Source organism: Ammodytes marinus (assembly GCF_949987685.1).
Source record: "Ammodytes marinus genome assembly, chromosome: 18".
Taxonomy (NCBI): domain Eukaryota; kingdom Metazoa; phylum Chordata; class Actinopteri; order Uranoscopiformes; family Ammodytidae; genus Ammodytes; species Ammodytes marinus.
Window position 1 is genome coordinate 17,586,950 of NC_137222.1, and position 264,980 is coordinate 17,851,929.

The 264,980-nt window shown below is 40.7% G+C and overlaps 9 protein-coding genes across 9 annotated transcripts in view; 4 read left to right on the forward strand and 5 right to left on the reverse strand.

Moving 5' to 3' along the window:
- lpar1 (lysophosphatidic acid receptor 1) overlaps positions 1 to 3,445 on the reverse strand; it is a 39,623-nt gene extending 36,178 nt beyond the window's left edge. Inside the window, exon 1 of the mRNA XM_080047071.1 lies at positions 3,111 to 3,445. The gene's annotated coding sequence lies outside the window, so the exon portion shown is untranslated. The remainder of the gene's footprint in view (positions 1 to 3,110) is intronic.
- Positions 3,446 to 70,316: 66,871 nt separating this feature from the next.
- LOC307265064 (heat shock protein 30-like) lies at positions 70,317 to 70,961 on the reverse strand (the record flags this gene model as incomplete). The annotated part of the gene is made up of 1 exon (XM_080046634.1): positions 70,317 to 70,961. One exon carries the CDS (start codon positions 70,959 to 70,961, stop codon positions 70,317 to 70,319), a length of 645 nt encoding a protein of 214 aa, XP_079902760.1.
- An 18,359-nt stretch (positions 70,962 to 89,320) lies between these two features.
- On the forward strand, positions 89,321 to 98,311 carry LOC307265065 (uncharacterized protein; the record flags this gene model as incomplete). Its single annotated transcript, XM_080046635.1, has 4 exons — positions 89,321 to 89,704; positions 95,353 to 95,771; positions 96,640 to 97,671; positions 98,225 to 98,311. Exons 1-4 carry the CDS (start codon positions 89,413 to 89,415, stop codon positions 98,309 to 98,311), a joined length of 1,830 nt encoding a protein of 609 aa, XP_079902761.1. The 5' UTR covers positions 89,321 to 89,412.
- An 11,037-nt stretch (positions 98,312 to 109,348) lies between these two features.
- Positions 109,349 to 121,137, reverse strand: LOC307265066 (phospholipid-transporting ATPase ID-like; the record flags this gene model as incomplete). Its single annotated transcript, XM_080046636.1, has 25 exons — positions 109,349 to 109,654; positions 110,316 to 110,446; positions 110,645 to 110,783; positions 111,147 to 111,392; positions 111,538 to 111,621; positions 112,014 to 112,237; positions 112,363 to 112,546; positions 113,217 to 113,367; positions 113,553 to 113,658; positions 113,837 to 113,948; positions 114,367 to 114,531; positions 114,640 to 114,755; positions 115,147 to 115,335; positions 115,713 to 115,878; positions 115,984 to 116,027; positions 116,114 to 116,322; positions 116,778 to 116,971; positions 117,192 to 117,280; positions 117,609 to 117,626; positions 118,481 to 118,639; positions 119,246 to 119,328; positions 120,017 to 120,078; positions 120,666 to 120,779; positions 120,879 to 120,937; positions 121,083 to 121,137. The coding sequence occupies 25 exons, from the start codon at positions 121,135 to 121,137 to the stop codon at positions 109,349 to 109,351; spliced, it is 3,405 nt and encodes a 1,134-aa protein (XP_079902762.1).
- A 3,041-nt stretch (positions 121,138 to 124,178) lies between these two features.
- LOC307265305 (protein unc-13 homolog B-like) lies at positions 124,179 to 191,195 on the reverse strand. Its single transcript, XM_080046995.1, has 39 exons — positions 190,966 to 191,195; positions 181,988 to 182,017; positions 175,328 to 175,427; positions 172,317 to 172,434; positions 171,808 to 171,931; positions 169,636 to 169,709; positions 169,417 to 169,474; positions 167,748 to 167,961; positions 154,292 to 154,585; positions 154,078 to 154,168; positions 144,355 to 144,401; positions 144,064 to 144,142; positions 142,721 to 142,795; positions 142,288 to 142,507; positions 141,780 to 142,007; positions 141,511 to 141,652; positions 140,932 to 141,101; positions 139,168 to 139,283; positions 138,486 to 138,649; positions 137,921 to 138,071; positions 137,608 to 137,676; positions 136,998 to 137,087; positions 136,625 to 136,762; positions 136,370 to 136,500; positions 136,041 to 136,126; positions 134,445 to 134,571; positions 134,231 to 134,327; positions 133,901 to 134,044; positions 133,367 to 133,444; positions 133,030 to 133,107; positions 129,563 to 129,651; positions 129,327 to 129,473; positions 128,997 to 129,120; positions 128,794 to 128,847; positions 128,576 to 128,653; positions 127,969 to 128,116; positions 127,384 to 127,476; positions 127,102 to 127,261; positions 124,179 to 126,733 (listed from the first exon to the last, which is right to left on the reverse strand). The coding sequence occupies exons 1-39, from the start codon at positions 190,985 to 190,987 to the stop codon at positions 126,448 to 126,450; spliced, it is 4,734 nt and encodes a 1,577-aa protein (XP_079903121.1). The 5' UTR covers positions 190,988 to 191,195; the 3' UTR covers positions 124,179 to 126,447.
- LOC307264972 (uncharacterized protein) lies at positions 146,307 to 148,978 on the reverse strand (the record flags this gene model as incomplete). The annotated part of the gene is made up of 2 exons (XM_080046541.1): positions 146,307 to 146,347; positions 146,812 to 148,978. The coding sequence occupies 2 exons, from the start codon at positions 148,976 to 148,978 to the stop codon at positions 146,307 to 146,309; spliced, it is 2,208 nt and encodes a 735-aa protein (XP_079902667.1).
- Positions 191,196 to 192,632: 1,437 nt separating the features above from the next.
- stoml2 (stomatin (EPB72)-like 2) lies at positions 192,633 to 199,486 on the forward strand. The gene is made up of 10 exons (XM_080047181.1): positions 192,633 to 192,778; positions 193,760 to 193,912; positions 194,034 to 194,133; positions 194,242 to 194,300; positions 194,417 to 194,518; positions 194,632 to 194,766; positions 195,212 to 195,356; positions 197,635 to 197,714; positions 197,804 to 197,932; positions 198,025 to 199,486. Exons 1-10 carry the CDS (start codon positions 192,734 to 192,736, stop codon positions 198,115 to 198,117), a joined length of 1,041 nt encoding a protein of 346 aa, XP_079903307.1. The 5' UTR covers positions 192,633 to 192,733; the 3' UTR covers positions 198,118 to 199,486.
- Positions 199,487 to 200,284: 798 nt separating this feature from the next.
- pigo (phosphatidylinositol glycan anchor biosynthesis, class O) lies at positions 200,285 to 210,898 on the forward strand. Its single transcript, XM_080046164.1, has 11 exons — positions 200,285 to 200,464; positions 200,744 to 201,222; positions 201,571 to 201,714; positions 201,896 to 202,019; positions 202,729 to 202,888; positions 204,490 to 204,672; positions 205,158 to 206,757; positions 207,499 to 207,702; positions 208,117 to 208,301; positions 208,581 to 208,651; positions 209,218 to 210,898. The coding sequence occupies exons 2-11, from the start codon at positions 200,745 to 200,747 to the stop codon at positions 209,345 to 209,347; spliced, it is 3,279 nt and encodes a 1,092-aa protein (XP_079902290.1). The 5' UTR covers positions 200,285 to 200,464; position 200,744; the 3' UTR covers positions 209,348 to 210,898.
- A 6,366-nt stretch (positions 210,899 to 217,264) lies between these two features.
- LOC307265122 (uncharacterized protein) lies at positions 217,265 to 220,434 on the forward strand. The gene is made up of 6 exons (XM_080046706.1): positions 217,265 to 217,307; positions 217,478 to 217,605; positions 219,101 to 219,154; positions 219,287 to 219,373; positions 219,634 to 219,720; positions 219,981 to 220,434. The coding sequence occupies exons 2-6, from the start codon at positions 217,480 to 217,482 to the stop codon at positions 220,122 to 220,124; spliced, it is 498 nt and encodes a 165-aa protein (XP_079902832.1). The 5' UTR covers positions 217,265 to 217,307; positions 217,478 to 217,479; the 3' UTR covers positions 220,125 to 220,434.
- The last annotated feature ends 44,546 nt before the right edge of the window (positions 220,435 to 264,980 follow it).

Sequence of the window (264,980 nt, forward strand, 5' to 3'; positions counted from 1 at the left end):
GCACTGCACATCCTCCCCCGGTTACTGAGGAAACCACCAAGCCTACAAGAACTATCCTGGTGCTGGTATGAATTATCCAGGGTGACATTATTATCTACGCATCGTCTTGAGAAAAAATAAAAGTTGCTAAATGTTTTTAAAAAGGGAGTTCAACCTTTGTCACTTAAAATCATTGTGTCTTGGTAGACAGCTTGCAAAATGCATTCATGAGGTGGCAACGTTCCTATTTCTTCATGTGTTCTTACTCTTTGCTTTCTCTTTGCTTTGGGTAAAATCCTGCATACTGTGCATGTATATTCATGTGTCACTATTAAGAACACTGTACAATATGGGATGGTTGCAGCTAATATTTGAAGGAATAATTACCCAACTATCATGTATTTTAGGGTGTCTCTGCTTGGAAAGGACGTTACTTTGCCATGGGTCAAATCTAATCTATCAGACACTTACAAAAGGTTTAATGACCCCACCACTGAACTTGGCTCTACAAACCAAAGGTCAGAACACCAAGTGGGATGCATCGCTATTTCAGAGGAATTTCATAATAATAAGTGATAATATGTCTTCCTGTCCAAAGTGGAAAAGGTTAACTGTCTTATTTAACAGGCCAAGGTTGAAAAGGCAGAAGGCCCTGTGCCTGAGCTAGACTATACCCCACCTCCAGCTATGGCTTCTGGATGTGTCTCAGCCTATAGTTTGAACCTGATATATACTGTACGATTCCACAGAGGTTGAAGGACCATGAAAGTTGGCCCTACAATTTTAAGAAATGCTCAAAAGATGCCACATTTAAACCAGAAAGAAATGTGTGTTGCATAGTATTAAGTCAACATTATCATTATTTTGAGAATGTGGCTTCCATCATTGAAACAGCTTGAAAAGAGCCACAGACCTAATCAAACTACAGAAGTGTAAATGCTTCTCACACTCCACGAGGGCATCAAAGACCCCCTGAGGTCTGTGGCAGTGGGTGGCAGGTAAACAGTGTTCTCACTGGAACAAACACACACAAGCACACACACAAGCACACACACACACACACACACACACACACACACACACACACACACACACACACACGCACACACACACATACAAACAAATACCATTTGAGCCCCAGGGCAGTATTAATGAGGTTACATCAAAGTGCCAAGGATAGCATGTAGGGAGCAGTATTTATATAGTATAGAAATGTAGGTTAAAAGGACAAGATCTTGGATTAGATCTTCAACATGTGGAGAGATAAGGATTGTTTGTTTGTTTTCAGAAACCAGAGACAATAGACAATCTCTTCACGGCAGCAGTAAAGGAAAAGCCTCAGTGAACGATGCAAAGAGATCTTCTAGGTTTTTCTTTTAATTCTAGCTATTCATAGTAATTAATCCCCTTTTCCCTCACAACTGCAGTCTCTGTCGCTGACAGTTGGGAACTTTAACTAAACTTAACCGCTGTGTCGCATTAATGCCCTGTGAGAAATCTTCCGGGGAACCTTTAGGTGCTCGGTAATCTGGTTTAGAGATGTGAGTTTAAGTTTTTTTTTAAAGAGATATTTTGGCCTGAAGGCTGGAACAAAAGCCATACACTTTTTAACAGAAAGTGTTGGCCTACTCATGGCACCATAGAGGGAAGATCAAGGGGTCGACAAAAGCCTTCAAATTCAACTTGTGATGACGACATACACAAAGCACATGTCTTAGCAATCAACCCATTTGACTTAAGCTCTTTTTTAGAAAATGACTTAACATTGTGTATTCTAACAGACAAACATGTTGGTCAAGTTAATGTTGAGTCTCCAGTAAATAATAAATGAACAATATTATCCTATGTGGACACAACAATAAGTTTCACAGCAGCCTGGTCACTAGTTATTGAGATAATCTGCTTAAGGCCAAAATGTTGGATGAAGGAGACAGCAGAGCTTATGTCTCCACTCTCTGAATGCACCACAATGCCTTATGATGCAAATGCAAATGGTTCCCTTACACCAGGAACACTGCAGCAAGAGTTAAGTCCTTTATAACGTTGAAATAGTGTCTATGCATTTGACTCTTTACAGTATACTTGACAAGTAAATGTAAGTGTATTTTTTTTTACTCTACACATTCCTGGGTTATTCATCTCCATCTTGGTTGCAGATAAAGATTGGTTAACGGTGCCTCTATCTTCCAGGAACTCATACTTATACAATCAAACAGAAACCTAAGAGATAAGTCGATGTCACGTCTTTAACAGAGTTCAGCGAGGAGTTAAGTTAGTCCATGGAATTGTTGTTGTATTTCAAGGCCCGAGTCCAGGGCGCAGCACGGGTGTATTGACTCCAGCCGGTAGACACATACTTTGGGGAGATGCCAATTACCACAAGAAGTGTTTGAGGACAATCAATCTGCTCCTGTATGGTCATCATGTTTTAGCAGTTACACCTAGAAACTTGCTGACACTGACAACAGCAGTATTTCCTATTGGATACGACTGCTGGCTTATGGATAACTTCTTTTACGACTCTTGAGGGGTTTACATTAAGGGGAGAATGAGAAAGAGAGGGAGAGAGATAGAGAGAGGGAGGGAGGGAGGGAGAGAGGGGGTTGAGTTTCAATGAAGACCAAATGAAAACCTCCCAAAACATTCTCTGACTGCAGATCAGCGTGGAAAATCGCCACATATGTCAAACTTATTTACTCCACCACTACCCGACGTCCGCTTGTGTTTTTTCCTGCTCACTCCATTCCACAAATATTCTTCCAAATCCCAGAGTTTTGATAAAAGAGCCCAGCCTCTGGCGCAACACAAGTCCCTCATTCCAGCCGCGCGTCCCCCGTTGTCTACCCCTACATGCGCACAGCCCGCAACGTCTCTCATATCGAAGTAACGGTGCGCACAGCGGAGTCAGGCATCTGCTAATGCCATAAAAGCCTTTATCTGAACTCAACGCTGTCCAGCCATGTCTACGTGGCAGGTTATCATAAGAGTATGTAAAGATACCCCCACATCGTGCATGCAAAATAATACGCCATTCAGTAAACGGGGACAAAAAGTTAACTTTTGTTATTTCTATTTATAAGGATTCATCCGGTAAAATAAGACACGGAATTAGTAAATAAACACATACTTACAGAGTCCTTTTGTCCAGAGAGCAGTTAGGTGGGTAGTTAAGCTTACTCCCTGACTGGTTCCTGGGTGTCCCACTCCAAGTTGGATTCGAGGGTACCTGAAATTTCTCCAACAGACAACTCCTACTAGTACAGACTTGCCTGCGCAACTTCTTGTGTCAAAGCCCCGGCGGTGTAATACAAGACTCCAAATCCAATAAACTGCCAGGTAACCCTTTCATTTTTTTGTCCGTGCACAAAAAGCAATACCTCGTCCAAAGTTTTCTCCCCCCAAGCGTGTCCTGCTTTTTTATGAAGTTGTTTTATTTATTTGCTTCCAGATGAAGTAGCCTGGATGCTCTCTGCTGCTGTTGCGTCTCCGTGCCTCTCTGCGCTGGCGCGGCGTCTACACCAAGCTCTCTCTCTCTCTCTCTCTCTCTCTCTCTCTCTCTCTCTCTCTCTCTCTCTCTCTCTCTCTCTCTCTCTCTCTCTCTCTCTCTCTCTCTCTCTCTCTCCCGTTCTCTGACCGATCGAGCGACCGCCACACACACTCTGCAGGAGAGGACCTTTTTGTCTGCACATGACGTCACTCACACACATGCACACACAGGGACATACCCACTGCAAAAAAAGAAGAATTCAAACCAAATGACCAATTTTAAATAAATAGCAACAGTGAAAGTTGTTGGACATCATCTTGATTTGTTCGTAGATACTGTTGTTCATTTCACATAGGCCTAGATATTTTAATAAATTAAACATCAAACGTCCCTGAGTAAGCTACATTGACAGGGGAACAAGTGCTTTAAATCGACACAATTGGCTTTTTTTTTTACCAACCATCTCATGAAAAAGGTAGCCTATATATTAGTATGTAAATGTGCTGTTCCCAAAGACATTTCTTTTAGTGTTGAGAGTTGCTCTTTTTCCCTTCAGTGCCTAATTGGAAACACATTGTTTCTGTAACCAGTTAAGAAGGAGACAGGAAGGGGGAGAGGGGTGGAGTGAAGCACAGACAAGAGAGAGAGAGAGAGAGAGAGAGAGAGAGAGAGAGAGAGAGAGAGAGCATGAGACTGACACCAAGGGACTGAAAGACATATTGTATTCCTTACCAATTAACCTTCCCCATTTGAAATATTTCCTCCTGTCTGCCAGGTGCTGGCGACCCAAGTGGAGTTTAAACCTTGTGGTATGAAGTTCTCAGCACATGAGAGATTATCTGGTATGGGACAGCCATGTCTTCCAACCTTACACCATCTGTGAACACTTACTGAGGTGTTTGTAGTAGAGCAAACTGCGCCACGGCTGTGGAATGAGACTAAGTGTTAAAGCCACAAAGCACTGTGAACAACACAACATCTCCCATTTGTTTCATTGGCTTGAATGTGCCATTTACAGAGTGTAATTTTGGACCGATTTCCAAGACAAGGCACAATAATGTTGCCTCCACATCCTCATAGCATTACCCATATTAATAATCGAAACATTAATCCAGCATGTCTTATCGCTGAAGAATTTCGTTCTCTAAACTGACAGGCATGCCAGGTGTCTTTTGGGAACCATCTGCCATGGGTGTTGGTGGCATTCCTAAACCTGGAAGTCATGTGTCCATCACTTTGGTGTGTCATGCAGGTCATGGAAAAAAAGAAGTTGTGCATTTAAGTTCATTTACGGAAATGGTCAGTTGCATCTTCCGGCAAAATGTGTGTCAGATCCTTTTAACAACTTAGAAATAACTTTGACAGTAATTATTCCAAAATTACACCTTTTTGATCTTCCTCTGCAATGATTTAGGTCTGGTTGGTGAGGTAAAAACTACTTGGCAACGTGTCGCCTAGTGTGTTTCCTGGTCAATTGACAGCAGGGATGTCAAGCAAAATTATTGTAAAGCTATACCCTGACATACATTTTGTATCTGGTCCCATAGCATTATGGGAATCTAAATCACATCACTGTAAGCACAACATAATGCAGCAGGGTTAGAAGTATTTTGTTGCCCTGCTGCCACCCACATTGATTTGGCTCCCATACATCCTTGTGGTTCATGTTTGCTCCTTAAAGTGGAAAGCATGGCATAGTAATGTGGGAGAGAAAAAAAGGAGAAAACAGAAAAATAAAAAAATTACTTACTTGGAGGCCGGCAAAGGAATGAGTGGAACCACACAGAACCAAGCCATGGGAAAATCTGTTTGCCTTGAGTGATTTGACAAAATACTTGCATGACCACCATGCTACATTCATGCCCTTGTTGTGATAGAAGCCCCTCTATTTCACACTAGTCTAACAGACCATATTTAAACCGTGGTGTCCCACAATGGAAAGCAAACATCTAACCGTCGGCCAGAGGGGAATCCAACCAAGTGTTCAAGGGAGGGAGACTTGAATTGGGCTTGATTTGCAGCAGTAAAAAGTAATGTATGCTTGTTTGTATATGCTATTTATATCCAATGATCTTAAATAAATGTTCCCTACATTGAAGATCAAATCATCACTTATTCATCAGCTTCCCGCCACAGCGGACTAAAACTAAAACCTAATTTTAGGCACGCTAAATCAAAATTGTAGGCACAGCAACTAGCATTGCACTAGCAACTAGCAAGAGGCAGTACATGTCATTTGAATTTCGGATAGCTGTCGTTACATTTTACTGCAAGTTGATCTTGAGTAGGGGAGAACGGGGTAAATTGTCACACGGGTTGGTTGTCACAATCGTTATATCTCGGAACCAGAAGGCGCTGTCTGTGAAACTTAGGTATGTAAATATCCACAATTGGAGTCAGAGGTCACCTACATAGTCTTCCTTGGAGTTAGACTGCTGAATTTGAGGTGAGAGGACTGTTTGTGTTTTTCATGTCAAATTGAAAATATTTAGCTCCTCAGTATTTTTCTTCTAGGCTTTTACACAATGGGTTTAAAACAAAACACTTGTTACCCATAAAAAGTGTGAAGGGTAAACTATAGTTTAGATTGTGGTTAGCAAGCTAATTAGTTGTCAGATGGTTGTTGGCCTTGATGCTAGCAAGAAATTCAAGTTGGGGTTGGTCGTCACATTTTTTGGGGGGTTGGTTGTCACATGTTATCCAAAGGCTGCAGCCAGAAAAGGAACACAATAACGAAATAAATTGTCAAGCTGTGTCCTCACTGACACCCCAGAGAAGGAGAGAATAGAGCAGGAAAAGGCAGCTAGCATGCAAAAGAAAAAATCAAAACAACCCAGTGCATCCCAAACTAGACCAGCTGCCAAGGCTACAGTAAGTTATGTAGGCCTATTTGTCAACTTGACAATGCAATTACACGTTCAAATTTTGTTCTGCTTTCTCGTCTTCTTTTTAAGATTATTCCCATTAAGATAACATCGTGACAAACAACCCCATAGTGTGTGACAACCGACCCCTTGATGGGGTTGGTTGTCACAATGTGTAAGGGTGTCTTTGACGATTAATTTCTTCTTTCTTACAATAAGATAGAAAAAGTGAGGGGTACACATTTCAAGCCAACACCTTAAGCTTCAATTTAATGTATGAATGACTATCGAAAGATGTTTAGGTGATGAGCAATTCTCACTAGAGTAAAAAGTGTGCCTACTTACCCCGTTCTCCCCTAGTACATTGAAATGTTATCGATGTAAAAATGTAGGAAAAGTTGTTGATATGCATTTTAATAATGTATATGTGTCGAGGGGGACGCTCTAACCACTACACCACAAGCAACACCCAAATAACATCATTTTACATGGGTTTTTGTCTTTAACAGTGTCTCTCTGTCCGTCTCCTGTACAATTTCAACAATGCACAAGTGGCCCTCAAACTTTCCCTTCTTTGCCCATCACCTGACTGTTCTGCCAATCTTTATAACTGTTCCCACTTCTTTCAATACATCACTAAAATTCAACCATGTTGCTTTGACGACTGCATTTGGGTTCAATCTCCCAATTTCTCTGTTCCCAACATCTTTGACAATCCGTTCGTCTGAACTCAAATCTCAGAGTTGTTTTCAGCAAGGCCCTTGCAATATGTTTCCATCACTAGTTTGGTGTGGGTGACGGTTTGGACTGGGCAGTGTCTCATGATTGGTTTAACAGTGGCTCTAATACTGTAGTGTACATGCTGTGCGGGCCAATTTTGGATGCTTTCTTTCGATTCAATCTTCCCCTGTGAATCATCTCCATCCTCTGAATCTTTTTCTATTGAATCATCGGTTGAATCACAATCGTCACGCTTCTGTGTTTCTCCGGTATTGCATTTTTCTTCTGAACCTCCTGGCAGTTCAAAATCATACAGTGGGTGGATTACGGGGATTTAGCCATAAAATGAAATTAAAGATTACAAGACATCCCAGCCCTGTGTTACCCCATGAGCCACACCACAACTGTCACTTTTAGGATTTATATTTTCATATTGAAATATATTTAGTACAATCTAGAAGCGCTGTTTTCCATGTGTCACATCGACATGCTTACACCATACAGTATTTATTATATTTTCTGCATCGCAAATGTAATGTATATGGGAACAAAGCGCCACAGCACAATGCTTTATTATCAATGTGCTGTCATTTTACGGCATTGTTCGGCCTATATTGCTCAGAGAATAATGTCAGGTCCACTAGACCAAGGGAGTAGATTCAAGGGCAGAGCTTTAAAGAGCCGATTTGAATCCCAAACTCTGATAATAACCTCCTCAGAGCAGATTATCTGTGCGGCAAGGTCATCTAGCCAGGTTAACAAAGAGCTGATACTGAAAACTCTGCCTTTAGGCTCAACATACCTCGCTAATCCGTTAATCCTGATTCGTAGCAGACACTTAGGTCTCATTTACTGAAGTGTTTGTAGTTAACAAAGAAAATGTATGTAGGAATAGCAGGGAAGAGCAAACCAGAGATTACAAACCAGCAAATGTCTCAAATACTTGAAACTTGCAAATTGCTTAAGGCCCAAACAATATTTAATCAACTCAATCATTTGATGGTTCTCTCATGCTGATTACTTGTATTCTTATCACTTGTCCTATGTTTTCCCCTCTAGGTTCTAGGCTGTCACTTGATGTACATCCTGCATAGTAATTTGTCATAATTGTTCAATACTGTAAGCCACTGGCAGATCAATGTTGTATATGCCAAGAGAAAACTCGGTGTGGTATACACAGAGTGTGTATTTGGTATACAGACACACTTGCCCTTAAAAGGTCGCCTGGAGCTATGTCCGGCTCCCTGTGTGACATTTAGTTATGCAGATAAGGTAGTAGGCTTCATTCATTTTGAATTTGTGTATTCAAGCCAGAGGGTCTCTCTTCAAGCATGACCTTTACTACTGATCAACCCCAGCTCTATTCCCAAATACTAATGTCATTTTTAGATTTTCGAGTTCATTTTGAGGCGGGCAAAAAAATCACCTTGACAGAATAAAACCACCATGTCTGTAGTGATAGAGAGATAGACAGAAGGAAAGAGTTAAGGGGTTTGGACATGTGACAGCAGCAGGGAGAATGAGAGGGAATCACAGGGGTTTCAAAGGAGAGTTAGATTTCAGTAGTGGAGCCAGGGAGTGAAGGAGCGCGAGGGGTTAGGCAGGGTGAAATGGAAGAAAAAAGTAAAAGGGGAGGAGGGGGGAAGTAGGAGAAAAGGCTACATAAACAGCCCGGGGGCACGGAAATGAAAAACATCACAAAGTAAACACAACAAACAGGGCAGGAGTGTGAAAAGAGGCGACTATGAGCTATCATCATAGACGCCCATACAATAAGCTTGGATATACCTCTATATCAGGGGTGTCCAAACTACGGCCCACTAGTACTGCGGTGTCAAAACTGATTGATTGGCCCGTGGCACATTTTAAAAATATAATGTAATATGGCCCTTTCAATTTTTAAATAATTTAAATGCACTCATTATATTACAGAGAAATATGTCCCATAAAAGAAAAAGAGCACCAAGCCCATCCCAGAGGACCCTGCATAATATGTTATTTTAGATTAATATTATTATGGAAAATCCATGTGTCCTTCTCTAATAACTTCTAATTCATCTGACACAGTGTCTCCATTTTTTTCATACAACATTCTTCAGATTTAGCCTCTTAATTTCCCTCTCAAAGTGCACCAGATTCATGCATTTCACTTTAAAAACTTTAAGAAATCTCCCGGGGGGCCTTCGTAGATTTTTCTTCATGTGGCCCTCAGTGAAAAAAGTTTGGACACCCCTGCTCTATATGAAAATAACATAATAAGAATGAGGCAGTCTTTCAAAAGGAAGCACCAGACAGTCAGATGGGGGGAAATGGGGGGGGGGGGGCATAAGGCAAGCAAGACATGCTACTGTCAGCTCCAATGTAGTTATAGTGGAGTCAGCGATTCTCGAGAATGCGTCAAAATCAGTGAATATATATTCACAGATTCTGACAACATTTTTATTTTGACGACAAGCATTCTACAGAATCACTGACCCCGCCATCTGTACTGCTTTCCTATCTCCACTCTCCCCTCCCCTCTTCCTAATTACACTGCTCTGACTCACATATTTTATTGTCACACATTGACTATCCGACTGACCAACCCTGTCTCATCAAATTACGTTCCCAGAGGACTATTCGGCATTCTCAATTACGTTTGACCATTTACGTATTTTGTCCATGATTACGTTTTTATGAACATATTCGGCATTCTCAATTACGTTTGACTGAAAAACGTATTTTGTCCGAAATTACGTTTTTATGAACATATCGCAAACAAGTTCGTTCTCAGCCTAGAGCTGTTCAGGATGCTCAATTACGTTTGGCTACAAAACGTATTGATTACGTTTTAATAAACATATCGCATACATTCGTTCTCAGCCTATTTTTTGCCATTTATTTACCTCTAGGATTATGTTTGGTTGAAGTGTGCATTGTCTGGGCGGCTGCCTGAACTACAGCGCTGCAGGAAATTAATATGTTCCATAGATATGTTCACATGTTTCTTCATTCATTCATTCAAACAAACTGGTGAAGGCAATTGACGTTCCGACATGGCCACGCCCCCTTTGGGTGGAAAACAAAGCGATTTTGACTATAATGCAAAAAATTGCGGTCCAAAACAGCACAAAAAGAAAACGATCAGAGGTAAATAAGTTACAATTTGACCGACAGACACAATGTTAAGATCCTTTACAACTTCTCTGCCAGCTAGATAACGTTAAACTAGACTACGGAACTACACAGGGCTGCAGGGAAAATAGGGTGACGTCAGACGCACGCCCCTCTACAAACCAATCAGTATCGAGGAATGCTAAACGAGCCTATCGGCAGCCCTGAGCTAAAAAGATTTCTAGCGAGACCTATGTACTTTATTTTCATAATCTTGATATTGCGAATTCATATGATCTGTCTGAAGTCTGATAGGCTAATTCTCAAGAAATGTTCGGTACACAAATAGGCTACGTGCCAAGCTGTTGATCAACTGGACACAATCAAAGATAGCACACACACACACAGCTGACAAGAGCGCTCCCTCCCTCCCTCCACCCTCCGCCGAGTTTTTTTTCCCAGAGCAAATTTTTGAAGTCAAGGGTTATCATGGTGACACAAATACGTCACACTTCAGCTAGTAAGTGCATAAACATATGTTTTGAAAACATATCTAGCGAGAAATACATCAGAATATCATTATATTCGGTAATTGGGAGTATCTGATCTCTATTTGGTTAGTTTGCTGACGTATTTACCACCGTTGCTATGTAATCCTACATTTCCCATCATCCTTTTTAGGGCTGGGTGGACCCGTTGGACTCCTATCAGAGTGTCTGCCGATTCAGGGCGCATTCCATTTACAATTCAGGGCCTCCGCCGTAAAACCACAAGTCAGACATGTTCACACGGCTGACACTTCCGTTCTGCCCCATCATAATAAAAAAAAACTTAACAGGAAGTAGGTTACATTATTCCCCTCCTCCGAAACGTCCCCGTTTCCACACAGAAACATCATAAGGGCCCTTAGGAATAATGGAACCACTTACAGAAACATGCTGCACTACCAAAAAATTAATAAAATAACTTGAATTGAACACATTCTTTATAGGCCTACCCTAAACCTTAAAGCATGTAGGCTCATTGTAGCCTACCCACTATTCTAGGGAAACTATTTCTGTAAGAAAAATGTGTTTTATAGCCTTTGTGGTTGTATAATTTAAAGTTTCTGATCAAATATGTGGCGGATTATACATGAAATTATAAAACAATTAAATGTACAGTTTAAAATGTCATTGAATAGGCTTCTTGAACTTACTAAAGCAGTACTCTACAATGCGTGTGTGTGTGTGTGTGTGTGTGTGTGTGTGTGTGTGTGTGTGTGTGTGTGTGGCGTGCGTGCGTGCGTGCGTGCGTGTGTCACATCTTGTAGCCTACCCTGACAGGGATTTGGTTGTTTTCTTTTAGTTAATGATATCAAATGTTGCTATAAATTGTGCATAGCCTACACATAATATAAAACTAGGTGCATATTGAATGTGAATCCTGCAACTGAAAGTATTTGGAAGGAGTAGGCCAGTTACTCAAATGGGAGTAGTTTAAAGATTGCTTTATTCATGATTTTGACCTTAAAAAGGTAGAATTTTAGGCAGTCTTATGAACAGTGCTTAATCAGTGTTTGCGGTGTGGTGTGGCAGTGTTTATTATTTTCTGCATATGCAGTTGACTCAGTATATTGTCCCCTGTCTTAATGGTAAGTGGTCTTGACGGCGGTTTGTCCACCACACACTTGGCATGATATACAGGTGAAATTTGAATATCGTGCAAAAGTTCATTTATTTCAGTAATTCAACTTTATAGGTGAAAATAATATCTTATACAGACTCATTACATACAAAGTGAGATATGTGAAGCCTTTATTTTTTATAATTGTGATTATTATGGCTTACAGTTTATAAAAACCCCAAATTCAAAATCTCAGAAAATTAGAATATTACATAAAATCAATAAAAAAAGGATTTTAAATACAGCAATGTCGGCCCTCTAGAAAGTATAATCATGCATATGTACTAAGTACTTGGTTTGGGCCCCTTTTGCATGAATTATTGCCTAAATGCGGCGTGGCATGGATGCTATCAGCCTGTGGCACTGCTGAGGTGTTATGGAAGCCCAGGTTGCTTTGATGTGGCCTTCAGCTCGTCTGTATTGTTGGGTCTGGTGTGTATCATCTTCCTCTTGACAATAGTCCATAGTTTCTGAGTTCAGGTCAGGAGAGTTGTCTGGCCATTCATGCAGAGTAGCATGGTCAGTCAACCAGTTACCAGTGGTTTATGGTACCATGGGCAGGTGCCAAGTCTAGCTGGAAATGGAAATTGTCATCTCCATAAAGCTTGTCAACAGACAGAAGCATGAAGTGCTCCAAAATCTTCCGGTAGACGGCAGTGGTGACTTTGGACTTGATAACACAGTGGACCAACAGCAGCAGATGACATGATACCTCAAATCATCACTGATCCAAATTAAATGTTGCGTTTCATTTGGAAATCAAGGTTCCACAGTCTAGAGGAAGAGTGGAGGGGCACAAAATCCAAGGGGCTTGAAGACCACTGTCAAGTTTCAACAGTCAGTGATGATTTGAGGCACCATGTCATCTGATGGTGTTGGTCCACTGTGTTATCAAGTCCAAAGTCACCACAGCTGTCTACCAGGAGATTTTAGAGCACTTCATGCTTCTGTCTGTTGACAAGCTTTATGGAGATGCTGAATTACTTTTTTCAGCAAGACTTGACACCTGTCCACAGTGCCAAAACCACACGTAACTGGTTGACTGACCATGGTATTACTGTGTTGATTGGCCAGACAACTCTCCTGACCTGAACCCAATAGAGAAACTATGGACTATTGTCAAGAGGAAGATGATACACACCAGACCCAACAATACAGAGGAGCTGAAGGCCACTATCAAAGCAACCTGGGCTTCCATAACACCTCAGCAGTGCCACAGACAGATAGCATCCTTTGGAAGCGCATTGTGAAGCGCCTTGTGACCCTGGTCTGTGAAGGGCGCTATATAAATAAAAGCTTACTTACTTACTTACTTACATCCATGCCACACCGCATTTAGGCAATAATGTGTGCAAAGGGGGCCCAAACCAAGTACTTAGTACATATGCATGATTATACTTTATAGAGGGCCGACATTTTTGTATTTAAAATCCTTTTTTTATTGATTTTATGTAATATTCAAATGTTCTGAGATTTTGAATTTGGGGTTTTCATAAGCTGTAAGCCATAATAATCACAATTATAACAAATAAAGGCTTGAAATATCTCACTTTGGATGTAATGAGTCTATATAATATATTAGTTTCACCATTTAGGTTGAATTACTGAAATAAATGAACTTTTGCACGATATTCTAATTTTTCGAGTTTCACCTGTATTGATAAGAGATTTATTCTTGTTCTTTTCATACGGGCAGCGACATTCCACGTGTGTATCGCGCTGGACCTGTGGTGTAGCATTGGGCGAGGAAGCCTTGACAGCGCCCTGATTTAATCTGCAAGGTTAAGATCTCTCTATAACAGTTTTTCCAATGACTCTAGCCTATTTTGTTCAAACTGCCTTTGTATTTCACATCCCTCAATTAGCACCTGTCACTTTCACATGGGCCTATTTTAATTAAATATTCAGATGATTCAGCAGATGCAAGGTGTGTCAGTTCTGTGTGCAGTTCACAGGACAGTTTACAGGGACAGGGAACAGGTGGACAGTAGTGTTCGGGCATGGTAGGAGCTACACACCTCTTAAATGTAACCAAGGTTGAGAGATTGATATGGATTTTGGGAGGACCAGGAGGATAGGCTAAATCTCCATTCTGGGAGAAGAGGTTGAGTTGATGGAGGGCTACAGAAACCTGGGCATTTAATTAAACAACAAACTGCATGGAGGGACAGAGCAGACTCTACTTCATGAGCAAATCCTTGTTAACCTGTTTAAGCCCAGTTGGTTGTGGAGAGAATGATAATGCACAAGCTGCTGAAGATGATGGACAGCATCACCTTCAGCTATTTGACCACTACAGAAAGTCATTCCTGATACAATCCACAATAACTGCTGCTACAATGCCACACTTTCCCTATGGCAATAAATAAAGTACATTATCCATCTATAAGTCCATCCATCCATGCAGGTATATTTAAACAACGCCTATGCATATGGGTTCTGTATTATAATCTCTGAAGGACACACCTTTTGGTTTACTATTTCCACAAGAAAACAAATGAGCAAACAAAAAGCTTAATTTTCCATATTGGGCCTTCAAATTTATCAGAAAATCAACCTTGCGGTAAAGAACACCAACTGAATACATTGCTGGAAAGGTGCTAATGTTGAGAGTGTGAAGATTGTACAATTTTACCTTTAAACACACCTACAATTCACCACCATGCTTTTGATTAGATTTAATTTATTTGCACAATAAAAACAACAAAGAACATTGGCCTCAGAAATATAAAATATAAAACATTTTTTTAAAGGCAACATATTTTGCAGGTGAGATATATATATATATATATATATATATATATATATATATATATATATATATATATATATATATGTATATATATATATATATATATATATATATATATATATATATATATATATATGTATATATATATATATACATATATATATAAAAGTTGTGAATGATATCTTACTTCAAAGATCATTTAATGTAAAATACTGAAGAAAATAGAAGTAATTTAATCCACAAGGTTATGCAGAGGTAAAAAGACAAGCAAAGTGGGTATATGGTTGTAGTTGTCCTGCTTATTTAACTGTAAAGGCCGCCTACAACTCCTTATTCGTGATAACCATCAAACTACATCGTGCACATTTACTGAGTGACGATTGTGTTGCATTTCTCACAAACAACAATGATCATCTCACAACGATTTATGCTCTTCGTAGCTCAGGGCTGCCGCTATAGGCTCGTTTCGCGTCACGTGACATTCCTCGCCATTGATTGGTTTGTAGAGGGGCGTGCGTCTGACGTCACCCTTCCTCAGGTCGGCAATACGTCATCTAGACGGAACTCTCGTGGCAGTAGGCTACTCAAAGACAGCGCGATCATTCTAAATAAGCGTTATAGCTCAAATCTGCAATGTCCTGAGCTGTTTTGTGGTTTACAAAGTAAAAAACAAACATCATGGTTTTATTCCTTTGCCATGCCCCCAAAAATTCCCCTAAAGAAGGGCTGTATGACAGCAGGAAGCTCCCGGCTGCGCTCTGCATTCAGTGGGAGTTTGCTATCGTAACAAACAATTAGTTCACGTGTAATCAGCTTACATAGAGACTCAGTGAGGTGAATATATACATCAGGGCATGATATCTCTGGCCAATGGGTCGGATCATTTCGCCAGCTTGATGCTGAGAGACTACACACATGGTTTTAGATTGATCAAATTAATCATTTATAAGTGTCTTTAACGTTATCTAGCTGGCAGAGTTGTTATAAAGGATCTTAACATTGTGTCTGTCGGTCAAATTGTAACTTATTTATCTCTGATCGTTTTCTTTTTGTGCTGTTTTGGACCGCAATTTTGCATTATAGTCAAAATCGCTTTGTTTTCCACCCAAAGGGGGCGTGGCCATGTCGGAACGTCGATTGCCTTCACCAGTTTGTTTGAATGAATGAATGAATGAATGATTGAATGAAGAAACATGTGAACATATCTATGGAACATATTAATTTCCTGCAGCGCTGTAGTTCAGGCAGCCGCCCAGACAATGCACACTTCAACCAAACATAATCCTAGAGGTAAATAAATGGCAAAAAATAGGCTGAGAACGAATGTATGCGATATGTTTATTAAAACGTAATCAATACGTTTTGCAGCCAAACGTAATTGAGCATCCTGAACAGCTCTAGGCTGAGAACGAACTTGTTTGCGATATGTTCATAAAAACGTAATTTCGGACAAAATACGTTTTTCAGTCAAACGTAATTGAGAATGCAAAATATGTTCATAAAAACGTAATTACGGACAAAATACGTAAATGGTCAAACGTAATTGAGAATGCCGAATAGTCCTCTGGGAACGTAATTTTGATGAGAAAGGGTTGGACTGACAGTCTAAATAACCCAGAGCAAATGATGGTGACAGTCAGACGGGGCCGTTAAACGGTACACATGTGTGTTCCTCTCAGCATCTCTCCCCTCCCACCTCCCTAGTTTTATTAACAGAGCAGAATAGAGTTATGAGATGGAGATGAGGGATTAGCTGCGGGGACTTCCTTTGTCTCAGGTGGTGACGCAGGCTAATGGCTCCTCTCTGTGGATGACAGAGTGTTCCTTTTGTAATGGACTCTCTTACAATGGTTTACAGCCTCCCCTCGCAATTACTGGGTCTTAAACCACAAAGTGTTGTCATCATTGTCAAGCTGTCATGGTGGGGGGCGGAGGGGAAAATCAGGCTTAATTGCAGTGTCCTGTTAAGATTCAATAGACAAAAAAAGATGCAGTGAGGTACAGGAAGTCAAGATTAAAGATTGGGGTAAAAAAGTACTAACAAGTTTATAGGGGCTTTTGTCCCAGACTATTTGTTTTAGGATTCAACAAGATGGAGATTTCACTTGTTAATAACTGAGTTTTGGAGGCACACACACGCATGCACACACACGCACACACACACACACGCGCACACACACACACACACGCACGCACGCACGCACGCACACACACACACACACACACACGCACAAACACACACACACACACGTCTCACGCACGCACACACACACACACACACACACACACACACACACACACACACACGTTCAATAACATTATTACTGTTATTGCAGCATGATCGTATGGCCTTTTTTTATCAGGAGAGAATACATGAACCAATACAAAAGTATCATTGAGTGCAACACATCTTCAACCCTTATCCATGATGTGTACCTTGACTATGCAAACCCACACATACACTCAAACCCTTGATTTCATGCCGCCAGGTAAGCAAACACATGCTCCCACAGTCACTCACACAGAGAAAGAGGCAATCAGGCAAGTAAGCATGAGTTAATGCACACACACACAGACACACACACGCACACATATATATACAAAGGGCTGTGACGGGACAGCTGTTTGTTATTCAGTCGGCGAGGTCAGTGAGGTCTGGTGTTTTAAGTGGCGCAGACTCTATACGGAATCAAGATCTTAGTGTGTGTGTGTGTGTGTGTGTGTGTGTGTGTGTGTGTTTGTGTGTGTGTTTGTTTGTTTGTGTGTGTGTGTGTGTCTGTGTGTGGGTGTGTTTCACTAAGAAGTATGTCCTCTCATCAGAGCATCAGGGCAAAGCCAACAGTTTCCATTCTTGAAAAGTGTATTTTATTTGTATTTGTAATTAAAGGAATAGTTAGACATTTGGGAAATGTTCTCACAGTTCGATGGTCAAAGTGATACCACTGTATGTCCATTGTGGCTTAAGTCTCTCTGGGCTGGTTGTCTGGCATCTTCTTTTATGCTAAGCTAATCATCTCCAGGCTGTAGCTTCAGATTTCACAGACAGATATAAGTTAAAGGTGTTTCCCAAATGGTGGACCTTTCTTTTAAAGGCAGTCCCACTTTGTTTGCTCGCATCATCGTTTCCAAAGTGGTGATTAAGTAGGCCTATGAAAACATGCTATCAGACAAGAATTTACAGTTTGTAAAAACTGGTAACACCCATCCATTCATCCATGCCCCCCCTTCATTTGCTGGTGCTTGTCTGGGCATCACTTGTGAAAACTCTGAACAATACTGTGCATTGTTGTGCAGCTCGCAGTCAGCGGTTTCATGCCAGGCTTCTTATCCATGCCTCGAGCAAATTAGACTGCATTGTATAAACTAGTTCAGAACCATCCATGACCTATGATGCTAATCAGGCCATCACAGTCGGTAGGCCTATACGTCTTTACTATTGAGTCCCCTTCTAATTCAAAGCAGGTCATGGGGCTATGCTAGGATGCTAATGTAGCCCCCACCAGAGCAATGCAGCATGGAAAAGCCATTACAGCTGACAGAAGAAAGCTTTTATTCAAAGCAAAGCAAAAGCTGCAGGTTCACATCAGGAACCAATTACCTTCAACTGCCTTTCCACAGAAAGCCAGCTGAAGAAACCCACCCCCCATCTCTACCTTCTTCTGTGCCAACCCCCTCATCCCCATCCTGGCCCAGTATACCTTTATACTCTTTTCGTGGCTCCATCCCTCCCTTTCCTTCCTTTATTCTTCCCTCTCTCTTTCTCCTTCTCCATTGCTGGCACCTCGCTCGTCAGCCAGCCCTCCTTTTCCTTCCTGTCTCTCCCTCTCTATCTGCTTTCACTCATTCCTTCTCCACCCTTTCCTGCCGACTAACCTTACTTTTTATAATTTTCCCCCTCATTTTTACCACATTTTTTTTTCAAAATTTCTCACTACTTCATTCTTCTCACAACCTTTCCTTGCCCCTGTGCCCGGCTCTTTCTACAGCCCTCTAATGTTTCTCTTTCAGTCCCTCGTCTTGTTATCATCCCTTCATTCCCTTCAACTATTGCTCCCTCCTGCCTCCTTTTTTCTTCCACTCGCTCCTTACACTCCAAAGGTGGCCGTCAGCGATTCTGGAGAATGCTTGTCGTCAAAATCACTTTTTGTTAAAATCAGTGAATATCTCCTCATGATCCGCTACCTGTCCATACCGTGTGTGTGTGCGCTGAAAAGAAGTTAAAATACACAGACTATATGCTCTGTAAACGGGTTTGTTCCTAGGTACGGTGGCTCCCCCTTTGTTTACATACCCTGTGTTTGCATACCAGTTTACAGAGCCTGGGCTGTAACACAGCTTTTCATAGAGGATTGTGAGGAGATATTCACTGATTTTGACAAAAAGTGATTTCACAAAGACATCTTCAGTATTCAGGGTTGCATCATGCCGTAGCCAATAAGATGTGACAGCAAAGTGGTGAAATCTTTGGTCGTCAATCTAAAACAATATGACACAATACGACGTCTGAACATGGTTACCATGCAGTGGCACACAGACTGGGAGAATGTATCAAAGCCATCTTTCACAACGCACTGCAAGAACACCTCAGGTGAATAAAATGTGAGACATACGAGGGTTTACAGATAATTTCTCTTGTATTTTTAGTAGCATGTTAGGACATGTTCAGATAACCTGCCCTTTTTCCATAGCACAATTAAATCTTATTCGACTCCAATCACACTCTTTAATCTGAATTAATTTTAAATATAAAACCAAAATCCCAAAAAACAAAAAATAAAATTTCCCCATCCGAATGCTGTCTGAGAGTCTTTGTTCTTCTGAGTAGCATCACTCATTCCCATGTCCATCTCTGTGACTGTCCTATTTCCACCTTAATCATGAACCACTTTAATTGTCCTCTCTGTATGTCTGTCACGGCTGTGGTGACAATTCTTTAGCTATTGTATTTATGCAGTATTTGCTCTATGTGTCCGGTCCCTGCTAAATGTCTTGTTAGTTAGTTCATCTGATTTCTGACAGCAATCAGCCAACAAAACAGAACAGGGAACAGCTGCTGAGGGACTTTGTTTTTTTGCTGATGAATGAATCTCACAAACAAATACTTGCCTCCTCTTGGCATTCATCAAATACAAGTGTATCACTGCAGCATTAATTGCAGTCAAGAGAGCTTGGTAAATCCCGCTTGGAACACTTTTACAAGCAAACCAGTGCATGAGACTCGTTGCAACATGTGTGTCCAGGTTTTCATCCAATAAACAATCACAGATGTGAATTGTCTACTCGGTTTCCTTTGTTCTGGAGCCTCTCAGACCTTACAGAGAATATATGTGTTTCTTTCAGATTAGAATACGACTGATTTGTTCCCTCTCTTATAAAGGAAAACTTCTTCCTATCATGATGTGCGGTAGTGTGAAAACGTCAGCTTAGTGATTGCTGAGGTAGTGGAAATTACAACCAGCAGTATTCAAACACTGCAAAAGAAAACCTGAACCTGAACCTCTGTTTGAATCAGGAAGGAAATTCATAATTGTGTAATCCAGAAGGGTATTGACACAGGCTTATATGTACGAGGGATTCTGGTTCCAATTGCACCTGTCTGCGAAACCAAATTAGACGACGATCTCATTTCGACCGAGTTTGCGTCTTAAAATCACAGGTTTCACGTTGAAACATATTGAACCTCTTCCCACAGGCTTGCGTGCGGTCAGCGTTTCAGTAACAGAGAGCACAGCTGCACGCACACACACCCAGCAGTGCCACGTCTGGGGTTAAAAGCCTTGTGGTATAGTAGCATGTAAGCACACCACTCAGTGGCATGGTTGTGGTTATCCGCACACACTCTACTCTCACCCTCCTTCTTACTCTATATGTCTCTTTCCCTCTTCTCTCTGTCCTTCTGTTTTGTCCTTTTTTTTCCACTTTCTTTTTCCTGTTCCTGTATCCCTGTCTGTTTCACGCTGCCATTGTCTGTTTCCTGTATCCGTCTGTCTGGTGCTTCTATCTTCAACATCCTAGACAGCTGTTCACTGTTGTCCCGTTATCATCTGCAATGTATTTATTTCTGTCTTGTGGCTGCATCTGCATGATAGTTTCCCACATTCCACTATATTTTTAGTATTTAATATACACTCACCAGCCACTTTATCAGGTACAGCGGTTCAATCTCTTGTTAACACATACAGTATAACTTATCAGTCAATCACATGGCAGCAACTCAAATCATTTAGGCATGTAGACCTGGACGGGACAACTTGTTGAAGTTAAAACCGAGCAACAAAATGGGGAAGAAAGGGGATTTAAGTGACTTGGAACATAGCAATGTTGAGGGTGCCAGAAGGGCTGGTCTGAGTATTTCAGAAACTGCTGATCTACTGGGATTTAAACCATCTCTAGGGCTTACAGAGAATGGCCCGAAAAAGAAAAAAATACCCAGTGAGCGGCATTTGTGTGGACGTAAAATGCTTTGTTGATGTCAGAGGTCAGTGGAGGATGGGCATACTGGTTTGAGATGATAGAAAGGCAACAGAGGGGGCGCCCTTAGCTCAGTTGGTAAGGCGTCCCCCCCATGGGCCTCAGCCAGCAGCGGACCCGGGTTCGATTCCAGCCCGCGGTCGTTCTCTGCATGTCACTCCCCTCTCTGCCCCATTTCAACTCTGTCTCTACACTATCAATAAAGCATAAAAAAATGCCAAAGAAAAAAGGCAACAGTAACTCAAATAACCACTTGTTACAACCAGGGTATGCAGAATACCATCTCTGAACGCAAAACACGACCAACCTTGAAGCAGGCTACAGCAGCAGAAGACCCCACCGGGTGCCACTCCTGTCAGCTAAAAACAGGAAACTGAGGCTTCAATTCTCAAAGGATCACCAATATTGGACAATAGCAGATTGAAAAATCATGGCTGGTCTGATGAGTCTCGATTTCAGTTGCGACATTCAGATGGCAGGTTCAGAATTTGGCGTAAACAACATGAAAGTATGGATGCATCCTGCTGTGCACCATCAAACATGCCACGTTCAAAGTCACTTTAACCCCCTTTCTTCACCATGCTGATGCTCGGTTTGACTTCAGTACATTGTCTTGAACACGTCTAAATGCATGAATGCATCAAATTGCTGCCATGTGATTGGCTGATTAGCTTTTTGTTTTTATAACCCATTGAACAGGTGTACCTAATAAAGTGGCCGGTGAGTGTATATTAAGTAGCTTTATAAACAGTACAAATCTTTATGCCTCATTTCCACTAAGCAGTACAGTTCGGTATGGTACCTATGGTATGGTTTGGTACGGAATGGAACGGTAAGCCTATATGTGGTTTGCGTTTTCACTGCCCACAGTACCCTCACATAGTAAGTGGAGTATATGACGGATGGTGATAGCTATGTAACGTGAGTATTGTGACATCATAGCAACGGCACACAGTGCAGCCCGCCAATAAATACATTTTTTCTCAAAACAAAAGATTCTTCACTCTTGCCGAGGTGATTTCACACTGCGAATTATCTCTTGCACAGAAATTATGATTCTGTCGACCAATCTACTGACCCTCTTGGTGAATCTTTGGCACAGCTTGGTACCCATACGAAATGGTGACGAAAATAATACAGCACAGTACGCTTATTTCGGTCCTTTTGACAGTGGAAACGCAAATAACTGTGTGATGTTCTGTACCAAACCGAGCTGGACCGTATACCGTTCAGTGGAATCGAGGCTTTACTGGCTGCAATAGATATTCAATGTGGTTCTATTTATCCAGATATAACGATAGTTTTACTTTGTCCTATACTTTGATTTTTATTGGAATAGACTGATATAATGATTGCTCCATAAAAACCTCAATTATAACAGTCAAAGATTTGGTAAAAGATCCATGGAACGTCAAAGTCTGTACAACAAGTCATGGCAATCCACCTTGGTTCAGTATGGACCTGACAAGGGGGACCGACCAACTTTTCCATCATGGTGCCACAACACTACAGTGCTTTAACACACTTAACAACTTTTGAGCTAGCTCTTATAGCATGTTTTGGTAATGTTTAAACCTGCACTAATCGATTTGTATGGCCACTTGCGGCCAGCAGAAAATGGCACTGAAATGTTCCACAAAGCTTAGAGCAAGAGTTGTGTGAACATCTTATTTTATTTATTGGCATGTGACATGTGGAAGTACTGCATCAATCAGCCAGTCATTTTCAGATGCAGTCCATGTCAGTTGGCATTGCTGGAATTTCATACAGAACCCCACAAACAGATGATGAGAAACAGACAAACACATGCATGTCTGCTGTTACTCAGACACACACACACACACACACACACACACACACACACACACACACACACACACACACACACACACACACACACACACACACACACACACCAACACACACACATTCTTGGATAAAGACCTATTTGTTTTAATGGCAGAAGGGAGGATGTGGATCTACCACCCATTGTGACACTATGCTGACTGCTGCGGTTCTCAGGCATTGTGTGATGAAAAATCAGCCCTTAAAACTCCACGTTCGAGACAATCTACTCAAAGAAACTCCATGTGCGAGCCACATCAACAGCTGGAGATCAGCCGGCCTGCACAAGTCCAAGACCAGTTTGTCCAAACACAATCCAAGGTCAAGTATTTCTTTGGAATTTCTAGGAAAAAGAGTGTTTACAAAATCCCCTTTTTTGTAGTTATTGGACCAGATGATGTAGTTTATATTTGCCAACAGAGATGCTTCAGAGGCACGCGCTGGGGTGTGTCTTATCGAAGAAGAAGAATGATACAGACCTCAAAGGAATACTCTGAGAAGAAAAAGCTAAATTATTTAGTATTCATATTACTATATGGAACATAGTAAAACAATAGACTGGACCTATGTTTCCCAGATCCTTTGCGCTCAAGATATTATCACATAGGGCCTTCTGTGTCCATAGCCATATACACCTTACGGATAAACCAGCCTGCCTTTGTCGAAAGAGTTGAAAAGCATGCAAAACACTTTACAGCTCTTCTACAATCATACTGTATGTTCCATTGAGGCTGTACAAATATTCCCTAAGGGTGTGCAGGTTAACATCATCAATATTTTCTCTTGATTACAGTTATTTCATTTTGATGTATCACACATTTCAGAATTAATGTATTCTGATTGCACTGATATTTATTTATTTATTATTCTTTCGGACAATTCCACACAATACACAATTTTCTCTTGCAAATATTCATACATCATACTTTGTGTTGTCTGAAGGGAGACGGAAGAAACCAAAGGCTTATCAGGTCCCGCCCCCATATTTATATGACTTCTTATCTCTCAGGCACAAAGCTTTTTTTATTATCAACAAACTCTACAGAAACATATGTGAACTTGTATTTTAAAAATAAATTTGGGAAGGACTCAAAAACCAGATGCTTAGACTGCCACTGTATGCCCTGGGGCAGGGTAGCACAACTGGTTTACGGTTCAAGGTTCTATATTGTCATTTTTTGCCCATACATAAAAAAAATGAAATGTCGTTCCTCCCCCTCGTCCAACACAGTGCAAAACAAACGATTAAACTGATAGAGCAGCATAAAAGTTAAAGTTTCAAACATGCATATTGTAGTTGTAGTGTGGTGTTCTGATGGTTTGGGATGAAACGCTGTTGCACATAACGACTACTTTTGACAGTAATTTGTATATTACTTCCAACGACTGGACTATTGCATGTCAGTCAAGAGGCTCTCAGTGCAAAGGTCAACTGAGGTTATCTTGTTAGCGTCAACCACTTTACAAGCAGAGACTTGTGACCTCCTAACGCTTGGAGAAAACCGCCGGATCCCGACAGGATTTGGTCTGTTTTAACAGGACGTACGGCCAAAGACAATGAAAGTTGAGATACAAGGGGAAGTAAGTAACCGAAAGGTAAATAAGGTTCGATTTTGGAAGAATTGAATGGAAAGTCCACTGGCTCCACCGTTTGTCCCGACCACTTAATCATCATTTCAATGACATGTCGTCTTCATTATATGATGACAGTGGTGCACCTTAGCCCAAGACTGGCAGAAAAAAATAGTACAAAAGACGACTCTAGGGTATTTTTTCTAGTCGTGGTTTGTGGGTTTGCAGAAATGTCCAGTGTTCACAGTTGTTTTTAATTTTAAATTGTATTTATTTATTTATTGGTAAAGGACATTGCACATTAATCAACATTTCTGTAAACGTGTCAGTGTCAGCCAGCAGGCTACTTTTCAACTGCAGTCCTTTGGCAAGATGTTAGAATGACCACAAAAGACTAAAAGAATAATAACATACTAAAAAGGTACACACAAGGTGCACTATGTAGTTTCAGGGGAGGGGGATTTGTTTCTTGCAGAGCCTACAGTTAGTTTACAAAACACATGTCCTATACATTTCATTCTTAGTAATGAATAATTATATCATCATTAATCGAAACAATTTTTTGTTGAAGCACCTGGAACCAAACTTCAGAGTATAATATTTTTTTAAGCACAACTGTGGGCCCTGCTGCTTTAAAAAACAGTTAAACAGTAACTTTCACGGTTTGGAAAGTTTGTTTATTCAGTTATGAGAATGAACCTTAGAAATTATTCACTTCTCTGACACACCCAAAGTTACATAGTGCACCTTTAATAAGCTCCATGAGATGTACACAGACAGCATGCGACAGTCGTTTGAAACCATGCATTGAGTGCGATGGAAAGATGTGTAAATCAATCACCTTTGACAGATATAAAAATTTAACAAAACAAAAGTGAGGCAAAAAGCAAACAAAACCCAATGCTCTGCTCAAAGTTTCTCCCTCCCTGCTCTCTCTCACACACACACACACACACACACGCACACACACACACACACACACACACACACACACACACACACACACACACACACACACTGATTCAGTATTTGGTTACCGTACACCAGGGGAATCATTTTGAATCAACTGCATAGCTGCATATATAACAGGAGAACGAATCACGTTACAAAAATAAATCCACTTAGGGCTTGGCTGGCAACACCCTGTTTATTCAGTGGCAAATTCAATGAAAGAGTGGCCATTTTCTGACGTTACTCAACCCCTTTCATAATCCATCTCTGCCAAAGTCTCTTCTTCTTCTTTGTTTCCGTCCTGTCCTCAGTGGCCCTCTCTCTCTCTCTCTCTCTCTCTCTCTCTCTCTCTCTCTCTCTCTCTCTCTCTCTCTCTCTAGCATGGGTTAGTTCAATTTATCATCATGTCTTACCACATCTTCCTTGTTGTACCTGCCAATGTTTTTGTTCTGTGATGTTCCTTATGACCCCTTCACTTAGCCCTTCACTCTCATTTTCGACGGCCTCTCACTGTGTTGTGGCTGTGTATACGTGTGCGAGTCTTCCCCGCGGTATGGTTAGTGTGATTTATAGGCAAGCATGCACACTGTGGAGAGACTCTGGTTACAGCTTTGAAGTCACAGCGACCACAGGACCTCTGGCTGGCTACCACACACACACACACACATACACACAAACACACACACAATCTCGTACTTCTATCTTTGTGAGAACACTCAATGACATCATGCCTTCTCTAGTTCCTTATCTTAACTTTAACCATCAGAACTAAATGCCTGGCCCAAACCCTCACTCTGACCTTAAACTATTTCATACCTCAACCTTAAAACAGCCCTTTGAGGAGGTGAGGACCAGGCACAATGTCCTCACTTCCCAAAAATGTCCTCACTCTGATGGTTAATAGCTAAAACTGGTCCTCACACAGATTTCTTTCTCTCTCTCTCTCTCTCTCTCTCTCTCTCTCTCTCTCTCTCTATCTCTCTATCTCTCTCTCTCTCTCTCTCTCTCTCACCCCACACATCATAGAGGAATTGTGGATTCAACACATGCTGTCAGTTCCCTCGCCAGAATTCTAAAAGAGAGAGAGTCAGCAAGCGAGGGGTGTGACAGCGGGCGAGAGAAATATGGCAAAAAGAAGTGAGGGTGAAAGGAGAGAAAAGATGTAAAGACCCCAAAAAAGAGAAATAGAGGGAGTGTGAGGGAGAAAGAGGAAGGGAGAGAGGGGGGAGAGGAAATGGACCCTGCCCATAGAGGTAAAAGAACCCCTTGTCTGGTTCAACAAAGTCACATTTCAGCTCTCTTTAGTTCAGTTCGGCCTTTCACTTATTGCAGATTCCCAGAGGGTGAACATACACGCATGCCTAGAGACAAACGATAGTATTCCCTCAGGCCTATTCAAGATAAAACCTATGAAATTTACGATAAATTGGAGGAGAAATTATACATACAATGACATGATTAGATTTGAGATAATGTTTAATAAGAGAATGGATGGGATATGAGCACTGCATTGCGTGTGCTGTGTCAAATGGAGATTTGGTTGGGGGTTGCCTTAACATGTGGTTGACAAGGAAAGGGGCATGTAGGTAACTCTGTGTGACATGCTTTGTGGCATGTTAAGAATGTGTGATAGCGCTCGCACACACACACACACACACACACACACACACACACACACACACACACACACACACGGGAGCTGTTGTGCATTTACATCAAAGTGGTGACATTTAGCACCCGGCTTCAATAAGAGGTCAACCACAGCAGATCACCCACCGTCAAAGAAGCGATGAGAATGTCACTCAGTACTATGTGTATGTCTGTGTGTGTGTGTATGTGTGTGTGTATGTGTGTGTGTGTATGTGTGTGCGTGTGTGTGTGCGGTGTGTGTGTATGTGTGTGTGTGCGGTGTGTGTGTGTGTGTGTGTGTGTGTGTGTGTGTGTGTGTGTGCATGCACATGAGAGCGTAAGGGAGGGGTTGAGTGATGGAGAAAGAATGGCAGAGACAAATAGAGAGAACATATGTCTCAGTGTTGCCGTGTCGCGAGGTGGAATGATCCTGTTACCGCTATCTGTCACTGAGTTCTCCGACGCCCTTTGAGGCAAGTCAAGGACCTTGCCCGCTGACTGATTCACACATGTAGACACACAGGAGAAGTGTTGAGATGCTAGCTCCTGGCATTTACGTCTGAAAGTTCAGAACGGACTCACTGATATAACTCCACAATACCAATCAGTCTTGCAAGCTTGAGCATTGTTGTTGAAGTATGACAAGCATTGTACATTAACAGTGAAATAAGGATCTGTCTCTACCTCTGGGACTTGCTGCTTAGAGCAAAATTCAGCAGAGGATGGGATGTTCCTCTGGGCCACTACCAACAGCGTTTTCTAGTAGCATCACCTGGACAAGTGAGCATGATCAGTGGCTAGAGGAAACTTTAGCCTGAGCATGATTCTCTGTTCTTTATGCTAATCTAATGATGGCTGTTATACTGACGCTTCTATTTAAACAAAAAAAAAGGATGTCACATATCTTTGATTTTGTATTATTGTCTCTTAACTGAATGATATTGTTCCAGGAACTGGATATTGCTGTTTACCTACACCTGTTGAACATATTGGAGAAAGTCCTTTTGTAGCAAGATTTGGACATCATAGCGTATAAATAATTGTTTCTAGGTCAGCAGAGCACCGGATGAGCTTTTGGGTCTGGATGTCCGTTTGACCCAAACTATTCTTGGTGGCTACAGACAAATGATTTTTCAATCGCTAATGTAATTATTTACAGAGGAAGATCCTTGTTTGAATGACCAAGTTTAGTTTCTGCGTGTGCATTTGTTTGTTTGGATTGTGAGTGTTTGCGTCTAGCAGTCCGTCTGCGTGCGTGCTGCATGCATGTGTGTGCGAGTGGGTGTGTGTACTGTATGTGTTTATAGAGCTGTCACTGAATTCCGTCAAACTTCTACATACTTGGGTTTTCCTTCATATATTTTCCTATCTGCCTAGACTGAGTCAAAATCCCTCATTGACCCGTATAGGCGAAGAATATTATTGCATGGGTCTTTACAATTACTAGAATTAAAATGTAAACACGTAATATAAGGAAAATGTGTCAGTTCAAAGCATGAAAAGTACGATGATGAGCCTTGTGAAAATATACTGAAAGTTATTGCACACCATTGGCATTGTGTCCATTACCATTGAAATGTGCTTGAGCGTTAGGTACATGTCTTTTGTAGTGAAGTGATAGGTGAACAATAACATATGAGAGGAGGACCAAAAAAAAGGAAACACAACGTTAAGGAAAGGAGTTGTGAGATATAAGAGCAAGTGAATAAAGAAATAAAGCAAACGTGACAAAGGCTAACAGAGACCGAACGGGATGCGTGTGAAGCATTCGCAGACCTACACGGGATGAAAGCTGAGTCAAGCAAAGCGATCCTTAATAAAACATGGATTTTGGCCAAGACAAACACAGAAGAAGAGCTGATGAGGCACGAAGAAAGAGAGAAAGAGAGAGAGAGAGAGAGAGAGTAAGATGTGGAGATTGTCCCTCTTTTAAAAACAGCGACTTACTATAACCTCTCCATGGCACTGACAAAGGTGCTCACTGCACATTCTTGGCCCTGTGCTTCCCATTACATTATACTACTGTGAGCTGTGAGCTAATAGCTAGCAGCATCAGCCAAACGACCGAAGATATCCAAGCCTATGTATACAACGATAAGTTCCAGAGAACAGAGGTTATACGGTAATGGGAATTAAGTCTGAGTCTAATGTTTCTATATATACTGATTTCAACATCAATAGTGAGACGCAAGCACAAGAAGGGAAAGGTGGAAAACAAACTGTAGTGGTTGAGGGACTGCACGGTGGAGTCAGAACAGCTGTCAGATGTGCCAAAACTGTTTGTGCTATGGCGAAATCTCAGTTTGTGTTTGAAAAGCTGTGTTAAGACTGACGGTGGCAGTGTGGTCAATTGAGAAGATCAGCATGATGCACTTTAGTTCTAGAGGTAATATGTTAAATAAAGGTTTATTGAACGTGTTTTGCTCTAAAGTTCCAACACCAAAAATAAGTTTCAAAGAATGGCAACTTGCAGCAGAAGAAAACGGGTTACTTGGTCCAACTTACACCACAAAACTTGTCCTTTAGGTCATCAGCTGTCCTTTGTTTATTTTACAAGCATATTAAATTAATTCATCCCTTACAATCCTGTGTTTCATACAGAAGTAAAGTCCTAGTTAGGTGCAATGTTTTAGCAATCAGGCCTCCTTAACTTTCATTACTGGTTCAATCTGAGGTCACTGTGTTCCCTTCTGTCAAAGTCATCTCTGGCCTGTTATTCTCTCCCCCGTCTCTAAGCCTGTCTCTCCCTCCACGTCTGCGTATTATCGGTCAAAAAGATCGCTGTTGTAAAAACGCCCAAAGTCATTCTCCGCGGATCATAACCGGTTGAATATCTTGGGCCAAAGGTTTCTGCTTTTTTCATCTGAGACTTACACACAAAAATAAATATGCATGGATGGTACGCATCATCTTTCAGTTAGAATGCTGACAGCAATGTTGCGCGTGATGTAATGGCAGCTGGTGTTACACTGAAATCAGCCACCTACTGTATCACCCTGTCTCATGTAAAGGTGCTCCGAGGAACTTTCAGTTTGTGTTCATTTTTGTACCCCCTTTGGACAAAAGTGGTAGTGTTTTTATTATGCCATGTGTTGTTCCTGGGTGAGCGTTCCCATGACGCATTCTGAAAAAAACTATATAGAAAAATAGCATTCTTTGCACTGTTGGACTCACTTGCAGTAACACAGCATTTATAATCATTAGAGGAAAAATTAGACTGTTTCAGAAATATTTAAAAGTTCCTTGTAGCACCTTTAAGTGAAATAAGCCATATCCAGGCATACAGTATACAGTAGTATCATGAGTCAGTGATCGGCAGTAAAGAGAGGAATAGTATTTCCTCCATGCGTTTGGACATATTATAATTACAAATTCAAATGATTTTATTAATGTAAGAACAAATGTGATTTGAGGGATCGATAATAACTAAAATCAGAAACACTGGTGGTAATTAGATGTATTCATGAATTTGCTCACATCTCACATTTTAGTGTGACAATTTCCACATCCACCTAGCATTATCAGCTGACCCAATAGCTAAACACATGGGGTGTTGCTGTCCAGTTCAGACACTTCCACAAAGGATACACCTGTGCTTCCTTTCTGTGATCTCTTCTGTGTTGGACACCCTTGATCAATTTCCGGGTCAGGTAGCTTGAGGACGAAGGAGCAAGGGCAGGGGGAAGCATAATTAGCTGCAGGCTATAGCAACCGCTCTCTCTCCCCTCCTTTCCTTTCCTCTCTCCTTTTTTATTGTATGCTATCACTCTCTGTCATTCACAGCTATGATTTCCCTCATCAACTTTAAGCGCACGTCGCAAATATCTTGGGGTTTTTCATCTGCAAATGATTGTATCTGAATGTAGGAACAGTATTCTTTTATGGCGGCAGAGTGATTGCATGTGTGCATGTGCCTGCTGTGTGTGTATACGTGTGCCAAGTCACTATATACACCCCCATAGCAGACAGACATTTTGAATATTCATTTGTGTGTGAACGGCAACAAGACATACAAGGAAGCTGGTTGAGGGTTGTGTGCACTGCAGGTGTGTGTTTTTTTGCGTCTAGCACAACTTTTGTGCTGTATGTGCTGCAGTCTGTTTCTGCCATTATCGTCATCATATCAGTTACTGTAAATCTATTTTATCCTCTGTCTCTCTTCCCTCTCTGTCCCTCTCCCCCTCTCCTCTCTCCTTCTCATCTTTCTCTTCACTCGCTTCTCTTCGGATCTCTTTCTCTGAACTAAATTAAAAAAGATTCCTTCATTAAAAGGATCCTGTATCTAGCTATCTTATAAGTTAGCCATTTTTTTTATATTTCAGTGAGAGTGAATGGGGTTTAAATGAATGTATTGTATTTGAAGGGCTAGTTTAATTTTTTATTTTGTTTTCATAGTTTTGATCCTCATTCCTATCAGTGGAAATATAATTGTTGTCAGAACTCTGATGAAAACAAGAGATCAACTTGTAGGAAGCCGTAGTTTTGCTATAAGTCATCAGCCATATGTACGAACATTAAGAGCCTTTCTGCTGCTGGGAAACAGCAGCACTGGAAGACATAATTAACCTGATTTAGTTGACTGCTGCCACTATGCAGTAGCCTACCGTGTGGGACCAGGAGACATAGAGAGGCCGAGGGAGAGGGGTGACTGGTGTGTGAGGTACGCTACAGAGTGGAAAACCAGGGTTTTGGAAACATGATTTCCTGTGGAAACAGTGATGTCATGATAGTCTGTCTGCACGCGCACGCATGCACATGCGCACACACACACACACACACACACACACACACACACACACACACACACGCACGCACGCACGCGCACACACACACACACACACACATTGTCTGTGTAAATCAGGTTCTCGCTTGCACTCTGCTAATGTCATTAGCATCGCTGTCTATATCAACTGTGCTGTATACTGCATGGTTTAATAGTGTTTTTTTCTGACTTTACAACATAGCGGTTGTGGAACAAAGTTTGTCAGCACTATTTATTGGAGACCGTTAAATCACAAGAGAAAAGTCTTGTATCAACAACAGCAAATGTATTTATTTCATTATTTGATACTGTAAGTGCTCGCAAGCTGCTGCCACTGGCACAAGCATGCTTTCTAGCGCAAGCCATCCACAAACAAAACCAGCATTCCTTTGGTTGGTTTCTTTACCCTTTTCTACATTGGTAGGATATTTGAATGTGTTAAAAAATAAAATGTTACAAAACTCATCAGTTCATGAAACTTAATAGTCCAGTATTGCCATTACAGCTTTAGCTGGTTAGCTTTGGTGCTGAGAGAATGAAGATATACTCTCCACGAAACACTACTTAATTTAGTAATCCACTAGTTCAATTATTTAGTGTGTTGTTTGTCAGTGAGACAAAGTAGATTTGCACATACAGTAGCTTGGCTAAAAACGTAGGCCTACTGATCTCACTTGTGTGCATTAAGTTGAGAAAATGTTCCCAGTTCTACTCTTTTTTTTTTTTTTTACTTCAAACAAACCATTATTCAAACATATTTTCACTTTCTGTGTGTGGAATAAATGAAATTTGCCAGTGTGAATGTAAATCTTTTCATGACCTTGTTATGAAGTAGTTTTTAAACATAAAGTTGACACCCGCTGGTTAGAGAAACTGTTTGGGTATATACATGGCCACTGTGCAGCCGTTTGTGGCCACACTTTATTGATATATTGTTTCAAGCCCCGATCTGATCAATGTCAAATTTACACTGATTTATGTGAATGATTTTCACTCTAAGGTCAGGATAACAAGTATTGCTTGTGCTGTGTTTTTTTTCGTCCGCTAACCACAATGGAAATAACCGCTTCTTACTTTTTTAAAGTTTAAAAGATCCCCAGTCAGTTATTTATGCCTGATGGGAAGTTATTAAAATCAGATTTTAAAAACAGATGAGAAAAGGAGATGAAAAAAAGAGTAGTTTTCTTTTTATGTTAGTGTCTCTGCGTATTAACGTATATGGGCTCATTCTCCTATAGTAGCCTACAAAACCACAAAAGTGTTAAATTGTGTCTAATTTGCACAATTTACAGTTTAATTTACAGTTTAATGTACATGACGTCTTCGTCAATATATTTTTTATTTTTTTTGCTCCTGCTTACTGTTTTTGTCTATATCCCTCCTTATCTCTGAATATAACTGTCTCTGTGCTATGCAGTTCAATGGTTTTCATGGATTAAATATTTCCAAATGCTTTCATTCAATGTTTTATTTATTTACCCATATATGTAATCAAAGTTTAATAAACATATCTCTCTGCACTCTCTTTCTCTTTTTTCCATAAAGTCATCTTTTGCTTCTGTAGAGTTTTCATATTTCCTCTCTAGTCGGTGTCTCTTCACACTTTGACCTTTCAAAAGTGATGCATCACAGAAACAAAAAACATCTTTCAACATAACATACACACAAACAAATACTGACACATGAGACAGAGATGAATGTCTTGAAAACAGTGTAACACTGGTTCACTCTCACTTCCTCCTCGTCCGAAAACAACACACACTAACTGCTTTGTGAGCGTGTGTTGAATGTCTACAAAGGCAATTTCAAAAAGCATCTGTGAGCATCTGTTTTTATGTGTGTTTATGGCTCGCATGGTGACCCCTTCACACACACTGTGTGTGTGTGTGCGCGCGTGAGTGAGGCAAGTGTTTCAGAGGGTACAGACTGCGATTGTTCTGCCTGGGTGTTAGCTTTCGAGGCAGGAAGTGCACGTTTAGGTCAGGGGGGGATCTAGGCACGGTCGGTCTGCCCACATCTGTTCAAATACCAGAGACCCTCAAAGTCACACAGGAAATATGTGTAAGTGTGTGCGTGTGATAGTGCGCGTGCTGGAGAAGCCGCTCTTTGTGAGCCCGGTTTATAAACACATTTGACCTTTTTGCTGCAAATAACATGTTCCCACAATAACTAACCGAGGGAAATGTTTCATGTACCTGCTTTAATGCTTCTATAAAAGGGCACAGACACTGATTAAACAAATCCCTTATAAAGCTCCAAAGTTTTTCTTCTCGCATACACAGTACATTGTTACCTATAGTAAAAATGTTTGTGGTTAAAGGGAATGCTCCACATGGCAGCTATGGCTTCTAAGGTTGGAGAAGGATCATGGTTATTGCAAATAAAGTATACAGCTGAAAATACATATCCATCATTTGAATGACAGAATAATATGAAGTCCTTAATTAACTCCCTATGATGGTAGTTGAATAAAGACAGCACCTCAGCAGTTCATCCGGAGACTGGTTTGTCTAATAAAGCAAAAACGCCCAAAAGTAAATAAATAAATTCAACACAAGAACATCTGGTACTATCAATGAACCTATATTTGAACAAAATTTGTGTTGTCCATACAGCACTGTCTGTAACACATCCCTGACTGTTTTATAAAGTGTGAAGCCAGTCGTCAAATTGGAAAGGCCTGGCGTCAGAGCCTGTGTGTTTGTGTTTTCCTGCATGCTTCCAGGAGGTGTAGGTACAATCCGGGGCTTTGTACATGCATCGAGAAAACACACCTTCACTAGTGGATTTAGTGTATATTATGTATTCCTTCAGCAGAACATTGAGGGTTTGACGATGTGAAACTTTTACGTGTGTAATGCTAATATCACTTGTTGAACCGAAACACACCTTTGATTCGGCACTATACTGCATTCCCACATTGTTTTTTATTTTATTTTTATACCATAAACAGATGCAGACAGCCACGCAGACTGACTCATGGGCCTTTTGTATTGGCAATAAAAGCTGTGGGCTTCAAACACACCCTGTTGATTGAGCGTCAGTTCAAAGTGTCTGAGACGGGCGGGCAACTGAGTGGAAGGGGTTAGGAAGGGGAAAACTGTGGATGGAGTGAATGTGAGTAAGTGATGGAGGTGAAGAGAGAGAGAGAGAGAGAGAGTAAAGAGTAAGATTTTAGTTAATAAGGCGGGAGGAGGATGGGGGGAGTAACCGCTCCCATGTGTTTTCGGCATTCAGCATCTTGGGGCAATGAGTAAAAGGGGGATGTTACGGCAACGCCCAACCTCACTGTCACAGAAGGAGTGGATAGGATGGAGAGGGGGAGAAAAGGAGGTGAAGACTAAAGACAAGATGAACAGGATATATAGGAGCTGAAAGCAAGGACTCAGAGGGAAACATGGAAAAATGACTGCAAAAATGGACTGTACTTGTATAGTGCTCTTCTAGTCATACTTGACCACTCAAGGCACTTTACACTGCCGCCGCATTCATCCATTCAAACACACATTAATGCAGAGGCCGCTGCCCATCAGAAATCCTGTGATCTAACTACATTGTTTTGCCTCTCACTAACCCATTCACACACACACACGCACACACACACACACACACACCAATTCGCAGAAGCCATCGGACACTTTGACATGTGGCAGGAAGCTGGGGGATCGAACCACCAACCCTCCGATCAACGGACGACCAGCCTATACGTGCTTACCCGAAGGCCCCCCTCTCCCCCCTCTAAACATCCCCAATGAAGAAGGAGAGCCCATCTGATATGTAAAGAACCAAGCCCTGTGTCAGTGCTTTACTGGGAAAAAAAAACAACAGAAAAAACAGGGCAGCTCTACAAATAGAAAGTAAAACAAAAGCTGGGTGAGTTCCCTGAAGCAATCTCTATGCTCCCCCACCCACCAGTCCGTGCTGCCACGTGTTTGCGGGACAATCCGTCTATTCTTGGGAAAGAAAAGCCCTGACAGCCAGACAGGAGCCAGGGAGAGCCCAAGCACCCGTGGTAATAGCTGACATTAACTTGTAAACAACACAGGGAAAGTCAAAAGGAGGGGGGCAAAATGGGTGGGGGGAGGTCATTAACGCCGGTTCATTGCACAATGCCAGTGCTTAGGCTGATATTATTTCTAATGTGTTGTTTTTAACTTGGTGACAGAAATATATTTGGGTCCCGGGAGAGCTGAGCTGAATTCAATATTCTATTCAACCACATTCTATTGAACATCAAACTAAACTGTACCGCACCTGCCACCCAAGGGAGGGAACTCTCCTGTGATGTGTATAATGTCCTGTCATCACTGAAATTGAGAGACAAATTGTGATGTGTCTTGTCATAAAACCAGAAATACAGTATACTGCTGCTCTAACTTCCCTTCCCTCCCATAATCTTCATAAAGTACCTGCTGATTGCCCTGTTGGCAACAAGCTCTTTATTGGCCTAACCATGACATCTAGTGGATGAGTTTGGCTACTGAATCCTTCACTCAGTCTCCTCATTTTCTTACTTTTTTACTTCTTTCCAAGACGGTGTGAAAAGACAATCCACATTGTAGCCTACTGTAGTGATAGAATAAGTTAAGCTTGTCAAATGAAAAGTATGGATTCCCATAAGAACGTGCAGAAGAACATGCCCAGTAGATCAAAGTCAAGAAGAAGAAAATTAAATCGAACTGCTGCACAATTCTCACAATAATGTCAACATTTGTGGCGCAAAGATTGATTGAATGATTTTATTTGACCATTTTGATATAAATTATTAACAGCAATCAACGCACAGCACAAAAAAGCCCAAAGGCTTATTGCCATTGTGGTCGCATAGATAGGCTATCATAATCATGTGTTGGGTGTTTGTGAAAGTTTTAATCTAGCAGATTCTCAAAAAATGATGATTAAAAAGGCACAATTACAATAGAAAGTGAATTGCGTTTCTGTGATAAACTAAACATAGGCTATTAAGTGTACAACCAGCACTGCTCCTCCATTCCACCAAATGGGTGAGATTTGAATGTTGCATCTCTTCCAAATTAAACTTCAGATTTTTTTATTTTTCAAAGCTGAATCTCATAACACATATATTTAACCATTAAAAATATATATTGGTCAATCTCAGGATTTTTTTTTATTTTTAACTAGGTTTATAATACACGACGCCACACACGCTGTCTGCCATCTGCCCTGAAAAATGTAAACCGAGATTCATCCGTGAAGAGAACACCTCTCCAACGTGCCAGACGCCATCGAATGTCAGCATTTGCCCACTCAAGTCTGTTACGGCGACGAGCTGGAGTCAGGTTAAGACCCCGATGAGGACGACGAGCATGCAGTTGAGCTTCCCTGAGACGGTTTCTGACAGTTTGTGCAGAAATTGTTTGGTTATGCAAACCAATTGTTTCAGCAGCTGTCTCAGTGGCTGGTCTCAGACGATCTTGGAGGTGAACCTGCTGGATGTGGAGGTCCTGGGCTGGTGTGGTTACACGTGGTCTGCTGTTGTGAGGCCGGTTGGATGTACTGCCATATTCTCTGAAACGCCTTTGGAGACGGCTTATGGTGGAGAAATGAACATTCAATGCACGAGCAACAGATCTGGTTGACATTCCTGTTGTCAGCATGCCAATTGCACGCTCCCTCAATGCTTGTGGCATCTGTGGCATTTTGCTGTGAGACAAAACTGCACATTTCATGGTGGCCTTTTATTGTGGACAGTCTAAGGCACACCTGTGCACTAATCATGATGTCAGATCAGCATCTTGATGTGGCACACCTGTGAGGTGGGATGGATTATCTCAGCAAAGCAGAAGTGCTCACTATCACACATTTAGACAGATTTGTGAACAATGTTTGAGAGAAATGGTAATATTGTGTATCTGGAATGAATTTTAGATCTTTAAGTCCATCTCGTGAAAAATGGGAGCAAAAACAAAAGTGTTGCGTTTATATTTTTGTTGAGTGTATGTTGTTGACTTTTTTAACTCAGGAAAGTTAATCACGTTTAACCAAAACCCAAGATAGCCTATAGCAGAAGCATTGCTAGGCTGAGGGTCAGATTTAAAAAAAAAAAACAATGAGTCAAACACTCTTTTGATTAGAGACTCTATAACCAAGAATGTAAGGATGGCAAATACTGTGAATAGGGATGACTCATTGTTCAGGGCTAACTGATAAATTGCCAGTTATTCTCTCTCCACACATCAAGTAAGATGAGGAATTTTGTCCGTGTTGGGTACTTTGACATTCTGCGAAGGAAAACTAGCTCTGAGATCCTAAAAAAAATGACTTTTGCCTGCTACCAGTGAAACTGAGTGACTGTCAGTGGCATAGGTGTGTGTATTTCAGGTCCCATTTCAACCTTGGTGAAGGGAATCAGATATTTTAGCAGACTCCTTGGCCTGTAAATATGACTGCCATCGGCGCGCCTCAATTATGGGATAAGGTTGATTGTCAACGTCAATATCTTTTGGAACTGTAAAGACCATTTTAAGTCTGATGGGTTTCATCCAAACACCACTGGATCCAGACTACTTGGTGCCAATTTATCTCATGCTCTTGGGATGGTACTCAACAAGACTATGCTGATAAGTGTGAAGGTCAGCGCACACAGGCAGGCTAGCTAATATGTTGTATCTCCTGTTAGAAGACACTGTGAGGGCAGCTGCACAGATAAAGTCTCATCTCCCACACACCAAGGTTGTTTTGTTCACTGTGTGACAGACCCAAAACATTGACATTCTTGGCTCCCAAGCCTTGTTCCCTTAGAGATTGCAGAAAGTGTGTGCCAAGGACATACAACGTAAATCATGTAACTTATTTATGATTAACTCATCAATAGAATGTTCACACCTTGTATGCCATACATTTCATAAAATGGTGTGAGCTTAGCCTGTGGTTAAAACACTGCTCTCAGGAAGTGACTGTCAGAATTGAGTGGCAATCCAGTGTTTCACTTGTGCTGCTGTCCTGTTCTCTTCGCTCGAGCTTCATTAAATATTACTGCTTAAGACATACCTTTCTGACATTAAGTCTCCTGAAACTTCTTCAAGACCGAGTTGTCCAAATTCGGAAGATTTTTAAAAACCTGTGATCTTAAACAGCCGGTGGTATGTACTGTATACATATTGCTGAAATCACAGACCATCTGGTACCTTTATCAAACATCTTAAATGTGTCAAGCTTCAGCCATAACCATCTCCTTTCCTGTCACACAATCCTGACAGTTAAAGTTAGCTTGTTTTAATGTCCGATCATTGGTTTGCAAGTTTTTTTTGGTCAATGATCTGATCATTGAAAATAATCTTCATATTATGATCTTATGCTGGGTTTACATTACACAACTTTTCAAGCAATTTGACAGTCGCAGACAATCTTCCAATGTCGGACTGAAATCACAGAAGTTGTGCTGGAGTTGTGGCGCGCGCACGTAATCTCAGTCGTTTGGTGTATAGTGGTCTTCTGACCCAATTTCAGCCAGTCTTCTTCCCGTCTTGACGTTCCGACATTATCAAACATGTTTGATATTGGGCCGGTTTCACAGACAGGGCCTATATTAAGCCAGGAGTAGGCCTTAATGTGGACTAGTTAAACTGGGACGTTTAAGTCGCTGTCATGGATGTGGCTTAAGTTTGGTTTAGTTTGTCTGAGACTATGAAGTCCTGGAGTAAGGTAAGTAAGCCTGATTGTAAACACCTGCCCATGAGCACATGCTGCTGTTCCAACGGTGATCATAAAAACCCGGAGTGGAGCAGAAACACCATTGCTTGTGAGAAAAAACAATGACAGAGGCTAAAACAATCCTGTCAATAAACTTTAATGAATTTGAATAAAATCTCTTCAAAAAATAGTTTGAAACCATCTGGTTATTGGATCTAAAAGCCATACTGCTGGGACTGAGCAAATAAATAGTTGGGCCGCAATTTGCAACAAATTCAATTAATTAAAATGTTACTAAGAGAACAATACACCAACTTCAGGTTATCTTCATTATTATCGGTATTTCACATCTTTCTCATTTATAATTTTGACATTATATTTAATGATATCTACACTGATAGACTGTAGAAAAACCCGAATCTCGCTTTAAAGAAGAGCTTGCCAAAACCTTTCAACAAAGGACAAAAAAGATGACGTTGCATGAAAGTTAGCCCGAGAATTCCATGAACAGAAAATGCAATATCTGAAGGAAGTATGACATGAAAATGAAAATTATACAGGTGGAATTGAACATTATTTTACCTTTATTTTACCAGGCAAAATTGCTTGAGGTCAAATGACCTCTTTTCTGAGCAAGGCCTGGCAGAAAATGGCAGCAGTTAGAATGAATGAAATATAAGAAAAACACAAGAAGAAAGCACAGACATGAGAAAACAGAGACAAATACATTCCAGAAGGCGAAGAAGAAGAACAATTTTGAGGCAATGAGAAACGTTTTAAAAATCATTCTTAGTGATGAGTTCCTGCAATTTGAGTGTTTTTTTAATAGTGTTCCAGGCGTAGGGAGCAGAGTACATGAAAGCCCTCTTCCCAAACTCAGTACGGGTTCTGGGGACAGAGGTGGAAAGAAAGTCCAGAGAGCGTAAACTGTATGGCATGAAGTTGGAAGAGAGAGCTATGATTCAAACAAGATACAGTACTGTGACAATTGTGATTACTAATCACAGTGAAGATATACAGTAAGTAGAAAATAAAAGGTGTTCATGTTGTGTTTTGTCATTTTGTTATTCATGTGTGTCAGTATTTTAAATCACAACAACCACATTTGAAAACAGAATAGTTTTAGACACTCATTGTATTGTGCTGAATACATCTTCAATTTAAATGCACCCATCTAATAAGCTTAAGCAAAGTTGTTATTTTCAGTGCATTTTACATATTGAAAGCTGTCTCGAAATGTAAGTTCATCAAATAAATGTTTTGGATAAGACCTATCCACAAGTACTCTTCTGGTTGGCCTCTGCAGTGGGAGTTGGTCTTCATTTAGATATTCCAAATAGTCCATGCTCTCTCACAAACACCACTAAACTGAAGTTAAACCTGCCTCCTTGGAGGATTAATTTAAGATCAAATTTAGACCTAGAGTAGCTCTAGTTGACAGTCTTGCAAGTGGCTTTGTTTAATCCAGAATAGTTTTAATCTAGGACTATTTTAAACTGAGTCTGTGCAAGTGGCTTTGAATTAATCCAGCTCAACAGGCATTTTAGTCTCAGACTAGGCTTAAGCAGTCACATGATTTAACTGTCCACCAACGTATTCACACTGGAGAAAAACCTTTCCAGTGTGACCAGTGTGAGAAAACCTTCAGTCAGTTGGGTCACTTAACTTCCCACCGACGTGTTCACACTGGAGAGAAACCGTACTGGTGTGACCAATGTGGAAAATGTTTCAAACATTCAGGTCAATTAACTCTCCACCGACGTGTACACTCTGGAGAGAAACCATACTGGTGTGACCAATGTGGAAAAACATTCACTTGTTCGAGTAGCTTAAGTTCCCACCATAGAGTTCACACTTCACACTTCACACAAGGAGAAACCCTACAGATGCAACCAATGTGAGAAATATTTCACCAGCTGCAGCAACCTTAAAGTCCACCAACGCTTACACAGTAGAGAGAAACCATACAACTCAAGGGATAAACCATATAGATGTGATCAATGTGAGAAATCTTACACCTCCCGAATGAGCCTAAAAAGGCACGGATGTGTTCACACTGGAATGAACCCTTTCTGGTGTGGACAATGTGGGAAAAGGTTTTCTGATGGAAGAGCCCTAAAATACCACCAACGCATTCACACTGCATCGCTTTGAAAATTTCCATGAGCCAAGCTAGCTGCTGTTCCCCCATGTCCTCCACACCCTGATAGCTGTGTGTTTGTATCCTGAGCTTCTCTACTAGTTGAGCGTTGGCTATCAGTAGCTTTATATTGTAAACAGCATGAACTTTATGTTCCTGTAGCTACATACTGGCCTAACAAAGATATCTGGATTTCAGCAGTTAATAGTTGTATATTTGCTAATTAAAGACATTATTAATCTTGTCCAATTAGTTTTTCCACTAATATTTATTATTTGTTCATGATGTGAAAAGGCTCAATGTTTAACTGCTGGAATGAGTGTGTTTTATCTTTAACATTAACAGTATTTTTTTAATAGTGCGTTAAGAAATGTCCATCATTGTTTTCTAAAGCCAATGGGGATGTCATCGAAATACTTGTTTTATTGGTTGAAAACTTTTAAAACTGGAACTATATAGTTTGTCCCATAAAATAAAGAAAATAAGCACATCTTTATCATTGAAGAGCTGAAACCAGAGCATGGCTGCCTGATTTTGCTTTACAACGTATTCATAACTGTTCTGTTCTGTTACTTGTCCCTGAACAGCTGATTGTGTCACCATGCTGCCAAAAACACATGCCACAGACTTTTGGGATTTTGTTAAATTTTATGGCAGATCATTTACCCTTGATTGGTGCTATTAATATGATATCACGATTTAACTGCATTTCTATTTTAAAATCTGATTCATTATGTCTTTGTTTTATGCATTATAATAAACAGTACATATCCTTTTCACATGTTTCATATAAATTGTATGAGTTAACATAGCTGCATATGTGCATGTTACTCAATTCGCTTAGAAGGATGTTACATTTGAAACAGTGAAATGTGAGCCATCGGGTAATGTGAGACACCCCATGTATCTAGGCACATTTTTGGTCATGTGAGATATATGTTTTCAAGCCCCTCTCATTTCCCCTTGGCCATGAAAGAGAGGACCTCATGGTGATGTTGTAAGCATGTTTTCTTTTCACAAAAATGTCTTTTTTGCATGTAAAAGTACATTTTCTTGCTGTCAACTTAATCGATTGTTGTGCTAAAGCAAATTGATTCAGGTAGAAAGAATTATATCATACATGTTGATGAACTACCAACATATGAAACCATGTGATGATAACTGAAGATTAGCCTGATTTGCTGAGAGAGGTAGTTTTTTCTCAAATTGTGGCAGTGGGGTAAAGTGAGACAAATGCTGCGGGGTAAAGTGAAACAGTGTCTGTGCCCTCTTTTAATGAATCCATTATATTTGAGGTAGCAAGGAGACTAGTTTGAATAAGACAAAAGACAATTTGGGCTGGGGTGGGAGTTGATGGTTGAAAGGGTGTCAGCAAGGGCATGGTTTGGCACGTATGTATGTGGGGGACAGGAGAGTGACCTTTAACATCAATAGAGTCTAAGTTATATGTCTTTATTCAATGAATGATCCCAATAAAACAAATGCAGAAAAATATGAATCAAAGACTCAAAAGATGGAAAATGACAGCTGGGTCTAGTCCAGTGTTCTGAGTCCCAGGCTGTTCTAGCTGGTTCTGATTGTTCTTTGCTCTGACCCCCAGACACTAGCTGGCTCTAAGGATCCTGTGTTCTGATCCCCAGACTGTGTTGTAATCTAACTGGTTCTATCTGTCATTTCAATGTTAATTATTGAATAGGAATTATATGGTGTATTTGATCAGTTACTTTCAAGTGTTTAGAAAATGTTTTTCTTAATTGACCAGACCGACATCAGTTTTAGGGGTAAACTGAGACACAAGACAACTTTTTTTAAACAATCATATTTTCACTGCCCTTTGTCATGAATAAATTCTGCGAATGCCCTTTTCTAGAAAACATCCTGAATTAATGGTAAATGTTTAAATTTGACTGATAAATAATTTTAGCTCCCTTAGAGGTTGCTCTAAGGGAGCAAATGTAAAAAGTGTCTCACATTACCCCGCTCTCCCATACGTGTGTTGTTGTGTCACCTGCGAGTGACATCCTTTTTTACCTTAATTTACACTAAAGGATGGATGTATATTTCCTGTGTGCGTTTTATTTGCTCCTCAACTTTTTTTATTCATCTATGATTAAAATCAGTTGCATCAAACATGGCTTTGTCATGTTGATCTTTTATGTAATAAAGAACAAATATTTGTGAAATCCCAACTAGTGAAAGTGTGCTTTTGTCTTTCATTGCTTAAACTACGGACCCTGAGAGAAGAGCAAGACTGATGTATATGTGCCCTGTTTCCTAACTTCTTTCAAATCTCTATGTTACTGTCTTGACAAACTTCCCTCTGGGACATATCGGTATCTGAATCTGTTTGTTTGAACTTGCTGTTTCCTTTCTTAAGGTAGTGAGAGAGAACATTCACATTAATACACGATACATACAAACAGGCACGCACCAAGGAAAACACTATATCCTCTTGGATATTTTGCCAAATATTTGTTAAGAGGAAATCACTTTAAAAGTAAAAAAGTTGTTTAATTGACAGCAACGAAAAATAGATTTTATTTAACTATTATTGGTGCGTGTGGGTGTCTTCAAAACCCCTCTAAAAAAAGGGTGTGCAATCCAAATGAGGCTGTTTAATTTGATCATTTACTTTGAAGTGATGTACTATTCCAAATGTCTTCTATGGAAGAGTCATCATCATGAAGTGGACCTTCTGTTATTGCAAGTGGTTTTTAAACCTGCACAAATATACTTCCATTGTGGCCAAGAATATTATAATACAATGAAATAGTCCGAAGTACAAGTTTATTTTAACCATGTATTGTAGGTTTTCGATATTAAAGGGGACATATTATGCAAAAACTCGGGTTTAAATGTATATTTCCGAGGTCTACTAGAAAAGGTTTTAATGGTTTATTGTTAAAAAAAACATTAGTTTTCTACCATTTCCCATTTCTTCATCGCCTTTTCCAGCCTCTTCTGCTCTCTATCTCAAAAGGTTGGTATTGACATCTACCCCCCTTCGCAAAAATCCTAGTCTGCTCTGACTGGTCAGATCTACATGGGCGTGCATGCACCGCCCTGCTCATTTACTCTATACCAACCTATATGGGCATGGCACACGCCCAGCTGTCAGTTTTGTTTACTTTTGGCTTAATTTCTACAGCAAATGTCAGCACACTTACCACTTCTAAACCAAAAGCTTTACAACTGAACCTGGTCAATCAGGAGTCTGAGCTGAAAACTGTGAAAATTGCATCAAGATTTCTGGTTTCCCTGACATCATCCTCAGGAAAATACGGTTTAAATATGTCACAGTAAATAACAGAATATGAGCTAAGTATTTATGCAAAAACCTCGTAACTTGTAACACAACGTTTTATGTATGTCTCTACAGGTTAAACTGGGGAATGATCTACAACCCAGTGGAGTGAAAAAGCTTTGGTTGTGAAGCCATGCTGAGGTAACATGTAAACATGTACAGTAACAAGACAGGAAAGGAACGTATCATGTCAAGATTCACTGGAAAGGCATCATCTTTTGTAAAAAAAAAAAAAAGTATAGAAATAATTAGTCAGAGCTGCAAATTAACACCATTTCAATATCTAATAGATAATGTATCATTTGTATTGTGATCACTCATTTATAATAAAGTTTTACTGTTAAAATATGTATTGTGTTGCGACCTGTCACTGTTTGCTTCGTGTAGTAAAGGATTACTTGAAACTCACATTTTCATAGTCAGGATGTTGGACTAGTTTTCTGACCGATCTACATGCATTGACTTATACGTTTTTTAATTCAACCCTTTATCTCTCTGAAGATTTCTTATAAAACAGTATCATCACATTTTAAAAAGACCAAACCCATACTTAAAAATAAAGCAGTTTATTCATAGCCAGTGAAATGGAAATATAAAGTGTACATATCAAACAGAAGCAAATCCATAACTTGTATGTAACTGTCCAGTTGTTGCTGGTGGGCCCTGAAGAAGACCACCTGTCCCACCCAGTGAACAGTCTCCTCTGATGGAACAGATAGTGTGGTCCATCAGGTCACTCATATCTGTAAAACATGACACATTCAATGTTATATCATGTAGCCTAGCTGAAATATACATCATACATATGTAGTTATGGCAAAGCTACAAACCAATGAAAATATATTTTTTCTTCGATTATTAAAAAGATAGGCTACTAATAAGTTCAGTATAGCCCTTGCTCAAGAAGCAACGAGTTCTGAGTGATACTGTGTGCATTTTGAAATATAATGGACAGGAAACAAACAGCAGCAGAGGCAACTTACAGTAGGTTATTCCTGTCTATTCTATTGTACATTACACTGGAGATGTAATAGGCCTACTGCTGCATGTACCACGACTGCTTGCATAACTACACACTGTCAACAACAAACAAATTCAGTTTCCAACAAACCATACAGTTTCCCCGTCTGTTTTTCACACAGGGGCTGTCATGGACAGACTCACAGATCTAACCGTTAGCATAAAGCTAACAGTTAAGCTAACGGTTAAGCTAGCGGACGCTAACGCTAACTAGTTAACCCAGCGGCATTATCTCATTTCAGTCGGCGTTGGTTATTATAGGAGGGATAAATCAAAGCGCATTACACACATTGAACTCATAAACGGACAGATTTGTTTTTTTAAATAGGACTACTTGCATTTCCAGAGGAGAGATGGTGTCTCTCAGTCTTCCAGGCACAATCTCCTCCACACTCCAGTATAACGGCAGATCACACTAGATTACCAACCTTTGCTGGGCATAGCCTAACAAAATTAAGTAAATCCATTCAGCCCCGGTCTGCTTCGAGGCTGGGGTGTGATGGTAGCTTGAGGATGAGCTAACACTGCAGCTTGCTTCTGCTCTGTTGTTGCATTAGCAGGTGCAGTTCCAGGTGTGTGTGGTTACCAACGGGGGCGTCTTGATTTGCAAATCAACTGCCGAGTTTCTGGCCAGGACAAGTCCATGAATGGACTGAGAGCAGACTGGAATCCATGAGAGCACAGCATCTCCACTGTGTGTTTGGTGTTGATTCTTCTTGTTTTGGGATGAACCACTGTTGACGTGTCTGTTGTCTTCTGTGTTGCTTTGTGTCTCAGCAGTGGGACGGTCACAGCTTTTATATTGGAACTGGCCGAGCTCCAGAGTCTTCTGGAACCTTCCTGTTGTTACCACAGCTTTCCACTGGGTGGAGCTGTTACTCAGGAGCCCAGACTTCACCAGACCATTCCTTTGTGATTATGACATCTTGTCAATATTATATCTTCCCTTGGAGATTGGAGCTAAAGGGACAATACATATTGTAATACATTGTACTTCCATGAATGTGTCCGTTATGAATACTGACAACATCATCAATCATGTATAACGTGGTGTTTTTTGTAAAATCAATAATCATATCATCTTACTCAAATCAATAATGTAGGCCTGTGCTGCTTCTTTTTTTACCATTTGCACTGGCATATATTGGTGGCAAGGCATTCAGTTGTTCAAATATCAGAATTGTGAAGAAATGCAGAGTTCATGATTAATAAGTTAATATTGAGTTATATTTCTTTACAGCCTCAAACCTCACAGCATTTTAGTCTTCATCTGAAATGTAAGCAGACAAACAGCCTCTTCATTTTAGAATATGCTCCAAACTGAATTCATTATTTCCATTTTTTTTCCTTTTTACATTTTACATTACAAATTATACATTTGAATTTGAGTAGCTCAACATGTTATATAGTGAAGTATGATGACATGTTAGGTTTAGGGTTGGCGATGAACTGATTATGTCAAGAGGGTAAAACATCTCATTACTTATAGGCCTAACCCCATTGAGACGTGTATTGTGCTGAGTAGATTCTAGTGACTTTGATGAGGTGGAGCTTCAGGTCTAATCTTGACGTTTCCCATTAGGTCTATATTATTTTACACAGATACTGCTGTCTGACGTTCTGTCCTTGTAAGAACACAAACATTCTGAGTGGAGGTTATTGCATTTGCATTGCCTTTGATCAGGGCCGACGGACTGCGGGGGAAAGTGTGACAGTCACGGGGGGGGCCCAAGGCAGAGGGGGGCCTATCAGAAAGAAAAAAATATATATATATATATTTTTTTTAAGCTGAATGTGGGGCCCTGATCTTCGAAGGCCCTGAACAATGCCATTTAAAAAAAATAATTGACTGGCTCATGATAGGCCCCTGAACCTTGCAAGGAGATCAGGGGCCTGCGCATGACTAAGGCATGTGTGCGGGAGAGTAAGCAGGAGAAAGCCGACATTGAATTGAACTGGTGGCGAAAATAAACGCAGCGATGTGTCTATGGGGATATTTAGCTGTACAGATATAAGTGCTGGCAAAGCTAGAACAGTTTAAGACTCCACATCACTGTGGCAACACAACCTATCTATCCGCTCAGACAGCACAAAGAAAAGTCTGATAAATACATGAGAGTGATGGCCCAGGCAAGTTTCAGTAAGTTTAAAGAAGTGCCACACTGTTACTGTCTTTGAAATGCATTTAGACATTTTAGGGGGAAAACACATTGTATTTATTATTTCAACTATTGAGTTATTTGTAGAACAGCATGCTAGGACAAGAAGATTGATTTTCTGAATTTTCAATGCTGCTTTATTTTTATGTTTTAAATTGGGAAAGACATGTTCCAAAACGACCAATAACCTTTGTATTTAAAAATAAATCAAGCAAGTAGGCTAATAATAACCATTAATGAATTATAGGCTATCGCATCACAGTAGGCCTATTGTCCACAATAATCACAGCCCCCCATCCATAAAAGAACTTTAAAAAGTTGAATTTGCACTTGTTGTGCATACACAAGTGTATGGTATATTATTTGTATTTAGTGTGTCTGCATAGCATTGCATCAAAACAGTAGAAGTTTTCTTTAATTGCGTTTTGTACTGTCCGTAAAATTTTACCTGCACATAGCAAACAAAAGCGTCTGTTGTATTTTTGTATTCAAATAAACAGTTGTTTATTTCTATAGTGCGTGTAGTGTATTTTGTTATGACACATTCTAAGATTACTGTAGTGTATTATGTTATTATACATTTTATATTAAGGTCTACTGCTACAGAGTAGGACAGCGACAATGCCTCATCTGGCAGGGGGCAAAGTCAGGGATGTCAGCTGCTTGAGGAGGAAACCCTCAAGGCTGACCTGTAGATTATTCAAATTTCACACAAAGGTGACTGTCTTGTGAGTTAATCAAAGACAGTCTGGCTAAGAGTTAACAGTAGTTTATTGACCCTGATCATCATCATCAGCATTGTCTTAAAAGTTGCTGAATCAGACTTCTTGGCCAACGTGACATATCGCCTCTAGGTGATGACTAGACTCAGGATGTCCTCTGGGGGCCAGAGGGCAACCCAGATGTCCCCTGACTTATTAGGGTGGAGTTAGTTAGGGTACACCAATTAGGTGTTAGGAGGAGCAGGGCGTACTGTCCTAAAGAACCAATCAGCTCACTTAGAGTGGCGGTTAAAACCGGCCACAATTCTGGAAAAAGGGGGGTCTCTATAGCAAAGGAACTTCTTCATAGATTTGGCTACAAACACTTTAAATTCTTATTGGCTTCGTTTTGACTGCAGGATGAGTTTTGTTGCTTAAATAAAAGAATTGTTCCTGAGACCTCCTCATCTGCATTCAACTGTGTCTTCTTCCATCAACTAACTACCAACTCCGGCTTTCGGAGTAAAGGACCAAGAAAATATACCGCATGCGCATTGGCATCTTTGAGCAACATACCCCCAACATTTTCGCTGCGGCACCCTGGCCAGTGACCACCTTGACTAAGACATTTTCTGGGGGAAACACTGGTAAAAGTAATGATTTGGTCATTCCTCAAATAAATGTATTGTGGAGTTGTCTGGCTCAGAGAGCCATGTGTAATGTAAGACCGCCTTTCAGGGGGCCCATCAGAACTTTTTGTATAGGGGCCCAGAATTTGGTGCTACGCCCCTGCCTTTGATTACACAACTCCTCACCAGGAGGGGGCTTTTCTTTTGGGACAGTACAAACTCCAATCACACACTGATTAATGAATCACTATGGATGGCGCCACGAACGTCTGTGTGAGAACAGTCACTCCGCACAACCCCCCCACCCACCCCTTTTTGTTTGCAGCTCTATGACTGCAGCAACAAGAGGTCAGTCAATACACCTCTTATAAACGTGGAGGCAAGAGCAGCAGATTACGCAGCAGCAGGCTCAGTCGAATCCAGCCAGGGCACGGACACACAGATACAACTCACCATAGGAGGCCTCGTTGTTTTTTTTTGTTGTAGGGTAGGGAGCCCAGATCACGATGTGGATGGGCCGTAGCACCGTGGCGCCGGCGGCGGGGAGACGCATGGATCTGGCTTCGCTCTTCTGCATGGTCGGGCAACACGGTCCCGCCGTGGCTCTGGCTGTCATAGCGATAGTGTCCGTGCTGGCCGCTTTCATCATCTACCGGACTGTGATGGGGAAGCGGAGGAAGGCCACAGCCGAAGCCGAAGCCGCAGCCACCGACAGTGATGGACAGAGCCGCGGGGTAGAAGAGAGAGAAGCGTCGGTGATTCAGCCGAGCCCCGGGGAATTATTGCACAGCTCCCTGTCGTCAACAGGTAAATATCATAGATAGCATATAAAAGATACAGCTCCGGAAAAATTTAAGAGACCAGTCTGGATTATTCTTAAATCTTCATCTCTACATTAGGCTACTTAGGCTATTGAAAATGCTCCAAATTACAATATTTTTATTGTGAATTTGGTAGAAACGTTGTCAATAGTTTATATTATAAAATTAAAATGTTCATTTTACTCAAACATATGCCTCTAAGAGTAAAACACGAGACACTGAACATTTGGAATGGGCTCTAAAAACTATTCCGGAGCTGTATGAAAAATAAATATGAAAAAAGGTCCACAAAATGAATGCATCAGGCAATAATACACATGTCACCAGGATTATAGAAATATTTATATGTAGGCTATGTGATGGTTAATTGTGTAGATTAAATAATATATTTGCCTGAAGGCTATGTGATGGTTAATTAGGTTGTTAAATATCAAAAATTAAAGAGCAGCAAAAGCTTTAAAGCACTAAGGGCACTTCAGATCATATAGGGCTATTTTGGCCGTTTTGCATACTTTTGATCAATCCTTACTAAACTACAGTAAGAAATGTTTATCATGCCAAAGTTTGGTATCTTTTTGTTCAAAACACCCTAACCTATATGACCTGATAGTTATTTCTTCATTTTGACATGATAAATGATCATATTGAACCAAAAACAACATGATAAATGTAAAAACTTATTGTTGTTAAATGTTTGCTTTGGAATGATGTAATATAGTAGGCCTACATTAGGCCTAGTTACACTGTTCTTAATTATTTACTACATTTGACCTTTTAGTTTAGAGGATATAGGATATAAAGATACGTTATATTTATCAATTTACTTTTACCACAGTTATCAGACAGAGCTTAGATATAACTGCCCAATTGAAAAGGAAATTGCAATAGTCATCTGTATCAGCCCAATAGCAAAACACAGCTTAGCCTGCATAATAATGCATCCCTAATAATAATCCAGTAATATAATTATTATAGGGCTCAGCTACGGACACAGTGACATAGAATTATGGAGGCGACATGCTGCAAACAAAGCTTTGTATTGATTAGATCCTCTGCTGCCCTGCCATTTTCAGCGGTACTCTGGTGGGTGAGACAAAAAGCAAAGTAAAAATGCATGTCCTCTGTAAACCAGTAAAGACATTTTCATTTCATCAAATACAGTGGCTTGCAAAAGTATTCATACCCCTTGAAATGTTCCACATTTTGTCACGTTACAACCACATACGTACATTGATTTTATTGGGATTTTATGTGATACACCATAAAGTGGCGCAACATTGTGAAGTGGAATGAAAATAAAACATGGTTTTATTTATTTATTACAAATAAAAAACTGAAAAGTGTGGCGTGCAAAAGTATTCAGCCCCCTGAGTCAATGCTTTGTAGAACCACCTATCTGCTGCCATTACAGCTGCAAATCTATTGGATTATTTCTCAGCTTTGCACATCTACAGACTGATATATGTTGTCCATTCTTCTTTGCAAAATAGCTCAAGGTTCAGATTCAGCATCAGATTGGATGGAGAGTGTCTGTCAATAGCAATTTTCAAGTCTTTCTCAATATTTTCAATTGTTTTTAGGTCTGGACTTTGACTGGGCCATTCTAACACATGGCTATACTTTGATTTAAACTAGGGCTGTCAAATTAACGCGTTAATTTCGATTAATTAATCACAGAAAAATTAACGCGATTAAAAAAATTAACGCAGATTAATCGCACTTCTATATTGCCCTTTGACCCGGTGCAAAAGAGGTGAGATGATAGCGGAGCTGCACCTGTATCTTGCGGACACGGCCCGCACGAGATTAAAGAGTTAAGAAAGAAGCAGGGGAAAGGGGCCGAGGGCTCTATGTTATGGGCTTACCATGAGACAGAAGTTACGAGAGACGGAGAGAGAGAGAAAGAGAGACGAACGGTAGCCTATAGGCCTACAGTTGTTTATAAACAGGCATAAAAGTGTCATATAAGTGTGCGATTAATTTAGATTAATTAAACACAGAGCCTGTAATTAATTAGATTACTTGTTTTAATCGCTTGACAGCCCTAATTTAAACCATTTCATAGTAGATATGGTTGTATGTTTAGGGTAGTTTTCCTTCTGGAAGGTGAACCTCTGCCCCAGTCTCAAGTCTTTTGTAGACTGTAACAGGTTTTCTGCCCTGTATTTGGCTCCATCTATCTTCCCATCAACTCTAACCAGCTTCCCTGTACCTCCTGAAGAAAAGCATCCCCATAGCGTTATGCTGCCACCACCATGTTTCACTGTGGTGATGGTGTGTATAGGGTGGTTTGTAGTGTTAGTTTTTATTATATTATTATAGATTATATAATCGGACATAAATAAAAGGGAGAGCAATCTAGAAATTAAACAAACAACATTAATGTAGGGGAAGGTGGGGTGATTTGTGCAACTTTTTACTCAAAGTGATTTTAAAGTGAGGCCTTGACAGTTATGTCTCCAACTCAAATATGTACATATATTTCAGGATGTTGTGCATCCCTGGCAATAAAAACTTTGGATCTGGAATAAACTGTTTAAGAAATATAGCTTTCGGAAAAAAAGTTGTCTTGTCGCACAAATCACCCCACGTAGTGGGGTGATTTGTGCGTCATTGTGTCACAATGACAAAGTCACCATCATCATCTTTCTGGCCATCTGAACTCTCATCAGTGGTGTCGTTAAGTGGAAATGAGATGTCACTCTCTCCTGAGCTACTGTAGACTATCACTTTCTTTTGGTGACCAGCGTATACAGCCATGCCACTGGCACAACTCTCAGAAATGTACTTTGCACTAGTTGCTCCGTGCTTGTGGAACCAACTGCCACCTGACAAATGTGATTCCCCCTACATTTCTGCCTTTAAATCAAGGCTCAAAACCCATATGTACACCCTGGTGTTTCCTCCCCATTAACCTCTGCACTACTTACTTACCTCTGCACTACTATCTGTGTTTATGTGGATGTATGGGCTTTACGTCTTTTATTTTGGTTATTGTTATTTTACCTTCATTGTTTACCTACTGAATGCACTATGTACAGCACTTTGGACAGTGCAAACTGTCATAAATGTGCTTTTATAAATACATTTTACTTACTTACTTACTTATAACTCACCCAGGCCCTTGCGCACAAATCACCCCATCCCCAGAATTTTGGATAATAGGCATGATGCAGCAATTTAGGGTTGACATTGTGCTAACTATATAGACTCAAAGTGTAGCATACCAAAGCACTAAAACATGTGTCAAATGTTTTCAAACGTGTCTATAATTGTTCAGACAATAATCAAAAAACCTTGATCATGGAAATTTTACTTTGAAAGGCAAAACACAGTTTTTTGAGCTTAAATGTGCTTATATCTTATTCCTTGTGTCTCCCTTCTTTACAGGATGAGTCAAATGGATGGCTCTTCTTAAATATGTGGTCACATTTCCAATTTCTTCCACGGTTTTCTAGAAACAAGGGGTTTTGCAACTTCCAAAATGCACAAATCACCCCACCTTCCCCTATAATCAATTATATTTGTGTTTGGGATTTTCATTGTCTTTACTGTATAACATTAGTGCCTTTTTCTATCTTGTTATAGACGTCAGTGATGAAGACTTATCATATGTGAAGGAAGATGTTGATCTGATTCAGAGTGATCGCAAAATCAGGCACCGCCAGGCGGCTGCTGCTGCTGCTGTTAAGAAGAAACCGTCACCTTATTCTCCCCCTAAGAGTGAAATACAAGTACCAAACCCCAAGCACAGCACTTTGGGTGGCACAGAGGAAATGGCAGTCGTTCGGGATTTTTACAAAGTATCAGAGCCGTATGTAGAAGAGGCCAACCAGAGCCTGCAAAGTGACACTTCCATCTTGGCTAAAATGGTTGTGGAAAAAGCTGGTGATTGCCGGCGGGTTGCAACAGAGAACATGTTTGAAGATGTGATAGAGGAGGTCCATGATAATCATAGCTGCTTGAAGGAGCCCGAGCCAAATACTGAGGAGAAGCACGGGCAGGAAGAGAAGGTAAGCAGCCATTAGTCTACTATGTGTGAGGTTATACAGATAATTTACAATTCCCTCAATGAAGAGGTAATATTGTCCAGAGACATCAAGCAAAGTGAATGCAAATGTTCCTCCATGACATGTTGGATGAGTTACTGTTTGCTGTAACTACTTGTTGAAGGTGATTTTATATAACATGATTATGAATTTCAGCTTGTTGTGAAGTTCTTCTGCTCCCAAATGTCAATGAATGGCTCTGTCCAAAAGGTTAAAAAAATAATTCAATCCACCAGCAACTCTAAAGCTCACCACTATACATGTGTAAAAACAACAATTTGAGCCTGGTGACAAAAAGATTCAAGGAAGTCACTGCACCAAGCCAAGGAGTAGCCCAGCAGATAACGTTAACCCCAATTAGTTTTACAAATTCTTGATAATAATGATGATAATTTCCCAATTTGGAGCACCAATCCCTTGCGAATATTTCTCTCTCACCTACATGTCCATTTCTCTCAGATTTCATTCACTCTGTGATTTCAGAATAGCAGAGACTAGGGGAACACATGGCATTGTGTCTGGTATATAGGGGAGAACGGGGTAATGTGATACACTTTTTACAATTGCTCTCCTCTTAGCGAGCTAAAATGATTTATCAGTTAAATGTACACATTTCCCATTAATTCCGGATGTTTCCTAGCAATGTACGTTATCAGAATTTATTCAGGACGAACAGCAGTGAAAATATGATTGTTTCAAAAAAAGTTGTCATGTGTCTCACTTTACCCCAACTTCGGGGTAAACTGAGACAGACCAAAACAAATCAAGGGGGTACACTGAACCACTTGCTTTTTCCACTTTAAACTACCATAACAACACATGTTGTAACAGTTACAATCCTGACAGCTAGCTTGAAAATCAAATATTCCAAAACTAATGTCGGACGAGTAACAGAATCATGGGGTTTGGTCAATTTAGCAAAACATGAAAGTAACTCTGATCAAATACAACATATAATTCATATTCAATAATTATCATTCAAATGAAAGATAGAACCAGTTAGTTTAAAAAATAGTCTTGGGATCAGAACACAAGACCCTTAGAGCCAGCTAGTGTCTGGGGGTCAGAGCAAAGGACAATCAGGACCAGCTTGAACAGCCTGGGACTCAGAACACAGGACTAGACCCAGCTGTCAGTTTCCATCGTTTGAGTTTTTGATTAATATTGGTCTGCATTTGTTTTATTGGGATCATTAATTCAATAAATACATATTACTTTGAGTCCATTGAAGTTAAAGGTCACTCTTCTGTCCCCCAGATATGCCTCGTTTCCACCGAGTAGAGCGGGTTGGATCGGAGCGGTTCGGTCCGGGTAGTTTGGCTTTTCATTTGCCAAAAGTTGGGTAGGGTAGGTTAGCGCATCTAACCGCTCTGAGCCGGTCCCGATCTCAGTACTCCTCCGTAGGGGTACTAGCCGCCTGAAAGCGGGCCGAAACGGCGGAGCCGTCATTTGATTGGTCGAAATAATCATTTCCGCCATGTGTAGTCATCTCGGCAAGAGTGAAGAGAGTCTTGTGTATTGGCGAAAATGTGAGCACAGCAATGTTTATTGTGTGGTGTTTTTCCTTGTCAATAAATTAATCAGTTGGTTACACTGTGTCCCACCACTAGTCTCGTAGCTGCCGTAGCCAGCGCTGTTCTCTCACTGTCTCTATCAGTTGCAGCTTGCACAGAGCCGTCTCTGTGTGTTTTCGCCATAGATAGTAGGCTAGTAAATACACGCTCACAACAACACGGGGGGAATAAATAAAGAAACGGCTGGTTTGACCAAGCAAAAACGAGAGATCGCTGGCTTGTGAGCGCGGCACTGTTTATTGTGTGGTGTTTTTCCTCGTCATTAAATGAATCAGTTGGCTACACTGTGTCCCACTGCTACGATGTCACGTAGCTGCCGCAGCCAGCGCTGTTCTCTCACTGTCTCTATCAGTTGCAACTTGCACCGAGCCGTCTCTGTGCTCACAACAACACGGGGGAATACATAAAGAAGCGACTGGTTTGACCAAGCAAAAACGAGAGACCGCTGGCTTGACCACAGTTGTTCCGCACCCTGTACTTTATATTCTTCTCTTATGGATGTTTGTCTACTGTCAACCAAAGCTCGACCTGAAGATGTTAACTTTCTATTTTTGTGTCTAGGTGATAATAGCAGAATGCCAGGATGATGTGACCACAGAAAAGGCTGTATCTGATGAGAAAACCCCTCATGTAAGTGAAAGCTATGACGATGATGGACTTCAAGAAAATACAACCACACTGGAGGCAAATACCGTGGAGTCCGACTGTGTGGAGAACTTCATCCATATTGACGGTGTACCTGACCCTTGCATCAGTTATTGTAAAGATAAGGAGCTTGAGGAAGAGAATCAAGATATTATTGATTACAGTAATTATTCAGGCAATAGTCACCTCTCTCCAGAGGAACGGACAAACGAGGGTGAGGAAGCAGAAGAGGAGTGTGTAGACCACCAGCAAACAACTATACAAGATGAGATGTGGTCCACTACATCTGAACAAGAAACAAACATGCCATCTACACATGAGGACCAGTGTGATCATGTGCCCGACAGTGGGACACCTGCCATGCAGGAAATTGATTTTGGTGTAGCTGCTGAAGTGATTGAAGGACTCCTTGATGAAGAACCCTTGAGCACTCTTACAGATTTCAAACTTGACGCCCACTTGCCACACTTCGAAAAGCAGGACGTGGAGATTACTACTTGTTATCAAGAGGACATTATTCTTGACAGTGGAGCTGATCAAGAAAAGGAGAATATTCTGACTAGCGACAATGTTGCCTTTGGGGAAGAATGTGACTGTTCAAATGTGGCAGCCAGCCCTTCTCTTGCCTGTTTGAGCACACCCGGAAAGGATGTTACTCATGACAAATGTCTATCAGGTTACACCATCGATGCTCAAAACGTTGGCATTGCAGATTGTCCAGACTTGTCATCACCACATCAAGAATATACAATATCCCCATCTCTTGAAGAAGAAGCCGATTGTTCAAATATTTGCCCTCAGATGCCATCTCATGAGATAGGAAACCAGCCTGAAAGCCCCAAAAATGACACAACTGTGACGTTGGCTGAAAAACACACTGACAATGTGTATGACCCTCATGTTCAGTACTGCTGCAAAGACGAACCAAGTGTCCAAACGATAACTAATGAAGTTTTTGACAAGGCAAGTGTTGCTGTCCCCGATATAGATGATAACTTTACTGCTTCAATGTCTGAAGAAATATCTCAGCCTGACATGTTGGCGTCCTCCCAAGAGGTGAGTGTTGCAGCTGATCCTGAAACAGCTGAAAACATCAATGCTTCTGTAACAGTAGAAGAAATGTCTTGTCCCCACCTGCCATCCATGATAGAGCCTCGAAACAACCTTGTTGCCGATGATGAACCTATATCTGTCCCTAATGAAGATATAGCAGGCATCATGTTCGGGCCTTACCCACAACTTTGCTCAAAGCCACCCCACAATGAGCCCACAGATTGTAATAACTTGGAATCATTTGCAGCCAATGAGGACATGTTTGGCCAGGAGATTGAGGATAGTTACTACAGAGAGATGGATCAGTTTGCGGCACAGATTGCTGCCAGCTTTACTACCTTTACCACTAAAGTGAAAAAGGGCACTGACATGAAAGCCGTTATTGAGGTTTTAGAGATTGATGACAAGAAGGCAGCAAACAGTATTGAAAATAAAGAGGAAACAAAAGCAGAGAAGGAGGTGCCACCCCACAATGAGCCCACAGATTGGAATAACTTTGAATCATTTGCAGCCAATGAGGACATGTTTGGCCAGGAGATTGAGGATAGTTACTACAGAGAGATGGATCAGTTTGCGGCACAGATTGCTGCCAGCTTTACTACCTGTACCACTGAGGTGAAAAAGGGCACTGACATGAAAGCCGTTATTGAGGTTTTAGAGATTGATGACAAGAAGGCAGCAAACAGTATTGAAAATAAAGAGGAAACAAAAGCAGAGAAGGAGGTGCCACCCCACAATGAGCCCACAGATTGGAATAACTTGGAATCATTTGCAGCCAATGAGGACATGTTTGGCCAGGAGATTGAGGATAGTTACTACAGAGAGATGGATCAGTTTGCGGCACAGATTGCTGCCAGCTTTACTACCGTTACCGCTGAGCTGAAAAAGGGCACTGACATGAAAGCCGTTGTTGAGGTTTTAGAGATTGATGACAAGAAGGCTTCAAACAGCATTGAAAATAAAGAGGAAACAAAAGCAGAGAAGGAGGAAGAGGAGGAACATGAAAAGACAGAAATCAGTGTCATGGAGGCGACTATGGACTATAACGAATGGATTGAGGGTAATAACTCCCAAGACCTTCCCTGGATGAATCTCTCTGTCCCATTATTTTCCCAAGACCACACAAAAAACAAACAGTTTCCCACTGAAGAGTGCTCTGCTGTAACATACACCATTTGTACAGATGCAACAGAAATCCCACCTCCCACTGAAGTCAAACAAACCAGCACTCTTTCCCTTGTTGATGAAAACATGGAAAATACCAAAAAGGTTCTTGCAGTCCCACCCATGCCCCAAAATGTCAACGTGACCTTCTACGTCCATTATTTCCCTCAGTCTCAATACCAGATGGTGGCTGTCACTGGGAACCAGCAGGAGCTGGGGAACTGGAAGGGATTCATTCCGCTAGAGAGGGCCAAGGACGGGCACTGGACCACAGTGGTCAGCCTGCCTGCAGAGAGCGATGTGGAGTGGAAGTTTGTGGTATTGGACAAGGGGGAGGTGTGTCGCTGGGAGGAATGTGGCAACCACCTCTTTGATACGAGCTGTGGAGACGACCTGCTCGTGCACAAATGGTGGGGAATCTTGTAAGAGGTGAGGCAAGAGAAAGATTGAAAGAGTCATGTAAAGTTACCTTTGATACTGGACACTGGAACAGATACAAGTCAAGTTATTTTTACATACCCCAATTATGATTCATTCGATTGAAATGACCCCTATTATACTGTATCACAATGTTATACATACGTACATTGTGTTATTTTGTTGTGTTGTTAGGGTTAGATTCAGTGGATCACAGAATGTCGAGGGTTCTAGGATAAACTTGGTTTTAAAACAAGTTTACGATGTCAATGCCACATATACCCATATGTTTCAGCAAGAAGTTACATTATTTCAGCTGTGAATTGATAAGCCTAATTTCAGAAATTTGACAACAATTTTGATCAGCGATTATTAGTTACACTCATTTTTCAAGCAAAAGGGCGAAATTCTCACTAGTTACATTTTTTTTTCCAGTTGAAAGTATTGGAAATAAACTGGAATGTTTTGCTTCTCTCTATGATATATAAATGCAAATGAAATGTCTTTAAATTATGGAGTGTTGGGTGGACGGAACACTAAACAATTCACTTAATTGAAAAAAGATATTGATTCAAGTTCAACATGTAGTTTGAATCTGATCCACTTTAAGAGTTTCTTGAAAGAACAGTTTTACAACTTTTGATTATATAGCCCAGATCACTGGACCTATTTTGACCTATACATTTCAAACACCATGATAACTGCGATACGACTTTCCTTAGATAAATGCCCTCTAATAGTAAGTGATTAAGCCAGTATTAAAATACAGAAGCATTACGTAAAACATATTCCTTTTTTTTCTTTTTGGCACTATATATGATTATGGAAATTCCACCTCTTTGAAAGTGGGTGATTTAATGCAAGTGTTGAATTTGTATAAAAGGAGACTGTATTTTATTGTCAATATGCTGCTTGAATAATCCTCAACAATATATAAGTATAAATGCACATTGTTCACTTTCAATACAGCAATAATCAAAGCAATAATTGTTCTGTATACTATATGACTAGTGTTATATCAGGCATTCTAATCTGTTTTCCACTCAACTGTGAAATATTTTAACTCTGATGCTGCTTTTATCTCGTGGGACTTTTCGCATGCATTAATTGTCCCACTGTTATGTGGATGTGCCTTCAAAACATAATTTTTATATCAATGTGTTGTGATGCATCAACATAAAAGTGTGGCTTTTATTGAAAAGTTGTGTTGGTCCTCATTTTCTTTTGTTGGATTACTTTCATTGTAGGAATTATTTTCTAAAAGCTGATGCACTGCTGTAAAGTTTGTTTTAAATCCATGTAGACAAGAGAGATATCCCAGACTGTAGCAGAGTATGTTATTATGCAAAACTGTGAATGATAATGCTACTCTTGAATGTCATTAGGTTGGAGTTACCAAATAAACAAATCTTCTGTCACACCTGGGGATATATGTTTCTTATAGAAGTTATTTCCGTAAAATGCCAGATGTTTAGAGGCGGTATGGTTCTAATATGAGATAAAAAATTGGTAAATAAATGTTTAAGAGATTTTATTGACTTAAATATTCTTGAGTAGACTGAATCATTAAATGAATGAAAGTGAAACAATTTATTTTTCCAAACTCCTATTTTTGAGAAATGAATGTTGGGTCTCTTTGTACCAATGCCTAAATCGTCTTTATTTACATGTATGCGATTGAAACTAAAAGCCAAGATGGTGACCTTTTTTCGAGTCCAGCTGGCTCAAAGGTGGCTCATGCAGGCCAGGGAAAGCATCATTACGAGGCGTATCTTCATGCCAACCTGTCAGCTCCCCTCGGCTTTGTGCTGAAGGGGACTGTGCTGCGTCTGAAAAGAGGGTGCTGTTCATCTTCCAGTTTAGGGACCCCATGGATGGTGAATGTTTCACACTCACACTTATATATGCAGTATTTTGCCAGTCCTGTAAATGATTAAACGGCACTGCAAGGAATGGTAATGTTTTGTGAGGTTATTTCAGAGGATAACCCCATTTAAGCAGTTCTAAAGAGTTGGTTGGGACGTGCATTACAGGGAGATTTAAATTAGATCTTAATGGTTCATTGGCAGTTCAGCAAATAAAATAATTCAGTCAGTAGTTACTCACACTTTAAAATAATAACCATTCACAAAGGCAGAGGAAACATTGAGTGTGAATGACCACTTCAATTGGCCACAACTTGGGACTCGAGATTGGAGAAGTGCGCAGCGTCGGTTCGTAGAAGCGTTTGAGCCGGTCCTATGGGTGGGGCGCCGCCGATGCGGGGCTGGCGGTCGGTGCCGGGGGCCCGTACTTTTAAAATCTCTGCAGGATTTTCTAGTTTATCCCTTACAATCCTGTATTTCATTCAGAAGTAAAGTCCTAGCTAGGTGCAATGTTTTAGCAATCATGCCTTCTTCACTTTCATTACTGGTTCAATCTGAGACTCAGTTGGGTCACTTCACTGTCCGTTCCAGTGTGACAAAACCTTCACTTGGTCGGGTCCGTTAACTGTCAACCAAGTATTCACACTGGAGAGAAACCGTACTGGTGTGACCAATGTGGAAAAACTTTCAATAGGTCATGCCAATTAAAGGGGACATATTATGAAAAACCAAACATTGCCGGTGTTTGGGCACACTTTTTAGGTTATTGGCGTCCCTACCAGCACACACAAGCTTCAAAAAGACAAATATGTCAGTTTCTTCTGGGACACTTATTTCGAAAAAGGGGGGGATTTGAAGGTTTCTTCCAAAAAACACCGACTGATGACGAAATCGGTCGGTTTTCATTATCATAAATACTCCCACGGGAAAGCTCACCAGAAACTCGGCAGTTGATTGGCAAATCAAGACGCCCCGTTGGTAACCACACACACCTGGCTGAGCCTCCACTTGCTCATGCAACAACAGAGGAGAAGCAAGCTGCAGTGTGAGCTCAACCTCAAGCTACCATCACACCCCAGCCTCGAAGCACACTAGGGCTGAATGGATTTACCTCATTTTTTAGGCTATCTCCAGCAAAGGTTTGCAATCTGTTAGTGTGATCAAAGCCTTTTTACTGGAGTGTGGAGGAGACTGTGCCAGGAAGACTGAGAGACACCATCCGTCCGAAATGTAAGTAGTCCTATTTTAAAAATAATTCTGTCCGTTTGTTAGTTCAATGTCTGTAATGTGCTTTATTTTATCCCTCCTATAATAACCAACACCGACTGAAATGAGAGAATGCGGGGTTTAGTCGTTAGCATTAGCGCCCGCTAGCTTTACCGTTAGCTTTATGCTAACGGTTAGAGCTGTGAGTCTTTTGCTGTGACTGTTATTTGGCTCTTTTGTGAGCTCACGTTAGTCCTGCCGTGACAGCCCCTGAGTGAAAAACAGACGGTGAAACTGTAGGGTGTGTTGGAAACTGAAGAGTATTTTTTTTAATAGCTTCATCCTGCTACCTGCTAGCTGTCTGATTGTATAGCTCAAGTACACACCGCAATAAGTCTGCGGACAGTGTGTAGTTAGGGTGACCAGATCCCAATTCACCAGATGTGGGACAAAGACTACGTTTGTGCAGGAGAATGCAGGAGAAAGTGCCGTTTTTTTTAAGCAAAATAAACCTGTAGTACAAGCAGCAGTAGGCCTATTACATGATCTCCAGTGTAATGTACACATAGACAGGAACACTGTAAGTTGTCTCTGCTGGTGTTTGTTTCCTGTCCATTATATTTCAAAAAGCACACAGTATCACTCAGAACTTGTTGCTTATCGAGCCACAGGGCTATACTGAATTTGTTGTAGCTTTGCCATAACAGATGTATGATGCAGGCCTATACATGTCAGCTAGGCTACATGATGTAACATTGAATGTGCCATGTTTTACAGGTGTCTGAGTGACCTGATGGAGCCGGACGGAGCCAACAAGACCGTCACACTATCCGTTCCTTCAGAGGAGGATGTGTTCACTGGGTGGGACAGGTGGTCTTCTTCAGGGCCCAACAACAACTGGACAGTTACATAAAAGTTATGGCTTTGCTTCTGTTTGATATGTACACTTCATATTTTCATTCCACTGGCTATGAATAAACTGCTTTATTTTTAAGGATGTTTTTGGTCTTTTTAAAATGTAATGATACTGTTTTATCAGAGAAAATCTTCAGCGAGATGAAAATGTGAGTTTCAAGTAATCCTTTACTACAGGTAGCAAACAGTGACAGTAAGCAACACAATACATTTTTTAACGGTAACTTTATTATGAATGAGTGATCACAATACAAATGATACATTATCTACTAGATATTGAAATGTTGTCAGATAATTTGCAGCTCTGGCAAAGCATAATTATTTCAACCATACATTTTACAAAAGATAATGCCTTTCCAGTGAATCTTGACATGCTTCAGGATACATTCTTTTCCATTATGGTTACTGTAAATTTTTACATGTCAACTCAGTATCGGTTCACAACCAAAGCTTTTTCACTCCACTGGGCTGTAGATCATTCCACAGACCTGTAAAGACAAACGTAAAACAGGGTGTATGTTACCAGTTTAGAGAGTTTATGCATAAATACTTAGCTCAAATTATGTTATTGACTGTGACATAATTAAACAGTATTTACCTGAGGATAATGTCAGGGAAATCAGAAATCTTGATGCCATTTTCACAGTTTTCAGCTCAGACTCCTGTCTGAACAGGTTCAGTTGTACATCTTTTAGTTTAGAACTGGTTAGTGTGCCGATATTTGTGGTAGAAATGAAGCTAAACATGTTTACATTGGTCTCCATGCTGCATTGGCCAAAAGTAAACAAAACTGACAGCTGGGCGTGTGCCATGCCCATGTAGGTAGGTATAGAGTAAATGAGCAGGGCGGTGCATGCACGCCCATGTAGATCTGACCAGTCAGAGCAGACTAGTATTTGTGCGAAGGGGGGTAAGCTGTCAAAACCTACCTTTTGAGATAGAGGGCAGAGAAGGCTGGAAAAGGCGATGAAGAAATGGGAAATGGTAGAAAACTATTGGGTTTTTTGAACAATAAACCATGAAAACCTTTTCTAGTAGACCTTGGAAATACACCTTTAAAACCGAGATTTTGCATAATATGTCCCCTTTAACTCTCCACCAACGTGTTCACACAGGAGAGAAACCGTACTGGTGTGACCAATGTGGAAACATATTCACTTGTTCACACACACAAGTAACTTAAAGGGGACATATTATGAAAAACCAAACATTGCCGGTGTTTGGGCACACTTTTTAGGTTATTGGGGTCCCTACCAGCACACACAAGCTTCAAAAAGACAAATATGTCAGTTTCTTCTGGGATGCTTATTTCGAAAAAGGGGGGATTTGAAGGTCTGTTCCAAAAAACACCGACTGATGGCGAAATTGGTCGGTTTTCATTAACATAAATACTCCCACGGGAAAGCTCGCCAGGAACTCGGCAGTTGATTGGCAAATCAAGACGCCCCCGTTGGTAACCACACACATCTGGAACTGCACCTGCTAATGCAACAACAGAGCAGAAGCAAGCTGCAGTGTTAGCTCATCCTCAAGCTACCATCACACCCCAGCCTCGAAGCAGACCGGGGCTGAATGGATTTACTTCATTTTTTGTTAGGCTATGCCCAGCAAAGGGTGGCAATCTAGTGTGATCTGCCGTTATACTGGAGTGTGGAGGAGATTGTGCCTGGAAGACTGAGAGACACCATCTCTCCTCTGCAAATGTAAGTAGTCCTATTTAAAAAAACAAATCTGTCCGTTTATGAGTTCAATGTGTGTAATGTGCTTTGATTTATCCCTCCTATAATAACCAACGCCGACTGAAATTAGATAATGCCGCTGGGTTAAGTAGTTAGCGTTAGCGGCCGCTAGCTTAACCGTTAGCTTTATGCTAACGTTTAGATCTGTGAGTCTGTCCGTGACAGCCCCTGTGTGAAAAACAGACGGGGAAACTGTACGGTGTGTTGGAAACTGAAGAGTATGTGTTTGTTGTTGACAGTGTGTAGTTATGCAAGCAGTCGTGGTACATGCAGCAGTAGGCCTATTACATCTCCAGTGTTTATGTACACTATAATAGAAAGGAATAGCCTACTGTAAGTTGCCTCTGCTGCTGTTTGTTTCCTGTCCATTATATTTCAAAAAGCACACAGTAGGCATATCACTCATAACTCGTTGCTTCTTGAGCAAGGGCTATACTGAATTTATTAGTAGCCTCTTATTTAATAATGGAAGAAAAAATATATTTTCATTAGTTTGTAGCTTTGCCATAACTACAGATGTATATTTCAGCTAGGCTACATAATATAACATTGAATTTGTCATGTTTTACAGATATGAGTGACCTGACGGACCACACTATCTGTTCCATCAGAGGAGACTGTTCACTGGGTGGGACAGGTGGTCTTCTTCAGGGCACACCAGCAACAACTGGACAGTTATATACAAGTTATGGCTTTGCTTCTGTTTGATATGTACACTTTATATTTCCATTTCACTGGCTATGAATAAACTGCTTTATTTTTAAGTATGGTTTTGGTCTTTTTAAAATGTAATGATACTATTTTATAAGAAATCTTCAGAGACATAAAGGGTTGAATTAAAAAAAAATGTATAAGTCAATGCATGTAGATCGGTCAGAAAACTAGTCCAACATCCTGACTATGAAAATGTGAGTTTCAAGTAATCCTTTACTACACGAAGCAAACAGTGACAGTTAGCAACACAATACATTTTTTAACAGTAAAACTTTATTAAAAATGAGTGATCACAATACAAATGATACATTATCTATTAAATATTGAAAGGGTGTCAGATAATTTGCAGCTCTGACTAATTATTTCTATACTTTTTTTTGTACAAAAGATAATGCCTTTCCAGTGAATCTTGACATGATACATTCCTTTCCTGCCTCGTTACTGCACATGTTTACATGTTACCTCAGCATGGCTTCACAACCAAAGCTTTTTCACTCCACTGGGTTGTAGATCATTCCCCAGTTTAACCTGTAGAGACATACATAAAACGTTGTATGTTACAAGTTAGGAGGTTTTTGCATAAATACTTAGCTCATATTCTGTTATTGACTGTGACATATTTAAACTGTATTTACCTGAGGATAACGTCAGGGAAACCAGAAATCTTGATGCAATTTTCACAGTTTTCAGCTCAGACTCCTGCCTGACCAGGTTCAGTTGTAAAGCTTTTGGTTTAAGGCCAGGACACACCAGTCCGACTACCTGAAAAGGGAGACTGCCGATTCAGGGAGCTCCAGTCTTCCCGTTGTGGCCGAAAAAGTGCAAAGAACACACCAAACCGACTGCTGACTTTCCGTACGCTCTGCGCTTGTGCGGGACGTAATGTCTCCATAACAGCAGGCGGCGCTAATCTGTATTGTGGTCCGAAAAAATATGGAAGCCGGAAATGATGGGACAGCTCTCTAGACCATAAACATAGATAGAAATATGTATTTATATTTATGGACCATAAAGAGCACCATTTTTAGCAGAGAGTGTCGAGCATGGTGTCGAGCAGTCAACAAGGGTTGATGCATGCGAGTACTCGCTGAACGAAACAAACAAACACATTAAAACGATGGCTAACTGTTGTTAGCTGTTTGTGCTACCCGCCTCACTTCCGGGCTTCACTGATTCGCTAGCCCTCCAAAAATCAAATTGCTCCAACTGAAAGACTGCCCGCCGCCATGTTCAATCGGCTCAAAAGAAGCCCGACGACGTCTACGACGACCGATTTCACGGCACACACCAAACAGATTCGTGTCCCCGCCCCCTCCCGACTCTACGACGGCGATTATCGGGCCGGTGTGTCGTGGCCTTTAGAAGTGGTAAGTGTGCTGACATTTGCTGTAGAAATGAAGCTAAACATGGTAACATCGATCTCCCTGCTGCATTGGCCAAAAGTAAACAAAACTGACAGCTGGGCGTGTGCCATGCCCATATAGGTTGGTATAGAGTAAATGAGCAGGGCGGTGCATGCACGCCCATGTGGATCCGACCAGTCAAAGCAGACTAGGATTTTTGCGAAGGGGGGTAGATGTCAATACCAATCTTTTGAGATAGAGAGCAGAAGAGGCTGTAAAAGGCGATGAAGAAATGGGCAATGGTAGAAAACTAATGGGTTTTGTGAACAATAAACCATTAAAACCTTTTCTAGTAGACCTCGGAAATATACATTTAATCCCGAGTTTTTGCATAATATGTCCCCTTTAAGTTCCCACCATAGTGTTCACACTGAGGAGAAACCCTACAAATGCAACCAATGTGAGACATTTTTCACCAGCAGCAGCAACATTAAAGTCCACCAATGCTTTCACAGTAGAGAGAAACCATACAACTCAAGGGATAAACCATATAGATGTGATCAATGTGAGAAAGCTTACACCTCCCAAAGGAGCCTAAAAAGGCACGGCCGTGTTCACACTGGAATGACCCCGTTCTGGTGTGGACAATGAGGGAAAAGGTTTTCTGATGGAAGAGCCCTAAAATACCACCAACGCATTCACACTGCATCACTTTGAACATTTCCATGAGTCAAGCTAGCTGCTGTTCCCCTAAATCATCCACACCCTGATAGCTGTGTGTTTGTATCCTGAGCTTCTCTACTATTGGAGCGTTGGCTATCAGTAGCTTTATATTGTAAACAGCATGAACTGTATGTTCCTGTAGCTACATACTGGCCTAACAAAGAAATCTGGATTTCAGCAGTTAGTTGTATATTTGCTAATTAAAGACACATTATACATTGTGTCCAATTAGTTTTTCTACTAATATGTTATGTTTGTTCATGATGTGAAACGACTCAGTTTAACTGCTGGAAATATTAAATGAACACTGCAATGAGGTTTTATTAACATTAACAGTGTTTTTTTGTTTTTTTTTTAATAGTGCGTTGAGAAATATCCATCATTATTTTCTAAAGCCAATGGGGATGTCATCGAAATACTTGTTTTATTGGTTGAAAACTTGAAATAATGAAAATATAGTTTGTCCCATAAAATGAAGAAAATAAGCACATCTCTATCATTGAAGAGCTGTAACCAGAGCATGGCTGCATCTTTTTGCTTTATAAATAACTCGTATCTGTTTAGTTCTGTTACTTGTCCCTGATCAGCTGCCAAAAACATATGTCAGACTTTTGGGATTTTGTTCATTTTTATGGCAGATAATTTACCCGATTGGTGCTTTTAGTATGATAACATGAGTCAACTGCGTTTATATGATAATCTGATTTATTACATCATCGTTTTCTGCATTATAATGAACAGTACATATCCTTTTTAGATGTTTCATATAAATTGTATAAGTTAAAGTATCTGCATATCTGAATGTCACTCCGCTAGAATGATGTTACAGTTGAAACAGTGAAATCCTGTGTGGAGTGTGTGTGTGTCGTGTCACCTGCGAGCGACATCACGAGATAGTGCCTTTTATATTTTACCTTAACTACCTAATGGATGGATGTATATTTCCTATGTGCTTTTATTTGCTCCTTCACCTATGATTAAAAACAGTAGCATCAAACTGGGCTGTGTGATGTTGATAAGTGTTTTATGTAATAAACACATACTTGTGAATTCCCAACTTGTGAACGTGAGCTTTTGTCTTTAATTGCTTAAAAGGTTCAGTAAGTGGAATGGTCAGTTTAGCTAAATTCCTACAGTTAGCAGTCCCCTCGTCACAACAAATGCACTGCGGTCTTCAATTAGTGAGTTATCTAGCGTCATCTCAGATCCGTAAGTGTGATCACTATTGCTATGCACCGGCAGTGAGATGTCCCGGTTTGTAGCATTCTCTCTTCTGGTTATCAGTAGTGGGATCTCAGAAAAGTTTATTTGCCGATTACATGCAGAGCGGTTGACCGACAGATCGGCTTTATGAAACGAGCACACTTTATAAGTGATCACTATATGAATAAAGAGCAATTTAACACTTATATTAACAAATAAATCACTTTCTTCACCTTTAAACAAAGATACTACGGACCCTAACATGACCCATGGAGAAGAAATAGACTCATGTATCCATCTGTACCCGTTTATGTTTTATAGAGTCTGATGTTCATTGTTGGGATGCACCAGGTAAGTTATCACTTTCTCCAGTCAGATCTTGAGACATCTTTCAAATGTCTTTGTTACTGTATTGACAAACTTCCCTCTGGAACATAACGATATCTGAATCTGTTTGCTTAAACCGGCTTTTGTACTAAAACATAGATTTTTCTTAAGATAGTGAGAGAGCATGCACATTAAAACAAAATACAGACAAACAGGAACCCGCTATGGAAAACATTATCTCGTCTTGGATATTCTGCCAAATATTTGTTAAGAGGAAATTACCATTTGTCAGGCTTTCACAAAATGGCAGGCAAGAACCCAATAGACACATGAAAACAGTTCAGGTTCAGAAAAGGCTTTTAATGAGAAGTAGATGACGAACCAGGTTAATCAAACGGCGAGGCAAACGCATCCAGGGGAGCAGGCAAAGGGGAAAGTCCAAGGTCCAAAATGCAGGTCAAACCGGCAGGCAGGCAGGATCAGAATGATATGGACCGCTGGAGAGCTAGGTAAGACACTAGACAATCTGGCCAGGAACTGAGGGAAATTAACTGGTATATGTACTGAGGGGCTGATTAGCTGATGAGGAGCAGGTGAGTATGGGCAGGCCAGGTGAATGTAATTAGCAGCTAGTGCAGAGCAGGAGGGAGTGGCAGGGTCTGAAATTATACAGACATATGAAAAAACTAAGTTGTGACACCATTAAAAAAATCTAAGTCGTGTACTTGACATAATTTAAAAAGTATGTTTTTATACAAACACTTCTTGACAACTAGTATTGGTGCATGTGTGTGTGTTTTCAATTCCCCTCTAAAAAAAGTTGTGCAATCCATATGAGGCTATTTAATTTGAAAATGTACTTTGAAGTGATGTACTCCTATTCCAATTACCCAGTGTCTTCTATGGAAGAGCCATCATCATGAATTGGGCCTACTGTCGTTACAAGTGGATTTTAAACCTGCCTAAATATACTTCCCTTGTGGCCAAGAATATTATAATAAAATGAAATAGTCAGAAGTACATGTTTATTTTAACCATTTATTGTAGGTTTTCAATAATAAACGTTTGTAAAACACATCTACTTTACATTAACACGCAACACATTTTTTAAGAATCATTATTATAAAAATAAAAAATATACTTTGTCACAACATGTAGATGGTTAAATGTTTTCAGGTTGGTCCTGTTTGCTTGTGTCTGCCTCTGTGCTGCAGCCTTGTGTCTGTGAACACACACTCTGCTGTGTGTTCTCCTGTGGGCTCCTCTTGATAGTCAGCTCTCTCTCAGCCTCCTCCACACGTGGAGCTTTGGCCTCCTGGATGTGGAGCTTCCCGTCTGGAGCCAGGTAGCAGGTGATGCCTTCAGGGTCCAGCAGCCCTTCAGGAAGATCAATCTCCTGTCTGAACTCCTGCCGTCTGTAAGAGTAGCAGCCTTTCCCACAGTCCTCCTGCTTCTTCTCCGTCTTCCCAGTGACTCTCAGCTTCCTGCCCACCTGCCTGACACACAGCTCCTCTGGGGAAAAGCCTGCCGTGTCCAGGGTCAGGCCAAAGTGCTCCCCCTCTCTCTCCAGCTGGTAGGAGACTGGTCGCACGGACACACTGGTCTGGAAAGGCTCCTCCATCTCCTCCAGGATGTGGTGTTGAAGTGTGTCCATCAGCTCCACACTGCTGTGGAGCTCCTGTAGGTTCCTCTGTAGCAGATCCTGCTGGTAGAGCAGAGGTTTGACCTCTGGCCACACACTGTGTACAGGCCAGGACAAGTCCATGAATGGACTGAGAGCAGACTGGAATCCATGAGAGCACAGCATCTCCACTGTGTGTTTGGTGTTGATTCTTCTTGTTTTGGGATGAACCACTGTTGTCGTGTCTGTTGTCTTCTGTGTTGCTTTGTGTCTCAGCAGTGAGACGGTCACAGCTTTTATATTGGAACTGGCCGAGGTCCAGAGTCTTCTGGAACCTTCCTGTTGTTACCACAGCTTTCCACTGGGTGGAGCTGTTACTCAGGAGCCCAGACTTCACCAGACCATTCCTTTGTGATTATGACATCTTATCAATATTAGATCTTCCCTTTTTTTACCATGTGTACTGGCATAATATATTGATGGTAAGGCATTAGGCCTACGTTGTTCAAATACAGAATTGATAAGAAATGCAGAGTTCATGATAAATAAGTTAATATTGAGTTATATTTCTTTACAGCCTCAAACCTCACAGCATTGTAGTCTTCATCTGAAATGTAAGCAGAAGAAATAATTCAGATATCACACTCAGAGAAGAAATGGCACGTATATTAGTGGTCCATGTGCAAAATTGCTCAAGAAAATGTGTTTGCTCTAATCTGGGACAATGTGTCGCTCTAATCTGGGACAGTCTGTATTATGCAGAAAAAAACAATATCCCCTTAACTAATTCAAGTCAAACTTATCTGCTCATTAACACTGATGGTCTTAGGTACATTACTCAGGTTTGATGGTTTCAATTTGTACAATACTTTTCTTGCCCTGGCTTCATATCCCAACTCTGCGCTTTGCCATTATAGCCTGACCTGTAATACATTGCATTGAAAATTCAGATAATCAATATTGTATGGCTACACTAGCATGCTGTTTTAAAAATTACTCAATAGTTGAAATAATAAATACAATGTGTTTTCCTCTTAAAATGATTAAATAAAGTTCTCCAAAGGTCTAGGGCAGTAAGAGTGTGGCACTTCTGTAAATGTAGGCCTACAGAAAGGTGCGTGGGCCATCACTCTCATGCATTCTTCAAACTTGTCTCTGTGCTGTCTGAGCTGATATGTTGTGTTGCCACGGTGATGTGGAGTCTTAAACTGCTTTACACAGCACTTCTTTCTGTTCAGCTAAATATCCCCATAGAACAGCGCTGCGATTCGCCACCAGTTTAGTAAGGACTTGCTTCTGCTGTTTACTCTCCCGCGTGCATGCCGTAGTCACGCCGCACGCAGAGCCACAGCACAGCACAGCACACACACACACACACACACAGACACACACACACACACACACACACACCAGCTAATAGAGAAACCCTTTGAGACACACGTGAACATTTATTTACCGCAGATCGCGGCCCTTCGCGCAGTTTTGACCATGGGAAGAGGTGCATTTACGGTCATCAGATTTTTTATTTTTTTTTATTTACAACAGTCGGTCAACCTATCAGGCGAGCTACTGAAAACCTGTCCGCGAGCAATCGGTAGCGATCGACGTGTTGGAGACCCCTGCTCTAGACCTTAGGTGTCCCACATTAGACAGTGTCCCACATTAGGGCAACTCACCCCATTTGAATTTGAGTAGCTCATCAACATGGTGTAGCCTATAGCCCCTTTTACACAGCCAGTGAAAGCCAGGAATATGCTGGAATTTCAGCCCTCCGCCCTGCTGTATAAATGCAACCGTTGCGGAACGAGGGAAGAAAGGTGCGAGAGATTGTTCCGGGAATTTTACTACCTCTGGGGGTAGTAAGATTCCCGACACAATCAGTTCCGCCTCTCTGTTTAAATGCGGCCAGCTTGTTGTTGCGGAACAGGGGGGCGTTTGACGTTCCATAGCCTACGTTCTAATCATGCGACCATGTTAGCAGTTGAAGGACGTGTGTTTAACATTAATCACGGCGGCCTGATGTCCCGTAAAAATCACCAAATAAAAGGAACGGCGTATAATCTAGCTGGTCATAAGGTCCCCTGTCAATCCAAACCCCCACGCTTCATTTTGCAGAGTGTATGAGTCTATTTCTGCCCAGGGGAAGTTGTACAATGGGAAAGCTAGGCTAAGCTAGGCTAGGCTAAACTAGGCTGCGACCGGATCGCCACCGCTATTATTATCCTAAATCTGAGCGTATATCCACACTTTATTTCTGTCTACAGTAACGTGACTTCACACACTGTGTGTATGTGTATGTGTGTGTCTGATTGGCAGATCGCTGCCCTTACAAAGAGACTCGCTCACAGCCAGGGGTGGACTGGCCATCTGGCATACCGGGCATCGTCCCGGTGGGCCGGCAGGCATTTTGGGCCGGGCCGGGTCCATTTATAAAAAAAAAAGAAAAAAAAAAATTAAAAATATTTTTTTTTTTTATGGACCCTCGGCTGTGTGACTCGGCCCGGCCCGGCCAAGTCACACAGCCGAGGGCCGAGGGCCCTTCCCTCTCGGGAGTGCCATGGACATATAATTGTGCGTGCAGGCTGTCAACTTCACCTGAAAGTTAAATAAAACTTTGTCCCAGGCCATTACTCATTATGATCGGTTCTAGGCTGGGCCTGGCCCAATCACACACACAGCAGAGGGCCGCCCATTCAGAGGCTGCATTAAATTGTATTATCATGCATTCAACTTCTACTCCGTAATTATGAGCATCTGACGATGGTCAGTTACGTTCAGGGCCGTCGGACTGCGGACAGGCTTGGGGGGCCAAGGCAGAGGGGGACTGCACCCAAAAAAAAATATATATATATATATATTTTTTATTTTTTATTTTTTTTTACTGGCTCAATATAGGCCCCTGATCTTTGAAGGCCCAGAAAAACGTTATTTAGGGAAAAAAAAGATTTCATGGGCCTTTCATTCGTCAGTACATTTATGTTATTTTTTAAATAACATTGTTCGGGGCTACGAAGATCAGGGGCCTATATTGGGCCATTAAAAAATACAAACAAAGGAAAAAAAATCCCGAAGCTGACTGGATTTTTTAAACATGTACATTTCTTCTTTCTGCTTTTTGGTCATCTGTGTCTATACATTATTCCAGCAAATAATAGCCTAAATAGCTTACATAGGAAACAGTTGATTTATCCTTAGTTTTCTCTTCAAAGTGCACCAGATTGATGAATTTTACTTTAACATTTGAAAAAAAATCTTCCGGACCCCTCTAGAACAGTGGTTCTCAACCGGTGGGGCGCGCCTCCCCCCCCCCCACTCTACCGGGGGGGGGGGGGCGCGAGGGGGATGAAAAAAAAATCTTAATCTTAATTTTTTTTATTTTAATTTTTTTTTTTTTAAATGTTATTCCTGATATGTAGCCTAGTTCAGAGATGATATGTATTTTTTTTCTTTCTTAACTTTTTTTGATAGGTAGTTGCCAAGTTCATCACACAAACACTCCAATCCACTGATATGAGATCAGTTTGCAATTTTCAAGTACTGAATTAATGGTAGGACTGTGGCCACTAGAACTGGTCTCTGGTCAGCAAAGGTCTTGAAAACAGCACAAGTGTGCTTGTGACATGCGTGCCACCCATGCATGTGTATGGGCACGTGTCCCAGCAGATTTTTGAAATCTGAATAAAAAAATTTAAGTTTGTAGTTAGCAAGTGTAACATGTTCTTAGGGCAGAATTTCATAAATAAAGGTTTATTTTTTTAGCAAGATATTTGGTCAAAATCTAGTTGTCATCCATCCCTCTGTCCAGTTGTTAGGCATCTGGCTGCTAGCAAGTTATGTTGTCTTGCTAATTTTACTATTCATCTGAACTGAAATGAATATTGACTTTTTCCTTTATTATCTTCGCCAGAATGCACCAGAATGCTTAGATTACATGTTAAAAACACAAAAAAATATTCTGGGGTTGTACAGCATATCACATGCTATTCATTCAGGGGTGTGATGGCCACCCCACTCTAGCTCTGTGGCCCACCTTGGCCACCCCCAGTCAAAATGTCCTGGAATCGCCACTGAGACACACACAACTCCGCGTTCAGGCTGCACAGCACATTAATCGCAGGTAGCATTTTGAGCTAAATCTGGCCACTTTCCAAATCCAAGACTCAATAGTTGAAACATTCTCTGAACTGGGTTGTCAGACAGCAGTGTTTCCCATTGATCATAGACTTTGTTTTGTGAAGCTTTTTCATAACAGGTATACCTATTGTAGAATTTATTCTGTGTATGTTATATTTAGGCTACTATTTTCTTCTCTTCTAAGGAGATTTTAAAAAAAAAACATTTCCTCAGTGTCACATAAAAGTGCACCAGAATTTAACGTTAAATTATAAGAAATTTCCAGACCCCAACCCTAAACCCAATGTTCAACTCAAAGGTGCGCCACTAGCCTAGCCCTTGTGATAATAACAATAATAGAGTATCTATCTATCTATCTATCTATCTATCTATCTATCTATCTATCTATCTATCTATCTATCTATCTATCTATCTATCTATCTATCTGTGTAGGGTGGTGTGTGTGTGGGGGGGCCCAACTGCAATGACCCAGCTTTGGGGGGGCCCAGCTTGCAGAAGGTTGAGAACCCCTGCTCTAGAAGGTCCAGGGTCCACGACACAGTCTCCCAAATTCCTGTGAGAAACACTGTGTGTGTGCATGGTTATTAAGAGTCATTAGACCAGGGGTTGTGTTCAAGTACGCGTAATGATTTGGTCATTCATCAATAGAAACATTGTGTTGTTATCTGGCTCAGAGAGTGACCAGTCACTCATACGTTTTGGACTATAGACAAACATAGCTTTTACATGTTTGTATTGTAAGACTGCCTCTCAGAGGGCCCATCAGGACTTTCTGTATAGGGGCCCAGAATTTGGAGCAACGCCCCTGCCTCCACATGTCGTATAAATAATCATGGTGGGCTGCCATGGCCAAAAATGCCAGGGCTGAATTTTTGTCCCAGTCCACCCCTGCTCACAGCCAACCTGTCACACAAACACAAACAGACACAGAGGTGAAGCAGTGAGCAGCGGAGTGATTTTTGTCAGTTTGGTTAACAGTCCCAGAGATGTTGGATTCAGCGCGTCGCGAGATCAACCGGCACATCGTGGGGAAAGTAAAATACGGCCCTCTTACTGCAAGCTCCAGCACTTCTGCTCTCAATTCACCTGCCAGTGTTGTTGTTGTAAAGCAGCTGACCGGCGCGGCGCTAAATGTTTACATCACACCTGATGCTGTTTACAAGCACCTTTTTCATTCCGGAACGCTGTGTAAAAGGGGCTACTGATGCGCCAGCAGGCCGGTGTTGCTTGGTTCTGTGTAAATAACACAGAAGCAAGCAAAGCCGGCATATTGGAGTGATGTTGTTCCGTCAATATGTCGCAATCTCTGTGTAAAAGGGGCTTATGTGTGAAGTGTAGGTGTAGGTTTGGCGATTAACTGATTATGTCAAGAGGGGAAAACATCTAATCACTTATAAATAGGCCCAACCCCATTGAGACTTGTATTGTGCTGACTGCTGAATAGATGTGACTTTGATGAGGTGGAGCTTCAGGTGAAATCCTGACCTTTCCCATTATGTCTATATTATTTTACCCAGACACTGGTGTCTGATATAAGGTTCTGTTCTGTACATGTTGGAACCATAGGGTTGGAACACAAACACACTGCGATCAAACATGCTGAGTGGAGGTCATTTGCATTGCCTTTGATTAGACACATCCTCATCAGAAAGGGGCTTTTCTTTTGGGACAGTACAAACTAAATCCTATCACACACTGATGTGTGAGAACAGTCACTCAGCACAAACCATGGACATATAAAGAAATGGACACCGGATTGAAACACGGCGCCCATTCATTTCTATGAAAGCTGCTCATTGGCGTCATAAACAGTCTCCTTCTCCACCTTATGAATGAATGCCGGAGTCCCCGTGATCCAGTCAGCCAATGAGCAGCCCGCACCTGCGCCCCCCCCCCCCCCTTGCAGCTATGTGAGAGGGCAGCAACAAGTGGGCAGTTACTACACCGCTTGAAAACGTGGAGGCAAGAGCAGCGAGATTACGCAGAAGCAGGCTCGGTAGCATCCAGCCAGGGGCCTTTTTCACGGACACACGGATACAACTCACCACAGGAGGGCTCGTTGTTTTCTCAGTAGGGAGCCGAGAACAAGATGAGGAAGAGCGTCAGCACCGTGGCGGCGGCAGGGAGACGCATTGATCTGGCTTCTCTCTTCAGCATGATCGGGCGACATGGTCCCGCCGTGGCTCTGGCTGTCATAGCGATAGTGTCCGTACCGGCCGTTTTCATCATCTACCGGACCGTGAGGGGGAAGCGGAGGAAGGCCACAGCCGAAGCCGCAGCCGCCGACAGTGATGGACAGAGCCGCGGAGTTGAAGAGGGAGAACCGTCGGTGATTCAGCCTAGCCGCGGGGAATTATTGCACAGCTCCGTGTCGTCAACAGGTAAAAAAATATATATAAAGTGCTGTTCGAAAGTTTGTGAACCCCTTGAGCCTTTTGGAATTGTATTGTTTAACCATTAGGCCTATTAATTCATTTTTATCAAGACCAGTATGTTTTATATGAAATAACAGATGTAGGCTATGTTTATCAATTCAAAATGTTCCTTTTCCAGAAATCAATTGTTAAAAGAGAGAGACAAAACAAATTATTTGCCAACTATTGTATATGCGCAAAAGTGTGTGTGAACCCTGAGCTGCATGGCTTCAATCAAGCAAGGTAAAGACAATCAGGTGGGCCAAATTGATTGATGAAATAGACCAATGTAATGAGAGATATTTAGGAAATAAATTGGGTGGCACTAGATAAAACGGAGATAAAACCAGGTCAGTTTATGCTCACCAAACTGAACCCATAGGCTACAGGTCAGACATGCTGAAAGGGAAAACAAATCTCAGATGATCTCAGGAATGGAGTTTTGATGTTGCACATTTGTCATGGGGACAGCTATAAATTCATATAAAAAAAAATTGAGGCAAATCATCTACACATGGAGAGCTTTAAGAGCTACTTAACATCTGCCTAGAAGTGGACTTCCTTCAAAAACGTCCTCAAGCGCCACAAGAAAAGTGATTTTTCAGGTAAAAGCCAACCCAAACATTACATCTGGAGATTCGCAGACAATTTGACACCACCATTCTTCACTTGGGAGAAGGTTCTCTTGGTGCTAGGCTGCAGGCAGAGTTGCGTTTTTTCCCAAACATGGCGGTTTTGGTTATGACCAAATAGTTAAAATTTGGACTACTCTGTCCACAGAATAAGACTCGGGTGCTCTCTGGCAAAGTTGTGACAAGCAGTTTTGTTCTTTTTTGAGAGCAGAGGCTTCTTCAGCAACCCTCCCATGAAAGCCATTTTGACTGAGTTTTCTTCTTATTTTGGAACCATGCACATCTGTCCCAGATGCTGCAAAAGAGGTCTGCAAATCACTAGATGTAATGTTTGGATTGGCTTTTAATTGAAAAATCACTTTTCTTGTGGATATTTTTGAAGGAAGTCTACTTCTAGGCAGATGTTCAGTCACTGTTTAAAGCTCTCCATTTGTAGATGATCTGCCTCACGGTGGACCGATGGACCTCAAACTTTTTTTTAATTAATTTATAGCTGTCCCCAGACAAATGTGCAGAATCACAACTCTATTCCTGAGATCCTCAGAGATTGTTTTCCCTTTCAGCATGTCTGACCTGTACGGGTTCACTTTGGTGAGCCTAAACTCACCTGGTTTTATCTCTGTTTTATCTAGTGCTGCCCAATTTCTTCCCTAAAGATCTCTCACTACATTGGTCCATTTCATCATTCAATTTGGCCCATCTGATTGGGTTTACCTGCTCGATTTAAGCAATGCAGCTTAGGGTTCACAAACTTTTGCACATATAACAGTTGTCAAATAATTTGTAGTATCTGTGAAACATTTTTTTAATTGATAAACAAACATCTGTTATTTCATATAAAACATACTGGTATTGATAAAGAAAATGATTAATTATGGTTAAAATAAATACAATTCCAAAAGGCTCAAGGGGTTCATAAACTTTCAAGCAGCACTGTATATGAATAAACATAAGAAAAAGGTCCATAACATTAAGGCATCAGCCAATAACACACATGTCACCAGGATTATAGAAATATGTGTGTGATGGTTAATTGTGTAGAGCAGCTATAGCCTTAAAACACTAATGGCACTTCAGATCATATTATTAATAGGGTATCCGGCCTGAGGTTACAGTAGATATGGCTATAATAACATAGCCTACTATTAAGGGCCAATAGGAAAAGATGACCTCATACTGATCAGAAAACACATTTTCTAGAAAATATTAAAATACTTTAGTATTGTTGTTAAATGTTTGCTTTGGAATGATGTAATAGCCTACAGTAGACCTACATTAGGCCTAAATGCACTATTCTTGAATTTACTCGAGACCCCATTTACTTTTTACCTTTTTAGTTTAAGGATATATACAGTATATTATTTTTTATTAATTTACTTTTACCATAGTAAACAGAGCTTAGATATAACTACCCAATTGAATATGAAATAGAAATAGAGTAATATATATAATAGCCAAATAGCAAAAATAAGTTTAGCCTGCACAATCATGCATCCCTAATAATAATCCAATAATATATAAAAAGTATAGGCTCAGCTACTGACACACTGAAATAGAATGAATAGTCAATATAAGTAAATGAATGCAGTAAGTGACATGCAGCAAACAAAGCTTTGTAGATTAGATCCTTTGCTGTCCTGCCATTTTCAGCGGAACTCTGGTGGGTGAGGCAAAAAGCAAAGGAAAAATGCATGTCCTCTGTAAACCAGTAAGACATTTTCAGCTCATCAAATATAAATTTACAACTTATGCTGGGCTTACACAAGAGGACTTTTAAAAGACTTTGAAAAGACTGAAGACTGAAACACTCTTACATCTAAAGACAATCAACTCACACCTGGAGACACCTAGTCATTAGTTTTCAGTCACAGAGTGTGATTTTGAAAAGACAGGGGGTCTCGTATTGCAAGACTACAACTAGATTCCTTTTGAGATTAATATTATTTCCGCAACGCGATAGTGATTATTTAAAAAAAGGTTAATTCAATATTCTGAGCAGGGGACTTCCTTTAGTTATTTGACCATCTTTATTTGCTGATCTCGTCCCCCCAATAACTGTAACTCCTAACCCTGTATTTGACGGTAAAGTGTTAAGGTTGCGCGGCTGTCAGCCTGGTTCTCCCGCCGAGGCTTCAAGATAAACGTGTCCGAAATACGTGCCTGCACAGGCGGACACAGGTCGTGACTAATGCCGCTCCTCCTGCGTCGTGCTTGGTGCATGCGAGAGTGTGACAGTGTTTACGTCATTTCGCTTGAGCCAACCCCTTAAAGGCCTACTTCACCGGTGTGAATGTGTATTGAATTCTGAGATCCTATGTAGTATAAATGTGCAAAAAATGAAATTGGTTCATCCTAGCCTGAGAAAAGGCAGAAAGAGTGTTTTATGGGCTCACTGTCTAACCCTACATTTCTCTTACTGTGATGTCAGAAATGTAGGGTTAGACAGTGAGACCATAAAACACTCTTTCTGCCTTTTCTCAGGCTAGGATGAACCAATTTAAAAAAATGTTTTGCACATTTATACTACATAGGATCACAGAATTCAATACACCTTCATATTCCAACCGGTGAAGTAGGCCTTTAAGACTAACGATAATATCAAACATGTTTGATAATGTCGGAATGTCAAGACGAGAAGAAGACTGGTTGAAATTGGGTCGGAAGACCACCTTACACCAAACGACTGAGATTACGTGCGCGCGCTACAACTCCAGCACGACTTCTGTGATTTCAGTCCGACATTGGAAGATTGCCTGCGACTGTCAAATCACGTGAAAAGTTGTGTAGTGTAAGCCCAGCATTAAATGAAATGCCTATAGATTAGTTAGCACTTACAACTATTTAGAGATGCATTCACCTCATCTATTCTACTTTTAAAGTCATAAATAAAATGAAGAGCAATCTAGAAATGAAACAAAAAAGAACATTAATGCCCCTCAGTTTGATGCCTGGCTGAGGGAACTGGTGGGCATTCTACATGTGGAAAGGCTAAGATATGAGCTGCCCGGCCACTCCCATACATTCTCCGTTAGTGCTGCAGCACATAGGGAACTAAAATGTGTGAGGTTTGCCCCAGTTTTTTTTTTGTTTTAGCTTTGTTTTGTTTTTTGTGTATTTACTGTATAGCTTATTTTCTTAATCATTTTGTCTTAGTTATTTATTTCACTTTGTTTATGTATTTCTTGTCTGTTTATGTGAGGGAGGGGGGTGGGGGTTGTGTATGTATTGTATAGTTTACTTATTCTGTTTTTGTCCGTATGTAAAAAAAAACAAAAAAAAAAACAATGTATAATCATCAATTATATTTGTGTTTGGGATTTTCATTGTCTTTACTGTATAACATTATTGCCTTTTTTTATCTTTTGTATAGACGTCAGTGATGAAGACTTATCATATGTGAAGGAAGATGTTGATCTGATTCAGAGTGATCGCAAAATCAGGCACCGCCAGGCTGCTGCTGCTGCTGCTGCTGCTGTTGAGAAGAAACCTTCACCCTATTCTCCCCCTAAGAGTGAAATACAAGTACCAGACCCCAAGCACACCGCTTTGGACGGCACAGAGGAAATTGCAGTCGTGTGGGATTATTACAAAGTATCAGAGCCGAATGTAGAAGAAACTTATTGTACAAATCTTGGCCCTCAGATGCCATCTCATGAGATAGAAAACCAGCCTGAAAGCCCCAAAAATGACACAACTGTGATGTTGGCTGAAGAACGCACTGACAATGTGTATGACCCTCATGTTCAGTACTGCTGCAAAGACGAACCAAGTGTCCAAACGATAACTAATGACGTTTTTGACAAGGCGAGTGTTGCTGTCCCCAATACAGACGATAACTTTACTGCTTCAATGTCTGAAGAAATATCTCAGCCTGACATGTTGGCGTCCTCCCAAGAGGTGAGTGTTGCAGCTGATCCTGAAACAGCTGAAAACATCACTGTTTCTGTCACAGTTGAAGGAGTATCTTGTCCCCACCTGCAATCCATTTGCCAAGACCAACAAAGTGACCACATGGAAAATACTGAAACCAATGGTGAAACAAGGGTTAATTCTGCATCTGAGGAACCCACTTGTGATAATGCTAACATTACTTTGCCTTTAATGTCTGAAGAAAAATCTCAGCCTGACATGTTGGCGTCCTGCCCAGAGGTTAGTGTAACAGACACCACTTGTACAGATGCAACAGAAATCCCTCCTACCACTGAAGTCAAACAAACCAGCACTCTCGCCCTTGTTGATGAAAACATGGAAAATACCAAAAAGGTTGTGGCAGTCCCACCCATGCCCCAAAATGTCAACGTGACCTTCTACGTCCATTATTTCCCTCAGTCTCAATACCAGATGGTGGCTGTCACTGGGAACCAACTGGAGCTGGGAAACTGGAAGGGATTCATTCCGCTAGAGAGGGCCAAGGACGGGCACTGGACCACGGTGGTCAGCCTGCCTGCAGAGAGCCATGTGGAGTGGAAGTTTGTGGTATTGGATAAGGGGGAGGTGTGTCGCTGGGAGGAATGTGGCAACCACCTCCTTGATAAGGGCTATGGAGACAACCTGCTCGTGCACAAATGGTGGGGAATCTTGTAAGAGGTGAGGCAAGAGAAAGATTGAAAGTCACATGTAAAGTTACCTTTGATACTGGACACTGGAACAGATAAAAGTCAAGTTATTTTTACGTACCCCAATTATGATTCATTCGATTGAAATGACCCCTATTATACTGTATCACAATAGGGTTAGATTCAGTGGATCACAGAATGTCGAGGGTTCTAGGATAAACTTGGTGTCAATGCCACATATACCCATGTGTTTCAGCAACAAGTTACATTATTTCAGCTGTGAATTGATAAGTCTAATTTCAGAAATTTGACAACAATTTTGATCAGCGATTATTAGTTACATCCATTTTTCAAGCAAAAGGGCTAAATTCTCACTAGTTAAATTTTTTCTTTCCAGTTGAAAGTATTGGAAATACACCGGAATGGTTTGCTTCTCTCTATGATATATAAATTCAAATCAAATGTCTTTAAATGATGGAGTGTTGGGTGGACGGAACACTAAACAATTCACTTAATTGAAAAAAGATATTGATTCAAGTTCAACATGTAGTTTGAATCTGATCCACTTTAAGAGTTTCTTGAAAGAACAGTTTTACAACTTTTGATTATATAGCCCAGATCACTGGACCTATTTTGACCTATACATTTCAAACACCATGATAACTGTGATACGACTTTCCTTAGATAAATGCCCTATAATAGCAAGTGATTAAGCCAGTATTAAAATACAGAAGCATTTCATAAAAAGTCTTCCTTTTTTTTTATTTGGCACTATATATGATTATGAAAATTCCACCTCTTTTAAGGTGGGTGATTTAATGCAAGTGTTGAATTTGTATAAAAGGAGACTGTATTTTACTGTCCATATGCTGCTTGAATAATCCTCAACAATATAAGTATAAATGCACATTGTTCACTTTAACTACAGCAATAATCAAAGCAATAATTGTTCTGTATACTATATGACTGGTGTTATATTGGGCATTCTAATGTGTTTTCCACTTAACTGTGATATATTTTAACTCTGATGCTTTTATCTCGTGGGACTTTTTGCATGCATTAATTGTCCCAGTGTTATGTGGATGTGCCTTCAAAACATACTTGTTCTATTAATGTGGTGTGATGCATCAACACAAGTCTGGCTTTTATTGAAACGTTGTGTTGGTCCTCATTTTCTTTTGTTGGATTACTTACATTGTAGGAATTATTATGCAAAACTGTGAATGATAATGCTACTCTTTAATGTCATTAAGTTGGAGTTACCAAATAAACAAATATTCTGTCACACTTGTTTCTTATGGAAGTTATTTCCGTAAAATGCCAGATGTTTAGAGGTGGTATGGTTCTAATGAGATACAACATTGTAAAATAAATGTTTAAGAGATCTTATTGTCTTAAATCTTCTCGAGTAGACTGAATCATTTAATGAATGAAAGTGAAACTATTTATTTTTCCAAATTCCTATTTTTGAGAAATTAATAGGATTCATAATTCAACATGGCTGGTCCGCTTAATGTTTTTCAACTAAGCCACAAGATGTACAATATGTGTACTGTTGCTCTCTGAACCTCTGTGAATCAGTTAGTGCTGTTGCAACAAACAAATAGCCTAGCACAGACATTCAGTCTTGCGGGGTCCTGTTGGGTCTCTTTGTACCAATGCCTAAATTGTCTTTATTTACATTTAGGCGATTGAAACTAAAAGTGACCTTTTTTTGAGTCCAGCTGGCTCAGAGGTGGCTCATGCCGGCCAGGGAAAGCGTCATCTAGGCATAGGCATTCTAGGCACGTGCCTAGGGCCCATTTCCCAGAAAAAAGGGTTAGTATGTATGTTTGATATTAACATCATATTATGCAAATGTAAGTTATCATACAAAAAAGGAATACAATGTTTTGGTCTGGATAGTCTAATAATCGAATCAGTTAATTCGAGGTTAATTTATCGCTCGGTATTGAGTTTATTTTAAAAACATTTGGAAATGGGGCTGCCCTCAGTTGCCCATGCACTGTGTCAAGACTATAGCCCATTTCAGCCTCATCTTTGGGGGAAAATATAGCTGGACAAGAGTTCCTCTGCTTCGTTCCTCTCACTGCATTTAAATGCATTCACTATATTACAGAGAAATATGTCCCATAAAAGAAAAAAAGCATCATCCCAGAGGACACTGATTTTATTTTATTTTATACATATTAATATTTGTATGGAAAATCCATATGTCTTTCTTCAATTGCTTCTAATTCATCTGACCCAGTCTCCAAATTATTTGTTCACACAAAATTCCTCAGATTTAGCCTCTTAATTTCCCTCTCAAAGTGCACCAAATTCATGCATTTCACTTTAAAAAGGTAAAAAAAAAATCTCTCGGGGGGGATGGGAGGGGGGGGGGGGGGTGGTCAGGATCTCGGCTGGCTACTATTTTCACTAAGCTGGACATTGGAGGCACTAGCAGATGAACTGGGTGTGTGAATGACATTTAACAATTGTCAATATGTTGGCCACGATAACATTGGAGAGGGGGGCCCTAATCAAATTCGCCTTAGGGCCCCATGAAGGCTTTGGCCGGCTCTGCTCCCCGGTTATTATTTTAGCCGTCAAACCAGAGTTTTTCTGTACGGCGCCTCACACCAGCGATGTCTCACTGTGAATTTTGCCGTTACCCACCACATAGTTCCACGCCAGGTTTCACCAGGTGAATCGCTGTTTCGCTTGCGCAAGGCTTTTGTGTTTAGATCAGTCTTGGACGAGTGTTTTAACTTTATGCTGAATAAAGCATTGCACTGCACTGTTTTTCATCCAGTTCGATAAATTGCTCTCAAACTGGACTCTGCACACACCTTACAGAAATGCTCCTGCAGTGAGCTCACAAACAGAATTATTGTGAACATGCCATTTCCATTAGCTTGTGGCTGTCAGTGCATCTGTATGAACATAGTCTTTCATGTAGACAAGGATCGGTCATGTCAAACTGTTCAAAGTGCGACTGAGCTCCTGCGTTACTAGCACTAGACATGGTTCTTCTCATGGGTAAACCTAACCGTGGTAACAGGCACAGCAAGCTATGGACCTATGGACAGAGGCCAATGGCTTCGCTTCCGGACAGGGGCGGGGGGAGCTCATAGATTGTGTATAAAACGAGGGGAGCTGCAGCTCCAAAAATAGGCCATTGTGAGATTAGCTGAAAATCAGGGTATAGAGGCATACTACAATAAATTATCTGAACGTTTTTTTCAGCAAACAACTAAAGAAAAATGTATTAGGGACCTCGAAGACCATATAGTCTTGACAGAAAAGTGTATAATATGAGACCTTTAAAGAAAACCTAAAAACAAGCACACACAACAGCGACGGCCTAAAATAAATCAGGAGAACACACTCCCTTCTCTAACCTGCCACTGTTTTCCATTTACATGTACAGAAAATGTGACATGTGTAATGTGACCCCTGCTATGAAGCCCTCTATCCTAAGGGACCAATACTCTGGGTAGAGCCAGATACAACAACCATTTGTCATACAGAGAATCTGTTTACACTGAAAGCCTTGGATGTCAGGAATTTACTAATAGCTCAAAAAACTTGGCCACCGACCGTTGACCAAAACGTCTTTGCGAGAGCGGCCCTTTGCTGCTGATTTGCCACAACTGCAACCTTCAATTGGCCACAACTTGGGACTCGAGATTGGAAAGCGTGCAGCGGCGGTTCGTAGAAGTGTTTGAGCCGGTCCTATAGGTGGGGCGCCGCCGATGCGGGGCTGGCGGTCGGCGCCGGGGGGCCCATACTTTTAAAATCTATGCAGGATTTTCTAGTTTATCCCTTACAATCCTGTGTTTCATACAACACCACTGTGTGTTTGGTGTTGATTCTTCTTGTTTTGGGATGAAACACTGTTCAAGTGTCTGCTGTCTTCTGTGTTGCTTTGTGTCTCAGCAGTGAGACGGTCACAGCTTTTATATTGGAACTGGCCGGGCACCAGAGTCTTCTGGAACCTTCCTGTTGTCACCACAGCTTTCCACTGGGTGGAGCTGTTACTAAGGAGCCCAGACTACACCAGACCATTCCTTTGTGATTATGACATCTTATCAATAGTAGATCCTCCCTTGGAGATTGGAGCTAAAGGGACAATACATATTGTAATTAGGGCTGTTAAACAATTACTTAATTAAAACAATTAATCTAATTAATTACAGGCTCTGTGAAAAAGGAGGGTCTGGAGGTCCTCCCCCATAAAAAAATTGAGTTTCAAAGACACTGTTTCCCATTATTGTAGCGACTTTATAAACACCAAAATGAGTTGTTCACATCATTGTGCACTTTCATATTTTAGCCAAAGAAAGGAGGATGCCTTGCTGCTTTCATCCTATAACATTTAAGTAAAAATTAGACTGGAGAAAATTCAATGTGCCGCTACCATACAGACAGCCAGCTACTGAAAAATTTAAGGAAGTTTTCCTTCAGGTGATAGCTGACTATTATCGTTTCTCTTGCATGACATAACCTACACTTGAATGAGGTCCGCATCTTGAACGCTTAACAAATATATATACATTTTAAACAGATTATGCAAACTGAAAATATAGAATTTTTCTAACTTGGTATCTAATTGCGCTTTTCCACTATGGGTACTGACATACTCTTAATCCACTTTTTGCTTCGTTATCCAGTGGTGATTCAAGTACCACTGTAGCCGTTTGTCATAGCGACGCCACAAACGCCTCTTTCGCATTCCCCGTTTGTCGGCTATCAAAGACAGGAACGTCTGCACCTCATTAGCTATAACCACAACATGTTTTTTCGGTTTGCCATATTCTTGCTCCAGAGGGCACATCATAATCATTTAGGCCTATGGAGGGGCAACCTAGGGCACGTGAAAAGGGCAGTCAATTAGGCATTTCCTCTCGTTTTCACCACTCTTGAGGGCACTTTAGCGTGCTTTTTCAACTATTGAGGACCGCCCCCCCCTGCCCCCCCTGAGTCCGCCACTGGTCAAAGAGCTCAGTCACTGATGTCAATAACAGGGTCCAAAAAGGAATAGCCTAAATATAAGGGTACTCATTGGGCCCCTCAACTAGTAGGGGAGAAATACAAAAGCAAGATAAAAACAACAGCATTAGTAGCGCTGTCTAAGGGGCTTCATGAGGGGCCTTGAAGGCCCCCTCACACATACAGAAATAAGCTTTCTATGTGTGAATTTTAAATGGTTCATAAAAAGTAGCTATCCACACTTTATCTGTTGAAATGTGCCCCTCCATCATAGAACATGGGTCTGCAGACCAATCTACTGTACTGTTTTAACAGCTGCAGAGTAAAGAGTGCTGCCTGTTTATCAAAGTCAGTGTACCTGACTGGATAGGGACGAGTGGGGGGCCCTTTAAGAGTGTGTGCCCAGGGGCCCATTATCTCATAATCCGTGTATGCTTCAGCTGCAGCATCATCCTAATCATCTAATTAACAACGCAGCCACTCTGTGGCTCACTCTCTGATCACAGCCCAACATTCACCACAGAACCATAGGGTTAAAACACAAACACACTGCGATCAAACATGCTGAGTGGAGGTCATTTGCATTTGCATTGCCTTTGATTAGACACATCCTCTTTAGAAAGGGGCTTTTCTTTTGGGACAGTACAAACTAAATCCTATCACACACTGATGGTACAACAACATTGATTTCTAAGAGCACAGTGTGTATAGATCTTAAAACAAGTATAAATATTAAAAACTGTAAAAATAACAAGATAAAAGCTGTGGATATGTGCAAAGTGTAAAGTGACAGTGCGTCAGGGTTCATTTGTCCATTGTTCATTGTTTGTTTAGGCTGTTTATGGCAATGGGTATGAATGAGTTTTTGTATATGTTTTTCCTTGATAGGGGTACTCTATACCGGCGGCCTGATGGCAGAAGTTGGAAGGACTTGTGCAGGGGGTGGGTGGGATCCTGTGTAATGATGTTGGCTTTCCTTTTAACTGCCTGGCTGTGGAGTACTGATAATTGAATTTGAGTTTTGCCTGTTATTTTGCTTCCTTGATTGATAATCCGAGAAAGCTTTGATTTGTTTTTGACAGAGGTGAGGGTGAACCAGGATGTGATGTTGAACGTGAGTACAGATTCTATGAGTGATTTATAGACAGCTGTTAAAATGTCCTGTCTGACATCAAAGCTCCTGAGTTTCCTCAGCAGGAACAGGCGTTGCTGTGCCTTCTTGTACACAGAGTCTGTGTGCTGGGAGAAGGACAGGTGGGTGTCGATCTGTGTGCCCAGGTATCTGAAGGCCTCTACCTGCTCGACTGTCTGCCCATTCAGCCTCAGAGGTTCAAAGAGAGGTTGGGGGGAAGATGTTTGCCTCCCCCCACAACACAGCTCCTTGGTCTTGGAGATGTTGAGCTCCAAAGAGCTCTCTTTAATCCACAGCATCATGGTGTTGACCTGTAGATAATAGGCAGCCAGAGAGGAGTTATCCTTGATGTCGGCCACATCATCGTGTTTGTATGTCGAGCCACGTCATAGACGATTTTCTGTTACGACAGACAATAAAGTTTTCTGAATCTGAATCTGAATCTGAATGACTAATTCATGATTATGAATGGCGCCACAAACGTCTGTGTGAGAACAGCCACCCAGCACAAACAGGCTCCTTTTCCATTTTCATGAATGAATGCCGGGGTCCCCGTGATCCAGTCAGCCAATGAGTAGCCCGCACCTGCGCCCTCCCCCCCACCCCCTTGCAGCTATGTGACTGCAGCAACAAGAGGTCAGTCACTACACTGCTTGAAAACGTGGAGGCAAGAGCAGCGGATTACGCAGCAGTAGGCTCGGTAGCGTCCAGCCTGGGCCTTTTTCACGGACACACGGATACAACTCACCACAGGAGGGCTCGTTGTTTTCTCAGTAGGGAGCCGAGAACAAGATGAGGAAGAGCGGCAGCACCGTGGCGGCGGCGGGGAGACGCATGGATCTGGCTTCTCTCTTCTGCATGATCGGGCGACACGGTCCCGCCGTGGCTCTGGCTGTCATAGCGATGGTGTCCGTGCTGGCAATTGTCATTATCTACCGGACCGTGAGGGGGAGGCGGAGGAAGGCCACAGCCGAAGCCGCAGCCGCCGACAGTGATGGGCAGAGCCGCGGGGTAGAAGACAGAGAACCGTCGGTGATTCAACCGAGCCGCGGGGAATTATTGCACAGCTCCTTGTCGTCAACAGGTAAAAAAAAAAAGATGTAGCCTACAGTGCTGCTTGAAAGTTTGTGAACCCCTTGAGCCTTTTGGAATTTTATTTATTTTAACCATTATTAATTCATTTGTATCAATACCAGTATTTTGTATATGAAATAATATGTTTGTTTATCAATTCAAAATTTATCTTTTCAAGAAATCAATTGTTAAAACAAATTATTTGACAACTGTTGTATGTGCAAAGGTTTGTGAACCCTGAGCTGCATTGCTTCAATCGAGCAAGGTAAAGACAATCAGGTGGGCCACACTGATTGATGAAATAGACCAGGGCTATTCAATTAGTTTTGAATGGGGGCCGGTTGGTGGAAATTATCCAAAATGAGGGGCCGGAAAAAAATGCCTAAAATTGATGAGCATCACATCAATAGCTACATATACTGTAAAACACTACAACGATATAGGAGTGCATATATTGTCTTTATTTTATCAAATAGAGTTCACCAGTTTATCAAAAATAATCCCTATTTGATTAACATAGGCTGCCAGTTGTTTAAGTGTTTAACAATCTTATCAGTTCAGGAAAACTGAAGTTAACTCTTCAACAGCTTATCAAAATACATAGAAATAAATGTACTCTAAGTGCAACAGCTTGTCAAAATACAGGTAGGCCTAGGTTTACTAAGAGTGCAACAGCTTATCAAAAAACATAGAAATAAATGTAGGCAACTCTAAGTGCAACACCTTACACTACAGTGTTTTCCCCCCCAAAATGTGTTTGTCAAGGGGTCACTGCGCCGCGGTGAAAATTTTGGCTGTATTTTGCTCAAAGATGCCAATGCACAGTACAGAAATAAACTGCTTATTTGAATACAAAAAAACTACAGACACTGACTTTACAATTGTGCAATTTTGTTTGCTATGTGAAGGTACAGATTTTGTGCAAACATGCAGACAATACAAAGTTCTACTGGTGCAATATTATGCAGACACACTAAATACAAATAATGGACCATACACTTACACTGCTGTACAATCGCGCGCACAAAGCTGCATACACAGAGCAGCTGATAGAGAAACGCTTGGAGACACATGTGCACATTTATTTACTGCAGATCACGGCCTTTCGCGCAGTTATGACCATGCAAAAGCACACATCGCGCGTGCTAGTACATTAATTGTGCACCACTGGGTGGAGAAATTGGGTGGCACTAGATAAAACGGAGATAAAACCAGGTCAGTTTAGGCCCACCAAAGTGAACCCATACAGGTCAGACATGTTCAAAGGGGAAAAATCTCAGGAATAGCGTTTTGATGTTGCACATTTGTCCGGGACAGCTATTAATTCATATAAAAAAAGTTTGAGCTCCATCGGTCCACCGTGAGGCAAATCATCTACAAATGGAGAGCCTAGAGTGACTTAACATCTGCCTAGAAGTGGACTTCCTTCAAAAATAGCCTCAAGCGCCACAAGAAAAGGAATGTTTCAGGTAAAAGCCAACCCAAACATTACATCTGGAGATTTGTTGATCATTTGCCACCACCGTTCTTCACTTGGGAGAAGGTTCTCTTGGTAGTAGGCAGAGTTGCGTTTTTGCCCAAACATGGCGGTTTTGGTTATGACCAAACAGTTAAATTTTGGACTAATCTGTCCACAAAATAAGACTTCAGGTATCTCCAGGTGTTCTCTGGCAAATTTGTGACAAGCAGTTTTGTTCTTTTTTGAAAGCAGAGGCTTCTTCAGCAACCCTCCCTTGGAAGCCATGTTGACTGAGTTTTCTTCTTATTGTGGAACCATGCACATCTGTCCCAGATGCTGCAAGAGGGGTCTGCAAATCTCTACATGTAATGTTTGGGTTGTGGCTTTTAACTGAAAAATAACTTTTCTTGTGGTGCCTGTGGATATTTTTGAAGGAAACGCTGTATCTACGAAAAAAATATGAAAACGGTCCACAAAATTAAAGCATCAGGCAATAAGACACATGTCACCAGGATTATAGAAATATGTGTATGTAGGTGATGTTTAATTGTGTAGATTAAAAATAATAGATTTGCCTGAAGGCTATGTGATGGTTCATTATGTTGAATATCAAAAATTAAAGAGCAGCTATAGCCTTTAAGCACTAATGGCACTTCAGATCATATCTAGCCTAAGTTTACAGTTACAGTTGATACTATGGCTATAATAACATAGCCTACTATTAAGGGCCAATAGGAAAATATGACATCATACTGATCAGAAAAAACCTTTTCTAGAAAATATTAAATTACTATAGTATTGTAGGTAAATGTTTGCTTTCGAATAATGTAATAGCCTACATTAGGCCTAAATGCACTATTATTGACTATTTACTCGAGACACCATTTATACTTTTAGCCTTTTAGTTTAAAGGTGAAGTAAGCGGTTTATTTATGTTAATATAAGTGTTAAATCCGTCTTTATTCATACAGTGCTCACTTACATAATGTGCGCGTTTTATAAAGCCGATCTCTCAGTCACCTGCTTTGCATGTAATCGGCAAATAAACGTATTGGAGGATCCCGAAATTTTTATCCAATCAGAAGAGAGAACGCCACAAACCGACACCCGTCTCGCTCATATATAATAGCCAATAGCAAAAAGAAGCTTAGCCTGCACACTAATGCATCCCTAATAATAATCCAATAATATAATAAGTATAGGCTCAGCTACTGACACACTGAAATATAATGAATAGTCAATATAAGTAAATGAATGCATTATATGTTTCATTTAATTTCATTTATTTATTACGGCTCACGGCCATAGCACTTGGCATGGAGCACACAATTCAAATTAAATCATTACAAACAAACAATGGTGTACGGCAAGGACAAAACATGTAAGTGACATGCAGCAAACAAAGCTTTGTATTGATTAGATCCTCTGCTGTCCTGCCATTTTCAGCGGTCCTCAGGTGGATGAGACAAAAAGCAAAGTAACAATGCATATCGTCTGTAAACCAGCAAAGACATATTCATCTAATCAAATATTAATTTACAATTTAAATGAAATGCCTATAGATTAGTTAGCACTTACAACTATTTACAGATGCATGCACCTCATCCAGGGCTCCAGAGTGCGCCTAATTTGGGCGCACATGCGCCCAAAAATCTGTGGAGTGCGACCAGATATTTCCACTGGTCGCACCAGTGCACCTGAAATTGATCACGTCATATTAAATGTAATATTGGGTGTTGTGCTGCACGATTCATCTAATTGCGATGTGAGCAGCTAGTGCAATTACATAACCGCAAAATTGGCTGCTGCGATTGCGATTCAATGTAGGATAAATGTGCGCGCGTGTGTCTATACGTTCCAACTGCTGCTCTCGTCTTTTTGGTAGCGCCCCTCTGACAGTGTGTGTGTGTGTGTGTGTATCTGCGCGCGCACCTACACGGCGTGCAAGACGGTTGCCGAGTCGACAGCAGAGTAAACAAACATGGACGCCGACGCGCAGCAGCATCCACGCTGAACTGTGACGGAAAACAAAGGCATATAAAAGAGTTGCCTACCATGAACTGTCTTTGGGTTGAAAAAAAACTCCTTCAACTCAGTATCCGTCTACCTGTAGTCCAAAAAAATTTAAAAAAATGCGCAAATGCGCACAGCTGCTGCTGCAGACGGGCTCGGAGAGTCGGCACCGTGCGCATCAACAGTCATTCAAAGCAGCGGTAGTTATCATACAACCGGACGGTGTAGAAAGTCCTGTCAGTTAAAAATAGTTATCCAGTTTTCAAATCCATGTTAAAATCAGCAGGATATAGCATGTGATATAGAGCTAGTTAGCTTAAAAAAAAGTTGCTAACGGTGTCAAATGTGTTGTGTTCAGGTCACCTCGGTAATATAAATTTTAGGCAAAGGTAAATAAAAGGTCATCATGGTGTGTTCAAATGTAACAAAAAAATAATAATTTTTGGTTTTTGGAGAGAAATTTTAATAATACAGTTTTGGTGAAAAACTTGTTTTTTCAGCAATATAAAATAGATAGTAGCCTAACTATGGAATTATGACCTGTTTAACATCCTATCTTGAGCTCTGATCATCTTATGGGCAATTAAAGCAATAATACCAGTTATCTTTCAACAAAATAATAGAAAAGTGTGGATAGTGGTATCGATAAAGACCCGGATCGATAAGGAGACTCGATAATGCTTATAGAGACTATTGTCTTTGGAGGAATGCATTTATTTTAATGGGGAAGTATTTTTTTTTTTTATTACATTTTTTAACTATAATTTTTATTATTTTGAAAACAATATAGGCCTAGTAGAAGCTTTATTTTTTATATTTTCACTGATTCTTAATATGTGCTTGTTTTAAATTGAGATCAGGTATCGAAGCTGTCAATATTCTCAAATCTTCCTTGAAAACCAAGAAAGTAGAATCATAATAGCCTACCATTTATTATATTGCGTCGCAAATCGCAATATTGGCCACTATAATCGCATTTCTCCAATTCATGCAGCACTAATTTGGTGCACCCAAAATATATGCTGGTGCACCTAGATGAAAAAGTTAGGCGCACCGGTGCACCCAATGAAAAAAGTTAGTCTGGAGCCCTGACCTCATCTACTTTTAAGGTTATATAATCAGACCTAAATAAAAGGGAGAGCAATCTAGAAATTAAACTAAAAAGAACATTAAAGCAGCTACGAGTAACATTTAAATATCTTTTAAACAGCCTCATGTTTCCTCTGATAATCATAAATGACCTTTAACAGCAAACGAGACCATCAGTGCAAAGAAAGACGTTCTTATATAGTTTTTATTACTGCGTTTGGTCTGGTCGCACACCCAGTCCGATTTTCGGTTTGCGCATGCAGGCTCGATGGTCACATATCCGTATTGGTCGCAGATTTCAGTGTAGCGCTGCAACGCGATTTGAGAAGCCTGCCTATCCCACCAGGTGAGGGACGGGGACCGGGAGCCTTGTTTGAGACAGTTATTTGTCGTCATAATGACTGATAACGGGGCTGAACCATAAAAGAAAAAAAATTAAATGCAATGAAGAAAAGCTAAAAGGGAGAGTAATAGGCGGGCGGAAGGAGGCGAGGGTGTTGCCAAGCAACGTATACAATTACACGGGAGTGAACTAGACTGCTCATTCATTTACTCCTAAATGAATGAGCGGTTGGTACTAACACAAAGTTTACTTTGCTTCACCATTATCAGATGACCATTATTCATCTGAAATAGTCATTATTTACAACAACTAAACACATTACCTCATCGTGATCCATACTAACTGCCGTCTCTCGCTTTATGTGAGGACACGTAATCTTTCAGCTCCGTGAGAGAGAGTAGTTAGGTGACACTCATTGCAATCAGGCGTGTGTGGCACTGACCGGCATTAGTTGATGCAGAGTCACTAACCACTCTCACGGAGCCGAAAAGAGTCCGTGCCCTCACGGCTTTCAACACATGGACATGCACTATATTGCGTCCTAATCAATTGGGACTGGCACGACCGGCACGCTCTAGAAAACGGCTTTACGACAGCTGGCGTGGTAAACGTACTACCGCTTTTGTCCAAAGGGGCCGCCAACGGACAAAGTTACTCGTAGTGGCTTTAATGTATAATCATCAATTATATTTGTGTTTGGGATTTTCATTGTCTTTACTGTATAACATTATTGCCTTTTTCTATCTTGTTATAGACGTCAGTGATGAAGACTTATCGTATGTGAAGGAAGATGTTGATCTGATTCAGAGTGATCGCAAAATCAGGCACCGCCAGGCTGCTGCTGCTGTTGAGAAGAAACCTTCACCTTATTCTCCCCCTAAGAGTGAAATACAAGTACCAGACCCCAAGCACACCGCTTTGGACGGCACAGAGGAAATGGCAGTCGTGTGGGATTATTACAAAGTATCAGAGCCGTATGTAGAAGAGGCCAACCAGAGCCTGCAAAGTGATACTTCCACCTTGGCTAAAATGGTTGTGGAAAAAGCTGGTGATTGCCGGCGGGTTGCAACAGAGAACGTGTTCGAAGATGTGATAGAGGAGGTCCATGATAATCATAGCTGCTTGAAGGAGCCTGAGCCAATAACTGAGGAGACGCACGGGCAGGAAGAGAAGGTAAGCAGCCATTAGTCTACTATGTGTGAGGTTACACAGATAATTTACAATTCCCTCAATGAAGAGGTAATATTGTCCAGAGACATCAAGCAAAGTGAATGCAAATGTTCCTCCATGACATGTTGGATGAGTTAATGTTTACTGTAACTACTTGTTGAATGGGATTTTATATCACATGACTATGATTTTCAGCTTGTTGTGAAGTTCTTCTGCTCCCAAAAGTCAATGAATGCAGCTTTAAAGGAATAGTCTGTCCACTCAGTATCTAGCCAAAGCCAGGAGACGGTTAACCTAGCTAAGCACACAGACTAGAAACACTGTGGGAACCAGCTAGCTCTGGCTCTGTCCAAAAGGTTAGACAAATCAATCCACCAGCAACTCTTAAGCTCACCACTATAAATGTGTAAAATAAAATATGTGCGCCTGGCAACCTCGGGTGACAGCAATATTCAAGGAAGTCACTGCACCAAGCCAAAGAATAGAAAAGCACATAACGCTAACCACAATCAGTTTTCCAAATTATCAATATTTGGAAGTGCTGGTGGGTAAGTTTTATTAACTTTGTACACAGCCATATTTAGAAGACAGATGTGAGAGGGTTGGCATGCTTCTCATTTAACTTTCTGAAAGGACGCAATTTAGTTGAATTTCCCAATTTGGAGCACCAATCCCTTGGGAATATTTCTCTCACCTACATACAGTATACATTTCTCTCAGACCTCCTTCACTCCTGTGATTTCAGAATAGGAGAACACAGGGAATTGTGTCTGGTTTATACTTCTGTACTTTATATTTTTATTTTATGGATTTTGTCTACTGTCAACCAAAGCTCGACATGAAGATGTTAACTTTCTATTTTTGTGTCTAGGTGATAATGGCAGAATGCCAGGAAGATGTGACTACAGAAAAGGGTGTATCTGATGAGAAAACCAGACAAGAAGAGGAAACCCCTCATGTAAGTGAAAGCTATGATGCTGATGGACTTCAAGAAAATACAACCACACTGGAGACAAATACCCTGGAGTCCGACTGTGTGGAGAACTTCATCCATATCGACAATGTACCTGACCCTTGCATCAGTTATTGTAAAGATAAGGAGTTTGAGGAAGAGAATCAAGATAGTATTGATAACAGTAATTATTCCGCCAATAGTCACCTCTCTCCAGAGGAACGGACAAATGAGGGTGAGGAAGCAGAAGAGGAGTGTGTAGACCACCAGCAAACAACTATACAAGATGAGATGTGGTCCTCTACATTTGAACAAGAAACAAACATGCCATCTACACAACAGGACCAGTGTGATCATGTGCCCGACAATGGGACACCGGCCATGCAGGAAAGTGATTTTGGTGTAGCTGCTGAAGTGATTGAAGAACTCCTTGATGAAGAACCCTTGAGCACACTTACAGATATCAAACTTGACGCCGACTTGCCACACTTCGAAAAGCAGGACGCGGAGATTATACAGCAGAGTGAAAGTGTTCCTACTTGTTATCAAGAGGACATTATTCTTGACAATGGAGCTGATCAAGAAAAGGAGAAAATTCTGACTAGCGACAATGTTGCCTTTGGCGAAGAATGTGGCAGTTCAAATGTGGCAGCCATCCCTGCTCTAGCCTGTTTGAGCATACCCGGAAAGGATGTTACTCATGACGAATCGGGTATCACCATCAATGCTCAAAACGTTGGCATTGCAGATTTTCCAGACTTGTCATCACCACATCAAGAAGATACAATATCCCCATCTCTTGAAGAAGAAACTGATTGTACAAATCTTGGCTCTCAGATGCCATCTCATGAGATAGAAAACCAGCCTGAAAGCCCCAAAAATAACGATAACTTTACTGCTTCAATGTCTGAAGAAATATCTCAGCCTGACATGTTGGCGTCCTCCCAAGAGGTGAGTGTTGCTGCTGATCCTGAAACAGCTGAAAACATTACTGCTTCTGTAACAGTTGATGTATCTTGTCCCCACCTGCAATCCATTTGCCAAGACCAACAAAGTGACCACGTGGAAAATACTGAAACTGTTGATGAGACGAACATTAATTCTGCAACTGAAGAACCTGCCTGTGATAATGCTAGCATTACTTTGCCTTTAATGTCTGAAGAAACAGCTCAATCTGACATGTTGGCATCCTCCCAAGAGGTGAGTGTTGCAGCTTATCCTGAAACGGCTGAAAACATCACTGTTTCTGTCACAGTGGAAGTATCTTGTCCCCACCTGCAATCCATCTGCCAAGGCCAACAAAGTGACCACGTGGAAAATTCTAAAACTGTTGATGAGGCTAGCGTTAGTTCTGCCTCTGAAGTACCTGCTTGTGATAATGCTAGCATTACTTTGCCTACAATGTCTGAAGAAATATCTCACCCTGACATGTTGGCGTCCTCCCAAGAGGTGAGTGTTGCAGCTGATCCTGAAACAGCTGAAAACATCACTGTTTCTGTAACAGTTGAAGGAGTATCTTGTCCCCACCTGCAATCCATTTGCCAAGACCAACAAAGTGACCACATGGAAAATACTGAAACGTTTGAGATGAGGGTAAAACCTGTTTCTGAAGAACCTGCTTGTGATAATGCTAGCATTACTTTGCCTACAATGTCTGAAGAAATGTCTCAACCTGACATGTTGGCGTCCTCCCAAGAGGTGAGTGTTGCTGCTGATCCTGAAACAGCTGAGAACATTACTGCTTCTGTAACAACAGTGGAAGAAGTATCTTGTCCACACCTGCAATCCATTTGCCAAGACCAACAAAGTGACCACGTGGAAAATACTGAAACTGTTGATGAGACAAGCATTCATTCTGCAACTGAAGAACCTGCTTGTGATAATGCTAGCATTACTTTGCCTTTAATGTCTGAAGAAACAGCTCACCCTGACATGTTGGCATCCTCCCAAGAGGTGAGTGGTGCAGCTTATCCTGAAACAGCTGAAAACATTACTGCTTCTGTAACAGTTGAAGTATCTTGCCCCCACCTGCAATCCATTTGCCAAGACCAACAAAGTGACCACGTGGAAAATACTGAAACGTTTGAGATAAGGGTAAAACCTGTTTCTGAAGAACCCGCTTGTGATAATGCTAGCATTACTTTGCCTACAATGTCTGAAGAAACAGCTCACCCTGACATGTTGGCGTCCTCCCAAGAGGTGAGTGTTGCAGCTGATCCTGAAACAGCTGAAAACATCACTGCTTCTGTCACAGTTGAAGGAGTATCTTGTCCCCACCTGCAATCCATTTGCCAAGACCAACAAAGTGACCACATGGAAAATACTGAAACTGTTGATGAGACAAGCATTAATTCTGCAACTGAAGAACCTGCCTGTGATAATGCTAGCATTACTTTGCCTTTAATGTCTGAAGAAACAGCTCACCCTGACATGTTGGCATCCTCCCAAGAGGTGAGTGTTGCAGCTTATCCTGAAACGGCTGAAAACATCACTGCTTCTGTAACAGTGGAAGTATCTTGTCCCCACCTGCAATCCATTTGCCAAGGCCAACAAAGTGACCACATGGAAAATTCTAAAACTGTTGATGAGACAAGCGTTAATTCTGCAACTGAAGAACCTGCTTGTGATAATGCTAGCATTATTTTGCCTTTAATGTCTGAAGAAACAGCTCACCCTGACATGTTGGCGTCCTGCCCAGAGGTTAGTGTTGCTGCTGATCCTGATACAGCTGAAAACATCACTGTTTCTGCAACAGTTGAAGAAGTATCTTGTCCCCACCTGCAATCCATTTGCCAAGACCAACAAAGTGACCACATGGAAATTACTGAAACCATTGGTGAAATAACTGTTAATTCTGCCTCTGAAGAACCCGCTTGTGATAATGCTAGCATTACTTTGCCTTTAATGTCTGAAGAAATATCTCAGACTGACATGTTGGCGTCCTGCCAAGAACAAACAAGTGATCATAAAAATGAGGAGATGGGAAATAACTTTCCTGATGTCACTGCTCCTGTCACGACTGAAGACATTACCCCTCCAATATGTCAAATTCACTCGCTGTCTTTTGAGCAGAGTGATAATGCCATATCTATTGGTGTTGGGGAAGAGAGTGGTATTTCAAGCATGGCTGTAAGCCCTGATTTGCAAGATGCTGGTAATAAGTTGGGCACTGTTGAAAATATGGTGTTTTCAGTGATGGATTATGATAAACGGCCTGAGGGACTGATCGAGCCTCAAAACAGCCTTGTTGCCGATGATGAACCTATATCTGTCCCTAATGAAGATACAGCAGGCATCGTGTTCGGGCCTTACCCACAACTTTGCTCAAAGCCACCCCACAATGAGCCCACAGATTGGAATAACTTGGAATCATTTACAGCCAATGAGGACATGTTAGGCCATGATATTGAGAATAGTTACCACATAGAGATGGATCAGGTTGCGGCGCAGATTGCTGCCAGCTTTACTACCGTTACCGCTGAGCTGAAAAAGGGCACTGACATGAAAGCCGTTGTTGAGGTTTTAGAGATTGATGACAAGAAGGCAGCAAACAGTATTGAAAATAAAGAGGAAACAAAAGCAGAGAAGGAGGAAGAGGAGGAACATGAAACGACAGAAATCAATATCATGGAGGCGACTATGGACTGTAACGAATGGATTGATGATAATAACTCAGAAGACCTTCCCTTGATGAATCTCTCTGTCCCATTATTTGCCCAAGACCACACAAAAAACAAACAGTTTCCCACTGAAGAGTGCTCTGCTGTAACAGACACCACTTGTACAGATGCAACAGAAATCCCACCTACCACTGAAGTCAAACAAACCAGCACTCTTTCCCTTGTTGATGAAAACATGGAAAATACCAAAAAGGTTGTGGCAGTCCCACCCATGCCCCAAAATGTCAACGTGACCTTCTACGTCCATTATTTCCCTCAGTCTCAATACCAGATGGTGGCTGTCACTGGGAACCAGCAGGAGCTGGGAAACTGGAAGGGATTCATTCCGCTAGAGAGGGCCAAGGACGGGCACTGGACCACGGTGGTCAGCCTGCCTGCAGAGAGCCATGTGAAGTGGAAGTTTGTGGTATTGGACAAGGGGGAGGTGTGTCGCTGGGAGGAATGTGGCAACCGCCTCCTTGATACGGGCTGTGGAGACGACCTGCTCGTGCACAAATGGTGGGGAATCTTGTAAGAGGTGAGGCAAGAGAAATATTGAAAGAGTCATGTAAAGCTAGCTTTGATACTGGACATTTGAACAGGTACAAGTACAGTTAGTTGAACAGACCTCTGTTATTATGATTAAGGCGAGACACCCCAGGTGAATAGGGATTTTTTTTTAACTTATAGATATCATCATGAAACTTTGCCAGTTGATTACTGACACAAACACAATCATTTTTTGTATTACATGTTTTTCTTTAATATTTTATTAAATATGCAAATATGGCAATATTTAACCAATTATGCGTAAATTTGGGTAATTTTTCGAGAAAGATTTTGAGATGTTGGATAAAGCCAGAGTTAAAATCTCTATTTTATTTTAACCACATATTAGTTTCTAAAGTTTTTACACAACAGATTTTGGATACAGCCTTTTTTCATTTAATAAATCAAAAAAGACTATGTACATGTCTTAGAAATGCATTTTCGGCATGTTTTTAGGAGGAAAATGTATCATAAATCAGACAATTAACAATATATTAACAAATCCTTCTGTAAAAACCTTTAAAATAGTGCTATGAATGATCATAGAAAGTTTGGTTGATGTCAGTGGTCTAGAAGTTGAGATATCTTTCGCAGAGTATTGGAAAAAGCTCATTTTGAGAAAACGGCCGTTAAAGATAAAAACGTGAATTCTGCTGATAATAGCTAGAGTAATTTATTGAATTAGGCCCTACACCCTTCAATGCCATATAGGCCTACCACTGCTTAACATATATAAACCATAGCATAGTAACATTTACATCCACATGCTAATTTAAACGTGGTTAATTCATTATTAGCCACTGTCTGTCAACCTGCTCCTGTCGGCACAGACGCTCTCTCTCCCCACCATCTCCCCTCTGATCGTCTGACAGTCTGTGTCTCTCCGACGTGATCGGCGTGATTTACATGTCTTTAACACTTCTCCCCTTCAAATGGCGATCATGTAATGTCCGTAGCCAATTGATTAAGTGTTTTTTTTGTCTTGGTTTGGCATATTTTCGACGTTTTCCCCATTTTATTTTGTGATTTTCGAGCTACCCGGGGCTAGCATCACGTGATGCATTTTAGCGAATCACATCGTCAGAAATGTGCATTAGCCAATGAGGTCGCTTTCCTAGCATTGAATCCCTCCTCACACTTTCACGATTGGTTACTGATACAAAGGAAATGACCATATTTGGATCAGATAACGTTGTTCTTGAGATTCAGAGCTTTCCAACAGTACCATGGTTATTATGATTCATACAGCGGTCGCGGTGCTGTATGTTACGTTAGAATGCTCACTTTTGACGAATTTAGGAGCAAAATACAGACGCAAGCAGTCAAAGTTTAGTAAAATAAACACCTAAAACGTATATTTTGGACATTTTATCCATACTAGTATGAAAGAAGACATGTTATGGAAGCTAAATAGACACAAATCTCAAAATTGACCAGTGCTTAAAAAAACGATGTTTTTGCCTGCCGTGTCTCGCCTTAATTCGATTCAAATGACACTTATCACAATGTCATAAATGCATTGTTGTGTTTTGGCAAATTCAGTGGATCACAACATTTAAGATGTCAATGCCACACATAACCATATGTTTTGGCAGCAAATACATTTATTTCAGCTGTGAATCGATAAGTCTAATTTCAGAAATGTAACAACAATTTTGATCAGCGATTAATAGTTATGTTCATTTTTCAAGCAAAAGGGCTCAAATCTCACTGGTTAATTTTTTTTTTCAGTTGTAAGTATTGGAATTAAATCGGAATGTTTTGCTTCTCTCTATTGTATACACTCACCGGCCACTTTATTAGGTATAGGTACACCTGTTCAATTGCTTATAAAGGTAAATAACTATCAGCCAATCACATGGCAGAAAATCAATGCATTTGGGCATGTATATGTGGTCAAGACAATAATTATATATAAATGCAAATGAAATGTCTTTACATTTTGAAGTGTTGGGGGGGGAAATAATGAGTTTTTCAAAATTGGCCCTGAGAACTTGCGGTGGGCATTTCTGATTACTGTCTGACAATTCATTATTGACTAGAACACTAAACCGTTCTCTTAATTGAAGAAAAAAAAATACCGATTTTCAAGTTCAACATGTAGTTTGAATCTGATCCACATTAAGAGAGTGTCTTGAAAGAACAGTTTTACAACTTTTGATTATATAGCCCAGATCACTGGACCTATTTTGACCTATACATTTCAAACACCATGATAACTGCGCTACAACTTTTCTTAGATAATTGAGCGATAAATGATTAAGCCAGTATCAAAAGACGGAAGCATTACATAAAACATATTCCTTTTTTTACTTTGGCACTATAAATGATTATGCAAATTCCACCTCTTTGACGGTGGGTGATTTAATGCAAGTGTAGAATTTGTATAAAAGGAGACTGTATTTTACCGTCCATATGCTGCTTGAATAATCCTCAACAATATATAAGTATAAATGCACATTGTTCACTTTTACAACAGCAATAATCAAAGCAATAATTGTTCTGTATACTATATGACTGGTGTTATATCAGGCATTCTAATGTGTTTACCACTAAACTGTGATATATTTGAACTCTGATGCTGCTTATATCTCGCGGAACTTTTTGCATGCAATAATTGTCCCACTGTTATGTGGATGTGCCTTTAAAACATTTTTTTCTATTAATGTGTTGTGATGCATCAACAAAAAAGTGTGGCTTTTATTGAAAAGTTGTGTTGGTCCTCATTTTCTTTTGTTGGATTACTTACATTGTGGGAATTATTTTCTAAAAGCTGATGCACTGCTGTAAAGTTTGTTTTAAATCCATGTAGACTAGAGAGATATCGCAGATTGTAGCAGATTATTATTATTATTAGATTGTATATTATTATGCAAAACTGTGAATGATAATGCTACTCTTGAATGTCATTAGGGTGTAGTTGTTTACCAAATAAAGAAATCTTCTGTCACACCTGGGAATATGTTTCTTATGGAAGTTATTTACGTAAAATGCCAGATGTTTGGAGGCGGTTTGGTTCTAATATGAGATACAACATTGGAAAATATATTTTTAAGTGATCTTAGTGACTAAAATCTACTCAAGTAGGCTGAATCATTTAATGAATTAAAGTTTTTTTTTTTTTTTTTTTTTTTTTCACAAAATCCCCTTTTCCAAATTCCTATTTTTGAAAATGAATAGGATTCATAATTCAACATGGCAGGTCCACTTTATTGCTTTTCAATCTAGCCCCAAGGTGTACAATTGGTGTGCTGTTGCTCTCTGAACCTCTGTGAATCATTAAGTGCTGTTGCAACAAACAAATAGCCTAGCACAGACATTCAGTCTTGCGGGGTCCTGTTGGGCCTCTTTGAACCAATGCCTAAATTGTCTTTATTTACAAGTCTGCGATTGAAACTAAAAGCCAAGATGGTGACCTTGTTTCGAGTCCAGCTGGCTCAGAGGTGGCTCATGCAGGGAAGGTGTCATTAGCGGGCGTATCTTCATGCCAGCCTGTCAGCTCCCCTCGGCTTTGTGCTGAAGGGGACTGTGCTGCGTCTGAAAAGAGGGTGCTGTTCATCTTCCAGTTTAGGGACCCCATGGATAGTGAATGTTTCACACTCACACTTATGCACTTTTAGTATTTTGCCAGTCCTGTAAATGAGTAAACAGCACTGCAAGGAGTGGGAATGTTTTGTGAGGTTATTTCATAGGATAACCCCATAAGCAGTTCTAAAGAGGTGGTGGGTTTTGAATTAGATCTTAATGGTTCATTGGCAGTTCTGAAGAACATGCTCCCTTCTCTAACCTGCCACTGTTTGAATGAAGCGCCCCCCCCCCCCCCTGCATTGGACTCCGAAACCTTTCGCAAAATCAAAGCTATGCCTATTAGCCAAACAAGACCTCTGGGACATATTTGACCCACTTCAAATGGGGTGAACGGAAGTCAGCCCACCTGTAAGTCAGGTGATTTCTGGTGTGTTTTCATGGAACTTTAGACTGTTTGCTCTCGTGCAGAGAGCCAGATATAACAAATATTTCATCACACGGAGAATCTGTTTACGCTAAAAGCCTTGGCTGTCGAGAATGTATTTAATTGTGTGTCTGATTCTAATAAACCTATCCGGATAACTTATTAACACAAAACACTGCTGTCAAAATTGCATATAGAGCTGAAAACACACAGTGCATAACCAACCAGAACTAGCAGTTTTGGAGAAGATGCCTCATGAGATGTTACTGGTAATGTTAATGTGATCTCCAGGGTCATGTTGGGAGTTGTATGGAGTATATGTGCAGCGCGCTCCCTCACTAGTGCTAACGTGGCAGCGAGAAGTGTTTGAACTTTGTAAGGTTGAAAGGCAATCCTTAATTTAGACACAAGACTTACAACTGACACCATGTACACTCTACTTATAGATAACTCTCTCTTTGTATGTCTCTCTATATCTCACATAGGCCTTCACACAAACGCACCTACACACACACACACACACACACACACAGTGACATCTAAACAGTCACATCTAAACAGTTAAGCCACTGTTGGACCAATGGTTGATCTCTGTTAAGGCAAATGTCTTAGCACTGAGTCATTGGTCTAATCCAAAAACTCCCCTCTGTCACAGTCCTCACATACAACGTGTGAGGACTGTGACAGAGGGGAGAGAGAGAGAGCAAAGCCTTCAAATCAACATCCTAAAAATAAAAATGTATTTTCTACTAAAAAAAGCACCAAAACGAGTTGGCAAAGTAGTACATGGCCGAAATACGCAAAATATGCAAATATAAACGGCTGAAAAAATCCATAATTGATCTTACAATTTAACAAGTTTTGCTTTGGTTAAACATTTACACATTTTCCGAAAAACTGTTATTATGTTGGCCCCATCTGCAACAACACAAGGCCGACTTACATATCTTCAAAACTACTTAAAATGACTGCTCTGACAATCATCTCCATAAGGTAACAGACTAACTATGCATTCAAAACTACTGAACTATCCCTTTAACTGTCATCCTCTGGATATGGATATTTGTCCGGAGGTTCTCTGGTCCAGTGTTGGATGCACATATCATCTCAACTAAGGTATGCAGTTACCTAAGCAACACATTGGTCAACATTGACAACCAGCAGTATGTGACTGAAAGTAACCTGGAGAAGCTCCCTTAGTTAGAAATGTATGTTGTTTGTTTCCACTACATGGTTTTAAGGTTCCTCTCTCCACAGAGCAGCAGACTCACACACTGATTCTGAGTCCAAGTTGGACGGCCAAGCGTGAAATTCTCTTTAAGTTGAGTCTCCTCTTACAGACACTAGCCAGTCGGCCGCAGCTTTCCACTTGAACTTTAACCTAGGTAGATTGTATGACAATATCAGAGTGTATGTATGTATCTCTCTGGGTTTCCGTGTTCATCTGCATTGTATTGTGTCTGTGCCACACAATCAGCAGCCAGGACAAACTTGCTGTGCTTTGACTCCCATTCATTTCATTCTCTTTTTCTTGCTGGTTCACCCTGATTTCTGTGTCAAAACCAACTTGCTTGTATTACGGTTACGATAAATGTCAGTGTCTAAAATAAGCATAAAGGCTTTAACTGGCTTCTATTTTCATTGCTGCTCCACGGTTGCTCCCATTGGCTGCCTTTTGTCAACGATACGGTCTCAAAAGGGCATTGTGGAAACGAATACAACTTGTAATGAAAGTAAGACAACTTCCTGGTAAATCAGAAATAAGATATTAGGATGTTTCAAAGTAAGTGCGTGTTTGTGGTTTGGGTGTGTCACACAGGCAGGCTATTTATAAAGCATACCAGCCTTCATTCCTGTTCCATACTCTTGGATCTATTCAGTGACCTTCACTGCAGCCTGCATAGTCTGCTGACTGTGCTGTAAGCCCATATGGCGAGGGGCAAAGCTATGAGTGAGGGGTTAAACTGGATTGGAAGGGGTTTTATTATTAAGTACTCCTGGATATCTGTCATTCTGCGTGTGAAAAAATCTGATTAGCGAAATCTAGGCCTCCACATGATCTGAAAAATGCAAAATCATTTATATCAAACATTTATAGGAATGATTTTGTTCCATTTCATCATGTCAGTCCTTGTCTTTTTCTTCCAATCTGATAAATAACATTTGGAATTGTTTTTGCGAATATGTCATACTACTTTTTTTCTTCTCACATTGACTTTATTTCTGTACAAGCCATGAATATCTGGATCAAGAAGCAGACGTAAAGCTTTCCTGGGTCTGTGCCATGCTGGGACAGCCCCTCTACCAGTGATGTCACCGCTCGCTGTCCCAGAGGACACTGCAGTTGTGGGCTGAATGCAGAATGTGTGTGTGTGTGTGTGTGTGTGTGTGTGTGTGTGTGTGTGTGTGTGTGTGTGTGTGTGTGTGTGTGTGTTTGTGTGTGTGTGTGTGTGTGTGTGTGTGACTGCAGTGCATTATGTATGTATTGTAAGTGTGAGGGAAAAGAGAGAGCGTGAGATTGAAAGGATGCCAGCCAGAGAGAGAGAGAGAGAGTGGTCCACACTGCCGCATACATAATGCAAACAAATCTGGAAGAGGTTTGGGCTGAGGCTTCCTAAAAGAGGTCAGGTTATAAAATATTTACAAAAACCAGACATTTCTGTCCTTCGTACATATTCTGACAGCTGTCTGTTCGGCATGCATGTTTCTATCAATCATTATACAAATTCGACATAGTTTTAACGGCCTTCGTTTTCAAGAAGCATCATTACAGCTAGCATGTAGCACATATCAGATAAATGTTGTTTATTTTACTAATAAGTAAGGCATACGGTTGAGTCTTGTGTCTTAAATAGCCTCATTCTCCATATTTGATGTTCTTTTATAGTATCGAATCCTCGAGTTGAACAACTTGACTGTTTAAATAACTCCTACATCTCTTTACTTTCTCACACAATATCTTTGTTACTACCTTCATCCACGTCATTTTTAGTTTGCTTTGGTGGCATTTATAAATGTTTTAATTGGTTACACAAGTCAATAAAGGTATTTGTTTTATTCAGAAGAGCATCTCTCATGTAGAAAAATTGAACAATCAAAACTTTTATCAGCCAAGATAATGTACATTTCATTACATGTAAGTCTGAGGAGCCTGACATGATAAAATTAAAGACACAATGGCAAAAGAAGGACTTAAATAAAGAGATTATATGATTATTATGTGTTGTCTGCGGGTCTTTGCACTGTCCCTCATATGACTACAGTATGTTTAGTTTACGGAAGAAACAGATACAAAGACAACACTGACCCCTGGCTGTACTGAAGATATAATGACTATGGGTACTGAATGAACAAGTTACACAACTTTTGATAAACGAGCCAATAGATAATTAACACAGAGCAGAAACACAAAATAAAACTATTTTTAAAATCTCCTTGTACATAATTATGTAAACAACAGAGTGAAATTAGGTTCATTGTAGATTACAACAGAAACCACTTTCTCAAACTGACACCCTGTCGATCGACAATTCAAAGAAAATAAATTCAAAATTAGAAGGTACAAAATGCAACTTTATGTTGCAGGTATTTGTTGATCCAGTTTCTCCAGATCAGTCAGTGGCAACTTTTACATTGTTTTTAACTTAGCTTTCTAAATCTACAGATCACACAACTAATATTAATAAAAAAAGAACATTGGTGTGCATGACACAAAGTTAATCTCATCATAGTTTCTGGTGTCCACATGTTGTAAGCCCATCAAGTTCAAACTGCATACAGCATTTATGGCCATTTCCCAAAACTTACCAAGCACTTTTAAGTCTGACTTTCTACCTTTCAGACTGCTTGTAGTTTCTATTTATTTTACCACAGGACAAAATCATACTTGAGAAAGGAGGTGAAGTCTTTTTGATTAAAGAAATGATCCTTACTGGTGCATTCAAAGTCATGCTGACTTCTGAAATGGAATAGTTAACACTTCAATAACAATATTATCTCATATTACTTTGCATATAAGCTTTTATTTGAAAAAAATCTAACTTAGAAGTCAAAGAAGAAAAAATCTGCTTGATGTCAATTGAATCGCTCTTGGCAATTATTAATTGCTTTTCAGCACGTGACTCTCACTACATGAAATTAATAAATCTTCATGCAATACTAAAACAAAATTGATTCCATAGCTAGAACAATTATGCAAATTAATTGAAACCTGACTATCTTGTCTTGTGACTACAGTACAGAGTTGTACATATTAAGCTAAAACATGCAGACGCACCAGAGTAGTCCTTTAAGGTTTTTGTGCTGCCAAGCTCAAAATATTTCACAGTGATATCAACAACCATCCATTAGAAGAGAGAAAATACAGGTTTGGTTTTAAGGTCAACGTTTTGACCTGGAAACAGTCCAGGTGGGGTACATTACCCTGTGCATCCACTATACACACTGAACCATGCTGCTCCTTTTGCACTCAGCACTTCAGTCCCTGCATACCTCCCGCTGTGGACGTGCTCTGTGTGTCTTCCTGCTCCTCTTCTTTGATGGTGCGGTAGTGCTGGGGCTGGTTCTCGGCCAGGGGAGAAGAGTCCTTTGGCGTGAACATGATCTGGCGCCCTCTGAGGGGCAGTTTGAGCAGGAAGCGGCGGGACGTGACCAGCTCCCCGTAGCCCTGGGTGTGGGAGAAGGCATAGCCAGACCGACGGGTACTGATACGCCTGGCTGGAGGGCGCCGAGGGGCAGGGGCCGGCAGCGCCTCTTTACGCACTTTATGTCTCACCTAGAAGAGTATAGGTGAGGGGTAAAGTATTTAGTGTATGCTTCTTACTTTGGGTACATTAAGGGGACTTCACATGCTTTTTCCAGGGTCCACAGATATTTTTTTATAACAATAGATTCTAGCATGTCACATTATACACATGCCTAGCTTATGTAACAAATATAACTTAAATGTAAATAACTCATTAAACCATATTGGTGTCCTATAATCATATGGGGCTGTGTCTAAATATCGAAATTATTATTATTAAAATAATTCTTGATGTCACTGTTACAAATGCAAACTAAGTCTAAAGTAATTTTTTAAAATCTTATTTGAACTTGATTGCTGATAGCTGAACACTAAAGTGCTTATTCCAACCTTATAATTCAAATATCATGATGATAAATGCATATAACACATGTTAGCAAGCAGAATTGCTTGCTAAAATAATGTGAGAGCTATTGACAAATGCAGGTAAAAACTCCAGGTTGACAGTCAATTTTTGTTATTATTTTTGTGCTGCCTGATTCCCTAACTCATCAGAAGGCTTGAAGAATAATGTGTCAAGTCAAAGTTTGAATGAGGTAAAGCAATGTAATTGCATTCATTACTCAGTAAACGAGTTAAAAGCAGGGTTCACAAAAGATTACTATTTGTAGTCTGTGACACGTCGCCTCACCTTGTCATTGATGGTGGGCCGAATCTGGATGAGAAGGAAGCGGAAAGCCACCACGGGCAGAATACAGAGGAGGGAAGTCAGGAACATGGTCAGCCACACGTTAGGCTGGTTCAGAGAGTTTCTTGCGGTGCCTGGAGACCCACATACAACATAGTTCAAAAGGTATTGTAGATTGTAATCATACAACACTAAAGTATTACATATGGGTTGCAGACGACTCTGCACTGGTTTAAAAGCGTTGAAATTCAATGAAAAAACTGTAAACACACAAACAAAAAATGGATGGGCAAGGACCATTCTGCCTCCATAAATGAGCTGAATCTACTCACCGATGAAGGGGAATGTGGAGGTGAAGATGAGAAACATGCCGTTGCTGTACATGGTGAATGTGATGGCAAAGTAAGCGGCCAGGCTTCCCCAGACGAAAAACTGATTCATCGCTGTCCAGTAATTGGTGTCCAGACACAGCTGAAAGATGTAATTTTGAGTGAAAAGTTTACTTTTAAATCCGTGTGCACATTCATTCACATTATGTGTCATGAGAATAGGTGATGAGAATAAATCCATCAATGTCATAGTAGGCCCACAAGTAATTTTGGCTAATCCAGTGTATTAAATACAGTAAAGCTAAAATAGTCTAATGGTCTAAAATAGTAAAAATCAATATATATGAGATCAAAGTTGGGCGTCTAAATAAGCTTTTACAAAATTTCGGATTGAAAATAAATGTTCCTAAATATTTTAAAACGTAGTCATAAAAATCTTTTTTTTTACCTCAGTGTCAATAGATGTCCTGTGTTAATAAAGGTTAATGAAAAAAAAAATCCTCACCTGTATTTTCATGACCAGCAGCAGACAGGTCTGTGCCAGTAAAGCAAACGACTGATAGTCTGCGATGTCCTTGCCGTCGTCTCGGACTGTGTCTCGCATGGCGGCAAATGGGATGAAGAAGAGGACGAGGGAGCTGTAGCAGCTTTTAACCATGCAGCGCACAAAGGCTTTCTTACTGAAATACATGTTGAGCTGGCCTGGAGTGTAGAGCTGAGGATACTGGAAGCTCCAGCGGTCATTCACATCCTACAAAAACACAGCATTAGTATTAGGGAAAGAGAAGAGCCGTTCAAATGCCAGCATGTGAACTGCTGATAAAAGATTATATATAAAAAAACAAAACTTTAATAATATTATTTTAAATATCTTATAATTTCCCCTTTATGCAAACCTGGTCAAAGAGGCTCATGCCGAGGACAGGAAGAGCTGTATACACCAGGTTGTACAAGGTGATGAACCACTCGTCATACACAGTCTGTGAACAACAAAGACAACAGTAAACATGTAAATAAATACAGAATTCACCCTGTATGCATTTTATTTATATATATCCTCGAACATTTGGTGAAACGTTTACAGTTGAATAGTTTTTCCAATTTTGAGAGTATAACTTGTAGTTTTGTGGCACTGAATTGCATCATATGCTGTATACGGTATATGCAAGTACTATATTTCTATGTGTACCTAAATTACCTTTTTATTCACATCACTTGTGAGCAGCATAACAATTTATCATCGTAGCATGACATGATGTTAGATTAGCATACAGTCAAATCAGTATGCACTATTTTTAAAATCACTATTATTTAAATAATGCATTTAACCCTTTAAACTTACATATACATAATTACCATACATGTCTCTCACCTGGGCAGAGAAGCCGCAGAAGAAGGCGTACCAGAAATGCACAAAGGTGAAGGTGAAGTTCTTGTAGAAGAAATACTGGAGGAACTTGCACATGCGGAGGTAGGACCAGCGGCCGTGCACCAGCAGAAGGCGCTGGAGGTAACGGAACTGGGCGAAGGAGTAGTCGCTGGAGAGGACCGCCTGCATGCCCTCCTGACCGCTGATGCCTACACCGATATGAGCAGCTGGAAATATAAACAGAAATACAATTCAAACAATAATTGATATACACTAACAGGTTTTTTTTTTTTACTGCCAATACAGCTGTGGGTGTGATTCTTGTGTCTGAGTGGAATGTGAGGCCGCTCACCCTTGATCATGCTGACATCGTTGGCCCCGTCCCCAATGGCCAGAGTGACTGCCTGCTTGTATTTCTTGACCAGCTGAACCACCTGGGCCTTTTGCAGAGGGGTGACCCTGCAGCAGATCACTGTCTGACACATACACGCTGTCCGGAGGAGCTCCAGCTGCAGGTCCTTCTCCAGAGCAAAGGCCTGAGGAATAAAATGGAAGTAGGGATTATAGGACTGTGCTGAGTCCAGTCCCCTAAAAAATATATATATATATCTTAAATCGTGTCATCTCCACACAGGAATACATTAAATTCTAGTTAGAAAATTATGAATCCTTTATTTCATTTATATATATTTTTTTGCCCTCAACATAATTCAGTTTAAAGGCGGAGTCAGCGATTCTGTAGAATGCTTGTTGTCACAATCAGTCCTTGTCAAAATACCACCTCAAGATATGCCACCTGTGCATACAGAGTTAATACACAGCCTATGCTATGTAAATGGGCATGTTACTAGCAACAATGGGGCCCTTTACGTTCCCTTCGTTTACATACCTGTTTATAGAGCCTAGGCTGGGTACTAGCACCAGCTTTTTCATCAGACACAGTACGGACAGGTAAACGGTTCAGGAGGAGATATTCACTGATTTTGACAACACGCGGACTCCATCTTTAAATATACTGAGACTAAAGTATCATAATCCGCCTGTAAAATACCATTGTGTATGTTTTATCTGTACAATGCAACCGCCACCAGTGTGATGATTTTCCAGCTGGAATGAGGACAGATTCCATCAATCAGGCAGGGTCACCACATTTCTTGTCGATTCAGCAGCTACTGGAAATAGTAATATGCCTGAAAAGACCCTTACCAGACTGTGTCCATTAATAACCAGGGCATAGTCTCCATCCACCTTCTCATCCTGCACTGTCTGTGTCTTCTGAAGCCAAAACAGGCCCGCGCGGGACACAGTCACAGATGGCTCCTCTGCGGCTCCCGGACACATTTTCCTTCTAGCGTTCCTGAACACAGAAAAAGACACATGGGGTTGGTTGGCTCAGTTAAATAATGTGTGCTTGAGATGGATATAAATGATTTAACATTCACTCATTACCACGACAATTACAACACAATGCCAGTAGTGCTTCAGTACTAACTTGCCAATAAACTTTAACTGAGTATAATGATTTGTATCTGCTTAACTTACTGTAGCTCCTCTTTGACTCCCTCGGCCGTATTGGCGGCCACAATGAAAATCTCCTTCATCTCCTCTCTCAGCATGTTGCAGGAATAGCCAATATTCTCCGCCGTCTCTGTTTGAAAACGTTGATATTTACCAAAAAAAAAAACAGTCATGCAAAGAATTAGTCAAACATGCCAATCATTCACTCTGTAACTGAGTTCATTTACAAATGACACAGGCTGTCTAGATGTGACATTTGAACGTCTTTGAAATGTGTGATTTGAACTTGAATAATGTGACACACTAACCCTGTTTGTCCCCAGTCAACACCCAGATTTTGATGTCGGCTTTAGCCAGTTGCTCTATGGTCTGTGGCACGCCGTCCTGCAGCTTGTCCTCCACAGCTGTCGCCCCCAACAGCTAAACAAGGCAAAGTACAGCGTGGTATGCGAGAGGGATGTTTTGTATCGATATGTGATGAATACAAAATTGTTCCAAGTAATTGCCACAATATTTTAAGATACTGTATGTTTAAAGCAACTAGTTTAAAGCCTTGCTCACATGATTTTTCCTCTGGCAGAATTAAAATCACCATAAAACGACACATGATGATATAGAAATGCAGTGCTCCCTTCCTTGGTAACACATCTGTATCGATTTAATGTGGTGCATACCAAGACCAACTTATACAAATATAAATACATATATAAAAAAAGTACATTAAATATAAATGAACAGGCACCATGCATTATCAACCAAGAAGGTAACCAGCCAATTGCCAGGTCAACCAAACTATCTAACACATTGTCCTAGTTCTGTATTCAGCAGGTGTGCTTACCTGCAGGTCTTTCTCTATCTCTTCATAAAGTTCATCCAGTCTCTCCTCTCGTCCGTCCATGGCTGTGCTGGCCTCATGGTGGCGCCGTCTCCAGTCATCCATGTAGCTGTCATCCAAGTCCTTGTAGGCCAGAGCCAGCGTACGGAGACCATCGCCTGCATACTCCTGTTTTGTTTGGACAGTTCAGAGCAGTTCAAAAAACAAAAATCCAGACAATTTCTGAATGTACATAATATATATTTTTCACATTAGCATACAAATGTAATCACTTACATTGAGGTGACTGATGGTAACTTCAGTCAGTTTCTTACAGGACGGGTGTAGCCTTTCAAAGATGATTGTGTCGGCTCCTTTGCAGTAAAGAGTCAGCTTGCCCTCGGGGTTACGCACTGGAAATCATGGTGGAAGTCATTTAGTGAGGACACACAAACTTGTTTTGCGAGAATAATTTTCACGACAAAGTGCATGAATTTGACTGCAAACATATTGGAAAAGATAATGTGAATTTGGTCATTTCCAGAGTTTAAAAGGTTGTTATTGAGCGGATTCGGAGGGTTCATGAATACACAAACAGGACTTTTTCTAAATGGTTACCAATACACCATGTAAAGTAAGTATAGCAGGGATACAAATCAAATTGTTCAGCGTGATGGATCAAATATCAAAAGAAAATTCTCAAATATGAACCCTTTTAAAATATCTGTCCTGAGTCTAATACCATTTTTTTGAACAACAATGCAAAACATAGGCAAACCATCATGGTACAAAATCATCTCTCACCTATGACTGACATTCTCTTGCGCACATTATTGAAGTCAAGAACAGCCAGGAGTTCATAGGTGACTTGTTTTCCCATCTCCCAGGCCGTGATGCTCTCTGGCGTGCGTGAGCGGAACACAAAGCCAAAGTTCCTCGCTGCGGTCACCAGAGCGCCTTCATCAGGAGACTGAGCCTGGTAGTAGAGCTCCCCTGCCAGGAGATACAAGATGACATAAGAGGAAAAGGAGGAAAAACTAGTTAAAATGTCAAAATTTGAGTAGTGGGGTGCATTGCTTCTTTTTTTTCTTTTTTTTTTACCATCACCGGAGAGCCACATATTTTCAAATCGTACACATAGGGGCTTTAATACATTCTAAAGAAGGTAAGGTATTTAATCTCTTGCTGAATGGTTAATGAAAAATAAAAAAAATTATGAGTATAGAAGAAGATAAATGAGTATCATTCTCAACTTGGATTTTGGATTCCGCACAACCATGAAAACATTTTAATTCACACAACCAGATCAATGTCAACCTTTGCAGCCACTGGCCATGTAGTACCATACAAGTCCACTAGAGGTTGCTCACCCTCTTTCTTTTCCTCAGGCATGACGGTGTGGCACAGAGCCAGCAGGCGGAAGAAGGCCTGCACCTCGGGGTCTCCCTCTCTCACCGCCTCCACCAGGCTGTGGTCGTGGAAGATGAACTTTGGATCGGCCAGCTCGTTCCAAGAGAAGTCAACTTTCTCTGTCTTCTGCAGGAGACAAATGAACAAACAAGAGCCATAAAAAGAGTTGGAGTAATACATCTTTTTACACAACAATATACAAGCGTGCATCAGCATTCTTCTTCTTCTCACCTCTGTTATTTCCACCCTTTGTCCGGTAAAGTCAAACAGCTCCCCTAAATGTATAACAGAGAAATACAGTCAAGAATCAATCATTCAGCCCATCTATCCAACTGTGTCGATTTTAAGCAGAGGTGCTCACCGTAAGCTTTCTTGTTGATGGAGCACTTGTTGAAGGTCATGATGTTCTGGGTCAAGGTGCCCGTCTTGTCACTGAAGATGTATTTGATCTGGCCCAGCTCCTCGTTCAGCGTGGTGGTCCGGGCCTGGGCAGGAGTGTCACTCTTGGGGTAATACATCTTCCTGTCCCAGTCTATGTAGAAGCTGTTCCCCAGACGGATTATCTCCACACTGACATGGACACACATAGGGATAAGCATGAGACATGTATACTCTGAAGTTGTCACTAGGGTTGTCACCTACTAAGAATTGCTATAGTCTAATCTGATTGGTCAAGTATTGTCTATAGTCTACTAATAGTAAAAAAAAAAAAAGAAAATTTCTTCCTGCTCATTGATACATATTCTCACTTGCAACATTGGCTTTCATCTTTTGACAGTTTGTCTTCTTGACTTGGCATGATCATTTATTTTATAGCGACTAGGTCTACCATTATAATTTAGGGTTATTTAAAAACGAAATGATCCTCGTTTCATAATCACATTTTGCGACTTTTCGACTGTGAGTTTGGCTGTCAAATCAGGCTCCTTCAATCAAATCATCGAATAGTTGACTATTTGGGGACAGCCCTAGTTGTCACACAATAACTTTCCGATTTTGTTATCTCTCTTTGCTGGAAGGTATACCTGACGTAGAGAGAAATGGGCACCATGGTGTTGAGGATGATGATGTAGGACCAGAAGGAGAGGAAGGAGGAGAGAGCAGCGTCCACCCCTTCATCTCGAGGGAGGAAGACTTCGAACACAGAGCCCTCGTTCACCTCCCAGACTGCATTGCCGATGGCCAGAACTGCGCACATAGACGCCAGGATACCAAAGATCTATAGTGGATTAAAAAGACAATCACACATTGTCCATAGTTCAAAACATGATGTTGCATTGATGACATATTTCAGTTGAGAATGAATCTGGATTTCAAAAATGAATGCTTTTATGAGGGTATTTTATGAGTGAACTCAAGGGGCATGGAGATGAAATGTAGCTTGAATGCCAGCTTTGTGTGTATTGGTGTGTGGTCGTGTGCGTGGACATTCAACTCACACACAACACCAGGACATTCATCAGGTGATCGATGCTTGTCCGTTTGAATACTGTCTTTCCGCTGTTCTGCATCAGCTTGGTGTCGGGACCTGCAAAAGGTTCAATTCAGTGATTTTATCTTTTCATTGTATTCTAGAAGTTTGTATTTAACATAACATTGCATTGTGATTTACTTGTTTAATACACATTTTACTCATCCTAATCAGTAAGCCTATAAAACTGTTTACATAATGTTTCAGACATTCTTCCAACCGAGACTTGGATGAATTACGAAGCAATATTTATTACAGGCTCGGCCAAAGAGAACCAGACTGCAACTCTGGTGACTTGCGATTCAGTTCTGACAGACACTTCCTGAGAAAAGTGTATTAACCTAGGGCTATCTCTAACAGCTCTTGGCTAGGGCACCAAGCGTACCAATGTGTTGGGTCTGAGCTGAACACAGTGAACCATAACAATCTTAGAGTCTAGGGAGATGAGACTTTATCTATACAGCTGGCCTATAAGTGTCTCCTAACAGGCTACAAGGCTGATCAAGTGTCTGAGAGATAGACAGACAAATAAGACAAACATAAATTAACTATTCATATTTAACATTAATATCAACTATACTTCCCTCACATTTACTAAGTTGAATCTTCTTATAGTATGCTACATCCATGAGTTGAACAGACTAGTCAGTGGATTCAGGATCAAACTTAACAGACGGACACATTCTTATCAGCTAAAAGTCTAAAGTTAGCATATCAAATACTAATTGAATGCAAGTTGGTCATTAATATTTCTGTTGGCCCACAACAGCCAAAGATTAGCAGCTTGGATATAGGAGAGGTTAACTTGTGTTGCTTTAAATGTAATGCAGGCTTATATTTAAAACTCCTGTGTTTTACATTTATATAATTTATTATTTAATTTTTGACAGTCTTGTTTTTTAAATAAAATAGATGCGATTTATTTATTATTATTATTATTATTATTATTATTATTATTATTATTATTATTATTATTATTATTATTATTATTATTATTATTATTATTATTATTATCAGTAGTAGTATTTTTTGTATTAATTAGGAAGTGGCACTACTACCTAAATGTGCAGCACGAGCGCCCTCTGCGGGCTTCTGCAGACATGACCGGTGCGCCCCAAAACTCTGCTTCGTTAGTTTCTGTGTGTTTTGAACCGCATTTTCTTTCTGTTGTCACCACAGTACAGTATACGAACTGGGCCAGCAGTGACTCATTCATAACGCAACGCTTCAAATGGCGAGAGACAGTACTTAGTCTACCTGCGAAGACGACCATGCCGAAGCACCACTCTGAGTTCCTCAGTGTACATCCTCTGAGCAGCACCTTGTCGTTATCTAGAGAGTACGTCTGTCCGTTCAGCGTCATTGTTCCTTTGAACTTGTCCAGACGGTTGTTGGGAGGCTCACACCGCACTTCACCTGAGAGAGAGAGAGAGAGAGAGAGAGAGAGAGAGAGAGAGAGACATAAGAAACACATTCACGGTCACCAAGGTAGTTTCATATGGTAAAATATAGGGAGTTAGTACAACTTATCATACAACTACAGTGTTCACTTAGGCAGGTTAAACACAGCATTGTTTCCATCGAAATTACCGGCATGTATTTACACTTAACTTAACACTGTGTTTATGGTTTGCAAAAACCTAATTCTTTTTTGTACTTATGTTAGTTGCTTTGAAAAATAATGAATCACCTCTAACCACACATAATGTCTTGGTAGCCATAGCCTATTGGAGCCATAGGCCTATAGATACAACCTATTATACGGAAGTGGTTATTTGGCTCAGTCCTCTTAAACTTAATTCAATAAGGTCCGTGGTCAGCTCTGAGTCTGACACACAAAAAAAACTTAAACTTTGAATTTGAATTATAATTCACCAAATTCTTATAACAAGTCCTTTCCATTGTGTGCCATGTTGTCGGCTTTGCATTGTTACTCGCATACAAAAAAAGTTTTGGCCAGATTACAAATGAAAAACTCTAGGTGTCTGTTTTTTGTTGTTGTTGATTCTTTCAGCCTCTCACCATTGAAGCCCGCCAGCTCATCAATTCTGTCTCCCAACTCTCCAGTTACCGTCAGGGCCTGCTTCACCTTCAGGTTGGTTTCTCTGGGGGAGACCAAGAGCACATGAGAGGGATGAGAAGGAAGGTAAACCCAGTACAGTGAGACACTAGCCGCCAGCCATGCACGCACACACACACACACACACACACACACACACACACACACACACACACACACAAGTCTGCACACTCACCCATCTAGTTCAGCCGTTTCTACGTAGACCAGATTGAGAGGCTCACTGCTTGAAAGCAACAGAAGGTCTGCCTAAATATGAAATACATATTAATTACAATACAGACAACTGAATAAGCTGATGTAAACTCTAGCATCTCTTTTGAGGATTGTCATTGGATTAAGTGAAGGTATTGTTATCACTGAAAGCATCTAGGTGCATAGAACAGCAATAGGCTATGAAATACCATAATGCACACAACGTTAACTTTTTAACCTTTTTTTGTAGCGTCTGCATACTTACTGTAACAAACTGATTATTCTTCAGTTGGATTATATCTCCTACTTGAACATTGCTCCATTTTTCATTTCTCAGCCTGCCAGAAGAAATATAAAATAAAGCTTACATTGAAAATCACAACACTGTAAAATACATTTTCACACAAATTTGCCAGTTTAAAGCTCCAAAGATATTTTTTTTAGCTGCATGTGTGCAACTTCTTAAATCATTTCTAATTTACAAAAAACATAATGTGATGGTTGCATCTGAAATGACTCACTCTCCATCGATGAGGACGCTCACGATGCGGTTATTCACTTGTCTGTCGCTCTTGTGTCTGTTCTACTCGAGCGATACAGGATAAAGAGAAAACAGTGTCAATTAAATCATAAGTTTGTGACTATAGGCACTTATTATCTGCCCTAATATTGACTGTGATTTCCCTTAAGTTATTTTTAACAAAGTGCTGTGTGTCGATTTATGAATCCCAAAATGATCTTTATAATTCAATATTTACTATGTCGTCGCTGGCGTCCTTGACTCCCGTCATAGCCAACACCAGGAACAGAGGGACGGCCGTGGTGAACCAGGAGAGAGAGGAGACTTGTGGGATGACCTGTCAACAGAACACACACACACACACACACACACACACACACACACACACACACACACACACACACACACACACACACACACACACACACACACACACACACACACACAATCACACGTTTAAATTGTTTCAACACTTTACATTTTATGGATTGAACAAATTTCTTGCCTGAATGTTTTGCCTGTAACACTTGCAAAAACCTCTATTTCTGGCAGTATCTGTACATACCCTTTACCCCCCTCCCCCTCCCCCCCCCCACACACACTCATTACATTTTTGAAAAGTCAAACAAAAAACAAAGAAAAGTGTCCACCTGCAGGGCCATGAGGAAGAGGAAGTAGGCATTGGCGAGCCTCCTGAACTGCTCAAAGAGGTTAAGTGGCAGGAAGGTGAACACGTTGTATTTGGAAGTCTTGATGGCATTGTTCTGAAGCAAAAAAGGAAATGCAATTTGATCACTCAGATATACAGCAGCACAATAACTGTCAAGACACCAAATACTAAACATGTTGGTTTCCATACTTACATCGTAGAGGTAAGACAGGTTGAACGTTCTGTCATTAGCTCGCAGGAATCTCTCCTCCTCTGTGTCAAAATGAAAGATTCAGCGATGGGATGACAATGAGCATTAGCAGTAGCATTGGGAGAAAAGTATCTGTGTCACTTTGAGTGTGCAACATGCAAAACGTATTATTTAATGTACAGTTATTGTATTCAGATCAGGTCTCACCTGGCCCTTTCTGCTGACCAAACAACTGGCCGAAGAATGACGCTACCGACCCCATCTTTAGCTCAGTCTCTCCATATTGTTACACCTTTAGTGAAAGAGCATGTACACTTATCACACAGTGACGTATACCAAGAGCCATTTATCTGCTGGTAGAACATACAGAGATACCAACGGAAAGGGGAAACTGGCAAAAGTGAGGGGGAACCAGTTTGTTTATGGAGGGTCATGTTTGTTTGCAAATCTCTATGCTTTAGATATGCCAGCATTAGCAGAGAACATTATAAGAAAGCAAAAAGTTTTACACTTTGCACTTAATCGTCTTGCAACCCTAACACTTTGAGGTGTGAGTAGTAAATATAATTTGCTCTAGTCCCTATATACAACTGATGCTGTAGGACAATCATTTGACTTATCTTTTACACTGCTAACTTTAACCTAAAAAGAAACAAACAGCGGCCATATTGATATGAGTTTTTCTTTGAGGTATAATAACACAATACTTTATCTGTGCTGAAGAGCTGTAAAGGCATTGAGTCACTCCCTTCTCAAACCTTTGTACCAGAGACAGATCTGTAACAGATAATCCAAGAGCGCAAAGATTGAGATTGCGATATGACTGTGGACATGTGGAAGAATATGTATCGGCGAGCATTATAGTAAAAGCCTGTGTTGGGCATGTTTTACTCTTCTCTATTATCGTTGTACTCACAATACCAAACAGATCAAACAAGTGATCCTGTAATAACTCTGAAGGCATTGAGCCTCTATTGCCTGGACTTTGATTCGTCGTGTATTTTAACATTTCTCCCATTTCAATGGGTTCCACAGTGTGATCAATTTCCACAAAAGTTATATCCATCCACCATTTTTCCCAATGTCTAAAAGCCAATGAAAATGAGCCACATACCTGAAACAAAAATGGTAATCCTTGTGTCCTATATGTCCTACACACACACAAAGACAATTGTATCCTCCCTTTGCTTCCGCCTCAGATAAAGTCAACCCAGACTCTGGTATTTGCTCTTTTCGGACCTTCGGGGGCACCGACCGAGTCCCAGGCACAGATGGGATTTGGACTGGGGGCCTCCAGCCAGCTTGAAAGACGCACAGGACGGCCAGTACAGGTGAAGTGGTGAGAGAAGGGCGCCTACAGTAGAGGTTTCATGTTCATATAAAAGCGGTGTTGGGATCCCCCCTTGGCTCCAACAGCTCAAAGGCCTGAGCAAACAATGAAGCGATCTTTGGACCTGGATGTTGAGAGGCGGCAGGAGTGGAGGGGCAGTAAAACAACCGTACAGGTGCATTGCTCCAGCCAATCAGGGCCAGCCATTTATGGCAGTCAGGTATTTTTTTTTTTAACCTTTATTTAGAGGTTATCTTTACAGGTATATCCCATTGAGACCAAAGACTCTTTTACAAGGGAGACCTGTTTTCCTTTCCCACGTTACCATTCACACACACATTCATACACCGATAGCAGGCTAACTATCGACATTCACACGAGGCAAGGTGGGTGGGGTCTTGCCCAAGGACACAACAACTATGACACAGGTGGCAGGGCGGGGATCGAACCTCCAACCCTTTGATCATCAGCCGACCCGCTCTACCAACTGAGCCACAGTCACCCCCGTATTTAACAACCTCTGATGGACAGCGCATGCTCAGACTAATGACTAAGTCTTATCTTTTTACTATATTTAAAACATTAGGTCATTCAGTTTAACTCACATTGAGCCTCTTTCATAGTTGCAGGACAACATGGGAATGTGTAGCTTTCTTGAAGGGTAAACATGTTTGATGCCTAGAAAGTAACCTATTACAGTTTTTCTCAGTTGCTTTGGTGCTTTTCTCAGATCAGAATGAAAATTATCATACCTATTAGTTCAACCTCCGCAACATTTAGTCATTTGAGCACATCATAGTAGCAATTTCTCCTTCCTCTGAACAAATTGCAAATGCTTTTGGACATGTATCAGTTGCTTTCATACAATTCTCTGCTGTTTCTTAACATTGTCATTTGCTTATGTCATGTCAGTCAAAATGAACTATACTTATGGATGCTGAATAGTCGTTCCCAATAAAACTAATAGTCTTCATGTCATTGCTTGAGTCATTACATACAAAATTGTTGAACTAGTTATCAAATTCTGTCAAGCAAATTTTATACCTTTTCTTTATCATAGATACTTTCCTCGCTGCATTGTAAGGGATAATATCCGTTGTGATGTAGATGAAAATATGTGGTCAGACAGACAGGAACGTATGGATGTGCCAGAATGATTTACCTATATATGTTCAGTTACAATATGTCCTGTTATATTGTTCACATTTGTGCACAGCTCTACCAAAAGGATGTTTTTTTATGTTTGTTCTAAATAAGTGACTGAAGTGTATTTTTCTTTTGCACAATGCTGTAGAATTGCAAAGAGCTACAGTAAAAATGTGAAACATACATATTCAGTGTCTTGTACTCACTTACTCCCCTAACTACAGCAATGTGTAACTTTACTGTAGTTTTCAAATGGCTGTACAAGTAGTGTATAGTGCTGTCTTGAGCATTTTCAGGTAGTGTCACCAAGTTCTGACCTTTTTTTTGCATTGGAAAACACAGAGAATAAACTGTCATAATGAAAACATGACAAAGCCATTTGACTATCTTGTTCATAAACGATGGTGTCAAGCCTTCTCATTTTGATGACACTGGCAGTTTCATTGACATGAATACTTGCTTTTGTGGAATAGACTATCCATTTTGAGCAAGTGACGTACTTTTGCAGGTTATCCACTAGGTTTTGCAGTTTGCACTAATTGTTTTGAGAAATGCACTAACTGCTGTGCAAATGTTAATAGTGATGTGAGAAAAGCACCAAAGCGACTGAGAAAAACTGTAAATTAATTGGCTTATGAGTTGCATGTACTAAAGTGGAAATTAAATAGTTAAATAGTCATACTGGCACCAAATTGATCACATAGGGAAATCCGATCAAAATATTCAATGAATGTCATAATGCACTTGAAAAAGGCATGTTAACACATTTATACTTTTGAAATACTTTATACAAAAATTCATTCATTGGAATGTTTTACATAGTGACAACATTTCATAGTAGTGACAATACAAACAAAACACCACACACATGTGCAGTTACTGTGACTGGTACACTTCACTTGTTAACTATTGCAGTGATTAAGTGATAGTGCAAGGGTTAACAAATTTAGAAAAGACACTTTCAACTTGGCACAAGGAACATGTATATTACAGAATGGCCATGACACATTTTCCCCCATAAATCAATAGCATTAATTATTCACATGGGACAATTGACTGTAACAAAGAGGAATGTGATTTTGTGGTTTCTACACACGGTGACCGATTTAAAAATATGAACACATTGAGGTTCTCATATTACAGCAATATCCATCCTTCATTAAAAGTAACATTTTAATATTCTTCCATTAGTTATGAACAAATACACACTTCTCACTGTATGCGACTCCTGTCCATAAAACTGAAACATATCTTACATTACGTTAATTGACATCATTCCAAACTATTACAGAAGTTCAAGGGAAACATTTACAAAACGGAACATAACACAAACAAAAAGAAAATAAGAAGCCAACCTAGATATAGTTAACCTTGTAATATCGTAAAAGATAAAAGCAGAAAATGATAAGGAACATCACTTGGAAAATGTACTTGACATCATTATCGGCAAAGAAGTGGCTAGTCCTCATTTCTGGGAGCCAAAAGACAAACAAGGATAAAACAAAACTAAAAAATATTAAAAAGATACACATTTCATTTGTTTCTTCACCAAAGTAAGGCCACTCATAGCAGACTAGCAACAGAGCAGGAAGATATATGTAAACCTTTAGTAATTATACACTCCTTACAAACTCAGAACCTGTGTTCAGATATCCTTTTTTGGAAGAGAAAGTTGTTACCTGAAAGTTTAACATGTTCAATATTTCTCTACCATAAATGAACAATTCTAAAAAGACAGTCCGCACTATGGTCAGTCTGAAACACAAGTCGCCAACTTTGCCATTCGTTTTAATGACAAACAATAGGTTGCCACTTAATTCATCTTGTAAAAATACTCCTCATTTGAACTGCAGTTCAATGTGTACAACACCGCTAAGCATCCACTGTGCAAATTCTAAAGCACACTGTTCTGGCAAACAAGTCCGTTCCCAGCAGTAAACAACATTTAAATCATGGGCTTCTGAAAAGCACAGACAAAAATAAATAGGTATAAAAAAATAAATAAAATGGCTGCATCATTATAGTTACTCCAGACCACAGGAGCTAAGAGGTTTTAATGGAGCTGATGCGGATACGTAAAAATGGCCTAACCAGGGTTCACCTTTAACATATAGAATGAATGTCCATATGATGTTAGATTTAAATCATATTATGGATTTTACCCCATTTTTATACTGATCATATGACTACTGCCCTTCCTGGGGAAACAGGAATGTAGACTTTACATGACAAGGCACACATTTAACTGAACAATCCTTTGAATGAAGGGGTCAAATTCAGTACCTAATTCCTTCACAAGATTTTCCTGTGAAACAAGTACAATATCTCAGCAGCTTCACTTCCACTCTATTCAATAATTGACATAACTTAAAAACTAGGACTTTCTCCTCTTAGCTACTAGGTAATTCATTCAGAAAACCCCTTTATGGAATTAAAACATTAATTAACCAACCAGTTTTCACATTTGCTTAAACCATCTCAGTTGAGCTACAGAATGGATCAGTCATAAGACTGTTTTTTTTTTCTTACTTCACACATTCACAGTTGGCAGAGTGTAAGGCATTAAACACATGGCCACAGTTTGAGGGGTTTAGGTGATGGGGTTATTGCACAACAACACTGGGAAGGTGTGGGAACTTGTTTGGCCCTCCAGCGGGGGCCTGGCGTCCTCTGTTCCCTTGAGGCTGTGGCAATGCACACACTAACTAGGAGGGGGGTACAAGATACATGGGAAAAAAATAACTGAGGTGATGGAGTTATCATTGTCAAGTGAAACAGCTGGGGAATGTGAAGGCCGAGTGAGTCGGGGTCTACATTGTCGTGTGCTGTACAGTTGCTCGGTAGATAATGTGAGTGTATGAGGAACATAGGAAGTGAGTGTTTGTCCATTGTGACAGTGTGTTGGTGAGCTTGGACAGGCGCCACCTAACAGTCAACGGCTGCTAAGACACATCAAAGGTCTAAAAAGAGTCCACATGGCCATCTACGGGAAATAATTCCCTGCTGTTTGACGAGACCAGTCACATGAGATTCTTCAATTATTGTAAGAAAAACCTTCCATCCTTTTTGTCTTCCTCCCTCCGTCTCTAGCTGTCATTATTTGCCCTCCTCGGCCGAACGAGTCTCTGATTTCAGCCTGACAAACTCCTTGGCCACGTCGTCATTGGAGCGCTGGGAGAGGATCCTCATGGCGGTGAGGCCCGTGTCGTCCATATAGATGAGTTGGCCCAGTGGGCACCAGCACGCGCAGCTGCCCTTGGCAGTAATGTCTCTTAACTGAATCACAGCCAGGCCGACCACTCTGTCGGCACGGCCAAAACAGTAGTCTTTAATGCTGATTTGCAGCTCGTAGCACTCAAAGCCATCCAGGTTACCCAGAACACTGTGGAAAGAGGACAGTCATTCAAAACACCACAGCAGGTAAGCCAACTTAAAGATGCACTACGGGTCATCATAAATGGACCCTTTAGGGTTGTAAGTGTGGCAGCAACCGAAAAGAGCATCGCAGTCGTAACTTTCTATGGATGAATCAGCTTATAATTAGGCGGTCACGTAGCATCCACAGAACACTTGAATTGTTGCAGCTCTACATTTAGGTATGACTTACTCTGACCCAGGGGTGTTAACTCACATACAATCACATCATTCTGAGTCCTGAAGGTCAAATCCTTCAAATATCTGCTTCTTACAGAGAGTTGGAATTACTAGTGTGCAAGTTACCTTTACCAATTAAGCTGGTACAGTACTTACAAATGGAATGTCTCGTTGAACTTGGGAGACCAGCTGTTGTTCTTGGATTTGGTCTGGAATTTGCGTTTCTTGTCGCTGAGTTGAGGCCCGATCATGGTGATCTCGGTGAAGGGTCGGAACATACCGGACGTCTGCCATTTTAAATCATTGGCTCCCATAACTAAAAAGGCAAAAAACACACCAACGTGTAAAAACCCACATGGGGAGAAGTATGTAATCAGATGAGAACACTTGGCTTTGAATACTACATTATAGCATGATGTTATGAAAACTCAAACGGACCTTTGACAGTAACTTTCCGCTCTCCGCTCTTAGGATTAGTGTGCAGGTCAATCTGGATAGACACTTCACCAATTGGCTTGTCCACGCCTGAACCTGGATTGACACAGATTCATTAATGAGCTTACATTTGATCAAAGAAAGGCGAACAAAAGAGTTACTTTGATTCATGATGCAGGCAGTATGAGAAGAGGAGACAGGTGGAGAGGTGGGGTTAGGGTTGACCTACCCACCACCATAGTGGCACAGAATGACAAAACTAGAAAATGGATGGGGAAGGAGAGGAGGGCTGTGCAAATGATTTCAATAAAAAAACCTACCCCTGCTGGGCTGTATTTTTTCATTGGGAGTTAACCTAATACCCTTCCCATTGTGCACTGACACACAGGCAGCACGGGAGATAAAGAGAAGACAGCAATAATGTCAACAAAACCAGCATCGAAAAACACAAAATACAGGTGCAAGAGAGGACATATTCAGTAGAAAAAAGCCTTGTTTATGGAAGAGGCATAGTGCCCTCTCCTGGCCTACCATAGGAAGTGCGTCTTCCCCTTTATTCATTCATTATAAGGCTGTGTTTAAAACTACCTTGTGAATGTTGGGTGGTGACAAAGGTCTTGATGAGTGTGTCTGTGGTCTGAGTGTAGAGGGACAGAGCGTGGCGTAGCGACGAGAGCTCAGGACTCTTCTCCAGGAAAGCCTTCTTCAGCCCGTTGCCTCCTGCATGGAAGTATTGCTGCAGAGGAGACAGGACAGATCAGCATATAACAGAACTATAGCTATACACCAAAGAAAGCCTGTTTGGTTTATATGCTCTGGACTATTGAAAATAAACCATCAACTGAAGCCAGCAGCATATAACAGTAAGCAATGTGACCGAGCAACAAACACTTGTCAAAATAAAGTCGGAGCTTAAAATAGATGAAATAATCCTTTAATTATGAAAATGATGGCTGTATTTCCCAGAGAACAAAAGAGCTTACACAGAACAGAATCAATTCCCAATTCTTTCAAAATGACCTGGCTAACTTTAAAATCCTGCTTTGTAAAATTGACCCCTCATTTCATTCACTTGATCCTCCACACACTTTTTCTTCAGTGTATTTGATGAATGGATGAATAGTTGATGAGGCTAATTTGACCCGTCTGCCCTGCATCCTCCTAATGAAACAAAACACCTGCAATATAAACTGACCTTGATAGTGTCCAGTGCCACGTCCATGACAGCACACTGCCTGGGGGACAGGCTTTTAGCCTCGCCTGCCATGTGATCCTGCACATCCAAATGATGAGCAAAGAGTTACTTCCACAAAAAAACAGCTTTACTCTCTCTCAGTGAAAGCCATTTATGGCCAGGTGTTCACAGTATGGTCAAACTGAGCTGGTGTGAATTATATGAAGGCATTATAATACCTTGAGTTTAGAGAGCTGACCCAGTTCTTTTGCAGCAGAGAGAATCTGTGCGCCCTGGAAAAAAAAATGGTTGAATCATGAATCAAGTTGTTTCATTTTTGCAGTTTCTTTTCTGCCCATTATATTGTTATCAATTAACAGTTTCTACAAATGTGGTTGGAAAAAAGCATTAGACCGATGATGTTGAATGTTGTTGAGCTTACAAAGGTATCGCTGCCCTGCGGCAGGACAATAGTCTTCTCCAGACTGCGCAGTACGATCCTCCACAGCTCCTTCAGCACACGCTTCAATACTGTCTTCTCACACACGGTGGCAAACAGTGTCAGCCTGCAACAACACATACAACATACACAAATACGTTTACTGAAAAAGCTGAAATACATGGACCACAGAAAGCACTGGGGTGAGTTAACCCTAATTGGTGCTACCACTATTAAATTAAAAAAAGCATTCTTATTTTTTATCAAGATACAATTCAGGACAAAGATTTAGGACAGAAGGAGACACAGAAAAACTGTTCAAAATCCACTCACTTTTCATCCAGGAAGTCCATGAGTGGCCGTAGCATGTTGTCAGAGTCTGCGTCCGCCTGGTTTTTGTTGGCTTCGTTTAGAGGTCCTTTGATCTGGTACAGCAGAGACGCCATCTGACGCATACACTCATTGATACGGGTCTGGAAACTGGGAAAGAGAAAAAGGATTCATTAGCACAAATGCTTACTGATTTAATTGTAATGTGTGTGTCTATTGAGGGGTCAGGATTGGGCTACCTGTTCCCAAATGTAGTGCTGAGCTCATCCAGCACGTTGTTCAGCTTCACCTGCAGGTCGTTCAGTAAGTCACCTGCCTCATTGTCCATCTGCATAGAAGGCACACAGGACAGGATCCAATGAAGGTGTTAGTTAATGCAGATAAAATTATTCTTCCAAAGAGGTGGTATGGGTCATTTCTCTTCTGAACAGCAGAGCAGGAGTTCATAAAAGGCTTTCAATTCATATTTGTCTTTTGGACCAAACACCCACAAAATGACCCTTTGAACTTCTTAAAGCTGCACTTTACTCACAACCTGCAAGATATGTGTGTCTCACAAGCACAGGGTAAGGGAACAAGTAGGAAAGTGAAATACCCATGACTTTTCTATTCAGTATACCTGAACCTGTGGCATCATCTAAACAAGCACAGCCTGAAGGGGAGTTAGGCTTTATGGATGGAGCCCCAGTGTGGCTCATTAAGTTAATGATCCAATGGCCTTTTGATTCATGGCCCGTTGGATAAGTATAGCACCCTAAGTGAGGGGAGAGGTTTCTGCTACACAGCACAAAGGGAAGGCTTCAGGGGACAGAAGGCAGCTAGAAATGGATTGTGTCCTGTTTGTAATGTGCTCGATGTGTTATTGTTTTGCCCAACAGCATTTTTTGTGAGCACAGGAATATTAATATGCATGAGTTGTTACACCTACACTCACCTTCTTGTCTTCCAATGCATTTTCAGTCTGCGACAGCACAGGCAGGTGGAGGGTAATACAGGACAACCTCAATTAAGTCACTTATTTGGCATTTGGAATTTTGATTTCTTAAACTACAGGGAATCAATTGCCATTCAACAAAGTGCTGTGGCAGCAGGTGAACCGAGTAACCTACCTGTTCCTTTTCTACTGGTGCATCCATCTTTGCAAGGTTGGAAATAAAAAATATATAAATAAATGAAAATTCAAATAAAGAAATGCTGTTCTGCTGTAACAACACTGAAATAACGTCATGATCCAACAACCTGGCAAAAATAAATGTAAAATAATCCCCAGGATATGCTTTCCAATGTGAAAAAACCTCAAAAGCATATGTTGGAGGTTATTTAGAATGTATTTTTGTAACATTGGCACCCACCTTCTCCTCGTCAGTCTATCGCAAACAAAAAAATTGGTTACAAAGAAAACACAAATTAAAGAAAAGCTACTACAAAAAGTTCAGATAGAAACTTTGTTAAAGGGGGAAGTGAGTGACCAGTTTGAGGTAAGGTCAGGGAAGATGCCATTGAAAGAAGGTCAAAACTCGAGGTGGAAATCACCACAGATGACAATAAACTAGATCATGATAACACACAGGGACGCCTTGTGTCAGTAAGAATGAGTATCAATGTGACAATGTTGCTGGGAGAAGGAAGAACAGGGACAAACAAAAATGGCTTGGCGAGTGAGAAGTTTAAACCAGTTCTGACATCAACAAACCTCAACATCAACTTTCTCTCCTTCTTCCCCTACTACCTCCTCCTCCTCCTTCTCCTCCTCATCCTCACTCTCCTCAAACTAGGAGGGCGGTGAAAAGACAACACAAAGTAATCATTTGTAAGTCTTATTTCTTCAAAAATGACCACAACCGTGTTCAACAACAATAATTTCAGTGCCATTCTCTCCAAAAAGTGTTAAAGGAGATGCCATTTCCAGAAGTAGTGATGTGAACATGTAAGTATATGCAGTCATGTATCAGAACACATGCATGCATATACTGTGAACTTGCCTGCCATGCTATCTTTCTATTGTTGGGCTAGAAAAGAGGGAAACACATGATTTCACTCACTCATTGACTCATTCCCCCCCCCCCTCATATTTTTCAGCAATTATGCCCCAAAAAGGCAAAACACAGTGATTTTAATTTTGGGGGAAGACCTTAATGTCTGGGCTCATGGGAGATCCCGTTGCACTCTGCCACAGGAGGACTATTAACTCGACAGCTACAGTCAGATATAGCTTTATACAGTGAAAGCTAACTGGTGATTTACAGACAGATTTTTCTCTAGCTAATAACTTTTTCTTTTTGTCATGATTTGTGAACATATCTTTCACTTTGAAACACAAATCCTTTTAACTCCTCCACATCATGATACAATGCTGTACTAATCAAAGGACACAGTCAATACCAGTAAAATACGTTATAACGTGACTTTCCCAAACCAGGAACTTCAAAGATAATTGATCAAATCAACCAGGTTTTTAAAGATACTAGTGAAAGAAAATAAAGTCACACTCAACAATTGTTGCATGAAGGATTAGCCATCAAATTAATCATTATACATAACACCAATGGAGTACGTCTCATAAGAGAAAAGTAAGAGCCTTGCCTTAAAAACAACATGTACCCTGTTTCTTCCATTGTTGACAATGAAAGAACCACTGTGACCTTGACATCCATCAAGCTTGTCCAATACCTAGTTGAAGACCAAACACCTACACAACTAATGACATTCCCATCAACCTCAGCTGGTCTCTGTGTTTAGTACTAATAAGTAAAGGTTACTACATTGGAACAGCAAAGCTAGCTTTAAATGCTAGACAGGGGATAACTATGTAAGGATCTAATAGTATCTAAACTATATTTCTACTAATGCATCTATGTGCTACCATCCACAGTACCCACCGGAGCATTTGCCTCATCTTTGGTTACGACCTGCTGTGCAAGCCAGAGGGATATAGTCAGTGCACCAGTGTACTGCACACCATTCAAGTGATTTAAAAAAATGTCTGCCTGTTTAAAACTCGCTCAGAACACAATGGACACATACCTCCTCCTCCTCTCCTGCATCCCCCTCCTCCTCCTCTTCCACCACTTCATATTGCTTTAACAGTAAAGTAAACACACTGGTTGAAACTTTGGCTACAGTGTCGAAAGACTACAACCCTACAACCAACCAGGAACTACGTTACAAACACTACACTGCAGCTAAAACAACTAGGAAGAAGCACTGCATGCAAATACAGGTGGATTCAAAACAGAGTGAGGTCACAGTCGATATAGAAGCTATGGATTGTGCTACACTAAGGACACCAACACCTGCATGATATCCTTAGGCCTCTGTCTCAATATGCAGCATAGGGTCTAATCTCTGTCACTATTAAATTATGGCTTTTTAACAATCTGAACACAACATGAAGTAACATTGGCATCATAACCAGTTTTATCTAATAGTGTCCAACTCAAGCACTACCAGTCTACTTTACGTGGCCTGAACCACCACTACTGTACATACCCGTGCCTCCTCTGTTGCAATCTGATACACGTGAGACACAATATATCTGTTGTACAAGTAGCCACCACTAAAACATTGACTTTTTCACGCTTGAGGAATACATGTTTAGTTGTTAAGTAGTTTTATCTTTTATACATTCATATTCTATATTGTCATGTGTATTGCGTGACGCTATATCACACTGTTTACTCAACCACAGCCTTGCCTTTGGACTTACCTGTTTGGCACCCATCGACTCAAACATCTTCTCCAGCTGGATTCTTAACTGCTGCACATTATTTAACAGGACACATGGCTGCAAGAGGACAAAGGCAAACAGAAAGAAACAGTGGACAGAGAGATTACTACACAAGTAGTAAGAACTTTTCAGTATCAAAAAGTGACTGCTGGGCTAAATATTGAATATCATTGAAAAATATTAAACAGTGTAAATGTAATCATGGAACCACTCAATGGTCAGTCAAGCATCAAAACAATCCCCTAAATCGTGAATGTATAAATTGTACAATAACGGTCACAAAACGATGACATACTGTATGGCGTTGATAACTTACAATATTTTCCTTATCGATATAAGAAGGAAAACTCTTGGTCAGAATGGCACTGTACTGCAGAAGAACTTTGGCAATGGTCTGTAAAGATGAGAAGGAAGAATATATATATATTAATGGTAATGTATTGTACCATTGGAATAACATTTTACTTGGAACTATTAAAAACAGTTTAAAGTTATATTACTCGGTTTTCATGAAACCTTTCACAACGTAGTCCTTGGGGGTTGTATTACACTTAATGTATTAGAAACATTCCCGAATGTCCCTTAACATGTTCTCTATTAGCAGGCAGTAAAGCAAATACCCGCACACAAAACTGTGTTGTCCCCCGGGAGGGAGTATTATGTATTAGTGTCCAATTTAACATTTATGTTTAATGAGGAAATATCAAATTCCCTGTTCACAAATAAAGTGAATGTCCCTCCAGACAATACGGTAATTGTTTGGTAATTTCCCCCAATTTGCTGTAGTGTTTCTAAGAAAAAGAAAAGAAAAAGTCACAGTCAGTCAAATAATTTGATGTATTGGGTTTACTTTGGAGAAGCGGCGGCTGTACTGAGCCATGACGCTCGGGTCGGGACAATCCAGTTTCCTGATGATCTCAAAGCTCTGGTTGAGCTGCGTGAAGATGTCCACCACAGAGCAGGAGAACAGAGCATGCTCAGACGTCTGCTGGAACTGAGACACGTACAAACACATAGACAATTAGCTTCTATCAATATTCCGTCATTCTGTATGGAATTAAAAACATAACTATATGCTATGGAAAAACTCCCTGAGGCCCACAGATAGTGTGTGGGTCTGACACCATTCTTATGTAACCAGAGGTAACAACACATGATAGGGCAATTGTTATTTTCTTACTCCGTCTTTTTTGTCTCTCTCTAGGGCTCCATGCATGAACTCCATAGATACATCCTCGTTTTCCACCAACCACTGGAGCACAAATTGAAGGAACCATCTGCAAAGGAAAATACAGGCACTCAAGAGTTATTACTTTTGAACCCATCCCCGAGTATGGATTTATCAATTGGATAATCACAGATAAGTCTTAGGTGAATAGGTCAGAAGTGCTTACGATGAGTAGTCCGGGATGACCTCCTTGAAGTTGGGCAGCTCCTTGACGTATTCATTGTAGAGCCACTTGACCTTAAAGTGCAGGTTCATGTAGTCGGTGCTCTTACACAGTCTGTGCTTCTCGTGCTCTGCAGACACGTAGACATGAAGAGATTGTGAGCATTTGTGACGAGTGTGTGCCAGATAGTGGGAGAGACTCATGCCATCAAGTTGCATTATGGGAAGGGTAGAATCAAAAAGGTATCTGGGTCGCAACTTATACTGTCAACTACAAGTCAGGATATCTCTTCTCTCTCTTCTATTTGAACCATTTGAAGAAAAGAATATCTCTAATGTAATGGACCTACAATGCTAAACTGCTTGATTTCATATTTGCTTTAAACATGTCTTGCCTGCAAATGCGTATAAAGCATTGTCACTACTGGCTGCATAGAGAATTTGGATTTTAGCTGAAGCTAAATTGAGACCTAATCGGGTTGTTTTATACACATAAAGTGGTTATCTTCAAAAGTTAGGGTTTTTGTGAGAACAAAATGCTAGTCAATGTATATAGCTTTTTAGAAAAAAAAGAGAGATGACCATAATACTGTATATAATATAGTTAACAGCACAACACTAGAAAGTAAAATTACAAAAATAATTTCCAATGAAAAAATGCAAGGCGATATCATCAATCAATCAACAAAACCACTAAGAGCAACCAAATGCCTTTGCAAACATCCAGTACAAGTCCCGAGTTTTATCTTTAAAGTATAGAGGAGGAACATTTTATCAAAAGCAAAATTCCCTATTTGTTACTTGACTAAAATGAAGTCATGTATTAATGCTTAAGCAATCATAATACATAGGAATAGCTTAAATAGAGGAACATACTCTGGCACTTGAGTAAGTATACTTTCTTTACTGCTTTGGCAATGAAGATTTCCAATCTATCTTGCCAAAAAACGGCTTATCTGCATTTTAGTCTTGGTACCTTTTAGTGACCTACTAAAAATGCTACTCTACGCAAAACTTTAAGTCCTCTTTGGTTCAGCCAAAATGTAGTAAAATCTCTCAGGACTCACTTTCAATCGCTTTTTATATTAATGCAGATTGCGAATGAAGGGGCCACCACTTCCCTACTGTAGTATGCGAAACAGACATTCCACAGCGATATTGCTAAATTCATCTTGAGGACGGGGGCTGAGATAAGAGCAGACTACCCCTGGGGACTGGCGGTGCTGTACAGTTCAGTACAGTACAGTACAGCACAGAAAAATAATAGGAAGGCTCCTGGGAGACATAAGCAGCTTTCAAACCCGGCACAGTTATTATTTCACCCACGCCACTGCGTCATTTTCTACCCCAGAACTTGTCTTCTTGCTATTTCCAGATTCAGAATAATACTGTGTCTAGTTCATAGTATGGCTCTGCAGGATATAGCAGAAACATAAAAACTGTATGAGCGCTATCGTATATTATTTAGTGAGTCGGGATTTGGTGAGAGCAGAAAAGTTTTAAACCTTACAATTCATTCTTCAGAAATGGCGATGACTTACTGTGTGTCATTGATACAACATATGAGTGACCACGGCGAGTGAACTGATGGATATCTTACCTTCCATAGCGTACTTCATGTCTTGAGCAAACAATGTCCACATGACCTCCGCTGACACCTTCCCTACGCTCAGTTCTTGAGGGAATCTGAGAAGAAGGCACAATTTGTGACATAATTCCATCTGAATTTTAACAAACAAAATCCCAATTTACTCGATTAGCATTACCTAAGCATCTGTATAACTGTTCTGAACATTTAGACATAGGCAATAAAGAAATCTCCCCCAACTTTTCATTTAGCAGAAGCTTTGTGACATACTGTAAGTGGCTTGTGTGTTTACTACCCTTTTAAAAGAGGTAAAATCAAGGGAGTCTATGCCGATTACTTACTGGTTGAGCACAGGTGTGTAGGAGTTCCTGTCCTCTTCAATGATGGAGACTATGAGCATGATGAGTTTCGGCCAGAAGTCCAGGTTCTTGATGCTTGGACCCTGCTCCTCCAACGGGAGATCCTCCTTGGTCTAGATTTAAAACACAAGACATCCAGTCGTAGTTAGTGAAATGGATTTCATGTCTTTATTATCTAGTGCATCTTATTTCCGCTAATGCACCTGGCACAGTTGGATCATTAAGTGTGCGACTCACTGTGTCAACGGGTTGGTACTGTCTGCTGTACAGCTCGTGGCAGTTATTGAAGATGTAGTCATATGTAGAGTTGAGGCAGGCTTTGACACAGTCCCTCACCACCTGGCTGGCTCTGGGCGGAGACTGTAACTCCTGGACCTGAACACCAGATGGAGACAACAACAATTATCAACTGGTACAGTACCTGACAACAGGGTTATCTGCAATTAACAAACATGGACTACTGTGCATCTGATTTAGCAGGTGGTGACTTCCTGGTAGAGCCATGGCGACATGTCCCATTTAAAAATCCATTGATTGCCATTTGCTGAGATCTCATAGAGAGTAAGTACAGTGAAAGGAAAGATGCAACACAAGACACTTTGTCAGCTACCTTCATCCTGAAGAAGGTGATGCTGGTTAGAAGGTCCACGGTGGATTTTAAGTCTTGCAGGCGATCCTTGTTGCTGGCAGGAAAGTGATTCTACACAGAAAATCAGGTTTAGTCAGTTAAATTGACTACATTCAATACAATTAATGACCATATCATGGATGTAGTTTATATCAGTTCAGTCAGTGTGGAGACCTTATGCTTTCTGATCCTGGTTAGAACTATAATGTATTGCTGTTAAAGTTTATACAGATGGATATTTAGTGTTCAGACAATATTCAAATATTTAGATTAAAACATGAAGAATGTGGGTGCTTCAGTTGGTGTCAATTCAGCTGATGTCAATTGCTTAATTTTTAATAAGCATCATAGATAACATAATTTATAGTAGGAGTAGAATAAACCATTATTTTGTAAACATTGGTTAAATCATAAACATACATTCACAAAAACAAATGATCACAGAGATACATTTCACTTTGTTGCTAAAGCTGCATTATCCATTCATTTCACTCTATACTCTATTCCAATGTAAATGCATGCATTCTATCTTTAGAGATGAATTTTAGACATTAAGGTCAGCAATATTTATTCAGTACAATCTAAATCTTACCCTGTATGTTGATAGGTCAATGCGCAAGGAGTTGTGTAGCTGGTCTAAGAGCTTGACAAAGCGTTCTTTCTGCATGGTGAATAAAAGAAAAAAAAGACATGATGAGAGCCTTTACACATTTATCATGAATGTTAAGTGGAAGGGAATAGACAGATATGAACACAAAACTATAAGGAGAAAGACAGAGGCTGACTTTATGTTTATACAAAAAGATTAAAAAAGAAGAGAGCCAAAAATACAGACACAATATAGATTGATCAGTGTGTGTGTGTGTATGTGTGTGTGTGTGTGTGTGTGTGACACAATTACAAACCCCAAAATTGGAGGCAGCAAAGCGGTCAGAGGCGGACACATTGGTGGAGGCGGTTGTGTGGGCGTAGAAGGCATTGATATTGGCCAGCAGGGTGCTCATCACTGCAGGGACCCCGGGACACATGTACTTGGACGACAGACAGGCAAAGTGCCTGGAGAGACAGACAAAAGGAAAGCTTATAACAAGGCATGAACCCAAATATGAAATGAGAGGTCTTAACCTAATGATCCCTTTTAGGAACGGTCCGCCCTTCAGCTAGCATTGACCTTTAGGCTGAAGGATGGCCCATTGGAGTGTGCTATCTGTGAATGATTGGCCCAGTTAACAGGCAACTATATGGAGCGTCACATTTCATGGAGACAAATCCATCGTCGGCCCATTTACAATTGATTATCTTTCATTTGGAGGCCAACAAGGAAAGAAAACTGCACTGAGAGGCACTAAAATATGCGACTAAAAAGGCAGCAAGGGTAGACCAGGAACAATGGTGGGGGATAAAAAGGTGACAAACATGGACAGCTGGAGAGAGAGTACTTATGTCCACTGGGATATCTCCTAAACTCACGTCATGGCCTGGTAGATTGACTCAATCCCGTAGCGCATGGCAAACTCGTCGACTATTTCCTGCGCGACATCGTCGTAGTAGACTTTCCACCCGTCGTCTCCACGAGCTTCTGGGATTTTCACCGCACCTTGGCCGAGCACATCGGTCGAGTGGTGGAAAATGTTCTGTGGTGGACAGAGAGGAGTTCAAGGACATTTGAATGGCTTTTATAGAGCTGAACCAATAAGGATGAATGTGGGAATGGTTTATTCTCAAGGATACTCTAACAAGATATGTGCAGCAAAGATATTGACTAGGTTAAACCTTTAAGGCCAACATTGGATTTGGAGAAATATTTAAGGAAATAAGTGTAATTAGGATATGAATCCTGTCTAAATCAGTCATATCGGCAGGTGTTATTTATGCGCAGCATTACACAGTCTATGTATAACAAAAGAAAGGTCAGAATATCAGTCAAAAGTAAACATGCAGAAGTACTTGAGTAGATAAGCCATGATAGACAATATTTATTGTTTCAGAGACTGACTACAGAAACCTCTAATCAGGGGAAATTTGGTAATTCACATTACTGATGTGGTAGCTGCTACTTTAACTCCACAACCCTGAATACTTGAGCCTGAAGCATTATTCTGCGTGTTTGAATTCTCCACACAGGCACAACACATTCTGTAGAATCAGATACCTCATGCAAACAGGTGTACTGAACGTGATATGGAGCCACTTTCTCCTCCCCTTTGATCTCCACGCTGATGTGCAGTCGAATGGCACCTGACACGGCTGACTTGTCTGTCCTCTTCTCTGTAATTAAACACAAACATTCTTGATTCATAACTGCAGTTCTGTAACACAGACGCACATGGACCCAGGTTGGGCTAACGCAACATTAATTACAGACTATTAACTTGGCAGTTCTATTATGGGGGGGGGGCGGGGGGGGGGGGGGGTTCAGTTTCTTAAGTTAGATGGCAGTGCAGAGCCGGCAACGCTAATGGAAGTCCTCCAGCTGATAGTGAGGGAGACAATGGCAGTGGGCTGCATGGATCTGTGCCCGATCAACGAGGACACTTGAGCCGAAGCTCCTCTGGAGGTGGAGTGCTGGGCGACCAACCCTGCTATTTGCCCTGACAGGCGCATCATTAGGGGTAATTTGTACATGTCGGCGGAGCGGTCGATTTCCGACTGGAGTGCTGCTACTTGATAATCACACATCAGGAGGAGAAAGGGCTGTAGTGAGGAGGGGAGGGGCGCTTTGGAGTACAATAATATAAGAGAGAGAGAGCAAAGAGCTAAGATGGTGTTTGAGATGGATGACTTGGTCATTCATTGTGCTTAAATGCTAAATCCTGATGACTCCTAGCCAAAGAATTATTTTTTTATGTGATTATCAGATGGATAATAGCTTTAGCACTTCCTGTTTTCCACTTTAAAGAAATAACAGATTTATGGGCACATTCATATTCAGAGCCAGATTGTTCCAGTGAAAGATTTACTCTTGCTACGATGAAGTCAATGTCTGCATTTAAATCAAGTAGAACCAAGAGATGCATTGTACTTGAGGACAAAACTCAACACTCTAAATGAGGAGTATTTCTAAAGGATGGAGATCGGAGCAATAACATAATGCCTGTTTTTCATCAGGCCTCATCCTGAAGGAAAACATAATCATACACAGTGGAATATTACTAGGGATAATCAAGAAACAAGTTGTATTTCCTGAAATGTGCACAACTTCCAGAAAGTGCAAAGGGACTTCATAGAATGAGCTCGCCAGGGAAAGCCAGTATTTCCATGCATGCCAATATGGGCCTTAGGGGGCCACTCCACGCCTGTAAAAAGAAAAGTAGCTGCAGGCATGGGAGACGTGGGTAATGAGGTTCAAACACACCACTGACTGGAATTACTAAAAACAGAACCCTCAGCACCAAACAGCAATGCATATATGTAGTAAGAACTGTACGCCTCATCAGAAGCAGAGCCATCCATCACAAAATAGTAATGAAAGGAAGTAATGTACAAAGAAATCCAGGTTTGTTGTAGATTATTCCCTTGCAGGCCAGGGACGGAAAAGCCTGAAGTAGAACTAAGCCAAACAGCCGAACAGGCTAATGAAGACAAATGTGCAATATCTCATGATTCAATGGCCCGGGGATAAAATATATTTTTATTGTAATCCTTTCTTGGGGATCCAGGAGGTTGCGTTTCTTACCAGTACACCACCAAGAGAAAAACAACACAGCTGTAAATCTCAATTGTCTGCAACAGGGAAAGTTCTGCACTGCACCTTCTAAATGTGTGAGTGACTTTGTAACTATGTGATTGAGTCATAATCTAGTTTAAGTAATTGCTTAGAAGAACCTAAACATATGTCAATAGAACAGACCATATTTACTCTCCTGGTATACAGTATACTTCTTCATGGACGTCCATAACAAGACAACATACTGACCCAGGTTGTACCAGACGTCCATTTCTCCGCTCAGTGTTCGAACTTCAATTATACTCTGGCCCAGGAAATCATCAGATTCCCTCTTCAGACGCTGCTTCACCCGCGATTTGATGTCATCATCCTCGTCCCACACGCGTACTTTAATTCGGTCTGAGGAATTGTGGCACTCACTAGAAAACAAACCAGAAACAAACATAGAAAGCAAAGGCTATCATGATTCATGGTCCAATTTTATTGAAAATAGTAAGAGTTGGTATAGTGTTTATATATTTGACAAACACGACGGCAATGTGAGACCTTTTTTTGAGCAATTTAAACTTTTTATTTTTATGCTTTTTATTGATAGTGTAGAGACATAGTTGAAATGGGGCAGAGAGGGGAGTGACATGCAGAGAACGACCACGGGCTGGAATCGAACCCGGGTCCGCTGCTGGCCGAGGCCCATGGGGGGGACGCCCTACCAACTGAGCAAAGGGCGCCCCAGCAATTTAAACTTGTATATAGAGGCACTTAAAGAACAATAGACATTTTATATGTATACATGCATGTTATGGAAAGAAAGATGTGTTTTTGACTTACAAGTGGAACTTCTCTTCCCAGACAGGATTCAGGTTGCCATAAATGGTCTTGGTTCTCTTCTTGGTCTTGCCCACCTGAACAGTGACATATGGATCACTGGATCCCGTCTTGTCCTTTGCCTGAAGTCCTTGGGCACAAACGACTATTGCGATGATAGAAAAACAAAGACATAAAAACAACCTTTAGCCATAACACAAATCACATGATTGATACTGAGGAGTGAAATGTACAGTTGTGGTTGAATTAAACACATTTGAACATTGGCATACCTGTGATGGTGATCTTGGCTGACCACTTCGAGGTGCCGTCCAGTACACTCTGCTTGATGGTCTTCATATGCTGCGCATGGATGGCTTTGCTGATCACGTACACTTCCCTGATGAGCTCAAAGACTTCTGGTTTATTCCTTTCCCTGATCTTCATTCTGTCCTTCATGGCCATGATAATGTTCTGAGTCCGGTCCTCAGCACCATGTTTAGAACTCTTTTCTGCAGCACCTACACATTTACCAAAAATGCATACAGATTAATATAGATTTGAAAAAGACGGGTAGTAGTGCATGTGACAACATACTTAAGCTTAAGTAACTTAAAACTTGTCAACGTGAGGAAATAAATTAAACAGCTTTTCCGACAGGAATATGGTGTCCACATTCCTCTAAATTCAACCAACTAATCACACACCTTTGTGCCTACCTAATTAACACAGACTTAATGACAATGACTTTTCAGAGCACTCAAGACAACTCCATGTCAATGTTTTCTGGGCAGTACTTACGTTGTAGACAGTCAGCATTCAGCAGCTCTTGGCACTTCTCATGGCACTTGACCCCACACTCGGAGCAACGCATGCCTTGGCGGGCTATTCCCCATAGAAGCCCCTCACACTCGTAACAGTATGTTGGCGTAGTGGCAGTCCACACCTCAAAGTTATGTGGTGTAGTACAGGATATGGGGTAGATGAGAGCCTGAAGGGTTTTCTTGTACACATGGTTTTTCTACAGAAAACAGATTTTTTGTTTAATTCCAGGAATTCCTCATACAGTTATAGGGAGAGAAACTACACATAATAAACGTACAACCCCGACAACAACACAAGCATGTGAATGTGCCCTAGTCTTTCAAGATACTAGGGCACCATATGAGCACGTAAATATATAATGCATTATTGTTTGGGGGTGAAACAGATCATATTTTGATACTTTACTCACCAGCTCTTCATCCTTGATTGAGGACCGCGCAGCCATGGCAGATGCGATCCCTGCCTTCCTGGCCTGGACAAGAGACTGAACAAGAGGTGACAAAAGACATTTTGGCAAAGTTAGTATTAACCAAATGCATAGTACAACCCACAACCAGGAAAGCTTCAAAATATTACTATAGAAATGAAGGTCCGTCTGTGGTTTGGGTGGTTGTAAGGGTGGTGAGTAGGGTTATTATAGTACTTTTTTTCCCACCGATACATTCTTAACAGATCAGAAAACCCATGTGAGTATTATTAGTTTCAAACAACTGGTCAAGGATAAACGGATAACATTGTACCACTATCACCACTATAAAAACAAAACCATCCGACTCAAGGTTCTGTGGGAGTGTTAGTAGTGTATTCTACCATTGTGCTGTTACTGTATGTCTTTACATGGCTCAGCAGGTGAGGGAAAATACAAACCAAAAAGGTATGGGGTTGATTTGTTAAGTATACTTAAAGCTATAGTGCGTAACTTCTCCTTTCCCCATGAGGAATTCTGAGTAATTACAACGACAACGATGGCACATCTACATGAGCAAAGCCTTTGGTGATGGCACTCGTTTTAATTCCTTCTGCTGAACGTCCAGGTTTTATTCTTAGCAGTAGAATCAAAAACTGAAATATGTCTAGGGATCTTCTGGGATTTTTCTGAGCTAGTGCGCCAGTGTTAGGGGGCAAATATATACATTTTTTAAATGCTGCCATCTGAGAAATATTTAGAGAGTTTTGCGGAGCTGATAAGGCATAATCAATCGTGTGTCAACTCGTCTGGCGATGGCTTGAATGTAACCGGCATCAAATTATATGAAAAAAGTTACGCACTATAGCTTTAATGATAATATCAAGTAGGAAGAAAAGCTATCCAAGACCAAGAGGGTGCATGCAACTGTTAGAATTTGTATTTAAGAGATCAACATGCTTTGGACATACATGTTTGAGTAAACTATTGTTTTACTTGTCCTACTTGATATTTTGTACGTTGGTAAAAAAAAGGGAGTGGCAACTAAGTTCTATTAACTTACCATAGCCTGACCAAGCAGAATGAATGCATTCAAGAGAGTTGTGGGGAATAGTTTCAGGTTTAGGAGAGGAGGGAGAAAGAAATTAGCAGTCTGATTTCATATTTGTCTCCATTTGTTGATAACAGTCTCAACCCAAATTCAGCTGAAAGTTACACAAATAACTTTGACCTCAGTGTCCGTCTCACAAATAGAAAGACATGCACTCACAAAGAAAGAACAAAACAGACAGGATTACATATGACAAACAGAATACATAGCAAAGGATTGACTGGTTAGTACTGACCACATCGCTGACCAAGGGGATAGGCTTCTTCTTACGCAGGTCTGGCATACTGTCAATTCCATACAGGCCAGATCCGCCACTATACACCAACACAAATTGTAAACAAGTGAAAACAGTCTTCACATGCAGTAAATCAGCATTTCAGCGCATTTTAAAGGCCAAAAGAACATAGTCATATTAGTAGTTAAATGCTCATCTATGACTTATTCAATGTTATACACACACAATAACAATTCTAAAAAGGATACTTGATTTTTGTATAATCAAACCAAATATATATATAAGACTCACCCTGGTTTGACCCAGGCCTGTCTGGGGTTGGGTTCTTCATCACGCACCTACAATATTTCAAATGTGAGAATTTGGGTTAAAGACTTACAAAAGCTGACTGTTATCTGTAATCAGAAAGGGGGTGGGATGGGGTGGGGGTGGGGGGGTGTTGTGTGTCGACTGTATGATGTTATATAGCATGTATTTGGTTGAGTTTCACCTCGCTGATGTTATAGAACATGCACAATCAAACAAAAAAGTATGATGCCTTTAAAACTTAAGATACAATGACTGTTGCTGAACTGTTTAATTGTACATTTAAATGTGGTAAAGGAATGCAACTATGGGGCAACATTAGGAAGCTACTAAATCAGAGAGTAGAGTCTATTTCTCAGGTCGAGTAAATATTGTTAAAAAACAATTTTTTTGTTGTTTTCAGAAACACCCAAGGAGAGTTCAGAGTGATAGATCAAAGCAAGCATTCACAAAACCACCAATATTGTGACTGCAGATCTACACACTTTTTTAAAGTCTTTCACAACGTTGAGAGCAGAGATCCCTCTGGGGTTCACTCTCACAGAATACGTTTTTGAGGAGCTGTGGACCTATTTGGCTCAACAGAAGGGAATCATACTCTTAACTGCTACAACATGAATGAAAGCAATAGTAAACTATATATGACACATAATAGGAACTGCTTGAAAAAGAGATGTGTTCATCTCAAGGGGTTATTCCCAATGAAGAATGTCAAGAAAAACTTCAGTGATGGGACATTTAATTTTTCCAGAATAGCAAGATTAAGTTTTCAAATACCTATTACACATATACCCATGAATACCTAAACCATTTAGTGAATAACGCTTCGGTGTGCTTTAAAGTACATAAGCACTCGCTTTGACAAAGAAACGTAGTGGAGAAAAAAATGAATACAACAATCAAAATCAACAAAAATAATAATAACTGTGGCGTAAATATGGAGCTAATGTTATATGAGTAACCTGGTTATCTTCGCTGCCAAACTCTGTAAAGAAAAAAAAAATCACAGCAGAATTAGAAATTGTGAGGAGAAGCTGAGAATATATTAAAGACAGTGATGTAAATAGAGACAACAAATTAACTAATTCTCTTAAAATCAACAAGCGTTTGATTGAATTTAAGTGATTTTTTATTTATTAAAATGTCATGCCACTAAGTGGCCCATCCCATACGGAGTTATATGAAACCGATACAAAATACATTGGATCTATAGTACAGTTTATAAATGCTATCTGTATGATGATGTTTGCTTTGCTGGGCTTGCAGTGATACAAGTAAAATCAATTATATTCAATGTTACCTGGGATAGCTTATTGTTAAACTGTACATTTGATCCCTTTGTGTTTTACATTTTTTATTTATTTAATTAATTTAATTATTTCTGTCTGATTTCTATTACCTGTTTTGGCTTAATATTTATTATTTTATTCAAAAATGTATCATCACTAAGGAATATACACTCACCGGCCACTTTATTAGGTACAGCGGTTAATGTTCTTGTTAACACATTTAACTAATCAGCCAATCACATGTCAGCAACTCAATGCATTTAGGCATGTAGACCTGGACGGGACAACTTATTGAGGTCGAAACCGAGCAACAGAATGGGGAAGAAAGGGGTTTTAAGTGACTTTGTACATGTTGAGTGTGCCAGGAGGGCTGGTATGAGTATCTCAGAAACTGCTGATCTACTGGAATTTTCACTCTAAACCATCTCTAGGGTTTACAGAGAATGGTCCGAAAAAGAAAAAATATCTAGTGAGCGGCATTTGTGCGGACGTAAAATGTCATGTTGAAGTCAGAGGTCAGTGGAGGATGGGGATACTGGTTTGAGATGATAGAAAGGCAACAGTAACTCAAATAACCACCAGTTACAACCAGGGTATGCAGAATACCATCTCTGAACGCAAAACACGACCAACCTTGAAGCAGATGGGCTACAGCAACAGAAGACCCCACCGGATGCCACTCCTGCCAGCTAAAACCAGGAAAACGAGACTAAAATTCTCACGGGATCACCGATATTGGACAATAGAAGATTGAAAAATCATGCCTGGTCTGATGGGTCTCGATTTCAGTTGCGACATTCAGATGGCAGGTTCAGAATTTGGCGTAAACAACATGAAAAGTATGGATCCATCCTGCCGTACACCATCAACCACGCCATGTTCAAAGTCACCTAAACCTTCTTTCTTCCCCATTCTGATGCTCGGTTTGACTTCAGTACATTGTCTTGACCACGTCTAAATGCATAAATACATTAAATTTCTGCCATGTGATTGGCTGATTAGCTTTTTGTTTTTATAAGCCATTGAACAGGTGTACCTAATAAAGTGGCCGGTGAGTGTATGTTAAGATGTCAATTGTGATGTTGACTGCAATGTTGACTACAATGTAACAGTGGTGTACAAAAACTCAATACAATACTAATGATAAAGTTACCTGGGATAAACTCATCTTGAGATTGGGATCCCTGGGATCCCTGAGATCCTTGAGAGCCATTGGACCCCTGAGCAGATTTGGACAGTCTATGACGGGTTTGCCTCTTTTCCCTAAGAATGCGCTGGAAATTAGCTATGCGCTCTCTGTGACTGGCATCAATATGTTTTTCTTGATTTACTTCATCGATAATGTGGTTTTCTTTAATTGGACTTAAAAGCACCTCTTCTCTACTGAGCACTGGACAAAGTGGACTCTCACCCTGTCTTGCTGGACAATGGTCTGCTGTTGGGTCAATGTTGGACAGTTCCCCTCCTGTTGGAAATTCCCCTTTGCCCTGTGAAATATCTACAGAGTGATACTCAGTTGGGGTACACGAAGAGCAGCTTGCTTCATGGGGGGATGCTTGAAGGGAGCAAGGTAGGTTATCACGTGTCTCACTACAATCCACGTAGACTGAAGCCTCACTCTCTTCCTTTGGAGTGCCACAATTAATGTGATTCTCTATCAGGCTAACGTCTCCCTCTGTGCTGCTCTGCTTCTGTTGACTGGCTCGTCTTTCAGGGGATGCCTCTGAGCCATTATCGCCTTGCACACCTTCAGGGTTTGGTCCTTCCAACTTTTTCAAAGCCCCTTGCAAAGCTGACCTGAAAACAAGTACAGCCTTGCTAAAAGTTGTTACATCAGCACCTTCATTAGGTGTCTTGGTTGTAATCTCAGAATATATTTCTGAAGACAGCAGTGACAAAGATTCGTCTGCTTCATCCCTGGAAACGCTGTGATCTGTCCATTCCCTATCCAAACTGTCAGCAGACCCCAGATCAAGAGTGTCACCAGACGAGGGACAGTCATCACACTGTGAATGTGGCTCAAGGTAACCATCATCATGGTCTGTCAGAAGCACAGTTGAGCAACTCAGACTTCTGGTGGGCCCACAATCCATTTCATTTGCACAAGCATCCATAGTATGGTAACCAGAACTACGCGAATATGGGCAGTTGGCAGAACAGTCGCACTCCAAGTGTTCTTCATCAGTTTGTAATCTAGGGGGCCTCCAGTCCACCATACTGGAAGAACTCGAAGGAGAGTTGTACTGGTGTCCAAACATCAAAGAGACATGCTCAAAGCTGTTGTGTGAAGAATGACCTGGTGTGCTACTTTGCGTCTCCTCTGTGGTGCACCTGTCCCAAACACCTACACAATTCTCCAACTCAACTTGACTGTTAGCATAAGAGCAGATGTCGTCCTCACTCCAGCCTCCTTCTCCACTTAAACTGTGCTTTATATCAACAGAAGACCAACCAACATATTCTGTGTCACCAGACAGAAAGCCTGCTTCTAGACAGTTGGAACTGCGACATGAGGACACAGAGCTGGTGCTTTGATATTCTTGGCTGCGATAAGGCTCCGGGTACCAGGGGTCAGCTTGCCTTGACATTTTTGAGGTATCCTGGTCTGGCTGCTGGTCTGATCGGAGAGTGACTCTATCACTATGCCCTTGTTTGGGTGATATGTGAGATTGTATGCACGACAAATCTTTTCCACAATATTTGAGGTCCAATCGTGGACTGCTGGCTCTACTTTGAAGAGTTGTGATGGCGTTCTGTCGATCCAGACTTCCTCGTCTGATGCCTGGTGTTAAAGAAACAGAACTCGGATGAGGTGCAGCTGAAGCCCCAGAGTACATATCACCTATTTCACTTAGCACTGCATCAACACAACAAGATACTTCATCCACAGAGCCTCGCACATATGTTAGATATTGCCGCAGGTCAGACATTTCCTCCTGGATCTTGTTGATGCCTTTCAACTCTTTTAGGATATGGTCCACAAGGTTACTAGAGCCTTGCTCTTTCTCCTCACAACCCGACTCCTTCTCTTCTTCATTTTGGATCCTTTCAATTTGCCTGGGTATGGTATCCTCCACAACCCCAATGCCATCCTGGCAATCAGAACTGCTTTCCCCAGATGGGGTGAGGTCAGCTTTGGCACAGGTAGCTTCCACTGATAACGTGCTGTAAAGAAAGTTATCCTCTCGACCCTGCAGACTTTGCCAAACCTTTGGGCTATGTGATCTTTTATTTTGCAGTGCGTGCCTCTTGGGTGAGAGTGGAAGTAGCTCTGATTTGTAGGGTTCATCTTGTCCACTGATGTTTCCTCTGGGAAACATCCCTGAGGAGAGGTCCTCTTGATCAGTTGTTCCCACACATGCCTCAGTAACTCCTCATTCTGTTGGTGTAAGAATTAGCCAACGACTTAAGAGTGCATATACCATAACCACAGAGAAAACTTGATATATGTTATATTGTGACATAGTCTAAGAACTGAAGTGCATTGGCTGTGTATCAATTGCATTTACTATAGGAATCCACCAAATCAAGCCACCAAATCAAGAAAATCTTTTGAAGAGAATTGCATTTTCTCGGGTATCAAAATCATATTTCTCATTTAAATGTAACCAATGAGAGTGGAATAAAAACTCAAGGAATAAAATAAATATGTGCTTCATTAATCTTATTTACTGGAATAATATTTCAGTGATTCTTGAGAAGTGGGACAAAACAGGGTGCTATGTTGAAAAAATACAAACCCTATGTTTCTGCAAATTAAATTACATTTATGTATCCAACATATACTAAGCTACTGAGCTAAGCTTTGACACAACCTCCCAGCATTTTATTTTTTTACCGTCATTGGCCTATCACCACCGTCAGATGTCAACTCCGTCAGATTTCCTGTCTGACGGTGTTGACATATTTAACGTTTCTTAAACATAACAAATGGAATTTATCTAGTGGCCATTTGGTTTTTCTGTTGATGTTAGGTGCTAGTATGAACTACTTCAGGAAAATAAAATAATCAAACAATTTCAAATAACTTCTTCAGAAATTGTAAGTCGTTGTTGACATATCATGGTTGTGACACAAGACTTTCAAGATTCGGAATGTAAAATATTCTAAAACTACAACACATATCAGAGCATGTCTAACTAATGTACTCTGCAGAGGTAGAATTGGACAAGAGGTCCTTCAAAGTGACAGCTGCCCCTTATTTCGCCTGATTTTATTACATTATTACCACTAAGAATCCTTATAAAACATGAATGTGTTGTAGAAAAACTGTTTTTATTGATATGAGAGATTATCTAGTGTTGCTTTTGATGAGAAAAAAGCTCTATTTAATCATTAAGGTAAATTTTCAATAGTTATAACCAACAGACAAGATAGTTGAAAGTACATTCTGAATTATATGTTTGAATATATTATCTGCATTTGCTCTAACCAAAATGTAGCAGAATACTGCTTTACTTTAGGAAATAGATAGTTTAGTACATTTAACACCCATGTAATCTTAAACTGATATATGTGGTTACTGAGATATATTACAGAACTCAGTAGTACAGTAGTGGGGAAGACAGTATTGCTTTAAATGATCTCCACTTAGTCAAAGTACGAACTTGCAGAATGAAACACAATGCAGCTGCTTATACATCTGTAATTAGGATGCTTTGGAAAGGCAGCTTGGTAATTAGATGACAGTTCAATCCTCTCCTCTAAGGCCATGGCATTCTTTCACACCCATTCCAGCTGCATGGCTTGATAGCTCTGATCACCTACAGTGTAAACACTCAAGGGATCATTAAATACCCCACAAATGCAACATAGATATAACTTATGGCATAACACGATCCAAACGTATAAATCTTAATGTGTATTAAAATGCATTTTTGCATTTAAACCAAATTGATAAGCAAAGGGCACACGTCGAGCAACTACAGTTTATAGATATCACCTGTGCTCCTTCCATTAGGTCAAAGTTCAACTTAGACACAGCTCAGTAATATCCTCCAATAAGCTTCACCATTTAGATTATTGCATTGGGAATTTGAAAAATCCTGCAGTCTAAATTCTCCTCAAAATAATTACTGCTAACTGCCCCTAAATATCAGCTAAGAGACAGGTAAATACTGCTGCTTTGAAGCATTTAAACTGACACATTATAATGTTAGATCCAGAAAAGGTGTGGCAGTTTAAGAACAATAAATCTATAAAGTGAACTCTTCAATTGGGTTATCTCTTAACAACAAATGGGGCTACATTCTTACATTATGTTTTTAAATGCCACATACTATGTGTTAACAAGGATGCATGTTGGTATCTAGGTACAGTTTGAATTAACAAGCTGAAGCTACAATTATTTAAAAAAAAATATTGTATAACATTATCAAATTACATATCCATAGTGTACCTTCACTTTTTTTGGTGAGTGGATATCCTATTCCATTAAGTGTATAATTTGAGAGATAGTTGCTATTTCTACATTAAACCACCCCTGCACTAGAGGTATCCAATAAGCACTTGAGCACAGGTGTGTGTTTGCCTGATAAGGGTTTGATAGACAGAAAAGTATAATCAAATCTATAAAAGGATATAATGTTACCTATAATTGCTGAATTCAGTATTAAGCTGATGGCATTATCAGCTAAATGGAATTAAATTAACTTGGAACATTATTATTCCAATTAAAATTGGATGTATACATACTAATATTGTAGTTTATCATGAGTTAATCACATACTGGCTTAAATACATGTGTTGTGTAACAAACCAACAATAATAACACAAAGTAAGCTACAATTCCTCGGACCACTGACTGTTATACAGAAAGCCATGATCAACTCTGTGTGCACTCTAATAATCTGGTGATTTATTAATGAATTGTCCAGGATAAATAAAAGCTGGGGGGCTGGTCTGGGGTCAGGTCCATTTTCCAGGCCAGTCAGTGTAATAGCCTGCAGTGGAGAAACGTCTTTTCTCTCCTTACTAAATGTCCCCTAGATAGAAATTATGTATTTTGAAGTGTTTAAGTCAATTTGTCACCACAACATGCCCTTTGCTGAAAATGTCAATCAACTGAGAACTGCAACATCAGCCAAACATTACTTTGTTTGTAATATTTAATCACAGTCTGCAAAAACTTTAAACTATGAAAGGACAAATATATATATATATATATAAATGTAAGCCTTACCTCATAAGAAAAATATATAATAAAATATCCATTGTATTTGCATAGAAGGTCAGTAGATCAGTTTAGGTGACTTTCCAGCCTTTCTTCTGGGATGGCAATCAGGACAGTGGTTGACCACGTTCACACAGCAGTTTAAGTAGCCAATCCTACTTCCCTCCCACCCTCTTGAATCCTTCCCCTGCTCTCTCTCTCTCCTCCTGTCCTCTGGCAATATATTCCAGCACAAAGCTAATCTCAGGCTGTGAGCCAGCTCTGCCAGCTCTCAGTCTCGTTCACTCGTTTTCTGTGTTTCCACATCTGCCAGTTGCTGATATTTGTGTTTTACTCTTTCTATGCATGAAAAGTGAAAACACTCATGAACAAATTAAATATTAGTTCCACTGGTTTCAGAGTAAAAGTGTTTTTCCTTGCCTTATACAATTTAAAGACAAAAGGAATTTCTATCCACAGATTCCAGCTCAGTCATATCAAATATGGGTAATGAAACTGGAAATAGGTCTGGCAGCCAGTTTCCCTTCCTGCTCTAGATTTGCCCCTTTGTGCTGAGGAAACTGTGATCATGCCACATATTAAATCTAATTCTATTATTTCATTGCAATTCAATGTAAGCAAGTATTCTAATTATGCTGGTCAATGTGACACTTCTAAACACAATAACAAATCAGTCAAATGTATTAGTATTTTCATCATTGAGACGTGTGTCCTAAGTGTTTCCCTTTGTTCTGTAATAAATGGCACTTGACAGCTTTCACTTGCTTTTCATTTAAATTAATGTATTCAATGAACCATCATTTACAGTACAAGTTTGTCTCAACCAGTTCATGCAAACCAATCATTGTAATGGACATTTTAGTTTAGCTGTTCATTTATTGCTGTACCATAAAAGGCTTAAACAAGGGGATGTGCAAATGAATGTTATGACTGAAAGATGTTCATGTTTTTTTTATTATGACCAACCTCTACAGATTCACGATTGGACTTATATGCAGGCTTGAGATTCAACATCTGTTGACATACGATGGATACAAGTGATCCACAATTGGTATTGTAGATTGGTTCAATGTGGCACTAGAGAATCCAATTCCAAAAGCCAAAGTATGTTAGGATAGAAAGGTAAACAGAATAATATGATCTACACCCATCTTTTTGTCAAAGGACACTGGAGGTTCTGACATAAATCAGCATTTATTTTAGAAAACGTAAGGGCTCCTAATGATACATAGAACCACTTATTACTTAGGGAGCCAGTACATTAGTTTGAAGATTTTACAAATGTAAAATTGGGGAAAAACAGCCCTGATGATGGTTCTCTCTCATTTTGGGACAAGAACATTCCAATTTCTTTATCATTACCCACAAGCGATAAGGAAGGTAAGATGGTGGGTAATACAAATGACAAGAAGATAAACATTGCCCTGATCAAGCCTCATTCTTTAAGATGTTAATAAATGTTGCTTGAAGAAAAACTATTTTTCAGATTCTGCTAAAAGTCTCAGTGAAATCAAAACATTGAAAAGCCACAAATCAGTCAAACCCTCGAGTCAACACTGAAACAAGAACATGAGCAGAACATCTATAAATACAGTTTATAGGTCCCCGAAGCAATGAGTTATGAAGTAAGTCAACAGAGGAACAGTACCTCAAAACGACATTGCCATGAGACAATTAGCCAATGAAGACTGACACTGACAAGGAGAGAGATTGTGTGAGGAAGCATTAACCTCTTCATTTTTTAGCAGTATGTTTGGTTGACAACTGTAGCCAAGAGGAGAAACTTATGAGAAGTTGGGTGTGAATAAAAAACACCATATTAGGAGGTAATGAACAGGTGGATGAAACAAGTACACTTACCCACAACTTGAAAATTATTAGGTGGTGTGCTTTTGATGAGGCATCACATCCCTAGCAGTTTCTCACAGGCAAAAGCCAAAAGTCCGCCTTTGTTCTCCACAGTTCCCAACAAATCGATTAATGTGGTTCACAATGCGTGTGCAAAGGAGCAAATGTGTTTTGTTAAAGCTGTGATATTATTCTAATACATTTAGTGCATCATCATAAACACCAAATGAGGTTAAACTCAACCACTTTCAAATAATTGCAAGTGTTTGTATATGTCTGTGTATGTGTAATATTTAAGCATATTACTTAGGGGAGGAAATAAAGGGATAAAACAGTCAGACTTCAGAAGTAATGAGACATCAAATATTGGTGGAGGAACGCAAGTAAAACAGTGCCTACCTCCCGAAGCTGAACCCTGACTTTATTAATGGCCTTCAACCAACGGACTCTGGATGGGGAAAAGGGTAATGGCGGCCCATCATCATGGAACCTGGGTGGGTTATATGGGTTTAAGAGTAGAGTGGCAGAAAGATATGGATACATTCTCTCATTTCCCAGGCATCTTTAATAAAGCACGTAATAAAACTGAGTAGAATTCTGAGCAAAACCGTACCTTTGGAGTTTAGAGGATCCTCTCTCTGCTGGAGTGTCGTTTTTCAGGCCCCGCCCAACGTCAGGTGACAACCTATGTATCTCTTGATCACCGACAGTAGAGCGTCCATTGATTGGAAGATGTCCATTGGTGCGTGATTGCCCATTGTTGGAGGAGTGAAAGCCAGCGCTGTGGTAGGAGTGGAAGGACTCCTCTAGTTCTGACCCTCCAGTGCTCTCATGGCCGGTTTCACTAAGCTGGGAGCTGGTCTGGCTCAGGTTTCCTGATGACCCAAATCGACTACTTTCCACTGGACTACAATGATGAGAGAGGAGTGAGGAAAATATTAAATGTCAGAATACTTTTATGGGATGGGTAAAAAAAGGAGCCAAAGCTAAACAAGTGGGAATTGTTACTCAGAACTAATATAGGTACATATTCATACTACTGAAACTATCATCAGCACAATTACCAAGAACAGTGTTTGGGCTAAAATAAACCCCATCCATCTAATAATAATTATTTTCAAACAATATTTAACTATCATGATCTACTTTTTTTAAATTGCCATTTGGTATAGTATACACATCACATCATGCCCACAAAGATACCCAAGCTTGCAGGAAGGTGCAATGTGTCAGCATGAGTTATACACTGCATTATGCTTTTTCTACATTAGAGTTCACTTTTTTTAAATAGAAACGGCACACATATGACTATGCTCTATTTTGTTGTGTGAAGTATAAAAAGCCCCTATAACTGCTAGTCCCAACTAGAAAAGGTATTATTCTAAACACAGTTATCTGCATATTATATTGTAAATGTATTACTTTCCCCTGTTTACAAGATGGAACACATACAGCATTGTGTATATGGTGTACAGTGGTTAGTGAGCTTATGGAGACACAAGGCTGAAGTAGACTTGGATGTGGATAATAAAACATGCAGTTGATATCTGAGTTTAGAATTCTACCTTTTATGAAAGTGGCATTTTGTATCTGATTCAACTGTTGCTGGTACACTACATTTACAATGTTTGAATTTATGGAGAATTCCATGCTTAAACAAAATTCACATTTATAATGTTGCAAACAGCCATGGATATGTTTGTTCCTATACATATACAGTATTTTAACAAATGTAGGCAAAAACTAAATGTGTCATTCAAAGTTGCTGAGACATTGGCAGAGGCTTTACCTTTTTTAAATGCAGTTAACTATTAGGAATACAATAATTTGAGCATACATCAGTCTCAAACTATCAGCTGAGAAGAACCATTCGTCACGCCCTTGGGTGATGAATGCTTAGGTAAATTCACTTGTGAATTTGCATATTATAATATACACATGTAAATTTTGTTTAGGAATTCTGCTTTGAAATAAGAGACAACAAATAACGTACAAGTATGTAGATACTACGCACACATTAACCATATCAAAACATATACACAAGCACACAGACATACAGTACACACGCTAATTATGAAATTAAACTAATGAGGATGGATTGCAGAGCTGGACAATGTCAATGCATCATAAATGGTGAGGGGAATACCATTTATTATGCTTCTACTAGCCTTTTTCCATTCAATAGATCCTTCTTGGACTGGTTGTCCAGCTGCACTCCATAGGTAGGACCTGCAGAGGGGTCTGTTTCTACAAGCCTTTCCTCCTCCTTTGGGTTCAGGGATGCTGAAGGATCTACTTCAGGAGTGGAGATGCAAATCTGGGGGTTTGTTATATCATCTGTGGAACCTACCGATACAGTTTTTTTGGCGTCAGATGCTGCAGTCTTTTGTGCAGTATTTGTCTGACCACTTGTTGGCTGGTTAGTTTTGGGTTGCGGTGTTACAACTATATTAGTTTGTGGCTTGGGTGGCTCTGTCTGCCAAGGAAAACTAATTTTTGTCCCAAATAATGAAGAGGTGGGTGGCTCTTGTTTTCCAACAACAGTGTTTTCCTCTTGAAACAGGCCTCCAGAAAGGGTTTTTAATCCTGAAAACAGCCCACTGCCTCCTTCTGCTTGCGGCACTGAAGGACCACCAGATGGTATTGTTGGTGAAAAAAAGGATCCAAGAGATTTCCCTGCATCACTCTGTGTCGATATAAAACCAAACAGTGACTTGGCTTGAGGTGGGTCTGGATTGCTGGGCAACTGATTGACTGAAGGGACTACTACTACAGTGTCTGCTTTTGGGGTATTGGTAGGTACTGATTTGTCACTTTCTTTACTCTCAGCATCTCCTGTTATGACCATTGGCTCCTCATGTATCACCTCTCCCTCAGCAGCTGACTTTTCTGTTTTAGTGCTATCCACCTGATGGGCCAGGTCACATACAGTGCTTGTTGAAGCACTTGTGATGGCAGAGGTTTCTGGACAATTTGCCTCAGTAGCCAGGGCTAAATTACTTGCTGGGCCGCCATCTTTAACTTCATTATTACCCATTAGGACTGAGTCTTCTATTTTATTTGTGTTGGCCACAGTGCCGGTTAAAGGTTCTTTTGGTGGCAAAGTTTCATTCTTAATCTGTGACTGTGGAGTTGCGTCAGGGGTTGGCTTCGGCTCAGCTGGTTCAGATGGCTTAGGTGGTTGTCCCATCCCCCCAAATAAAGATCCGCCTATTCCCCCAAGTAATGATGCTCCAATCTGTGATTCTGCTGCCTGAGCGGTGCTTCCTCCAAACATTCCCCCAAGTAAAGAACCACTGGGCTGTGCTGTTGCCGCAGATCCTCCAAACATACCACCTAGTAATGATCCACCAGTTGGGGGACCAGCTGACTTGGCAGTGGATCCTCCTCCAAACATCCCGCCTAATATTGACCCTCCAGTTGTGGGAGTGGTGTTTTGAGGACCAGATTGAGGAGAAGACCCCTTAAATAAACCTCCCAGTAATGATACCCCTGTCTGGGGAGCTGCTGACTCTGTGCTGGACCCTCCAAAAAACCCTCCTAATAGTGATGCTCCAGCCTGACCAGTAGCAGCTTGGGGTGCTGTTGTTCCCATTCCAAAAAGTGAGTTATTCTGCTGCTGCTGAGGACCTACCGTTGGTGCAACTGTTGGTTTGAAAAGGGAGGACATAAAGCCTGTAACTGTATCTGCCGATGATTCACCAACAGATTTATCGGGCTCTGTAGGCTTTTGTTGAACATTGCCCACAGCACTTGCTGACTTAGTGGCTGCTGTCTCCTTGTCTGCATTCGATGGTATTGTATCTTGACTCAACTGATCACTCACAAGCTCTGATTTTGTAGGTTGTTGCGCTTGTGTACATATATCAGATTCTTTAGACTGAATATCATCAGCTAACGTTTTTGGCTTGTTAGAATCTTGACAGTTAACTTTTTCTATGACACTGCCATCACTTTTGGTAATGCTTGCCTCAAGACACTGAACTGTACTGTCAGGTTGCTGTGGGTTTTCTGCATGGTCTTTGTTTTTGGCAGCAGTATCGATTACAGACGTGTCAGGACCAGCTAGAGCTTGATCAGTTTTTCTGTCATCACTAGGTTTTGGTTTTAAACTTGAAGAAGTGTCAGTTAGAGCTGTAGTTGACAGTGTCTTGTCATCATTAGATGCTGTTGTAGCTGTTGCAGTTGGTGTTGCTGGGGGAACAGATCCTCCAAGCATTGAAAGCAAACTTTTGTCTGATTTTTCATTTGTAGCAGAAACTCCAGGTAAAATGCCACCCATACGAGATGTACCACTCTGTGCAGTAGCTGTTTGAGAAGAAGATCCCCCGAATATACCTCCCAATATAGAGCTAGTATTTGGGGATGTTGAAGTTTGGTTTGCAGCCCCACCAAACATTCCACCAAAGGACCCACTAGTCTGAGGGGCTGTAGTTGACGCTGCCGATCCTCCAAAAATCCCACCCAAAATAGACCCTCCCATCTGAGATCCAGCAGCCTGTGGAGCAGATCCACCAAATAAGCCTCCAAGTAACGATGCCCCTGGCTGAGGACCAGCTGTCTGGGGAGCAGAGCCTCCAATCTTACTTGGGCCAACTTGTGGAGCAGACTGTGGAGCAGATCCTCCAAATAGACCACCTAGTATTGATCCCCCTGTTTGAGAAGCTGTTGTTTGGGGTGAAGGGCCTCCAAACATAGACCCTAATAGAGAACTTCCAGGCTGAGAAGAGGGCTGAGGAGTAGAACCCCCAAACACAGAGAAAAAACTTGTGGTTGGTTGTTCTTTGGGGCCTGATGATTCAGGTGCAGACCCTGTAGGTGGAGTAGTGCTGGACCCAGAAAATAATGAAAGCAAACCTTTTCCTGGACTGTCTGACATGAATCCTGCTTGTGAGGGTGGGGACTGTGGGCCTGATTCACTGGCCAAATGCAGAAGGCCAGAAGATGGAGATTCTTTAGAGGGAGCAGGATCCCGGGATTCACCTTCTGTGCTTGTTTCCTTTCGCTCAGTGACACATTCTGCATGTAGCTCAATAGATGCATTCTCAGTAATTGTGGCACCCTGTGTAGAATCAACAGTACTATTAGTGGATGAGCTAACATGCACTACACTTGAAATTGTACTGTTCGCCAGTGCTGGGACATGACTGCTGGAAACAGATGACATTTGGGAAGAACCTTGTTGTAAACGACTTGTTGGTGGCTCTTTAATAGCAGTAACACTAGATGAATCAGGAGTTTGCTGTGGAGGTGACAGAGCATCATTAAAAACAGAGAAAATACTCTTTGCCGGTTCTTTGGCTGCTGCAGTCCCAGGGGGTGCAGACATGTTTGCACTTCCACCAGCTCCTGGTGTTTGAGGAGTACTGGGTCCACTAAACATTGAGAACAAAGATGTTCTTGGACTTTCACTAGAGGTAGACAAGCCACCTAATATTCCCCCAAGAACAGAGGGGGCGGTCTGGCCTTGTGCTTCAGGCTGTGTTTGTGTTTTAGATTGTGTCTGAGGTTCTCTTTGAATTTGAGTTTGTGATTCAGTTACCCTTTGCTGACTTGATGAAGTTTGCGGTTGAGGTTTTGGAGGACTGGGATCACTAAACATTGAGAACAGTCCCTTCATTGAGCTTTCTGTTGAATTTGATGTTCCTGGCAGAATTCCTCCAAGAAGGGATCCTGTTTGAGGCTGCTGGTTGCTGGGACCCCCAAACATAGAAAGGAATCCTGTATTTGGGGGGTCTTTTGGAGGAACAGTTCCCGGTTGTTGTGCCCCAGCAGTAGGTTTGGTTGGAGGAGGTGGCTGAGGAGGACTTGACCCACCAAACATTGATAATAAACTTTGACCCAGCGATTCCTGTTGAGGGGGTTGAGGAGCTGCACTTGGTGGATTTGCTTGAGGCGACGGCCCTGGTCTGGGTGCAGCCTGTGGAGGACTTGGCCCACTAAATATTGATAAAACACTTTTACCAAAGGATTCTTCTTGTGAAGCTTTAGCTGAGTCGGGTGTTTGAGTTGTAGGTCTGGATTGGGAAGTTGCTGGTGATCCTGCCAGCATGTCACCAATTGAAAATCCAAACAATGCACCAGATGATTTACTCTCTGTACCAGGTTTTGTCTGTTCTGTGGCTAGCAAACTTGCAGATTGGCTTGAAGCAGGGCTGGTGGACGATTGGGGAGAAAATATTTGGGATGCACTTTTGTTGGGGATTTGACTCTGTGCTGGTCGAGGGGTACCACCCTGATCCATTGTTTGTTGTTTTCGTATACCCTTAGGTCTAGATGATGATGTCAGTGGACCCTCTGTAACACTAGGTGTTGTTTGTGGTATTGGTGGTGGAGAGGGTTCAGAGCCAAATAGGCTGCTAATTGATCCAAATAGGTTTGAAACTCCTGTAGCATCTTTACTTGTAGGAGTACTGCCTGGTAAGGAAGCAGTACTGCCAGTTTTGCTCTGCTGATGAGATGAGGGAGATGTCTGAGAGCATTCCTTTGGAACTGGCTTTTGTTCTTCTATTTTTACTGCAGACTTCAGAAAGTTCATGAACCCTGCTTCTGGTTGTTCAGATGGTCTCTCCACTGGTATATCTGCAGGCTTAGCAGGTGTAAGTTGTCGAGGTGTTTCAGGTTTAATTAAAGATTCCTTTGATCCTAAAGGCACTTTTTCATTGGGCTGTGGTGGTGGGGTTGCTTGTTGTAACATGGTAGTCTGACGTGACAGTCTCGGTTTCTGTGAAGTTGTATGTGACTGTATTGAAGGGGGAGTCACTGGAGTGGATGTTGGTACTGTGGGCAGAATTCTTCCCTGCATGGTAGCTGGGCTCTGTATTTGTTGTTTAACATGTTCTGGCTGTGTCACAACGGCAGCAGATTCCTCTTTGATGATCTTTGACTTCAGACTCTGGAAACCTGATGAAAGAATGTTCTTTGAATTGTTGTCAGGAACTTGGTCACTGGAGGATATTCTAGTTTTGTTTGGTTCCTTCTGTGGTGGTTTTCCAACAAAAGAGGTTAGGAGGGAAGAAATCTTTTTGACTTGACGATTAGGTTGTTCTTCTCCTGGAGAGACTCTCTTCCTCCATTCTTCCTCCAATACATCGTCAACATGTTTCACAGTAACCCCAGTAGAGGAACGCCGTCGTTGGCTTGGTTGGTAACAATTGTAAAGTACCTGCTGATTGGAAATTGCAGTAGGAGTAGAGTTAAGGGAAACAGCTACCTTTTGAGCAAGAAATGTCTTCATTTCCTGGTTGTTCCAATAAGGGCTGGTATGGTCTTTATTACGGCAGGAAAGGTCCATAACATCTTTGCATTGGTCTTCATAAATGTAACTGGGCTGTCTTGGATCCATCCTGACTTTGTTTAATTTGTAAGATGTAATATCTACACCTTGTTGCCCTTGTGACAGAAAGGAATTTTCAAACATTTCGGAAAACTGCTCAAGATTTAAATTCATGATCTGATTTCCCTTTCTATAGGCAGCAGACAAATCTAGGGGGGCATTAAGAAGTTGAGAATCACTATGATCTTGACCAGGTAGCCAAATAAGCTCATCCTCATTGTACAGTGGGATTTTAAAGCCACAGACACAAACCATTTCATTGTGCAGCCAAGCACTGGGACAGCTATCTAAATTATGTGCATTTCCCCAAGACTCGTCTTCAGGGGCACATGCATACACATTTTCACCTGCAGAATCTGTAAGCAAGGCATAAATGTACTCATGATCTGTGTAAACAAAGTAGCCACAGTCACCATCTTCTGCTGGCCACCACATTCCTTGCTCCAAAAGTGCAAGCCACTGCTGATACCATTCAGTGTCTTCAAGGTACAGAGAGTCTTCCATCTCAGTTTTGGCACGTGAATGACAGTTTGAATCCTTTCTATTCAAAATAAACTGACTCTGATAAACCATTCCATCAGTATGAACATTATGTTGGACTACATTATCCATTCCATATTGCCAGTTAGCCGAGTAAGATAAGTTTGGCGCAGTCTCTTCATAATAGCCTTCATGATATGAAACCCCATTCAAGCTAAATGTGCTACCTTCATTAAATGAGTGATATTTCCCAAACTTTGCATTTTTCTGTTTAGTTGTTAAGTTCAACGCACATTCCTCATTAGGTGAATATTCTACATTTCCTAAATCCTCAACACTTTTCCATAATTTCCTTGTGGTATATGGATCATTATTCATGTGTCCCTCCAACTGATATGGTCCAATTTCACCTTGATGACAAACATCTTGCCACGGTGAAGAAGTGTTAAATGGCTGATAAATATTTGAGGAGCTGCGACATCCAGCAGATGCCTTTGATGATGCACCTTCACAGATCTGCGTATACACTTGACCCTCTCCCTGGAATTGATTATTTAGTGACTCATTCTGAAACTGTTGCCATAGGGCACTTTCCCGAATCCACTGGTTTTCATCATAAGAGGGACTTATTCCATAAGGGGAAAGCTGACCTTGGTCCAAATTCTGCACTGCATCTGCATACAAAGAAGAATTGCTTCTGCCAATATATGGTGGCATGGTCATTATTGACGAAGTTCTATGGCCTTGTAAAAGGGAATTAATATTTCCTGTACTATAGGCCATTTGGTGAACTGACTGAAGTGAGCCAGAATAATATGACTGAGCTAAATTACCTGTGCTGATTGAAGAGTGTGATGACTTACTCTGAAGGGATCTTGCATAAGTAGCTGATGTTCTCAAATCTAAACTTTCAGTATCAATTGAGACAGGAGCACATATTAAAGAGTGCCTGCTTTGTTCTGGATTCAGACAATCTGGAACAACTCTTTGACAGCGGTCCCTTCCGAAGTCTGAGGAAGCACTTTTTAATATGCTTGGAGACAACTCTGTGAACTTAGTTGAGGGTGTCTGCTGTTCTGTATTCTGACCTGAAGTGTCCACCTCTTTAGGAGTAGAAGGGTCCTCAGTAACATTTTTGTTAAAAAGTCCAGATAAAAACCCTTGCTGGGCAGTTTGTTGAACCCTTTTCTCTTTCACGTCATTACTTTGTGGGGATTGCAGTGGAATCTTCATTGAGCCTGTATTATTGACTTTCGGATGCAGATTTTGTCCAGTTGGTGTCTGGCAGGATGTATCAATGTTTTCAGAGGATTTTGTTAACTTTTGAAAAAATCCTGAGAGCACTCCAGATTGACTTTCTGTCTCCAGCTTTGTTTCAGCAGCACTGCAGCTTGTTAGCACTTTGATATGTTGTTGAGTCTCATGGATTTTTGTTGACTGCTGTTGTGGAGCCATATGTTCTGAAGAGGTTTTGAATAGTCCGGAAAGTGGACTACTTCCTTGAGTAGGTGTTTGTGTTAAGTTATTTTGTAGTTGATTTTGTTTGGAAATTGGGATATTATTTGCCCTTGTTTGCTCATGGCTGGATTTACTTGGGGTAATGGTGTGCTGTTGAGCCAATGTGTGCTGTTGTGTGTGTATGTTGTCTGCCGATGCAAACTTAAAAAGACCAGAGAAAAGACCACCTTGTTGGGATGGTGGTTTCTGGAGGGGAATAGTTTGTTGTCGAATAAAGCCTGGTTTACCTGCCTCCTGCTGGACACCTTTCTGACTTGATGCTCTGTTCCTGAGATGAAATTCTCTGTTTGGACCTTGACTACTCTGTTCATTGTAATCCTGTAGATTATTTTTAACACTGCTCTGTTGGTGCTGAACAGTTTGGCTGCTTCCAATATTCTCAGAGGATGCTAATTTAAACAAGCCAGACAACAGCCCCATTTTCTCAGGTTGCTTTTGCTTGGACTCATCTGATGTCTGCTGCTGACCAGAGTAATTACAAGGGATGTCCCTCAGCTTTTCAGCTTCAGAAGGCTGTATGTTTCGAGTCATGTTTTCTGTTGAGGAACACTTCAATGGTCCTGAGACAGCTTCACCCGTTTGTGGAGCTGCATAATGTTCTTGTGGGGGAGGGTGATGGGGAAACTGGGACGGATTACTGCTCGTGGGTGGTGGATTGTTATGTGAAGCCTGCTGTGGCAAACTGCCAGATAAGTCACTGGTAGACCCTAATTTTAGAAGTCCGGATAGCAGTCCCCCTTGTTTGGGTTGATTGGAGCCTGATATGTCATCAGTTGAGCTCCCTTTAAAGAGCCCTGTCAAAAAACTTTGTGATTCAGGCGGATTGGGAGCTTGATGCTGCATTCCATGAAGGGCTACTGTTGGTTTTTGATTTGTTATAAGTTGTGCATGTGAGCTAGGCACTCTGTTGTATTGAGATGGCTGATTACTGGTAACATTCTGGTTTGAACCCGAGGGAACAGAGGTAGGATTAAATATGCTTGAAAACCATCCTTTATCAGTGTTTTCCTGGGGAACAGCAGGATTCTGTGTAGAAGTGGTAGAGGATGTTGGAGTTGAATCAGGATATGCTTTTAAAGTATTTGAAGGATCTTTGTTTATGGAGGCACTGACATCCTCACTGGAGGCAAACTTTAATAAACCAGAGAGTATGCCTCCCTCTGCTTTGGGAGGTTGAGTGGGGACATTTTCAGAGGAGAGTTTTAGCTTACTCAATGATGGGTCCTCCAACGGTTTCTCCAGCCGAGGTTCATCCGTGGATCTAAAAACAGGATAAACCGCCACAGGTGGAGCTCCCTGAGGTAGAACTGAAACAGCAGGCGTAAATAAAGAACTAAATGAGCTGAAGAAACCAGTGGTTGTTGGTTGTGTTTGGCCGGTCAGTTTCGCTGGCCCCGGAACAGGCATATGTTCCGGTTGGTAAGTCATTGAATTTTGTTTGCTATATATTTTTTCATCTTGTTTTTGTTCCAAATGTTTTTCTCGTGATGAGCTTCCTAATAGTTCAGGTTGACTACCTTTTTCTACTGTCATCAACTGTTTACCTTGATTAACACTTTTCTCATCCCATTGTTCATGGCGTTGAAAATGTGTGGAATCTGGTGCCTGTTTGTTCTCAGCTAAGTTCCCACTATCTCCTGCTGAAAAAAGCTTTAAAGGGTTCAATTTCCCCAAGACTGAGTTTCCCGGAGCACTTTGAGGTTTGGTCCCAACTTCAGGAACATATTCTTTTGTACTTGTAAGATTCTGACTCCTTGAGGGAGCTGTGGTTTCTTGATTATTATATGGTGTCTTGGCATCACGTGGTGGCTGAGAAGGAGAACTGAATGATTTTTCAGGAATACTTTCTACTGGAGATACAACAGCTACAGGAGCTGAGTTATGTGACTTAGGAATAAAGGAAAACATTTTTTTCAGTCCAGATTCTGAAGGTTGTGCAGGTTGTGCAGGGGGTGCTTGTGGAGGGACATGCAGTTTTGGGGCTCCTCCAACTCTGTCCGTGAGAGAACTAAATAATGAGCTCATGGCATCTTTCACTCCTGTAATGCCTTGTTCAGAAGAAGTGTGTGACTGGGTTTCTCCTTTAGGATCCTTTGATAAACTAGTTTGGTCCTCTCCAAAAGAATCAGTTCGATTACTACCCAGAGATGATAGCCTAGATTTGCTAGATTTAGGAAGAGAACCATACTTGCTAATTTCCTCCTCTTTTTCAGCAAGATATTCAGAAACTGTTTCAACTAGACACTGAAGCTCATCCATAGGGTCTACATATTCATCACTAGGTTCCTCTACAGGAGACAGCATTGCCTCTGGAGCCCATCCTCCAATTTTAGTTTTTCCACACTTCTTCTCTCGAAGACCCTGATAATTGTCTGTGTGGCCTTCATAGGAGAAAGAATACCTATCTTTGTAATGTCTTGTTTTCTCTGGGTGAAAGTCTTCCGCTAAAAAGGCATCAATATCCTCCTCTGCTCCTATGGGATATTGTAGATCCTCTATATCAAAATCAAACCGTGCCTTCCTTCTAGCATCTTGCTCTTTTTTGTATGCAACATAATTTTCCAAAGTGTTGTCCAGCTCATTTTTAGCCCACATCCTTGTCTTGTAGAGAAGCCCATTCTTGTACGGCCTGAGACATGATGTCATATTTTCATCCTCTTCCTGCATCTCTGTTACCTGACGCATAAACAGTTCCCCTCTCTTCTCATGGAGTAGTGCAAGGTCAGAGGGTAAAGCCTCTTCTCTCATTTTGTCTGCTTTGGTACTGAGCAGCCCTCCCGGGTCCCTTATCTTTTTCTTTCGCCGCCGATCAATAGTGTCATAGCCCTCAGGATAGGTGGCAGGCATTAAACCACTACGTTGAGTATCTTGACGGAGAGAAGTGTGTGACCGTTCAGGGTAAGGTCTTCCCATTCGAAGGATAACGTTGTCTTCCTCATCATCTAAGAAGTCACTCAGCTGAGGTTTGACCGGCCCTTTGTACTTGTTTTCCCAATCTTCCACACCCATGCCAGAATCTACAGGTATAATTCTGACCCTTCCTTTCTGGTTTAATAATCTTAGGTTAAGGAATGTATTTAACAAGGGAATGGGAAAGGACAAAGGGACAGAAAAGAGGAAGCAAACAAAGAAAAAGAAAAAATGCAAACAGAAGTTAAGCAGTACGATAAATGGAGAAATAAGGATGAGGACAGTTTCATGCAAATGTAAGACACAATTATGGCCTTCAGGTTGGTAATATATGTAATAATATTAAAACATGTTTAATAAATTGCAGTCGAGAAGATTTAATACAAATTCAAGAACAGCCCTCTTGCATCGTCATCAGAAAGCTAGGATTGAAGAAAAGACTGAAAACAAATTGAAATGAATTTAAATACAGAAATGTTGACACATTTAAGCGTGCATGGTGTGTAATGTTTATGTTCATGCAAAACCTGGGTGTGCGCGCTTATGTTTGCAAGTGCCTCTGTGGGATTAGATATTTGTAAATCTCTGCAAGAAGACCTCAACACTTAGCCTGAAAATGTTCATCAGAAATGCATGCTACATCCTATGGCGTACATTGAAAAAAAATGAATCACTATAGAAATGTGTATGTATGCCACTGAACCACTGCCTCAATGTGTGACAGAGGGGTTTTCTCAGTGGCATGGCTAGACCAAGTTTGGAGCCTTTCAAACTATCAGGAACTTTAACCAACAAAACAGACCCTCAAGACAAAAAGAAACATGAACAATAAGCTTCCCTTGGCTGTAATCCCATATTTGTCTGATGTAGAATTATCCGGATCAACTCCCTATCAGTCTACACAGGCATATTTGCAGCAGTCTCACTGGTACACATGTATTCCATGACAATCCACTAGAGCAGAACAGTAGATTCCATGCACTAATACCATTTGTCCAATGGACTGAAATAGGCCTCAACACAGCTGTGTGGTGGTATTATTATTACTGATATTATTATACAAACACATGTGTCCATCTCAACTACATTCTAGACTGCAATCATACTATACAACTAGTCCAATATGTCTCCTGATGTGCAAGTGAGTGGACAACCACAATCATGAATTAAGAAATATGGAAAGAGCTGAATGACTTCTAGCACTTAGTCTGAGGATGTCAAAATCCATTCTGCCTCTAGAGCACATATCCCTACATGTCCACTGAAGCAGCTGAAAGAATCACATACTGTGATACAAGGGAAGCCAGCACAGACTAAACATAAAAGCAAAAAGCTACAGCCATGGTTGATTGGTGGGCAGACTGACTGACTATGAAAGACAAAAGTTAAGAAGTGTGATAAATACATAACTTCTGCCACTATACATCTGAGAGTAGATATCTCCTTTGACTATAGATTTTATAGAGACAGGCAATAAAATAAACTGTATGAGGGAGGGACTGTATGAGTAACTTTGAATATGTAAGGGTGTCAGTAAAGACCAGAAAAAATCCATTAGAAAGTATATTGGTTATAAAATGGCAGAGATGCTGATTCAACTCTGGTAATTTGTGAGATGTGAGTGGGATTACGCTGGAAAAACATGCATATTCTGCTGCATTGCCTTAGATTAACTAATAGATCTAAACTGATTGACCGACTTTGATTTTGGAGAACAACGCTTCCAGAGTGCACAGCCTATGTGTATGTGACTGTGACAGAAAGTGAGAGTTTTATGACTGTGCGTGTGCATGTGTGTATGTATGACTGTGGCTACTGTGTCTACCTGGCTCCTCTCTGGTCCCTATAATCCAGGTCCAAACTGTGGACAGAGTCGGTGCAGGAGTCTGGGTGTTGCTGCTGCCGAGGCCCCATGGGATACTGGTGCATGGAGGAGTTGGGCTGAGCCGTTGTATGGTAACGAGGAGGCAGGCTGTTGCTCGTCTCACTGCGGTAGTCGCTGTCCCGGTCATCTACAGCACTGTCCTGGTCGTCAAGAGCTGCAACGGGCAGTAGGATAAGCGTAATGAATTAATGTTGTGACAACAAGCATGTTTCTAAAACTTTAATTAACATTAAAAGAAGAAGAGGATGCATCCTAGTTAAAGTTTAGTCTTTCTGGACAAAACTGTTCAGAGCTGAGGGAATAAACAAACTGGGATCAGTGGATGCCAGGTTAACGTTGAAAAGGGAAATATGCACATCTAAAATACTATAACCTTTTATAAAAGCAAGCTCTACTGCTTAATTGAAGACATTGAGCTTATCTTAACCTGAGTTATCTTCTAGATACCAGTGTATAGATATACAGAATGTACTGTATAGAGCTTATTCCATTATTTTTCTACAAGAAAGGTGGGACAAAACATCTGACTTTGCCAACCCCAAGGACCTTAAGAAAAACTTATTTCAAGAGCTAGCCATGAGTATAGTGTCTGCTGAAGGGGACAGCTGAGCGAGGGTTTATCTTTTCAAAGCGATAAAGTGAGAGGGTGAAAGATAAAATGATTCAGTTGATATCTCTTAGTGTAAAGTGGCTGGACAACGAATGGTCAAGGTGACATAAATATAGTAAAGCTAAGACTGCCACCTATCTGTTTAGAGGTGGAACTGCAACGTACACAATGTAGGATTTGATAAGGGGCTCCTGCTGTTAAGCGGTCTCTATATTTCAATAATAAGTAATCATATCCAAATATGTTTGATACAATTTTTGAATTCAAACAAAGTCTTTCTGAAAAGTAGTGTTAAGCATAAGTGAGAGAGAAGAAAATAATGTTTTGGATGAGTAGTTCTGACTTTATTCTAGGATGTGTACTGAACCAAAAAATGATGGATAACATGTACAGGAAATGAAGTAGAAAATGCCAAAGGGTATTAAGGAAAGCATTGAGGGAAATCAAGTGTGATAGTGAAACAATTAGAAGGAAACAAATGCATTGAAACCGTATAGATTGCATGTTATTGGGAAGCATTGGGGCATTAGGACATGCACAGGTCACTGAGGATTGGCCAGGGGGAGATAGTCAAGTCTGTTTTACATACTCAGTGGGTCAGCCCATCCGAAATAGTTGCCTGGTGAAAGTGCGAGTGAGAGGTACAGTCAGAGGAGGTAGAGGTTGTAAAAAACAAAAAAAGTGTCTCTGTGTTTTAAAAGTTGGAGGATGAAGGGGACTCCATCACCGATTATCAGAGTGGAAAACAAACTGTAACAACAGTGAGAATGTATAAAAGTAGGTGGCCTCTTAATTCAGTTTGTGAAAACATTGACTGACTGAATTTGAAATGTATAATCTTCATTTTCAACTCTGATTAAAGAGATAAAACTGTTAATACATGAAGCAGCACAAAAGGGTCGAGGAAGAGAGAAGAAATAATATAAAAGCCCGAGAGACAGAAGGGTGGAGAATTGGCTCCATCTAGAGGCCGAGAGCAGTTTGGGATGGCACACTCACAACACTGGGAAGCCGCAAATGGCAGTGGGCCATTGTGAACGTCATCCTGAAGAGGATACTACAGGGGAGAAAGAGAGAGAGAGAGAGAGAGAGAAACAGCAGGCATCAAGTAAGTGTTTAATGTTGTCATATTGCTATTATTAACACAGTAATCACCTAAACATAGCAGTCCATTAGCTCAAGTAGTAGTAAACAGGAACATGTTTAATTGCACTTTACCTCATCATGGATAGTCATGGTATTGATGCGTTCCAGCTTGCCTGTCCAGTACTGTGCCTCATCATCTGGGATGTCTGGTTGCAAAAATGTGCATACGACAAACACAAATACATACGTGTGAACTGGTTAACAACACTGTCAAATTCCAGGATGCCATCATAATACATTTATACCTGTTTAATTTCTCATGAGCCTCTCAGTTAGAGGAAATGAAAAGAGTTGTGAGAATGAAACAAACTGTTAAGGGACCAGAAATGTCAGGAACATTTTTCGTCACAGCAACAGAGATCAAAGATCTACCGATGAGTCATGATAGTAACATACCAAACCTCTCGCAGTACAAGTTACAGTTTCTAAAACAGAATGAAAATACTGCAATAACTCAATGAGGCTAGCAGCCAGAAAAAAATTTCGTAGACGAAAACTTAAAGCACTCTCAACAAAACCAATCACCACTGTCATATCATTTATTCAGTATGGGAAGTTTTGACTGAAAACTGTTTTGTTAGTTCATGCTTTCGAATACATTTATTTCAGTTTCTTATCTATATAGTGTTCATTGTAACTTATTATGTAGACAACACTTTTTTCTGTCACCATTTTAGTTGTGTTGGGACTAACTACTATTGGCTTTTGAGCTAGCCCATTGCATTTAAATTGATATTGTAAATGTCAGTTTTGATTAATAGGCACTATCCAAAATTAATACATTGGTCACAGCTGAGCTGCTATCGCCATTCACACTATACAGGGGCATTTGCACTGCTCTGTAGACAGATGCACATTAAAGGCCACATATACAAAGGCCAGAGCTTCAAAGACACACAGACCCACAGCTTAAATGAATGGCTCTGGTGGCACAGAGGGTCATGCCGGCCTCCTGCAACCTTGAAAGGTATTCTCTTGATAGACAGACACCATTATCTATCTTTGATGTCTTTTGACATCAAAGATAGAGCGGATAAAGGCCATACTGTTGGTTCAACTGTGGTAGAAGACACAGAGAGCTGGCGTTCATGGGACATTTCACCCACCAATCTTGGAAAGCAATTAATTGTCTCTGGGAACAATTAAATGTTATGGAATTCATTACAAGTTGCAACTTAACTGAACCTTTCATGAATAGCATCTTTAAGGACATGGTTTTGGATTTAGGGCTCATTTTATGGCAATGTTTCTAATAGCTGTTTGCAGCTAAAGAGACATATATTTTTCTCAGCAGTCGAAGTGTGCCAGGGACTATTTGTCTAGAAGCTTATATTGGTTTTCCTCTGCACCATATAAGTCAGAAAAATAAAACAATGAACGCAGTCGTAATTTAATATAATTATGTGGGTGATTCCTGAAAACAGTAAGTAAGTGGCTAATGGGCCCACACTCTTTCAGAGCTAAAACACTCTCCTTGTCTTTATGTAAGCAATACAGAGCCTTTGTAATGGTTCCCTAATCCTGTTGGCCATGATGGAAAAACCTGGCAAAGACAAAATGATATTTACTGAACATAAGTTAATAAAGGAAGATCTGCCAGTGGTGAGTCATTGCCTTCAATTTAGGCAGAACAGGAACTCCTCATCCGCCTATGGAACCAGAACTTTGACATAGGACAGGGAGACGTATATCTAAGACAAATATCTAAGAGTGCCCTGTTGTTAGAAATGAGTTGCTCACCATAAGTGTCCTTCTTATCATGCTATGAGATAATGTTACGTATGCTAGTATTAGCATTTTGTTAATTTTTGTATTTTCTATTTCAGTTGAGCTCACAGATCAATGCAAGAAAACATTGCATACAGGGCAATAAGACTTTATAAATGTGTCACACAGTGCTCCAGGCTGGACAGGTTTTTCCCTGTGTAGCCTCAGAAACTGACTGCTGACATTTCAGCAGGAAACATATGTGACCTTTGCGTAGCTCAGCGGATCAAGGCTTGAGTGGACCTACCGTAACCACAATCCCTAATGTACTCCCTGCGTCACAAACGCACACACTGAAGGGACTACGCAGGTACAGTACTTGAGATGGCAGCAATGGGAGAGGATTTTCATAAGCGCCTGAACTCTAAAAATGGTGGTTCACTCATTCGAAATGTGCCTCGTTCTTGAAGTTTATCATGTGAATTAGAGTACAAAGCAGTTGAAAAAACGGGTAAAGCACTGATTCCAATATCTCACCAAAAGGCAGCTCGAAGCGAGTATCCAGCAGGACTTGATGGGGTGTTGGGTTCTTGGTGCCGTATATTTCATCTGCCTTCATCAGGACCTCAGAATCCAGAAAGATCCAGTCGCCTTTGCCTTCCTGCAATTAGTGTTAAGTGTATCAATATTTACATTAAAAGACAATTAGACCTTCTTTTTTTTACTCCTACCTACACATATTCCATTATTTTACTTTACAACAGTAATGTATCTGAGGTTTTCTTAAAGATGGAACTGCAGAACTTGTTTTAAGTGCATTTTGTGTTATTCCTAAGATAACAAAACACTGAAGCCCCACTGTATTTTAATATCTAGCAGGTAAAAGAAAAAAAAAACTACTACTTTCAGGAGGGAAATGCAAACAAACGTTTCTCCTCTCACGGATGTTGGGTCCCTTTTTGTTTGTATTTTGGGATGGAATCTTTCCTACTGTATGCATCTTTCCCTGCACTATGTGAGTTTCGAGTGGGTGTATATATTCGTACCTCCTCTGATTGTTGGATTCCCTTGAGAGGAATCCAGGCTGTCCCCACCATGGTGTCCCAGATGAGGCCTTTGTTCCACACCTCAACAATGAGGCCAAGGTCCAGGCGGTTGATCTCACTGAAGAAAAATAACAATAACCAGGTGTCAAGCCATGTCAAGTTTCGATAATAAAAAAAAAATCACAATAAATGTTGTGGGAAATGTCAGCGCATAAAAGGGCGAAACAATATAAATATGCAGTAGGAGGCTTTGTTATCGTTTTAATAAAGGGGGGTAAAATTTCCAGTATTTATTTTTATTCACACTCAAAGAAGCAGACTCGTCTACACAATTACTGCAAAGCCTTACCAATGGCTGATCACAAAGGCTACTTCATCTTTTGTCATGTATTAGTTGGCATAATCAATTCAAGCCCTGTTTTGTCATTCAACATGCTATTCAAAGGGCTCAAAAACAGCTTGATGACATCAATAAAATGGCATATGAAATTTGAAAGGATCCGCACGACCAGGACATTTGCATATTCTCGTGTGTGTAAGTTTACATCGATTGACAGGGCCAGACAAAAGGAAGATGAGAGAAAAAATTATCAAAGAGAAGAAGCTAATTGAGAGAAGTGCATGTAGAGAGGGTACACAGTACACTCATCATCATGTCCAGGTGCAGAGATGTAGGCTTTCCAAATGATGGGCTCATTCAAAATGGCACAGCATAAATTAAGGTAGAAAGGGAATGAAATGCAACTGTTGCTAATTAAAATTCAGCGACTTCTTTTGTCTTGGATGCCGTTCAGATTCTATAGTTTTTTTTATTTTAATATATTTTTTCATTCACAACTCTTTGTTTATTAAAACACAAACAATACGACTGCAAATCCACTTTTATTCTCTAAGCGAATGGAATCAACTTGCAAATGCCAGGCACTCATCTCAACAAGATGTAGAGAGCCTCTCCCCGATCACTTGTCATTTCCACATTACTTAAGAGACACAGTTAAATGCAGAAATGCATTACGCTTAATAAGAGGCTCTCATTTAAGTGCAAACCAACAACCACTTTCAATGCTAAAGCAACAAGTTGAATGAACAGTAGATACAGGTCAACATGGAACCCTGAAAAAAATGTTCTTTCTTTTTTTTAGTGGTGAGTTTAGTCCATTTCAAATATACTGTACAGTACATTAAATATACTGTGTTATTGGCCACCTTCTATTGCACGACCCACATTCAATCAAAGCAATGTATTTATTTTGGTCCAAGTTACATTAACATTGAAGAAGTAGTTTGACATTTTGGGAAATTCAGGTTTTAGCTGGGAGTGATATGAAAGGATTGATACCACGCTAATCTGTACAGTCTGCATGAAAATGAAGCCAGCAGTTTAAGACTGTGGGAATAGTGGGAAATAGCTATTCTGGCCTAGTCCGAAGGTTATACATATGTCCGACAGGGATGCTAACGCTCACTTATTAACACTTCATATCTTGTTTGTTTTGATCCGTCAGAAAAAAAAGGGTAAAAAAAAATGTGGTGTATAGGTCTGTACGTTGTGGTCATCTGCTGGGCCCACAACATAACTGAATCTTTCAACAAAAATTGTACTGCTAAAGTATGCAAAACATAATGTGTTGCCGGTGGATTCTTATGAACAGGTTTGCCGTTTCCTACTGTTCCCAGTCTTTGTGCTGAGCTAAGCTAACCAGCTGATGGTTTTATCTTCATACTTATCGTAGAGACTCGACATCTTCTCTTTTATCTCTATGTTGAAAAGCAAATGCACGTTTTTCCCAAAATGTTGAATTAATCTTCATTAATAAAATAAAAAAAAAGATCTTGTAGGCAATTCCTAAAAATCTTGCAGAATAAGCGGAAAGTTGCCTGCTGACATTTGGAAATCTGGAGTCTCTTTAATTAGATTCTACTTGCCCCACATCATCACCTCTGCGTGTATTTTTGTTTCAAACAGGTGGCTAGAACATTATGCTGGCAGCGCCGATGAATGATTATATTTCATGTTGAATGAGACCTGGCCGACACATCATTAATGGACAGAAGAAGGATGAAGTTCTGGAAAAACAAACACTGTTGCAATGACGGAGTTCACAAAAGACAAACAATGACACACATGCAACAACGTGCCGGCTCTCTCGTCGCCATAGATACCTTTCACAGGGAAAGTACAAATGAGGAAATGAAAACCAATGAATTACAAGCAGGAAATGAATCGCAGCTGTTAATCAAGGAGTTGCACAGCCTGAAAAAAAGACACCTTTCCTGTAAGTCCAGACATTAGGTTGGGGGAAACAAAAAATAAATTGAAATCGTAATAAATAACAAGAAATAAAGCTAATATAGGGTGTCAGAGCTCCTGGACCATTTATTTTTAAGATTTGTTTGGCACTTTGTGGTGTAAAACAGAGTGACTGTAAACATGACTAAGGAATGGCAGGAATACACTAAATGAATCTGACCCAGCTGTCTGCAAGAACATTAATCATTTTGTTGTGTATTAAAAGGTGGAGTCAGCAATTCTGTATAATGCGTATGGTCAAAATCACTTTTTGTAAAAAAAAATCAGTGAACGTCTCCTCACAATCTGCTACCAGTATATGTGTGCTGACATTTCTTTTTTTTTAATACACAGCGTAGGCTCTGTAAACGGGCATGTTGCTAGCTATTGTGGACCCACTATGTTTACCTACCCTTTGTTTACATACATGTTTACAAAGCCAAGGATGTATATTACCACCATATCTTTTCTCCAGAATTGCCAAATACACCTTTAATATATTTTTAAGATAACCAATTAAGTTGAACATACTGTCTTTTACTTTACAGTCTAGCTAATGTACATCGAAGTGTTTTGTGTACTAGGAGGTCAGTGTACCATTTGCTTGGTCTACTATGATGAACTTCATGCCTATTATAGAAGGCGAAATAAGGTTATTGAAATTAAATCAGTTCCATTATTCTGAAGCATGACCCCACTCTGTCTGTGTTTAATAACTTACAACATGAAATCCTGTTCCCAGCAGGGCTGATCCCCCCGCACAGTGATAGTGGTGCTTTTGACATTCTGCACCTTCAGCGTCACGTAGGTGTTGAACTTGTCTGAAACAAAGAAAAAGAGAGAATACTGTTTTAATTACAGTAAGGGGGTAACTTGTAGCAACACACCGTCAGCAAATAGAAGGGACATAATTATGTTTGACTTTTACATAAATGTAAAAAGGTAGAGAAAAAAATCATATCATATTTTCACTCTGCTTTAAGGTTCATCACAGGAGATGCTTATGACACACACCATTGTCTTTTATATGAAAAGGTTGGGTGGTCCTCCCTTAAAGAGAGACGTGACGCACATTGGCAAATTTTTATTTACAAAGTCTTGACCGGGAAGCTTCCTCGTTATTTAACAGAAATGCTGCAAATTTCAGATGGGCTTTATCAGACCCGCTCCACTGACATGCTTATGCTTTATGTCCCACAAGCCCGGTCTGAGCTGGGAAAGACAGCTTTTAGCTTCAGTGCCCCTGACTCCTGGAACAACTTACAGCAACAAATTAAACTAAATAACTTCATATCCTTTAACCAATTTAAACAAACTATCTTAAATCTGCCAAACTCTACCTGTAACTGTTTTAATTAGGCTATATTGTACTTTCACCCATTTCATTTTAATTGCTGTCACTCTTCACCACTGTGTAAATGTTTCAATTGTTTTTCTCTTCACCTGTTGTTGTGTATTTGTTTGATGTATTTGCATTGAATATTGTTTATGTATTGTTGTTTTTCCTTTGAATTTGTTTGATCTCGACGTCATTGTAAATGAGGGTCACCCCTCAATTGGTCTCTCGAGGATAAATAAAAGTTAAATAAATAAATTAAAATAAATTAAATATCTTTAAAATGTTTTTTATTTAAAAACACACTTTGGGGTGTGTTATAATGAAACTCTTAAAACCAATGGGCAGCATATGCTAAAGCAGTTGTTAAACTGATTTGAACCAGGCCAGCTCTACTGTGGCTCCGTGCGGGTGAGAAAGACATGAGGAGATCTAGTGAGAGTGAAAGCAGATAAGTCCATCCCCCACCACTATGTGAAGCCAGGTCAGGCCATGGCAGCAAACTGACCCTGTTAATCTCCAAAAGAAAGTTAACCCAATGCAGCAGATACAACTACAGGATCCCACTGCCTGTTACAGAAGGTATTTCCCCAACTGTGAGTTACAGCGATATTTGAATCTACTCTCAATTTGTCGCCCTCCAAACATTCAGCATGTAACAGGGCAGGCATGTCTGCTGTGCTGATGATGTAATGAAGTGGAAGAGAGCTCTGCTGACCTATTACTATTGTGGAAAAGGTCTCCGTCAGCCCTGATACCATCAAGACGAAAATTGAAATTCAGATAGGTCAAAGTGTGATCTACAATCAAAGAGTAACAGACAGCGTGGGCCAGTGCTCACAATGATAAATCGGCAGAACTCGTTTGAAACTGGCAGTTGAGACATGGAGTCAAGTGACTAAATGTCTGTCTTTCAGTCTGTGTGGACACATTTTACACCCGGTCAACTCAGTCAGCCTCATCTCAGCCAGTTGTAGTGTTGGGCAGCAGAGCAACAATCAAACCATCTGCACCAGCTGTCAGTGCTGGGCGGGGCCAGGATTAGGCCACCACTTTTCATTTCCCGCAGTAGGGCGAAGGGGAGCGCCAACACATGCCTACTGATGATGTGCTCCCTTACGCTCTGGTAGTTTACCACCAGCCCTGAACCACCGCTGGTCCTTTGATACATTAACGGGATATTCAATTGTGAAAATGTAGATGAAAAAAGCAGATTAGGATGTCTGTTCTTGGCTGATCCACTGATTGATTTACTTGATAAATCAAGATACTTCTTCACATTACAGTTGTACCTTCAACATTGCTCAGTATCTTTCCAGAGGTAGTAAAGGGACAGCTACCTTGGAAAAGCCTACACAGCATTTATATCAATTAAGGTAGACTAAATATTGGAAAGCCCTCCCATAATCACACAATATAGTTTAACAACTTGAGTGCCTCTAAAAATCAATATAACGCTCAGTCAATGTCTCACTAAAACATTTTACCAAACATTTCAGCCTTCATTAATGGAGTATTTATGGATTTTAAATGAACCTGAATTCATTTTTGCAAGTTGTAATTAACAAAATGCAAATGAAAAGCATGAAACTAGATCATGTATTTGCTTGAAAAATTATTGATAAACAATTAACTGATTTAAAAAAATAAATAATTGAGAACAAACATTAAAGTTATAAACACAAGATGGTTCATCATCATATCTAGCGATCAGAAGATATGTGAAAAACACAAGTTAGATGCATTTACCCAATAAAATGGTTGTGTTGATCGCGTACACTTTTTAGAAACAGTGATGTCATACCCAATGGCAGACCCTGAGTGTTGGAACACACACACACACACACACACACACACACACACACACACACACACACACACACACACACACACACACACACACACACACACACACACACACACACACACACACACACACACACACACACACACACACACACACACACACACACACACACACACACACACACACACACACACACACAGAAACAAACACACACAAACACACACACACAAACACACACTTTCGCCCTATGGGAAATAAATGCGATGTATCAGCTGCTTCGTTGTGGACTGATCCACTGACCACACTAAACAAAGATTGTTTTCCTTGTTACCCCAGCAACATATTGAAACATTTACTCTGCACATAGCCTTTCACACAGCAGCAAGATAAGTAAACACAACTCCTGACACAATGAGACAATGCTCAGTTGACACAGGTGGATTATCATAACATTCCACTGACACACGACACGACATAAATAAAGATTAACTCAGGCCCACAGACAAAACGAGTTGTGTTGTGAGTGCCCAGTGACCCCGCTGGCGTTACACTGTCTGAAAGCACCGTCCATCCTAAAAGTACTTTGAGTGAAAGGGCACAGTCCTAATTCGTGTCTGGAGAGGAGAGTAGCAACAAAACACAGGCATTATTACTAAATAGCCTGGGGGGATGCTCAAGCCTTTCCCTAATTAGATAGGCCATGCCTTGTGCCACATTTGGGCTAGCTCCCATGAATAGAAGAGATGAGATAAGGGAAGAGGATGTATGGATTAGAGCCACTACTTAGTAGCTGTGGGCCCTTTACAGCAGGTGCTGTCCACTGATAGAATATGCACTGTGGATAAGGAATCAGCAGTAGACACAAGGTATACAGATGCACACATGTAAAGGATCCATCCTTATTGTTACTGTGCTGTGTGTGTGAAAATAAATACTATTGGCCAATATCAGATTCAAGATGCAAGTAATCGGCTTCAAAAATCCAGTACCTATTCTGTACATGCAGCCTATATAACTGCTATAGAACTCTAGAGAATCCTCGTTGCCAAAATCACCTTTTGTCAAAATCAGTGAATATCTCCTAACAATCCCATGTGTATACGTTGAAAAAAGAAAAGCTGGTGTTAATACACAGCCTAGGCTCTGTAAACCTGACAAAAATAGATTTGTACAAAAAGCGTACTCCAGAATGGCTGACTCTACCATTAAGGCAGACAAGCTTTGTTAGTCGCCCTTTAGTAATTGACGCCCAAATCCGTAATCGATTGAGTAATGTTTTGTTTGTTTGTTTTTTTGCATTACATTAAGCATCACAAATAACCCAGTAGTGCATCCTCATTCACATTTGCGTTTTCCTTCAGTTCGTCAAAGCTTTGATTAATCGCGGATTATTTACACTGAAGCTTCGAATCCCAAAAATAGAAGTCAGGATAGCCCTAACACTGATATAGCCACATGAATGTAAAAGTGACTTATGATAACGTCCCTGCCAATATCCTGGTTTGGTTCCAACATACAGACACACAATCAAACAAGATACAACCACATACATCCAGCCTCTCCCTGACCTAAATCTGACGTGGGCACTGCAAATAGTAACCAACCATTGACTAATAAAGTAACTTAACTTAACTTAACTGTTTGGATCTTCCTTATTGCACGAGAACTGGTTCCAACATGTTGACATGCATGGCAACTGAACTCACACGCACTCACATCTGTGTGCACATACTATCATTCTGTCTATTCATTACACGTGAACAGTGAACACTGTGCAAACATACACACACACAGGGAAAGTAAACCAGACAGTGATGTAAAGAGAAGGGACCAGCTGAGGTGGATTGTGGGATGGTGAGGGCGTCTTTTTCCTGTCCATGATTTGAAACAGGCCAGACTGTTCCTGCCAGTGAACCACCCACTCCACAGTCAAGTGTCTTCATCCATTATTGATTGATGATGAGTTATTTTCAATAAATTAGTCCGGAAAACGCAGGCAGTTGGAAGGCTGACATTTCAAATACACACCGCGCATCAATATTGCATGCAACAGAAGACTAACATTTTGAAGGACTTTTTCGAAAATAGCTTGGACCACCTTGTGAGACGTGTCTCCATTTCCAGTACAAGAAAGGTTCAGGAGGAGTTAACGTGATAATGTGAATAATATGGCTTGGATGTGTATTCCGGAGGTCTATTGAAAGAATAGCTTGCCTTGAGACTGAAGAAATATAAAGTCATAAACATAATGTGTAGGCAATAGGCATACCCTCTGTTGAAAACTCTCATCAAGCCCCAGTTTCCTGTGGCAATAAGTGGAAAGTTAGGGAGTTAGCCAAAGGCCCATCCAAGGTCACCTTCAGTTCCACATGTACAGTAGAAAAACAACATTACACAAGGGCTCCAAAGTAAGGCCAAAAAGCTGTCCATTCTAAAGCTGTGGTGAAAAGCAAACACACATCCCAGACCAGCCTTATGTAAACTTTGAGGGCTCTTCCAATAAATCACATGTCTCCCTTTGCACAACCAGTTAGGGTTATCATGAGCAGAGAGGAATAATAAGTAAACATAACAAACATAAGTAGCCTACTTATTTCCTTAAGCCTGAATAAACAAGACAACCGAGGCTGTTCCTACCAAGAATTCCTAGAGGAATGGGAAGGACAATGAAATAATGTCAGACAAATAGGATAAAATGCAGAAATCTGATCTCAACATGCCTTTGGTAATCGAATCAAAATCATCACGACGAGCAGCAGAAATATGCTGGATAAGTCGTGTGTTGATGCCTATGTAGTCTAACAAAGCAAAACCAGGAGCAATAAGATGTATTCACTACTGTTGTTGTTGTGCTAAATGTTAGCGCTAGCGTAAACTGGGAGAGTGGCGACGAATATGTATTGTCATTACGTGGCTCTCCCGCCTGTGGAAAAGCTAAATGGTTCTTAATGGTTCCCAAGTAAAAGCAACCAAAACCAGCACTTGTACTGGTCCAGAACCGGGTTTACATTAGTGGGAAATGGGTCACATAGCTCTTTTAACTTCACTCACATACAAAACAGCTTTATGTAACAGTGCAAACATAACCTATCTGTTCCCAATCTCATGCTGGACTGTCATACCCTTTCTTTGACCTGTACCACACAAAAGTGACATTGGGGCACAGACATAGGCCAGCAATGGCCTAAAATCTAAAGCCAATATGTCAGGTTGTGCTTGTGACAGAATACAGAAACCTCACAAGAAAGGGCATTTCCCCAAAGATGAAGGAGAGGGACACTAAACTAATCTATCTGCCATATCATTAACTTGATCAATTATCCTCAGTGAAAACAGGGTTAGTCTGGGACTAAAATTGGCAGCAAAAGGTCACCTGCAATTCTAAAGCTGCTGTGACTTTCTGTATTTGCTGCGTGCTCTTGCCAGAAACGTCACAGGGGCTTAAAACAAAGGTGTGAGCCTGAGACACTAGAGGGATTTGGATTTAGCCGACACCGATCCAAACTCACCTGTCCCTGGCCTGGTAGGACACAAGATTACATCATCCAAATTCAACTCCTTGCTGTGGGTGACCCAGAATAGGACTGATTAACCTACATATTAGGGATGCCACAGTGTGGGAATTCCCCCATCGGATAATAAACTCATGACAACACCAGTATTACTGCTTACACCGACCAGACATTTAAAAAAAAATATGTGGATGGCAATCCCAGGCTTCCTGATGTCAAAGGACACACACATAGACAAAACTTAACACTTAAAAATACCTAGCAACCAGCAAAAGACAAAAAACGTTAACATTTCAATTTGTGCACAAAAATAAAAATAATAACTGGAAATGCTACCATAAATATAGGACAATTGAAACTATTTAATGAACGTGGGCCTTACCGCTGGCGCTGATATGCAAAAATAAACCAACAGGCTTTAAGGGTATTAAAATAATTATTAGAATAAACACGGTGCGGCCAGTGGGTAAGCTATGTTATGGGTTTGTGCCCTCAAACCGACAACCGTAACCTACATGCAAAATAAGTGTGTGTGGCGTATGTCCAAAAACCTGGGTTAGAGAGAGAGAGATGTAGACTGTAGATTAACAGCTCCCCATGCTACAAATTCAATGAGGAATGAGACATGTCTGAAACATCTGGACAATGGGAGAGTGCGTGACCAGACCAAACAAATCCAGTGACTGAAAAGTAAAAAGGTTTGTATGGAACATAATAAGTACTCACCGGGAGATCCTTGGATCTTGGCTTTTTTCACTGCAACACAAAACACAAAAAAAGTGATTAGGATTGGGAAAACATATTTGAGTGTTTGGAATAAATATGTTGTAATTCTTCAGTAGATCTTTATATGTTGATGAATTCAAACAAAGAAATGATTAGTGCACTGGTGACAGTTACAATAGGGAAAAAACTGTGTGGGTGAGTAATGGAAAATGTACAGAATGTGCTGTTATTGAAGCCTGACAGACTCATCTATATGCAGAAAAGACAGGCAAAGAGCCCATGACGCGTGACAGCTGAATCACGTTGTTGTTGTCAATGTTGTATGTGAGAGCAGGAACACTTCATGCACCACTTGATCAAAATTGATGAGCTACTTCATTGTTTTTGTGGTCAGCTTTGGGTCAACTTATTTTTGACAACCATTACTTTACCATAGTGTTGTGCGTCACTTCACCAAATCAGGTGGCTTAAGAATAAACAATTTAAAAATATAATAATCGTAAGTTATTATTCATATAACTTGTAATAATTTCTTTTTCATGTAATTTTTCAGAACAGACTTAGTAGAAAAATTAAATACAATAACTGTATATGGCCTATCATGTTTTGATATATTTTTAATGGCTGGAAAAGTCGGGCAACCTCCACAGAGGTTGCTATGTTGTACCGCCATATTTCTACAATAGCACGGAATGGACAATCTCAACAGCCATAGGTGTTATATTATATATTGGGTGCCCTGGGGAAATGCATCTGTCGGAAGACGAAGAAGAAGTACTAGAGAATAAATAACAAAATACATCTTCTCCTCATCACTTGATATTGTTGAAAGATTTGAGGCCATGGAGGATGATCGCTTCTTGTCCTTGAAGGCCACTGTAGTTTTTGTAATTATTCGAAAGGGACGGGTTACCAAGGAAGCGATGCAAGCTAGAATCTCACCACTAGATGCCACAAAATATTCCGATATTACACACTGCAATTCAACAGTTTTTGCAGAGCTAATCTTTATTTAATCTCTCGATACACAATCTGTTCTTATGCAACCCGTCGAGAAAAACGCTCTGCCACTGGAAAAATAATCCCAACCTCTGCCGGAGCTCAGAAAGTGAAACAGAAACTCATTACCATCTTTGTTCTTGAATCATTTCTATTGGTAGACACTTTATATTGTATTTAATCACGTGTATTATATATGTCCCTTTGCATAGCTTTGGGCGGTTCATAAGATGATAAACATGATGTCTCAGTCAGATATGCAAAAAATGTTTTTAAATATCTGTTATCATGTTATAAGGATGTATATAAACCTTGCATTTAGTAGGAACTTTCAAATGATATAATACAAGTTGAAAATAATATACCTCAAGATTAACACCAACGTCATGTCGGAGCTAAGAAATGCCTTTTATTTGATTGGATAGTACAAATGATATATTCAAAAAGCATAAGCCCAGACATCTGTATTGCAAAACACAGCAGCTGGTAAGCCAACAAATAGAAACTAATAGTAAAAGTGAGCTAGGGCAGATGGGTATTAGGATAACCAAAAAATGTATGAAAATAAATAGATAAAACAGCAGCAGCAGACATTGCTTACAGCTTAAAAAAACAAATATTTAGGAGTAAAATGCTTGCTGGTGTATTTTGGTTTATTTTTAGACGTACTATCCTCAGACCCTTGATGCATCTCTATACAATAACGTTTATAGGATTTTGAAGCGCTTTGGAGGGGATTAATTGTGATTGCTGTGGGCAGGGTTATGTGTTCAGGCATGTAACCCACTAAACCTCCGCAGCCGGAGATGGCAGATGGGCAGGATGGGATGATGGAGGCACAAATGACGCTTTCATATTTTTCATGTTACATGCCCTGTCTTCTCTCCACGTGCACATTACTTATGCAGGTGAAAGAAGTGTTTGTTTGCTTCCTATTCTTTCAGAAATATATACAGTATATTTTGTTTAAATTAGTTCAACCGCAGAATGCAACCGTTATTTGTCCCGGGTCACATTTTTTTTAGCCACTCAAATTAAGAAGATCAACCCAGAAAACCCAAAATAGATTTTCCAGGGTTGCGTTTTGGGAAAACAATGGCGAGGGGGAAAAAAAGACTAACTTGTTTCCTGTCTAGTACATAGCTCACTGTGAAGCGGAAAGGGAGCAGTGGAAAGGTGGAGAGAAAGTGTGATTTAAAAAAAAAAGCTTTCCACTCCAGCTTTTCAGCCATGAGTCTTTCTCTTTGTCATTGGGGCAAATGAGCTGGCACAGTGGCCTTATAATTTGCATGATGTTATTTAGGGCTGCGGTACACACTGGAGAGGGCAATAAACCAGGTGTGGGGGGGGGGGGGGGGGGGGGCATTATGGTGGAAACTGATGCTTATCATTTCCTGTTCCTGGACCCCCCCCCCCCCCCCAAGGCTTTAAAGGCCATTTAGGTCGCTGTTTGGCAGGACTAGTTGTACAATTACCCCATCAACCTACTTTACTTTTCCTTCTTTCTTTCTTTCTTTCCCCGGTATCCTTACCATCTTCTGAAAATGGATGCAAATGTATTCAAATACAGTATATTTAAAGCAGGTACATGTTTTTGTTACATTTGTTTCGAGGGCACACCTTGTTGGTTCAACTTCAAATGAATAAACCAAAAACCATTAGCAAAGAGCTTAGAAGATAGTCCAAATGTTATGTACCTACACCTTTTATTTAACAGTTAATCTTACATTTTTACATGCCTTTTCTTACTCAAGATGTATGTCAAAGTAGGAAAATAACAGGTGTAAATCATTAAATGAATGATGGCTGAATTCCTTTCAACTGCTTCAGCTGCAGGACCCCGGTGCAGTGCATGGTGCAGTGCTCTCACTGTTGCGGCTTACGGAGGCACTTGAATAGAACAGAGTCACCGTTAATGTAATTAGTTTCATGTGCACGGGAGTCACAAAGATAATGAGATTACTCCACCAAAGTATAACAAAACCTTATTTAGCAACACAGATGATTGTTTGACTGGAAAGCTGACTTTGCTGTGCTAAAGTCATTTAGTAAAGGAGAGTCCGCATATTTCAGAAAAATCAGAAATACAGAACAGTTGTGAGAAGAATTAATAAAACAAACAGTTCCAACTCTGGCAGAAATGTATAGGACTCCAATCATGCATATTAAAAAAGGCTTGCAGGGCCTTTAAAGGCCTTTTTTCACATTAATATGGATGCCCCCTGGTGTGACTAGAGACTCCCAAAGTATGAGAAAAAAAACAAGCCTCTCTTTTTCTCCACTTCCACCTTTCTGAAAACTTGTGTTCAAAAACCCCAGTCAGATGTATCTCCCCATATGACATCATAAGGTGAACGGCAAGGCCCCTCATTATAACTGGCAGTTACATTCAAAACATCAGTTAGATTCAAAGTCAATTAGAGCAGACTGGGCTTTTTATAAGGCGGGGCTAAAAGAGACATGCTCTAAAACAGCATCTACGTTTATACATCAAAGTACATCATTATTGGAAGTTTGGGCAGAAAGCAAGGGAGTACGGACAGGAAGTGACATCAGAATCCGTTGCAGTCAGTGGTGTGAGTTCACTTTGAGCTGGCTGTTGGATGTGATTGGATGTAAGAGTGAGAGAGAGAGAGAGAGAGAGAGAGAGAGAGAGAGAGAGAGAGAGAGAGAGAGAGAGAGCGCAACAGATGGCCAGGGGATTACTCTTACAATCTCTAAGCGCTCTCTCGGTCTCACTCTGCCTCTTTCCCTCATAATCCCACCACTCTGCTGCTCGCCACACTCGATCACTCTGCCCGGCGATGGCCTCCTTTTATTAAACGATATACTCTTGATGTCTCCTCACCTATTACTCCTCAGTCTGATCCAGAGCCAAATGATCAGGTTTCAAACAGTTGTTGATTCAGCTGTGATTATTACCTGTGTTTTGAGTTGTTTCGGACCGTATGCCAATTATGTGGCTTGAACTCGCTAATGAACAGAGTGTTTGCCATGACAAAGGACTGCAACATCTATGTTTTCCTTCCAGGCGTAAACAAGAAATTTGACCGTGTGTCAACAAAAGCATACAAAAGGCGCGATGAAGTATGATAGGCTCAACATCCTGTCTGGACACTGTTCAGCCGGCAATAACACCCCGGGAACAGTGCAGGGAGCATACGGCCTATAATGCCTCAGCATCAAACAATAACATCTGATGCAGCCGAGTAGCTTTTCACTGACAATAATGTATTAGTTTGATTACCAGAAACTTAAAACACAAATTATCATGAGTTGCTGATTCTCAAATAGTTGCATGTGCTGCTTTTGTCCGTATGTTACCTTTCAATTGTTCAAAAAGATCTCTGCACACCTGAGTGGATGACAGGTGCGTCTGTATATTATCTAACATCAAGTATCAGTCCAATTCATGAGTCATGACTGATACAGACTCATGATGCATGAGTCACCTGGCAAACACTTGTAAATGTAATCCACACATGCAGCTGTTATTTAGAAAATATGCTGAAATTTCCCACATCTAACCAAGTGCAAAGGCCTCCAACAGTTTTGTCAAGCGCAACCTCCTAATGTCAAAATACACCTTAAGGATGTTTTCCATTCGGAACAATTCATGATACATCACCTAATGTGGTAAAAACCTCAACCTATTAATAATGCTGTAAATAGCTTTTTCAAATAACTTGTGAGCTTTTAATCAATCTCCTAAGTGTGCATGAATTAATCACCATGGTAAACAAAGTCAGAATAAAATAAATAATTGTGAAGAATACAAACTGTAATTGGGTGTTTCAGCCTCTTTGTCTGGTGACGCAAATGGGAATATGGATCAATGAGCAGAAAAAAAAACACGACACAACGTTTAGTCGACTACAGGCAGGACTTGACCAATCAGATTCCTGCCAGGGACAGCACCATAGATAGTAAATAATAGGGACAGCACCAATGGACAACAATACTTGAGCCTGACACCTCTTCTCTCAAAACAGGAAAAGAAAAACATCTGTTTGTAACCTGTTCTGGCAGCTACCACTCCTCTCCAGTCTCAGAATATAGCAAGAATTATGTCACTCTTATCACGTGTCCGACTGCATGTGTACACCTCCACAAGTGTAGCGTCATGGGGTGGGTGTGTGTGTGTGTGTGTGTGTGTGTGTGCCTGTGTGTGAGCCATGTGTCCTCCCAGCCCTGCCCTGATCCACAGCAGGAGTCTCCCCCACATGACCATTTGAGGGGCAGCCACTTATCTGTTGTGTAAAGACATCGTCATGGAGATGGAAGCATCTCGACTGGCAATAAACAAGCAACATTGTCAAGCTGGGCTATCCGGGGGATGAGTCACAACATCAGCTAGTCACACTGCCTGAGCAGAACCCCCTTTTTGTTTGTTATCTATGGCCTGCGTGACTCCTACCAGCCTGTGTTCGCTCTAACAGTATAATCAATAAATGTAACGTCAGTGACCAACTCTGTACACTGGAAAGGCCCAATTTGGAGCAATAACTCTCTATTGCCAGAGTTATTGGGCTGCACTTTTGAAAGTAAGTGGGGCGGCTGGGGCCCAACTGAATTGTCTCTTTGACCTTTTCAGTCAGACAAAACTAATCAAGGTAGTTCCAGGACAGTAATGTGCAATTGCCGTTCCTGTGCAGTGATCTTCCTGCCCCATATAAAGGCTCCAGGGCCGGCTAGCGAAGTTAAACCGAAATGCCTCCATACCATACAGTATCGAAATATGTCATCATTCCATAGCCAATTTCCATGCCCAAGGGGTTAATCTCATCAGCGTCAGTGACCCAATAAGCTAGCAGCATGCTTGATGTGCCAAGATCTAAAACTGCTGGTGATTGGCTGTGTCAAATCATCCAGAAAAAAAATACATAAGCCTAAAAGATGAGTTGTAATGCTAATATTTCAAATGTTTGAATGATATCCAGCCCTATATTTGATCAGTCTTCATACAGCATGACTTTCAGTACGGCTATTTTATTTACAGCCTAGCTTGAATTAAAGAGGGCGTACATATATTACAGACTGGGCGTATTAAACTTTAAGGAAACGGCAGATTAGCAATGTCCACATATTTCATGAGTGACGTGGATGTTTTTGGTCTTCTAATACTAACGTTAGGGTCTGTCTGATTCAGCTCAGCAGGTGAGGGACTGATCATGGCACTGTCTGTGAGCTTCACACAGACTCGCTAAACAGAGCAGACCATTGCAGTGTTGGAAAAAAGAGAGAACCAATCGGAGACAATCAGCTGCCTGCTGGTGGGAGAAAACACTGTCCACGTCACTGCACAGTCACACACACCAGTGCTTAACCCCTCCACTCTGCTTAAACCCTGAATACTGTCATTTGTTGTGACATAATAGTACAACTGCTTAAAAGGATACATGTCGAGACAACCTGCACATTTATTTCAACCTATATTTTAGCCGCCTAGCTGAGTATAGGCTTGCTAAAATAACCAGCGAGGTAGAAATAAAGGCAGAACGCGCGGACACAGACAGAGCGGCAGGACGAGTTTAGGATAAGTTTATGCTTCTTCCAAAAGTGAGGATTTCTGTTCGACATATGAGATTAGGGCTGTGACAGTCATTGCACAACTGTGACTTGAATAACATTTGCAGAGGCATTAAAGAGAATTCAGATCACAACAGTCGGTGTTTGCTTGACTGTGTAAATAGGTTGAAGTGGAAGTATCTGAAGGACATAAAAAAACATAATTGACTGTGTCTACATTTGTGATGCCTTAGGACCAAAAAAACTAATTAGAGCCAGGCAGAAAAAACAATAATAACTTTGAGCCATCATTTGGAGCTTATGTCAACCAGACAACAATAATAAGATGAAACAGGATATCAGACAGGCAATTTAAAAAAGAAAAAGGAAAAGGATATTCAGTAATGTTCAGAATTTTTTTAAAAGGTGTTTTCGATAAATCCCAACACAATGCGGACTTGGGTCCAGCTTGCGCTGTCACCTACAGGTAGAGTCAATGATTCTGGAGAATGCTTGTTGTCAAATCATTGAATATCCCTCACAATCCGCTACCTGTCAGTACTGTGTGTGTGCTGAAAAAATAATTCAGTGTTAATACACAGCCTAGGCTCTGTAAACTGGTATGTTGCTCGCTACGGTGGGCCCCCATTTGTTTACATACCCTTTGTTTACATCCAGTTTACAAAGCGTAGGCTGTGTATTAACACCAGTTTTTTTTTCCAGGTAGCCGGTCCTGATGATACTCACTTAATTTGACAATTTCCAAGTCCACACTGTGTTGGGACTAAATAGTACACTACTAATTAAAAATGACTCCATCTTTAAATCATCCAAGCAATACTAATATAGAAGAAAGCAAGATAATAGTGAGCGTGCATTCATAAACGTTTGTTTTTTTCCTTCCAAAGTGTTCCGCATCCTCCACTTAAACGTCACTTTTTTATTAATTGTTAATTGTTCATTACATGACAAGAGAAGAGATGAGAACCACTAGGTTTAGTCTAGTGGCAGTTTAGAATTGAAGTCCACCCCTTTGGACACGAATGCTCCATGATATCTCACGCATCGTTTCCGAAAAGGATGTCAGACATCAACTCGACATACAGCCACCGAAGAGACCGATGGTACCACAGAAAAAAGAGTGATATAGATCAGAGATGGGACTGTTATGTCATTGATAACACTGGCCTTTATTTTGCTAATGAGCGTATAACGTATGGATTTAAAATTATGTCTTGGTCTCTGAAATTGTATATTCAACAAGAGGCACAAGATTCCAATGTGTGGCATTTATTTTTTTATGGTGAGCATATCCTGTCTCCGCCTATCACAGATGTGGTTACTTATATTGCCCATACTTGACTCACTTAACTACACAAACAAATTACTCTGAGATATACACTTCCCTTTGCTGGCCTAAGTTTCTACACAGGATGCCAGAACATTGTTAGGATGTTTTTTAAAAAGTTGTCTAGCACTCTCTATATGAGTAGGCCTATGAGTGAAGCCCTGTTTGAAATATTGATATTGCAGGTAGTCAGAGGTTGGCTGCGTCACTACAGATGTGCATACGTGTGTAGTTTGAAGCAATGACGCTTGTAGCTCTGTTTTGATCTAAACAGCGTGATTATTCTGTCTCCTCCCTCCTTGAACAACTTGACCAAATTTCTGGGCATCTGTCTTGTTGTGTGAGAGGATAGGATATTGCATATAATGTGTGTTGCTGCTGCAAAGGATGCTAGAGCAGACAAGGGATGTCTTCCAAAAAAATGTTTCATGTTGACCTACGCCACTCTGATTTGCTCCAGTATTGTTTAAGCTTAGAAATGTGTCCATTTAACTCACACGAACCTGATAAAAGTGATCAGTTTTATTTAGGCCTAAATAAATGTAACTAAACTGATTGGATCATTCCCATATGCATTGGCAATGGCAACACTATTTTTTTGCAATAGGCCTAGCCTATTCAGCCTATAGCCTACACATGTATTATTATAATGTAGTATATTTTCTTCCAATCTAACTATTTTACTGAAGCACTTATCCTAAAATGAAGATTAATTGTACTCATGGATAATGTTAGTGTGAAATCTCAAAGTTAGCATGTATCCACAGGTCAGTTTTGTAAACAGCTGGTATGGTAGGCTTGGGAAGGCTGCAATAATACAGAACGGACACGTCATGTCCTACATCAACAAGAAAATCAACTTCAAATTATGTTTTATTTTTTTATTTTAAAAATGTTCCATATGACAAGTCTGAGTAATAGTCATAGGCCTATATCCTATTTAAAAATAAATAAGTACAATTACGACAGAACAGACGTTGCACGCACCCAGCTACTTTTCATCCCGAGGGGGATGCTTCCTGCTATAGAAAGGTAATAATTCAACAAACTCGAGTTTTTTTAAAGTGCAACAATTAATGTTTTTAACCAAATGAAATAATGAAAAAGACAAACTAAAACTCACCCCTGACACACAGTAGAGACATGGCAAAGCGCTTCCAGCGACAGTCCAGTAGTTTCACACAGTTAGTAGGGCAGGCTCTCAGCGGAGATTTACTCCGTCCCGTATCATTGTAACGTCCGTTAAATGTACTTTTCGAAACGCTGATAAACTCCTACTCGACGTTTACAGGTGGTTTTCTGGTGCCGGACTCAGGCAGAAAGCTGCAGCCCCCCGCCACGGCCACGCCATTATTAAAAACTCATCACAGCTTTCCAGACTGACGAACAACCTGAGGGCACTGACACAGGGGGACAGGCGGGGTCAGAGCACCTGTTACTGGCGTGTGATGTGTCCAATGAGAAGACAGGACTGCGCCGGAGGGCGGAGACCGGTGAAATAAATCTGACCAATCGCTGAGAGGGACAGGTTAGAGGAAGAAACAGGTGACGCAGACGGACACAAACCAAACCAGACACCTGTAACTTTTTTAAAGGGGAACTTTATAACTTTTGCAAAATATCTGTGTACAACAATATCATGTTTGGGTTGTTGTAGACCTATTTAATGTGTGACACTCTAGCCTACCTTTAGCCTACTTTTACCAGACAAGATTGTTTTTAAGTGAGTGTGAATGAGTAGGCCTACACTATGGTTTTCACATAAACTCCAATCAATGCATCATTCTTGCATATTTTGTTTTATTCCAGTATTTTATAGGGTTATTTTTATATGTTCAGTGGTTTGATTAATTTAAGATATAGCTGCTGACAATTTGTATTATTATTTGTTTTTTATGTTTTCGTTTGAAGCGTCAAATTATGTTTACATCATTTCACCTAAGGGGCTCTGGAGAAAATAAACCCCATACTAATAAACACTAGATAGGCTATAAAAAATGAATACGAGATTGATGCATTTGTTTATAGCCTGTTCCCTCTCATTGGTTTCACCACACCACTTCACGCATGTCTTTTGAACAGCCATGACAAACCAAGGGACCCCAAAAAACAATAGGCCTTTTAGAGATGAATAATTAGGCTATGGTATTTTCATGAGGAGCTACCTTGCGCAGCCGCAACACAGCTAAAAATAAGTCAACAGCACCACTCTGTGTATTTGTTGAGTCATTACACTGGATAATTACCAGCATGTTTTGAATAATACTGTATATAGGATGCAACAGAATAGATAGAAGACAAACGTTCGATTAACGGTGAATATTTCAATGCAACGTAGGTGCAGAAGGTCCACTGTCATATGTTTGCTGTCTTTGATTATGTCTGAGTGTGTGAGGTCTGCAGTATGCTATTTCTAGTAATATGCCTACTATGCCATTTTGTCACGATTTTTTAATGGTTTACAATTAGACAAGTTCACTATTGTCTCTTCTCATTCAATGCATTTAAAGAAATGTGGCAGTAGGCTACATTAATTGTTTTACTTTCAGAATGTTCTAAATAAGGCTATCAATGTCTTGTTCCCTTTTTAAACTCCCAAATAATCCACAACTATAAATAATTATTATTATGATAATAATAATTATTACTATTGTTATCATTATGAATGGTTACGTAGTTATATCAGTGTTATTTGTTAGAGGTACCATTATTGTACTAGCGGAACCATATTAGTGGGGTTTTTCTAGCCCACACTGGGGGACTTTCTCACCGTTGCACCACTGATGTAACTTTCATTTCCTGAACAGCAAAGGGTCATACACACATGACTACAGAGTTCTGAATCTAGTTTAGCTGAACCACCTTTATTACAAACGCTTTGCCCTGTTTAAATGATGTTACGGACGCTGTTGCGGACCGGCGGCGCCCTCCTGCAGGTAAAACCAAAGCGTCATCATTGTATCGCGCCTGTTAGCTCGTGCGGCAGCAGTTAGTTCTGTAGAGTGGGTGTCATTCAGCGCGCGGCGGTGTGTTAATAATCCGCGATATGTCACTCTTCATCCCGACACAACTCTCAAAGAGTCCGTATTGAGGTGACAGGAGAGACGCTATTTAAAGCTGTCCCGTGGCAGACTTGCTAACCGCTCATTCTGGGGAGAATAAGTGACCTATTACTCCATGTAAGACCTTTACAGTGAACAATATATTAAAATGCCAAGATAGAAATTACTGTAGGCCTACTACCTCATCACTCCGCGCAATTGTACAGCTAGTTACTCTGTCTAAAGAATAATCAAATGCACATTCCGCTCTCTCTTTATAATATTTGAATGCAAATGTATCTGCTATGATTGTGTGCCCCATCAGACCACGCAGATCAATTGTAGCCTAAGTGTGAACATACCTGGCAATAAACATTTTCGGATTCTGATACAAATAAGTTCTTCTGAATGCCTATTTACTTCAATGTTATTGTACTGTAAAGCCCTCAAAGCAGCAGTAGTAGTAGTTTAATAATATTGGATTGTGCTTTATCTGGCTCGTAGTTTTAAGTAAAACAACTAAATAGCTGCTGGTTCCAGTCTCTCCACTGTACAGTAAATGTATTTGAGTTTCTGACGTTCCGATTGGTCAACAAATGACATTGGAAGATGTTAGCTTTTGGGAGATAGTGTTTCCACTGATGTCTTGACTTTCTATGAACTGAACAATTAACGATTAATATAAAAAAAATGGACGTTAAGTTTATTAATCTTTTTCTATCATACACAAGAAGTGACATATTCCTTGCAGCCAGGTATTGGACTTGAAAAAATATGTTATACAATATTTTGTATAACATCTGAAATGTATTTATTGTGCTGTATTTTATTCATCAATCTAATGGCATGTCTCCTTAACTGTGTGCCTCCCTGCAGCAAAGCCAGCGGGCCGCACCGAGGCTTTGGGTGTCACCTGTCCAGCAGCGATGGGCGTCCAGCCTGCCCATGAACACTCTGGTGCTGTTCGTGCCCCAGCAGGAGGCCTGGGTGGTGGAGAGAATGGGTCGCTTCCACCGGATCCTGGAGCCGGTAAAACACCTTTTGATTTCCCTCAAGATTCTTTTATCAAAGAGCTCCAGTGTCACATATTTCAGAGTGCTAATACAAAAGCCCAAAGTTCATCCAGTAACCCTAACACTTTCTCTTCCAGGGTTTAAACTTCCTCATCCCGCTTCTTGACCGAATTCGCTACGTGCAAAGCCTCAAAGAGATAGTCATCGACGTCCCAGAGCAGTCTGCAGTATCTCTAGGTGAGGGATCAACAAAGTATTCTTGAGGAATAACACATAAGTCTTTTTTTGTGACATGAATAGACATACCATGATATTAAAATTACCGTTCCTTTTTTTTTTATACAGATAATGTAACACTACAGATTGATGGAGTGCTTTATTTAAGGATCCTGGACCCTTTCAAGGTAGGCTGTTAAGAATGAAAAATGCTTCAAATGCCAGACGTTTTTGTTACACAATCAAATATTTTAGAATTGTCTTTTTTCTTTCAACTCACCTGATACATGTTGTATGTTCCCAGGCCAGCTACGGTGTGGAGGATCCAGAATATGCCGTCACACAGTTGGCGCAGACCACCATGCGTTCAGAGCTGGGCAAACTCACACTGGACAAAGTCTTCAGGGTAAGGACAAATGGCTGCTGCTGCATCTCTCATTGTTCCGTTAGCTTGTAATAATGGTTTCGTGAGCACTTGAATGTTGAAATGATTCATATTTTTTAATTTATTTTTTCCAGGAAAGGGAGTCTCTCAATTCCAACATCGTCCACCAAATCAACACGGCCGCAGAGGACTGGGGAATCCGTTGCCTCCGTTACGAGATCAAAGATATACACGTTCCACCTCGTGTCAAAGAGTCCATGCAGATGCAGGTGGGGCGAATGGAGCTAATGCATTGCTAGTTTGATTCAGTCACCTAGGAGGGTCACCTAGCAAGGTCACTTTGTGTCACTAAATCAGTAACACTTCGGGGATTTCAATATAGGGGCATACACTATCTTTCTTATCCTTTAAGTCTGGCAGTAACGTTTGATTTTATATAAACAGTTACTGTTGTTTAAACAGTCGTCACAAGACTTAAGGTTGGAATCAGTGATTCTGGAGGATGCTTGTTGTCAAAATCACCGTTCAGTCAAAATCAGTAAATATGTACACACAATCTGCTACCTGTATGTGCTGTGTTTGCGCACTGAAAGAAAATCACCAGATTTTTTTCAGCGTGCGCACTCACACACTATATGGACAGGTAGCGGATCATGAAGGGCTCTGAGAAGCTAGTGCTTAAAAAATTCTGTTTGTTTTATTCCCTTTGTGTAGGTGGAGGCTGAGCGTAAGAAGAGAGCCACGGTGCTGGAGTCTGAAGGCCAGCGAGAGGCGGCCATTAACGTGGCAGAGGGTTGTAAACAATCCCAGATTCTGGCCTCGGAGGGAGAAAAGGCAGAGCAGATCAATCAGGCTTCTGGTGGGTGCATTTAGGAGGCCCAGTTTAGTCCATTTATCTCTGTAGTGCTTATGCACCTGCTATGCTTTAAGGGACTGTTAATGTTGTTTTACTATATGTACTGAGACTTAAAGGAATACTTCACCCATACGGAACCAGCGTTCTATCATTATAAAATAACTATTATAATATAATGAATGAGGTTTTTCTTCCCTCAGTCTTCCCTAAGTCTTCCCTTGGCCCAGCTGTCCTGTTAATCCTAACCCTTACTGTGATGTCACAGTAAGGAAACTGTAGGGTTAAACCAGGGGTGGCCAACCAGTCGGAGACAAAGAGCCACATTTTTTACTGTGTTACTGCAAAGAGCCACATCGTACACACGGGTACACACAGTGGCGATTCCAGGAAATTTTGACTGGGGGTGGCCAAGGTGGGCCACAGAGTTAGAGTGGGGTGGCCATCGCACCCCTGAATGAATAGCATGTGATATGCTGTACAACCAATTCAAAGATGATTTATAATCCCAAATGCCCAAATCATGTTAGTATCCATTGTAATGTTTGTCAGAAAACTAAACCCCTGAAGGGGGGTCTGGGGGCATCCCCCCCTAGAAGATTTTTTTGTGTTTTTAACATGTAATCTAAGCATTCTGGTGCATTCTCGCGAAGATAATAAAGGAAAAAGTCAATATTTATTTCAGCTCAGATGAATAGTAAAATTAGCAAAACAACATAACTTGCTAGCAGCCAGATGCCTAACAACTGGACAGAGGGACGGGTGACCACTAGCTTTTGACCAAATATCTTGCTAAAAAAATAAACCTTTATTTATGAAAGTCTGCCCTTGCTAAGAACATGTTACACTCGCTAACTACAAACTTTAATTTTTTTATTCAGATTTAAAAAATCTGTTGGGACACGTGCCTATACACATGCATGGGTGGCACGCATGTCACAAGCACACTTATGCTGTTTTCAAGACCTTTGCTGACCAGAGACCAGTTCTAGTGGCCACAGTCCTACCATTAATTTAGTAATTGAAAATTGCAAACTGATCTCATATCAGTGGATTGGAGTGTTTGTGTGATGAACTTGGCAACTACCTATCAAAAAAAGTTAGGAAAAAAAAATACATATCATCTCTGAACTACGATACATATCAGGAAAAAAAATTAATTAAAAAAATAAAATGAAAATAAAAAATAACATTTGAACTGGGGGGGGGGGGGGGTACTGGGGTGGCCAGTAAGATTTCAGGGGGGGGGGGGCGTTTATATTTTCGCGGGGAGCTTGCACATGCATGCACAAGCATTATTTATTAAAAAAAAAAAAAAAAAAAAAAATAGGGGGCCCCACACTAGGACTTGAAACGGGCCCCCAGATCGTTAAGGCCGCCCCTGTGATAATGACAGGACTGGACGAAAGACGACAGGGCAGTCATTTTCAACAATGAACATTGTGTGCACTGCCTGACACACAAACTCTCAGTTCAACCAAGTCCACAAACAAAAATATAACAATTTAAAATAGCGTGTTTCTCTTACTATGCATGTTGCTTTTTGGGACTTACTTTTAGCATGGAGAGAGCTGAAGTGGCGCTGAAGATTTGAAGCCTTGAAATGCGCAAATGACACCTGGCATATAAGGCAGAATGGCTTGGCATAACGTTCAACAAAAAATATGAACTCCCCCACTCTGTTTCGGAGCGAACTTGACACAAATAGTTTACTCACGGAAAACCTCCCTCCAAGCTGAGCGGGCAGTTTTATGTTGCGTCCGCACCAAACGTTTGCGAACGTTATGTTGCGTCCTCAATTAAACATTTGCGAACAGGCATACACATAGGGCCTACACATTAATAAAATAAAAAATGAAATAATAGACAACATGTAAAACGAACGTAAGAGCCGCATGAAACGTTTGCGAACATGCACACATAGGCCCACACAAAAAAAAAAGTATAAAAAAAAAAAAAAATTCTAATCACATAATTTGATATGAACCGAAGAGCCGCAGGAAGCTGGGCAAAGAGCCGCATGCGGCTCGCGAGCCGCGGGTTGGCCACCCCTGGGTTAGACAGTGAGACCATAAAACACTCTTTCTGCCTTTTCTCAGGCTAAGATGATCCGATTTCAATTTTCTTTTTGCACATTTATACTAAATAGGATCTCCGAGTTCAATACACCTTCATATTCCAACCGGTGAAGTAGGCCTTTAAGTTAAGTTTTACGTTGGGCTTGTAGGGCTACAAATACTCAAAGGAGTTGTATGTCGCTAATCGATTACTGTGCTCCCCGCAGGTGAGGCCCAAGCAATCTTAGCCAAAGCACAGGCAAAAGCAAAGGCTATCCATTTGCTGTCGGAAGCGCTGACTCTGCAGGTGAGTAGACGTTTTTGATCACAGTGCCACTATCTATGGACATTAATTCGATTTCTTCTATTCATGTTGATCATTTTGTTCTTGTGCAGAATGGAAACGCAGCAGCCTCGCTTAGTGTGGCCGAGCAGTACGTGGCGGCCTTCTCCAACCTCGCCAAAGAGTCCAACACCATCCTCCTGCCCACTAATACCGGCGACATAAGCAGCATGGTCACACAGGTATTTCCACTTGAATTTATCAGATGAAGTATTTTTTTGCTGATTTCAACCGTGAGTAATGATTGTCCATCCTTTTCTTATCCTGCACTCAGGCTATGACCATTTACGGCTCCTTGGCAAAGACGACCACAAACGTCGCACCAAAAGAGAAGAAGAGCGAAGAGCTGTCTGAATCATCTCAATAGCAGTGGACTCAGTGAATGGATAAATGAACTCGAAGCAGTAAAAAAAACGACACGGAACCAGAAGAAGCAGTTTATGTTTCAGTTAACAAGAGTAGGGGGGGGGGGGGGCTCCTAGGCAGGACGGGAGGACACACTTTCTCGACCACTGGGATGTTTCGCCTTTTGAGTCCTGGAAAAATCACATCTTTTTGTATGAGGATTTTGAATCTTCGCCGACCATTTCTTTATGTTTAGTTATCGTCATATTGGGAAATGACCACCAGCCTTCAGCCAAACATACTTATTCTGTACCAGTGACTTATTGGTAGGCTGATACAATGGAGAATTGATGGCAGGTTTTGGTTTTTAGTTGCCACTGTGCCCAGTGGATGCAAAAATACGCTCTGTATATGATTTGTTAGCATAAAGCCATTATTTGTGAGCATTTTCTTGTATGCATAAGATCTGTTGAGGTATGTATGTACAATATTATTAGTATTATTATTATGATTATTACTATATAAACCCTAATAGGATTGGATATAATGATTTAGAATTTGACCGCTCAACTTCAAATTTAAAGTGAAACACGTGACCATGTTTTAATGCTTTTCAGGGCAGATAACTGTTTTCAGGTTCTGTGGCTTCATTACTACTAATGTGATAAACAGAGTTTGCTCAGGCGATACATCTGCTTTGATATAGATTGTTTACAGACATGGGTGAAATTTCTTCGACTGTCTTCGGTTTCACTGGGACCAGCGACTTCGAGTTGCTACATGTGATGTCTGGCTGGATGCCTCAGAATGGTGGAACGTTTCCCAAAGTCTAGTTTAGTCACAATTTGACCCGTGTTCGATTTAAACATCATTTTCCTGACAACACTCTACACTTACTTTAGAAATCCCCTTCTAAATTATTCTGAAACGATACCCAATAGATAATTAGTGATGGTAGAAAGTCAGCTCGAGGAGCAAAATGTTCCTTTCTTTTTCGTATTTGTATTCACCTCTTATGTCTTATGGGATATATTTATTAAGATGTATGGTTCTCTGCAAGTATAGAAAATGTGTCACTTCAAAGGCTTCACTTCGCTTACAGGTTTCTGAATAATAATGCAAAATGGTCATTTGCGTGTCAGACTTCCACATACAGACTTAAGTAGGTTTATGAAGTGGTGGAATGGGATGTTGCGAAGCACCTAGGAAGATACGATTATGTTCGAAAAAGATGGTGTTCGACAATTGACGAGACAAAAGGACTTCTTCAAATGTAAATCTGGAAGGAGTTAATAAAGAAACAATGAGTGTATGATTTAAAAATGGATGGTAAAGTTGACCTCCATGTTTCAGGTCTCTGTTTGGGTGCAGCAATGTTAAATGACCGTAAAATAAAAACTTGTTGGTTAACTATGTCTGTGTTGAAAATATATTTCAATATGTGCTATGTTTATGATTTAAAAGTCGGGAGTAGAGATTGGCCAATGCAACACATATGGCAAGCTTAATTCCACAGGGAGAAAAACAGTGCCAAAAGTCATCATCTTGTGATTCATGTCGGTTTGTGAGTTTAAAAGTACACACAATTTATTAATAACGGTTCATAGAAACCACCGCTTATTATTTGTTGTCATAAAATGAAACATTATTACCACAAGGAACAAAATAATCCACACAATTTGTTTTGGTTTCTTGACAATGACATGTTGCCTTCTCCCACCTCACATACAGTGGGTGTTTGGTCCCTCTAGCTTGTCTTTCAGACGGCATGGACACAATAACATGAACAGCTTGAGGCGTGTCAATTTGTTTGCATTGTATATTTATTACATTACATAAAACACCATCATTTTCAAACTCGTATAACATATATAGGCTATATTTTAAATATATAAAAAAAATTATGTATCTTTAATTTATTTAGTAAATTCCAAAATAATGACAACCGTATGAATAGCAACCTAGTACGTCCTCCTCGTGCCTATCAATTATTTTGTTTCATGACAAACGCAACTGGGATTTGGTTTGACAAATTTCGGAGAAATACTAGGGGTTTATCGTCTCAGTAGGCAAGTTGTAAGCAAAGTGTGCCTGAAAGTCTGGCCACTGGGCAAATAAACCCGTCTTGGATAGACAGTGTTACATAGAAAAACGTCCGCCCCCATCTTTCCGCCGGGTTGCACGCACGCTAAAGTTCCTATCTGTCACCAGCCGTCTAATCTCATTGTAGCGGTGTCCCAATGAAGGTGAGCGGGGGGTCGCGTCGTTCTCTGTTTACCTGAGCCACCTGTGCCCTTGTTGTTAACACACACACACACATTCAAGTCCGCCCTTCGGCCGAGAGAGGACGAAAACCCAAACGCTACAAGGTCAGTGGCAAGAGCTAGGTGAGCTAGCTGCGGCTAACTTATACCAAGGTTTATCGTCTCCTCATTTTTAACGTTAACTTACCCGGCACGTACCTACACCGCGTGCTGTGTTTATAAGTTTTACGTGGGACGTGAAGTTTCTGTCAAGGGGTACCCGCTACCACCATTAGCATGCCATGAAGTAGCAGGTGCTCTTCCATTGACTACTCTTTGGGGCGAAACAAGTGTGCCAGAATAATTAATTTGACCTGTATCGCTGTCACCTGTGTCTGTATGTAGAATGAAGAGGCTCCCGGTGCTGTCCCTGCTTCTCTGGGTGTGCTCGATCTACTTTGTGGGCATCTACCTGTTCGTGGGCGGGTTCCTGCTAGTGAGGCTGGAGGTGAGCAGGACCAGCTCTTGCGGGGACGTGCTGCAGCCCGGAGAGGAGCCGGTGGACTTCTGCCGCGCCCAGCCTCGGTTCCGCAGGGCCGTGCTCCTCATCATCGACGCCCTCAAGATCGACTTCGCCCGGTATGAGCCTAACAACACGTCGCCTCGGCCCTACGAGAACAAGCTGCCCGTGCTGGAGGAGACCATCTCCGCCAGGCCTTCACACGGCCGCCTGTACCCCTTCCGCGCAGACCCGCCTACCACCACCATGCAGAGGATCAAGGGATTCACCACGGGCTCCCTGCCCACCTTTGTGGATGTGGGTAACAACTTTGCATCCAGTGCCATCTTGGAGGACAACCTCATCCACCAGTTTGGGCAAGTGGGTGAGTAGTCGCACATAAGTAAACTTCAAGACTCTCATTTAGGATACATGGTATTACCTGTCATTATAGTAAACAGTCTTCTACAGCTGAGGTGACTTGTCAAATCAAAGGGTAGAATACTGCTGCCTATAGGCTCAAACTTTCTAGCATATAGAACACAGATCGACATAGAGAAGACAGCTATGTCCAGCATCTGATGAAGGCAAAATGTCAGGGACATCCCTGATTGGGGTGTGGTCAGGACAGCTACTGGGAAACCTTCCATGCTATTTAGCATGCCAGAAAAGTATTAAGAATGTCAATACATTTTGAGCACATTTTGAATGTGTGCATCCCCTCCCCTCTCAGGCAAACGGGTGGTGTTCATGGGCGATGACACGTGGGAGAGCCTTTTCCCTAAGAAGTTCCACCGCTCCCTGCCCTTCCCTTCCTTCAATGTCAAGGATCTGCACACTGTGGACAACGGGATCCTCCAGCACCTCTACTCAACTAGTATGTATTTACTTCATACGAAATGATATTGTTACTTGTGACCTCATGCGACTGACATATTTCTAATGGTATCCAAAAGTAGAGTCTCACTTCTTGGTACACGTCTCTATTCTGTCCTCCTCTTGATTTGCATTCACGCTTCACATCTCTCCGTCTGTCGCTTGCTGTTGGTTTTTGTCAGTGGTGGGTGACGACTGGGATGTCCTGGTTGCCCATTTCCTGGGAGTGGATCACTGCGGTCACAGGTTCGGCCCCGACCACCCGGCCATGGCCGACAAGCTCACCCAGATGGATGGAGTCATCAGGTCAGACAACACTGCAGCTGCTGCAAAGCTTGTTTCACAGCATCCCCCCTAGCTGCAGTCACCGTTATGTGCTGCCATATAGTGCACCTGTAGTACTAGCAGATAGGTCATGTCACTTAGTCACACGGATACTGTAAGACGCTGACCAATACACTGAAACACTTTATAAGACATGACTGACCAGTCCAAATGATTGAAAGTATAGAGAGAAAATGTAGTGGGAAAGAATGGGCTTGGTGTACAATGTCATGTTTGGCTGTCACGTTAAAGGCGGAGTCAGTGATTCCCAAGAATGCTTGTTGTCAAAATTACTTTTTGGCTAAATCTGTGAAATATCTCCTCATGATCCCGCTACCTGTAACTGACATGTGTGCACTGAAAAATATTCTGGGGTTTATACACACAGCATAGGCTCTGTAAACAGGTATGTAACAAAAGGGTAGCGCACCGTAGCAATCAACATGCCCGTTCACAGAGCCTAGACTGTGTATTAATGCTATTCACTGATTGACAACAAGCTTTCACCACAATATCTGACTCCACCTTTTAAGTTCTTATTTAACTATTAAACTGCTAACAATGACATTGGATGCACACGTCTCCAATGTTATCCCTACTAGTAATATCCACATCTGAAGAGTCATGGTTTCTAACTGCAGGATCCCTAATCAATATCTTCTGACCTTATTGATCTGTTGTTTCCCTGCAGGGCTGTGATTGACCGTCTGCAGAACGACACCCTGTTGGTGGTGATGGGAGATCACGGGATGACGGACACCGGAGATCACGGGGGAGAGAGTCAGAAAGAGACAGATGCTGCCATCTTCCTCTACAGCCCTTCCCCTCTGTTCCCAGCACAGCAGTCCCAGGTCAGTAGAGTAGTTGCCTTTGTACACAGTCAGCTTTAACATGACACGATTCATATAGACTTAGACTTTGCTGTATTGTCATTCAATAAATACACCAGTGCACATATCAAACACAATTGTTTTACCTTGGCTCACGGTGGAGTGGACACATACAAATACCTAAAAATTCAGATATTCACAGAATATAAAAAGCAGGTGTGACTTAAAAAAGGTTAAAACACTTAAGTGCATAAAAGTGACATAGTATCAGAGGTAGCAGCATGTTATAAACTAATGATGTCAGACAGACATGGACATTTATAAACAGCAGAAAGACACTTTGACTCTGGACCTGTTAATAGAACAGAAAATGCTGATTCAGTCCACAAATGATCTACTACTTAGGAACAAGAGGAAAATGATGTCATAATGATTCAATAACTGTTTCTTTCAATCCATTAACCCTTATCCGCAAATATATTCATCTCACCATATCAGCGACCGTGTTTGCTGTACTATGAATATGAAACATCAAACCATTCCATGCATGATAATTTTCTGTTCATGGTTGGCTGTGCACTTCCCTGAATCTGCTATATCGATGCTGGCAGGTGGTCTCCGCTTTTTCCAGGGATAAAAGTGGATCTCGCTATAGAAATTTTGATTTTGCATATAATCGGAGTGTTATAATATACATAGTGGAAAATGACGGGTTTCATGAATACACAGAAATAGCGCTATTGCAGGGATGATGTCCTATTGGGCCAGTCTCATTCAGCAATCTGTTATTTTCATCAATAAATGCCACCGCATAAGTGGCTTACTGCTTGAATTAACTCAGTCACCTATTCAGAATCGGCTTGCAGTTAAGGGAGGGCACCAACTCTGTGAAAGTCTGCGCAGGTCCGTCTATGCTAGTTGCAATGGGTATTTAGTAAGTATAGTAATTATAAGTAATTAGAGTCACTCAAGTGTAACGATAAAGTGCAGATAACAGTCATCCTTAGCTCACTGCAAATGATGATGAGTTGCACGAAAAGTGAATGTGTGACCAAAATAAGTCTCACAGGGTTATTTATTTATTTATCAGTTAACTAAGGCAGCATTATGGTTTGCAGTGTGCAAACCATAATGCTTAAGAATGCAGTATAGTACAAATAAAAAGTATGCAATTGGTATGCAGGGATAGTCTGAAACTGGCAACATTTTGATGTAATGCTGTAGCAAGTATCTTTAACAGCAGCCATTAGTAGTGGCCACAATTGGTAAATGACATGCGGAATTTGCTGTCATTTCCCAAGATCCCCTTGGGTTAGCTCACATTTCTCTACCTGCGACACACGTGTTTTTTTTCAATTCCTTATAATACAGAAGATTTTCTGAAACAGGGGTGTCAAATTGATCCATGAAAGGACCGATGTGGCTGCAAGTTTTTCCATTCTGACCAAGCAGTAACACACCTCATCCCACAAATCAACTGTGTGGAGACAGTTCAGCTAATTGAAGAATGGATCAGTTTGACACCCCTTTTCTAAAATGTCAATGCAGGCAATTAATTCACAGATTAATGGCGTAGTAATCTAAAACAACAGGATGTTATTTTTCTTTGTGTGTGTGTGTAGGGTGAACCAGACGTGGTGCCCCAGACAGACCTGGTGCCCACCCTGGCTCTGCTGCTGGGAGTTCCCATTCCGTACAGCAGTGTGGGCCAGGTGCTCTTGCCTTTATTCTCCGCTCCCGGGCAGACAGAGGGCGCAGTGGGAGGACTTGGCCAGCTGGAGGCACTGTGGATCAATGCTAAACAGGTACACTGCTCAGTGTGGTGATTTGTCTGTGTTTCAAAAATACTGTTCTAGACACCTCCTGACTTTACACATCCTGGAGCATGTTAAGTGAATGTTTTGTTTAATAGATATAGACACATTAATGGGTCGGCCAATTAATTGCATAATTGATTAATGGCATTTTGTGGAAATCGTTCGATATCTGTGCTCGACAAGACAGATTAATAAAAGAAATGGTAACACTTAAATAATGTCTGCAGACACGCCAGGCAGCCTCATCAGTGTGTATCAATATTATTAAAGTGTTGTATTTGATCAAATGAAAAAAAAAAAAAAAACATAATAACAACGATATCGACATTGTGCTGTACATCGGACAACCTGCTTTCTAGATATGGATAATCTCTGCCATTGAGAAAAAAACCCTTTCAATCCACCACTAGTGTTTTGATTTAGCTCTGTGTATTTAATTCTACCTCACGTAACCATTCTGTGTTTATCTCAAGGTCAACCGTTTCCTGGAGACGTACTCGGGCATGGCCAAAGACATCCCGCCAGAGAGCCTGTCTCGGCTGAAGCAGGAGTTCTCCCGCCTCTCCTCCGAGTATCTCAGCGCGGTCAGAGAGGGTCGCCCGCCCTCCCCACAGCTGGCCGCCTCCCTGCAGGCCTACCTCACCTCTGTCAGGGACGTGTGCCGAGCCACCTGGGCCCGCTTCAACCCGCTCAAGATGGCCGCCGGTCTAGCCATCCTGGCCTTCGCCTGCTGGATGTGTTTCGTCCTGTCCGAGCTATCCGTCGCCCTGATCAAGGTGAACGGTCCCGGTGTGAAGGCCCCGGTCGTCATGGCGATAGCAGTGGGGGTGGGCGTGGCCGTGGCTCAGCTGTTCACACAAGGCTACGTAGAGATAGCATGGTGCCTCGCTGCTTACGCCCTCACCTCAGAGCTCCTCTTTCTCTGGAGAGCTCGTCGATTCCAGGCCGCGACCTTGTTAATGAACGGAACTAAAGCTCCGAAGAGCGCCAGCTGGCTGACCCTACGCCACCTCCTCATCCCCTCTCTGTTAGTAACGCTGCTCCGCTGTGCCTCGCTGCTCTCGGACAGCTACGTGATCGCAGAGGGCCGCGCGGTCACCTTTCTAGTCTTCTCCCTGGCTCTCTACATTCCCATCCATCTCAACTGGGACGGCCTGCTCCTTCCCCCGATCCCTGACCCGCTAAAGGCCGCGGGGCTCCTCCCTCCCGCGGCCCTGTCCCCGGCCACAGTGAGGAAAGAAAGCAGCACGCTGCTAGCCTGCGTGGGGCTTCTGGTGGGCAGCCTCTATCTCTCCCTCTTCTTCCACGGCTGTCGGGAAGAGCAGGGCTTCTGCCAGCCTTCCCGATTCCTCTCCCCGCTGTCCCGTTTGCAGGACAGCCGGATTAAAAACATCCACTACTTCCTGTCTGTGTGCTCCCTGGGCCTGTGGACATACCTGCTGCGCCGCTGCCTCAGACACTACGGTAACCTCAACTCCTCCGGTGCCACGGTGTTCACGGCGCGCTGGATCCTGCCCCTGCTGTCTGTGTGCATGGGGCTGCACTGGGCCGTGAGCTCCACTCCAGAGGACAGCTTTAGGAATCTGTCGGAGCTGATAGGCCTAGGCCAGGTAGCACTCCCCAGGTTGGCCTTCTTTCTGGTGGGTCTTGGGCTGTTTCTGATCTGGCTGGACCCTCTCACTGTGTTTGTGAAGACCAGGGCCGCAGCACCAGCCAGAGGCCAGTCGTCCATGCCCCCACCAAGCTACCGGGCCAGCACCGGCATCAGCACCCAGGCCGAGCTGCACCACCTCATCCCCCAGATCTACCAGCGCATGCGCCGCTCCCTGGAGGACGGAGAGCCGACAGGGGGAGGTGAGGTGGACAATAGGCCCGCTGTGGAGGCCTACGGGCTGGGGACAGTTTATTCGGCCCCCTTGCTGCTGTTTATTGGCTTGCTAGGCATCGGTCTGTTGCTGTTGCACCCAGAGGGCATGGCTCTGTCGTTCCTCCTGCTGCTGCTTGAAATGGGAGCTCTGTTGCACATTCACGCGTCGTCAACCACCCTCCGAGGCCTGGGTGGAACATACACCGGTGAGATTTCTCAGGATCACACATTGTTCTTCTTGTGCTGTTTTTATTCCCTTGTGTACGGGAGAGTATTAGGGCCACGGGAGAAAAAAATAAGAGGAGGGTTTTTTTTCTTTGTGCACTTTGAGAAAAAAGATGAAATGTCAAGAATAAAGAGGACATACAATTCCGAGAATAAAGACGAAATACAAAGTCCAGAATAAACTCCAAAGTTTAAGTCTGGTAAACCTGGAAAGATTCAAACTTCCTGGATCAATAACTCATAAGTAAAACATTATTAAAACACAAACAATGCATCTGTGCTACAACCTAATTTAGACTGAAACGAGACGTTCTCTAATCTTGACTAATGACTGAACAGTATTCCGTGTTGCGCTTATTAGACCACAATCTCATAACACAGTCTGCTGCACATAGAGAGCAACATAGCATTAGTCTAGCTTAGAGGACGTCTGCAAAAATGAAGTTGTAGCCTTATGATGATGGCAAAGATACACTGTATTTTAATAACGTTTTACTTGTGAGTTATTTATACCGGAAGTTTGAATCTGTCAATATCTGTCCAACTTAACTAGTCTTGAACTGTCGAGATCCTTTTTGACATTGTATTTCAAGTTTCTTCATGAAATTGTATGTTTTTTTCCCCCTCTCTCCTCTGACCCTAATACTCTTCCATAATTGCGTCTGTGTCGGTTTTAAAATAGATTGTCCTCTTCTCACCCGCCTCTCATTGCTTCCCTCCAGGTGGCTTCAATGTGCCCTGGACTCCAGTAGTGCTGTGGTCTCTGGCTGCCACCCAGTTCTTCCACGCCACAGGTCACCTCCCTACCTTCCCCTCCATCCAATGGGGCGCTGCCTTCGTGGGATTCCCCGACGGACACACAGGCACAGTTCTGCCCGCCTCGCTGGTTACCCTCAACACGTTTGCCTCGCACATCTTGTTCGCAGGTAGTTATGAACAGAGAAGCAGCAATAAAGAAATAAACATACTAAAGAAAAGCAATTGGATTAGGGGCGCCTTGGCTCAGTTGGTGGGGCGTTCCCCCCATGGGCCTCGGCCAGCAGCGTATCCGGGTTCGATTGCATGTCGCTCCCCTCTCTGGCCCATTTCGGCTCTGTCGCTACACTATCAATGGAGCATAAAAATGCCAAAAAAATATATCTTGAAAAAAAAAAAGCAATTGGAATGTACAAAAAGCAGTAGAAAAAATAATAGGAAAAAATAAGCTTAGTTGTTAAAGCAGAGATTCTTCACAGCAGAGATCTTCAGGTAGTTGCATTTTGTTTGTTGATTTGATTTACATTGAATCAAACAAAGATGGCTGATGTGTATATGTGTGTCCATGCTTGGGTCGTCTGCAGTGGGTTGTCCACTGCTGCTGTTCTGGCCTCTGGTGTGTGAGGTGCGTGGGAGTCGAGCAGGGAGAGCCTGTGGGGACGAATCGGAGGACGCTGTGATGGAGATGAGACTGAGAGAAAACCCCCTGCAGTTCAGCGCCGCTCTGCTACAGCTCTCAACACGCTACCTCTTTATTCTCGGAGCACAGGTACCTTCACAGTACAAGTAGTGGGTGTGTTCACTCTGTGTAGATTCACACATTAGCGTAGCAAACGTCATATTTATTACCATTTAAACACCAGTCTAACATTATTAACTTGATTTAAAAAAAAAAAATTAAAAATAAAAATATGTCTTGGGATAATAAGACCACCTTATTAATGTGGTGATCTTTTATTTTATTATGTCTTTGTTCATTTCCCATTCCCCATTTCCTGTCTAACACTATCCCATCACTCCAGTCAGTAGCTGTGTTCTCCCTTCACAGGTCTTTGCTTCAGTCTGTGCAGCTGCTATCCTCAGGAGACATCTAATGGTGTGGAAGGTTTTCGCACCCAAGTAAGTGGCTTTTCCAGCACACACACACACACACACACACACCAAACTCACTAACAGTACAGGCTTTACAGGATGTGGACACGTTGTAACTGCCAAACCACTCACTCTTTCTGCGATGTTCAGTAAATGCACATTAGCCAAGGTCTGCTTCTCTGTAGACGAGCCCTAAAAGGTATACAGGTGCATTAACACATTTAATATCATTGAAAGGTTCATTCAAAAAGTAAAACATTTAATACATTCTAGGTTATTTACACACAGTGAAATAGTTCAGGTCTTTCTTTTGTTTTAATTGTGATTATTACATGGAATAAGAAGTCCAGTGTCTCAAAATATTGAAGGATATTTAAAGGATTTATAATACAGAAATGTGTACCTTTTTTGAAAAGTGTGTTTATGCTAGATTTATTCACATGATGTGTAATATTATGAAAGTACATTTTTTTTAAATTAAATTACGGGGAAAATGTTTTACTTTTCATTGATACTCAAAATGTTTGAGGTGCCCCTGTACATGTTTACACGTTCTCATCTTAAAAAAGACTCCTCTGTGTCTCTCCTTCCAGGTTAATGTTTGAGGCCTCGGGGTTCCTGGTGAGCAGCGTGGCTCTGCTGATCGGGGTGACGTTAGTGCTGCGAGTAGACGTGGCCGTGGCCCGCTGGTTTAAGAGACTCATCCCCGATGCATCCAGGTAGCGACGGCACTGCTGCTGCTGCTGCTACTACTGCTGCTGCTATGCCACTGACAACCACCAGAGCTCACTGTGCCACAGAGAAAAACCAACACGTTGGTCACTGTAAACTTTTTTTTTATATGGACCTCCTCACAAACATCATTGCCATCTGTGTCTAGCACCCGGACCTTCTTTTGAGGGTCCATGTGTTGTGCATTACAGATACAGAGGCCCATTTTCTTTTTCAGCAAGAGGGACCTTATAGGACATCAAGCCTCGGACTGACTGAACTCTTTGAGCGTCAAGTAATAAGCAAATAAGCTTGTAAAACAACCTTGGCCAGTTGATGAGGTTGGAGGTTTGATTTTTGGGGGTTTAATGTTGAATGTGGCGGTTTCTGAATGTTACTCCTAAATGCCTGTTTTCTAACGCACTGTATGGACAAAAAAATATCCAAACACTACCAGCCAAAACAGTCTTGCAAAGCGGTTCATAGTACAGCAGTCGGAAAGCTCCACTGAATAAAGTACATCCAGTAAACCGTTTACACTAGCTACGATGTCCTGTCACACCTTGGACTAGCATTCAAACCAAACTGGCCAATTTAGAACTGAGGTTGACATATGTGCTAAAAGAGAAAAAAAACAACAGTGACAGTGACATACACACTCCAGCCAGGTTAGCGCATCCTTATCCCACAGTGAATGGCGATTTAATGAGCAAGGTGAAGGTGTCACGTCTTACCGCATAGGCTGAATTTGTGACTCTTCAGCTAATGGACGGCCACTTTAAAGCCAACCTGTCACTACATGTCTGGAGCGACTTCACGATCAATTTACGAGCAGGTCTACTCTGCTTGCTGAAATCCATCCAAGTGCATTACTGCTTGTCTGTCATTTAAATGTCTTCTGGGAGGCTTTTTCTTCTTTTTTTTTGTTTGTTTGTATGTTAAAATAACCATTGCAGCTGATTACTGCCAATGCATTTAGGATGACAGTGCAGTTAGTTTTTTTTAAACACGGTTTTGGGTTCTTAAATAGTAGTGGGCTTCATTTTTTTAGGGTTCTGATTCTTAACTTTAATGTCTATTTATAAATTAGATTTTTTTTAAATCACTGATGATGAGGATATGTTTTTTTAATCTCAAATGGAATGCCTTGTTTGTCTGCGTGTTTGTGTACATGAGTCGTTCAGTTGAGTCGTGCAATTCGGTACCTCCAGAAACAGTTCATTTATTTCTGCAGGTCTGAGTCAGTGCTCGACGGTGTACAATCCGTTACTGTACTTGCAGCTGTGGTCAGCAGCTGAAGCTCATTAGCTAATGCATGATATGGAAGGGATGTTGTTGAGCTCAGGTTCAATTAGCTACAATTGCAATAGTACTGCGTTTCTCAGGCTGCTGTATGGGAGTGACTGGTATTTCGGAAGCGGGCTGCCGCACTGACGTCAGCCCAAGTGAAGGTATGGCGAGATGTAAGATGAAGGCACACTTGCATTTTTCTGTTCTAAAATGTTTAATATATAAATAATTGAGATGATTTTTTCATTCCGTGAAAAATTTAATAAAACTTTTTCTTTTTACATAACACTTCGGCTTCAGAGTAATTATTTTAATAAGGGATTGAGACATATCCAGAATAGTGTCAATTCCATTTGTATTTGTTTCGATGTTAAGACTATTAATTGTTTTAATGCACACTATATGTGCTAAGAGTAATATTGATTTATTTGTTTATTGATCCAAGGACTTGATCGATGGGTGCAGCCATAGGTTTTTACGGCCAATCACTCAAGGTGCTTCATTCATTATTCACTGGGGCTTCCAACATTTCCACTTCCCATATACCCGGGGAAGTCCTCAAACATCTCACTTGTACAAATGGGCAAAGGACAAGGTGATATTCAAGAGATGTCCTTTTCTCGAATTGTATTACTTCTATTTGAGTTTAAAATCGCACTCTGAAAGCATCACTTCATATTAGAGATTGGTTATGGATGGAATTTTTTCATCTTGCTACTTATGATTCGTATAGAAGAAACCCTGAAACATGACACTTTGTGCCACAACAGTGAGAGTGAGTAAATTACAGGCTATTATTTTATTATGGACTTTTTGGCATATAAACTGGACAGGTAGTTTGAATGTTCCCTAATTGCATCTTGTTTACAATGTGCAACTGCAACTCATTCATGACTAATACAACTTTATGAGGGACCAAGGAGTCGCAGTGGCATCAACACACAGACCTGTGGTACAGCCTATACAGTATCTGTACGGTCAAAGACAGAAAAAAATATCGAAGAAAAGAACGTGGAAAATTGAAAAGCGTGTTCTCAGATTCAGAAATCTCAACACCTGCCAAAGTTACTATGGAGCCATTGGTATCGATCAGTTCTTTCAAGCCTCCACATACTGAATTACAGTTATTTTGAGCTGTGGGGATGAAAATATTTATGTTTACTTATCTCCCAAGTAACTCTTACCAACTGGAGACAAATCCATTCTCTCCAAACGGTTTCACAGGTAAACGACTACTGTGTATTGCCATATAACAAAAGAGTGTTGTTTGAACAAACGTTACAGTTGTACAAAATGTGCAGTTGTCCGTGAAACAACGCAAGGTACGTGTTGTTCAATGATTGAGAGACCACCACTTAAGCTTCCAGTCGGTAGATGGTTACAGCTGCTGGAATGTTTCACAATTGAAATATCTGCTGTAACAATTCCCAAGGCTAAATCTTCAGAAAGGTTAAAATGGAGATTCACTGGCTATGTTGTGTTTGTGTTGTGTAGGCTGCACTAACACATACCAGTGTGGTGTGTTTTTGAAATGCAATTATGGTGCAAAATGCCACTATCTATAATTATGGATATACCAATAGTTTCAGTCATAAAAAAAAACGTTTGAGGAAACACTTTGGATTAAACATCCGGGAAATCATGAAGTTTCGCATCCCTTATCATAGGCCTAGTGGATGTGAAACACCATTATGAGTGAAGCCATAGCCTGCCAAACTTTCATTCAAGCTCTTACCTCCCTAATTGCTGCTCGTTATCAGATGAGCAGCCCTTTGGTCAACAATCCCAGCATTTCACCCAGCATCAACTAGGCCTATTAAAGCCAGACCAATTTGTGTTAGGGGGATGGAAAATCACCCGGCCTGGCTGTGATGTCTGTGCTCTGAGTTTAGTGAGAAAGGCTTGATCTTTCCTCAGGGGATCCCATCCCACATAAAAACTGTTTTGATGATATCCATCATCACTTAGCTCTAGCTCTCCCATTTAAAATTAATAGAATGGCAGAGCTTCATGGACACAAAGTGAATTTATGTGCGTAACATTTTTAGCAATTACAAACTGAGGCTCGCTTACCGGATCTGTAAAGGCCAACTTTGAGTCTACAAACTTGGCCTGATAAAAAAAAAAGTTAGCTGGCCTGTATAAAAATACATTTATCCTATCATAAAAAGAGGAATAAATGTTTCTGAATTCACAATTTTACTGGAGTATTATCCAAGTGTGGCAATTTCCCATACAGTATGTAGGCCTAACTTTTTTGTTGTTGTGTAGGCCTAGTATATCCCAAGAACATTATGTTGCTGATGTTATTATTTTTCAGCCCCCTGAGTCAATGCTTTGGGATGCTGCCAAAGAAAATGAATAGAATGGCAGAGCTTCATGGACACAAAGTGAATTTATGGGCGTAACATTTTTAGCAATTGCGAACTGAGGCTCGCTTACTGGATAGTTTATAGGTATTTTCGCAGGAAATGGTTACCTAATTCTTGTTTTCACGACCTTGTACATGCAAACAACCAAACTGAACTCCAGCAGAACAGCAGATTTGGAAAGGCGCACACCTGTCTACATAAGGTCCCACAGTTAACAGTGCATGTCAGACCACAAAACAAGCATGAAGTCGAAGGAATTGTCTGTAGACCTCTGAGACACGTTTGTCTCAAGGCACAGATCTGTGGAATGGTACAGAAACATTTCTGCTGCTTTAAAGGTCCCAGTGAGCACATTGGCCTCCATCATCCTTAAATGGAAGAAGTTTGGAACCACTAGGACTCTTCCTAGAGCTGGCCGATCGGGGTAGAAGGGCTTTAGTTAGGGAGGTGGCAAATAACCCGATGGTCACTCTGACAGACCTCCAGGGTTCCTCTGTGGAGAGAGGAGAACCTTCCAGATGGAAGACCATCACTGCAGCACTCCAACAATCAGGCCTGTATGGTGAAGTGGCCAGATGGAAGCCCCAGCCTGCCTGGAGTTTGCCAAAAGGCACCTGAAAGACTCTCAGACCATGAGAAACAAAATGCTCTGGTTTGATGAAAAAAAAGAGTAAACTCTTTGGCGTAAATGCCAAGGTTATGTTTTTATTATAGTTCATAGTTATTTTCACAGTAAATGGTTTTTTAATTCTTGTTTTCACGACCTTGTTCACTTACGTCTCAGGTGAGGAAAGAAAAAAACATGCAAACAACCAAACTGAACTCCAGCAGAACAGGGAAGTGCCAGTGCCGACTAACTGTCATATCTGCACCATCATTTCCCTATTTATTTTTTATTTTTGGTAGCCACAGCAACATGTGGGATGTATGAAAAATCCACAGAGCTGAAAGGAACTTATTTGGTTATTCAAAGCTACCACACCCTCTTTTCTGGCACTCATCACCGCATATTTTCCAGCTGTCACATCAAAATGGGAAGTTTGGAAAGCAAAATAAGATGCAAAAGTGAAAATAATTTGCATCTATAGGACAGTTTCAACGGAGGCAGCAGAAGCTCCGAAGCTCACTTGTAGGTTCTTTAACTCGGTGAGTTTAAAGGCCCTGGCAACCCAAATCCACTAAATCCTTGTAACTATGTTTTTTGGGGGGTAAACTGAATGCTAATACGTATATGAAAAGTTTTAGGAATATCTGTCAACCCCCCCGCAAACATACTGTCATGTCAGTTGGTCGACCATTTGAAAAGTCCTGATTCGATTGTTACTTTAGATCCCATTTCCACACGTATCTCCGTACTAAAATACATTGGATTGGTTAAAACATTTCTGATTCGAGCGTCGCATTATAATTTTAAAATGTAATTCTATAAAATCTCTCTGGTGCCGCGCAAGAGAAAGAGACTTTCTCTTTGTGCCTGAGCCATTTCTTGTAGCCTTACATGTAGCATCCCCATCCAACCTGATAGAGCATGAGAGATGCTGTAAAGAGGAAAGGGTGAAACTGGCCAAAGATAGGTGTGCCAAGCTTGTGGTTTCATTATCCAAAAGACTTCAGGCTGTAATTGCTGCCAAAGGTGCAACAACTAAGTATTGAGCAAAGGCTGTTAATACTTATGTACATATTATATTTTGTTCTTTATTTCTAATACATTTGCAAACATTTAAAAAAAACTTTTTTCATGTTGTCATTATGGGGTATTATGTGTAGAATGTTGAGGAAAAAATGAATTGATTGCCTTATTCCAGGCTGTAACATAAGCAAATGTGGAAAACCTGAAGCGCCGTGAATCCTTTCGGTGGAAAGCTTAATTCCTTGCCCACATAGGAGTGGGTAAGGAATTATGATGTTTGACACATGTAATGTTTGAGTGTGTTATCATCACTTGTGGTGTGCACTTTATGTGGAAGAGGGCAAGTTTGGTGGATTGGAAGGGTCAATGAGGGAGTTCTGAAGGATATCCAGAGCTGCAAGGATTGTTATGTTTTGGCTTATTTATTCATAAAACAGATGTAAATAGTAATGTTGTCCGTAAGTCCATCTTGGTTGTCTCCCACAAACACTCTCAAACGTGTTGCTGGTTTGCCTCTGCTGAAGTCAGTGTACAGCGTATCCCAACACACTGTGGGGCAGGAACACACTATCTTTGTCCTGCAGAAGACACAGAGTCAGGTACTTACTAGTCTCGCAAAGCCAGACCAAACTACAGCAAGTAGTAGGGTCTGGAAGCACTCTGTTTAGAGCCGTCTATTCGGGTGGGGAAACCGGGGGAAACTGGGCTAGCCTGTTTGTATTTGTTTAAACCAATCACAATCATCTAGGGCGGGGCTAACCCCGGGAAGCAGCAGCGGTGTCCTGCAAAATAGTGCCGGGGGGGGACTTATTTTGATGGAACGTCTTCACGTCCAGAGACTGTCAGAGAAATGGCTAAACCCGCAAACGCCACACAAAAACTATTAAAGACAAAAGGAATATACATAGTGTGTTGCTTTCTAACCAGCATGTCAAGACACCATACACTTTAGCCCCCGAGGAGCTCACGGGATAACTTAACCGGAGTTAACTAGCCACCCACGTAGTGTTATCTCTGGTAACATTATCATCGGCGGTTGAGAGGACGGCTACGGCGGTCGAGTAGAATTTTTAGCATTCGAGAACTTATGTCACCACCTCCTATCGCTGTAGTCAGAGCCGTAGTCCGTCTGTTTACAGGCAGAACAGGGTTTTGACGTTGTGAGCGCTACACCAACTGCAGCAAGTAGCCGTAAGAGTTGCTAGGTGATAGTGGAAGCCGTTGGAATCTTTCCCCGTCGCTAAAACACCGCTGCATAGTCCCTAATTCACCAAAGAAAGGGAACGGCGGATCTTAATCTAGCTGGTTATAAGGTCCGGTGCTCAATTCAAACCCCCACGCTTCATTTTCCAGAGTTTATGAGGGTATTTCTGCCCGGGGGTAGTTGTACAATGAAGTTGGACAGCTAGGCTAAGCTAGGATGCATCCCGGACCGCCGCCGCCAATATTATTATCCCGAAGTATCGCCACACTTTATTTCTGTCTACAGTAATGTGACTTCTCACACCCTGTGTGTGTGTGTGTGTGTGTGTGTGTGTGTGTGTGAGAGAGAGAGAGCGCTGCACATAAGCACACGGGTTGACTGAGCGAATTGTTTCCGAATTTGAGGGGGATCACAATAGGGGAAAGCCAGCAACCGGAATAGGAGGGGGCTACGTCAGGGCTGCGTAGCTTTTCGACGCAAGCGAATAGACGCTGGCGGAAGTGGTCATGCCAGACTAGGTACTTACCAATCAAAAGAATGTGAAATGTGAAAATGTGCATATGCAAGATAATTGTATCTCACCTTTACTGATTGTGACAGCAAAGGCCAGACAAAGGAGGAACTTCCTCTGGACCACAGTGAATGGGAACTCCTGGGGCCGGTCATGGTGAGGTATCCATGGCAGGAAGCATGCATTCTGGAACAATGGTTTGTTTTCCTACTGGCAGCTTTAAAATATACACCCTTATAAAATAAAACAGACGGCAGCGGAAAACTGACGGCAGCGGAGGAGTGTGGGGGAGGGGGGGATATAACGCGCAAATAAGTAAACATTTAGTAGCAAAGTGTAGCCTATAGGGAGAACCTATAACCTGAAAGAGTGTGGAGGCTGGGCCATTATCTTGCTTCTTCAGCATATAAGGAGCAGCGATAGCTTCTTCAGCATTTAAAAGCGGGCAGACGGCAGGTATTCATGTAACTGATGGAGGATGTTAACACAATTGCTGTAGGCTGAAGAAATTCAGTATTATGTCAATATAAAGGATATGCATATTTTTTTTATAATGCTTTAATAACAATATATGGCCCAGCAAATCGCTATATCACTCCTTTGAAGTCAGCAGACAATGTTGAAAGACCAAAATGACATTCTGTTGAGGTGGGCCAATCATTTTGATTAGGTTTACCTTTTCCTGGTGAAGATAGTGCTACTGGAAGGTGGGTGTCGCATTTGCCTAAAGAGGCTGACCCACAATGAATGCATGCACACACACACACACACACACACACAAACACACACACACACACACACACACACACACACACACACACACACACACACACACACACACACACACACACATTGTCGAGGTGACACCAGGAGTATATAAAACCAAGTGGAGTGTCATCCCATCATTTATTCATAACATTCATCACCTGTAGGCTACAGCAAATCTTCTACCATTTACATCACAGGTAAGATCAGTATCGATGACTCACTATTGGATAAGTTTACTGTAGACATTTTCTGTAAATAATAAGGTTCAGAAAAACCGATAGATGATTTGCTGTCCGAGCATTTCCTTTTTTAATTCCTTTCTTTTTATTTTCTTTCCTTTATACAATATCATTATTCTTTAGAACAGCGATGGCAGCAGCATCTTCTTCCAGAAGCAGAGGAGTGACTGGTGTCAGATCCACCAAAGGCCTGTTCTTCATCTTCACTCTGCTGTGTGTGGTTTGCCTCGCAACTGCACTGACCGAGGACGAACTGGTAAATAAATAGCTGCTTAACCTTACTCTGCTGTAGAAAACTATGTCACATTCATGTGTAAGTCTAAATTGTTGAAATATGTGTTGTTTGCTGATGATACAAATGTATTCTGTTCTGGAGGGGATCTGAGGCAGCTTTTGGATATAGTGGAGAAAGAACTGAAAATCCTAAAACGATGGTTTTATATTAATAAGTTGTCTCTAAACTTAAAGAAAACTAAGATCATTATATTTGGATACAAAAAAATCAAACATGAAATAAAAATCATGATAGACCATGTTGAAATAGAAAGAGTCTATGAAAACAAATTCTTAGGAGTGATCATAGACCACAAATTATGCTGGAAACCACATATAAAACAAGTAAAAAGAAAAGTATCCATGTCCACCGCAATACTATATAAAACAAAAGATGTACTCAATTCAAAATCATTACACATGTTATACTGTTCCTTAATATTACCATACATTACATACTGTGTGGAAATATGGGGAAACACGTACAAAACTGTTACCAACCCTATTTTTATTTTACAAAAGAGGGCAATCAGAATCATTAATAGAGCAGAATATCTGGTACCAACCAATACATTATTTATAAACTCAAACGCACTAAAATTTAGAGACTTGGTGGAGTTCAAAACAATGCAAATAATGTACAAAGTCAAAAACAGGATAGTTCCAGACTGTATCCAGAAGTTGTTTCAGATTAGACAGAGCAAGTATGAACTAAGGGAAATGTGCATGTTTACCAAGATAAATATAAGAACAAATGTAAAACAAAGTATATCGGTACAAGGAGTAAACATGTGGAATGTCTTGGATGAAGAAATTAAAACGTGTGACACGGTACAAAGATTTAAAAAAATATTGAAAAAGAAGATGCTTAACAAATATAAAAGTGAGGCATGAATGGCACTGTGAATATGTATTGTGGATGTATTTTGTCTTGTGTCATAACTTTACATGTAATATGTTTAACATATACAGGAATTAATTATAGCAATAATATTTACAATAACTATCAAACAAATTATTAAAAACAAATATATATATATATATATATATATATATATATATATATATATATAATAATTAAATAAGATCCTGAGGGACCAACGAAAAATGAATAAATAAACATAATGTAAAAAGGGTAGGCGCAATAAGCTAAGGCTTCAGCCTACACCTTTTCGATCAATACTATTTATAAGAAATTAATATATAAATTACGATGACAACTTTGTGTTATTTTGTGTGTTTTTTATTATTTTATTTTTTTAACTTGTGTAAGTGATGTGAATATGTTTTGATCGAAAAAAAAATAAATAAATAAAAATAAAGCCACAAGGTATCATCAGAAGCAAAATATACAGTTCAAATGTTCTTAATTTTCTTATTTGATGTAGCATGCATTTCTACATGCCAAATTAAAGCTGCCGTCATGGTAACATGTCCATGAAAGTAAATACGTGTACATTCTCACTCTGTTTTTGCAGGTAAAGCACCGCAAAACCTTTGAGAAAGGCCAACAAATGTTTGACGAAGTGAAAGTGAGTCTAGTGAACTGTTACTCATTCACAAGAGACGTTATGTGTTGCAGAGCTAACAATATAATGAAACAAAATAGTTTGTTGAGTTAGTGCAATGTCATGAAGTATTTTACTGTATTTTCTCCTACTTAGGCAAACATGAAAGTTCATCAGGCGATGGTCACACAGTTAATGATGGAAAATGATGCGCAGTCTGAGGAAATTAAGGATCTTGAACAGGTAAAATGGAAGAAATACATCAATTGAGGAGAAATCCATCCTTGAGGAGAATCACTCTGAATTGTAACTTCCATGTCAGCTAATAGCGGTGCCTTAATTATATAGGGTATGTTAGGAGCCTATTTCTTATTGTGCAGCCTAATTTCAATCATTCCATGAACTGGCCATGAACTACATTAACAAATGTATTGATGTTTTCCACTTTTTCCAGTTTCTTACAGTAACACAAATTGTAAAACATTTAAATTTTTCCTACTTAGGCAAACAGGAAAGTTCATCAGGCGATGGTCACACAGTTAATGATGGCAAATGATGCGCAGTCTGAGGAAATTAAGGATCTTGAACAGGTAAAATGGAAGAAATACATCAATTGAGGAGAAATCCATCCTTGAGGAGAATCACTCTGAATTGTAACTTCCATGTCAGCTAATAGCGGTGCCTTAATTATATAGGGTATGTTAGGAGCCTATGTCTTATTGTGCAGCCTAATTTCAATAATTCCATGAACTGGCCATGAACTACATTAACAAATGTATTGATGTTTTCCACTTTTTCCAGTTTCTTACAGTAACACAAATTGTAAAACATTTTAATTTTTCCTACTTAGGCAAACAGGAAAATTCGTCAGGAGATAAACAAGCGCTTGGTGACAATTGATGAGCTGCATGCGAGTATGAATCGTCGTGAACTGATGCAGGAAGAATGGAAGAAAAAAATCAAAATCCTTGAGGAGTATCACTCTGAATTGTAACTTCCATGTCAACTAATGGGGGTGCATTAATTATATATTGTATGTATGTTAGGTGTTTCAGTCTTAGTGTGCAGCTTATTTCTATGATTTCTATGATTCCATGAACTGCATGAACTTAATTAACAAATGTATCGATGTTTTCCACTTTTTCCAGTTTCTTGCAGTAACACAAATTGAAAAACACTTTCATCTTTAGTCAGCATTTCTGCACATGCTATTTGGTTGTTGTTAACATCTATAGAATATTGGGAAAGTTCATCGAGCTGTTAATAAATGATTAAAACTATGGCACATGAAATTCAACATATGGGCAACCTTAAATAAATGTAATACATGGGAACTATTGTTGTCTGATGGCTTTTTTCTCAATCCTAAAATATGAAGTTGAGAGTTCTAATAGAAATGGTACAGGCAATGTAATGATGGTGAATTTCTCTGAATAACATGAGATATCCAGGAGCAGCTCTTAATTTTTTTCTCAAGGTTTATTTATTGGTATTGTTTAGATGTTATACAGAATGCAATGTAGATACAATTAGATACATACAATTATAATTATATTATTATTATATTATTTCCGAAGTGTGGCAATCACCTATATGTAGGCATACCTTTGTTGTTGTTGTGTAGACCTACAGTATATCCCAAGAACATTATGATGTTCAATTATGATCTTGATGTTATTATTTTTTTTACAAACATATCTGATGTTGCATGACTATATAGCACATCTTCCTCTAAGACATAACTTAAAACCATAAGCAAACAGTAAAATATTGGCCTACTCTTGCTTTGTTCAATACACCAACATTTAGGTCTGGTGTGACCGTGTGACCGCTAGCTAGTAGTGGCTAAAGTTAGCTCACTTTCAATACAGTGTGTTATTAACATTACAGAGGCAGCTCATGACTCTTTTCTACTAGTCCTGCTGTCATATTTGGTTACAGCATTTACCATTATCCCATAGTTGTCTCTTGTTGCCATGGTCGCTGCTGTTGAGCAAAATAATTGCTCATAAACTGCTATGAACAAAGTTAATAACCACTGCCCCCAACAGCAGTGACAAGTACAAATGTCTCCCTTTGAAATATAGAGGGAAACTCTAGACTAAGATTAGATGAAAAAAATCTGTATATCTAGCTTGATATCTAACCTGCCAAAGAACTCTGGATTTTGAGCCTTGAATAATCTTGATCCTAATTGGTTTCTGAAGAGCACGACTAAATTAGCTTTCATCTGACGTAACGAGAACACATGATTGATGTTAATGTTTCCTGACTCAAATTATTTTGATGATGGCACAAGCAGTAGGCTAGTGAATGTTAGATGATTTGTATTAGCAGTGACCCAAAACAGATCAAATATGGCTGTGGGGGCTGCAACATTAAGAAAGGGGGGAGGGGTAGGGGGGGGTGCATATAACACCGAATATAAATGGTATCGAAAACATGGCTTGAATATAAATTGTCAGGATTAGCCTATATAGATTTGTTACTTTTTTGAGAATTAATGGGAGTTGTCTGCTAGGCCTTTAGTCGTGCAAAGATTTCTCTGTTTTGGTTTCAAAGACATGAAATGCTATATTGGAGTATGGGTCTTTGGAACGAACATTGTTTGATTATTAACAAACACAGTTCTTCTGTCATTAATAAACATGTTTGAAGTCAATAGGTCGTTAAATTGCGTGAATAGTCAAAACAATTGTTTATCCAATTGTAACATAATGATTTTTCAATTATAGTGATGGATGGATGGATGGGTGAATAAGTTATTAGAGCACAAATTAAATTGCAATACGTTTTTTAATTTGCTTCGAAATGCCACACCACACACACATTTCCCAGTGCATGTAATCGCAGAGACAGAGTTATATCTTTATTAATCTGCATGATGTATGTTCATAACATTACTCATCATAAGGGTGTCTTTGTTTCTGTATAACTACTAGTATTGCTTGTACAGCAGTATAATATAATAATGTATAATATTACTTTATTCCTCCTGTATAAGCCATATTTACCTCCCTGTCTGAGACCTTTTTGTTGTTGTTGTGTTTTGAGTGAGTCCAGTGTCAAAGAGAATACACAAAGGTTGGTAAATAATACATAATGCTTGTGAAGAATCTCTATCTGTCTCAGGAGATAAAGTATGGAAGTCTTTCTTTGGTGGTTTAATCTTGAAAACAGAATTCGGAAATTGAAGGAGGAGAAAACTATTATATCAATTATGTTTGCAGCTCTCAGACCTCAGCTCCTTCCATGGGACAATACATCAATGTGTATTCTGCCCGAGCAATAAGGAAGTGTGCCGTGATAATAAAGAAAAAACACCCTTTAAAGAGGGATTTTGCCAAGGGATATCTGTTTGAATTATATTTACATAAATGCATAATAAGTTGTTGCTAACAACAGTGAATCAAATTGAATTCCACACGCTTGGACTGCTAGAATTCTCAACAACTGTACGTTCAATGAACAGGGAATAATTTGAAAATGTTGTTACAGTATATAGTAGTACCGATGCAGGTTCAACAGATCTGCCGGAGGGCTAAACATACTTAGAGAGGAAACATGCTAAAAGGCTGAGTGCTTCTATAATGGTCAGATACAATAAGGCTTTAAACCCCAAAGGGAGGTCAGCAGGTTGTACAGTGCTCAAGATGTATTACACCCTTTTTTTTAACGCTTGGGCAATCGTATTCCCAAGGCTTACCATGACCTTTTTAAAACCTAACCTACCCTCAATTTACACCTACGTTAAGCCTTATGACTTAACCTCCTAGGACCCGAACTCTTGCATGGCATGCATTTTTTATTTCTCTTTGCTATTTGGGCTGATTGGGACCTAATGAGTGTACAAACCAAGAATCATCTTTTTACATGATGTAGTTTCTGAGAAAAATGATGTCCACATATGAGGACCGCAGTTTTAAATCAAGATGAAACACAATAAAGTCAAAATTGAGTAATCATGAACAAAACTCTTGTTTTGGTGCCTGAACACAGCAGCATTTTTCCTGAATGCAAAAACAAAATGAGAAACAAAAATTGTGCCCCTTTGAGCAATATGGCTCATTAGAATGGCTGCTAACAGTTGCAGGAAGACGTATATCCTGAATTGTAGCCAGAATCCTGGCCTTGGCCCTGGGGATAGTAGTCAAAAACCTGGCTTTGGCCCTTGGGTTGGTAGTTGGCAATCTGGCCTTGGCCCTTGGGTTTGTAGACAGAATCCTGGCCTTGGCTCTTGGATTGGTAGCCAGAAACCTGACTCTGGAAGCCAGAATCCTGGCCTTGGCCCTAAGGATGGTGGCCGGAAAATTGGCCCGGGTAGCCAGATTCCATGACTTTGGCCCTTGGGTTGATAGCTGGCTATCTGGCCTTGGCCCTTGGGTTTGTAGCCATAATCCATGGTCTTGGCCCTTGGGTTGGTAGCCCGAACCTGGCCCGGATAGCCAGAATCCTGTCCTTGGCCCCTAAGGATGGTAGCCGGAAAACTGGCCATAGCCCTGGCCCTTGGGTTGGTAATCAGAGACCTGGCCTTGGCCCTTGGGTTTTTAGCCAGAATCCTGGCCTTGGCCCTTGGGTTGGTAGCCAGAATCCTGGCCTTGGTAGCTGAAAACATGGCCCTGGTAGCCGGAAATCTGGCCTTGGCCCTTGGGTTGGTAGCTGGAAACCTGGCCTTGGCCCTGACCTTGGGTTGGTAGCTGGAAACCTGGCCCTGGTAGCCAGCAGCCTGGCCTTGGCCCTGGGGATAGTAGCCAGCAGCCTGGCCTTGGCCCTGGGGATAGTAGCCAGAAAACTGGCCTTAACCCAGGCACTTGGGTTTGTAGCCAGAATCCTGGCCTTGGTCCTTGGGTTGTTAGCTGGAAACATGGCCCTGGTAGCAAGAGTCCTGGCCTTGGCATTAGGGATGGTAGCCAGAAAACTGGCCTTGGCCCTGGGCCTTCGGTTGGTAGTCAGAGACCAGGCCTTGGCCCTTGGGTTAGTATCCGGAAACATGGCCCTGGTAGCCAGAATCCTGGCCTTGGCCCTGGGGATCATAGCTGGAAAATTGGCCTTGGCCCAGGCCCTTGGGTTGGTAGTCAGAGACTTGGCCTTGGCCCTTGGGTTGGTAGCCAGAAACCTGGCCCTGGTAGCCGGAAACCTGGCCTTGGCCCTGGCCCCGGCCCATGGGTAAGGAGCCGGAAACCTGGCCCTGGGGTTGAAATTTACTGAAATGTACTCATTGTAACTGTAAATGAGGGCAACCTCAGTGTATCTTGAGTGAAAAGTGAAAGGTTATTGATTGATTGATTGATTGAAAACATATAAAAATTTTCAACAGAACTAAGTCCCTCTGTCCACATACAAGGATTTTTCAATAAAACTAACAGAATGAAGTCCCCCCGTCCACATATGTGTACATCATGTTTAGCGGCATGGTAAATCGTTACAGTTGCTAGCTTTTGTAAATGTTTTACTTCCATAACAAACATTGAACACTTTTATACATAATCTGAACAAGAATCAGCCATGAAATTTGATTAGATTTTTTTCCTGGTCGAAGTTTGGATCGGGAGTTTCCATTTTGGGTGTGATGAACTTTTGTGTGTGTTGTCGGCCATCTTGAATCTAAAGTATAATGTATTATACTCTTCTGCCACCACTAAGTGGCAGTATAATGTCCTTGTATGTGGACCCCAGGCCCTTTTTAGAGCAACATTTTGCATTGCGGTCTAGACAGCCCAAAAAGTTGATGTCCACACAGGTGGACGCCATGTCCTAAAAAATAAACAGCTGAACACACGCTTTGTTAGCAGAGTTACTTTTTCTGAAACAGATAACTGCACGCTGTAAAATGTGACAACTTTACAATCCTACGGCAGTTCAGAAACTGTAGGGTTAAGCCTTCATACCCCCCAAGAAAGTAGACTAAATTTGTTTTTTTTACACAGTGTGCCTCAATTTGGAAAGACATTATTTGAAGTCAAGTTCAGTCAGTTTTTTCTTTGTGGGTATTATATCCCAAATGGCTCAATGTGCCATGCAACGCAGAAAGAAGAAAGAGAAAGGATGACACCCACAGGGGGGAGCAAATCAAAGGAGATCTGTAAATCCAAACTGTCTGCTAACAAGCCACCAATATGTGCTGTGTTAACAGCTTGTTCTGCTGCCCCCCTGCCGAGGAGCAAAAAGGAGCGAAAAAGCCAATTAACACTGCTTGAAAGTATATGGCCGAGCAATGCTGGAGATCTAGTATGCTCCAATAGGAAGCCAGTGCAGGAAGGCCAAGACCAGAGTGGGGCTGATAATAATGGATGCAGCGTGTATTTGTTGTCACAGATGGTAAACACAGATGGGCAGGAGGATAATACCCATGCTCCTTTGCCCAGTTGGTTATACACACACACACACACACACACACACACACACTGCTGCTTGAAAATGAACAATCAGATGTTGTCTTCTTCAAAAGTGCTTTACCTCTGGCATTCAAATATCAAGGGGACACTGCTAGATAGGTTTTAAAGGCAGCACCGTTTCATTGTGATTTGGCTTGGTTGTATCTCTGTGGTCAGTCAGGTCTCTGGTCTTTTTGTGTATTTCTTTATTACAGGTCTAGTATATTCTTGTGACTTTGAAATCAGGGTCATGCTATCGGTGGTCGTGCATCGTGCTCTTCAGTAGCCCATACAATGCCCTCGCTGTAAATTGATTTTCCCAGGAGGATGATATCATCTCGAGCGAAAGAAAAACACAAAAACAGACACACAATAGACAAAAAGGTCTAAAACTGGGCGAGTGGTTTTGGTCCTTGGAGATGAAAATTGCCTGTGGGCGTTTCGAAGTGCGAAAGAGAATTGTTGGCTGTGATAAGATAGCAACCTCATCCAACACTTTTGGGAAATATATGAAAAAGATTATTCATTGCTGCTGTTGAAAAGCTTGATAAAGGTTCCCTTAGCTTGGCCGGTGGAACCTCATCTCGTCCGTGCCCTACTTTTTAAAAGGTCGCTGAGCCCAGAGGATCCCCATACAAAGAGCTGGAGCAGCTGCTAAATGAACCGCTCAGCCGTTTTTTTTTTTCTTCTTCTTCTTTTTCGCCATTTACACTTCAGCAGGGAACAAAGAACCAGACAGATGAGATGCTACCATTGCGATGACCTAATGATTTTTCTATTATTTTCTATTGATCCTCACATGGACTTAAAGGTCAAAAGTCCTGTTGCTGTGGTTTGAAGCACACAGTGATGTGTTTTCTTCTCCATGATATAACAGCATGATGCACACACTGGGTTCACTGCATCAGGTCACATTAGATCAGGGCACAAGTCATGTAGTTCACAAACAACACAAAGTCAATACACACAGCATATTACTTAACACTCTTGGAACTATTTCATCGGCAAACAAAACAATTCAGCAAGTTCATTCCTAATGAAAAGTGACACGCTCGTGTGGGCTATTTTGCATGGATTAGAATCATTCTTAATTTATTTTATTTAGTTTTATTAATCGAGTTTCCATTCAATGACATTCAGCTCATCATTAGTGGGTTCAAGTTTGATAAAATATTGCCTGTAAACCTGAATACAGTGCGTGCAACTTTTCCGGTGGTACACATTGATCTTGTGTTACGTATCGCCTACGAAACTTAACTTGCTTATGAGGGTTTTGTGTATTTCAAAAGGCCTTGGGTATGCTCTACTGGAGCCGAACAGATTCCATTTCCTTGAGCCACCCCAAACAAACATGCATGCCACTCGAACATTATTCCTTTGAGTGATATCAGAGCACTTCCACCTTAAAACAGAATCCAGTAATTGACCTCGGATGATTCAGAACGCTCGGAGGATATCCATGACTTCTCACAGTTTCTCACTAAAAATTGAGCCACAGAAAGGGATTATGGGAAATGAGAAAGCAGGCTGAGGTTTTACGGAGATAACATGTCAGTATGTGGATGCATTAAGGCCAATCAGCGCTGATATCTCAATCTGTCGTGACAGTAATGAATTCTCCCAGAGGAAAAATGGAGGAACCACAAGGATGCATTTCCTCCAAATGTCGCCCCAATATCCTGCGTTAGTTCAAGGATATCAGATCATCTCTGACAAATAAACAAAGTCAATTTTGCCATCTGTCGTTTTTCAAATGGAACTTTTCAAAAGTGAGTCATTGTCCTGCTGTTCTAGCTTAGGCGACAGATGGGCTACACACTTTGGTTTTCCAGTCCTCCCTGGACTACTATTGTGTTGTGATCTCTCAGTAACACAGAGTGAGGATTTAGAGGCACGTCTCACAGGCACTGAGGTAAAGAAAAGCTTTTTTTGACTTGGTAAATAAAACAAGGGTCTGCAATAAAACAGGGGCACACAGTCAGAAGGGACAAGCAAGGCCAAAAGGGCGTATACAAGCAAACAGAGACCCCTATCCGGACCAGGCAAAGGGGCCAAAAACTCAAGCGAGGCAGGATAACAGGTCCATACAGCCTAGATGGCACAAAAGACAATATGAAAAAGTCATGAAATAAGCCTCCATCACTGAAGGTTATTAGTTTTGTCACAATGGGGAGAAAAGCAAAGGTCTACATAATACAATGATTGATGGCTGAATTCAGTTTCGCTGGCTCTGTTTCAGGCTCCTGGTATTGTGCATGCTGACTCAGTGGCTCCCTGTCATGTCTAACTGGGAACCTTGGTCTCAAAAGATTATATTTTTCCTGCTATACCTAGCTCACTCCCTATATATTATACAATGTGCTATATTAAGCCTCCTACATTTTTATTTGAGAGACTGAATTCCAAGTGTGAATTAATCCTCCATAATGCCCACAAGAAATTCCCATGGCGTGTACACTATTTTCTTTCAACAATTCCCACAGTGGAAATCTGATTCCCCTCTTCGCAGTGAAGGATGGTCTATGGAAATGAGCAGTTGTATTGAAAGATAACATACAGTTCCAGAAAAGGATATTTGTCAGCCTTATCTTAAGTATATGTACAACACCATAAGAGATGTGATTATTTCTAGTAAAGCTGTGTGAATGTATGTATACTGGCTGCTGGAACACCTACATTTATAAAGTAATGTATATCTTATATATTCAATGGCCTGGCTCTGCTGAAGACTCCTGCATTTTTCATGTGTTGTCACTTTGTCACCACTTTGAGCAAGGTATGGCAGATATACTTATGTAAAGCTTGTCGTATTGATACTGATCAAGTCATTTGGAGTGCTTTATCAGCAGGTCATTATAATGGGATTATACTAGGGGACAGGGGATCTGCTTGTATGTAGTACTTGATGACCACCAGCTCCTGACACACAGACACCAACAGAAAGGCGTTTTAATGTGGCGTCTGTAAATGCAGGGTCAGAATAGAGATGACCTTTGGGGTCACAGAGTCTTTCTTTGAAGACCCAATAGATAGAGATCAATGTACTGCATTTTACTGCTAGTGATTAGGACAATCAATAGGTTCATTCGTATCATTTGTCATCACTGCTAATATTCAATCAATAAGATTAATTTCACTCATCAATGCAATCTTGGGTGTAATATTTTATTTATATTAGTTTATTTATATTTTAAGAGCTTTACATTGTGCAGTTATCACATCATCACAAACAATAGGCACCGAGAATGCATAAATATTACATTAGAAATTTAAACAAAAAATGAAAGCCTGGCTATGTGGAACTTGCTTCAGAGTACACCCCTCACATACAATGTTATATAATGAATATACCTACAGGTCAAATACTGTACAACGAAAAATTAAAATATTGATGACTATTTCTCTCTGTGCATACAGTTTGTGTTACCTATGCATGCTGACTTTCAAACCCCACACTCAACCTAAACATAATACTTTATGCGCCATTGTTTTGCATTTATTTCCATTTTCATTCGGTAATGATGATTCTTGTGTCACAAGATGCCATTTTGCATTAGGCAGAAAGAGCCATGGGTTAACTTACTGTAACTTGTGTGAATGACTTGACCTTTTTGATGACTCTACTTGGATCTTCTTGGAGGGGAACAGCCTATGGAGGACTTTGGCACCAGCTGCATGCAGTGCAGCTCCATTCTGTACTCTAAAGAGCAATTTATAACATTTTCACGCACACTTGGGCCACCGGAGAGGGAACTCAATGTTGTTTTAGTGGAGTCCACCAGTGGTAAAAGCTTTGGCTCTCTCGACAACAGTCTGGTTTTGTGAAATATACCCGCTTCACAATATAGTTTGAAACTAGGCAGACACTGGGAACACTGGCAGTGCTGTGATGTTTCATTATGGCACCAGACTCTGCTTGCATAAGATGATACCCTTGGTTGCTTGAAAGGGATCAGATTAGATTACAGAGTTTGAATCAGTTTGAGAAGGGTTTATTGATCTTAATCTTGACCGTAGGAATGGATTATAGCCCTCCTCCTAGATTTCCTGCAAGTGCCCTTTTCAACAGACCGCTGAGTGAGCGGATCAGCCTGTCTCTCAGAGTGTCTCTCACTGACTGAAGGACATCCCATTGCTGAAATCAAAACGGCCCTTACCATTTGATGTAGGGGTGAGCGGAGGAACTTTCTGATTTCTGCAGGTTGTCAAAGATGGTATCTAGTGGTTCTTCTTTGAATGGTTTACAACATTTCCATGAGAAGTGTGAGAGTACGGAAAGTGTGGAGAGGTGTATACTTGAATACATCCTATGTTGGATATAGTTGCAACATTGACTTTTAAGTCATATACATTTAATTATTCAATAATGCAGAAAATGCAGTAAAGACATTTCAAGAGGAAAGAGAAAGACAATTTGACATTTTTTATGATTCCTGCTGTTGCACACGTTTGCATTACAGCAGTGAACATCCTTAATGGCCTTCAGTTCAGACCAATTCATTAGCTGACCTGGCTGTTTCACGGCCGGTGTGGACGCTGACAAGTTTTCCTAAATGAATCAAAGAAGGTGGAGCCGACCGTTGCTGGCTTCAGTTTTCATCAATTATTTTAATAGCATTAGAGGCAGTGTGTTGGGTGTTACAGAGGGCTCGCACAGTTTAACAAACAGTACACGCAGTTGAAGAGACCCCTTGGCATAATTTGCATCCACTGAGCACGCACTGCGACGGTGATACATCATCCAATCACACCAGACGAGATTAGATCAACAGCAACCTGCATTTCCCGCAGTCACAGGAGTGACCAAGCATAGCAAGCAGTGTGAGAACAGAGCAAGCAGTGACTGGCTGTTTGTGAGATGATGTGTTATGGTGGGCCGAGATAACCATGTAGCCTACCTTTCATTTTACTGCACCACATGTCTTTTGCATTGTCATTAACTGATTTGGAATCAGTTAACGACGAATCAGTTAAGAAGTTCTTCTTCTGTTAAAGTTTCAAAGCAACAATCATAATATATACACATAGTATAGATTCAAACATGCTTTATACAGGTTTGACTATACACTATTTTGTGACCCCTCTATTTCTTACCTTTAAAAAAAAATCTATTAATTTTTTTTATCTGCACTGAAAAATACCAAGATTTATTTAAAAGGAACCCATACATCAAAACACATTTTCAACTGGATTATATATCCTGCTGTGAGATGCTGTGTACAACCCTGTCACCTTCCAGTTAAAGACATGTAGCTGTAGTGAAAATAAGATATCATTTATATAAAACCAGTTATCATGTTTCCAGATTTTTTAGTTGTTGTTGTTGTTAAGAAAGAAATCCCACCTGGCCAGTACGGATGACCCTGGTGCTGCTCTTCTCCTTTTGCCAAAAACAACCTGTTTTGCCTCATTCACTCATGCAAGTTGTCAGTTCTCCTTGGTTCAATTGTCTGTCTGTCTGGCAGGCAGAAATATATAGAGCTTTGCAAAGTAATGAGGCATGCCCTGAAAGAAAAGCAAGTCTTGTTTTTGCAACAAACAAGGACACCTGTTGATTACACATGCCCCAATATCTCTCTCTCTCTCTCTCTCTCTCTCTCTCTCTCTCTCTCTCTCTCTCTCATTGCAAATTAAATACATTTCATGGCAAAACTATTATTATTTGGCGCTCTTCTTTCCCCCTAGCTGCCAGGTAATCTGACAAATTAGTCTCAGCTGTCCCATCTCCTTCTCTGGGGAAATATGTTGCTTCTAGCCGGCTCCCCAGGGTTTAGGCTTCATCCAGCAATAAACTCAAATGCACGCATTCGTACACACACCGGACACACACACACACACACACACACACACACACACACACACACACACACACACTCCAGATGCCCCTCCACTGCCTGGCATACAGGCACGCAATATATGTCCTTTAAACTCCACCTTAATAGACCTAATAACAAATAATATTGTTGATTTACATATGAAGAAGTGATAAACCCAGAGAGGGCTCAAGGAGAACCTGAATACGTAGACATTGTGCTCTGTCGACAGACTACAATGGCTGGTGGTATGTTTCAGCTTAGTCTGGCTGAACCGTTTCCGTCTATTAGCGCTGGCGTCGGCTAACAATGCTACACCTCCATTTCCTGTTGCTGGCGTTCCCGTATTGAGCTCCCCCTCAAACTAGGAAACAATTTGCTCACAGTCAACCTGTGTGCTTCTGTGCAGCGCTATCCCTCTCTCTCTCTCACACACACACACACACACACACACGCACACGCACACACACACGGTGTGAGAAGTCACATTACTGTAGACAGAAATAATACTGTAGACAGAAATAAAGTGTGGCGATACTTCAGGATAATAATATTGGCGGCGGTGGTCCGGGACGCAGCCTAGCTTAGCCTAGCCTAGCTGTCCAACTTCAGTGTACAACTTTCCCCGGGCAGAAATACCATCATTCTGGAAAATACATATGGCTACAGGTGCACAGCAATCTTCAATGCTCAGTCAAGAGAAACGTGCCCCGCCTCAACGATTCAAGAAGTGGTTTCCTGAAAAGGTCTAAGTGATACAAATAGAAAAACTGAGCTCTCTTTTAATGAAATCCCCACAAAGATTCTCAAATGTTTAGAGCCCATGTGCTTTCCCACCTGGTTGTAATGGGATGCTGTACCTGGCTAATGACAGTCATTATTTTCATACCAACCAGGTGGCACTTTCAGGCGGCACTGCCACTTTCTGCATGGGGTGCAGGTGGCATGTGTCCTTGTCCTGTGCTTTGCAAGTTTGGATTGAAAAATGCCCCAAGGACGTACAGCCATGCCAGTAGCCGAAAAGCTGTACCTACTTGCGTGTTGGCGCTTTGGGCTTAATGTCAGCTTGCTGACAACATGTCAAGACATATTTCAGTCAGTCAGACAGACATTGACAGTCCCTTGAACCACTGTGCTAGCGTGACAAAAAACTTGGCAAAAAAACAGGTTTCTACACATGCTTGATACTACACTGTGTGCAACATTTTTAGGCAAGTTGTATTTTTGAGGATTAATTTCATTATTGAACAACTACAGTGCTATCGGTCAATCCAAAATGTTAAATAACCTAAACCTGAATGTTTACGAAAGTAAAAGTGAGGTTTTATCTTTCTTACGAGAATATATATATATATATATATATATATATATATATATATATATATTTTAGTGTTTTTTACAGTTGATTTCAGACACGGGTCGAAACCGACCCGCTAACACCATGGATGGTAACAGAAAGTTAACAGGAGGAAGGTTAAGCAGGGCCCACAGTCAGGTGAGGAAGGGGGTCATGTCATTATTTTTTCATCATTAAGGCCTTTACTGGCTAGCCATGCAATTGAGTACTTCGATGCATGTGATGGAGCATTGTCCTGCATAAAAATCATGGTCTTCTTGAAAGATGCAGACTTTTTCCTGTACCACTGCTTGAAGAAAGTATCTTCTAGAAACTGGCAGTAGTTTTGGGAGTTGATTTTGATGCCATCTTCAACCCAAAAAGGTCCAACTAGCTCATCTATGAGCTCTTTTTTTTTCACCGACAGTGAAGGAAATCAGTACACCTCTCGGAACAGTGTCTGGGAGGCTGTGGTTGCTGCTGCATAAAAAGTTGATCGTCAACAGATCAATAAACTGACAGACTCCATGAATGGAAGGCTTGTGACAGTTAATGAAAAGAAGGGTGGCTATATTGGTCACTGATTTTTTTTTTTTTTAATTTTTTGAAATTTTAATTTGTAAATTTTGAGTTGTTTTATTATTCTCACTTTAACAGATGAAAATAAACAAGTGAGATGGGAACATTTTAGTTTTTTTTATTTAGTTGCATAATAATTCTGCATACTAATAGTTGCCTAATAATAGCAAAACATATATAGTTTCTCGTAAGAAAGACAAAACTTCACTTTTACTTTCGTAAACATTCAGGTTTAGGTTCTTTAACATTTTGGATTGACCGAGAGCACTGTAGTTGTTCAATAATAAAATTAATCCTCAAAAATACAGTACTAACAGTACAGTACTGGGTGAGACAACAGATACAATATATTCCAGCAGTTGTAGAAATATCCCTCCAATTACTGGAGAGTTTACAATACGATTTCAATAGAAGTTTTAAAAAAACATTACATTAATCATGGTGCTTACAATATTTATCCAGCTGTGACCAAATCACCCTCTTGTCTCCCCACTTTCTTTTATCTGGGATAATAGCACACATATATGCACATTTGGGTTTTCCACATTTTTCCAATTAAATTACATGTTAGTTCAATGTCTCTCCAATTTAGGGCTTATAATCATCCCATCTTTGTGCATATTTACAACCCCGGAGTAGGGAAGACTGGATCCCCGTAGCAGCACTGACAGCTGTGAGGCATATGCTGCTATGCGTCTGTGGCAGATGCCAGCAAACGCAGGGACATGTCCGCTGGATGATGAATTAGAATATGAAAATGTTTCCACTGACATATAAACAAACACAGAATCAGAGTCAGGGCCAGAACATGTGGGACATACAGATAGTCTGTTTCGGTAAGCTGTGCAGCAAATATGATTAACAGCTTTAAAATTATGATTATTTTTTCATTGCACAAGGAGGCAGTTGGATTGGAAACACTAATCTATGAAACAGTCTTTGTGGGTGAAGCAAATTCACTATGTTATATCATGCGGCCCACGACGTACAGAAAAATTCTTCACAATTTATTATATTTAACCTGTAGAGTACCTGCCGATACATAGTTACAAGGAAACAAGTTGTGAAGTTAAGGAAAATAACAATCGGGAGCTTAAACAATACTTTATGCTGTGTGTATTTTTACCTAATGGGTAGTTGTGTTATTATAAGTTACAGAAGGATCTAGAATGTTATAGAAGTACAGTATATATCATGTTTATCTTCAGTATGGGGTACTAACTGACTTCAGTGACCTGACATGAGAGAGGTGTATGTGGATCCACTGCTGTTACAGAGTGATATTCATTGTTGTTGTTGAAGACAGAAAAATGGAAAATATTTATTTTTATAACCCGAGGCAGTTGTAGAAGCTGATCGATTTTTTAGTTGTCAGTGAAACTGGTATGAAGAGTAAGGGGCACAAACAATAGTGATTGAAAATCTTTATTGAGAGTCTTTGAAAGGTATACAAATGAAAATATGACAAAGCGAGCGTGTTCAAATCTTAGAAACTCAGCAAGTCTCCTCTGAAAGTAAACTCCTTTCAAACTTTTTCAGCTTGCATCCAAGAAATTACATTCCCAATGCCAAAACCAAAGGCAATATATATAGCGAGGAATGCATTATTTTTACATTCCCATATTCACATCTTTACATCTTGTTCCTTTTTAATCTATATGTATGTTATGGCTCACCGTTAGTACCAACAATTAAACTGTAAGGGGTTGATCTACTATGATCCGAAATAAAGAGTGCTAAACTGCCTGAGCATAAAAAAAAATGCACTTTTGTATCAATTTGAAAATTTTATCAAATCTAAATCTAATCTAATTTTTCTATATAATTTGCATTTTCTTCTTGATGTCCAACAATAATGAAACCCATCCTGCGGTAACTTTGTGATTCAGGTAGGAAAATAAAAGGTAATAGTAAAATCATGTAACTATATATGTACTCTATAACAATGGTCTAGGTGGAACTAGGGAGCCAGCTTTAGCATTTTGTCTGTTACCTTTCATCCTCTTACTCTGAGTAGCTTAAGGGCATTGAGAAGGGGAATAATACAAACATGTTGTGCCGATAGTGGAGGCATTACTCCCTTATTTCCCTACTATTATACTAATGATAATAATAATCTAATAGTCTCATCTCCCCAAACACAAAAGAGAGGTGAGAAGAGAAAAGCACATGACAAAGTAGTCATTGGGGCATTGATGGGATCGGCTATTGAGTGGAATAGAACACATTAAGCTAATGGATGGAGCCAATGGACTTCTTCTTTTCTATCCCCACAGCCTACAAACACTATCTACAACCTCTGCCCACTAATGTATCCTCCAGCCAAGGTGTGCTGGACAACTGCTGTCCTCTTTAGGGGCTATGTAGGATGCTTTTTTGTGTACGCTGTTTAGAAGAGAATACAATAATAAGTTCATATTTGCTACCGACCTGAGAATGTGTAGCAAAACAGTCAATTATTCTGTTTTAAATGTCAGTAAATCCTTATGCATGTTATCATGAGACAAAGTGGAATGTAAATGTCAAAAAATGCTTGCATCTTATATATATATTCCACCAAAAATCCAGTCAGTATTAAACACTCACTGCCTGTTAGCTTAAAGGAGGGGTGGATCTTAGAAGTCTTAAGCATACTGAAAGATAGTGATTTACTTTCTGACCACTGCGCCACAAGCGCCCCGGTACGTGTCTTTTTATATGTATATGTTTTTGTGTTTAACAAGAGGTAAATACAAGGACAAAGGCTGCACTACCACATTATTTTAGAGATGTAGAGTGACAGCAGGAGCATGATGGGATCCTGTAAACCAAGCAGAATTATTGATGTGAATAGTTTTGGTGATATCCCCACAGGGAAGCTACATTCACCTTGATTCAAGGTGGACTGACAGCAGGTTGTGCAATAGATACTCCACTCGAACTGGAAAAAGCTGTCGATTCAACCGTGAAAGTGCATTTTGGGTTCATGGGAGGCACCAAACATTCGCAGCCAGACTTTGATGTGAGCTGTTGTGTTAAGCTCATTTATTTGATTTTTGCTTCCAGTGGCTAACCCGTTTGGGCAGCAGACAAAGAGAGGATAACATCCACACTGGCATACTGAAACAGGATACTGAATCGATGATCATGCTTGTCAGCTCTTACTGATGATAGGGGAGGGTGTGTATATGTCCCACGGTTTGATGTGAGAACAATTAGCAAAAGATACAATTAGACAGAATGACCAGAATAGCTCGCTTTGTTGCTCAGTGTGAGTAAGAGCAGGCGTCTCTTTTGTCAATCTTCAAAGTGTACTTGTCTCATCCAGCCGGCGTGTTGAAAGCAGTCAGCCTCCTAGACCATTTTTAGAGTTATGTCCGCTTTTTCAGAACTACTGAATGTGTGGACTAAGGAACTGTCGAGCATTATTGGAATGGAAATTCTTACTTACATAGCCAAGGGCAAACGGGAGGAATTAAGCTCTGGGAGCAATACATGGCTGTCAAGACAGATGAACCTTCCTAAAATTGTGCAATTGTTTGTTTGTGTATGTTGTTAAAAAAAACGACAATAAAAATATTGTGGAAAAGAAAAAAAAAGAGCTACTGAATGCCTGCACTTAAGAGTCTAAGGTTGAAGGGGCAGTGGACCGTAACTCTACATTGTATTGCCAGACAGTAAATTACAGGTCTAGGTTGAGAAGAAAATGGGTACTTAGTCACTAATTTCCTTCTGTCTCCTTTAAGTGCTTTTCTATAAGCCATGACACGGGGAGTCGGCACATGGAAGCATATTGACAACAAGAGATTTGAGAGAGCACAAAACCAATGCGTAGTCTTCACATTCTCTGATTTCTAACATTTATTAATGAGGCTTGGTCCAAGGAAAATAAATGTATACAGTTAATACAAAATGACTATGATACTACATTCAGAATGACTGCATTTTCAGAACAGGTGTGTACAAATCCAAAATGAATAAAAAGAGTTTGCTAATCGCTTCTAACAAAAGAAATACATAAAAGATTATTCAGAAACAGGATTATACGCTCACATCTGAGTCTGCTCAAAGCATGTGCACTTGCAAACTTTGATTTCCCAGACTTTGTTTTGGACTCTCTCAAATATTTTAGCTCTAATATGTACTTCCATATTAGCATAGCCCGATCGAAGTCTCACATACCCTCTGGGAACCATAATCATAATAAAGTCCATGCATTCGGGGATGGGGCCAACATTGCCATTCGTACCGTTGTTGTTGCCGCCACCGACAACAGAGAGCACAGACGGATGGCGGAGCAAAACAACACAGCGGAGGCTCTCTCACCTTGGCCACTTACTTCCACACAGAAGGAAGATCAATACAGTTAGGGAGATTGACTACAGCGAGCAGGAGAGAAATCATTTACGCTGAGAGCGGGACAGGCTTTCTTTTCTTTCAGCCAGTCTAGTTTCCACTTTGTTGAAAGTATATCGTATGCCCTTTCTTGAGCCAGAGAAAGCTTTTGCTGATCACTTTGAGTTAATTGTGATTGCTTTACTGAGGTCCAATGCAGTCATGGCAATATATTTGTTTTTTTCCGCCAATGCACCATCTTTTCATCTTTTTTTTTTCAATGTCGTAGACTAGAGCTATTGAATGTTGGACATAGTTGTATTTCTAGTTGGTAAGTTGCGCAAGGGGACACATTTTGCCGCCTTTAACCTTCTGTCATCTACCACCATAACAGGTCCGCACTTCATTTAGTGATTGAGTTGGTTGGTCACAAGTACAACTTATTCAGTGTGCATCTAAAAGCTTGTTCGAGAGTGGATGGGTCTGACCTTTCACAACTATCCCTTTCAACAAAATAGTGTTGCCAAATCGTCTACCAACAGCAGTTGAACTATTGTACATCTAGCATCTGTACACCACATTCTCTCATTTTCAGTGGACTTTAAACTGCATTTTGAAAATGGTCTTTGACACTCTATGATAGGCAAACACTGACATTCACCTTTTAGAATCAGAGTTTTCTAATTGTATTAACCTCGTCAAATATGCCTCTGACCACCTCCATAAGTGGTTTGGCCTGTCAGATTAGTGCCTATTATTAATGTGTTTAAAGTGCTTTCTGGCTACAACCCAGTTAACCAGGGGGGGCATTTTAAGAGGGAAAATGAGGTCACATAGCACATCTTCACACTCCTTGGCTAATGGTTTGAGATGGAAGTATGTATGTGATCCTTTCAGCAACATGCTACTTCGATAGAAAAGAAGGTGTGAGTTACGCTGAGGAGCAACTGCATTTATTTTTCAAACGTTGGTCTGAAGGCATTTACAGATTTCAGACTGTGAACTTTGGTATGATAACGCCTCAGGTCTATCGTGACATTTCAGCTTTCTTTAATCTTAAACTCATACCACCGGCATTGTGCTTTGACGATCCGTAACCCAGAGGTGAAGGCACCTGGAGGCTGTCTCACAATATATTTTATTGATTCTAACCTTACTAACCCGTCTTTTGTGACAAGCATTCTCATGAAAAGTGCGGCTGCTGTTGCTCTAATAAGTTTCATGATTTGATATATATAACGTGAGGACTATGGGCCAGATCCACTAAAGGATTGCGCTGCTTTTGCGTCCGCTAAATCTGTGCATATGATTTGTGCAAACTCCTTTGTGAATACAGGGCGGGTTGCCGGCGCTATTTCGACGTTATTAGAGCACACAATCCATTCTAAGTGGATCTGGCTCCTATGTGTCTCAAAGCTGTCCACGCATAAACCAAAGCAAGGTGCTAGGTCATCTTCACCACAGCTCCAAGTAATAATAAAAAAAAAACCAGTGGAAAAGTTTTGGGCTTTAAATTGTTGGACATAGAAAAACTGATTCCCAATGCTAAATGACTGATCATCATGGTGTTGAAATCCAAGCAAGGCAAGGATAAAGACTGTCTCAGAGACATCTGCTATCTGCTTGTTTGGATGCTTTCCTTGGTACAAACTCACATTGGGAAAAGTGTAGTCATCTATTATAGAGTGCAATAGAGCTCAGTAAGCACTGATTGTGATAGTTTATTATCTAATTGCATGTGGCAGGCTAAGCAAAACAAAGCAAAGTCACTGTATCTGTTACCTTCCATGATGGTATCTGTCCTGTAGCAGCACATACCTTAGAAGACCTTCTGCATCAGCCCAAACTGTGAACACACAGCCAACCTCTGGTAAGTATTCCATCAAAGGAGTGTTGGTGGTTTCTGAAGCGTAATATATCTTATAGTTTCAGCCTGGTGTCCAGCCAACATAGTTCAGCTAAAAGTTCTGAGTTGACAAAAATGTTGATGCACTTTACTGGGACGCCGTAGTTTTTTAATATGCACTCAAGGTAATTAGCTGAATGAGCAGCAACTTGTGTACATCTCTCAACCCCGAGTCCTGCCTCACAGGCTATACGTACTGACTACTCTACCTTACTGGCAAGGGTTGTTTGTTCATGGATTGTTTGATTTAAATGTATAAAATGCAAAAAAATGCATTAAGTATGATATTTTGTATGGTAGAAAATCATCATCAAAATCAGAGGCTCCACGTGAATAAAAATGCTTTTCAGTGTCTGCTGGATGTAAAAATATGCAACTGTTGCCTAGAAAGTTGTGATATCGACTTGTTAACCTCATCCTCAAATGCCCAAAATATAGTTATTACAGGTTTAAAGGCAACATGATGCAGTACAGAAGGCACAGAGAATGGAGGACCCAGGCTGGGACCATAGAGCCCCACTGCTTATTCTGTGCCCCAGGATCAGCTTACATTCAAATCAGCCCTGCTGCCGGAAGTAAAGTACATTACTGGAACACAATCTTTGCTACAGGGCATCTACTCTATTTTGTAACATTCTTGCTAGCTGAAAGTTAGATATAGTGAGCACTGAAACTCAATCAAAACCCACTTTCTTTTCAAACACGATTTTCCATTTCTGCTGTTTCCAAAGAATAATACAGCCCTGTACGCCACACAACCAACTCAGGAAGAAAATAGATGAAGGGTGGGAAAAACTTTCACTGTCCAACTTTTTAATGCTTTTGAGCATTTTATTGAAGAAGCTGTCTGTCCATCTTGCCTCCACAATCCATTATGCGGCATTGCACAGAGCGCGTAGGGCTGGTGGTGGGCACAAAGGAATACAGATTATGAGAAATAGCAATGAACCAGTTTCAATGAAAAAAGCCAACGAAAAGAGCTGTGAACTCTTACCTTACAAAACAGAGTTTCTCTCAGATGGTAGGCTGTGTCTGGGCCTGTGCTGGCAGTTTAAGGGTGTGAGCAATTTGAAGCACCATAGACATAATTTGACCATAAAAAAGAGCTTAGATTTTGGACAACTGGCATAAGCGCCCTAGCATAACGATAAGATTGTCTAGGTTGCCTTTATTCAACAATTTACAAGTTGAGCGGTCCCGAACAGACTGGCACAGAATAGGAAATGCCACGCAGCAGCCAAATTCAAATTCAAGACCTCAGCAACACGGTGGGTGCCTCTGCCTCGCCCTGTGAGCACTCTTCCTAATCAAATAAGTGCTTAAATCTTCTGCATATGGCTTGATACGCAGTCCTATTTATACATATCTAGGCCCTCTTAACCTTTTGACCACCGCGTATCCATTTTGGCAACAGCCAGAGCGTCTTCGCTGATGAACCAAGGCATCCATAACAGTGCATCTGCGATAAGTGGCAGTCCATTTCCTTTCGCATTAGGGAAACCTGTTTTTTCTCCTTTCCATCTCTCATTGTTCACAACAGCACATCCGTCTTTCATCTAACCCGGTGACTCGATCAATTATGCATGCCGGCTAAGCACGCCTTTTCTTCCTCAAGTACGTGAGAGCATCATGACTGATACGGAGAGGCGCCAAGGTGTTTGTTTGTGATAATAGGCTGTTGTCATTATGCTCTGCTTCTCCCCGGCTTGTGGCCACACCGTCCGCCCCCACGTTGAAAGTGTGAAGGGTAAACTTTGGACTTTCTTCTTTCTATAGTGCATCCTTAATAGCCATGCTCATTGAGGCTGAGAAGACTTCAGAGGGATTGTATACGCCACACAGAACATCCTTATTTCTCCTAATTGCGTTTTATATTGTCAGTGATGGGGTTCTCAATGAACACTTGAACCTTTTCTAGGCAATTTCTTTTATTTCTCATGACCGATTACTGAATTTGTGCTTTCGTCTGTACTCTGCTCAGGTATGATGTGGGTGTTAAGTGTTAAATGTTAACATTACATGAGGATGTTTTATTATGAACATATACTTGGATTTAAGGGGCTTTTAATATATAACTCACAGTTTCAAATACTACAGAAAAAAAATAATTCCTATTTTTTTCTCAACACCCTTATTATTCAAGCTTTCACATTATGATTTCACTTGATTGAATTCAACAGGCTTTAATCACAAAGCCTCTTCATTTGAACATTGTCTAGCTGGAACATGAAACACAACAGGAAGTAACACATAGAACATTGCAACTAAGTACCTGACAAGTTCTATTGAACACCTGGTAACTGCATACTGAGCTATAATTAACCAGCCATGCTCAGCCAGTGACTGTGTTTGTTTGCGAGTGATAGAGTCGCAGCATGAGATATTTTACCTATCAACACACCCTTGCAGCTGTACTGTAATTGTGGAGGATGTGCGGAAGAAAGTAATTAGATCATTGTGACACTGGGTTTTGCCCGGTAGCTGTCTGTTTTTCCTCAGTTTCTCTAAATTGGTTTGTCATATCCCTCCTTCTCTGCCTGTGCTGAAGTCCAATTACTTTTTTTATTTGCATATGATAATTGAATGGGGATTGCATGATGACTATTGCAAATGCATTTGATATAGCGATGCCCTAAGGGTGCTTTTGTAAATGCTGCCATGATGAGAAATACTGTACAGAGTGATTTTTGTGGAGCTTTATCAACTTTCTGTCAAATTGTTTGGCGATGGTGGCTTGAATGTAACAAACATATTCATTTATATAAAAAACGTACACACTATAGCTTTTAGCAACACACCACAAGACGTCACTTATTTTGAGTTGAATTTCACCCATCAGCACGCTCCACAAATGTGTGATGACTTGACTCGTGGTTAGTTGTGTATGTTTTTCCTTCTTTGTGTTAGTTGACATCCGCCCTGTTGACCACATCCTGTCTATCGGGACTTCCACCATCTGAAACACGGGGTTTCCATTACAGGAAGAGGATCCTATCAAATATTTAAATTGGGCTAAAATGCTCTGTTGGGCCGCTGTCACGGAGATATGTACTGTCATTTGTACTGTAAACATCATCTACTTCTGATTTCTTAGATCGGGATCGCTCAAAAAGGAGGCAAGGGGGATGGTTACACTGCACTGCTAATGCCTTTTTCCTTTCATTAAGCTACTGCCTTCCTGGGAGTGCACAGAAATGGACCTCCATGTATGGAAAGATGAGGTCATGCGTGGGAATAATTCTCAAAGTTTCTCTAAATGAACAACTGTGGAAAAAGTAAACTCTCTCAAATATCCCCAACGGCTCCATTCTTATTTGAAAATAAGAGGCTGTACCTGAGTCTGCATGTGTGTTGTCTCTGGTGGTCTCCATTGTTCTTTCTGTTTTTATCACCTTTGTCTAATTAATTAATGCCGCCAAGTCCTTTCAGAGCCCTTGGAGGAAGAAGCAGGTTGCCTTGGTAGCCACTGATCATGCTCCAACTCTATGTGTGTGTGCTGGTGTGAGCATAAAGGTGACAGTGGTTTACTGAGGTATTTCAAATCATTTCAGCATATCCATTTCTGCTAACAGTCCCACACCAGATGCACTTTCTCTATTCAACACATCAGTTAAATATAAGTAGCAGAACGTCTTCATGTACACGGATAATGCTTTTAATAAATGCATTTCCTCTAAATGGTTATAAGATTAAATGTTAATCAAATTCATCGTCATCATAGTGTGTGCGCATATACATTTTCTCGAATGAAAAACCCCATACAAACCCTTTCTAATGCATTGCCCCCTGTTTACACTTTCAACTGGCGTCTCCGTTCTTTGGAGCAAATTGAAAAGTATGCAGCCTTCGAATGTAGGTCGTCAATACACAATCCAGGCTTAATTTGATTTAGGAAATGAAAGGGGAATGACTCAGCACAAATGTATGTTGTTCACGTAGCCTTCTGGTGTGTAATACAAAAACAATAAATAAAAATTAAACATGTGAAAAAGGAGGAGTTCAACTGAGATATTGGATATTGGAAAAAATCGAAACAGCACAACATATTTCACCATGAAATCACACTGCTAGGCGCATTGCGGAATTGAAAGAAAGACAGGAATGATTATCATTCCTCAAATACATTATGCAGCCTGTGTGCGGGCTGAAGACTGATCAATTCTTCATCAGAGACAAAAGCTCACTGTGCTCCTGAATCTGCTGGGATAATTTATACTTGTGTTTCCTGCCTGGATTGATTATATCTGCCAGAAAATGAAGCTTGTTTTGCTGCAAATGCTCAGACAAATCTAACGTGGATCCATTAACTATTCCACTATCCCATTGTCCCATTTAATATGGCCTGAGCCGCTCTCTGGTACAATTTGAAGACATGACTCGATGGGGATACTCTCCTTTTACTTTTTTTACTTACAGATATTGCCTCTGAAGTTCAAGTGTAAACATGAATTCCCAAAAATAAGTGTTTCTTTTAGAAAGGGTTTGGAAGGGTTAGAATGGTATCATAAGAATCCGACAGGCACTACTCATCCAGCAAAATGTGTTTTTCCATCACCCTTATCTCCTCGCTAACAATCTATTCCACATGTCATGGCCTCCTGGTAGAGCTACAGCTCCGAGTGCTCGCTTATGAAAATATGTAGCTGTTCACAGTGGGAGATAAATGAGGTACATAGTTCTTGCTGTGCTGTGCAAGAGTTACAGTCTGTCCCTATTACTTCATCCAGGCCATAAATAGGCAAAAAAAAAAAAAACTGCAACACATTTAATTAAATTCAAAAGCTCAATCTGTCAGACATTGCGTTTGGCCCTCCCCTCTCTTGGCTATAATGGATGCTTGCCGTCCATAATGCATCTGTGCCAGACAGACCCACTGTGTCAGATCCGAGGAGTGATGCTACATAATGGGTCTCCATCAGATCTGGTAATAACTCAAACTTTTCAAATGGGGAAAATAAAATTTCCTCAAAGCATTAATCAACCTCGAGGAATGGCCCCTTTACATGCGCACTTTTAAATCAAATTCAGAAAATGATGACATTGTGTAACATGTGACGGGGTGGAATTTGCTAAGCAATGCTGCGTCTGTGTGGGAGCAAAATCCTCTGATCTGGTTTTGACGAGGGGGGGGGGGGGGGCAGTGTCTGGGTGAAGCCTTTCATTTTAAAGGGGGGGGGGGATGCTGGAGCAAGCATCAGATGGCAGGAAGCATCTGGATAAAATCACACCAACTGTGCTCAGTCAGGAGGTAAGCCACATGGCCCCGAATGAGCAACATAATGTGACCGAGAGCAGCTGTGTTGTCAGTGTTCCCCCATATCTGCTTTGTCATGCTGTTGTGCGGTGTGACTGACAGGTAGATAAGAGATTAGCATTTTGCACCAGTCTATTGGATTTCCGCGCCGGGGTGGAAATCCAATTACCACTTCATCCCTCATTCACACGCTGTCTGCATGATTATGAAAGAATAATCTACTCCAGAGGAGAGACTGAGGGGACCAACAGTCAATTAAAAGCTACAATATACTGTTGTGTTGTTTTAATGGGAACACCTGTTGCCTTAAAGGTGTATTGTGTATCTGTTTAATTTGGCGTCATCCAGTGGTGAAAGTTCTAAATTGCATTGCTACGTGTCTAAGTTACTGTAGCCTTTGAGGAAAATAAGCTAGTTACAAAGGATGGCATCATCCACCACTGCCCCAACTCTCTCCACAATATCAAACTGATGAGGTGAAGATGTGTTTAGTTATTTATTCTGTAGAACTTCTTCTACGTCTTCCAACAGGTGCATCTCCCCAGGACACCCACTGTACTTACAAATGTGTAAGGGTGTTAAGTTTGTCAGTTTTGTGCTACTGTAGAAACATTTCGGTGCAACATCTTGGCCTTTGTGGTGATAAAACGCTCATGCTAAGGTAATAATCTAAATACATTTTAGTTACAAGCGATTATACACTAATTGAAACATACCTATGAATATTGTATTCCATTTCTACCAAGTCTGTTATTAAAATGCCAATACCTTCTACTACACACTGCAATTTTAACTGCAGTTGTGTTTCTGGTTACTTGATAGATGTAAGTCCTTTAGCTTCTAAATGCTCCACCATAATTAGCAGCTATTCATTTAACTTAATCTGTTTACCCTTTGATGCTAGGCATGTCAAATTTCAGAGTTTTTCTCCCCTGGAAACAGCTGCCTGCTTAGTCAAGAAAATGTACTGATGGAAGCAGGGAGAGAGAAATAAAACAGTAGAGTTGCGGGTTGTAAAACCAAACCAATGAGTTAAAAGGCGCTATACAGCTCCTTCTAGTTGAGGGCAACCGAGGCATCAATTATCTGTGGGTTTTTAACCACAGGCCACCCTTTGACATAGAAAGACAATGCTGGTCGTAACATCTAGTTCAAAATCATCATTGCCTTTATACAGACGTTCTGGCTTGGCCTCTGCTGTTTCTTCAACCCATCTGGTCATGCATCAGAAGCCATATATTATACATACAGTGACGTGGTGTGTTAACCTGACCTCACGCGACTCATAAAGTCCCAGCTGGAATGTTTTTAATTACGTCATCTGTGCAAAAACATGAATGCCCAAAATAAATGGGTGTCTGTCCAGCTGTCACATTTCCGTTTTGCAACATCTATCTATCTATCTATCTATCTATCTATCTATCTATCTATCTATCTATCTATCTATCTATCTATCTATCTATCTATCTATCTATCTATCTATCTATCTATCTATCTATCTATCTATCTATCTATCTATCTATCTATCTATCTATCTATCTATCTATCTATCTATCTATCTATCTATCTATCTATCTATCTATCTATCTATCTATCTATCTATCTATCTATCTATCTATCTATCTATCTATCTATCTATCTATCTATCTATCTATCTATCTATCTATCTATCTATTCTAGAGATATGATGCATAAAGCATTAGAGAAACTGCATAATTTCAATCCGTTAATCTGTTACATCATAATAATCTGGATCCTTGATTGCACCTTGAAAGAAACAAGCTATATATGTTACAGTTTTTCTCAGTCGCTTTTCTCACATCACTATTAACATTTGCACAGCAGTTAGTGCATGTCTCAAAACAATTAGTGCAAACTGCAAAACCTAGTGGATAACCTGCAAAATTACGTCACTTGCTCAAAATGGATAGTCTATTCCTCAAAAGCAAGTATTCATGTCAATGAAACTGCCAGTGTCATCAAAATGAGAAGTCTTGACACCATCGTTTATGAACAAGATAGTCAAATGGCTTTGTCATGTTTTCATTATGACAGTTTATTCTCTCAGTGTTTTCCAATGCAAAAAAAGGTCAGAACTCGGTGGCACTACCTGAAAATGCTCAAGACAGCACTATACTACTTGTACAGCCATTTGAAAACTACAGTAAAGTTACACATTGCTGTAGTTAGGGGAGTAAGTGAGTACAAGACGTTTTTACTGTATATGCTCTTTGCAATTCTACAGCATTGTGCAAAAGAAAAATACACTTCAGTCACTTATTTAGAACAAACATAAAAAACACCCTTTTGGTAGAGCTGTGCACAAATGTGAACAATATAACAGGACATATTGTAACTGAACAACATATATAGGTAAATCATTCTGGCACATCCAGACGTTCCTGTCTGTCTGTCTGTAATATCACAACGGATATTATCCCTTGCAATGCAGCATGGAAAGTATCTATGATAAAGAAAAGGTATAAAATTTGCTTGACAGAATTTGATAACTAGTTCAACAATTTTGTATGTAATGACTCAAGCAATGAAATGAAGACTATTAGTTTTATTGGGAACAACTATTCAGCATCCATAAGTATAGTTAATTTTGACTGACATGACATAAGCAAATGACAATGTTATAAAACAGCAGAGAATTGTATGAAAGCAACTGATACATGTCCAAAAGCATTTGCAATTTGTTCAGAGGAAGGAGACATTGCTACTATGATGTGCTCAAATGACTAAATGTTGCGGAGGTTGAACTAATAGTTATGAGAATTTTCATTCTGATCTGAGAAAAGCACCAAAGCAACTGAGAAAAACTGTAATATATATATGAAATTGTCACACTATGAATATAGTGTGACAATTTCCACCTGCAAGAAGGATGTGTATGCTATTCCCGAATCCCAACTTCCTCCACCTCAGATATTTGAGTGCTGCACCTACACCAATGCTGATTGCTCATGTTGATGAGCTGTGTATAACTTTTACTTTTTTTTTTTATTATTATTATTTTCAACAGATCTGTGGCTTTAAAAACTGCTTTTCACCGTCGTCTGAGAGGTGGCATTGGAGTTTGGTAATGTACGATTTACCTCATCTCCAAAAGGTTGTAGCCTATATGCCAATAAGGGTTTTTTAATGTCAGAATCAGGAACTGGCAATGGTTTATCTTAATTTCCACTAACATTGCTTGTACATGTGGATCATCACCACAACATTGCAAATCAGAAAACACAATTGCTTTTCATTTATTCAAGTGAGCATATTTGGAGTCCTGACTGAGTGGTTACGAGATTGTTTCTGCTTGCTCGGAATGCCAGATCGTTTCAGAATGTAATTACCCGAGTTAAAGCCTAAGTTCTTTGGCGACAAAGTGTTCAATTTGACAATATGAAACAACAGGGAGGCTTCACTGCAGTGGGAGTTGTATGAAAAAGTTCCAACCAGTTTGTAAAATCTTTAACTCACACTCCAAACTTTGCAACAGATAATTGGCTGGTTTAGAATGGATCGCACGACTCAGTTGCCTGGTAACAGTTTTGCTATTGGCATCAACAGGTTGTTCCAGCCTATTATGGCCTTTAAATCCATGCTCAGGGAGGGGTACATGTGGCAACAATATATGAAATGTTTCTGAAGTCTGTAGTATCATGTGGTCATTCTCATTCATACAGACACCTTTTAATGAAAATGATCATGCAGGCAAAAAGTTACGATACTTGGAAAAAACAACAAATTATGCAAACTAAGGTGTCACAGTACATTTAGTTATGTTTCCATTTATAGTAACGTTTTGAATCACTCCTCTCATTCTTTGTCTCCATTGTCTACAGGTGTGAGGTTACGTCATCTTCGAGCTAATCTAATCATGCTGGAAATATCGAACAAAGCCTTTCATACAGAGCCTTCACACTGGCTCATACCATATACCCCTGCAGTCAAGATCACTCACATAACATTTTGAATAAATGTTTAGATAATTTACCTTGAATGATTCCATAACTTACCCCACAGGAAAGCAGCCTCACCTTATTCATTTGGCATTCACAGCGGTTACTCGCCTCTGGACAATTGGCAAGGTGTGACCTCTGTTTCCTTTTTGTGCAAGTTGTTTATTAAGTTACGTGTCCTGAATAAAACGAGTCCCAAATTGAAAGTGGCAAGTCTTTTTGAAGGTCTCAGATACGGTGGCCCTGAGAGCTCACGGCACTGCAACATCAGAAAACACATGCAAGAAGACAAAACGCAAGCAAATTAAGAAAACATCTTCATCAATTTGACAACACATGCGCACCATTTAGAAAACACATGCAAGAAGAGAAAAGGCAAGCAAATTAAGAAAACACGACGGAAGTGCTTCTGTAAGTGTTTCCAGAGGACACTTAAAAGTGATGCACATGTCCTACCGCAGATCACTTCAATAGGCTAATATCTGAATCATGCGATCACAATGTTAAAATAAATCAACACTTACTTTTTATGTAATTTTCCAACACCACTGACTGAAATCCGAAATCCGGTGCTTGCAAAAAGCCTGTCTGGACGTGTGCATCACTTTTATGTGTCCTCTGGAAACACTTACAGCACTTCCGTCGTGTTTTCTTAATGTGCTTGCGTTTTCTCTTCTTGCATGTGTTTTCTTAATTTGCTTGCGTTTTCTCTTCTTGCATGTGTTTTCTAAATGGTGCGCATGTGTTGTCAAATTGATGAAGATGTTTTCTTAATTTGCTTGCGTTTTGTCTTCTTGCATGTGTTTTCTGATGTTGCAGTGCCGTGAGCTCTCAGGGCCACCGTACTCAGAGATAACAATACATTACGCTCTAACTCTGTATGTTGATCAAAACAAAAGGCAAGACGAGGAGAGGAATTAACGCTGTCATGATGTGGGATGCCTTTTAAATATTTCCACCTCACTCATTTGAAATGGAGAACCGTGTCAAAGTGTAAATAAGGTCTTGGTGGCTACATACACGATATCCCGCTAAAAGACTGCACACATGCTAAAAGTTGTCTTAGGCAACAATTCAACATTCTCACCAGCTGATGATCTCTGTCATGAAAGACATAGAAATCAAGCAAGACAGAAATCAAGTGTAAAGCAAGTTGGGCTTAGTTAGAAGTAGAAGGAACAATGTAATGTCCTTTTGTAATTTATTTCAAACATAAGCTGCTTAAGCTTCCATACTTTGCCAAGCAAGACACTTGGTCAGAATTATGCTTGATTTTTTGTATTGTATGCTACTGTACGCTTTTCGGATAAGGACTAACACATGTAGGCCTAATGCTATCTCAGGTGATGAGTGTGTTTTTGGCTGCTTCAATGTAAACTTTTGCAAATCCAGTAAAGAGCAGGACTGAGCCGCTACTCGTAGGCTTGGATAGTATCCTTAGTCGTGTCAAATCAAGTCAACTTTATTGTCAATTCCACAACGTTAGCTGATTAAATGAGCCTCTGAAGAAGCCTAACATTCAGCTTCTACTGTAGGAAATAATTGAATGTTAGTTAGCCACATGCTAATAGTTGCAGTGCCATGCTATACATTTGATGGCCTATTATCACGACAGTTCTATAGACGGATATATTTCCGTTAGTTAGTTAGTTTTATGTTGGCTATTCCACGGATAGGTTCTTCATCAGCGACTCAATTATTTTTGTGTAAACTAGACGGTATTTTATTTACCGTCCCTAAATCAGTTTGCCAATTACATGCACTGCCTAGGAAACGCCGCTGATGACCGTTTGTCAAATATCCAAATTGAAACTTAGAAATATGTCGGACATTTGAGCTTTCAAAATGATGGGCGGTCCCCATAGTTGCAGCTTTTGCTAAAGCAGATGTATGCACCATACAATCCATTCCCTTTCACATTCGCTGTAATGTTTTAGTTGTTTTGTTTTTTATCATCCTCGAAAAACTCATAATACAGAACCTTGCACACTGGTTTAGTACAATGGGCCTGCGGTGCATAGTCAAAGTTGCTTAGAAATTATTGGACGAATGCTTTTCAGTGGAAAAGAGAATCATATCAATAAAAACACGAAGGAATATGCATTATAGATGTTTATTTCTGAGTCAAGGTCAAATTATGGAGTAATAAATGAAAAAGTATTCTGTATATGAATAAAATATAAAGCCATAACCTGTATACAAACCCAACATACATTAGCCCATATAACTGGTTTATAAATATTTTAATGCATATTTAAGCTTATGTTGTCCCAGCTTTCTGTTTGGTCAGGCAAACGTGACCGGGGTAAGTAGGCACACTTTTTACTCTAGTGAGAATTGCTTATCATCTAAACATCTTTCAATAGTCATTCCTACATTACATTGAAATGTGAACCCCTCACTTTTTCTAACATAATTTACCATCTAAGAAATGTACCATTAAAGACACTCTAACACATTGTGACAACCAACCCCATCAAGGGGTCGGTTGTCACACACTATGGGGTTGTTTCATGTGAAAGCATATTATCCAAGGACTGGTGAATACTGAGCAACATATTCGTAGTTCAGGAAATATAATGACAATAAAAAGACTAAGGTCATAGAATAGTGCACAAGTGCCATGTTGGAATTATGAGTTTCCATGTGTCGGAAAAGTAAATGGTTACAGGAAGTGTACATTCTGTATGCACAGTACATAAACCCACCATAGTACTTCATACATTATTCAAGAGAGAAAATAATGAAACAGGAGTGTTGTTTGTAGTGACACATGAGAACAGTGCATACAAATCTATGCTGCATGGAAGAAACCTGAGCATATAGTGAAACATGACCTACAGTGTGTTCAGTGGAATGTACTGTAGATATTGCATGAGGGATTTAAAAGTTGTTGTGTTTATAGGAATTGTAATATGGTTGTATGTGTATGTTGTCACGTTACAGTAGAATCACTCTACAAGTCTACATGTATCCATTGTTATTTTGCTTGGGACTCACACATAGGTGCCCCTTTTATCCCATGATAGATTAAATATATTCTAAAATGAGCCAAAGCTGAAGTACAGATGACTTGGTAAATCCCCTGCAATCACAAAAGTATTTCTTAAAAAAGGAACATTACTGTAGGTAGGTAATGGTGATTCTGACTTTGATATCCCCATAATCAATAAATCAATCAATCAACCAATTAACCAATCAACATTTACGTATAAAGCCCTTTACAGCAACCTGCAGATTTCCAAAGTGCTTTACAACAAGGAAACAATACAACTTAACATACAGTAAAACAAGAAAAGTTGAAATAAAAGCAGGAGGAACATGTCACAGCTCTACTGTGTATTACAAGCAGTATAATAATGAGATATGAATTATGAGTTCAGTATGTTGCTGGTTGGCACAGCCCTTACAACTAGTCCTATATAAGTAACCACCCCTGACAATGTAAAAGTAGTATGACATTTTGAGTAATGCACTTGTTCGCTGTATGCCAAGATTAGAAAGCCAAAGCCAACAGGTGATTTGTTTAGCTTAGCACGAATATTGGAAAAGGGGACGGGTTCATTTAGCTTGTCCAAAGGTCAACACTTACTTCCACCGCATTTTAAAGGTGTAGGGGATTATAATTATAAAATGGCTTGAGAGATCATTTCTGTAATTGTTGCTCTCACAGTCACATTCCTTCACCAGAGTTACAGAATACAAAGAAAAAGGTACAATTACTGCTCACATCAGCAGTCCAATCAGGTGCCATCACTCAGGACCATTATTCAGTGCTGAAAGGGCAGTGATTGCAGAGCTCAAAAGCCCAACTCCAAATCCATGGGGAAGATTTTACTGCAATAATTCAGCTACACTGTGAATAGACCACTAATAGTGACATATTTCTCCGGCTGAGGCCATTGCAACCGTTACCGAAATTGAAAAAGGAACCCAGGCCATTGCTATTTGGTTTCCCAATAAAAAAACAAATAATTAAAAAAATGTCAAGCCTGGCTTTGCCTTCACTACTTTTCTTCATTTAGAGCCTGTTTCTGTCAAGAGTCAAATAAAATGTAACATAAAGGTGCCCAATATTGGATTTTTTTATATTGCAGACAAATGACAGAGAGTGTAAAAACTCCGATTTTCAAAATATGCTCAAATATTTCAGGCTATATTCAAGGTAACATCTTACTTTTAACATGTAACTAATAGAACAAGAAGCCTGTAGTAGCCTATACAATCCTGCTGACATTGCGTCGGGGGATCCATTTCCTAGTTGCGGTGTTAAAAACAATGAAAGAGCGTCATGGTAGTGGCAGGTAGGTGAAGGGTTCAGGTTTCCCCTGTGACATACACTGTACCATAGCTGACCATTCCTCTCCTCTCCAGCTGAGAAGAGAGAGAGTGAGAGAGAGAGAGAGAGAGAGAGATAGAGAGAGAGAGAGAGAGGCCAGGCACCTCAAGACCAGTGGGTCAGTGGGCACTTACTCCTTCATTAATAATGCATGGCCTTCTATTTGAGCCAACTGCAGGCTGTGGAACAACACAACAGGACATACTGTAGACTTGTTCATACATTGACCATATGCAGTACCCTGCCATGGACATGCAGGCAATTGATAACCTTTCTGAGCTGACACATCACAAATGCATATTAATCTAGACCTGTTTACATTTGTTCCTGAATTTATATACAATATAGTATGTGCAGCGAATAACATGTGTGCTGTAATTTGATGTGTGTAATGTATGGATGTCTTTGATAGCCTGAGCATGAGAACATGTTCACATACTGTTAACAGACGATGGACTATTTTCTTGTTATTGCACACACATGTCACTACATGCAAATCATTTTCATGTAGGAGTGATGGGAACCCAGTGGGCTGAAAAAGACAAGCCCACTTTTAATTATAGAGATTCATTTATTCTGCTGTTGCTAATACCAAGATACGACTGTGTTCCATTTTTTTTATGTGAGTTAACTAATAATGTAACTAATGTAAGAACATAGATTTCTAGAAGTACTGAACGTGCTGAGCAAAAAATTGTATCGTGGGTAAAAATAAATAAAAACAAATCCCACAGTATTTTAATCGAACTGAGATAAAAGGCTTTATATATCATTTGGGTGTGAAATTCTCCATTTAAAAGCATGATTGTGGACATTTTTAGATTTAGCCCAATGGCATGTGACTTAATGATCCACTGTTGCGTTATTTAAATTTTATTTAGTATTCCTGTGTGGATTAATTGCCTGCTGAGGAAGCATCTTTACTGCCTAAACGTCACTATTTTTGGGAGCTTGTGGTCCCGGTCAATCAAGACGCTCCAGGTTCAGGGCACGAGAGCCGAAAGTTCTTCACCTAAACGGTAATGACTAACTCCTTGTGCTCACTGGAGAGACAGAGGCAAGAGTCTTCATTTATGATGGCTAATCCTTGAGGTAACTTCATTGGCCTGTCTGTCTTTGAGCTTGCACCAAGGTCTCCCTCCTGTCTCAATCTGGCATCAAGCTACTATTGAGGGAGTAGCTCAGGAAAAGAGGGCGGGGGAAAAACAAGGAGAAGTAAAAAAAAAAAAAAAAAAAAAGGAAAAAGATTTCAGCACCGGAGCTGTCCACCGCTCCTGGAGAAGACTCCGTGCTGCCTGCCAAGGGGGGTGAAGCTGCTTCCGACTGTAAATTCACTCCGCGGGACTGCGAGGGGAGAAGGAATAATAAACTGCTGTACCATTCATCTCTCCGCGGGGGCTCACTACCGAGTGAAGGCGTAAAGGCGCACACACTTCATTCTTGCGAGCGGAGTCTTGCCATGCTGGCCGGCCGGGCTTGAGACACGGAAAGGATACAGTGAGAAACACCAGCCTTTACTCTTTACGGTGAGTCCACGCACATGCCTCCGTACAACGTAATATAGCCTACAATAACTCAAAACAGGACGCTCTGGGCTAGATCACATATTATTTTCTAGTTTTTGTTATTGGTGTTGCAAACATGGGCTGTGACGGGGCGCGTATAGGAGGATAAGGGCTGTGCCTCATTAGTGATGCTCGTGTATGATGCTCGTATATATGATGCATATTGAGGTCATCAGCGTCCACATGGGTGTGGAAGCGCGCCGTTACCAAACTACAGTTTCAGTTCACATTGCCATCCCACGGAGACTCAGGCTGCCTTTTGTATGCCCCTGTCGTTAGTGTGGGGGAATATAGTTGAGATGAGTGTGAGTCATTGGGAGAGTGAACTGTCAAAGCAGGAGTAGGCTTCTCCATGTAACCTTACACAGCAGGTCGTCGATTATACAACTAATGGCATGTCTGGGTGATTCTGAATTGATGCTCCACTCTTCTGCAGACATACACTGTAGTTGGCTCTATCCCCCCCCCCCCCCCCCCCCCCACAGGTCGGTCTGTCCGTCCATGCACTTTCCCCCCAACAAGAACCGTCCCATAGGAGAGTGCTATACTCTCCATTACGCCCTCCATCACCAGCCTTTGTTTACAACCATTTCGTTGTTTTCTTCTAGCCCCACTACAAGTCCACAAATAAGCACATTTTCATTGCTAACCTCATAGAGAGAGAGAGAGAGAGAGAGAGAGGGAGAGATAAAAAGAGAGAGAGAGACAGAGAGAGAAATGGAGAGAGAGAGAGAGAAATGGAGAGAGAGAGAGAGAGTGAGTGAGTGTAGTGTGTGACAGATCCCTGCAGCCTGTACTGCTTCGCTGCTGCTGCTGCCGGCTGCTCTGTGGTTATTGTCACACTCTCTCCCAGAGCGTTTTGGGAGCTGGCACAGGCTCTGCTCTTGGCTGGCAGCGCCTGAATGCCAACACGATGTCTTTCCAGCCTAACGATGCATTGAGATTTAAATTCCTCCTCCATTCAAGGCCCCCCTTCTTTTTTTTCTTCTCCTCCCCATCCGTTCACAAGCTGAATCTCAAACCCCCGTATTGCATGTGCTGAGCCTTGGGCTTTGCATGTGTTTTTTTTTTGTTCCTGTTGTAGAAGGTTCCCTTGCTCATCAGGCAACAAGAGCGCGGATGGGAGAAGAGGCAGTGACATGCCATTGGGAGAGTTGTTGATCCGTGCACGTGTTTCTTACAGACAATACGAGGATTCGAGCAGACTATGGTGGACTGACAGAACCTACTTAAATCTACAGTGTGTAACTTTTTGAACATAAGTGATTGTCGGTTATATTCAGGCCAATGAGTTGACACAAAGTTGATTAAGCCTCATCAGCTCCACAAAACTCTCTCTGTATTTCTCAGTATGGCAGCATTTACAAACCTGTGTCGCCCCCTGACACTGGTGCAGGAGTTCAATAAAATCCCAAAAAGTGTCCAAGAAATGTTTCAGTTATTGATTCTACTGCTAAGAAAAAAAAACTAGAACAGAAGGTATACAATTCATGTGCGATTACCCAAGGATTACCTTATATAGATGCGCCGACACTGTTGTTGTCATTACTCAGAATATCTCAAGGAGGCAACAGAAGTTACGCATTATAGCTTTAAGATTTATTTGGCTCTGTGTGTCGAAGTGCACGTCCATCTGCATGTTTTAAATGGCTGCTAATGATTCCACTCACTCGTTACAGAGACTCGTTAGCGGAATTAGTTCCAGGTCTTTGCTTCCCTGGTCCGTGGGTGAGATCTTTGGCTAAAGGGGGATTCGTTCCCATGAAAAGGCATGCTTTGTGGTGCTCCCATTCGAAGAAATCCCCCCACCCCTCGCTACCTCCTCTCAAACAACGAATGAAAAGGAGGGCTGGTTGGGATTCTAATCAGCACATAACGGTGACATCCAACAGCTTTGGGGAAGGGAATCCTAACAGTACACATAACATGCAAGTGGAGAAAGAGACATACTAACCTTCTTTTCATGTTTTTTTGATACAACATCTATAATACATAATAACATTTTGAACAATTGTTGTGTTTCTACAGTATGATTAATTGTAGAGTAATGAGAGCCGAAAACTGCAGATTCTAAGAACTTCATGGCAAAAACGGACCTAACCTGTTTGCCTGCAATAGCCTATACAGTTATTAAATGTGAATTAAACATTTATAAAAGTGTGTGAACATCAGAATCTGTCCCTCTATTCAAACTTGTGCAAACCATGTTCCGTTTAACATTATAGGCTATATTTAATATCACAATTCAAATGATTATAGGTAGTTACTGTATATCAAGAGCAGGTTTGGTGAGCATATGAAAAATGTCGATGCTGGGTGTCAGCCATGGGAAGATACGGAAGGCAAACTGGGTCGTAAATCAAACTAAGGGGCCTTCATTGGCAATCCTTACGTCTATGTAGAAAACAATCGTTATCGTTCCCATCAATCGCTGATAAACGATGTAATTGCCAGCCATCAGAAAAAAAAACCTAGTAACAAGCCACAACGATGGAAACCACTGATTGTAAGGGACTGCAAGGGTTGTTACAGATGATCGAAAATAATACTTCTTGAGGCTATTCTGCCAAACCAGTTACGGAGAAAACATGCATTGGCAGTGTACAACATTCTTCTGGTGACACACTGAATGACCTTTTCTTTTGATAGCATTCCACCACTCAGCGTGCCTGTCTGTCACACAACCACAGTGACCTCGTTCGGCACTCTAAAAGCAATATATTCTAAGGAATTTCTCAATGGCACCCGGCAAAGCCAAATGCATCTATAATGACAATGAGTGTAGTGACGTTGATATTTCTAAGCCGTGGCAGGTTAGTTTAAGTCAGGTAAATGCTATAAGAGCTCCTGTCAATCTCAATAATGACCCCATGGTGACACTCGGGCAGCACAGGACTGAATACTAATATGGACCTTAAGGTGTTCCTGTTCCTGTCTCTAATCCACTGCTGCTTACAGTACTGAAGGGATCCTTGTTTAAGCGACATATACTCAGCTCTTGCCAAAAATGGATCCACTATTATTTACTACTGATCTTGCTGTCTAAGATATATAAATCTCACAAAACGACCCGAGGTGCAGTTAAGAATCTCGTAAAGTGGTGACGGAACGCCAGTGCATCGTTTTTCTTTTATTTTCGATGCCACTGTCACTGGGAGAGTATGTACAGTACTGTGGAAGCATGTGAGTTTCGCCTGACATCATCTGGTCATCTTAAATTAAGAGCGAAATATGTTGGACAGATTACACAGAGGACCAGGAGAAGTCACAGAGATTTTGAAGAGCACTTTGACGCCACCTCCCTTATGCAATTATCAATATTTAATTAAAACCCAAGATGCTCCTGCGACTGCGAAGCGCCATCGTCTTAGAATTTGTCACGCTCAATTGCTGACAAAGATTAAGAGCCTTGGATGCACACTGAAGCTAAAATGTCTATTCGACACACAAGCTTACTTCCCCCAAAGAATACAGTGTTCATCATAGATCTTGTCACATAATGGCTAACGAGTGAACTGCTGATGTACTATACCATTCCGGAGAATATTCCGTTGCACTGCAGCTTGACAGAGTAACATTTCCTCTGCCATTTATGTTGCATTCTGCCCCAAGGAGTGGCCCTGTTTTTCTTCCTTTGGTCCAGATCTTTTTATTTATTTATCCAGGGGCATTTAAATCATTCAGAGTGGTGGAGGAAGGATAGCAGAGAAGCAGAGGCAGCTGATCCTGCAGAAGGCTTGTGAACTTCAAGCCTGAGGGACTTTTTCTTTTATATCCCATCCTCCTTGGCCTGTATAGCCCTTAAGTGTAATATGAAAGGAATGTTTGGGCGACTGCTGAGCCATACCAAGGGAAATACTGTATGATTGGCGTAGTAGTATGCACAGTAAATACAAACTGTAATTTAGAAATTACTTGAATTACTGAACATGTGTACCGTTACTTTATATATTTAACACACATATAAATACAATAGTGTTAAACATTCTATACTAGTAGTAGTACTTACACTAGCTTAACGTTAGCCCAAGAGTTAGAGCAAAACCAGATGGTTAATGTAATTTCCCTATAGTCTTCTTGCCAGTGCTACTTAGCCAAGGTAGCTCGCAATATGTAGGCCTAAATATGAAAACCTTTGAAGACCCTACTCCTCCATGGCCAAGCTAATGTTTGTACCAGACTAGTCTATCAAATGAAGTTGGCCTTCATTTTCTTTTTCAAATAGCTTTGGAAAAAACCCTGCATGATTGCCTGACCCCTCAGGCTTTTGAAGCTTTGAAACATTGTTATTGTTAGGAATGATGCCAAAGAACTTCACCAAATAAAAGCCAAGGGGTGATGAACAATTCTTCAAAACGGTTTTCATGCCTTTGCTGTATATACTCACCAGAGTCTTGTTATGGGTAGAAAACACATTATTATCACTACTGTGAGCAGGACATGTGTGCAGGTGTTGAGTTGTACAAATGCTGCTGTCAGGTGTGAAAAAAGGCTGAGCAGTTTGACAGGCTTGTGGTCCAAAACATGATTTGGATCTCAGACTTGCGAGGCAACCAAGTGGCAGGTAACTCAGCGCTGTCTGATAAACAGGGGTATCAAAGGCAGGCACTGACCCATTTGTGTCAGGATCGGCTTGTGCACTGAGGAAAGAAAACCTATAAAAAATTAATAAGTTAACCTGAAATTGACAAGGTCTTCTGTATGCTCGGATACATTCCGGCTTCACTTCCAGCTCTGATTGAATAACAAAACGTTCCCTCTAGGGCTGTCAAATTAATGCGTTAATTTCGATTAATTAATCACAGAAAAATTAACGCGATTAAAAAAATTAACGCAGATTAATCGCACTTCTATAATGCCCTTTGACCCGGTGCAAAAGTGGTGCGCAGCTGCACCTGTAGCTTGCTTACACAGCCTGCACGGGTAAAAGGGAGAAAAGTAAAGAGAGAAGCAGGGGAAAGGGCGGGGCCGAGGGCTCGATGGACGGTTTATGGGATGCTTCGGGCAAATAAGCATGAAGGTAGGAAGACATCTTACTTTATTTTCCGCAGTGTCTTTGCATTATTGATTTAGTGGGTGCAACAGTGTATAGGTTCAAAACAGTATATCTCAATCTTCCTCCGTGTGTCTCAATTTTGTTTGCTAGCTGTCTTGTCTCCCGCGTAAACGGACACCCGCCCCGTGTGTGTGTGTGTCAATATTTTTGCCTATGAGTACGACGATGGTGAATGAATCGGCATAGGCATCTGTGGTAGTGCAGCGCTGTCTGTTGTGGAGAAAGAAGTTACAAGAGACGGAGAGCGAGAGAGAGAGAGAGAGAGAGAAACAAACTGTAGCAGGCTATACAGCCGTTTATAAACAGGTATAAAAGTGTCATAAAAGTATGCGATTCATTTAGATTCATTAATCACAGAGCCTGTAATTAATTAGATTATTTTTTTTAATCGCTTGACAGCCCTAGTTCCCTCTTTATACTTGTATTGATCTATAGTATGCACAGTATATATTTTGTTTAGTAGTGGATTAATTAAATTTTATTAGGAGTGTTGAACTTTCAAGAGATAACAAAGGTACATGTGCTATTTGCAGCTGACATTGATTTTTTTATAGAGTTTAGGACAACCTAGGGGGTTGTAATATCACTTACTTTATCTGATTTTTTTTGTATCCCCCTTCCAAACACACACACACACACACACAAACACACATACTGTTAATGAAGCCTATTAACTTTGCTGGCCATTAATAAACAATTTGTTTATTGTTGATTATCTCATCTAAAATTACACGGTCCATTATCTGCCCTACACTGCGGTGGCAGCATTTAACCAATCTTTCAACCACACCATTATTTTAAACTTTGCCTCTGAGTATGCACAAGCTTTCAAACATGATTTTTTCACTTTGTGAAAGAGGGGGCAGTTTACAAGCTGGTCCGCGCAGGCATCTCTGGCATCTAAAGGCTGTCACTGTCTGTGCCAGTGCTGCTCTGAGCCATAATGGGAAGGTCCCTTTAGTGGTCAATTATGTCCCTAGAATGATCACTGTGCCATTTTGCATTGTGAACAGAACACCACATTGTCTTTATTTACAGTGCACTTTTGAGCACGTTCCAATCAAGCATTTTTCACCATGCTAGAGGCATGACTCTAGGAATGGCAAGGTTGTTCGGTCCACTATTACGGTTGAGACGGATAACACTTGATGGATTGCTTGGAAATGTTGTACAGACATTCATGATTACTAGAAGATGATTCCTACTAACCTTGATGATATCCTGTCTTACCGTGGAGCACCGCCACAAGGTCGACATTAGTATTTTGCAATGTTCCCACAACTGTTTGATGGATTGCCATGAACTTTGGTGGGGGCCCTATCTCCTCTGTTGTTTAAATAATAGGTTCCTTCTCAGTCTGTCTGGCTTTACTTGCGGTGCTTTTGTGATCTGTGTGGCCTACTCGTCGTGACACCCCTCGTCACAAGTGATGATGTCTTGTTGGATGTTCACAAAGAGATACAACTCTGTATTGTATGAGCAAAAGACAAAGATTTAAGAAAAAGTAACACAAATAATAAATATATTTCATGGAACATAAATATTTTTTAATTTTGATCACTGTTAATAATCTTCGTCCCGACCCTAAGGGTGAATAACCGACAGTTGATCATGTGAATGCCCAGCAAAGCATTGGCTTGGAACGCAGATGTGCACACAGTTCTGTAAAAAGTTGAATGTATGCATGCAAGTACATGGTCACAATAACAAAACGGGCCCGTCTTGTGCACGCCACCATGAAGGTTATACAGTATAACTAATACAGTATTCCAGACGGGGCCCTTTGCTGCACACCACTCCTCTCCATCTCTCACATACGGTTTTCTATCTCCATTAATAAAGTCCAATTGGAAAAACACATCTTAAAATGGCAATTAAATGTGCATTTGGCAGATTATTGTTTAATCAGAATGTCTGGCAAGAGATTTGCATGCTTTTGCTGTTCATTCTCACTATAATTTCCTCTTTTTGCTCTTATCCAAAAGCCAACCCAAACTACTCCTGCATTAAGATAATGGAAGAGAACCTTTCAGCCTAAGCTCATCTGTGCTAAACCCACTGAGCTGATTGTCGGTCCTGCAGATAGGATAGCAGTCCATTCAGTATTGCACAGGCCTAGAAATGTGTCTTTTTAAAATTGTAAATTCCCCTCATGTTGCTGTCATTTATTAGAATGCAGGAGGGCATTGTTACTAGGACGACTGACTTTTTATGCTGTTTTTTTCCTTGAGGAAGATAATCAGTGGGTCCTACATTTTCCACAGTGCAAGGCTTGTCATATAGTAGACATGGATGTAGTTAAAGGCTGTTTTTTTTGTGATTTCAATGGTTATTATATGTTTGCTGATTCTTTTGCTTTTTAACAGCAATTTTCGCTTTATGTCCAACTCTAAACATCTCTTTCACTTGATGACTTCTGCTGACATGTCACCTCCTGCTTGTGTCACAGGGTCTTCATTTGGTTATGTAACCTGGTATCAGTGTGATACAAATTAGTGTTGTATCTTCTACAGCCCACCAGTAGCACGAGAAGATATAAGGCGCCATAGGATCTTAATCTGGGAGGAAGAGAGAGAGGGACTGACTCCCATTTCACTTCAGATAAATGAGATTGAATTTCATACAAGCACTTATGTGGAGGGTGGATGGTTAGGATTGCATTTGAGAGCAAAGACAAATATCCAATAAGTACCATGTAATCAACTTGAATCCATGACAGGAGCCTTTTTTTTCAATAATGGAATTCACGGGCCACTGTTGTGTCTCACTTAAATGGAAAGGATCGGCATCTTACAGTATATGATTTCACCCTAGGAATGGGAGATCCTTAGACATGCAGGAGTTGGCAGTGTTTGCAGATCCCAGCACTCCTCGACAGTGACACAATTTTTACAAAGGAAAACAAGAGAAAAAAAAAATCAGTCAGCATGATTAAGTCCAACAAAAATAGCTCATTGCATCCATATGCTGTGAATTGATAGACCTTACCTGTGTCACCAAAATAAACCAACTATAAGAATACCAGTCAAAATCAAATTATTAAAGAAAAAAACACTCAGCAGTGTTCAAAGGTGTTTGCTCTCATAACCAGCAAAAACTCATTGCAAACCTGCAGGGAGAGTGCAGTTTTTTTTTCCGTGGATCAAAAGAGTTGAAGTCATGGTACCTTGTTTCATTTCATATGGTCAGAATGGAAAGGATTTCATGTCAGACATCCACAGAACTCAGCAAATTGTGGTGCATGTTGCCAGGTTATCTACAATGGGACCCTTAAAAAGAAGAGCACATTTGATATGCACATACCAAAGGTTGACTCCCTTGGGATTCTCTGAAGTCTGAAAATAGGCACAATTATGGTAGTTCATTTAACAGCCAGCAAAAAGGTGATGCTTCTCACTGGGCAACAGGTGACAGAGAGGGTGACATTTGTGATAAAGGCACACCAGCAGGAATCCCGGACCAATTAAGATAATTAGTTTGGAGAAAACAACATGGGGATTTTTTTTTTTCTCGGGAGCAACTATGAATTTAAAACGTTACAAAAAAGAAACCTGCATGTCTGTCAAAACTGCTATTGATTTTATGACCTCCAGCCGATATAATGAAGGTGAAGCCCTGGATATGGTAAACAGTTTTCATATAGGATTGAATGCTTCCCTAGAAAGAAGTTCAGTTCTGCAGTACACCGCAGTTTCGTCTGAAGGGCCATTCAAGGATGTGATATTAAGATGGTAAAGACACATTTCCGTTATGCCAAGATGATGGAGAGAAATGACCTCCTAAACCTTCTCAAATCGTAATGGTTTTTGTCTGGCAGGCTTTCTGACAAGCATTGGATGTCTCAGAACTTTGACCAGCGGTTATTCATTGACCGTCTGGAAGCATGACATCGCTCACATAAAGAGTTGTGCCACAGACACATTAAAGCAAAGTATAGATTTTTCCCATCAATATGTATAGAACCCCTTTCCCCACGATAATATGCAGAGGAACATTTGTGTGCGCAGGCATGCTTGCTTATGTCCTACTCAAACATCTACTACCATTGCAGGGGCTCTAAGGTCTCATGTGGGATTTTAAATGTCATACCTTGTGTACGGAATACGATTCAAAACGATTTTTTTTTCAGTGTGCATTGGGGACCTATTGTGTTAGGCAGCACTATTATATTTGCTATTTGAATCATGCAAACAAAACCGTATCTCTCTCCCCACACTCAGGTAACATGAACTGTGTTATCAAATGCTAGCAATGAGCAACAACAATGTGGAAACAGACGCAGATGGGCAGGCTTTATTAGGAATACAGAAAGGAGTTCAGGGACATTGTTGATGATACTAAGAGATTGTTTTGAGATCTGAAAGACAGGCACTCTGTAACAATAAAAAACTGATGTGCGAAGAGAGAACATTGTTCAATTGGGCAAGGATCTCATCTCTGTGTTTTACAGAACAAGTTAATGTGTATTGTTGCATCTTTTTTCAAGAAAAGCATGATTGCACCAGTTCTTCAGTTGTTTTATGATCAGTGCTATATACCTCCATCCACTTGAATTGCTGAGCTAGTGCGGTACATATCCTTATGATCGGAGGTAACACTATAAGGGAATTTATTGGTGTATACATTTTAGAATATGTGCATTATACTTTTATCAGGAATGACTGATGTGGTGCAGCTCATTTCCATATGATCAGAGGTACCTGTGAGGGAATTTTTGGCATTTAGTATAATTAATATTAATGAATTAATATTAATGTTAAAGAATAATAGTAAATGTATGCCTGTCTTGTGTGTCTGTCTATCTCTCAGACACTAGGTCAGCCTTGGAGCCTCTTAGGCCAGCTGTATAGATAAAGTCTTATCTCCTTAGACTCCATAATGTTATGGTTCACTGTGTTCAGCCCAAAACATTGGTACACTTGGTGCCCTAGCCGGGAGGTGGTAAATAGAACTAAGTTAATACACTGCTCTCAGGAAGTGTCTGTGAGAACTGAATTGCAAGTCACCCGAGTTGCAGTCTGGTTCTCTTTGGCCAAGCCTGTAATAAATATTGCTCCATAATTCATCCAAGTCTCCTGAAACATTCTTCCACCTACCTCGACAGAACTTTCTTCTTTGTACCAATAAAGGAAATGTATGTGTGTGTACATTTTATTTTCCGTGCTATATACTTTTATCACCCCGAATGACTGATCTGGTCCGGTACATATCCTTGTATCGGAAGTACAGCTTAAGGAAGGATCTATGTGTGTATACAGTGCATTACTTTGTTAATATATAATTCTTAAATATATAGCTTTATCAAGGCCTTGAACACCCATGATTTCAATCAGCGTCTTGCCAAGAGGGACATGG

Excerpts from the sequence above, each read along its gene's own strand:
- LOC307265305 (XM_080046995.1), bottom strand. The coding sequence starts at position 190,987 with ATGTCTCTACTGTGTGTCAGGG. Across the intron at positions 142,508-142,720 it reads CAATCAAGGATGAAGAGCTG|AAAAACCATGTGTACAAGAA; the intron begins GTGAGTAAAGTA and ends TGTTTTCTGTAG. Across the intron at positions 128,654-128,793 it reads GTCAGCTCTCTAAACTCAAG|GATCACATGGCAGGCGAGGC; the intron begins GTATTATAATGC and ends TTGGATGTGCAG.
- stoml2 (XM_080047181.1), top strand. The coding sequence starts at position 192,734 with ATGATGTTACGGACGCTGTTGCGGACCGGCGGCGCCCTCCTGCAG. Across the intron at positions 197,715-197,803 it reads CGGAAGCGCTGACTCTGCAG|AATGGAAACGCAGCAGCCTC; the intron begins GTGAGTAGACGT and ends GTTCTTGTGCAG. Across the intron at positions 197,933-198,024 it reads TAAGCAGCATGGTCACACAG|GCTATGACCATTTACGGCTC; the intron begins GTATTTCCACTT and ends TCCTGCACTCAG.
- pigo (XM_080046164.1), top strand. The coding sequence starts at position 200,745 with ATGAAGAGGCTCCCGGTGCTGTCCCTGCTTCTCTGGGTGTGCTCGATC. Across the intron at positions 204,673-205,157 it reads TGTGGATCAATGCTAAACAG|GTCAACCGTTTCCTGGAGAC; the intron begins GTACACTGCTCA and ends GTTTATCTCAAG. Across the intron at positions 208,302-208,580 it reads TCTTTATTCTCGGAGCACAG|GTCTTTGCTTCAGTCTGTGC; the intron begins GTACCTTCACAG and ends CTCCCTTCACAG.
- LOC307265122 (XM_080046706.1), top strand. The coding sequence starts at position 217,480 with ATGGCAGCAGCATCTTCTTCCAGAAGCAGAGGAGTGACTGGTGTCAGA. Across the intron at positions 219,155-219,286 it reads AAATGTTTGACGAAGTGAAA|GCAAACATGAAAGTTCATCA; the intron begins GTGAGTCTAGTG and ends TCTCCTACTTAG. Across the intron at positions 219,374-219,633 it reads AAATTAAGGATCTTGAACAG|GCAAACAGGAAAGTTCATCA; the intron begins GTAAAATGGAAG and ends TTTCCTACTTAG.